The sequence below is a fragment of the Coloeus monedula genome (assembly GCF_965178545.1).
Source record: "Coloeus monedula genome assembly, chromosome: 1".
Classification (NCBI taxonomy): domain Eukaryota; kingdom Metazoa; phylum Chordata; class Aves; order Passeriformes; family Corvidae; genus Coloeus; species Coloeus monedula.
Window position 1 is genome coordinate 154,608,110 of NC_138781.1, and position 288,358 is coordinate 154,896,467.

At 42.8% G+C, this 288,358-nt stretch overlaps 1 protein-coding gene across 1 annotated transcript; it reads right to left on the reverse strand.

The window, feature by feature from the left end:
* Positions 1 to 39,266: 39,266 nt before the first annotated feature.
* COL22A1 (collagen type XXII alpha 1 chain) lies at positions 39,267 to 242,125 on the reverse strand (the record flags this gene model as incomplete). Its single annotated transcript, XM_082293334.1, has 64 exons — positions 39,267 to 39,454; positions 40,413 to 40,490; positions 40,851 to 41,033; positions 42,808 to 42,874; positions 51,554 to 51,733; positions 52,016 to 52,060; positions 52,882 to 52,917; positions 54,683 to 54,754; positions 57,193 to 57,246; positions 59,032 to 59,085; positions 60,098 to 60,151; positions 61,081 to 61,125; positions 61,703 to 61,756; positions 62,801 to 62,854; positions 63,649 to 63,702; positions 64,983 to 65,036; positions 66,567 to 66,620; positions 67,439 to 67,492; positions 69,631 to 69,684; positions 69,875 to 69,988; positions 71,843 to 71,890; positions 72,802 to 72,846; positions 81,637 to 81,690; positions 82,590 to 82,625; positions 86,059 to 86,136; positions 87,841 to 87,885; positions 88,336 to 88,440; positions 90,149 to 90,202; positions 92,112 to 92,165; positions 94,229 to 94,282; positions 94,962 to 95,015; positions 95,496 to 95,549; positions 99,000 to 99,032; positions 100,986 to 101,027; positions 102,190 to 102,243; positions 103,603 to 103,665; positions 105,903 to 105,938; positions 106,336 to 106,389; positions 107,559 to 107,612; positions 108,601 to 108,654; positions 109,011 to 109,064; positions 119,119 to 119,172; positions 124,552 to 124,605; positions 125,518 to 125,571; positions 126,460 to 126,489; positions 128,307 to 128,342; positions 131,675 to 131,728; positions 132,965 to 133,018; positions 137,429 to 137,473; positions 139,553 to 139,606; positions 144,040 to 144,093; positions 145,370 to 145,423; positions 146,931 to 146,984; positions 164,099 to 164,134; positions 164,908 to 164,961; positions 168,987 to 169,031; positions 169,483 to 169,596; positions 170,207 to 170,287; positions 171,388 to 171,663; positions 174,633 to 174,756; positions 181,503 to 181,614; positions 199,485 to 199,559; positions 237,329 to 237,895; positions 242,029 to 242,125. The coding sequence occupies 64 exons, from the start codon at positions 242,123 to 242,125 to the stop codon at positions 39,267 to 39,269; spliced, it is 4,851 nt and encodes a 1,616-aa protein (XP_082149460.1).
* Between the last annotated feature and the right edge of the window lie 46,233 nt (positions 242,126 to 288,358).

The following is a 288,358-nucleotide window of genomic DNA, read 5'->3' on the forward strand; positions in this document are numbered from 1 at the left end:
TGCTACTCATTACTTCAAAATATATTTCCATGAGCAATAGTATATGACTATTTGTCAGCCCAAAGCCCAGAGTAAAAGATAAACTATATCCAGTTGTTTCCCGCTGGCCTCTCAGATATAAGAATTTCTAGATTCTCTTCAAAATAGCTTCTCTTCAAAACTTCTCACCTGCTTGGTTTCCCATTAGCGTGCTACTGACTTGGTAAAAAAAAAAAAATTCAAAGCAGCTTACCATGGAGACATGACTGTATATAGAACAAGTGTGACGTGTGGGAACCAAGGACTCAACGCAGAGATAGTATCTTTTTTGGATCAATTCATGGGAACTCCAGAAGTGGTTTCTGTCTCACATGTATCTATGACCTGGTGGTGTTAACCTCAATGTACTTCTTCATATCGTCAGCTAAATGCTGTAGCTAATGACTTTAACATTCAGATCAATAATACCTTGAAACAGATTGAAATCCTTTTAGGGCAGGGCAAATTAATATACTGGCTCCCTGAGGACCCACCTTGTAGCTCTTCAGAATGGGTACAGCACAGGCATGGTACATCCTGCCTCAATCGTGCTGCTCTGCCAGCAGAGTCTGGTCTGATTCTGGGGAAACTGCTCCCAGGCATGACAGAATAAACCTCCTCCCTCTTTAATTTGACTTCTTAGGGTGCCAATTAGCACAGGTTGATAGGAACACCAGTATGGTGAGAAATCAATTGTATGCCCAAAGGTAGAACTAAAACTCATTTCCTGCTAAGACAAAAAAAAAAAAAAAAAAAAATTCATGCAACTTTGTTACTGCAAAAATTAGCAACCCCAGTGAAATGCACAAAGTTGAACACATCTAACTTTAGTTCTTGAACTTTAAGTAGATTAGTTTTCTAGCTGCTATTGGATTAAACTTTATAAAGATCAAACTTTATTTTCAAGTGGCATGTTTCTTTGCTAGGTCTGGTTAATTAGTTTTGCCATTTTGTCATTTTCTCCTGCATACCTTGTGGGGCTGAGCCTACAGCAGAAACAAGCAAGAGACAACTAAAAGCATTTTTATCACTGACATTGCAGAGTGGGGGAATGCAGCAGGTTACACTGCAGCAGTAGAATTACTCCAGAATGACTTTTGGACCACACATGGCTTCCTCTTGTGTACCTTTTCAGTTTTTTCTCTTTAAAATTGTCCCCTGCAGTTGATTCACCCACCATTAGTTACATAGGATCCATCTTTGATGGCTAAGATGTGCCTAACACATTATTAACTAGAAGCTCTTGCTAGCCTCATCCAGCAGTATTTTCCAGTAGCTAATTCCTTCCTCCTGCAGGAGCTCAAGATAACACCAGCTGTGATCCCTTTCTTTTGCACATGAAGACTTCAGGCACTGGTACCTCGGTACTGCAGGTGCAGCCATGTGTACCTATGCACACGTGTATCAGAGCAACTGCATCCGTGCCAGAAACCTTCTGCACACTCATCTAAAGCCACACTGATGTGACCGTTCCTGGTGTTCAGAGTGCTGGGTTGAGCTGAACAGACCAGGTATTTCCTTTCAGCTACCTACACATTCCTGTATTTTGTTGGACATAAGATACATATAATTCCCAACAATGTGCTCTGTGCTTGCATATGCTCTACTGTGAGCCAACAGGATTTCAGGATGAGAGCCCCCAAAATCAAAGTTGCAAATTCTTTCTTTGGCTCCTATTTTATCCATGATGCCCCAGAAATAACAGGAGTTGCTCCAGGCACTTAACTCACTGCATCATGTGTATCCTGTGTACAGCTTTTTTCTTTGAGGGATCAGTAGCTGAAGGTCTAAAGGATATCTAACCCAGGGAGGACACAGAAGTTAGCAATTCATCTTCCATTGTTACCAAAGAGGTTTTCATGGGGACAACACAAGGGAAACATAAGCACTTCATAACTGTATTTTCTGTTTCCAGACTCCTTACAAGGCACAGCTGGAGCAGTCACAGTGATGTCTTTCATTCAAAAACTCAATGAATAAACTATTCACAATCACATGGCAGACTCTCAAGATTAGTTCCCTTGCCCTGCTTCTGTTGATCTTAATCCACATCTCCTTGCCTCAATCTGCCTAAAGGGTTTTGTTCCATGAAATACTAAGAGCAGCTTTGGAAGTAGTGTGCACCTCATGTTGGAGTATTTGGGAATAGAGAGCCTAAAAAAACATTATGTGAACCCAGTGACTACACAGAACTTCACTCCACCTGCCCCCAACACTTCATTAATTTATATCTTCTCCCTTAGGTGCTCAGTGAAACATAGGATGGAAAGGTTTTCCCTTCTTCATCCCAAGGGGAGATTTACCATTAAGCAAAACAATCACACTCACTCTCTTTTAACATAAAGAATTGATCGCTATTTAAATCAAAGTGAAACTGCTTCAGTAAACTACAGAAGGGGAGCTACTCCACAGTGCTTTTGTGAGCAATAGCAGTTGCTTAAGCTCTTTTCCTCAGATTTGGAGTTCTGATTCTATGTTTCCTTTAGGCAGAAGAAGGAGTTAAATCTCCCAAACCTCTGTGAGTGCTCTAACTACTGATGTGTTGGATGAAAGGATGTTATAACATCTTTATATGTCATGTTCCAGGACATTTTTGTAAGGGATACTCCAAGCCTTTCTACCAGACTGAGAGATATAGAGAGATGATCACCCTGAGAGACTGTTGATTTTGTTAAACATATAAGTAAATCAGGATTTACAAAACTGGGATGCTTCTAAACACATTCAAGAGAAGAGTAGGGACTGCCTTAGTAATTTACCCCCTGCAACTCAGTATCTGCAACCTTGGTACTTCCAGAGTAAGGGAGCTAAGCAGAGATTTACTGAGCAGGCACACCAAAGCAAGCAGGTAGCAAGGTTTACTCACCAAAGTCCTTCTGTTCCCTTGTCTCTGTCCATCACTAGTTTTCCAGAGCTGGTCCCTCTGCCTTTGTGGTTTATTTCAAGTAGCTATATCAGAAATCCATCTCTACACTAGTTGCCTTATATCTGAGGAGAGTGAAAATACTGTTCTATCATGAAGAGCAACCTTATGCTACTGCCCATTTGGCAGTATTTATGTGGCATTTACTGGCTTGTTATTCCATGTGATTGTCCTGGGAAAGTGGGAATGAAAGCAGCTTCTCAGCTGTGCAGCAGGAAAGCTGGATATGGTGTTAAGAAGCATGCTTTACTGAGGTTTTATCCCACAAGGCTGATTATCATTCATTTTTCATAATGATCCCAGATAAACTTATGGTCCAATGTTGATCAGATCGTTCTTTCCATCCTGCCTCTGACGCAGAACTGCGCTCAGGTGGTTGCTACTTAGGGTTGTTACCTTTTAATTTTAGCCAGGAAAGAAATTCTTCCTTCTAAATATGTTCTTTCTTTAACAAAACCCTCTCAAATGGTATTTCCACACCCTTGGCTGTGCACACAGGTGAAAACCTCCCTCTCTTCATCTCATTTCTGCTCTTTGGCTACCACAGGTTTCCTTTTGCACATTCACCTGGTTGCAGCTAATCTGGGCACACTGCTCTCACTGAGCTCCCTTTGATCATTTAATCTTCCTCTACACACCAGAAACAAGATCTTTTAAGCAGACTGATAATTTATGCCTCATCCCATTAACTGTCTCTTTAACATCTCAAAACCAAACCAATTTCTGCTGCTGTTCCTCCACTTAACACTAAGGCAGTAAGGGAAGTACAGTGCTGCTCCCAGCTTTCCTGCAAGTGATGGCATCCACCTCTTGCTCTGACATGATGAGCAGGATGCTGCCAGAGTAGGGATCCAGCTTTGCTGCTCCTCAGTGCTGCCATGCCCAGGTGCCATCACATCCCATTTAAACACTGGTAGAGTTGTAATCACACAGGGGTTCATAATCACTACTTTTCTAACTCACCTGTTCTTACCATGAACCAAAGTAAATAGATAAAGCTAAATGTTTTATTTGAAAGGTTACCAATCTCATTATGGTTTTTTTTTCCCTTTGTAAGTTGCTCCAGTGACTCCATTTGCATTAGAAAATATGTGATTTTGAGAATCTGACAGGATCTATGTGAGCTATTTGAGTAACTTTTACATCAAGGCTTGAAAAAAACAAACTTCACCTTATCAGATGAATACTTCCAGTCCACAACCAATGTCTTTATATCTGGGATTAATATGTGAACTCTTAAAAATACTACCCAGAGTAATACCGAGGTCCAGACTCTATCCAACAAGCAGAAAAACATGGATCTGTTCTCTCTCTAAGGAGCCTGTGTAGCAACTGAGGAAAGCCAGGGTCCTCCAGACCTCAGGATGGGATAAATTACTCTAAAGAAGATTCTATCTCTCTATAGAAGAAATATTTGCCAAGCAGACATGTGCAGTGGTTTCAGGTAAGTATCTGAAATCCAGAAGTATGAATCTGGACTTTTAAATGAGTCATTAATTTTTACAGTTGAGATTTAAGGATATAAACTTCTGTAAATTCATGAACCATCATAAAATTCTACTCTGGATTGTGGATATTACCATTTCTGATTTCTTCCTTTTCTCCACAGCAGGAAGCTCAGGAAGCTCTTACACTGAAATGCCTGCATAAACTTTTTTTTCCCCACTTTCTCTTCTTTTATGTATTTTTATTTCAGGTATCATGAACAAACTTTGAATTAATTATTTTTTCCACAGTTTCACTTTAAAATCCATTTGCTATGCAGAGTACATCTTTAAAAGGCACTTCGGGGATATCTTCTTGCTTGCTGTTACACCTTTATAGTGTTGAATAAATCAATAAGGATTTCCTTTGTTGGTTTTCATGTTAAACTTCCTGCATGATTACACCAAAAAGGTCCAGGGGAAGCAAAGCACTATGGCCCCACAAGACTCAGATTTACATCTGGGGTTTCTTTCAAGGTCTAGCAATTTTTGTTTGTAGGCTGATACTTTCCATGATAAAAGATAATTGCAGATATAAACAAGTGATGTGAAGAAATAGCACACGGATGATTTTCCTCATGCCAATGCATCCTATTGAGATAAAAATTAATGAATAAGTGAGGTCATGGTTTAAATATGGTTCAGATTAGTCACAAACTAAATCTGTTCCTAATAAAAACTTCCCAGCGGCCTGTGTACAAGGTACCTGATGTTCACCCAGACCTCCTAAAGAGACCTAATTATCACCTTTTTTTGGTTTTTTCTTAAATGATAGGTAGGAAGCATACATTTCCCCTGTCATGACAGCTGACGTGCTGTAAGCGCCCCGCAGCAGAGCAGGGCTTGTCACCGCCTCTCAGGAAGATGAATTGCCATGGAATTAGTGCAAAAGACCACAACAAATAGTTGCCATCTTTGGCTAAACCTGAAATAACACCATCATTTTCATTGTAGATATCCCTGAAATACTTTAGTCTGAGTTGCCATCATGGAAAAAGCAAAAATTACTACTTCCTTGGAGTGTTCCTTTCTGTTTTCTGTTTCTTCCTCTGTGTTAACCTCCTTAATCTGTGTGCAGATTTGGAGAGGAGAATTGGGGCTGGGGAGAACAAATGGACATGTGTTTTCTCAGGTCCACTCTCTTTCTTTGATTCAGCCTTATTCCCTGTTCTAATAAATGTTCTCTGCTGAGTCCTATTTACTCCAGCATTCTGGTCTTCCCTGTTACAGAAAATTTCAAAGCAGAAGTGAAGATAGAGCATCTAATCTGGTGTAGTGGTTTGGTCCAAAATACTCATTACTGTTTATCTGCTGTGAGATAAGAATTAGGAGAAATGCAAAGCAGGCACCAAACTTGAAAGAATATAAAGAAGTTTATTAACAACTCTAAAAGAGGGAAGAAAAAAAATTATACCACCTTCAGAACTCTCCTCCTCCCCCCACCTTCCTCCCTTCTCCCACTGACAATGTGAAAAAACAACCCTTAAGATGTTCAGTCTGTTTACCACTTCCATAATAACCTTGTTCAGTCCATTTAGAAAAAGAAGTCTCTTCTTGCTCATGCTATGAAAACATTATCACAACGAGACAGCCGCCCACTTCCAAATATTGTTCAGTCCATTTAGGAAGAGGAGTCTCTCTGCCTGCGTGTGAGTCCTTTCCCCCGACTTGCAGCTTTTCCCGCAACTGCTTTCGAGGGTCCACTCTTGAAGTTTCTTGGGGTACAATTTTAAGGTTGAGCCGTTCAGAAACAAAAACAGAGGCCCTTCTCCTTCCCTGGGAGCAAAGGGTCTTCATCATCTTCATCATTAAGACTATCTCTGGAAGCATCTCTAGGTACTGAGGTTTTCTCCTTTCCCGTTTGGAGCAAAAGTCCTCATCTGGTTCATCTCTCCTTGTTCAAACTTCTCATGAAGTTACAGCTGCGTCAGCATCTGCCTATCTCAGTGCAGGTGCTTTTGCTTACGAGTTGAACACTCCACCCCCCATATCTTCATGAAATTACAACAGGATACTCTGATATATCATAGCTTCACAATAGAATTTCAGCTTTAAGCATCTCCTCTCTCTCTTCCCTCAGGTTTTCAGCTCTTCACAGCAGTAAAAGGGTTAATCTCACCTCGGCCTTGCAGCTTTGCAGCTGGAATGTTGAATTTTCCTTATCGCAGTGGAGAGGGGGGAGAGCCGAGCCGCTCCGGCTGCCCACGGCAAGGCAGTGGGGGGGGTTCCATGGCTGGAACAGGTCCATGGCTCCAGGATGGCCGTGGCCCGGCCCGGCCTGGCCCAAGCAGGGCCTGGCCGGGCCCGCTGGCCCCCACACGGGGCCTGCAGCCACCTGTGCCAGCGCCGGAAACGAGAGAGAGCTTGGAGGGGGAGTTTGCCTATTCTTAAATGTGGATCACAGAGGTGTTCACAACTTTAAGTGGCTTAGAGAATTGTCCATATTCAAACTGGCCAGCTGATAGGTTCTATCAGTTCCCAGAGGAAACTGTAAGCACCCCTTAGCAAGGACGTCCCTTCCGGGACTATGCTTGCTAACCTATGACATTCTCCACCCCTCACCTCTGTGAAGACACATTTAAGAATTATTGTCAAAATTACATTCACCTTCTACTATATTCCACCCCTAGATAGTTCAATACAATTACAATATAAGTTTCTCACTATCATGCTACTTAACTTATGACTTAATACTTGCTTTGCCCAGTATTCCTCCTAATCAATCTTTATCTCACAGCTCTCATCAATTGCCCGCATTCTCCACCATTTTGTCGCGGGTTCGGTTTGCTAACCGGGCGGAAACACCAATTTAGTGTAGTGGTTTGGTCCAAAATACTCATTACTGTTTATCTGCTGTGAGATAAGAATTAGGAGAAATGCAAAGCAGGCACCAAACTTGAAAGAATATAAAGAAGTTTATTAACAACTCTAAAAGAGGGAAGAAAAAAAATTATACCACCTTCAGAACTCTCCTCCTCCCCCCACCTTCCTCCCTTCTCCCACTGACAATGTGAAAAAACAACCCTTAAGATGTTCAGTCTGTTTACCACTTCCATAATAACCTTGTTCAGTCCATTTAGAAAAAGAAGTCTCTTCTTGCTCATGCTATGAAAACATTATCACAACGAGACAGCCGCCCACTTCCAAATATTGTTCAGTCCATTTAGGAAGAGGAGTCTCTCTGCCTGCGTGTGAGTCCTTTCCCCCGACTTGCAGCTTTTCCCGCAACTGCTTTCGAGGGTCCACTCTTGAAGTTTCTTGGGGTACAATTTTAAGGTTGAGCCGTTCAGAAACAAAAACAGAGGCCCTTCTCCTTCCCTGGGAGCAAAGGGTCTTCATCATCTTCATCATTAAGACTATCTCTGGAAGCATCTCTAGGTACTGAGGTTTTCTCCTTTCCCGTTTGGAGCAAAAGTCCTCATCTGGTTCATCTCTCCTTGTTCAAACTTCTCATGAAGTTACAGCTGCGTCAGCATCTGCCTATCTCAGTGCAGGTGCTTTTGCTTACGAGTTGAACACTCCACCCCCCATATCTTCATGAAATTACAACAGGATACTCTGATATATCATAGCTTCACAATAGAATTTCAGCTTTAAGCATCTCCTCTCTCTCTTCCCTCAGGTTTTCAGCTCTTCACAGCAGTAAAAGGGTTAATCTCACCTCGGCCTTGCAGCTTTGCAGCTGGAATGTTGAATTTTCCTTATCGCAGTGGAGAGGGGGGAGAGCCGAGCCGCTCCGGCTGCCCACGGCAAGGCAGTGGGGGGGGTTCCATGGCTGGAACAGGTCCATGGCTCCAGGATGGCCGTGGCCCGGCCCGGCCTGGCCCAAGCAGGGCCTGGCCGGGCCCGCTGGCCCCCACACGGGGCCTGCAGCCACCTGTGCCAGCGCCGGAAACGAGAGAGAGCTTGGAGGGGGAGTTTGCCTATTCTTAAATGTGGATCACAGAGGTGTTCACAACTTTAAGTGGCTTAGAGAATTGTCCATATTCAAACTGGCCAGCTGATAGGTTCTATCAGTTCCCAGAGGAAACTGTAAGCACCCCTTAGCAAGGACGTCCCTTCCGGGACTATGCTTGCTAACCTATGACATCTGGTTAGGAGAAGACCTGTCCTACAAGAGCCAAGCACAGGGGAGGGTGAGGAGAGAGAAGACAGTGAGATTGGGAAAGAACTCCTTCAACCAAACAATCTCAGGTGACACCAAAGAAGGGCAACAGAGCTGGGGAAGGGTCTGGAGCACAAGTCTGATGAGGAGCAGCTGAGGGAGCTAGGGGTGTTTACTCTGGAGAAAAACAGGCTCAGGATGGAATTTCTTGCTTTCTCAAACTACCTGAAAGGAGGCTGGAGACAGGTGGGGGTTGGCCTCTTATCCCAAATAACAATCAATAGGACAAGAGGAAACAGCGTCAAGTTGCACCAGGGGAGGTTTAGATCGGGTATTAGGAAAAATTTCTTGACCAAAAAGGTTGTCAAGCACAGGAACAAGCTGTCCGAGGAAATAGTGGAATCGCCAACCCTTGAGATATTTACAAGATGTGTAGATGTGGTCCTTGGGGACATGGTTTAGTGTTTGAATTGGCAGTGCTGGGTCAATAGTTGGACTGAATGATCTTAAAGGTCCTTTTCAATCTAAATGATTCTATGATTCCACGTACATTAAATTCAGTGGGGCTGCTCCAGATCAGCACAGATTTTAATCAGGCTGCCACAGTGTGTCCTACTGAGTACAGGCTCCCATTCACAACCAGCTGTACATCTGAACTGTTTCACTGCTGCTGCTGAGAGCTGATGTTTGAGCAGGGTCCATCTTCATCTTCATTCTGCTCACAGCTGTCATTAGCATCTCTGGGCTTACTCACAGCATACCCGCAGTCCCAGGCTCTGCTTGTGAAACTAATGACATGCTAATCAATACTGTTCTGTGCACGTTGTTTAGCATGCCTGCCAGGGCTATATATTTGAAAAAGCAACATGTTGGAGAAGGAAAGCACCTTATATAACTTCCTCTTCTGATGTTCAAGTAGTACCTGTTTTGAAAAATGTAGGGAGCTGAATGCTCCTGTCTGCAACATCCCCTTATGAAAGGATAGTTTTGATCTAATCTTGCTAATGATGTCTGCATGCTAGTGTTTCACTCAGCGTTGAAGAAACTGAAGGAGCGAAGTTTTAAAATAGCTTGAAATAAAGCATCATCCATAGCACAGGTGGTAAAAGGCCTGCAAGGGATGAAATGGAGAGGAAGCATAAAGAGACTTAGGCAGTTTAAGTGAAGGGAAGGTAAGGTTGAGGGAAAATGAAAATCTGAGACAATTTGTCAAGTGAAAATTAGATCAGGGCAAGAGCAATCTGTACCAGGCTGCCCTGAAATATATTCCAGAAAGTTTTTGCCTTACATTTGAGGTGAGGAAAACGTCAATAAAAAGGATCATTTTTACACTGAAAGCCATTTAATCATCAAAAGGCACCCAACAAAACTCCCAGGCTACTCTTGGTGCTGAGAGAGCTGCTGTTATCGCTGAGCACTCAAAGGGATTTAGCAAATGTCATCAACAGAATTGTGTAGGACCAATACCCTCAAGCAACAGAGTGCTTATAGTGCAAATGAAAACACAGGGTGATTTTCACCCTCTTCACCAACACCAGGAATATTTCTGGTCTTCCCCACCTGGAAGTATGGCAATTTTATCAGGCTGAAGATGAAGGTTTTTTGACTATTAAAACACCCATCTCCTCCATTATGAAGACCAAAGCAACACATAAAACATAGAAGATGTTTTCTCCAGATGGAGACTGAATTAGAAATCTACCTCCAGAGTAGAAAAATTTAGTTCTAGGAGGCTTTACTTGGTGAGATGGAAGAGGTCCTCTAGTTTTAGCTGCTAACACTGTTAATGGGATTTCCTTTGGAAACTCATTATATATACAGGAAACAGTGAACTCAAATGATTTAACGAGGCCTAAAGCTGGCACAGATGGAAAACTTGCTGCCTCTTCCCTATAGACACAGAGCAAAGGGAAAGGCTCAGCACCTGGCAAGGGGAGTGACTGAGAGATGCCAATCTCATGTTTCCAGATTTTTTATGTTTCTATTTTCTCTGTGCAGCAGAGATCTTAAACAATTAGTCAGAAATAGGAAAGAAATGCAATGAGAAGCCTGGCCCCTGCACTGACAGATGCAGCTGAGCTGTAGCACAGGGAGGAGAGATCTCCACATTCCCAAGGAGAGAACAGTATATGTTTCCTCTGTAAATGGCTCTAATTGTGCTCTAATTACTGTACTTGGAGGAAATCCTTCAGATGTTTTGCACTGAGGTCTCACCTGTAAATGTTGATGAACAGCTGCAACTTGTTGTCAGTCATTAGGCTACTGAGGAAAAGATCACCAGCCAGCTCAGTACCATCACTTTAACAGCTCCTTGATGTCATGCATTCACTTCTCTTTGTTCTGCAGTTTATGTGCAGTCCAGACATAGGATTAGATCAGCATCTCTCTCCGAGAGGAGAGGTTGTGGCAGAAAAAGGTGCTTCATACAGGGGTCTTCAAATCGGGTGAGAGTGGTGAGGCTGTGGCACAGGCTGCCCAAAAAAGCTGTGGATGCCCCACCCCTGGAAGTGCTCAGGTTGGATGAGGTTCTTACCAGCCTGGTCTAGTGTTAAGTTGTCCATGCCCATGGCAGGGGGTTGGAACAAGGCGATCTTTACAGTCCCTTTCAACCCAAGCCCCTCTATGATTCTGTGGTGGTACACTGGAGCATGAGCATAAACAGATGACAGCAGAACTTGTGGGTTCAGCTGGGACATTGCCTGGTTTGTCACCTTTTCCACAGGGGCGGTCATTTGGGTTAAGAAGAAGACCAGACAAGTAGAAACTGTAAAGTTAAAGTGTCCATCATGAATCCTGAGTCCCCTGGTTCTCTGCCATGGGAACTTTGTTGCTCAATTTTTACTCCCATTAACAAGACTACAAGACACTACATATGTGTAAGCCATAACAGTTGTAGGTAGGACATTCTCCTGAAAAGTCTTAATGTTTGATGAAAAATCCTGAATCAGGCAGTTCTTCCCCCATTTTGCTGCCACATATATGAAGATACGAAATTACAGCAGCACTTATTGACTCATTGCAGTATATGTTAAATGACTTTTATCTAGGAAAAGGAGGAGCTAGGATGAAGACATAGCCTGAGGTAATGCTGTAGCACTGATGGTACAGAATCAGCTCTAAACCAGCCCTCCAATCCTTGATCTGTCCACTGGAGAACATTTGATAAAATGATGTGACTGTGAAAAAAATTATAATAAGTTCTCAGAAGTGTGAAATATTAGTTCTCATGTTTCTGTGGGATTTGTGTCTGGTATGAGCCCTCACTTTTCTATTTGCATGGCAAAGAGACACAGGACATGTGTAGGTGGAATATTCTGGTTTTTCAGGAACATGTTTTTGCTGCTGCTTCTGGAAGACCTGGTATGGCTCATGTTAAATCACAAGGATTCATCAATGTTAAAACATTCCATTTGGCAGGAAGCTCTGGAAGACTGTCATGCTGGAGAGCTGGAGGAGTAACTTTCTTGGTCTTTCCAGCTAAATGTACCTACAAACATGATTAAATCTATTTGCTGAAGGCCTAGAGACATCAGATTGGTGTAGCACTGATAAACTCATTAATATTCTCTAGCTCAGCTACAGGTTGTGTAACTGAATGCTTACAGAATAATGCCTTGAAGACAGGAAATGAAGATACAATGGAATACTGGATTTTTTTTTTTTTTTTTTTTATATATAAACTAGTTTTGCACAGTCCAGTGCACAAATGTTCATTTAAAGCAGAGCACAGTCCCGGGATCATTACTGTTTTTATTTGTGAGAAAAACAGCCCCAGTACCATTCAATGGAAGTTATCATATAAAACAGTTAATTTTTCACTCTTCAGAATACTTCTGCCAATCTAGGTTTTTTTCAGATATTAAAATATTTAAACCATCTCTAAGTGTTACTGGGAAGATTTTTTTGCCCACTGAAGGTCTACAGTGAGTGGATCATAAGGAGGAGTTGGTGAGGGTGCCCAGTGCAGTGCACACACAATGGCAGACCACACCACCCTCCCCAGTCCCTCACTAGGAAACACCCCTTTTTCCACACCAGAGGTGAAAAGAAGACCTAAAACCTTCACAGAAATCAACCTCTTTTTAAACATCCACACTCCTATTCAGCAGTACCCTGACTCTGGGAACACCAAGAGAGGCAGGAAACATCCAAGCAAGAGTAATCACTGGGCAGTTCAGCCTTCAGAACCAGAAAAACAACCTAACATCAGGTTTTGAAAGAGGAAGGGAAGCAGAAAGCCACACACAGGGCATCTTCCAGTGCACCAGAACCTCTGTCTGGTAAGTCTGCACAACAGCAACAGTGTATGCAGGAGCACTGAGCCACGCTGAACATCCTTACACAAAGACAACAAAACTCTACAGCATTCATATAAAGTTGTGTAAACAGAAAGACCCGGGAAGTCAGGGGAGAGCACAAAGCAGGAAGACAGAGCAGTAGTAATTGGTTTAATCCACCCAAGGACTCGGCTGCCAGTTGGCACTGCTGGCACTCAGTGCATCAACTGTCAGTGCCTGGCAGATCCAGCAGCAGAGCTCAGAGAGGTTTCTGCTGTAGGAGGCAATTTCACACTGATGAAGGGCATTCACTTTGAAGGGAAAACCTTGCTGTGTACTCTGTGTTTTTGTTGAAATAACAACAAAGGGACTTTAGATATACTCCAGGGTAGCTGACAACGGACTTTGACCTGTCTTCAACAAAACTACATCTTATTAAAGGGGAAGGGATGCTACCCACAAGGATAGAGAGCTCATAGTGCCTGTGTTTGTACAGCTGTTAAGGCAAGAGGGTTCCTGATCCATGACCAGGACTCCTGGGCATTACAAAATACTAATTATAAAATCCATCTATGTGACAAGCCAAGTCTAAAAACACAAGCTGAAGCACTTCTCAGTAACTTTCTTACATTTAGAATGAACCACAGTCTGAAACACTAAAATGTAAGGGTTCCACAAAGCTATCTGAAGTCAAGTTTTGGGTAAGTGCTAATGGGCTTGCAGAAATGTTAGGTAAGACTTGCTGTAATTCAGCAAAATAATTGCTTATGCTTTGCTGAGTTGTAACAACTAGTTAATGAAATTAATTGATTTCTTTGCAAAAGACTAAGAAAGAAATATAGATTGGCCAAAGATTCACTCTGGAATGATGGAGAGATAAGTGGACGAGTTGCTCACATCTGTGCTGTTTCTCAGCCTCTGATCTGAACTTTGTCTGTACAAAACCCTGCATAGGATCATTGCCACCTGGGAGCACCATGTGTTGTGTGGCTATGGAGAGTGTGAAAGATGTTTTGTCAAGACTTTTTCATGTTTTGTTGTTGATGATCTTTTTTCTGTTTAGCTTTTAATGAAACCCACAATTCTAAAAGTTATTTTCTCCTCCATCTGTCCCTCATTTTATGAAGAAATGAGGTTATGACATAGATATTCTCAAGTTTAGGAATTTGTTTCTGTGGCATGTTATACAAGGGCATCCTTTGAGTCTTATTGTGCTTTTCTTGTGGGGGAAAAAAAAAGCTGCTCCTATCCTTCTCTCTAGAAAGTAGTTTCCTTCAATAAAAAGTCCTCTACTACTGGCTCTGTTTTAATCTGCTTTGTTGCCTGCTCACTCCAACTGTCTTTCCTTCCACACCTCTTTGCTCAGGTCACTCTGCACCCCCTGCAGTCTGATGTCCCTTGGTACCTGGGGTCCTTGGACGATGCCCTCAGATTTATTGGCTTGCAACCCCCCATTGCTGGCTTTTACCAGGATCTCCTTTCCTTCATCATGGTCCCTGCACAAAAAGCAGCCCTGAACACAAGCCACAGGCTTTCTGTTGTCAGCACTCATTCTCTGTCAACACCTTCTGCTGTCAACACCCTTAATCTCCAGTTTTCCAGAGATAGGAGGGATGGGATTGAATTCCAGATTCAAGCACCTACATATAGATGTCAACACGTAGGTGTCCAACTTTCCCTGAAGTTAACAGAGATTTGGCCAATTAGTCAATCAAGCCTAGAGAACAGTTCATCTCTCCTCTAGGTTTGTTAACACTTCTCTGGATGAACCTTCACATAACTGAGATGGATGCCGACTCTCAGAAAGACCTTGGGTCCTGTGATAATCCTGTGATAGGGTCAATGAAGAGAAGATCCTGCTCAATGTGTGGGAGTGCAGGTGCTACCCGTTTATGGTGGTGCTGGGAGAGCTCCCATGTCGAGACCTTTTTGCTTCTACCATGTTTTCCAAAATTTACAAACTTGGATATCTGCTTCCAGTCAGCCGAAAGACACATCTCTGGCATTGATATTAACAACTGAATTTTCAGGTACTCTGTGCATTAGAGCCTCTTGAGAAAATAAAAGAGGCTGGTGTCTGTTTCACACAGAAAAAAATTCTTTCTTCGGTTCTCAGTTTTCAGAATGACTGAAATAGTAAAACACACAGAGAGACATACACACCCTTCAGTTTTAGGCACACACCCAGCATGAAAAAAATCAGCCAGGATAATTAAAATTTGGCAAAGCTATAAGTAACAGAAATGAGGACAAGTCTTGCATAATCTTAACCCTATCTGGCTCAACTAGCTCAGTTATGATAATAAAAACTTCTCTTCGATCAACCACACACAGTTCTTTCTCTTCCTCTATGTTTTCACTGACTTCTCAAGGAAAGAGAATCCTATTCTTTGTTCTTATCCCTTACTGTTAAAAGCAAAAAATGGCTTTTCTTGCTTAAATAAATGAAAAGTCAGTCTTTTCTCATCTCTTCCAGCTGAGAGAATTCCACTCATTCCATCTGACCTCCTCTTAGGTTACCCTTGTGTGACCCACATTACTGCTTCTCAAATCCTTGCCTCCTTCAGAGATTTCCATGTGATTTGTATTGGTTTCTTTTCTGCTTGTGCTTCCCCATCACCTGTACATACTTAGTTACCTCCATCTTTTTTCATGCTCTACATTGATAGTATCTTTTTGGGTCAGAGACCACTGCTCTGTTCTGTTCCCACAGCTTTCCAACACAATCCCTGCACAAGACTCATTTAAATGCCAGTGCACAGATACAAATAAAAGAGATGAAAGACATGTACAACTAATGGCTACAAGCAGATCTTAGCAAAAGTTTAAGCTAAGACATTCCAGTCATCCAAACTGTGTTATTTTCCCTATTAATCCCTAGGTCAAAACACAGTTTTCTAACCTTTGCAATTAAAATGCAGCCAGACCTGATAATGAATCACTGAATCTCTCTACAGAAATAATCACCTCTCACAGAGCATCTCTTCTTATTGACATTCCCCTTGGCTCAGGAGTGACTCACTAGCTGCTGAGCTATGAACTTTGAAATGTTTACTTTCACACTGAACAATTTGGCCTCTGCTGCCAATGAAGAGTGAGGACAAGGCAGAGAGACCAACCACTCCATGCCAGAAATCGCACCCTCGAACATCTCAACAACCTGACAGTTAAAACAATTCTAAAGTTTTTACACAATATTGAAAACCATTATTATTTAATCATTTTCAAGGCTCCTATATGTGGAAATAACAAACTGAAGAGATGCTACTCTACTCTGTCTATAGGAGCTTATAATCAAAATCAAAATCAGCGGAGATTTCTGCCTTTTCCTCAGTTTTCTGCTCTCCAAGTGTGTGTGGGACAGGACCTGCTCTGGGCTCAACTTTCTAGCAACAAGTGAGTGAATTATGGTCAGAGATATCAGTTCTGTAGCTGAAAACACAGAGCATGGGGGAAAACAGTGTCTGTCATAATTTGTGTGTCAAAAAAAGGGAGTAGAATATGCTTGAGTTAAGAAAAGTAAGGGCTGTTTGGTTTTGAAGGATCTCTGATGGACTTATGGAAGTATCAAATTTAAGCAGTTTTTGAGATGAGAGGTGCGGTAACCTGTTTACCCATTGCTTTTCTTATCCTATACTGCTGCCCGCCTGCTTTCCCTTGCCCCTCGTCCTGGCCACACCCTCCAGTTCTCCCTATTGGTTCCTGTACCCCAACTCCGCCCATGTACCGCCCCTGCGAGCTGAGAAAACCCCCCCTGTGACGCCAGATCATGAGGTCACTCTGCTTCTGGGAACCAGCAGACCAAGTTGAAAGAGTAAAGGTTCCCAATGGAGAGATCCTTCTCGCCTCCTTGCCATCACTGTGTTGTAGAGCTGATAGCAGGCCCGAGCAAGAGCGCGGAGCCATCCGAAAAGGACTACGGGAGGGCAAAATGGTCACACTGCCCTAAGCAGCCCTGCTGAGCTCTCAGGGAAAGCTGCAGCTTGCCAAACCAAACCTAGCACTGCAACAGAGAGGATAGAAGTGGATGCACTTCATTATTAATCCATACACAGAAATTTCAAAAATGGTAACACCTGACTCTAGTGACACTTTCTGGGGACAACAGTTTAAGACTGCTTAAACATCCTAAGTGACAACACTCCTCATCTAGTGATTCCAGTCACTTCCAATCCAAACCATTCCATGATTCTATGTTTGTGTCTGAAATCGAACTGAACTCTCAAGCAGAAACCTGTTTGTTGCAACAGTAGAGGCTGGCTGTAAAATTTTTTAAGTTCAGATCTAAAGAGAAATGGCACATTCTGAATCTCATATCAGTAGAGGGATATGAAAAAGGACCACCAGATAGGAGGCTGGTCACTTTCTGTAGTTCTGTACCTGGACCATTCAGGTCCAGGTACAGAACTACAAAACTGAGGGCTCCCAGTCTGGAAAGAAGAGAAGACTTATACCTGAAAAAATGAGTGGTTTTGAGAAGAAATTGGGGGCCAGGAAAGAAGAAGGTGAAGACCCTGACTGGACAAAAGACCCTGAGAATAGAGGGAGGCATTGGAGGTGGGACAGATGCATGAGGCCAAGTCCAGGGGGACTCCCAGGGACCTCACCAGTGACGCCCACGGGTTGTACGTGTGAGCACCATCTCAGTGTAGACTGACATCACTTCCTTCCTAAGTATCCCAGGCCAACAGCAACCTCCCTGCAGGGAATGAAAGATGAATCCCGATGAATGTAAACACTGTGTGGCAAAGTACATGTGTGAGTCTGAGATAATGAAGTAGGGTAAAAATTCCTGTCTCCTTGTTTCTTAAATTGACTCCAGCAACAAGAGACACTAACAGTTATGGTGCACTTTGTCTTACCCTTGGCAAACTCCCACAAGCTTTATATATCCACCCCTAAAAATGTTAATATAGCTTTGTAGGTGGGATTATTTCAACACTAATTAATAGCCCAAAGAAAGTTTCCCAAAGAGGTGGACATATTAAATAGAGTGCAAGGCATGTGTAAGATACACATTCCAAACATTGCCATCATGATTCTCCTTATTATCCCTTATTCTCGACTCTGAAAGAATCTTATAATCCATCTCAGGTGAATCCCAACTCCCGTGGGATGTCAGTGACACTCTCTGTATGTGCTTGCCTGGGGTACAAGGCTTAAGCCTGCAGGGAACATGTCTAAGATCTAACCTGACAGCTCCCATGTCATAAATAATGGACTGATCTGAATGACAGATGCTGGTGCAGCTTAATCTCTTTGGGAAAAGGTATTCCCTGCACTACTAAGGATAGCATGCAAAGCCCTGCAATTCTGAGTGGGAAACACTGAAAACTCACATCCCTATTCTTGTCTCAGCTTTGAAGAAGATCCCTTCCACATTGCTTAAGTTTTACGCCACTTTTTTTTTTTATTCTTTTCCCCTAGGGGTCTGACTGGCACAGAAGTTCAGTATTGCTTTGCATCCAAGGAAGAACACACCGTTGTAATGTCATTGTTCTCCAGATCTGTCCAACAGTATTTTGGTACTCTGGGTAAGGCATCCCATGGGACAGATCCCAAAGATAGCTGCATCTTTATCAGTGATTAGAGTAAGCAAGGACCCATAGTTTGAGATGTAGACTGTTGACTTTCTGCTTGGGATCCTTTTCCTCAGCATTATACTTGAATGTATTTAAGCAAAGGGACTCACAGCTTTTGGGTGCCTTACTTCTATGTTTTTGTTGTTTTTGTTATTTATTGACAAAGCAGAGTATTAAGCTTAACTTTCTGAGGCATTACACATTTTTCTCTTCATTATTGGGCTTCGTGGCTAGCAGCTCTAAATATCTGAAATGAATGTAAGTGCTGCATCCTCTATTGCACCCCCCAGCAAAAAGCCTCATGTGCAATCTGCTGCATGGCTGTAAGTGGCTTAAGCTGAAGTCATGACACCAAAGTCTAGTGTGCTCATAAACCTGAACCATGAAATATTTGCCAACTATAAATAGAAGACTGTTGACCAGATAAAAGCAATCTTTTCTGAAAACACTTTCTGGTTCTCACAGACAACTTCCACAGTCATTATATAAGAAATGGATAGACACTACTGCTGCTAACCCAAAGGATTGAAGCTTCTTCAATAACTTGCACACGATCTTACTGACTTGGCTCTTTTTTGTTGTTGTTCTAGAGATGTTGATAAAAACAGTCAGCAGCCAGAAAAAATCTACATAAAATGAGATGCTGCTGTGGGCCAGCATACAGGATCTAGTCTACCCTGAGACTCCTTTGATGGGCGAGTGAACAGCAGCTAAATCAAGCAGCCTCTGTAATGTCATTGCCTTGTCTTCCTCTGTACCTAATTCAGCACATCACTCCTCTCTCTTAGTAAAGACAAGCATCCTGTGACCCTTACTGTGCTGGACTTGTTCTTCACCATGTTACCTGATGACTTTTCAAGCCTTGGTCCAGTAAACAGAGACTTAACAGAAATCCCTGCAATGTGATATCTTCTCTGCACTGGCTGTTTTCTCAAAGCACTTGGCATCAGCCCAGGCAGACAAGTGTGAACATGAATGCTCATTGACCATAGTCTTGTACTAAGTTGATTTTAATTTCTGGAGGCAAGGGCGTGTTTTTCTGTTCCATTATTGAAGCAGATACATAATGGCCCAGGATACATACTGTTGTGATAATTCACCATAAAGACAGCAAAAAAATGCTTCTGTTTGCAATTTATTTTCCACATGTGAATGACAGAATTAAATCTGGATCAAGGAGTTTATCAGCCACTCTATGTCTTCCTTCTCTTCTGTTAACATGGCATGGAGAAAGCATGTGACTGATGTAATTACATTTACTGAGACCTTTGACAGGTCTGAAAGCTGAGGAGGCTGCAATGTAATCATGCCTTGCATTTTCATGGCACTTGTTCATTTATAGAATTTTTCCACACAAATATGCTGCAGCTCTTGATCCCTGCTGCTATCTCTAGCATTGTTATCTGTGGGGAGTTTATGAATCCACAATATAATGTGTACTGAACACTGCAAAAAATTCTTTTGCATCAGGAAAAAAAAAAAAAAACCAGTAATACAGAGGTACAAGAATACCTGCTGTTGTGAAATCTCATTTTCATTTTGGAGACCATTTTGGAAAAGCTATTTGTGTACAAAAGCATCCTTCAATAGGTGCAACAAAATCCAATCTGAAACTCCACTGCCTGGGTTACTGTTGGTTGCACCTTGCCTCATGGACTCACGTAGTGGGAAAGTAGGCAAGGAATGAAAGCAGACACAAAATAATAATGAAAAAAATGTGCTTGTGATTTATTCAGTAAGTATCACTCAAAAAGAAGTGAGTAGGAAGGTTAAAGAGAAAGCCTGTGTTCTTCATTAATAATGAGATGTTATTCTGTGAGAAAGATCAGTCTTGACCATACAAAGTGGCCAGTACCACAGACTGGATTCTGGAATTACGTACCACAGACTGGAGTCTGGAATTATGTACTTCACTGCATGAATGGAACTCAGCTTCTTAAAGACCTGGATGCTGCCCTCAAAAGGCTCCTTCCTAAAAATCAGTCCTTTTCCCTCAGTGTTCATCATCATCCCCTAGTTCTGAATCATGGCCTAAAACACTGTATGTGCAGCTCTGCAGCACTCTCTTAGTGCAACTCCCAGTACAGGAGCTTCATCCAATTGTTTATGGATAGATATTGGGTAGATATTTTATAGTGCTCTAATTTAGTGATGCAAAGCTCAGGGCATAAAGCTTTAATAGGAATTGGAAATACCATTCCAACCCTGTCTTTTAAAAAGGCAGAAATACTGCTGGAATGCTCTGTGCAGGTATCTAGAGATGTATATTGAAATTCGAGAGTAAAATTAACATGGAAAGAATTAAATCAATGCCCTTCTCATGCATGATTCATCCACTTCATATATAGCCAGTACAGCTCACCAGTGATCAGAGCAGAAAAGATCCACTTCTGTGCAGAAGATTCTGTGGGGGTTTTTGATGGGATTCCTGTAGACGTAATTTCATGTGAAAATTATAGCTGATTCCCAAGTCATACAAACTACAGAGGAAACAAAGTCAGAATGCTAGGCAGATTTTCCCCCATTGAAAACAGGAGTGTATGGACTTCTGATGTCAACATTCAGTGCGTCCAGTGCCAGTTTCTTACTTCCTAAGAGTTCCTTGAGCAAGAAATCAAGGTCTCTGAATTCTGACTGTGTATCAAAGAAATTATTCAGGGAACAATCTGTAAAAGGCAGCAGTATTACTTATCTGCCTCATAGGTTTCTTGAAAACAGAGTAGAATATCAAACATTTCCTTTCTAAATCTCATGGTAAAGGTCAAGTGCAGTAAATTGCTGCAGTTGTACAGAAGCAAGTGGAACAAAAGCAGACTTCACTATAGATCAAACTTGCACTTTCATACTCAAATGACTTTGCATCTTTCCTTTTTAGTACTGGGGTGCCCTTTATCCCACAGAGACTTGTAATTCAGTCTCAAACATGTTTAGTTTTAATTAACATATTAGCTCAAAAATTAGTTGATTTTAATTGAAAAGCAAATTCTATTTTTAGAGCAAGGAAAACTGCTGGAGTGGAGGGGGCTGTAAAAAAGTGAAGGGATTCAGAATTTCTCACTGAGAGAAAAACTCACATGTTTTTTATGTGTTTTCCTTTCAAAGGTTCTGGTGAGGGGTAAGAAGGAAGCCCAGCTGATTTCCTTTTGCTGTGGATGCAACAACCTGGCCAGGTAAAAGCACTAAGAAGGGAGAAGCTTGTACCTTCCTTAGAATAACTAAACATGCCTGGAAGAGAAGAGTTTTCAAGATGACATGGAATGGGCAGAGAAGAAACCTGGCCAGGAGGGAGCTGCAACCTGGGCAGGAGGTAGAAGGTGCCCATGTAAAATCGAAGAATCACGGAAAGGTTTGGGTTGAAAGGGACATTAAAGATAATCCTGTTCTAACATTCCTGCCATGGGCAGACATGTCATTCACTAGATCAGATTGCTCAGGGCCCATCCAGCCTGGCTTTAAGCACTTCCAGGAATGGGCTATTCACAACCTCTCTGGGCAACTTGTGCCAGGGGCCTCAGCACCCTCTGAGTAAAGAATTTCTTCCTAACATCTCATCTAAACATGCCCTCCTTCCTCTGCCATTGCCCCTTTTCCTATCTGCCCAGATAAAAAGTCCCTCTCCCTCCTTTTTTTTAAGCCCCCTTAATATCTCACAAGCAGCAGAAAGAGGGTGGATGGGAACTGACTGTTCAGGGTACCATGAAGTGAAGTCAGTGGAGACCTCAAATGGAGCTCACTCTTTATGAAATTGACTTCAGACCTAGGAAATTCCTTGCCAAAGATTGTGTGGATGCAGGAAGTTTGTGTGGGCTCAAAACAGACTGGACTAGAACTTGAAAGAGAGATCCCAGGATTATCTGTTAAGCAGGAAAGCTCTGTCAGGTTAGGGTGTCTCCTGAACTATAAATACTGAGGAACTGGCAGAGCTTTACAGGGTTAGTGTTTAATGTTTTTCCTTGATCTTATTTCTCCTAAGGTTACTTTGTGCAGCCCTAATTAGAGGGCAAATGCTGCAGAGATGGTCCAAGATAACCCTTAATCTGAATCAACATGGTTCTTCTTCCAGAGACAGGCAGTCAGGACCAATATGGGATGAAAAGAAACCCCTCCAGAGGGTACCATGTGCAGTAAGTTGTGATCCCAGAAACTACAGAAAAAATACTGGAGAGACAACAAATCTCATATAAAGGATGGGATTGCCAGTACAGAGCTGTGTTTACAAACGAATTTGAACTTGTTCCTTCCCACTCAGAGCTTTCTTGGGTTTAAAATAATTATTGCCAGAGTTCCTTTTGTAATACAACACAGCTTTTCTTCTCTGTTGGGAATTTTGGGGGTAGGGGAGTCTAATTTTCAGAAAAACGTGTAGGCAAATTCACCTTCTCCAAGAAGCACCAACAAGGCTGGCAATGTGCAGCACTGCTGTCACATGGAGGGTCCTCAGTGGGAATGGTTTGAGGCCATTTGCCTAAGGAAATTTTTCAAACAGTGTCACAGACTAAAAATCTGTCCTGGAGATAGGAGGGAATCAGTCTTTGCAGATTCCTGAACGATGCTGCAGCTCAACAGCTCCAGCTCTGAAAACATCTACTTAAATTTATGCCTGTAGCCACACTCTTTTTATTCAAGGAACTAGATAAAAAAATCTGCATCTTTTTCTTCAACAACAACCTTTATATTTTGCCATACCATACCTGCCCACAGAAAAAAAAAACATATTCATAGAAAAAAAATGCAGGTTTGCTGCTACTGTTCGCAATAAAAAAATTACAGACAAACTTCTTATAATTCTGAAATAAAGCACTGTTCTTATTTAAATTTATTTGGGAGGGGGCAAGGGAAGATTTTTAAACTGAAAAGCACATTTGATTTTGAAAATTAATTGCAGAATATCCTATGTGCTGTTCTCTAGACAGAAAAAATCATTTTGGCTTATGCTCTTTCTAGCAGTCTGAAATGCAAGACATTTCCAGTGACAATCTACCTAGGTCAAATAAAGCAAATGTTTGTTTTCCTGTATAATGTCAGACCATTATTATCCTTTCTCTCTGAAGGTCTAGCATGAGCACAGTGACATCCAGAAGAGTCTATAAAGTGCTTTGAATATTAGAACAGGACAAAGAACCGGGATCTGTACTGGGCATCTGCCTAATGGCTCTGCAGAATAAGGATGCAGAATCCTTACACAGACATATACATGGAATCGTATAACTTATTTTCTAGTTTCACTCAGTCAAAAGTTTTCTAGGAAACAACAACAAAAAGTTCCAGTGTATATGACTGTGCAGAATGTGTCAGAACTGTGCAGAACTGGTCAGCCTGTACAATACAAAGAACAGAACGAAAAGCCAAAGAAAAACAACATTTCAAACAGAAAAAGCCTTGATATACAAAGCATCAGTTTATCATGTTCCCAACAAACAACATCATCTAATAAACAAAGAGACAACTCGGAACACAGAACTGGAAAGAACAAGCAGGATCATCTAGTCTACGTCCTTGGAAGAGCAGGCAGATTTTTTGAGAGTTGTCAGCTCAGAAAGAGTATACAGAGAAGCTCTGCCTCTCAGTCCCATATTCCCTTCACAGTTGTGCAAACCTGGACACCACCAAATGGAAGAGTGGATCAAGAGCATAGCCAAAGTGCTGGAATCACACAGTTGGGGGGAAAAAAAAAAAGGATTATTTAGGTTCATTAGTGCTCTAGGAACAAATCAGTTATTCAGTCTGGGTAAGACCTACTTTAGACCTGAAAAGGGAAGTTTGCCAATAGCAACCAGACACAGAACCCTGCTGTTATCACTGTGTGGATGTTTAGAAATAGCTGAAGTGCAACAGTATTTTATGTGTGAAAATGATGCAGGAGCAATCAGTCTGGCAGATATATAGACCATGTGAGCTGACTTTTTTTTCCCTGTATTCTTTCTGTGAACATACAGACCCAATGCAAAGGGACATCCTCCTAGAAGGTAGCACTAGTGTTGAGAACAAAAAGGAATCCTCCTTTCATCTAGATCAAAAGAAGATGTCTGAGCTGATCTGAGCCCTTTTACAAGTGGAAGGGTGCAGATATCCTCCAGTTGACACAGCTGCCCAGGGAACACACACAGACATATGCTGTGAGCTACTGAAGCCAGTTACTTCAGGATCAAAAGTCTCAGTTTCCTGCTGCCTTCTGAGAAATTTCATGCTGCTCAGGCCCATTCTGAGTCTGAGAAATAGGATTAAGCACATCCATTTGAAAGTAGGACACAGGAAAAAAGTCAAGGAGAGCTCCCAGCTGATAGGACAAGACCAAAATGGGTTAGGTATCTCAAGACTTGTGTTTTTTCCCCCTCCCAGTGACTGCCTTTCCTCGAGCCATGACCAGGCTGAGGTCCTCTGCACAGTAGCCAAGTAGGCAAATGGAAATAAGTGTTACCCCACATGTTTCTGAGCTGCATTTCCCAAACTGCAAGAGGAGCTGTAGCCCGCCACTCCCACTATGGGGCCACCCAGAGCATATCAGGACTGGCCATGACATGGAACAGACCCTCCCAAATCCTTCCAGCCTGGATGTGCTTGTGCTCTACTGAGCTCTGCTGCAGTCTTGGTCCCTTACCAGCCCTGAATTTCTCTCCTGAGGTTGAAACAGCAAGTGGCTGTTGCATTAATAATAGTTTCTTGTTGGGAGAGAGGGATGGGAATGATCCTCACCTGCCTTTGAGACTTGCACAGATTCTGGAACAAAGGCACATTTCATAAGCCCTTGGAAGATAACGAGTCACAGCTTGAAACGTGAAACAGCTGCTTCATGTAGCAGCAAGGACAAGTAGCCCGTGTGGATTTGTCAAGAATAAATTGTGTTGAACTGATCTAATCTCCACTTTTAGCAATGTAACAGGCCTTAAGAATAAAGGAGAAGTAGCTGTCACAAATCTTACCCCCTTACTAAGGTTTTCAAAAGGGTTGCACGTGACATTCTCATAAGTGAGCCCCAGCAGCCTGGTCTAGATGAGACTGTGATCGATTGGGTGCAAAGCTGGCTTGATAACATATCAGAAAGGTTATCAATGGTGCTTTGTCAGAGTGGAAGGATGCAGAAATGGAGTCCAGCCAGGTCTCTTCTGGATACAATCCTGGCATATGCTTTCATTAATGAATTAGATGATAGAAAAGAAAGTATGGTTATTAAATTTTCAGATGACATAAACCTCAGAGACATTGTAAGCACAGGAGGACAGGGTTTGAATTCAGAATGATTTGGAAGAATTTTATAAGATGTCTGGGGTGGGAAAGGGGAAGCTGAAATTCAGCAGGGACAAGTGCAAGGCCACAAACTTCAGCTTATACAATACACAAATACCAAAACTTGCCAATAGCAGCTCTGTAGCAAAGTGTGGAACTGTAGTAGATAACAAGGTGAATTCTTGTTAAAAAAAGAAACTGCCACCATGCAGGAGTGAAAAAACAGGGTTATAACATTAAAGATGTGCAACAGTCCTTCCTTTGTCACTAGAAAGACTTCAGATACCATGTCATATTCCATTTTGAACGTATCAGCTCAGTAAAAAGGTGTGCAGCAATAGTTCAGAGGAGAAGAGGACTACCTGAGATGTAAAAAACATGGCCAGAGCAGAAAGACTTGCAGGCTCAGTATTTATTTAACTTTACTAAGTCTCACAAGAAGCTCTTCAACAAGCTTCATGTATTTAAAAGGCTTGTTGCAAACAGGAGTACAATAATCCGTTTTCTAAGTCTCCAGGGAATAGGAAACAAAACAAACAAAAAGCAGCTTTCTTTACAATTAGAAGTTTCAGTTTGAATTTTTCAACAGTGAGACTTGCAAAGCACTTGGAAGATTTCTTTTTAGACACAACTTTGCTAATGGCCTGACCTTAACTGGATCAATACCTTTGATGCAGGAGTCAGTGCATCCTGCTGAAAGCAAGTCCTCATAAATTTCACACACCAAACGACTGGAAATGGGATCTCTGGGAATCTCAGCAGTAGTGAGCTCCAGACTGGCTCTGTCTCAAGTCTGACAAAACCCACTGAGTTTCAGTACAAAGTCTCAATGTGGGTTATTCCATCTGTGCTTTGCTTGTGGTATCAGTCTCTCCTCCTCTTGCTGCCTGAACTCTTCAAAGAAAGTTGTTTGCATGGAAGTGAGAATGGCAACACATTTCATAGTTTCCATAGGGTGGAAGAAAAATAAAAAGCTTCTTGGTGACTGCTGAGATCTTTAATGAACACAAGAAATCCATGGCTTGGACATAACATTTATTTAAGCGCCATTGTGTCTTGGTTTGTGGGCAGAACACTCTGGGGAGTCAAAAACCCATTCTTTGTATGGCTTAGAGTGATCTTCATTAGATATGCTACTTAGGCTTTCATTGCAATTTAATGTGCTGAATGATATGGCAGCTGTCCATGATAGATTACTTTGTTTCTCCTGTAGTACCATTGCCCAAGTGTAGGGGAACTTCTTCCACTGAATGTGGTTCCTCGGGCAGTGACTTATCATTTGATTCAATGATTATTAAACTTGTTGATCCTCTGGATTCATGTCAGATTGATGTCTTGCACTGACTCAGTGTTGCATCACCCAAAAATTGTCATTGCTGAAGTTGGACTCTCAAGTTCTGAGATGAGGCTGCAGAGCCCAGAGGAAGACAGAAAGGCATGTGGTGTTGGGGTCCCTCCAGCCAGCAGGGACAGTGGCCTCTCTTGATGGGGATGGCCTTTTCCCCAACAACAGCACATTCACAAGCTACCACTCTCAGATACCAAGTATGTTTGTAATTTATGTAGTACATGCATTGTCCTTTGTTTTCTTCCAGTCTGCAAAGTCACATTTCCTTTGAAGTCTGCTAATATGCAATATGTCTGATTGATCAACCTCAAGACTTTTCAAGGTCTTGGAAAACTGGTTGATGCTAAAGTCCACTCAAGGTGAATTTAGGACCAGCCTTTCATTTTTTAGCTTGGAAACCTGCTGCCAACTCCAACGGGCATGAGTAGAACAGCAACTGCTTTTTCATTTTTGTTTTGCCAACTCAGAGACTCAATCACTGACCACAAGAGCCCTGATCATGAAACTTGAGAACCTTCAACTTTTTAAGTACCAATCGTAGGCATTAAAAACTAAAAAGCTGAATTTCACGTAAAGGCAAATTGAGGGAGAAGTAACTAAGTGCTGGGATCTAATATTTTAGATTTATGGTAGCCATAGATTGTAAACATATACTTGAAAGACAGAAGGAGCCTTTTCAAGTTTGACTTTGCATAAAACAAGGCAAGTGTTATACAGTCATACCTTCAGGTGAATGAGACTGTGGGGTTTACAGATTTCAAGGAGTGGAGACTCTGCCATATCCTCAGGTGAACTCTCCAGCATTAAAAATATGCAGCTTATCTGTAGTCAGGACTTGTCCAGCTTGAGCTACCAGCCTGTGAAGTGTTATGTATTTGTATGTTAAATTATAAAGCCCTCTGCCCTTATATATAGTATTTCCCTGAATTTCTATTTGGAGCTATTTCCACTCACTGCTTTTACATTTCATTACTGCTCTGCTGCAAGAGTTCAAAGTTTTCAGATGGAAGTCCTGTGTGGTTCCAGGGAATGGTGCTCTCCTAGGCCAGGCTGTTAGCAGGGCAAGACAGGGTAAAGGGAAATGCAAGCACAACTCCCATCAATACTGAATGACAGGTTTAGCAACTCCCCCCTCTCCCTTCTCCCCCTCACCCCTGAGTATGGATTATATCCATCTCTCCTCACCAGGGGCCTATATCTGAGAAGTTTGCCGTTCTCTGATATTAACACTTGAAGTTTTAATGAGCACAGGAAAAGAAGGATGCTTAGCAACAATATAGAAAGTACAACAAATACAGAATAAGCAGTTTGAGATTAGATTTTAATGACATCTTAATGACAACACCAGATCTACTTACTGCTCTGCGTAACGATGCCATTAACACAGATGCCAGAATACTGCAGAGTATATGAATTATTGGGTTTTCCACTTTGGGAAGTGGGATTTTGGAAGCAATCAGGACAAATTGAAAGGAAGGGGCAACAGAGAGCAAAGTGTCAGGACATAATCTGAGTAACATATTCAGTCTGCTCAAGCAGCTTGATGGTATGGTCAAAGTGCCCTCACTTGCATTAGTTTCACAGAATTTCTTTTGTTCCCAACAGACTAGAGAATTATAATGGAGATACTGGCACTGTTTTTTAAAGACTCCATTTTTTTTGCATTCTTTAACCCCCCCTTTTAGCTCCATTCACTCCTAGCTATGACAGGTGTATTATTAACAGACACAATCAGGCTTCACAAATTATGTTTGTGGGGTTTGGAGAGAGGATTAGTTAAATGAAACGTGAAACCTGATTGACTAAAACCAAAAGTGAAAGCTTTGAGATGTAGTCCCCAAAGAAGGTGAAGTCAGCTTGCTTTTCAGGAATCACCAGCCAAGATGCAGAAGTGAAACGTACTGAAAATTGGAAATGGAACCTTAAGCTCAAACCCTGTGCAATGTAGAAGAAAAACAACACCATTGAATCTGAAGGGTTTGACATGGGACATGAGAAAATGTCCCTCTTAGCACCTGTGTTAAGATGATGCCCTGGAAGGATTTTGTGTGTTAGGCACAATCCTCTAAAAAGACCACAGTTACCAGAATTTAATTCTCACACATGTCCAAAAGCAGGGTGATAGACTTGTCTTTACTTGGGCCCCACTGCTCATACTGCCTTGAACCTCATGTCCTATACCAGCCAAGCTTTAGAAAGGCAGGATGACTGCACATATTGAATGGGGTAACAGAAATGGGGAAACAGCAGAAAAAGTGGGGAAATAAGACCTCTTTGAGTCTGGAGAACGCATCAATGACAGGATGAGGAACAAGACCACAGTCGTTCAACATCTTTAATGTTGTCACCTTGATACTGCCTTTGCCAGAGCTGGCATCAGCTTCAGGAGCTACTTCACACACAGTCCCTAATCTCCTCTGAAAAAACCCTGAATTGCAAAAGACTTGCAGTTCATTGTCCTTCTCTTTCCCGCTCTTTCCTCTCCAGTCCTCCATGCTTCCACAGAAAGAGCCAACAGAGCAAGGCACCGTGGTCCTTTTATTCCTTTCTTTCCTATGTCACACATTTTAGAAATAATCAGCTGCAGGAAATCTGAACAAACTGGTGTGATGTAATTTTGTGCCTGTTACTGCCATGCACTCTTTTATCTCTGTGTGATAGCCCACTGATATAATGAATCTGGTTACCATGACACCAAAACGTCACAGCTGGTTTGAAAAATTCACAGAGGTCAGGGGCAGAGCAATGTAAAAATCAGTTCATGTTAAGCATATTTGGAGTTGTGCTTGTGTCATCCAGAAAAATTTCAGCATTGATTCAGATCTCCTTGTGCTGATCTTTACTATAAGGAGAAGAAAATGACGGAACAAGAGAATTAATGGCCCGTGTATCAATATCTCAAGCCCCTTCTCCTTTTTTTTCTGTGAATGCTGTAAGAACATGCTCAGCTCCCACCAGGCCTGACTCAGCCCTTCTTCTGCCCAGGAAAGACAGAAAACTGCATCTTTCTGTGTGTTGGCCGAAGGAGAACTAGGAAACAAAGGATGCAGAGGGAAAAGAAAAGGATTTATAAGAGAATGAGTGGCTTTTGATGAGAAAATAATGAAACACAAATGTCAGAGGGAGTAGCCACAGAGAAAACACCCACGAAGAGCAAAAGTTAAGGAGAGGTGGGAGGAAAATGTTGATGATAGGGGGAAGAGAGAGCAAAATGAAACAGAAAGGAGTCTCAGCAAATTTCCATAATGTAACACTGATGAAGCCTTTTATGAATATGACAGGGGTCCTCAGAATGTTCCCTTGCAGGAAGTTTGCATACTATATCTTAATAGCTCTGAACACTTTCCCAGACTCAGTAAAAGTGGAAACTTCTTCTGCTAGTGCTGCTTGCTCTAGGGCTACCCCTGTGCATCACCAAGCTCCAAGGAGCTGTATCTCTGAGGTCTGCTCTGGATGGGCTGGCACATCAAGTCCAGGTCCATGCTGCCTCCACAGAGTGTGACAGCCCTGACTGTGTACTCTGCAGAGCCAGCTGATGCTGCTCTTCCAGAGAAATACACTACGTCCTGCCAAAGGAATGGAGACATTGTTTACACAATACCTTGTGGGATCTGGATACAGGTTGTTTTTTATCCAGAGCCACACAGAAGCCTGAGTGGATTCAACCTGTGTGTTTGATGAAAAATATCAGGGAAAATGATGAGATTCTGGGCTACCTGAAGCAAAGCCAAATCCACAAGTTAGTATGACCTTAAACACTTCCAGAAATCTCAGCCTGCCCTTACTTCAAGTGAGACTCAAGCCCCAGCCCAGTGTGCAAACAAAGTACAGATTATTGCTATTTACATACCAGTTGTTTACCTGACTCTATCCTTTCAGACTTGCTCATTTTCTCAGACTGGATGTTTGTCTGCAACATTTCCTGAGATAAGTCTATGCAACTATAAATAAGAAAAAAGATCACAGTTGTCCCTGGATGAGTTTTTGAAAGGTATACAACACCATTCAAGACTAGTTTAAAAAAAAAGGAAGACGGCCAGATAAATCACCTTATAGCAGAGAGGAAGCTTTTGAGCTCCACAGAGTGATTTCACCAGGCCTTTCTGTCTGAAACACATTTTGCTTGTGCAGATGATTTGCTCCAGATAAATCCATCACAGTCACTTCAAGAGGACTGACACCAGTGGTTTAGTCTCTCCAAATCCTACGAAGTGACAAGAAATAGTCTGATCCCTTCAGGGTCTCTGCTGCAGACTTCAGGGGGAGGACTCTCCAGTGGATTCCCCTCAAAGTTGCATGAACAGTAGTTGTATCCCCAGTCCAGTTCACCACCTCCCCAAAGGTTGCTGGAAGGGACTGTAGATGGTTGTTTCCCAACCAAAGTGTGTGCATATTCCTTAGAAGACAGACATCCTCAGGCGGCTCTCCAGTGAGTTAAAGAGTAATAGCAACGTCTCCAGTTTCTCCAGATGCTGAAGGCTGGAGGGGATGGTATCTATTTTGTTGTCACTCACATCCAGAAAGGTGAGGTTCCTCAGCTGGCAGAGGGGTGCAGGCAGCTCGGTGAGGCTGTTGTTGGCAAGGTGGAGGCTGTGCAGCCTTTGGAGTGACCCCATCTCAGCGGGCAGCGAGCTCAGGCTGTTGTTGCTCAGTGAGCCTCTCCAAGTGACTCAAAGTGCTAATTTCAGCTGGGATTTTCTTCAAGTTGTTGGAGTCCACATAGAGGCAGGTGAGGTTCCTCAGACAGCCAATCTCCTGGGGAAGCAGCTCCATCCAGTACCTCAGGCAGCTCTCTCATTCCAGGTTCATCTCCAGCACCTGCATCTGGTCCAAGCCAAAGACCTGTATGGGAACTGACAGCAGCTCTCTGGCCAGAGATCTTGAGTTTCTTCTTCCCTTCATATTTTGGATCATACTCTGGAAGGTACCTCCAGAGTGGATTAGGACATGGACAGGCACATCTGGGAGAGGTGACTGCATCCATATCCCACCAGAACAGTGGCTGGTTGAATGGAAACTGTCAGTCACACTTACTTGCATGCTCCACAGGCAGCCTCTGAGGTTTTTGGTGGATCAAGGTTCTCTGTCAGCTTTCTGCTCTGCTGGGCACGTTACCAACACACCAGACATGCAGAGTGTCTGAGTTGCTGAGATACATCCCACTGAATAAATATTTGGTGTTCTCATACGATCAGGTATTTCTCCTCCTGCTCTGCAGAGTACACAAACCCAGCTCCTGGGCTGTGACATGGCCTCTCACAGCTGCAACCAGTGAGCGGTGGTCAGAAATGCAAAGATCTGCCTCTGCTTTTCAGCAGATGTGTTAAAAACGCTGCTTGTGAGTAGCTCTCCTTCTTGGAGCATCAAGGGTGCCTTTGCCTGAAGAATTCACATTGACTGGGATCACAATGGAAGCAGCAAGGCAGAGTAGATAAGGCGCATTGTAAATGGGACAAGAACATGGTAAATGGGACAAAAAGAAGACAGAGCCATAGCTGGTGGCCTGGGAACCATGAACATACCTTGTCCTCAAGTTAGTTTGTGTCTTTAACATTCAGCAAACACAATAAAGGACCAGTTTTGAAATCTGGAGGTCCTCTTCCCTCCTGCTAAGTGCATGAACCCCTACACCATAGAGGTACCATTTTTCTTGTGTTGCACTTGCTCTGGCATATTTAAAAGCAAATTTTTATTCCTTGATGTCAAAGGTTTTGTAGGAGATGTGTAAAATGCCAGGTTTATCCCAAGCTACTCAGCACAGTGAGTGATGTAGAGAGCCATTTCAAATGCTTCTCAAGAAGAGAGGTCTCCACAGCACCCCACAGGCCATTAGAGGTAGAAGACAGTATGTTAGAGTCTAAGCTGGTCTACTAGGTCAGGTCTTGTGAAGGTCAGGTCTTGCACATCAGCTTTGCTTTCCCTATCTGTTCAGTTCTGATCATCTCAGGCCAGGATGGTCCTGAATTTGCTGGAACCTGTGTTCCAGCAGTAGGGGAGCGTGTGGCTGCACAGATTGGGGTGAGTGGTAGTAGCTGTCAATGCTGGCTAGAGGATTTGGGGATTCTTGTTTAACGCTCAGAGCTTACATTTTAGATGCTAGTGATTTTTAATTGGGTTTTACCCTGAAATACAGCTTTTCAGGCCTGGCATATACCAGCTGTCACCCTTGACTTGGATTCAGAGTGCAAATATCATAACCATATCAAAATCAAGCCTGGGATTTCCTCCAGATAAATTTTCAGCATCTGTAAGAGAAAACTGTATCACTTGCCTGTGAGGCTGCTTAGGCACTACAGGCTCCTGGGATAGAATCACAGAATTCTTTGGGTTGCAAGGGACCTTAAATATTATCTAGTTCCAATCCCTTTGCCATGGGCAGGGATGCCACCCACTAGACCAGGTTGTTCAGGTCCCCATCCAGTCTGGCCTTGAAACCTTCCAGAGATGGATGTTACATGAAAAGGATTCAGCAGAACTTGAGAGAGTCTAATAATTTTTCATAAGCATGAATGGGTACAATAACTTAGAAATATCTGTACATCAGCCTTGAACGCAGCAGCCAAGGAAAAGTGAGATTTTCACTTGCAGAGGAAGGTTGCTTTCCAACAGACCTCACAAATAACTGTAAAAATAAGACTCAACTCCCATCAAGAAGGTGCTGAAGAAGTTATTGCACTGACAATAATTTCAGTCTTGGGTGAAAACCATCCCCCACATTGCTAAGGGGAAAAATGTGTCTCTAAGAACACATTGTCAAATACATCTGTCCTGTGAAATAAACCAAATTGCTCTATGTGCTGCCTTCTGGTTGAACATGCTTTTCTCTTCAAATCCAAACCCGAGTCTTTCAGACAGCATGTCATGCAAAGACAAAGCTTCGGTCAAAAAGTAGTTTCTGTGGGTTTTGGCACTGTTCTCTTGCTGCACTTTTTCAAGCCTGGAGTTTGACCCTGTATTTTCCTTTACAAAGGTGGCAGGTTCTTCTCTGCTCCATCTTGCAGGACATCCTTCTTCTTGATGCTTATAGCTGGCTCCTCAGGAATGTCAGAGTATGATTAATGTTCCTAATTGTCCCCTTGTGCTTTCTAAATAAAGTTGATGTCACAAACTGTAAAATAGCAAGAAAGAGCCTACATTTTCAACACATAATCCCCTAGAAACCCAGCAGGATGGTCTCATTCTCAGTTCAGACAAACTTCAACAACATTGCCAGCATCAATATTATGGAGCCAAGCCCAAAAAAGTATTCAGATGTTAACCCTTACAACAAAAATCTGCTGTGTAAAGCAACTACCAAAACTAGTCTCCTCTTCATCACATCTTCATGCTTTTCTAATCAGTTATTCCCATTTCACAAGTCAGAAGACAAATATCTACTATGTATGTGACTTCCAGGTTTAAACCAAATCAAGGAAATTAAGCAGGCTTTTTCTTGATTCATCTTCATCATTTATAAAGGTGTTGAAAGAAAAATCCAAACCCTGATGGACCCTTATGTCCCCAAGGACTTCAGGTGCCAAATTTAGTATGTGGTAGGCAATTGATAAAGAGACTCTTCCTCCAGCAGCTCTGGCTCTGCAGAAACAGCAGCAAGGAGGACTCTTGGTGGTCTCTGGTGGATGGTCACCCCTGCACAGGGCTGCAGACTGGGCCAGGAGCCTGCCTTCAACTCCAGACTGGCTTCATCCCTGTGCCGCTCTTCCTGCCATGCCATGGAGCGGCCACCTTAACCCTCACCAGCACTGGGCTCCAGCTCATAGAGGCTGAAAGGGTGGTAGTAGATTTTTTTCAGTCTATATTATAACTGTTGAGTTATTGCAGTCATTTTAAGAAAATTTTCATGGCCCAAGGACAGTACAAGTTCCTGCCATAACCTTGTCCCTCTCCCCCTGAACAGCCTGGCTGCTGGCGACAACATTCCCCACACCAGCTCAGGGGAAATGTGAGTTACTGATGGTGGAAGATAAAGACAGCTACCAGATCTTTTCTCCACGGAGATGTAGTTAATGTAGGCAACATAGCTCTGAATGCTGCAGCTGAATACTTTAGGATAAACTGAATGGATCTCCAGGCTCTCCAGCTCTCATTGGAGCCACCAAAGTGCAGGTACCAGGCTTGACTCCTTAAAGTCAAGGAGTTGGACTTTGATGATCCCTGTGGGTCCCTTCCAACTATGGACATTCTATGGTTCTATGTTCTGTGACTCTGAATCTCACTGGGAGAGACTGAGCACAGGATTGATGTACCCAGACACAAACATTTTACATCATTTGACGTGATCTCTCCGGGGTCGCCCACTGAAGCTCTGGAAAGGCTTCCCTAGGCCCTACATCATACCTGCCAGTTCCTGTCACTGTCTCTGGCCCCACACAGTGTGGATGGTGACACCCAGCCATTCCTAGGCACCAAGTCCTGTTACAGAAGGTGTCAAATACAATCTTTAACAGGGCAAAGCTTGGCCAGTTTCCACATTAAAAGACTGAACCATCACTAGACTCTATTTTAGGCGTTTTTTTTAATATAATTTTTAAACTTTTTTGTTTTTTAATAATTGCCCAGAATGTAAAATCTGTGTTTGTCTCCCAACCATTTCTGTGGTCAGAGCACAGACTTTGGGCTTAGCTGCCACAGAATTTTTATTGTCTCTCTGGAAAAAAAGAAAAAAACCCACAGGCATTTTATACAGCTTCCAAGAAGCAGCTAATTCAAAACTGTTTAGAAAACAAGCAGCAAGTGTTAAATAATTTAGCACAAAAAAAATATTTTCTCCAAATGGTCCCACTTTCTTCTGTCTTTGTAATTTTTTTATTTGACAAGCAAAAAATTGAATGAAATAATGGTCTGTTTGCTATAATTACAGTAATTTACACATTATATAAAAAAGGAGAAAAAAGAGCAACTGACAGTGGTGCCATAAATCTCATGTGTACCTTTTAAAAATGTGAATAATATATTGTCTGACTCTCGAATGCAATTTTAACAGAACATTGCCACAGGGCCAACACAAAATCCAACAAAAAATAAGCTTATTCCCAGGTTTAAACCTCAGACTCAGTGAACAGACTGTATGGTGATTTACCAAACACTTGGTTGTAGAGACAGGAACACAGAGATTCCAAAGCCACAACTTTCCCTTATTCAAGGGCAGTTAGGAGAGAGCCACCAGTACTGTCCCTGCCCTACCTGCCACCTCTTGCCTGTGTGTTCACCTTGCACAGTGCTGGACAGACAATACACACACAGCCACCTGCTCAGGCACAGAGGCACCTGCATTTTCTGGAGGGCAGCTTCTGACCTTGCCCAGGGCTGTACTTGTAGGTTTACTGGCTTCCCAGATGGCAGACCTACTTTGGAAAGTAATCTCAGACCACGTTTCCAAAGACTGCAAATACATACAAACAGAGTGAGGCAAAACCTGTGGCAGCTTTAAAAATCCTCCAGATACACCCTCCATTCTTACCTGTTATTGGTGACTTTTTAGGCACATTCCTGTAGGGCTTGCTTCTGCAAGAGGTGGCAGCTATAGGAACCTCCCTTTGATGACCAAAATCTGGGTGAGTGCAAACACAGGTCTTGATCTGGGTCTGCAGCTCATGTCTGGTACTCTGCTCACTAACAGAGTGACAGATTCTGCCTGGTAAATGTCATTTAACTGGCTGGAGAGAAAAAAAGGTTTAAGAAAAAGCAGGGAAATGGCCCCCAGTGAATTCAGGGCACAGAGACAGTCTGGGGTGTCTCTAAGAACAGACTGAACAGATAGCCATATGCTGGGGAATATGCTGGAGCAAAGGGAATTAGGCTGTGTCCCTTTTTATGTGTGGAAAATGTTCAGAGATGTAGTCCTAACTCATGAAGATTTTTCAATTGCTATTAAAGATGCAAGTGTGTCCCGTGTGTTCCGAATGCAGACTCTTGGAAATGGCTCCCACAGACATTCAAATGAAAAGGGCTATCAAAAAACCCCTTTTGATCTCCTTCAACTGGATGCCACTGCACCATCTCACCTACTGTGGATTGTACGAGATAACCCTTAGAGTTCCCTTCCAACCCAAATTATTCTGTGATTCTATGACCTCACAGGAGTTAAAGACTCTGAAATTTGCTTAACAGAACATCATTATGTATACTGCCTTCTCATGGTGCACTAGAATGTACTGAAATTGATGCCATGCATAGTATGGCACATCATGACACACATGATGAGAAGGAATCTGTAGGGATGAAGGAGTCACCGTCATGACAGGAATTAAATGTCCTATTTGCATGGTCCAGTTAACATGTTTGACCCGTAACACCTGTTCATTACCATCACATTTACCCAAAAAATATCTCATCCTACGTTAGGAAGTGCTCTCAAATACAGACCCTGTTCTGCCTCACCACTGGATGGATGAAATCTCACTCAGCCTGGACTAGAAAAAATGTTTCAGTTAAATATGTGACTAACATAATTGCTTAATACTAAAATCCAGCAAGCTGACCCAAGATGCAGTACAATAACAGATATACCATTGAGAGTTACTTAAAAGTGGTAAGCTTTTCACTTCATGATATTTTCACTTTGATTGGTCTTTCCATAGCAAGAAACACAGTAAAATCAAATCAAAGAGTTTATTTGCATAGGAAATAGCAAAAATAGCACCATTGAGAACTACACAGTAAAGACTTTGTTTAACCCTTGCATTTGTACTTGTTATTTAATTTCATTTTTCAGTAAAGCAGAGGCAAATTTTATCTGCTAGTGGGTAAAAAAAGACTCCAATGCTGGCAAATGCTTATCTCTGGGCTTTAGCCTCAGGGTCTGATTCTGGACTGGTTATCAACAGCTGTGGCTTCTGCTTGGGTTGGCCAGTTTGGAAGCAGCATGCCATATGGTGAATGTGTTAGCAGGGCAGGGTGCCTCTTTTCTGTCTCCAAAAGAACAGATGAGATTCCCAAACACATTCAGCACTTAGTGCCTGTGTCAGGTCCATTACTCCCATCTCTCACTACAAACTGCTTTGTGCAGAAGAGGTTTGAGAATGCAGCTGCTTTGCTGGCTGGCACATACCCAAGGCCTGATCACTTCTCAGATCTGCACTTAGTGGGTGGGCATGGCTTGATCAGAGGGTTAAGCTCACAAATGACCTATTGTGAAGGTCTTTTCAAACTCCATCCCCTTTTTACTTTGTATTTTCATTCTCAGGTTGATTTTGGCAATTAGCTGATAGGGAGAAAGGGCCACTGTCTGGCTTGTTGCTTTCACTCTCAAACACAATTTCCCCCATGTTTCTGAACATCTCTTTGTTCTGATCCTTCATCAAAGATCAAAATCCGCCTAGAACAGCCTGCACTATGCACCAGCCTTCTAAGTAAAACAACTTGCCAAATTATTGTCATAGTGGATCAGCCAAAACAGTGAATTGGGTCACAGTTGGCTTCCTGAGTTTTTAATACCAGGGGACTTTCTATGCTGCTCTGGCTGATATTTGGGTGAAGCAATGGTAGGGGAGCTGTGCATGTGCTGACAGTGCACAGGGGATTTGGCATCCTTGACATGACAGAGGATAACCTTGAAGATTTTGGCAGAGGCATTTCCCTGACAGAGGGAAATAAGTTCCATTTCTTAGAACCAAACTCTCTGAGTACAGAGAGTAGCAAGGAGGTTTAGATCATCTGTGTCGTCTCTTCAGGAGATCCCACATGACTCCATAAAAAAGTAGCTCCTATAGAATATTGATTCATTTATTAAATTTAACAGGGATCTTCTGGAAAGCACACACTAGCTGTTCAATATTGTCTGTCCACTGGGAGTTGGATATACTGAAGACCCCTTTTCCAGCTTTGGCATAGCTTTATCTTCCCCCTCCATGTGGATGGCAAATAGCACCAACAATACTGTGCCTGTATGTCACAGTTAATGCCCCAGGCTGCAGGATTTGATTTCAATTGAAAGGGTGAGGGATAAAGCTTTGGAAAGAATTAATCAGATAACAGATGAAAAATTTGGCACTGGAATGGTTTTGCATAAACAGTCACACAGTGCATTACTATTATATGCTCTTCAAAAGAGGAAAAAAACCCACTTATTTTTAACATTTTAATATGCCCTGATGTAAGAGAAAACAAAACAAAACAAAAAAGTTCACATATCACATCAAAGATAATAATAATAATAAGTCATAAAAATAATCTGACCGACCGGCAGCATTCGTTGGCTTTAGAAGGCCTCCCGCAAAAGAAACACAGCTGAAAACATTGCAGAGCTCTTGGCAGGTGTGAGGAATTCAAGTTTTCAAAACAAGTCTGGGGGTGCTTCCCGCACGCTACGGCCCTTTGACGTTGGAGGGCCGGGCAGCCAGGCTTGCATAGTAAGCGCACTGAGAGGGGTCACACTGTCCACTGGCTCCTGGGGGTCCCTGGGGACCTGCCAGACCCGGCACACCGGCTTCACCTTGAGGGCCAGGAGGTCCTGGCATCCCATCTTTGGCATAACCAGGCTCCCCTGGGAGGCCTGAAATAGAAACAAAATGCCCTTGGTGAGTGACACCAGAGTGACACCCCCAGGGTGCAGTACTCAGCAGAGTAATGTCACAGGAAATGGCTTTGCTGCCAAACTGGGATGCAGACAGCAGCTTCTACAGATTTGGATTTGGCCAGGATGTATCTCGAGGATATAACCAGAGCGTCTCCTCGGAAATAAAGATTTCTATTCCCTATGGCAACCTCAGGATGCTTGGCTCTGCTATGGCTGCTCTTTCTCTATCTCCACACTGAAGTTGTGAAGCTGCATGAGACAACTAATGACATACAGTCCTCACAGAGAGGAGGTGAGGATGGGAAAGCTGGAGGCAAGAGCCAGCTTGGGGAGACAACTCATTGTTGCAGAGCATAGTGTGCACAGGTATTTGAAGGCAATGCAAGGCCAGTCTGCCAAATGCAAAACATGGGGTTATGAGGGCTTCCCATAGCTCCTTTCCCAAAAAAGCAATGAAGGCAAAACTGATCAATGGTTCCTAATTTCAGACTGCAGACAAACTATATTTGCTGCTGCTTTGTCAGTACCCGCAAAGCAGCTGTATCCCCAAGACACAGGTGTTCAATATGACCTTTTATAACATCTGAAGCTGCCTGAAACTCTGGGTTCAGCTTGGTCACAAGAAGACTCTGCCAAGGACAGAGAAAACACTTACTTCATAGTGCCTCTAATAATTAAAGCTTCACTTTGTATTTGTCCCAAAGGACAGCTAACTTAGCTGTAACTGAGATGGTTCATTATACCCATCAGGCTGAGGAAATAAAGGTGGTGAGATATGATGTCAGTGATACAGTCCTTCCCTTTGGGTCACATCCTACAGAAACTGTGTACATTGTACTTATGTCATCCTGATTGTCTCTCTAATACAGCAGACACCTGTGTCCTGGTAGTGGTTCTAAGTGGTGTGTTTTGTGGGGTGTTCTGATTAACACACCTGGAATTCCTGGAGGACCCATTTCCCCTCTCTGGCCAATACCAGTGTCTCCCTTCTCACCCTTTGCTCCTCTTTCTCCTGTAGAGGAAAAGAAAAAATATGACCTGATGAGCGTGGTCTACAGAACTAAACACTACTATAGGTCTTTCATCCACACTGAAGCAAATATATTTGGTAAAAATAGTTCCTAATTGTGGCCAGTCCTCTGAAAGGGGACATTACGTGGGAATGAAGACTTGCCCCACTCCAGTTCTGGCCAGAGGTGGAGCATACCAGCAATTGCTGGTCAGATTCAAACCTCTGATTCAACAGACTGAGGTTGCTTTCAACACCTGCATTTTGAGGACTATTTATATGCTACTAAAAGGAAAGGTGGATGCCAAAGTGGAATGGACATATCCTTTTACTGGACTGCCCCAACAACCAAGTTTCACTCACCTTTGGGACCAGCTGGTCCAGGTGGCCCCTCAGACCCAGTCTGTCCAGGTCGGCCAGGCTCTCCCGGAGGGCCAGTTCTTCCTGGAAGTCCTTCCTTCCCAGGGGGACCAGGAGGTCCTGGTCTGCCATGGGATGCTTTTACCTGTGCAGGCTGTATGTGAGCCAGGATATAGGGCAACTTTGCTGTGAAGAGAGGGAAATGGGTTGGTTAGACTAGAAGGACTATTCTCCAAGAGATGAAGAGCCAGAACCAGGGGATCAGTAAAGTCCAAGTATTGTCACAGATTACTTTTCCAGGGACACCCATTTGTTGTCCCACCATAATCCATGATTGTGACTCCCTAATCCCCTCTAAATTATTTAAATCTCATTTCTTGGTAGCTTTAAATTTCTCATAAATTTAATACTTTATCACAAACTTTTCTCTCATCCTCTGCTCCTTGTCCTCCAAGAATCTGAAATGTCCCTTCCTTTAGTTGTGCAGGTGGTGGATACCTGTTAAACTGGGACCACTGCTGCTCTGAGAAGGAGAGCCTTTTTCTACTGCTTTTGTTACACAGAGATACTACATGGCTGGTCTGTAGGGAGAAAGCTTTTCTTGTTCCAGGCTATGTCACACATGGAGTTAAAGCCTAATGCACCCATCTCTGGCTGTGAAGTCAGAAGCTGTAACTAAGCTCCCTGTAACAGCATATTCTGCAATTCCTGGCAGGCACACACTGCATTTCAGTGCTAAGACCCTGAACTACCATGCTGGTTTTGGCTGGGGTGGAGTTATTTTCTTCACAATGGCTGGTATAGGGCTGTGTTTTGGATTTCTGTTGATAATACAAAGATGTTTTTGTTATTGCTGAGCAGGGCCTACACAGAGCCAAGGCCTTTTCTGCTTTTTGTACTGCCACATTGGCAAGGAAGTTGGGGGTGCAGAGGAGGTTGGGAAGAGACACAGCCAGGGTAGGTGACCCAAACTGACCAAAGGGATATTCCAGACCAGGTGACATCATGCTCAGTATATAAAGTGGGGGAACAAGAAAGAAGGGGGGACATTTGCAGTGATGGTGTTTGACTTCCCAAGTCACCTTTACATGTGATGGAGCCCTGCTCTCCTGGAGATGGCTGACCACCTGCCTGCCCATGGGAAGCAGGGAATTAATTCCTTGCTTTGCTTTTTTTCTGGGCAGTTTTTGCTTTCCCTATTAAACTGTCTTTATCTCCACCCATGAGTTTTCCAGCTTTTACCCTTCTGATTCTCTCCCCAGTCCCGCTGGTAAGGGAGTGAGTGAGTGGCTGCATGGGCCTTGGCTGCTGGCTGGGGTTACACCACAAAAACAACCTTGGGAGCTTATAAAACACACTCAGCATCACAAACATCCTCCAGAACAGAGGATCTTCTCTTTCTATCTTCTCTTCATTAATCCTAAATTTTAAATTATTTTAGACTGGTGTGGATATTGAAGACTGAGAGTGTGTAAATAAAATCTGTGAAATAATCACTCCATTTACCTGTGATCTTTAGCATGGAGCAAAATGTTAGTACCTGTGTGTCAGCTGCTTCAAGAGCTGTGTGAGAAGGACTACAGCTTTGCATCTCACTGTCAATGGCATCAGTAGTGGTCTGTAACTCACATACTTTGAGAGAAACAGCAGCCCACATTGCCTCCAGCCCCTGTTCTTATATAGGTGAGTATCACAAGTCACAGACAAAAATCAGGAATATTTCTTCTCCAGCTGGGACCTCAAAAGCAAGTTTACAATCTACTCTGGTTACTTTCTGTGCTATTGCTGGGAACATTGAAGCTTGGGGAATTGTAAAGCACATTTCCTTCTACACATCTTCCAAGCAAGCTTGCTGCAATGCTACCTTCCTTAAGCAGAAGTTCAGATGCCAGCATAGCTATGGAAAGCATCTTTCATACTCTCAGATCCATCTTCTGGCTTCCTGGTACTGATTACTTACCATCAAGCTGCTTGGATAACTCCTCTTGGATGAGTCTCCTCAAAGTCTCTAGAGATGGGGGTTCTCCCTAAAGAGTCAGAATCACAGGGATGAGACAAGATAATCACAGCCAAGGGATCAGACAGTGATAGGAACTTCCCAGATAGTGGGAACAGTTTTAAACTGAAAGAGGAAAGATTCAGATGTTGGGAAGAAATTCTTTACTGTGAGGGTGGCGAGGCACTGGAATGGTTTGCCCTGAGAAACTGCAGATACCCCAGCCTGGGAAGTGTTCAAGGCAAGTTGGGTGGGCTTTGGAGCAACCTGATATGGTGGGTGGCATCAATGCCTATGGTGGGGGGGTGGGGGGCAGTGCTTGGAACTAGATGAAATTTAATGTCCCTTCAACCCAAAACACTCTGTGGTTCTATGATGCGAAAACTAAGCCATCCACAAGGGGCTCAGCAGGTGCCATGTCATCACCCACAGCACACACAGGGCTGCAGGGTCTGCCTAAAAGAGGAATGTAAAGGGATTCAAAACAATCACAGAATCAATTACGCTGGAAAAGACCTCTGAGATCATAAAATCTAGCCTTTGACTGAACACCACCATGTCAAGTAAACTATGGCACTGAATGACACGTCCAGTCTTTCCTTAAACATCTCCAGAGACAGTGACTCCACCACTTCCCTGGGCAGCCCATTCCAATATTTAACTGCCCTTTCTGTGAAGAAATTCTTCCTAATGTCCAACTAAACCTCCCTGGCACAGATTGAGACTATGTCCTCTTCTCCTACCATTAGTTGTCTGGGAGAGGAGACTGATCCCCACATAGATAGATCCTCCTCTTAGGCAGTTACAGAGAGTAATAAAATCCCCCCTGAGCCTCCCCTCCTCTGAGCTGAACAAAGCCAGCACGCTCAGTCTTCACAGGAGTTGTGCTCCAGACCTTTCACCATCTCTGTTCCCTTCTCTAAAACTGCTCCAGAACCTCATGTCCTTCCTGAACTGGGGGGCCCAGAACTGGACACAGGATATGACGTGTGGCCCCCCCAGTGAACAGCACAGAGGGACAATCACCAGCCTGGTCCTGCTGGCCACACTATTGCTGACACAGAAGGCCAGGAGGCCACTGGCCTCCTTGCCCAGCTGGGCACATGCCAGCTCACATTTCACTGCCTTTGGCCAGCACCTCCAGGGCCTTTCCTGCTGGGCAGCTTTCCAGCCACTCTGCCCCCAGCCTGGAGCTCTGCAGGGCCTTGTTGGGACACGAGGGCAGGACCCCGGCCTTGCTCTTCATGATCCTCATCCCGCTGGCCTCACACCATCCAGCCAGCCTGTCCACATCCCCCTGCAGAGCCTTCCTACCCTGCAGGGCACCGACACCCGCACCCACCTTTGTGTCATCACAAATTTACTACTGAGGGTACGCTCCATGCCCTTGGCTACATCAGCAGGAAAGAAACTGAAAAGGACTGGGCCCAGGGGACAGCGCTACGGACCGGATGCCAACTGGATGCGGCACCATGCCCCAACTCCCCGGGCCTGGCCATCCCGACAGTTCTTAAGCCAGCAAAGAGTGCACCTGCCCAAGCCCTGGGCTGACGGGTTTTTCCGGGACTGCGCTGTGGGAGACGGACTCAAAGGCTATGCTCAAGTCCAGGGAGACTCCATCCACAGCTTTTCCCTCAGCTCTGAGGCGGGTCACGCGCTTCTCAAAGGACGTCAGGTTGCTCAGGCAGGACCTGCCTTTCCTAAACCCACGCTGGCTGGGCCTGATCCCTCAGTTCCCCTCTAAGGGCCGTGCGATCCCACTGACGACGATCTGCTCCAGAACCCTGCCGGGCCCCGAGGTCAGGCTGACAGGCCTGCAGTTCCCCTCATCCTCCCTCCGGCCCTTCTTGGGCGTCACAGTGGGACACCTGCAGTCATCCGGGGCCTCCCCGACTGGCCGGGAATGATGATAATAAAGGACGGGAGAGTGGCTTAGCGAGCTCTTCCGTGGCTCCCTCAGCACCCTTGGGAGACTCCAGGCCAGGCCCAGTGACTTGTCACTGTTTAAGTGGCTCCGTAGGTCACTAACAACTCCCTCCGGGATTGCAGGAGTCTGGCCTGTTCCCCGTCCCTGTGTGCCAGCTCAGCGGACTGCTTGTCCTCCAGATAACCCATCTGACTGTTGGAGGAGATGGAGGAAAAGAAAGAATTCCATAGCTCAGCCTTTTCCTCGTCCATTGTGACCATATTCCCCTCACCCCCGCATTGATTAAAGAAGGGCCATTTGCCTTGGCGCTGCTGCATTCCTAATCTTTTTAAACAAAGACTTCTAATTGTCTTTTACAGGGGTGGCCAGATTAAATTCAAACAGATTTTTTGCCCTCCTGATGATCTTTCTACCTGAGGTTGGGGTCAATAGCTTAGGCACATGGTGGGCTGGGTGGGAAAAGCACTTTGGCATGGTACAGGGCTTCTTTGGGGATGTTTAGAGGAGGAACATACAAGGTGGGACAAGAGACAGGTGCAGGTCACTGGGAGAAGAACAAGTGTAGGCAAAGTTGAGGGGCAAAGGCCTAACAAAGACCTTTGTAACCAGGGGCGGCTCCATGGAAACCGCCAGGCCTCTGGGACAAGGGGCGGCCGTGCCCACCAGGCCTTTGTGACCCGCGGTGGCATCGTGCCCAGAGGCCATTGTGACGTGGGTCCGTGTCATGTCCCTGGGCGCTCCAAATCCCTGCAGCGGTCACTCCCAGGAGAGCAGCTCTCTGAGGAGGCAGCAGCTTCTCTGGAGGCAGCAACTTCTCAGGAGGCAGCAGCTCCCCTGGGGGCTTGTGGCCAGCGTTTGGCAAAGCACCCTCAAGATGTCAAATCAGCAGCAGGCGAATGCTCACAGGCACCCCTGTGAGGGGCAGCCGCTGCTGTACAAGTGGCAACAGGTGAGGGAAAGGGATGGAGGGAGAGGCTGCACTTGCACCTGGGGAAAGCCCTGGGGCAGAGACAGCCAGGCCTGGCACCAGGCCTTGCTCTGCGGAGGGGCCAGCGCTGGCCTGGGCTAAGCACAGCAATGCCCCAGAGGCAGCGAGCGCAGCGGGGAACCCAGCCCAGCCTGGCTGCCGTGGCCAGCACCCGCCTCGGGGCCAGGGCCCCGGCTGGCCGGCACATGGGGGACACTGTTTCCGCACAGCCACCTCCATCCTGTGCCTCCTCCTGCTTCCCACAGGTGACCCAGAGGCAGCCACAGGAGGCACCACAGGTCACCTGGAAGACCGTCACACCCCTTCACATGGACAGACTGTTCCCCAGACCAGTCACCTCAGGGAGATCCCCAGGACTTGACACACAGGACAGCCTGGAGGGCGGGCACTCGCTGCCCCGCAGCGGCACAGTCCCACGGCCACGAACATTGTCCGTGTCAGACTTGCCACCTCTCCACGGCCCTCCATTGACAGTGACACGGCTCAGCCCTAAACTGCCAAGAGCAGCCTCGGCAAAGGTCAAGATGCCCCCTCTGCCAACAGCAGCAGCAGCCTCGGGGTCTTCTCCCAGAGGCAGAGCACGGTCCGGGGGCCCCATGGCCAGCGGCCACCGACAGCTTGTGCCACCTGCTCCATGGGGCACTATGGCTGCTGACAGGGCCTGGGAAACACCTTCCCCGGACAGCAGCCCTGCTGCTGAAGGACTCTGGCGCGGGTCAGCAGCAAGGCAGGGCCTTCGCCTGCCATCGGTGCAAACCACACACAAAGTGCAGGTCCGCACTGGGACCCAGCCAGCTTGGAAGCACCTGGGCCACTCTGAGACAGAGGAGCTCATCAAGGTGCAGGAGGGGCACGGTGGCAACACCTGCAGTGACCTGTTTAGAGAGCTCGCCCCGTATCTGCGTGAGAACAGGTCCGTCAGCTCCACCTCAAGCACTTCCAAGTGGCTGAGTGCCCGCCAAGGGGCGCAGGGAACGCGTCGGCCGGCCGAGCGAAGTGCGCGTCACAAGCAGCTGTGCCCAGAGGATGAGGACGCTTTGATGCAGCTTCTCCGTAAAAAGACAGAGCAGCTGGAGGAGCTGGAAGACAAAGTGTATGAAGAGAAGTTTAGAGCCATCTTCTCCTCCCTGGAAGACAAAGAAGGCCCCATGACGTCCAGCTGCGTCATCAGGGATCCAGGGAGTCCCACCCTGGAGCCAGCTGCAGGTCCCTCGGTGCCGCACGGCACCTGCAGCGTGACCAAAGACGCCACAGGAGAGACAGAAAGCTCCTCAGAGCTTGTGTCTCTTGACCAGCTGTTGGCCGACCTGTGCCCTGTCTCCGATGAATTGCTGTCTTGTGATGCTCTCGTCAAGGAGCTACTGGAAAAGTGGGAGGAAGAACAGCTCCCTGACAGAGAAGCGGCAGGAGAGAGGGACAGCGAGCCAGAGAGCGCCTTGTCTCTCCAGCCGCGAGACGAAAAAGAAGAGCCAGTGGCTTCTGCCCTGGACAGTTATCCGTGGGATGAGAGGAAAAGCCAGCCTCCCCCCACATCACAGCCTGAGGAGACATCAGGCTTCCCAACTTCTCCTTCATCTGGAGGCTCCTGTGAGGAGAGGGCAATTCGTAAGCCACCACAGCAAGCTGAACATGGCAAGCTGCTCTGCATGGGGACTGAGGACGTGTTAAAGGACCTTCTGCAGATCCAGACACAGCAGCTGGAGGAAGAGGATGATGACCAAACACATGGAGACCTGTTTGGAGACATCCTCTCCTTCCTGGACAAAGAAAGCCATCCCTGTGACGAGGGGCACAGCGAGCCTCTCCCCACGGCCCTGCACCAAGACACAAAGATGTTTGCGGTTTGTGCCTTGCCTGCTGAACCCGTGGACGAGGCCAACGAAACACGCATGGAGGCTGGCCAGGCCCAGGCCGCCCCTCCCCAGGAAAAGCCCTGCCGGACTGGGGCACCGGCAGGGGCTTGCCCGCTGCCTGTCCAGCCCCTGGCACGCAGTGGCCCTTCTCCCCCCGCTGGCATGGCCACTGTCCCGCGGCCCCCGGCCCCACGGCGATGGCGCTCCATCGTCAAGACGGCCCGGCGGGCTCTGCGCCAGCTCTTCTCTTTCAGCTGCCTCAGTAGGCGGCTGGAGGAGTGAGCCCCACTGCCAGCACCAGGACGATCCCCAAAGATGCCGGCTCACGCTGAGGACGCCCCGCTCCCAGGAGCAACGGCAGCTACCGGAGGCAACAGCACTGGAGAGGGAGACAAACACTGGAGGCACCGATGCATGCACGGGTGAATGGATGGATGGATGGTGCCCAAGGCAATCAGTTGCCAAAGGTAGGTCCTGCTGCCGGCCCCAGCCCCTCGCCCCCATGCCGACTGCCAGGCAGCCTGGTCAGGAGAGCTGCCTGAGGAAGGATTGCTGATCTGCCCTGGCCAACCCCACAGAAGCTGACTTTAGGCCCGGGCTGCATTGGGGGGGTGCATCCCCCCCTGCCCCCAGGCTGCATTAGGAGCTGAGAAATGCTCCTTGGGCCTCTGCATTGCAGGCAAAGGAAAGCCCATCCTCCTTTCACCTGGCAAATCGGAAAACGCTTCCCTGGTTTCCCTCGGCACAGACTGCAGAAAGGTGCTAACCCCGGATGAAAGCTCAAGCGTCCTCACCTCCACGAGAACCACCGGCACCCCCAGCGCAGAGAAGCGCGGGGTGACAAAGGACCGACGGGATGCTGCTGGAGCCAAGCATCTCGGACACTTCTTTTTGATCTCTTCCCCACCTCACCCCAGCCCTGCTCTTCCCCCACACCCTCCAACTCCCGATCTTCCCCTCCCCACCCAACCACCCTCTTCCCCGTCTTTGCTTCCCACCCTCCTCTTTCCTATGCCTTTCTATCTCTCCACCCCACATTTATTGTAAAATAAAATCCCTGCTGTTGACTTTGGTGGATTGTCCCCTTGGCACCGTAATTCAGGCACAGAGGTCTTCATTAATTGCATCTGAACAGGGGCACACATCTGCACACAGCACTTGAGCTGTGGCCTCCCCAGTGCCCAGCACAGAGGGACAATCACTGGCCCGGTCCTGCTGGCCACACTATTGCTGACACAGAATGCCAGGAGGCCACCGGCCTCCTTGCCCAGCTGGGCACACGCAGGCTCACGTTCGGCCGCCGTTGGCCAGCACCTCCAGGGCCTTTCCTGCTGGGCAGCTTTCCAGCCACTCTGCCCCCAGCCTGGAGCTCTGCAGGGCCTTGTTGGGACACGAGGGCAGGACCCCGGCCTTGCTCTTCATGAACCTCATCCCGCTGGCCTCACACCATCCAGCCAGCCTGTCCACATCCCCCTGCAGAGCCTTCCTACCCTGCAGGGCACCGACACCCGCACCCACCTTTGTGTCATCACAAATTTACTACTGAGGGTACGCTCCATGCCCTTGGCTACATCAGCAGGAAAGAAACTGAAAAGGACTGGGCCCAGGGGACACTGCTACTGACCGGATGCCAACTGGATGCGGCACCATGCCCCAACTCCCCGGGCCTGGCCATCCCGACAGTTCTTAAGCCAGCAAAGAGTGCACCTGCCCAAGCCCTGGGCTGACGGCTTTTCCGGGACTGTGCTGTGGGAGACGGAATCAAAGGCACCTCAATTTCCAGCTTCTAGTAAACTATGGGTTCGGTGGTTTAAGCAGGCAGCCTGGGCTGAGGGCACTAGTTGCAGCACTGTTTCCATCTCCATCCTTGAGAAAATCTCCTTCCTATGAATTCATAGGACAAGTAATAGAAATCACATCAGGACACATCGCTGCCCTACCAGATCACAGTGGAGATCGCATGTCCTTTTTCATCATTGCATGTTTCCTCACATAGAGATTTACATGTGCCCCCAGGGTACTAATGCTGGGTGTCTGTACTTGCTAAAACACTCATATTGGATGCATCCCCTGCCACCAGGCCTTATCTCAGGAAACAGAAGCCAGTTTAGCCAGTTTATGCATATGATACCTATTCTTCCAAACCAGTACAAGGTTTTGCCTGACTTCAGACTGTTGAAGGGAGACAGGGTATGTGGCTGCCTTGCCTTGGCCCCCTACCCAGCCCCCAAGGCACAGTATCTTTCATCTTTTCTCTTAGTCTTTTGTGCTGTTGCTGTTGTACAGTGGTAATAGCTGTAAAAACTCAAAGTAATGTGAACAACAACTCTAGATGATGCAACTAAAAATATTATGAAACCATTTTTGATGGGCGGAAGAATTTTTTCAATTGCGTCTTTCCAAGTAAATGATAAAAAAAAAAAAAAAGGCTTTAGGGTAGCCAGGCTCTTGCCTTTGCAAAAACTCAAATGAAAAAATGTAGCTACATTTAAACAAAAAAACATTTTCAAGCATCAAGAGCAAATGTTTTTCTCTGTAAATCAGAAAGTGAGATGCTCCACCTGAAATACACTTTTCATTTTTTTGGCTAAAATTATTCTTTGCATTTCTGTCAGTTTTGAAAATACTTCTGGTCAACCTGAAGACTGCCTTCTTTTGTGAACGAGCTGCTTGCAAAAGTGTTGCTTTTCCCTCACACTGTTTTAACATACAAGATGCAGTTTGTGTCCTCTATATTTACAAAAACCTAGTGAGCTCTTCTGAATCAGAAGTTTCTCTTCATTAAGAAAAGGAGATTTTATTAAATAGCTAAGTGACATTTCAGTTTTAATCAATAACATTGCTGATACAGAGTTGGTCTATTTGCTGCCTCCTTCCTGACACAAATTTTGCATGAGAAAAAGATGTGTCACTGGTGACAAAAGAAACAATTTTGTCATTAAGTACTAACTGTTTTTGATGGCTGTTAGTGTATATCCCAGTAAATAAACATAATTGTGGAGCATACTTTAAAGGCTTACAAATTATCTTTTCAAGTTTTAACCCTATTGTTTAAATTAAGTTTCCATATTCATCACTTGATTTCACACACAAAGAAATGCTTTGTCTAAAATTTAGCCAGCTTTTACGTCAGAGATTATTCTCTGTTTATTCTCCTCTGAGATATCTCAAATTCATTCTCAGGATGGGTGCAGTGGCTTCACTGCTATTGGTAGTTTTTCTCATTCTGCTACATACAACACCCTCAGGCATTCTCAGTAGTGAAATTGTTTCCCAACAGGGGGGAAAAAAAAAGAGGGAGAATATTAAACAGAAATAGTATTTCATGAATTCTGATGAGCTGACTCCTGGATTTCCAGGAATAGAGTGGTGACCTTTCCATGGCTCAGCATTTTGTCTCTCACAACAACCAGCAGCAAAGGAAGGTGTTAGTCCTCTCTATGAAGTGCTACACATTACTGCCCTTATAGAAAAATTTCTTTTTGGACTCTAATGCCATGGCCACCACCACAGGACCTGATTTAGGCATTTAAGGGTAAAAGGTGTCAGCAACTGGCCATGGGTCTGGATTACTCAGCTCCCCTGAAAGAGCAAGTCAACAACCCCACAAGCCTTCCCCAACTTCCATCCATGGAAGTGTCCAAGGCCAGGTTGGATGGAGCTTGGAGCAACATGGTCTAGTGGAAGGTGCCCCTGCCCATGGCAGGGGGTTGGAACTAAATGGTCTTTAAGGTTTCTTCTAATCCAAACCATTCTATGATTCCATGATTCCCTGAGATGTGCTATAGCTCTCCTTTATGGGTATCAAGAGCTAAAAGTGCTGCCTCCCCATTATAACACGCTCCTGCTCCAGTTTCTGTCAGCCTCAATGTACTCTGAGGCACTTCTCTGACCCCTGTGGCAGGAAAATTACTGTACAAAGCCTTTCTCTGGCAATCTTACCCTTGGTCCTGGAAATCCTGGCTGTCCCGGAGGACCAGGAGGTCCAACTTGCCCAGTGTCTCCTGGAGGTCCATGGGGACCCATCAGTCCTGGATGACCCTTATGACCAGGTATCCCGGGGTCACCTGGAGGTCCCTTTTCTCCTTGAGGGCCTTTTTCACCTTTGAAACCAGGCTCGCCCTAAGTGAAAAGAATGACATTACTACCACAAAATAAGAGGCAAACTTCTGATTTCTAAAGAGAGAAACACTCACAGCTGAGCTGGCAAAGTTACTGAGTACAATATCTGGTGCACTACAAATGATCCACAAATTATTACTGACAGAGAATGATTAAAGAGAGACCTGGGAGACTGGGAAGCACTGGCTTCACTTTTGAATGACCCCTACCCCCAGCCACTTACTCAAAATAGCTCTCTTTATTTTAATGTAATGAAGTAACTAGTTAAATTCTTTATCTTACCCTCTCTCCTTTGGAGCCAATTGCACCCTGTTTCCCTGGTGCACCCTGCAACAAAATAAAGGTAAACATAAAAAAACCATCCATAATGACAGTAAATAATGAACCAAACGGCTTTGTAATGACTCCTGTGACCTGAGGGAAATTTATTTTCATGACAGTCTGACAGTTTCCTGAGAGCTTTCCCTTTTGCTCTCAATTATCAACAATTGAAGGGAAAAAAAAAAAAAAAAAGCATGACAAGCAGGTTGAGGGAAGTGATTCTCCCCCTCCACTCCCCTTTAGTGAGACCCCACCTGAAGTGCTGTGTCCAGTTCTGGTGCCAGAATATAAGCAAGGACATGAATGTGTTGGAGCAAGTTCAGATAAGGTCACGAAGATGCTCAGAGGGCTGGAGCACCTCTGCTGTGGATTCAGGCTGAGAGAGCTGGGGTCGTTCAGCCTGAAGGACAGAAGGTTCTGAGCCCCTTCCAGTACTAAAAGGGGGCTTGTAAGAAAGATGGGGACAAACCTTTTTTCAGGGACTGTAGTGATAGGACAAGAGGAAACGGCTTCACAATCTGAGAGGGTAGAATATTTGGTAGAAATTTTTCACTAGGAGGGTGGTGAGGCACTGGAACAGGTTACCCAGAAAAGTTGTGAATGGTTCAAAGTCAGGTTGAATGGGGTTTCTGAGCAACTTGGTCGAGTGGAAGGTGTTTCTGCCCCGGGCAGGGTGGGTGGAAATAGGTGATATTTAAGATCCCTTCCAAGCCAAACCATTCTATGAAAAAAAACCCAACAATTTGTTGCAGCCCTAGTAACACCCTTGATGATTTTTTTCCCTGTGACACCAGCCCTGTATAGAAACAAATGGGAATTTAACTTACCTCTTTTCCAGAAGGACCTTTTTCTCCAGGTTCTCCCTAAGACATACAGAAGGTGAATTGAGCATTGCACTGGAGGAGTTGGAAGAAAGACTTCACCTAATAACTGCAAGTCTTGCTTTCTGTTAACAAGTTTTCTTCTACAAAGTAGCAGGTTTGCATGACTTGTCCTTATCCTACTGCTATTGGTTGTTCCTGGAGAGACACATCCTACTATTCGGAAAGCAATTTTTAGTGAATTTGCATCCCATGTAAGCATAAATAACAGGAAGTAATTTCTAACAAACCAGCTGAGGGCAGATGTTTCACTGAAAGTGTGTTCCTGCTTTCAATAAATTTTGTTCCTTTTTCTTACCAACACTTCCCAAAGCTTCATACACTTTATATGGTGTTGTTAAACTTAAGAAGCACCAGCATTATACCCATAAGAGTCTGAAGATGTAAATTAAATAAATTTTGTAGGTAGAAGTACCATCTTGTATTACACCAGCTGGAAAAACACATACAGAGGCAGTGATAAAGGAATTTTAAGCCTGAGTGCTCACCTGTTCTTTCATAACTATCTTAAATAATCTCAGTTTGAATAAGCACCCTCGTAAGACTTATTTATACATATTTATTTAAATTATTTTCTCTGCATTTTTAATGTGATAATTAGACAATGCAGTTTCCATTTTAGTATTTCAATGAAAAAAAAAGTCACTGCAGTCCTGAACTGCAGATAAAGCAAAATGAACATTAAGCTAGTTATTGCTGAAATTCTGGCCACTTTCCCATATTATAAATGGAAAAATTCATCTTTCTAAGTCTGTTTGCAATCAACACACATGATCATACCTATAACATGCATGCAGGTGATATTTCCCCCTGGAAACATAACATCTTCAGCTGTGTTAGCATCCATACACATATCCATGAGGAATGAAACTAATCAGAGATGTGTGATCCAAATTAGGCTGCATTAAACTTACTCGAGTTTTCCTTAGGGCCACTTCAGTTTTAAATGGCCACCATGTTTGCTGCTTAAAATTAATTGTCCAGAGAAATATTTCTTTCTCCTCTTTTCATCCCAAAGATCCCTTTCAATTATTAAAAAAATATTTAAAAATACAGAAGGAAAAAAGACCCACCCTGTGAAAGATTCAGATCTGCTAGAGCCACACAAAATATCTCATTTTTTTGTCACAACAGATCTAGAAATAAAAAAAAATTACCTAGCATTTATCTTTTCCATCCTTCCAGTGGAATTTAACATCTTTTACTCACCTTGAAAGGTCTAAAGATATTGGATTCTGAGGCTGTGATATTGTCATGTGTATAGGTTTATTATTTATTATTTTAGATCACTTCAGGAGATATAGGAATGCTTTAATTGCAATGTATCTCTGTTGCTGGCAACAAAGGAATTTCCCTCAGAATAGTAAATAACAGAAATACCTGTATTATTATCAGCACTCACAATTTCCTTATTTAGTCCATCTAAGGTTCATGCAGAGGTACAGTCTGAGAACTTAGATACCCCATACCTGTATTAAGAAGACTGTTGAAGCAGTCTGATTAATGCACACATTATCAGGGCTGACTGACAGATATCAGCTCCATACATGAGATTACGGTTGTTTATCGATATGAAAAATGTATTTTTGCAGTCCAGTTTCCTTTGGAAGTAAAATTATATGGCTTCTGGATTTTTCCTGCTTCAGTTTTTTTTTACCTAAATGAAGATGACCGTGTCCCATCTTCATCAGTCTAACACTTAAAAGCAGGTAAAGAGAGGATCTAATCCATCCCCAGACATACTTACAGGTGGTCCTCGGGGTCCTATAAAGCCAGGGAGTCCTGGGCTGCCTGTTTCTCCTTTATTTCCTTTGGGACCCTTAGGAAAGAAATGAGACAGACACTAGCAGCCCTTTCCCCAACACCTCTTTCCCAGGGCATTCATTTACAGATATACTGGAACTGGGAAATTTCACTTTAGCAGCAGGACTCTCGAAACTGACAAGGAAGAACAAAGTATTTTAGAAAAGCAGGCTGCAGGCACCATGGTTGTGTTATTAACAAGCTACACAGGGTCCCTGGGAGAAGACAAAAAGGAAGGGACAATTACGGCAGAGGCAGGAGTCGTGTTCCGTGGTTGTTGTGGTACCACATGGCTTATGAGGGGGTGTTGAGAGCAGAAATGCTGGAATGGGTGATGACAGGGAAACAGCACAGGTGGTCATACTGCTCACATCTGAGAATACAACCAACAGACACTTACAGGGCTTCTCCTCTGCCTTTATTTCCAGGCTCAATTTATAAAATGTCTGTCTTTCACTTATCTCTTGTGATATTCAGTCAAACTGTCCCTTTTTCCTTACAGATCAGGGCAGTTTAAATAACAGTTCATGACACAGAACCATGTCATGCACATTTCTGGTTTTAACTCTTATTTTAACCTTTGCTTTCACAAATTTGTCCCCTACATTTTCAGTTCAGAACATAGCCCTTTTTCTTCTTAGAGTAAAACTTGTGCAAAGTGAGCACCAATGAGCCTGACAAGAACAAAGCACATGGATTTGGGGTGTGCAAATTGCCCTGGAGACTTCAGGGGCTGGACTGTGTTGCTGTGTGTGAGCTTAAGCATGAGCACTGCGAATTGTGATGGGCACTGTCAAACAGCAAATGCAAAAGGAGAAAGTTCCTGATAGGTTTTACCTTGTGATTACAAGTCAGCAATGTTGAAGGTGGAAAAAAAAATTCATCTTTATTACCATGATAACCTTCCTCACATCTCCTTTTTTTCAAAATAGAAATATAAAATATTGGCTTGTCACACTACACGGTGAATTAGTACATTTCAAAATAAATGGATTTATGTACAGCATGAGGATATACTTCCCATAATAACCTTTATGAAAAGGAGAGGATTCATTTTAATGACAGAGAAAGATAATGATGAGATGACTGTCTGTTCTGCTGACCAACACTGTCTCATTGTTTCCCCTTCCTCATCCATCTGACTTTATCCTTTTTCAATCTCCTATGTTATTTTTGGACTCTAAATCCTCTGGAGCAAAAGCTGCTGTGGTGCTGTTTGTGCAGGAAGCTGCCCAGTGAGTCCCTGGGTCACATCGTATAGGTATTGTGATAACACTGTGATGATTAAAATAATAATCCCCACTTGGCATTCACAAGGCATCCCAAAGCCACAGTGACCTGATAAAGACCCAGAAGGTAAAAAAGCAGTGATAGGAATTGAGAACAGGGGTAGGTTTAACGAAAAGAAGAAAAGAAGTTTGAAAAGGCAAGAGCAAGGATCCATGGGGCAAGAAGCAATGGCAGCGGTCCCAGGAAGGTAAGAAGAGCTTATGTCAAGGACAAAAAAGCATGTGGCACTTATTGTTTGATGCCGAAGGGCTGTCAGACTGCAGCACCCTGTCCCACCTCCCCACACAGAAAGGTGGTATTTGCTTCTCTGAGACATCTCTGCAGATGCTTGATCAGGGCACAAGTCTGTGGCGAGGCTGGAGTGGCTTTATGGCATTGCAAGGGTCACAAAGAGAGAAGTCCTGCTGCAGCTTTTCACATTCCTCCTGCTCTGCCTTTGTTTCCCTACTAATCCAACAGTCCAGCAAGCTGTACTGTCTCCACGGGCAAAGAGAGGGAAGAGCCCTGCATTGCGATAGATGCTACTGGGCACAAAGGAATATTTGCATGGATTTGCTGAATTCTGGACGATTTTCAGCATCACAACAGAGTAAAAAAAAAAACAGATACAACAACCAAACCACCAGTTCCTCACTGTCCTTCTTACAGCTCTTCATTTCCAAGCTGTTCTTCCCCACAGGATGGCCTCAGGGGAGTTTCATTCTGCTTTCTGATCTTGGTTTACTGCCCACTGTCTGCTCTTTCCCCAAGTGCCTGTGAGGATTTTTTTGCTGCCACTATTCCTCAATGGCAGCCTGCCAGCTCCCTGAGGCCCTCTCCTTCCTTGTGACAACTCTCTGCTGGCTGCACGCTCCCTGCTTGGCAAAATTAAATCTACTGGTTAAGATGAGGCATGTCAATCTTTTTTCCATGCTAGGCAATCAATCATTTCCATTTGCTGTGAACACTTAACTTTCACTGGGAAAAGTGATGACCCAGCTAGCATCTCAATTCCAGGACTGTAGCCAAACCCCCTTCAAAGTTGTGGCCAGACAGTGATTTTCAGATCACCCATCTTCAGACACGGAAGCCTCAGGGATGGTAATCAGCTACACATAATCCATTCTGCCTACACTTCATCAGTGACCTCTCCTGGCTGCACAAATTTCCCTTTGTGGTACTTACTGGGATACCTGCTGGGCCAGGTTCTCCTGCAGATCCAGGCAATCCATTCTTGCCCTGTGTCAAAAGGAAAAAAATTAGTGATGTAATGCATGCTAAAACTAGAAATATCCAGCTACACCTACATCAGCAGGGATTTCTTTAGTGTTGTTCAGTCTCCTCTCCTGACAGACTGTGAAGTATCTTATTTCTAACTGACCTCACAGCTTTTGCATCCCGGATTGCATGGCTGATCTCAGGACAAAAACTGAGATGTGGACCCAAATCCGCAGGCCTGAGGAGGACCAAACCAGCACTTCTCCTCCTCCTTTCCTTCACCCTTGTCTTTCTCATATGTAGCATCCTTCTGGATGGATGGAGCCACCTCCTCTGGCTGCTCCAAGTCACCAGTGTTCAAACAAGACTCTTCTTAATCATCTCAGGCTTCCCCTTTCTTGGGGAATGGAGAGAAACACTTGTTCTAAAGCTTTGAGGTATTTGATACTTACCTGACACCAGACAATTCAGAATGAACCAAATCATCCTTTAAAAAGACCTGTTTCTCACTGCTCCTTAGGAAAGCAGCTGAGCTGATCATCTACAAAGTTTGGTGAGATGAAGTTTTACACTCTTCTTCTCTCAACTCACCGTGCAGAGGTGTTTTTCCCTGCATTGGAGTTGACCATAAAGACCAGCCCTTGTACTGTCAATATTAAAAATCATGCCTCACACTCCTTTTTAGATAAAAAACAAAGAAGAGGAAGAACGAGAGAAACTGATACTTGGCCCTCCAACATACAAAATCCCAAGTATCTCTTCTCCAAAGAAGAATATGGCCTGGAGTTAGGATAATTTCCATCTCTTCAAGTATTTTCACTCACTGCTAATGTTGTGCAGGGGCATGACATGATAGTGAGTGATGCCAGAAGTACAGGAATAATGAGATGAATTATGAGGTAGACACAGGAGGTATCCATATGTTCTTACAGTCTAATCCAAACCCCAACCCCCCAGCTTGGAGGGACCTGCTGCTCCAGCTCCTGGCATTGCTAAGTCAGCATTTTTCCCAGATCAAGACATAGACTCTCTTTCACTACCAGGTCTTCTGAGAAGGAAAGGAACTCACTCACTGCAACACACTAAAGGTGTGCCATGGTTCAGCAACAGAGATCTCGATTCAGATTTGATAAGGATTAATTTCTAAGACAGAATTTTAAACCCCATGAAATTAATGAAAGTAATTTCTGAGACATCCTAAAGGAGACATTTTGAAATGTCAAATAGATTTCTATTTCTCCACTGAAGCTGTAATAAAATTGTACAGCTGAATAGTATCACAACTGGACCCCCATGTAACTCAACCCAGGCACCCACAGTGAGTGTCTATCTTTGAAAACTGAGACCATGTGAGAAGTGAGCAGGATCCCAGAGGCAGGACTGAAATATGAGTATTTCTGGCTCTGCAATCCTGACAGAATCCATTGAACTGTTCTTCCCACTGAGTCAGCAACCATCAGTTCCTTGCACTATTATAAGTCTTCATCAGTTTCTAGCAATATCATTCCTAATTGTCTTTCTGAAAGGCAAAGTGTTTTAATCAAACATCATCTCAATCTTCCTAAACTCTCTTCTTTCAAGCCAGAGTTCGGGACTGCAGAACATTCCCACCACAAACAATGCTCCATCCCTGGAATTTTTCAAGGCTGGGCTGGATGGGGCTCTGAACAACCTGGTCTAGTGGGTGGCATCCCTTTCCATGGCAAGGGATTAGAACTACATTATCTTTAATGTTCCTTCTAATCCAAACCATCCTATGAACTATAATGTACCTCTAGAAATGGCTTATCAGAAGAGAAAACTCACCGGCTGCCCTCGGAGTCCTCGAGGGCCCTGTGGTCCTATGGGACCAGGATCACCCTGAAAGGAAGAGAAGCATTCTGGTGACATGGATGCAAGTGAACATTTTAAAATATTCCTGCTAAATTACATTGTTCACACATTAGAGGAAACAGAATTAAAGGAGTCTCACTGCCCCCTTTCAGTTATTTATGAGGAAGACCAACTCTTCGAATTTTAAACACCTACCACTAAATGCAGCCTGATTACAGGCAGAAACCATTTCTATCAGGTTATTATCAGATTATCTTAAAGCTGTATTTCTTAGGGACAGAGATTCTCTGATATTTCTCAAGAACTGACAAGTCTGTTCTCTCTCCAGGGCGGCTTCAGAGCTGCTTCCATCTTCTCCAAGGGGTTCCTTTAGGTCTGCCTTACATTTTGCTTTGTAGGGTACCATTTACAGCACACCAGTTTCCAGTGACACAAGGGGGTGCAATTGAGAAGCCACGTCTCCAGATCCCATGGCAGTGGCACATCAGCTGCTCGGAGCATTGCTCAGTAGCTGCTGCAGGATCCCACATCAGCTGCGCCCTCCCAGGACTTTGTTATATGACTGCACTTGACAGTAATCATGCCAGAGGAACTGTTAGTACCATCTTTCCTTCCTCTCAGCAGCAGCAACTTATTCCATAGGTATTTCACAGACTTCAGTGGAGCGACAAACTCAGTCAGGTGTGGCAAAGGAAGCGTGACAGAGGCTGGCCTGGTGGGACCTGCAGAGCGAAGCACTGCTCAGAGATGGGTGCCAGAAGGCAGGTCCATGGCTACCAAGCACAGCCTGGGTTTCACACAATGCTGCTTTCTCTACTTACCCAAAGATACATCTGACATTTTAGTGTCAGCAGCTGAGTAGTGACAAAGGCCCTCCAATTCTTTGTTTTCCCTAATGATCTTTGCACAAATCATTCCCTGCAGTAATTCACCCTTTATTGCAGTTTCTGCAGCTGTTTCAGGTCAGGGTCACTGTGAATTAAAATTTTCATTTGTCACAGAGAAGGAGATTAATTTCTGCTCAAAATGGTGCACTTACATCCTTCCCTGGTGGCCCCTCACGACCAGCAGGACCTGTCACACCTGGCTCCCCCTGCAATTCAGCAAAAAAGGGAAGAGAGATCAGCTCGAGGTCAAATTCAGACCAGTATCACCACTATAAGTGGTATGGGGTTTCTGCAACTTGTGACTAAGCTCAGTGAAAACTTTTTTAAAGGCAGCAAGAGCCTTGTTCATCTTAGATGACATGAAGCTTATAAAAATAACTCAGAAATATCTCCTGTAAGTGATGCACAAGGCAGTGCTCTGCTTTCCAGCAGATTATTTGCTACTGCTACTTTCAGGCACTGAAAACCACCAACACATTCATGATGCAGAAGGTGTCATAATGAGGAAGAGATCAGAACTCCAGCACTGGATTTTTCACATAAGCTTCTGCAAGCAGAGAATTTTATTGCCCTGTAAAAAAGGCAGAATTAGGTAGAAGAACATTCAGTTTTGTATTCCCCCTTCTACACCAAGGACCTCCAAACAGAATGGAGAACAACTTTTCATGCAGGACTTGAGGCTTGGGTTTTATGATCCACAGGTAACTAAGTCAAAGGGACATTTCTATTCACTTTTCTGTAAGTTTTGTACTTGAACTTATTTGCACTTCTTCAGCATTTGTGGAGGAGAGCTAGTACGTGTCCAACAAGTGCAGTAGAGTTCCTCACTTAGCCAGCATTTTTACCAGAAGGATGTGGTATGGAGGCATCCTTGAGGCTTCTTCAAAAAGGACTGTCTCAAAGGGAGCATCAGAGGATTCAGTTCTACCAGCTGCCTCACCTTCCCCAGAACTAGAAGCTCAGCAGAGGGAATGAAGAGAGCTGCTGTCATTTTTGCGCCATAGATGTGGCCCATGGAATCATAGTGGAAAACAGGCACATGAAACACTGCCATCATTTTTACCTACTGCCTCAGAAAGGGCAACTCCACACAATCTTTCTCCAAAGGATCGTGCATGAGGTATCGGTTACTTACCCGGGGACCTGGCGGACCTGTATCTCCTCTCTGTCCTTTGAAACCCTATACAAGGGAATGAAATCAATAATTATCCATCACCCTGATGCATGAAACATTTAAGAAAACTCTAGCTTGAATGTTTATTTAATAATCTTTCCAGTTTTGCTAAAGCTTACTGGGGATTGGTCAGCATGGAGCAGCTGCGTCCCAGGGAGTAATGAGGCAGGGCCACATCACAGGAAAAGCTTTCCATAGCTCCTTACACTGTAAAGCCAAGGCTCTGGTCTGTGTATCCCTGGTGTGACCAGCCAATATATTATTTAACCCTAAATTTTACTATCCCCACTCTTTCAGAGGACATGTAACAGAGAACACGAGGGTTACAGCTGTGACTTCTGGTAGAGAGGTGTAATGAGGCTACATGCTTTAATTTCTAGGTAAGGGATTTAATCTTCTCCAAGTGTGAAGAATTCAGAAATGTCTGTGTTCTACTTTTGTTGCTTATTTAAGTATTTATTTAGTCACAATACCATGACTGTTTATATGTTTGCATCAGTAAAGAACCTTATCTGCCTAAGAAATGCTCCTTGACTACAGTGCAGGGGGTTGAGTGGGTGGAACCATTCAGAGCAGCACCCACCGGTAATCCTCTGGCACCCTCCCGGCCTGGGAGCCCTTGTTCTCCAGGCTTTCCCTGTGGGAAAAAATAATGTTCACGTTAGAGAGAGCCCCAGGTCTGTCTCTCTGCTGTAGAAGACTTCCCACTCCTCTCCCTTAGACATAACATCACTGAGAACTGTGATTGCCCAGGGTTTGTTCAGCAGTGCTGGAGTCTGAGTTTGCAAGGAGAACAGCAGTGACAGAAATTCCCAAACACACCTCAACCTGCACTGTCACCTGCACTCTGAGGCTCTGAGGCATTTTACAGCTCTGGACTGGTATACATTTGCAGTGTCAGAGCTGCACCAACACCTAATCAGCACATGCAAAATCAACATCTGCACATAGAAATCGGGTGGTTTGGTGCAAACACAAACTGTCTGCAGCTGCTGTGACAAGCACTCCTCTACTCAGCAGTTGTCCTAATGCCTGGGAACTTGGCTCTTCCCAGAACCACTAAGTCCCATTTGACAAGTCACAGAAAGAGGACGGCAATGCCTGATACTTGAAGTATGTTCTTCATGTAACACACACAGTTGCAAGAAATAACATTCACTGCCAAATTCATTAGCATTTCCTTTTAGCTGAAAACTTCGTGGCACAGCTTTTTTCCCTCAGCAAATACAAGTATGGACCAAGTAGAGAAAATCAAATATAAACCCTCTAATTCTGGGCAACAGAACTGTCTCAGAGAAATCCAGAAAAAAGCTTCTTTAAAGACATCTCCTCTAAACTTTTTATGCCCCATAAACTTCTATCAAAAGGATGGATCACAATGTTTAATGTTAAAAGACAACCTTCCTTCTCTGCAGTGTTTAAGGCAGCTGTAAAAGTGGTGTCACTATGTTTTAGTGTATTTATGGTAGATGTAAAAGTAAAAGAACCCAGTTTCTTTTCAAGATTGCTCATGTGTCATGCTTATAAATCGCTCAAGACAATACAGTCCTTCTGGTGTTAGAAACAGATGTGCAAACAGGCTCCTTGTTCCCCCTAAGGAGTCCATAGATAGGCAGCTCCACAAACAACAACTGGATGCAGCTTCTGATTGCCTGAGCAAAACAGTTTTAAATTACATTACCGGCTCCCCCAGAGATCCTGGTTTGCCATCTTTGCCATCATTCCCAGCAATTCCCTGTTAAATGAAATGCAAAACAGGGTAAAAGGAAGCGATAAGGATGGTTGGTGGGGTTTTTGTCAGTGTGAAAGCTCTGCTCATCATGGCATGCTTGTTTGCCTAAACCTCCAAAGCCCTCCCTACATCCATAGCTCTGTTGTAAATCTCTTCCTGTCACACACCTGTGACAGCACAACCTGTTTCCCTTTCCAATATGGCAATATTTCCCTTTTCGCCAAGGTGAGCACTCCAACAATCTTAAATCAGGATTCTAAAACCAATTGTTATAAATCACTGTAATGCCATTATCTTCATTCAGGTAGGCTACTTTACAGTAGAACTATCTCTGGCTCTATCCTTATGACAGATTAAAAAACTCCCAAAATGTTGTACTATAACCTTTTCCAGAAGAGAGAAGTCTATGCCCAAGGTGGACTTGAACTAGAGTCAGTGCAAAGGAATCATTTTGTCTGTGGATTCAGATAAAGTTAATATCCCAGTCTCTGAATCCTTCTGCCCTCACACTGGAGTTATAAGTTGATTTTTTGCTCTGTATAAGAGTATTTCTTTCATTGAGGAGACAGGCAAAGAACAGACCTCGTTCACATTATAATTTACACTTTGCTTTAAAGAGATCAAATACAGCATCCACACTGTCCTGGACCAAGGACATTGCATCAGCATGACAGACATCATTACAGACCACACGTGGCTTTCAAAGCACCTCAGAAATGTCACCTCTTTGTTTTACACACCTGTGTGTGCATGAATAATTTAATGTACTGAATTAGAAGGAGCTTAACCACACTCACTGGAAGTCCAGGCAGCCCTGGTGGGCCCTGTGGACCTGGGGGACCATCCTTGCCCTGGAAGGAAAGAACAAACACCACGGGTCAGGCATGCTCCTGAGAGGCTTCTATCACATGAAGATTTATCATGACAGGGGACAACTGTGAGAAGGTGGTCTTGTGTCCCATGTCACAAAGTCTATGAGGTTCCCTTGAACTCCTTCTAGTTTAGATGTCCCTCTTTTCACATAAAAAATTCAGTATTATCTATGAGTTCCTACAAATTGAGAAAGCACTGAAATCACTGGTAATTTTTTCCTGAACTATATTTAATATTTCATCCTTAACTTCCTGGATGAGGTGTCCAGCCAGGAAGCAGATGTATATTTTATACCTTTGAAATGAGTAGTTACAAGAAGTGCCTCTCTGACCATCCCAAGAAGTCCCCTTACTCCACAGGACTGGACAATATCATCCCATGTCTTTCACAGCATCACAACCTTATCATCCTTTTGAAATGGAATTTCAGCTTTCCTGTCTATCTTTTCTCTGGCTTTTCTGCACAGAGTGTTCAATGATTTCATAATAGCCATATGAATGACCATCATTGTTCACTTATGATGAAGTTCAGGTTGTGAAACTGCTCTGCAAAATGCACCTTGTTCCTTAGGAAACCTTGCTCTAGAAATTCATCACAGAATGAGACAGTCTTAAACTGTTCCAACTCAACAGTGTATTCTTTAGGGAAGGTTAATTTTTAACTTTTCAAGCTGAAGTTAGCATCAATCAGATTACCTGTCTCTCCCAGGGTTTTCTGATGCATTACCATAAAGGAGCATCCGAAAATCCTTCAAATAAAACAGCAGTGCCAAAATTCTTTATGGGCTTCTCAAAGGTTGTATCTGTTACTGGTATTTTTGGTAGTGCCAGGAAACAGTGTCAGGCCTCAGAATCTAAGCAGTCTGTGCTATGATGTCCTTCAACAGGCTGCTGGTTATATTTTGATAATCCCCACACAGAGTTCAGATATTAGCCTTAGGTTATGAAGCATCCTAACATATTTAGTAATCCTGCTCTGGAGGCTGAGAGATGTTAATAGCAAGGACAGAACAGACAAGAGGTACAAAAATCTCCACGGAGGTCCTATGGACTGGATTATCCTCTGGATAATTTGGAGTTTCATTTGGTGAGTTTAAAAAGTGCTAGAACAGTAATCTGTGTTTATTTATGGAGGTTCTACTTGCAGGCTGAATATTTTGGGGAGCTTTCAAAGGACATTACATAGTTGCCAGCTCAGCTTTACTTCACAGACCTAAACATAGGTGATGCCATGGTGAAGCACAGAGCTTAGAGCTTACCATGTCTCCGGGGTTTCCTGCAGGTCCTATTGGTCCTGGCACCCCATCTGATCCCTAAACAAAATAAAGTAGAAACAACGTGAATAATTAACGTATTTTGTATGTTTGTCAACACATTCCCTACCATGGCTGGCATCTCTGGAGCTTTCTTTAATCACTCAGCTCAATATTCATTCCATTTTTTCATTCACCACTGAAAAGCAGTGCCAACCTCTGCACTCTATCAGCCTCCAAAGACAGAAATAGTCAGATATTTGAGTTCGCTCTTGGCTCTTCCTTCTGAAAATAGGGGACAAGTAGGAAAAAGCCAATCATGACAAAAATAACTCTGAAGAACAGCAACTACGGGAGAATAGAAATTATGAAGTGCACTCTGTGGCAGGCAAACTCCTGGAGCCACATGTCAATGCAGAAAGAAGGAAAAGTCAGCAAAAGCTGAAGAACAAAATTGTCTAGGGGACATCACATTTTGCTCTGTTTTGACAGGCTCAGTTTCACTTTGCACATTTCCTTTGGCTGTGAGTGTTCAGGAGGTCTCACAGGACAGTTTTAAGTGTTTTATTCCCACTGGTATAACTTTCTAGTTGTAGCAGTATTAGGTTAATAGAGACACAGCAAATGTGTCTGTTATTAACTTTCTCCTAAAATAATGCTCATGGGAACTCAAATGACCCATGAAGCAAGTCCACATGTTGTCCCAGCAGCGAAGCATCCAACGTCCTTTAGGCACTGCTACCATCTGAATATGGGATTTTAATCTAACCCCCCTTTTCTAACAGGTATGCCCTGTCATTTACTCAGTGCAATGTGAATTCAGGCTGTGCTGATGCCCAGAACAGATGACGGTGGCACATCCTCAGCACAGCAGAGCCAAACTGCACTGTAAGCAGCAATATGAGCAGTGATGACTTTGGGCAACGAAAGGTGGTTTGGAGAGAAAAGTCCTTCACTCAGAAAAAATCCCCAAACTTGAAGGGAGTAAAGTGGAGATATCACCAGCAGGAGAGCCAAGTGATTTCAGCCCTGATTCTCCACTGTCACCCTTTTTTTAAATACAAGAAGTCACAACTCTATTCATGGAGAGAGCAGAACTAAGAATGAAGAGGACTGTGATGGAGAGGGACATGTGTAAAAGGCCTTTTTATTCAAAAGTAACTTGCGTAACATGAAAAACGAGAAAATCCAGTCTCATACCACTGTGTAAAATTGAGAAGTAAAATGCTCTTAGATCTGTTAGTTCTAGACTAACAACTTATTCCACATACAGGAAAGCACCTATACATGTACTAAATAGTCCCTATGGAAGAGTTTTCATCATCTTTGTGTTGTATACAGAGAGTAACTGAAGCTTATAAACAATTTACAGAATGAGCTGAAGCAATCAGTGGAAAGTGGCCAATGTATTAAATAGAAATTACCATGAGTAGGGAACTCTAGCACACTCAGGGGATCATTAGGAACCCATTGGAAAATGCAAATTCAATGCACAGACAGATGGGAATGGTCCTTTCCAGCACATGGAGCTTGCAACATCCTTTGTTAGTAAGAAAACTACAGGACCATCTTTGCAACAGAGGAACTTACAGGTGGACCAGGGTTTCCAGGAGCCCCTGAGAAGCCAGGCATTCCAGGGTGGCCCTGCAGAATGAAAACAGAGACATTCTTTATGTATTAGTCACATATCTACTCGTATAAAAGTTAACTGGTGATTATTGTGAGGTAGCATCAAAATGAGTCAGTGAGCTGGTTGTAAGAAAATAAAGAACCATGGCTTTTTAAAGTGAAACCTTGGTTTTCAAAGCGTGCATTTCAGAAATAACATAGTTAATTTCAGGTGTACTTCTTTCAATGTTTATTTTAGTCAATGCTAATGGAAGATGAGAGCAGATATTGTGGAATTGCACAAGACAGGAGGTCAGTCAGGAAAACAAACCTGTTTAAAATGTCATACAAAAGTCATTGAAGAGGTGCTGATTTGCACCTTAAACCAGTGTCTCAGCCCTTGGCAAAATTAACTATGAAAGTTTGCTCTACTTTAAACCATTCTCATCTTTCCTATGGCATCTCAGTCCCTCCTCAAAGAGGTCCTCCTTACATTCATCATCTAAGACAAACAGAAACACTGTTTTTTTCAACCCAAAGACACCTGAACTCCTGGATATCATCCAGGGATTACCCAAGGAAATAAGTAAGGGTTAGGTTATGTAGAGAATTCAACGCATTCAGTCAAGAGGTGAGGAAACAGATGGTACTGGGAGGTTTTTATTGGAGATGAGGATGGAAGTCTGTGGAGGATTGCTCTGGTTCCACTCTTCAGCATAGCTTGTCAGTGATGAAGAGCTCCCATCTTCCAGCTCTGCCTCTGAGAAGGGTGCTCTTGTACAGGCATCATAGGAGTTACTGATGAAGGAACAATCACAGTGACAGCACTGGTGGAAAGCACACTCTGTTTTTACCTGTTCACCTTTTTCTCCTACTTCTCCAGTCATACCACGGTCTCCTTTAGCACCCTGGTAATAAAAAAGAGCCACTGAAAGTCAATGAGATTCAGTGTTGTGACAGCTTTTTGACCTCTTTCATAAAGCACCTGGACATTCAAGAATAAAACTCAAGAATCAGGACCGAGCCCTCCTTGTCCTCCTCTTAAATTCTTCTCTAGGCTTTCACTACCAGTGCTGGAGCCAGGAATATATGTGGAAAATGGCCTTTGAGCAGACCCAGCATAACTAGTTTTTAATGTTTTATTCTCATACTCATAAAGAGGAATTACACATCCCTAAAGAGCAGGAAGGTTGTTAGAAACTCCACTAAATCACACCTTGATAAGGAATCACCTGGCCCAACAAAGGTGCCCACACCCTTCAGGAACAACAGCAATAAAACCAGCATTTGTAAGGTGCAGCCAGAAAATTCATACCCAGAAAGTGTTCCCCTCTTTCTCTTTCTTTCTCTTTCTCTCTTTCTTTCTCTTTCTGTTCTAGAGACACAGGATAGAGACAGCCAACTCAAATGTACATGTCTGCATTATCAGTGCTTACAGTGACACAGTGAAAATTACTGAGGTGATGGTGAACAAGGTGTGAACAATACACAGAGCAATAATGAATTGCTGGCCATGGAAATAATAAATTGGTTTACTACATGGGAGCTAGGAGACAAGGGGGAGAAAGAGGGTTGCTATTTATTAATAAAAGAGCTCTAATTCATATGGCAGAAGGAATGAAGCTGCTCATGAGCAAAGATCTGCAGTTCTACTGCTCTGCTTCTGAGTGGGATGTAATAGCTTGGATGGTGCTGGTAAGGACAATATACCAGAGAGTCAAAAGCGCAGAGCAGTTTGGGTCTTTTACTGCAAGGATCCTCCTAAGGGATGTAGAAAAGAGCCACAAAGTCTTTGTGATTGCTCCTTCCCAGGGTCTTACAATACTTCTTTTTTTGCATTTGCGAACTCTTTTTATTGAATTCAAGTTAGACTACTTATCAGGTACTTGATTTTACTTTATGCACGTGTACAATTTGAAATTTATCCTGTTATTTCACCTAACCATCCATTCTTGCTGCCTAAATCTCTGCTTTGTCATGACATATAAGAAAGGAGCAGATGTGGTATGTCTCAGACTGCTTGGCATTTCTGCCTGTTATTGGCTTTATGGGTTATTAATTCTCTTGTAAATTTTATCCTGGAATATACTTTCATTTTGATCAACTCTATGTTTACTTTTGAGATTGTGCTGCTCTCCCCACCACACTTTTAATTGCAAGATATTAAATTAATTCATGAAACTATTAGCTTGTCCTGCACTCTAAAAAGTGCAAATACAAAGATGTTAAAATAGCAGGAGCTATTTTAGACAGTAAGCCAGTAGTGAAGGGATGTCTGGAGGAAACTGTGGCCCATCATTAAATCACCTTATCTCTCTGTCCATTGATTTGTTTTGATTTATTTCACATTAGGCAGTTTTAATTGTGGCCAGGCACTGGCACTGTGAGCAGACTGGTGACAGCCCTCTTCACAGGAAATGCTTGAAATGTGACGTTATTGGAATACTTCAGACAAGGGAAGTTTTATGTTGGCCTATGTCCCTGGACCACAAGGCAGGACCATATAGCTGAAACAAGGAGTCCTTCCTGTAACACGTTTCAGGAAATACTCGGAGTTTGTGAGTAAGACCACCATGGCAGATGGTGTGTTTGGAGCCCAGCAGACCATTGCATCAGTCTTAATTTAAGTGGTTCCAGCATATAAGATTCACAGAGGAGAGGAACAGGCATGGGGGCTACTGCTGAGGCTTTAATTTCTTCCTCACCTGATTTGAGGTAAAATTTACTCTCAAGCCTTTATCCACCATTAGAACACCAATGCAATGAAATGCAAGATCAAGAATCAGGCCCTTTAGATGTGTCTGCCTGTTTGTGTGTGAACAAAGGGAGGGCATAAGACACTAACTAAGTGAAAAAATCCCTCATGACATGGGCAGGGACACCTTTCACTAAACCAAGTTGCTCAAAACCCCATCCAACTTAGCCTTTAACATTTCCAGAGACAGGGCATCCACAACTTCTTTGAGTAACCTGTTCGCAAAATAATTATTGTGACTAACTAGTCACAAGTCAGTTTTCATTAGACAACTGAAGAAAACCAACCAACCTTTGGGCCATCGAGCCCAGGTGGGCCTGGCGGACCTCTGGGACCAGCAATCCCCTGCAATGCAGAAGAGGTAGAGGCAAACACTCGTTTAGTTCATTGACTCCACAGGCCTCTAAAAAAAATTCATCAGGTTATTGATGAAAAATAAGGAAGACTGAACTGTCTTATAAGAACCCATCAATCATATTAATAGAAAAACAAGGTTACAGCAGATCCGAGGCGTGGTCACTCCCTCAGCTCTTACCATTTTCCCATCCTGGCCATCTCTACCTGGTGGTCCTCGAAGACCTTTATCCCCTTTGAAACCTGGGATGCCTGGCAGTCCTGGTGGGCCAGGAGGGCACTCACTGCACACATCCTGGAAGAGGACATGGAAAAACACATCAGCAATAGGCTGCAGGCACTTAGCAGACCACACAGACACCCACTGTGAATGTAGCACTGTGGTGCTGGTACAATATATAAATCCTTGCGGTTTACCTCAAGATCGGGGCGAATTTGCCTTAAAGAACCACAATGAGGGCAGTGTGAAGCACAGTGAGGGTCAGCAGCTGAGCTCACACATGCTCCCATGGGAAGTTTCCTATCAGTTCTAGGTCCTAACTGGTCATCTGGTATCAGGAAACTGTGGAAAAGCTGTTCCTGATGGGAGGTCAGGGAGACTAGCAAGACTATCAAGAAAAACACTGGTTTTGAGTCTACAAGACTACTAGAAAACTGCGTCTGCTCCAGTCTGAAAGAGCTGAGTTACTGCTTAGAGGGTATATTTCTAGGGGAAAATCAGGTACAGCACAATGTCAGAAAGGGTTCTGCAGGGGAAACTATTCAGCAGCCAGCTTGGCTAAGGACAACTCATCCAAGGGGAGTTTGTGAAGACCAAGTGAATGTCACAGTGTCCTGGCCAAATTTTGTCAGGGAAAATCACTACCTCCTCCTTCCAAACCTCTTTGAAGCATCATCTCAGTAGTCTTTACATTTCAACTATCCTCAGGAAACTGCATCCATGTATGACATTTCCATTTCAAAGGCAGACTCCCTCCAGCAATAGGGGAGGGAATCTTGCTCATAAGAGAGAGCATAATACAAAACAGATCATCAGGTTGAGAGTCAGGAATCTCTGCTACAACACCCAACTCTGTCAATGATCTGTTGCAAAACTGCAGGGTAAATTATCTTTCTGAGTCTCAGTCCCTACCTCCACATTTATCTACTTACGATGTAAGTGCTTGAGAAACACCCATAACAGCAGAGCCTTAATTTCATCTGGGATTTCAAGGTGCTGCTTTCTGTACCAAGCACAGAGTGAAAAAATACCAAGCAGAAAAAATGCACAAATGTGTTTAACCATACTACAAGCAAAGGCAGAAAATGAAAGGACATCAAAATGACATCCTGTACCCAAGAATGAGTCTCTTGCTCTTGTCCAGATCAAAAATCCCAAATACCTTACAGTGAAACCTCCAGTACCACATTGGGCTCCACAAAACAAAGACAGATCTTCAATGAAGAGTAATGTCACAGCAGCAATCTTAAAAGGGTCCTTTGGTTAATGTGGTTGGTGAAAGAAGGTAATTTTTTAGTTTGTTTTAATCAATAAGAAAAGATTTCTTGCCAGGTCTCAAGATAGCTTAAAAACTCTCAACTCAGCCCATGTAAATCTGTAAAGATTTTTCAGTCAACACCTATCAAAGACTGACTAATTTCTCAGACAACTCTCTATATGGAGAGTAAAGGCAGACAGATTATCACTTTTGAAACACAGGTACTTCTGGGGTTAATTACCAGCATCTGTTTAGACTCACAATGCAAACTAAATTCGCACCCACAGCTACCCAAAATTACTCCAGTCACTGTTGATGGTGTATGCAAAAAAATCCAGCATTTTATTAAAATGGTTTCCATTTTCTGGTTTAGATAATGCAACTTGATAATGTTTATTCCTCCTTGGGAATGCATGCCTCAGAAAGAGCTGAAAAAGTCTCAGAAACGTTATAGAGAACTTTGTAGATCACTTCATAGCTGGGGAAAGGATTTTGATCTCCAGTTCGTGTCCCAATACCAGTGCAAGTGGGACACTTGCAAGTTTTGAGCTTTGAAAGAGTGCTTATAGACACCTTTTGCACTTGTAGTTCAGACACTTTCTCATCACAGAGCATCAGTCAGGTCTGAATCAAACAGAAATAAACTCCCACCCTCATCAAAGGCTGATTACCTTTACTAGGAGACTTATATCCTCTGGAGTGAGCAGGGGTGGGGAACCCTGTGGAATGAGAAATTCATTATTTCAGGCAATTTTAAGAGGCATCAAGACATGAGAAATTTTCCTGAACATGTGAGGAGGTATCTTTTCAGCTTTTTACCGGCTAGCACTTGTAGTTCAATGCCTTAGAAAGCCTCGAGCAACCCAGAGAGGAAGCACGGGCAATCCAGCATTTCAGTAGCTCTAAAATCAGTAACTGTATCAGCTGCAAAGCAAATACCACCAGCAGAAGCAAAGAGGGAGAACTATAGCTCTTAGCCTGCTTAATTTTCTGCAATTAGAAGCTGTCAAAAGAAACAGGTGACAAGAGATGCTCAAAGAAAAAGTTGCAGAGCCAAGAGAGGGTGGGGCCTCCCTTGATCTTCTCTTTTATTCGGAGAAGGGGAAAGGGGCGGACTGGGGGTGGGCCCGGGGTGACCGGCCAGTCAGACACTGCTGCTAAAGAGTCTGAGCTACATTTGGTTTTGCCTGCGCTTGGAACAAAGGGGTTCAGAGCACATGGCAGAGGCAAGTGTCTTGGGGAGGAGAAGCTCAGAACAGGCAGCAACAAACATGCTCATGGATTCTCACTGGTTTTCCTTGTCCTGCCTAGGACTCACTGGGCCAAACTTGTACTTCCCACCTCACTTTACCAATGCACTTCATCCCACCTGAGGTAAGTTCTTGCTGAGGGTACTGCACAGTTGTGCTAAGGAAGTGCCTTTAAAAATTTGGCTTTTATTTACATTCAGACTATCCAGTTATTTTCATACCATTCCAAAGCTTTCACTAAATCTTTAGTGGATTTTAGTGTTTTTTCCACTGCTCTGCTGGGAAAAGCAACAGTGGAAAAGCACCCAAGTGCACTTCTGAGGTGTAGAGGTGGAAACTGAGTTAAAAGGAAGATGTAATACAGAAGTGAAGTTACATACAGGTTTTCCAGGAGGTCCTCTTTCCCCTGGATTTCCAGGTACACCCTACAGATCAAGAAAAAGAAAAACATTGTGAAATTATTATACAATAACCCTCTGGTTGCTCCTGCAGTCTGCTGGCACAGGCATCTGGACTAGCACACATTTTACTTTCTGCTGCTGAGAGCACTGCTCCTTGCATGTGACAAACAGCAAACTCCTCCAAATATCTGCAACTTTAACATCCTCTCAAACTCTTGCTAAATTCATTTGAGTCACACAGAGATTAGAATTGCTTTAGTCTGTCTTCTGGTCATAGGAAACACTATGAACTTCAGTTGTTGAAGTATGAGGCTTTAAATCTTGGAAGGCGCCTGAAAAAGGCAAAATAGGTTTCTTTGTTGAGGTGTAGTGGTATCACTTTTCATGAGATGAAGGCATAGAAATTACCAGCATTCTCAGAATGTTATGTCCAGAATGGCAGGGTTAGGACAAGAAACAACTGCCACCCCTCAGTGCGCAGCTCTTATGTGTCATTAGCGAGGAATTAGTTTGTTAAAAACAAAAAACAATGTCTAAAGATTATTGTAAAATATTTTCATAAAGTAATGCTCACTTGGGAAACCAAATCTTTTGAACAAGACAGTTGGTCACTGTTCAGATGGTGACAGAAATCTGCATTGTGAGGATGCTTGCAGTGGTGTTTTAAGATACTTGGTGACATTTCCCCAGAACATTCTCTGCTAAATTCCTGTATCCCCCTGGTCCATCACCCTGTGTCATCACTCAAGCAAATGCACATTTTATTCATATTAAGAACCTCAAAGAGCATACAAAACTCACCACATACAAAAGCTGTCTTATCTGATCATTTCTGTTTCTAAAGGAACAGTTTCTACTGACCATCTAAAAGCATCTTACTTGTGTTCAGCTTTGTTGATTCTGCAGCAGGTCCCACCTGGGGTTTTCTCTGGAATGTTTCCAGATTTGCCACCCAGGATGTTCACAGAATCATGGAATGGTTTGGGTTGGAAGGAACCTTTAAGACCATCTACTTCCACCTCCTGCCATGGGCAGGGACACCTTCCACTAGACCAGGTTGCTCAGAGCTCCATCCAGCCTGGCCTTGGACAGTTCCAGGGATAGGGCATCCACAGCTTCTCTGGGCAACCTGTACAGTGTTTCACCAACCTCACAGTAAAGAACTTCTTCCTAATTTTTTAATTTAAACCTACTCTCTTCCAGTTTGAAGCCATTACCCCTTTTACTGTCACTCCCCTTGTGTGGCGAGAAAAAGGTTGAAAGTGGAAGATTTCGCAAGGAGGGAAAAATAGAGTTGCTTTCACTCAAGATGACCTTGCAGCTGGAGGATGCTAAGAATATTCAGTGTGGAAAATTTCACGTTTTGTTTTCTTTGGGTTGTTTTCTGTCAATCTTGAGAAGTGGAGGTTCTGTAGAAGATAACAGAATGCTGTAAAAAACTTAAAAGGCATTTCTCATAGGCTGGGGCCTTCCTGCTGGGAGGAGATAAGAAGCTTGGTGGTTACCCTGAGTGCTTTTTGCCCCTGCTAAGATGGAATAAGCTTAGCAGTGTATGTGTCCCCATTCTGCCAGCATGGTAATGGAATAAATCTACTCTTTACAGTTCAGCTCTGGATTTTGGCTGTCTTGGTTACCTGCATATATTCAGTTCTCACACCTTGTCAAAAGTCCCTCTACATCTTTCTTGAAAGCTCCCTTCAGGCACTGGAAGACCACAAATAGGTCATCCTAAAGCCTTCACTTTTCCAGGCTGAACAATCCCAGTTCTCTCCACCTTTCTTTGTAAGAGTTGCTCCATCCCTTCAGTTGCCTTGGTGGCCTCCTCTGGACTCGCTCCAACAGTTCCATGTCCTTCCTGTGCTGTGGGACCCCAGAGCTGGACACAGCACTGCAGGTGGGGTCTGACCAGAGCAGAGGGGCAGAATCCCCTCCCTTGATCCGCTGGCCATGCTGGTTTTGATACAGCCACGGACTTAACTGGCTTTTTGAGCTGCATCAATATCTGGATGCTGATCAAGGTCCAAGTAGTGGCTTTCAGTCTAGGCTCAGCAGGGACTACTCTTTGAGACTGATATTTCCATCTGGAAAGTTCCTTTAAAATTTGGTCAAATGCTTAGCCAAGAAGGGCATTGGGTGTTCTTTCTGCCACTTTGTCTCAGGTTAGTCCATTCTGCCAATCAGTTCACTGTATTATTTACACAAACAGCCAGATGGGGATGTGGGGATTAATGACTGAAGTGTGCTGTGTGTCACGATACACCACTGTTACAGCTATAGGGCAAACTTGAATTTCATCCTTGAGTCTCACTTACTACTTAAATTCTGTATGTCTTGCTAGAGGAGAGAAAAAATGGGAAAATATGTTCATTATCTTTTTCTATGTCCACATTAAACGCTTCTGGGTGAGCAACAGTCCTTCAACTACCTTGACTTTCTAACAGATGAAAATTAAACTAAAGTCGCCCTAAAGTGGAACTGAAGTCCTTTTTTGCTAAGGAGCTAAAACTTCCGCAGGTGAGAACAAGGAGAAGATAATGTCTCAAGGGTTAGCTCACAATTCTCCACAAATGTCATTCTAGAGAATTGAGTAAATATAAGTAAACATTTTAGTCATTTATAGCTTTGCTTCTTCCACAGAACATCAAGGTGAATCCAGAGGATTGTGCGTTGATCCCAAAGTCCCTTCCCTTTCACAGATGCTAATTGTCAGGACATGCTTTTGGCATCCTCTCCACTGTGGTTCTCAGCCACTTCTGCAAGTGGGAAGAGAGATGGCTAAATAACAATTACATAGATCTTATATTCCCAGACCTACTTTGTTCAGGAAGACTCACACTGAACTTGCTTTAAAAAGTGTGATGCAAAGAAAAAACTTGAGCCATGATAATAATTCTGGATCAGAAAGCAACACAGAAAAGACAGTTCAGAAATGCCTTTCATGCTGACTGTAGCATAGCTATAAATACATGCCATAGGGCTTACTGACAGCCTTCTGCTTTGGGATCTGAAATATGAACATGGCACTAGCAGTGTAATTTGAGTATTTAAAGATCTTTTAAAAAAAAGAATATAGGAAAAGACTTCTTAGTTATGTGAAAAGACATGCAAAAAGAGAGTTAATAAAATGGAAGTCCTTGAAAAGGATTAAGCACAGATACCATACCCAGTGGTATCAGTCTGCCTTGAGACAAAAAGGGATGGACCTGTTTTCTTGCATGCTATATGATGTAGAGCTGGTCATGTTTCTAACAGGTTGGAAATGAGACAGGAAAAGAGATTAAGCTCTGTGCCATGGCTGATAAACCTGAAAAAACACTGAATTCCCAGGAGAAGTCAGACAATTGAAAAGTACAAGACTGCAAATGGAGAATGCCTTTTGAAGAATGCTTCTGTGAGCCAAAATGAACAAACCAGATGGAGGGTGATGGCACTTCAGCATGGTACATTATCAGAGAACAGGTCAACAGAAGCAAAGTCAAAAGTAGAGGAAATATTGATGGTCTGTAGAGGCCTGGAGTCAGAAAAGGCTGACAAAAAGGGACAAGCTGCAAATATAGAATCACAAAATATCGTGGGCTGTAAGGGACCACAAAAATCAAGTCTAGCTCCTGGTCTTGCACAGGACAATCCCAAGAATCACATCATGTGCCTGAGAGCATTGTCCAAACGCTCCTTGAATTATGTCAGTCTTGGTGTTGTGACTGCTTGCTTGGGGATCCTGTTGCAGCGTCTGGCCACTATCTGGATGAAGAACCATCCCATAATATCTAACCTAAACTTCCCCTGATGCAGCTTCAGATTTCTCAGAGCAGAATGAAAATGCTAGAATGAAGACATGGAAGCGAAATCTGCATCTGACAAGCTAATAGGGGACTGAACTGGAAAAAAGAAAGCCAGAAAATTCAGAAAAAAGAAAATTAGACTGAACAAAAAACTGCATGGCACTGAAAAGAAATGACCCTAACATGACGTGGGAAAATGCACAGTCTCAAATAACAACCAGTGTTGGAAAGCTCATAAAGTTTGAAGACTTTCAGGGGCTTGCAGCCAAGAGTGGCTGGCACAAAGCAGAATATCCAATGAGTGGTACAGCACACCAGTAAAGGGAAAAGATGTCAGCCATGAGAAGGTGTGATGCACAGTATCCAGAGCATCAGTCTGCAAAATCTTGACACACAGGAATGGTATGTAAATGGGAACTGATGGAAAGTGTGCTGCTGATAATGCTGAAAAACAGTATTTAGCTTAGTTGGTTGGCAAATGGTGCTAGTAACACCACGGTTGTGGGTTTGATCCCCTCATGACCATTCACTTCAGACTTGGACTTGATGAACCTTGTGGGTCCATTCCAACTCAGAATATTCTGTGATTCTGTAACCAAGAAGAAATTAAATGCTGGTGCATTTAATAGGCAAAATCCTGTGATAGGTAAAATGATGCTCAGGTAAGTGATGCATGTGAAAATACTCAAAGATAAAGAAAGTCTGTAAAGAAACATAAGCGTGCACAGGAAGTGCATAAGTGACACAGGCATATGGTGTGATGGTTCTATTACAAGATGGAAAATTAAACTTGAAATGCAATGTCTTAAATCAGTTATAAGTCACAGGAATAAAGAAACAATAGAAGGGTTAATAAGTGTACTCTGGTTTGGGGTGTAAGTACCCTAAAACAAACACAAAGGCTCCTTGGAACTCTCTTAACTGCATGGGAAAATCAACCCCAGAACGGCAAACTCTGCTTTTCAAATCCAGTGGCAGTAATGTATGCATCCACAAAGGGTTTGCAATTATGAAAGCAAGTGCAGGAAGATTAACTTCCCAGTAACGCTGGAACTTAGTTACCATAAATAATTAACCTAATTAAAAAGTGATTAATTCAATGTTTATGTTAATTAAAATTATCGTAATCAAAATACAGAAAGAGCCTATTAAACAGGTGCCCTCACTGCTAATAGCAGACTAAGGGAATGTCTCATTCAGGTTGTTTCCTAATCTAAGGACACTAAATAGGTGTGTTGAACAGAAACATTTTATCTCCCATCAGACAGTCAGGGAGAACAGATGATTCCCAAATATGTAGCTGGCCAGAGAGTGTCTGCTCCTTTGGGAGTATCTGGTCAAGGACCTTTTTGAATTCAACTAGGGAAGATAAGGAAAAAGTCATCAATTAGAACGTCAAGGACACAAACCTGACCAACAAAAAAGGATGGCAGTGATGGGAAGCAAACCTGGACATTCACACTAATTGATGAAGGCATGTGGAAATATGAGGAGGCTTATTCCAGCAAGGTTACCTCATCCAGGACCTTGTCAACTGGGAAATTAAGGGGAAAGGAGGAAATCAGAAACTAAATTTGGCAAGACACTGACCTAAGCAGAGGCAAATCTTGTCACTCGCAGTGACTGATGGGCTATCAGGAAACCACAGACTGCACTTCCTAGGAGATCAATCTGGACCTTGCAAGTGATAAGATTCTAAACTGGAGGACTGTGAACTGGGAGGGCTGAGGGACTGATGGAGCTGGGGAGATGCATGAGGGGCTGTGTAGGGGAAGAGAGAGTAACAAACAGGGGGGTAAAACAGAAAAGGATATAAAAGGGGCTGGTCATGTGTTACACGGAGCTGGCTGGTGCATTTGTTTGGCTGAGCCCTGCACCTGCCCACCATGGTTTGTCCTGTTGCCTTACATCTTCTTATAAACCTTTTCATAGAATCATGGGATGGTTTGGCTTGGAAGGGACCTTAAAGATCATTTCATTCCAACTCCATGTCATGGGCAGGGACATCTTCCACTGGACCAGGTTGCTCCAAGCCTTGTCCAGCCAGGCCGTGAACACTTCCAGGGATGGAGCAACCAAAGCTTCTCTGGGCATTCTGCTCCAGTGCCTCACTACATGCACAGTAAAGAATTTCTTCCTAATACCTAATCTAAACCTGCACCTACCAAGCTGAGAGACCTCATCTGCAGCGGCTGGAGGAGACAGCACTGCATATAACATCATTTAACATGTAGAAATAATTTTTTATAATTCTTAGACTAGGAGATTGGCCAACTTCTCTGACAGAAGGCACTTAAGACTACACTATTTTAATGCTTGATACAGGAATACTGCCAGATTAAAATGTGATTTGGATTTTGTTTTTTCCCAAAGCAAGAGAAAGTAATTTCTTTAAGTGACTGAGGTCCTTAAAATAAGCACAATACATAGTAGTTCTGTTATGGAAAAAATTAGTCATATTACTGAAAAAAAAGACCTAGAAAAAAGTGATTTTCAGGCTTTAAGAACTGGAGCTTTAGTTAATCAGAAAAAAAATGCAAATTTACTGACAAGAAAATAACTTACATAAAAGGAGAAAGAATGTCCCAGCTTTGTCCCAAAATAAGAGAATTTGTAGGGGGTTATGGACATAATGAACTTTAGAGGACAAACAAACAGAAAGGCTTTTGTTAAGAGGAACAGAACAAGGCCAAACCAGCACAATTGTACTGTAAACCTAGGCAAGAATTTTCAAAACCTAAATTTTGATAAAACAAGTCACTGTCCTGAGAACTCTTGATATTAGATTGAGTAGCCAACAGATATTTCAAAATGTGACCTTGGGCTACCCCAAAAAGTATGACACATGCTTTGAGGGGACAAAAAAAATCTATAATATAAAAAACCCAATTTAATCACCTATGGGAGAGAATTCTAGCCAAAACTATTGCAAAAGAAGTATTGACTCTCCCACCTCCCCAAATGTAGTTGTAAATCTGATTTGCTTTATCAGAGAACGCAACTTATAGCAGGCACTTCCACAAGCATCTGGTGAGTTTGCAACTGGAAAAAATAATTCAGAGAGTAACTTAATGTATGCAAATGTGATTTAAAATAATTTTCTGTCTCAGAAAGAAACATGGGATACATTTGCAAAGGCCACAGCAAAGTACAAGACACTGAGGCAAGTCATTCAAGCAATTGACACTGCATGGCTTAGGAGTTTCACGGCAAATTCCTATTAGCAATTCAAATTTGAGTTCTCCTATCCAATGATATTCTATGTGAACACAGCAGAGTACAAAAATGGACATGTTTCAGAGGTTACAAGAACACTGCACTGACATACAAGAGCGCAGAAGCAGAACAAAAAATTCCTTGTGCTAGTTAAATAAAGATAGATCAGGAGATAAATAAAGAAGAGATCAGAAAACTGCAAATGCATGATCTTGTCAAAATAGGTTATCTCTGCTGATGCACCATGAAATGTTGGAATGTGCCCTGTACCTCCATTTATACCTCCTGAAACACAGGTAGAATGGTTTAACAGGTGATCAAATAATACAGAAAGGTCCTAAAGGACATACTGAATGCAATTAAAGCAGTGAGTGTAATAGAGAATGCGCTTTATAAGTAACCCAAAGAATGGTTGTGTTTGGATTAAATCTCTGCAGGGAAAAGAAAAATGTAAAGACCTTAGAGCTGCATCTCCAAGAGCTGACCAGTCAACACTGATCTGAGCAGAGCCAGAAAGAGACTCCAAAAGGATGCCTCTGGCACTTCCCTTGCACAGTACAGCTCCAATAAACCCATCTATCCTATCTCATGTTCAAAACTTCTTGATTAAAAATCTCAAACATCTGAAGCAATGTGACAAGTTCTAGGGACAGGCAGCAGGACACAATCAATCCCACATCTCTGGCTGCTCAGGGACACAGGGTGATGGAGGCAAAGGACCATTTCAACATGGGCTGTGTAAGAATACCCTGGCACAATAATTTGTCTTGTGACAAAGTACAGCATCATAGTATTTTAAAAGGGTTTGGGTTGGAAGGGACCTTAAAGATCATCCAGTTCCAAACCCATGCCATGGGCAGGGACACCTTCCACTAAATCAGGTTGCTCTGAGCCCCATCCAACCTGGCCTTGAACACTTCCAAGGATGGGGCATCCACAGCCTCTCTGGGAAGAAAACTAGACCTTCTTCCCACAGGAGAGTACCCCCTTTAGGCCATCTGATGGATGTCAATAAAGCCACACTAGGGTTGGAAATTCCTTGCAGTGGAGTTGGTAAAAACTGGTACCCATTTCAGACACATCAGCATCATGGAGTAGCACTGAGAAGGAGAGTTACAGAAGGTCACTTCCCTCTCCCCACAGTGTTCCCTCAACAGGCACAAATCCAAAGATCAAGCCCTTCAAAATCTTCAGAGCCTCCTTCAGAGGACTGGTTTCCACATCACAGAGGAAAAAAATTCTCCTCTTTCTCATGCAGCACTGAAGCAGAACCAGGCAGAAAGAGGGGCCAGCTTTCCAGCTGGGAGTCTGCCACGTTCCTCTCTATTCCTCAGTTCCATGACTCACCCACTGAGACAGCAGGAGGACAATACACCAAGAGGTTAAAATGTCCTCAAACACGCACAATAGCAGCAGCAAAATGAACTCATAAAGAACTTCTTAACAGCTGTGGCCCTGTTTTAACAGAAATACTACAGGCTACTTATCTCAGTGGATTCTAAGAAGTTCCTAGACAGCCTAATTAACATCCTTTTCCAGTGTGAGATCTTTCCCTGGTGTATGCTGCCAAGTCCCTTTTCCAGTGTCATTTTTAAATGTCTCAGTGGTGAAGCCCACTACTTTCCCTGAAGCAATCCTCCTTATTCCAACTATTTTCCCCTTTGACATCCTAAGTTGTAAGAGCTCCACTTCCGCAAATCATTTCCCTTGGACAATCCTAGTAACAATCAGTGACTGCAGTTGATTATCAGCACAAAATTTCAAGGAAATTAGATCCAAGAAAATTTCTTGAGCACTTCACTTCTATTTTACTTACATCCTGGCCAGGAGGCCCTTGTGGTCCAGGGATACCAGGTACACCACGGGGACCCTGGTGGGAAAGAACAGACAAACCCAGTAACATGAGTAGTATTTATGAAGTGCTTCTTAGCTGAAGAGAAGAAATTCTTAACTTAATAGTTATTGGTGGAAAAATTAACCAGCACCTACACAACTATGAGAGAGTTTAAGAAAAAAAATTACAGCTCACATTGCACTATCCTGGTATCAATCATTTCTGTGCCTCAAGGGACTTCACGTGCATCACTAAAGTCAAGCTTCCCATACATTGATTGCAGAGGTAATTATGACTCTTTATAGGAGGCAGGTTTTTGAACAGGGAGAAAACATGACTGAGCACAGGAGAGCACAAGAGAAAAGAAGGTCCATCTCCTCAGTTCCAGGCTATCACACTGGCTAGGACTGGCTGTTGAGCTGGAAATTCATGCCAGTGCCTACTGAAACCATGATACACAGCTGTTTGTTCCACACCAATGGATTGCATCCTTGAAAAACTGAATGTTGAGGGACTAAAGTGTGTCTGATTAATACTGAAATCTGTAAGATTTAAGTAAGAACAATGTTTTAAAATGATTAATTTTAAACCTTTGAGGCCTTGGCTATAAGCAGTGTGCCTTGAATTATGTGCCTTGAAATAATTTTTTGAATGAAGGGAGAAACAAGTAACTCATTTCTCTTGTAGGACTACTACTAAAGAAAAGTTGCCACCAGTCCAAGACTCTTAACTCTTTTTCACAACTCAATATTGCAGACAAGTACCTGGTAATACACAAGAGAAGCTCCCTTTGGAGGGTCAGCCCCTCTGTGACCATTCCTTGAGCAAAACCAATCCAGTTACACATGCCCTCATGAAATCACTGGTAGAAACACATTCAGTGTGGCTGTCCCCTCCCCAAAGAATGCGGGTATAGCTAGAAAGACATACTGTACCAGTGACCCTTTGTCTCCTGGGGGTCCCGCAGGGCCCTGCAAACAGAAAAGACACAGTAATCAAAACACTTAAAATTCCCATCCCCCTTTGGCTGACCAGGGTGGGTCCTGCATTCAGGCATTATTCTCTGCACTGTACTGTGTCCTACACTCATGAGTGTGGGTGTGTGTGCACTGCCTGTGCCTGTGGACAATCCATGCTCAGCCTCGCTCCTGGCTGGGTCTACAAACAGAACCACAGCACCCACACATCTCTTGGGCTGAGACAGGACAAGCCTCCCAGGTTCTGAAGAACACTATATTCAGCTACCTCTTACACAAGAAAAAACATCCCACAGAACTTCTGTGCTCTTTAATTTAGGTCAAAGCAGTGGGTCCAGTGGGCTTGTGCATGCTGTTTGTTTGGGGATGCAACTTAAAAATGTGCAGCTGAGTAGAGTGAGTCACTGGAAGGTACCCACATCTATAGGAACACCACAGAAGTAATGCAGTACCATATCCAGCATGGGTGAATTGATCTGGTATTCTAAACACACCCTAAACAAGACTTGAATAAATTGACTACCACTATAACTCCTCTCCTTTTGCTTTCTATTTCAGGAATAGTAACTCACTAATCCTCATACCATCCTCCATGAAAGACACCCTAGTACTGTGCTAAAGAAATGGCTAAATGCATAATTTAATTAATATCAACAAGGAAAGGCACAGCAAGATTGAAACCTTTCTACTTATACTGTGTATGCACTCATTGGGTAACTTCAGCATAAACATGTGAATTCACCCCAATTCTCCAAGCTGTCTCCTGCCCTGTTGGGAATAACACTCTCTTAATGCTCAAGTTTATGGCTAAGGGTTATGTAAATTGTAACTCAATACTTCAACAGATAAGGTAAAAAAAAATCCTCATCTATATATACTTTTTGTGCAGGGAGCAAAGCCTGAGAGAGGTTAAGGGCACAGGAGGAAACAGGGTGAGAATTCCAATTAAAAAGAGTTGTTGGCTCTCAGCTCTGAAGCTGAAGTATTATAAACACAATTTTGTCACATCGCTAAAAAGGGTACAGGCTGACACCTTTAATTCAGTGTGTAATATGCACTGAAGCAGCTCCACTGATTTCATTCTGGTTTTTTTTTTACTATGGGATTCAGTCTTTGTGAAAGTCTGCTAGATTCAAGGTTATACAAAGTTTTTTTTTTCAAATTCCAGTCTTTGCACTGGAGCTGAGGTTATGATGAATCTACAGTGGAAAAAAACACCATAATCTTGGTTTGGTTGGTTTTTTTTTTGTTTGGTTGGGGTTTTTTGTTTGTTTTTTTTTTTTAAGCATTTAGTAAAGCAAATTAAATAAATAAAACATATAAATTGAGAATAGTGTGGTATGTAGGTGGCTACACATCCTGACACTGGGCAAATAATGAAGACAAAGAAAAAAACAATCTTCTGGTGTGAGACAAGAGATGTCTGCATTTGGAGTCAAGTTCTTACTCATTTGTGTTTATGGATATGAGGATGCTAAATCCCCAGTGAAGAACAACTTTGTTATCTTGTGTACATCAGGATGCACACATGAACTCATCTAGCCCTGGACTGAATCTAAAAATCTGTAATTAAAGACAATCCACTAGTTAGCAATTTTCAAACAAGCCAGATACTAATTTGTTAATTTAATTTTAATTTAATTAATGGCTGAACATTGAGAAGTGCAAGAACACCACTGTTCCTTAGCTAAATCATAACAAATGACACCCAGGAAACCTGCAGTCATTGGTAACCCTGTGAGGACCATGAAAGCCATGATACAGTCACAGTACGAAACATGACTGACCCAGTTTGCTTTAACTCAGATAGAATTCAGCATGGTAAAAGCAAATATTGTGGAGATACACCTCAGAAAGTCAGATTTTTCAATCCATTACCCAGAAATATGACTTATCATTTCAAGGCAATTTCCTGTATTAATTGGGATATTTATATTTAAACAGAGCACTGATTACCAAATATTGACTGATTGGTCCAGGATCATGGCATGTACGAGATATTGCAAGAGTGCAAGGGCTCAGATGTCCTCTAGCAATTACAGCCAGAAATAGCATTTGCTTCCTCTTAAACATATTCCACTAACAAATTCAGTGCGTATCTGGAAGTGTCTGAGCAGAATTACAGCCAGAGCACTCCCAAATCCCTCTCATCTCTAGAGGAGTTGTACATGACAAGTTCTGGAGTGATCAAAGCCCAGCAACAGGAAAATCCAAATTTTCCAGAGCAGACTCCCAAATACACCTTGTGACCAGCTGATACTCAGCAGGTGAGGGAAGAGCTGGATGAGGTCCAACCAACCAAATATTTGTGGGAAATTATGGGGAGGATGGACCTCTTGGAATGCCATGGTGCCATCTGGCTAGCACGCTGTCCCAGCACCGGGCAATCTTCTGCCTGCTCCGAGAGGGGAGGACGGAAACCGATCGCGGCCCAGGAGGGCAGGAGAAGCTTCGGGTCGGGTTCGCCTTGCCCACTGATGGCACAGGTGCACGAAGGAGGCAGGAAAGAAGTGGAGGGACTTCTTCATGAGGGGAGAGGGTTTATTGGAGAGAAAAATCCACAGAGAAAGCCAAAGAAATGTGTCTTGCAGGGGGTCTTGTACCCCCACCATATGGGCATGGAAAACACACCCATGTAACCAATGGAACATCAGCCAGGGGGTGTTACCAAGGCGGGAAGAAGGAATTACAGCAAATGGGAGAAGGGGTAGGCGGGGAGGAGTAACAAGGGCTAATTAACAACAGAAGAACATAGAACTCTCTGGAACAACAACCTAATATGAGAAATAAGGGGAGGGGAGGGCTGCAGCCAATGGTAAGGCACGGATTTATATATTTTTCACAGCCTTTTGAATGCTCAAGGCTTTTGGGCTGTGGAAGCATCAAACCATGGACCTTTTGGGCCACTTGATCCAGCTGGCCCTGGGGTTGGTCATGGTTCACCACAACATTGGAACACAGCAGTTTAAGCAGTCTGATTTTGCATTTTGCTGTCAAGAGTGTCACTATGTCACTGATGTGGGCATGTGTGCCACACTCATCCCTTCCAACAGGGGTTATACAACAGCAAGGTTATATCTTTTCAGGAGACCAGAGCTGCTGGCTCAGCACGGATCTCCATTCATCCACAGCCAGTGTGCCAGGATGATGCAAAAAATTCAGGAGTGACAGCCAGTGACACCAGTCAATCCTACAGCACTTTTAGCACTCTGTTTCAACTAAAACTGAATGAATTAGAAGCCCTCATAACAGACATGTGACACGTGAGCCACAAATGGCAGCCTCTGGACTCGTCTGGAATCTGCATGTTCAGAAGGCAAAATGTCCCCCAGGCTCTCAGCACAGCCGAGCACAGACAATGCATTCCCCGGGTGGCAATGCCTGATTTTCCACCTTGTCACAGGTTGCAGCAGGACCTGCTACTTACAGGGGGTCCAGCCAGGCCAATTCCTGGCACTCCTCTGTCTCCTGGCTGTCCAGGGAGGCCAGGAGCTCCCCTCTCACCCTGAAACGAAGGAAGGAGATAAAGGCTTTTTAGATTGTTTATCTGGGGAAGACAGGATTAGGGAAGTTTTATTGCATCTTACTGTTCTCCTTTCCTTTACCAACATAGGCCTACTCACAGAAGTGTATGAAGTTATTTTGGTAAAAAATAAGTCAACACTTTTACCACTCTCTCTTTAGCACTGTACTAGAAAAGGAAAGGCTTCCCTTCTAAAAAACAGAATTTTCAAAGTAAAGCCTGAATAGCACAGAAAACAGCTTGACACTGTTCAATGTACACTGCAAACAGAGGGCTAAGAAAGAATTCAGCTGTAATACTTTAATTTAACATCTGTTTTCTAGTTATAGGGAAAAATCAATAAGATTTTTATGCATTGCATTGCAGTTGTGAGATTTGGTCTCACATTGGCAGTAGATTTATAATGATGAATCTTATTTATACTATTTATTATGACATTATTTCTAGCTATATAGAAGCGTGATAGAAAAATTGTTACCTGTGGATCCTGCCCACTCAAATTTAAATCTGCAATAACTCCTACTTTTCCCCTTTCTTGCTTTCTTCTTAAGCTAATCTTATACTACAAAGAAATAATACTGCAAGGCCAGTGAGAAAAAACACATTCTGATTAGTTCAAACACTCCACACATCCCTTATCTGCTACTTATTCAAAAAGACAATTTCAATACAAGAATTTCAATAGTATTTTCCCACACACAATTAAGACTTTTACCATCTTCTGTTGATATTGAATAGAATACTTAATGAGATTTCTTTTCTGACTTTTATATTAATTCTCAGTCTATTAGTGTGTGTCTGTGTGGGTGTAGGTCTGTGTTCTGAACTGTCAAAGATACATAGAAAAGACTACAATGCATTTGTACAAAACGCATCCAAAAAAAAATCACAGCAGTTTGGTTATTTCAAAAATATGAGAGGTAGATGGATTGAGTCTCATACTGCTATAATCCTGCTTCTATCATTTACAGAAGCTGTTTCAACATCTGATTCTTATTCCAGTCCAGATCAGAACATGGTCATTTTGAAGAGGAGAATTTCTGAAATGCCTGATTGAGGGTTCAAGCACAATCCAGATCCTCCCAGAATCAAAGATTTTTGCTGTTTTATTCCTTTCTTTTCTGTGTGCTTATAAGGGAATAAACATTAGCTTCAGCAGAAGTAGTTACTGTCATCAACCTCTTCAACTAGCTAGTCTTTGCCTCAATACAGGAGGGGAAACCAGGACTACCTGGTTCCACTGTAAAATAATTTTCATCCTCCTTGGAGAGAGGTGAAGGGAATGAGTGCTAGGGAAAGGTTCTCCTTGAGGGCTGACAGGTGGTCCTGACAGCAGATCATCCCTGAGCCGTGAAGAGTCTCCCTGGTTGTGTGGATTAAAGGGTCCCTGTCCCAGTTTCCCTGAAAAATTGTGCACTTAGACCTCCATCTATGTTGAATTATTATAGTGGTGGAAGGAATTTTAAATGAGGAAAATTAACACAGCTAATTCATATCTGAGTATTTACATCCACAGAGATACTGGCATAATTAAAAAAGGAACCTCCTAGAAGACTAGAAGTGCATTTTTGAGTTACAGCTCTACAAACTCTCTTTTCCAGTGGAAAACAGACCATGTTTGCACCATGTTCTTTTTTCCAGTTCAAGCGATTAAGAGGAGCAATCCACAATGAAGCCCATGCTCACCTTATGTCCAAAGGGTCCTGGCAAGCCTGGTGGTCCTCTTTCCCCCTAAAGTGACAGAAGCAAAACAAGAAAACAGTCACCATCCAGCCAAACAGAGCCCAGACTTTGCTACAGTCAAGGCAGAAATTATCCCACCACCGCCCTCCTGAGCTCACACCATCCTGGCAATATTTTACTGATAACATGCAACCAAATTAAACAATCTGCTAATTGGGCAAGAATTAAATGCTTTAAGGGAACTTCCATCAACCTAATAATTTTTGTACTAGTCACAGGGACAATGGCTGCTCCTTGTGGAGGTCTCTGTTTTCAACGTAAATTTCAGAAATAGAGCTTCAATTCTGACATTTTTTTTTTATGCAGAGATGGGATCAGGAGCATTTTGTACAGGCAGGCCTTTCATGGATTCAGGTAAATCCACACTCTCCTGCAGAAGTCATGCTTGTCTGTCTCATATTGAACAAGCCAAGCACAAAGCCTGCCAGCAGTACTTACCCTTTCTCCATCTTTACCCTTCCCAGGCAAACCTGGCTCTCCAGCACGCCCTGGCTCACCAGGTGGCCCAGGTAAACCCACGTTTCCTTCTTTTCCGGGATCACCCTATAGAAAACAATCCATCAGAACTCATTAGAATACTATAGACTATCCCCATCTCGGATCTTTCACTAGGACTGAAAGACATGGATTTTTTCCTACCTTTCTCATCTGGATTTCTTTTGGTATCATAGGAAACCCTGTTTTATAGGACGTCTTTTCCTTCAGTAAACTCAAGGCACTTGTAACTGCCATTAAGGAAAGTAAAAGGAGACTTCGGAGTGTTTTTGGAACCAGCTAAATGTGGCAGTGTGCTCTCCCCATGGAGCACACCCCAACCTGATCTTGTCAAAATTGGTTATCCCTGCTGTGACGCTGAGAAATGCTGGAATGTGCCCTTATCCCAGTGTGATCTTTGCTTCCTGTGATCCTGCCCAATTGACACCTGCCAGCAGCAGTAGTAGTGAATGCATCTGGTTGTGATGGCTGCATCTGATTCACAGTGGGTTCAGGGGAGGCAGGTAACAAACCTACAAGCAAGGGCTGGCTTGGGCAATGTGCCCACCTAACCACAGTTAATGTTTTCACAAATTTGGGAGAAATGAACATTTGTAGTCAGTATGAAAATATGAGACAACCATCTTACCCCATAAACAGTGGACAGCCCAGGGCCTGCAGTGGGCTGCATGGCCAGATCTCCCTTTGGCATGGATGCCTCTCAAGGTTACCCATCAAATTACCACCTTATCACATCAGATACTCAGCAAACAGAATGGGAATAAGTGAATTGAAACTTTATATAACTTAGCTAAGTTATATAAAGGATTGGTTGTGCACATATAATGCTTTAGACAAAATAGCGATCACGTTTGGGACTAAGTCTGGATGAAGCCACACCTTAACTCCTCTCTGAGAAGGAGTTTAAAACACAAAGGGATCCTTTCTGAACCTCATGACTCAATGGAAGGATCTCCCTGACAGTTTTGTCTGACCCTGTCCTCAATGCAGTAAATAATCAAGTGTACCTTGCATTGAATCTTGTTAAACCATTGTGGCATTTACCATTGAACTTTGTTAACTTGGTGTCTTATATCAATGAAATATACTGTTGCTTCTTTCTTGTGAGTGAAGTGCATCACTCTTTCTGCAACACTGAATGAGAGAGCCCTTGGTCCTCACAGGACCCTGAGGTAGAACTCAGTAATTTGGAAGAAGATTTTAATGAAGGAGCTAGGATTTTTAAGCCTTTTAAGCCCCAAATACATGGATACAGGGGGCCATGTTTCTGATTAATCATTCCTACTCCAGCAAGCAAAGATCAGGACTCCAGCATGCTAAGCACTCTGGGGTACATGAATCCAAATCCCAACCCCCTGGCCTTAGAAAGCTCATGAAACGGGACAGAAAGCCAATTTTTCTTCCAGCTTTGGATTTACAGAGATGAATAGGAGTTTCTTAAGACACCAAATGTCCACTCTTGTCTGGTAATGAGGACAGCAGAAGACCATAATTGTGTAGCAGTGATTTCACTATATCCAGTCACATCTCAGTGGTTTATTAGGTAAATTATAAAGTTGCAACTGGGTGAAAACCTGACAGCACATGTAATAGAGGAATTCAGACAAGATGATGTTATGAACCCATGTGTCTTTACCATCCATGAACCTGTGAAATAATTTCCCAGTTCAGACTGCATCTGTTCCTATTACCTAAAATACTCAAAAAAAAAAAAAAAAAAAAAAAAAGAAACAAATCCATCAAAGAACCAACTCACCTTTTCCCCCTTTTCTCCTGCCTTTCCTGGGAGTCCAGGGCCTCCAGGCACACCCTGCAGAGAAAAGAAATTTAAAGTTTAGAAGTTTTTTTGTAGGCAGTATTGGATCCTAAACAAAGGGGCAGACCTGTGGGTTCAGTACAGTTTATCTCAAGGATCAGTATCAGCTCTACATCTCCCAATACAGAAAACCTGTAATCCAGAGAACACCACAGAAGAGCTGTGTAACAGGTCCTTAAAGGAGGTATTTCTCTTTCAATATAAAAAAAGAGCTGAACAGAAAAAGCAGAAACTGAGCTAGTACCAGATTTGTGCATGCTACCAGTAACTATTTTTTTCATTTTTTTGAAATCCTCAGCAGTTCTCAATATGCTACCAACAACCCCCCAATCACCACCTCTGTATCAGAGAAGCCAAAAGCCTCCCAACACTGGGAAATGTTCATTTCTTCCTCTATTTCAGTTTTCAATCCTTTTAACATCTTGGCAGGTCTCAAAAGACTCCGTGTCAAAATATAGATGATTTAGAGCTATAAATTAAATACTGTAACTTTCTAACCCACTAAAACACATTTTAGAATGGTACTCCATTTTAAGATGTGAAATCATGTCTTGGCACCATTAAGATTGGATTGACCTCAGAATGGATGTGATAATTATTTTCCTTTCTGCACCAGTAAAAATTATTTCCAACTATATTAGCTTTTATAGGTAATATATTGGTATTACTGGTATAGAAGTTAATGGAATATGAAATTGAAAAGTTCTTCATTTTCAAGATCACCTTTCAGTTTGAAATGAAATCATCACATTAATACAATTAAACCAAATGTATCTTAACAATTAGTAGAAAGGTAATTTAGGTTTTCTTAGATTGCCCAGGTAGTAAACTCTGGTTCTAAGAATGCTGTGTTCTAAACCACTGTGCCTGAATACATCATATCCTGAGGTCTAAATGCTGGTTGTGGTGGCCGACTGACCTGTGGTACAAGAGACAGAGAGAGCTCTTGGTAAGACAGTCTGTGATGCCAAAGACTTACCGGTTATGGTGAGGGAAAGAAGCCTCTCCCAGGATGCTATGTTTGGTTATGGTAATGTACCCCAGTTCAGCTTCCCCGGTTGGCTCCTGGTGTTAGCCACACCCCTGTACTTAAACCTGAGCTGTCACATGCTCAGGGTCATTTGCCTCTAGAACCCTTCACAAGTTGTAGCAATAAACTGCTTTCTGTGGAACTCTACGCAAGGACCCTTCTCAACTCCTTGCTGTTGTGGTTAATATTACTGAAGCCATCCCTGCGTCTGTGTGTTCGTGCATGTGAGCCACAGGGCCAGCAGGGAACCCAGTAATACTGGTTTTCACCTACTCCAGTCTAAGCCCAGAGAAACCCCAGGAACTAGAAAGAAAATTACCCTAGTGGAGCTGGGAGTAGAGTTAGTCCAAAGATGTTTTTACCAAATATGAAGTGTTTTATCATGCACAACTTAATAGTGGTGATGAACCCCCCAGTGAGGGGGACACTGCATTGATTTCAAGGCTCTTTAGGCTCAAATGCCTACATGCTTTCATAATAAAAGTGGCAGTTTACCACACTATTTTTGTATCAAGAAGTCATGTTTACAAAAGGAGAGGACAAATGAAAACAAGGCAAAGAAAACAAAACTAAAGAGACAGTAAACACGGAATTTTTTCTTTTGAAGAGTTGGCAGCAAAAATTGCTTTTGACAATTTGGTGAGGAATGAAGCAGCTCTGTTCTTCCCCTTGATAAAATGAGTATGTTAAGGTATTTAATGGATACACCATTCCCAGGTGCCTCCAGATCTTTCAATTCAGCCATAAGAAACAAGTGTAATGAAACACAGCCTTCTGAACTTCATAGTAATCCTCGTGGAAGGGAAAACTAAACACATTAAATAAAGAAATCAGGGCACAGATGGGAAAACAAATACACTGGTGCATACTTACCACATTTCCTGGCAAGCCTCTTGGACCTGGGGGCCCTGCTGGTCCACTCAAACCCTGTTTTAAGAAAATGAAGTGTGTATATGTGTGTGCATATATAAATCACAACTTGTATCACCATAGGAACAAGATGTGCCAAGTGAGATTGGATTTCATGTCAGACAAGGTGTTGTACAACAAGAAAGCAAAGAACAGCATGTTTGTTTGAAACTTTTTTATGTAAAGAAAAATGAAACAATACAAAATGGGGGAAGGATCTCTCTAGGAGCATAAACCTACCTTCTATCAAAATAAATCCTAAATCTAGCTCAGATACAGGAAGAAAAGTCTGGGCCAGAAACATCAAAAGAACAGAGGAAAGTATGTTGATTTATCATAAAAAAAAATCTAGGTCAACAGAATATGCTTTGTTGACAATTCTATCTTTCTCTGCTGTGGGGAACAAAACCTGAAAACATTCATTTGCACTAAACAGGTGAAATAGCCTAAACCATCTGGAGTGCATAGTTTTGAACTGCAGGTCTTTCTCCATTTGCAAGTCAAAGCTTTATAGCATGAAAAAGCCCATGTGTGCCCCCAAAATTCATGGGAGACATTAGAGGACATATATTTGGGGATTTATGTCCCCATATAGATGTGTGTTTGGGGTTATCAGGCTATATTTAGATGTTTCATAGAATCATAGATTTCAGTTGGAAGGGACTTAAACATCATCTGGTTCCAAACTGTCTGTCATAAACAGGGACACGTTCCAATAGACCAGCTTGCTCTGGGCAACCTGTGCCAGTGCTTCATCCCCTTCACAGGAAATAATTTCTTCTTCATATTAATCTAAACCTACTTTCAGTTTGAAGCCATTCCCCCTTTTCCTATCACTCCATGCCCTTTACAATATCCCTCCCCAGCTCTCCTGTAGTTCCTTTTTAGGCACTGGAAGGGGCTCTAAGATCTCCCTGGAGCCTTCTCTTCTCCAGGCTGAACAATCCCAACCCTCTCAGCCTTGGCTCATAGCAGAGGCTTAAAGGTTTCCTCATTTCTGTGTTATTTACAGTCACTGGTCTTTGAGGCAATAGAAACAATTGGAGCAGCAGCAGTCTGTGAAAGGATGTCAAAAAATGAGAAGGTGCCTGCAAATACCTGCATTTCCATATCATTAACACCCTCTGAGCCACCAAGTTATACAAAGAAATAAAACCAAGGAATGGGTTTTGGTGGAAGTGGGATGGTTTTTACCTTCATTTTTTTTTTTTTTTCCCCCCCAAAATACTAAGGAGTGCTTCAACCAAGAGGGAAAGAAACCTGAAAACAGGCAGTTCAGGGTTTAGGGTCAAAGCACTCCTCAGGGACAATGTCTAAGCACAAGCCCAAGAAGGAAAACCATGAATGCAAAGGCGGAAGAAGAAATTTCAGTGGTCTAGCATGCATCATTTCGATTTCCTATTTCCTCCTTCTCCTAATTGCAGTCATCCCCTGTCTCAATCATTATTTCAAACAGTTCTTCAGTGTTTCTTCCTTCTTTGCTTGCAAAGAAAGTCTGTGGCCTTTTATTCAGCTGCAAAGGGCTTATATGCTCTCACAATAATAAAACTGGACTGGAATCCTTTGTGTTCCTAAGCACACAGCCTGACAAGAGGAGTGCTTCCTACAACAAATGCCTCAAAAAGAGGTGTGGGATGAGTCTTCTGGATGAGCCACTATTAAAAAAAGAATAGCATAATTGACAGTGAAGCCTAAAGGTAACCATGATCAAAAAACAATTCCTGCTGCTGCTGAGCAGTGAGCTCTCTGCTCCAGCTGGCTGCCGGAGCTGGGCTGACATTGCAGTGCAGTCACACTCACCTAGAAAGGGGTGTTTTGTTAGGCAGGGAGAGATCTGAGCAGGAAAAGATGCACAGTCTTAAGCTGGGATGAATGGATTGATGAGCTAGCTGAATGGGGCATTGATCTGTTTGGTGCAGATGGTCCTGTTTGCCCACAAGCAGCCACTCTTCCAGCTGTGGATTAGGATGTGTCCTGTGCCCAAGGAGCCTGGGACTGCAGATCCACAAGATGTTGCTGTCAGTGTCCTTTCAAGTGTGTTACTGTCAGGGAAAAATGCTGCAAGGGAAGCAGTTACTTACAGTCTCTCCAGGAGCTCCAGCCTCTCCTTGGGCTCCTTTCTCCCCCTTTGCACCCTGTGCAGAAAGGAGAGATACCAGCTGATTAGACATGGGAGGAGACCTCCTGCCAGACAAAAAATCTTCAAGATGCCTGAATGTGTACTAGGCAAGGGTTTTTGTTAACCAGTCCACAGAGGAGTTAATGGCTGAGGAAATAGCTCCCGGTTCTCTGTGCACCAAGAAAAGGAACTATCAAAATAAAACCCTGGGACTTAAGAAGAATTTCTAATGACTGATCAGCTCAGAAGTTGTTTCTCAGCACAGGATGCTGAAACTTGCAGGTATTCATCTGGGTGTGCCTCCTTTGTATCCTCAGGCCTACCAACTACTTCATTTCCAGCTGAACTTTGATGCTCTTCCTTCACAGAGGAAGATTTGCCTACAGTTCTGAACTTTTTTCCAAGACCTGTGGTTTGGTAGCAGCACAAGAAGCCCTCTTGAAGGACCACAAAGTTGGAAGTCCCTCAGACAATACTGACCATGATACAAAGATACTGTATTTCTGAGCTGATTTCCTTTCTGTTGTCCTGATGTGGAGCAGACGTAGATATCTCTACAGAAGTCCCTGAACTTACAACAGTGAGAAAAAAGAAATGGGTGCTGGTACATAAGGGAAGAATTATTTACAGTGATATAGACCGTGAGGGCACTCCACTCTAGTCATGTCAAAGACTGTCTTCAAAGGCTCTCTTACCTGTAGTCCTGCAGGTCCTGGCACACCTTGTTCACCTGGGACCCCAGGTAATCCCTGCAAAACAGAGGGAGAGGTAAAGGAGCTCCTTCCACTGAGAGAAGGAAGTGTGGTTTTTACAGAGGCTGCCACTGCACAGGGCTCTGTCTCTTTTGGGAGCCCCATCCAGAACAGGAGGGTCCAGAATACAAATGCAGTACCCAAATGCACAATTTAGCTGGGCCACATCACTTCAAAATCCCTTTATAAATCCTGCACATAAATTACTGTCAGCCAAGCTCTGCCTAGCAAATCTCATAGTCCTCTTTTCAGCTACTGAGGCCCAGAACTATATATTAGGTGCTTAAACTCCTGTAGTCATGTAGCTTCCTCTACAGGCAGTACAAAGACAAGCACCACTGTGGCTATTTCTGATGAGTGAAGCATCCCAGCTATGGAAGGAGCATGTACAACCCTCTCCCTCCAAAACTGACCTCTCTCATGTCCTCTCCTTGCTAAAGTTCAAAGCCAATTGAAGAAACACTTGGCTGTACTTACAGGTTCTCCACTCATTCCTTGATCTCCTTTGTCCCCTTTTGGTCCAGGTTCACCCTGATATAGAACAATAAAACAGAGAAATAAAAGCTATTTCCAGGGCTGGAACTCACACTAGTCCTGCTTAGTACAAGGGCTCTTTCAACCAGTTATCCATTTCTGACACAAAGTAGCTTCTCCAAACGACTTTGAGGTCAATGAATCAAAACTGATATCCAACACTGAAACAGGGAGATCACTGTCTAGACTTCTTGGTCTGTTCCAATACTAACTGAAAAAATACTCAGTTTAAAGGGAGAACATTTTGCCCTCATGGAGAAGAGTAGCTAGAGAATGTACCCAAAATTTGATCAATTAATCTCTAACGTTTTAAAAGGCCACATGATGTGATCAATAGCAAAAGCACCAGTGCCACTGCACTACCTCTCTGTAGGACCCCAGCCCTAATGTCATCCTACAGTGATCCCACATAAAGACAGTTCCCTATTCCACCTACAAAAGAGAAGTGTTCAGTGCTCATCTGGAGCATTTCCAGAGGTGTGCACTACGCAGCTATTCCTGAGCTCTAGTTCTATTAACATCTCCATACATTCATGCAGCTTCCTCTCCCTCCTGCAATGTCAGTACCTTTTTTCATGCACCACCATCACTGCCTAATAGGATTAATTTATTCCTGTTCTTCCTCCTTACAGTAAATTGAATATGCATTCAGACAGAAGTTCATCAGCTTTGTCCTGTGGTCTAGAGCAATAATCAATAAATCTATATTTCTGCTTTTTATAAATTGAAAAGGAAAGCACACAATTATGGAACTAGCTGGAATAAACCAGGCACTACACGAATACTCACATTTGTATATTGTTATGAACATATGTATTCAGGCAACAGCAATCATTACTTATTCATTATTTATCATACCAAGTGTTTCAATTATGCAATCAAGGAAGAGTAAGAACATCAGTGATTTAAGCTACACACACAAGCAAGGCATAGTGATCAGCCAAAATGCAGAGCCAGATAAATCAGCTTGAATTTTATTTACGTCAGCTATTTGCCAATCATTTCTGCATCACCTGGGAATTCACAGCCCATTTTCAAATGATTCTCTAACAGACAAAATAAATGTAGCTGCATAAATATTACTTATGCTTGTATTTATTATGCATTATGAATAAATATTATCATCGGTGATAAATAATGGGAGGAATTTTACTCTTCAAGTAGCATCCCATTAGATCGACTTTTAACCAGGCAGTCCCTGATGCCATCTAGTGTCCTTCAGAAAGACCTCAGGATCACCTAAAGTAGCTTGAGCAAAGAGTCTAAAGCTGCAAATCTGTATGTTTGTGTGTGGAAGTTGTTTTGTATAATGACATTTCAAGTTCTAAAACTCTTTTGAGAGAGCACAACGACAAGGCACAGACATAGGTCAGTACATTTGTAGGCAGGGATGGTGCTACTGAGTGGGAATAAGGATGTATATTACCAGGGAAAACAAAACTGCAAAGGGAAGAAGTAACAACAGGTAAAGGGGGTCGTTTTTAATATTCTCCTTTGTCCCACTTTTTCCTTAATACTTGACTTGCACAGTAGTGCAAAATCTAACAGCCACAGACATGGGCAAAGGAAGCATTTCTTCACAGATTCATACAATGGTTTGGAGAGGAAGGAACCTTTAAATCATCTATTTCCAACCTCTCTGCCATTGGAAAGGATGCCACCCACTCAATCAAGTTGCTCAAAGCCCCATCCAACCTGGCCTTGAACACTTCCAGACATGGGGCACCCGCAGCTTCTCTGGGCAACCTGTTCAGTGTCTCAGCACCCTCACAGTAAAGAACTACTTCCAAACACCTAATCTAAACCTGCCCTCTGACTGTTTAAAGCCTCTTTGTGGCCTCCTCTGGATTTGCTCCAAGAGGTCCAAGATGTCCTTGTTTTGGGGGCTCCAGAGCTGGATGCAGCATTCCAGGAGGGGTCTCACCAGAGCAGCGGGGTATAATCACCTCCCTCAACCTGCTGGCCATTGCTGCAGCCCAGGACACAACTGGCTTGTGTTAACCCAACCCTCCAGCCAATCTGCCTGCGAGTCCTTTCAAGTTTGCCAAATTCATGTCTCTCTGCTGAGGCTGTTAACACTGCCTGCTAGGGCTGCCCACTGGCAGCTGCTCTTAATCCACTGCCACCCACTTCTTACCTACAGCTCAGTGCACAGAAATGACACAGTGACAGCTGACAGCTGCCACCAGCCTGGCCCAGAGGAGGACTTACAGCTTCCACGGCCTGCTCTCTGCAGTATCTTCCTGTAGTCTCAATTATGCCTCAGTAGTTCCTGTGTCACTTAAAGGAAAGCAAATGCAATGGGGGTTCAGCTGTGCCCAGCCACAGTGGGAGACAGAAGGCAAAGTGAGGAGCCACCTCTATTTTACCGCTTTTGCCTCTTTCCAGCCATTATATCTGACTACCACTGTGGTTCTCTCACCCTATCTCCAAGAATACTTCATGATCCTAACTGACTAGCCTAAATATATATGAAGTAGCTCCCTGGTACTATACACCACACACTCAATGGGAAGCAATGGCAAAGACTGGTTTTGGGAGAATGCTGTCTCTCCACAACTGTCAGCACCCTGCTGGTCCTGCCATCTCTGTAACACTACCCATGACACTCGCTTAAGGCTGATCACCTCTTTCTGACACTTTACTTTGAACACCTGTAAATCAAAGGTAACTATTCTTACCTCCCCTTCTCCTCCCTCACAGTGCTATGTGCAAAGCTGTGCTGTGGCAGGTGTCACCACAGTCGTCTTGCACATGGAGAAATCACAGCAAATGGAACAGCTGACACACTTCAAGCCTTTTACTTCTTACTGTCTTGCAGCTCATTTACAAGAGCAATGTACTCAAAGCAAAAGAAACAATTCCTTCTGTGACTGTAGCAATACAAAGACTACATAAGCTGTCATTATTCTGCATGTTTCCTCAGTGTACATATATATATATATATATATAAAAACATAAATGTATGTGAGCAAAGGGGAAAAGCAAGCCAAAGAAATCTTGTCTCTTTTTCCAGTACTACCTCATATCCGTATTTCCTTCCTCAGCCTCTGAAGAACCAGGCATATATGTTTTCTTTCTAATGGCACTCCTACAGCCTACCTCTGGCATCCATAAAACTTCCTGATCCATAACAAACTTATCCGCAGATCATGTTATGTCATTTATTTCCCCCTAGGTGCTGTAAGTGGGAACTAAATCTTCATTTTAAACTCAGTTTAAGAGGCTGGGATAGCACACAGCTCTGTCCCAGCCACGGCTAGCTTGAATGCTGATCTTACCAGCACAACTTTGGACTTCACAGCTGATGAGGATGCCCAGAACCAGACTCAATCTGAGATCTTTACTGAAAGCATTTAAATAACACAGAAAACACTAAGGGCTGTGTGTCTATCAGATACAAGAGGGGGTAAGCCAGAGGCCATATTAATCAGAGATGTTACTTACAGGAATCCTGGGGTGTGGGGTGAAGAAGGCTGTCTGGAACAGAAATCATCATGTTAAAAACAGGATAGTCTATTTTCCTTACAGTGCAATAGTTTACATAATCTCCTGTCATTACAGACTGCACATTCCATACATCTGTAAGTAGGTTTATAAAAGAGCAACCCATTGTAACATCTGGGTGTTTGGAAAGAAGCCCACAAATATCTTACATCTCCCAGAATATCTGAAATATGAACGTAAACTCAAGACAATCCTATGTGTCCTACCATGACGCAAAAACAATCAATCTTTAAACTTTATAGCAATTTTACTGCTAGCAATCTCCTGCTTACTTTTTGACTTGGAGACACCTTCTGTATTATTAAATTTCCTGATGTCATGGTTGACCTTGTACATGATACTTCCTGATACATGGTTGAGTTCTGCTTTGTACCATGTACATGACATCTCAACATGGTTTTCTTAGGGAATACATAATAACTCTGAAGGACAAAGTTTTGTAGAAAGACACAGTATATTTTCTCAAAGCTGATAAAATTTTGAAGAAAAAAATAGTCCTTGATGACATGAAATATGTCAAAAGCATTCCCTACTTTTAACAGTTGAAATAGCGTCCTGGTTCCAGCCTAGATCAGTGGGAGGGAGCACGGCCAAGAAATTATTTTATTCAACACCACCTTATGCCACTGCCAAGGGTGGAAGAAAGGGGTTCTCTCTCTTGCTTTGGAGAAGGGAAGGACATCCCTTTCCATTGTAGTGAGCGCAGCAGATGGAGCAGTGGGATAATGCTGGTCCTGACTGGAGGGAGCGTTTTGGGTGGCATGGCTGCAGTCAGGTCAAGCTCCAGACTCTCTCTTTTGTCCACTTTTGTTATTAATATTGTTGCTGTTACTGTTCATTTTCTTATCTTACTGTTGTTTGCATAAATTGTTCTTATCTCAACCTGCAATCTTTTCCTTTTGTGGCCCAAGTTCTCCCCTCTGGCCACACACAAGTGGAAGAGGAGGGAAGTGAGTGACCAGAGGGTGGTTTTGGAGTCTTGGGGGGTCAGGGGTGCTAAACTGGGGAATAAAATTCCTAAACCACAACACAGAGAAATTATTTCTTCCTACAAACACAGGAAGCTTGAGCAGTCAGGCACATCTTCTCCATGTCCAGCCATGTTGTACTGTGTTTGTGAGCTGCCTTCTCTGCCTTTACTAACACAGATTCATCCTTGGTGTTCTGACTGGGTCATTCTTGTCTGATACATGTGGAGTCTGTCTACACAAAGCACCATGAAGGACCCTGTGGCATAGATTTAGGCCCAGTGAATGGCATGGAATAAATTTCACCACCTTCTCCATTGCCGCATGGACGTCTTTAGGCACTTGATTTTCAACAACAGACCTTGATTCAAATTTTCTCCATAATCTGTGAATGTAGTAGATTGTATCCAGCTGTGGTGAGCAGAGCTGATGAGAGGATATGTGCCATGTCTTGGAGGATCTGTGACTGGCATCAGTCCTCCATTTGCAATGATGGTGCTTATTCCAAGCTGCTTACTCAAGTTTTCTTGGAGGGAACTCAGAAGTTTGTATATTTACATTCAGTGGGCACTGATTTTATCACCAGTGAACTTCATTGTAATTATACTCAGGGTCCCCAAAGTAACATTGAATCTTCTTTTTGAAAACAACAAATATATGTATTATTGGTCTGTTGTTGCAAAGAGGCAGAGGAAGGAACAACCTCACCAAAAAAACAAAAAAAACCAACCAACCAACCAAACAAACAAAACCACCGAAACAAAAACAACCCACCCAAATACACCTTGATATTGCTTCTCTGAAACAAAACAAAATAATCTCAGAGTAAATGGGTCCTAAAGTTTCTGCAGAGAAGTAAGAAACCTTAAACTTGAAAATATTTGTTTCTGAAGAACTTATGTGGAGAAAGTGCAATTGCCTTGAATATTGTTACAGCACCAAACACAGTCTTACTTACTGTTCCAGGTAAGCCTGGTGGTCCAGGGGAACCTGTGTCACCCTGGAGAGAGGAAAAAAATGTAAATAATTACATAAAAAGATTCCCAAATAAAACTCAACATTATAATTTAGAAGATGCAGCATTACCAGATGAGATGTAACCCAACCCCCCAGCTCAGTGACACTTCTGGACAGAATTTTTGCTGTCCTTGCTTTGTTGAATGGAGGATTCTCACTCTGTTTTCTTCATCCCCCTATGCTTTTATCGTTGATCTGACTTCACAGGTCAATGAATCTCTAAAGTTGTCCCATTCAGTTTAGGATATAGAGCGTAATTGGCTCTTTACAGTTGATCAGAATTCTTGATTGAAAATAATGTTTTAGCTGAACATCTTTCATTGATAAATCCCATGTTTTTCATCAAATATTTAAGCTTCTAAATACATTCTCTCCCAAATTTTGAGTTAAAACTATACTGTTGCTGGAGGATCTCCTGAGCACTGGATTACCTTCCTGTGGGCTGTGCTCCACAAACGTCTGTCCCCTGACACTCGAAAGCCAAGAACTACAAACACCACTTGTTAACCTCCCAAGTACAGGACGTTCAGGTGCCTCACACATGTCAGTGGACCACCCATGAAAGAATTCCCACCTCCACAGATGGTAAAAGTCACTGATAAACTGAGGACTGATGGAAGAACCCACATCCTGAATGCTACTGCCACTGTAATGAAGGCAGTTTTCCACTATACACCCACAAGCATCTGCAAGGTCAGTGCTTCTTCACCTCCATGTTCACAAGAGTTGAATGTAAATTTTGGTGGACATTACCTTTGTCTACTTCTCTCACTCTCACTAAAATTAATGGTGTTGTGATGGCAGAAGCCCAGACTGTTCCTTAATTATTGTTCTATCCCCCACAGACAGGCACAGAAAACTTTTTAGATTTTAATTCCAGGCTCATTTATATCAGACAGTTATAAACTAAAGAAAATTCTCCTTGAATTAATGAATTTATCCTTAATTTCATCAGATTACATTGCTCAATACATGATTGTCTCCATCCCACACATAGCTATTTCTGCTGCTTCTCTGTAAAGTTCAGCTAAAAGTCTTCCAAATTTTCTAATCTTCCTCAGATAGCCTCCTCTATCACTTGTCTCTGCCCCTTTGTCTGTTTTCCTCCCTCATCTAAGGAAGATCACGGTCATTTCATGACTTACCTTTTCTCCTCTTTCACCTTTCATTGCTGGGAGACCATCTCTTCCTTTTTCTCCCTAAAAGCAGGGAAAGGAAGCAAGAAATATGCACATTTTGATTTGAATGCATCAGCCTCACTAAAATATTTTACACTTTCAGTTATCTAACCTGTCTTCTAAGATGTAGAGAAAGAATTAAAAATGTAACATTTTGAAGATGGCTTCAAAAATCCACTATATTTTCAAAACCAATGAATATCAATTGAGTTCCCAGAAAGGAATGAAACGATCCTAAAATAACTTGCTTATAGAAGATCTTAACTGCCTGATGGAATTATAAAAAACAGATTTTTTTCCCAGTTGGAAAAGAGAGGCAGCAGAACAGCAGTTAAGACCCAAAGAGGATATTTATAACAATGTTTTGTTTATATAAGAGATTTCTGAATCATCCATCCCCTGATGACTACTTCTTTATTTTGCCCAGGTAACGTGGCCTTCTGAATGTGAGATGCTTAACAAAGATGATGTGATTCTCCTCAAAGTACAGACACAAAGTCTAATTATCCTGCATCCAGAATGGAATTACCTGACATTTCTATGATTTTATTTACAGAGAAAATCACAGAATCATAGAATGGTTTGGGTCAGAAGGGACCTTAAAGACCATTTAGTTCCAACCCCCTGCCATGGGCAGGGACAATTTCCTCTAGACCAGGGTTGTTCAGAGCTCCATCCAGCCTTGCCTCAAACACTTTCAATAGAATATATTCTCCATCCTGTGCTCTACAAGACATATAATGGAACAAACTGCATGGAAAAAACCTCAGGTGATTTTAGATCCTTCTTGATCACATTCAAGCATGTAGTCAATTATGAGGATTACAGACCACATTTACATGGCTAAATTTACTGTCAGGCCCCTGATCCAAACATTTCCTGGTATGAAGATGTCTCCAGAGTTCTGCAGCTACCCAGAGGAATCAGTAGACACCAGGACCTGGGTGGAAGTTAAGCCATCAGAAAATAATTCAGCCATCTGAAGCCTTTTCCATGGCTCAGTGACAGGGGGGATTTGTTTCTATGTTGTTGTTGTTGTTACCAAGAATTTTTTCAAGTCCTTAAATCAGGCAAATAATTCTAAAAGTGAGTCCTAAAAGTGCAGTTCACCTCCTCTACTGCCTCACAAGCAGCATGGCATCAGTCACAACCATCTGCATTTAGGATAGACACCATTCATTAACACCTCTGTTGCAACTAGGAACAGTCAATAGGCAGGGAATACCTTTTTGGGTATTTGGTAACCTTGCTGGTTGCCAATCAGCTGCTCACCACAGCCATCACACCAAGGGAGAACATCACGTAGGGACACTCAAGATAAGTCCTCCTGATGCTAAACAGCCACAAAAAAAGATAAATTTGTGGCTCAAAGTCACTCACCCGGTCTCCTTTTTCTCCTCTCAGTCCCGGTAAGCCCCTAGGGCCAGGAAAACCTGCTTCGCCCTGAAAATAAGACAAAGTGTGTGAAATCTGAATTCTGTAAGACAGACCCTGCCTGAGTTTTCTCATGGGATTGACTGTAGATGTATTCTGGTGAGAGAGAATGAGATCAGTTTGATTATCAAATAATTTCTTAGGTTTTTTAAACCATTACTTAAACCAGCAGTTAAGACTTCTCCATTTTTTTCCTGTTAATTGATGCCACAGAATTTAGGACATATTTTCTTCATGCTGCTCTGTAGCAGGACCAAGCAAGAAAATAAAAGCAGATAAAGAAATAAAACGTGACTTTTATTTTCATCTTATTGATCTGGTGTAGTCTGGAAATGAAAAAAACTGCAGAGTATTAATCTGAACAGTACAGATGTCACTTGATGAACAGATCTAGAGTTTTCTGAGTGAAATATTGCACATTTGGATTTATTTCTATTTGAACATTACCTTTGAGTTTCTGCTTTATAATACTTGTTATTGGAGTAACGATGATCTCTGTGTCATGTGGTTTCTCCTAAATTTATCAAGTACTCTCAAATTTAGCTCCCAGTTGACCCAGCCTGTCATCTGAAAATAACCATGTGGTTTCCTATTTATAATTCTTTTCTATCTGAATTCATAGTGCAGTATCACAAAAGGGGTCAGTCATGGACAGGACCCAAATTCACTAAGTCTTGTACAAATACTGAACAAAGAAAAGGTAATCCCATCTTTAAAGAGATTATCTTAAGTATAGGGAGAACAAAAGATTATCATTGTAGAGGTACAATGAGTCTGTAGATAAAATCAGGTGAAGAACAAGATGCTGATGTAACTGAGGATGATTAAGAACATCAGGGTGATGTTGGGAGAATTTTAAAGAAAGTGGCATTTGGTGACAGATGGAGTGGTGCTTTCTCAGAGCCACTGTGGGATCCTGGCTATAAGGGAATCATAGAATGGTCTGGGTTGGAAGGGACCCTAAAGATCCTCTAGTTCCAGCCCCCTGCCTTGGGCAGGGACATCTTCTCCTAGACCAGGTTGCTCAACAACACATCCAGTCTGGCCTTGGACACTTCCAGGGATGGAAATGACAGTGATTTCAGAAATTCAGAGATCAGAGCGCCCGCCTAACATGGAAGAAGAAAAAGGAGAATTTGGAGAGAAAATAAAAACATGGTGTAAATTTGGCCTCTGAAAAAGTCCTGAAGCAAAACATCAGTGAGTTTGTATGAGGTCAAGGACAGAAAGATAATACAAAACAGCCAATGTGGATTTGTTAAAAACTAATCATATCAAACCCATCCAGTTCCTTCCCTTGACACGAAAACTAAGCAGACAAGAAGGAAGCATTTGTGTGATGTATCTTGACCTTAGTAAATTATCTGACACAGGCCAACATGACATTCTCATCAGTAATCACAGAAACGTAGTATAGAAGGGTGTCTGGAGGGTGGTGTTCAACTGACTGAAGAAATAGCATTCACACACCTTGCTATTAGCAACTTACTGTCACAATTCAGAGGATATATGAAATGAAGCCCTCTCAGGGACAGCACCATTCAGCTTACAACAGGAAACAGCATTTATGAAACATGTGGAGACCATCGCATTGTGGAGAGGGGCAAGTGTTTTGGAAGGTGGTGTTAAAATTCAAAACAGCCCTCTGTGGGGAGATGATTCAGACCAAGGGACAGTGCTCTGGTCAGGGCCTGGCCTTTCATTGCACTTGAACCAAGCCTGCCTGGAAACTTCAAGCCTGGTAGTTTGTTTGCCCAGCTACAGTGAAAGGACACCAAGGAAGGGTACAGAAACCACTCCTCCCTTGGAGCCTGATGCAAACACTCCTGAGGAATCATTTGCCCATGCCATGGTGATTTCCCCTTACCTGGGATGCCAGGTAAAGATACTTTCCTGGGAATTGAGTGACACCTATCAGGTAGATTATAAGATTATAAAGACTTTTGGAGTAGCAGCAGTACAGTCCAGACTCACAACTATTAATTTAATAAGTGCCTTATCCCAATAAACCTCAATTTGTGCCTCACACTTGGAGCCTTATTCCATCAATCATAGAATCATTAAGGTTGGAAAAGACCTCTAAGATCAACCATAAGTCTCATCAATATAATTCTTGCACCTTCAATCACAGATGCAAATGACATGCACAGCTCTTATCTTTGGCAAATGGCTTTGTTGTTCCATGTGATCACTTTATACTGCTTTGACAGATAGGTCTTGCAGTTAAGACTATTTTTCCTGCTCACCTGCTCACCAGGTTGGCCACGACTCCCAGGTTCACCCTGGAAAAACAAAAGCAAATCTATAACATTGTAAGGACTTGAGCCTTTGGTAAGAACATTTTCTCATTAGCAAATGTGGTCCCTACTGCTCCATATTGTTCTACCTATGTCCCATAAGGCTCTGAATTTGCCTTTTTGATGGCTTGGGAATGCAGACTGCACGGAGCCAATGCAAGGTCCAGGTTAGATCTCCCTGCACACTTAGGCTTGAGAGAAGAACATCAAACAAGGGTTGGTATTTTGGAACACCATGAATGTCAGTGAGCCCCATGTGGTCATCCCCTTATGTCTCCAACTTCAGAGGAATCTTACTCTCCTGACTTCAGTATAAGACCTTCCAAAATCATACCTTGGTTGACTCAGTGGATACAGGAGACTATGAAATAAAATCCCTTACCTTAGGGCCAGCTTTTCCAGGAAAGCCTTCCTCACCCTTTTCCCCTCGTTCTCCCTGCAGGGAACACAACAAGTCAATACACAAACTGGTGTTTGTGCAGTATGTTTGCAGCCAATGGTGAGGAATATTTTAACTCAGCTCCTCAGGATCAGCTTGGGGGTGTAAATGGAGTCATATGAGAATATGCTTCCTGGACTGTTTTTCCATTCAAGTGCCATTTACAATCACATCTCCAGCACTCTACTGGAGAATTTCTGGAATAACACAATCACTGCTACATTAAAGATGCCCATAGTGAATTACCTGAAAAACAACACCTCAATTCAGTTTCTTCAAACACTATGTGGTTAGAAAGTCAGAAAGTGTTTTAAAAAAACCGTAAAATTTTGGGGCTGGGGCCTTGGTCACTGGGTCCATTATGTAAATACTTTAAAACTGATGTTCCAAGGTGGGTGGTGTCAGTATGGACAGCAGAGGCTGCAGTGGTTGAAATATAGTTACATAGCTGGGAAGTACAGTAAGTATTACACAGAAGTGTGGATAAAATCCAAAGTTTATTTAACATCGGAAATATGTTATGGGCTCCAAATTCTTCTCTTTTACTCATCAGTAAATGGGAGCTGGGGACTCTGCTATATGTGGGCTCAAGTATCAAAAGCAAGAAAACCTCTGCCAATGCAATCCAAGGTAACAGATGGTTAAGAGCGGTTTTATTCAATAAGCATCATCATCCCCAAAACTTAGTTTGGCCTTTATAGTCAAAACATGGTACATTTCTTTGACCCTTATTTGCAGGGGGATGACAAGTCAAGTGTCTCCTATCTCTAAATTTCCTATCTCCCTTCTCCCAATGCAGAGACAACAGGGGAGACAACTCCCCTTTCCAATCTGTCATTGGGAGCAGCTTTCAAATGGGATATAAGAAGTAGAAAATAATAAAGAACCAACTTTCTGCCACACAGACCTAGAGAAGGCTCAGGGGGATGGCATCTCTTCTTTCCAGCCCTTCAGGGAGGAAAGAAAGGAACACCTTTGTAGTCTGCTACACTTCTTTGTTCTTCTTCATTGTGCCTTGGATACATGCCTTGACTTGCCAGAGTCACTGGATTTCCTGAAAGATTTTTTGCAATGCCCAGCTGTGTTTTTCCTGCTTCCCTTGCTTGCTCACCCCAATGATCTGCCCAGGTAGGCAACTTAGTCCCAGTGTCTGTGGTGTCACTTGCCTTTAGACCTGGAAGCCCAGGAAGCCCATTGAGTCCATCTTTGCCAGGCAGCCCCTAAACAAGAGGAAATCATAAACTGTAAGTGCCAGTTCTTTAAATTGTTACCATCAAATTCAACATAAGTGTGCTCATTTCAACCCTCTAGCCACCCACCTAATTTTAAGAAAAGAAGAACCCCCTCATGCATTTTTTTTTCCCTACTGTGTCTCAAAATGCACAAAAATTCTCACACTGTACGTATTTGCTCTGCCCTTTTTTTCAGTATCCCAGTTTTAGTGAATGACCACTGGATGTCAGCATTGTTACAGAGAAACTCCAGTGTAGAGTTTTTCTACACTGTGGATCTTTAAATATTTTTTTATGTATCTTACTTACATTTTAACTTATTCTATGTAAGTCCCTATTATCAGTAGCTATAAAAATTTTCTTTTACATCAATTTCTCCTTTTAAATATTGGTAATTTGTTATACAGTACATAGACTCCTAAAATTAAATTATATAGCACATAGTGACATAGTGGTTCAGCAAGATAAGAATTAAAATTACTTCCTGTAATGCATTTTAAATGGTGAGAAAAAGTTTTCTTCCCTTTTCCAAGTGTCAGTCAATCCCCAAAACCTGCAGGCTGTAGGTGGCTATTCTGTACAAAGTATTTAATAATTCAACTTTTATGACTTAAGACCCAACAGAAATCGCTATGCTCTGCTAAATCTGAGATTTTAATCATGAGTTATTTGGCCTGATTCAGGAAATTCCAGGTTTGGAAAAACAATATTGCATAAAATGCAAAAGGAATTTTGAAAGGTATCATATAAAGATAATATCATGATCCAATTCCTTAAGAATAGTGGGACTGCAGCTGGTAAAATTCTTATTCACAAAAGGTAAGAGGTTAATTTCTGGAATAAAAGTGACAGTATTGGAGCCCATGTTAAAACCTGGTGTGCAGGCAAGATGTGGGAATCAAAGCAGACTTGAGAATTAAACTATCTGAAAGAATGGAGAGCTCGGAGATGAGGGAAGCAGCTCCTCAACACTTACAGCTGGTCCAGGTGGTCCGGTTTTACCAGAAACTCCAATCTCTCCTGGAAGTCCCTTAGACATGAAACCAGAAGAAAAAATAAATCAGTATTTCTGTTATTTGCAGGAATCTCACTGGGGATTGCTGCTTTCAACTGAAGTGCAGTTTTCCCTTCAACTGCAGTCAGGTCACTGCCATGGGGAGCCCTGGAGACATTGACTTATTCCCAGGAAGCACCAACATGGTTCCAAGGCTCAGCAGGGAGAAGCAGTGCTCCAGGACCAGCTGTGGCTTTGCAGTGAGAAAATATAAGAGAAAACACACATTGCCAGAGGCCCTAACTCTGTTCCCTCTGAAAGCCATGACCTAAAATTTTCCCCACCTGTTTTTTCTTCTCAATATAAAACAAAAAACCCCAGAGCTTTCTTACCGGTGGTCCAGGTGGTCCCAGGGGTCCAGCAATGCCAGGGGGCCCTGGAGGTCCCTGCAAGAGAGGAAGCAAAGCCAGTTTATTAAATTCTCTGGTAGTGGCTGAAAGCCTCAGGTCCTTCCCTGTGTAATAGGAGCCCTGTAGGAAATGGACAAAAGCACTGAGCTTTATTTTCTTAACTTCTACCCGAAAAGTGCAAGATGCCAAGACAAGGGGCCATGAACACAGGCAGAAGAGGATCTTCTGCTTAAGCCACTGCTGCCATTGCTGCGGGGAGCTCCATCCTGCACTCCAGTACAAGAGAAGGAGCAGTTGAAGGCCATCAGTGGTAACCTACAACACGAAGTCTGACCAGTAGGATTCCTTGGAGCATCCAGTTGAAGTTAACTTTGATTCGTGTTGTTTCAAAGTGAGTAATTTACCTCTGCAAAAAGATTGCTGAAAGCAACTAATTAATGGAACAGGCTTGTGCTTTGAGCTTGCTTTTTTTGGGAGGGTGGAGGTTAAAAATTGAATCCAAGAGTATGGAGAAACACTGCAGTGACTCAGGTGTTTTAAAACAAAATGTGCCACCCTTTTGTTGCTCAACATCAACCTGCTAGGTAGTAAAAGATCCTCATGAATTCATAGTTTGGTGAACACATGCAGTTGGAAATATCTTAACATTCTTACTCATCTCTCTGCAAGAGCTGTTTCTCTTAGGGAAAATATTCTCTTAATAGTCACCCGATTTACAGAGGGATTTATTTTTATGCATCGAGCAAATTGTTAAATTTGGCTTCCTATGAGAAATTTGTTTCCAGCCTTGACAAATCTTAGTATGTTGCTTGAGATACAAAGCATGTTTGTTACTGCCAGCTTCCCCTGTAGACAAGACAGGATTTCTCCTAAGCTCAGAATGAAACATGTGTTCATATATTTTTTGGATCAGGACCTGAGCAAACAGCATGAGAAATGGATATATGACTGAGCTGAAATTTTACCCTGGCTGCCTCTTTCTGTCTTTCTAACATGACAATCTCATTAATTCTCAGTTTTCAGCATAAGAGGAGTTCTGGTGCAATTGTACTTAAAAAAACAAACAAACAAAAAAAAACCACCAAAAAACCTCCCCACCCCACCCAAACCCTCTGTAAAGATTTGAAACTGGGCAACTGATACAAGACAGAAAACGGCCAAACAGCATTTTCCCTGTCACCATTCAATATTAAGGTATTATGAGTCATGGATCAATATTAGCATTTATGTTTAACTGAAAATGTAGGTGATGAGAAGAAAATGGCGTAAAAAAGTGAGGAAAAAGAGGTGTTTGGGGCATGGTTTGGCAAAAAAAGGCAGGTAAGTGATCTTATAGAATCTTACTCACAAAATTCAGCCAGGAGCAGCTAAGAGTCTCTCACCAATAGATGGGGCAAAGAGACCAGAAAAGGATCCTGTAGCTGCACTAGCCTCATTGCAACTCAGAACAGACATGGAGTTATCCTGTCAACAACACTCTCACTTGTAGAGTACCTCAAATGTGAGCATGGCTAAAACATCCCCAGACAGATGTGCCTTTGGATGCATTGATGCTGATGATTTAATTCCTGGAGAATCCTGTGGTTGGGTCCTGCAGTTAAAGATTTTACACCCATCAGGAGACACATGGTCAAGACCATCCTTCACTTAAAAAGGCTTCACTATTCAAGGAAAAGACTCAATAGTCCAAATAAGCCCAGCACAGGAGCAAATACCCCACACAGACAGAACTGTGTGCAGACACAGCTGGATGGAGTGGCCCCAAGCACCAAGGACATGGAAATTCTGCTTGGCCCTACTCCACCTCTACAAGGCATTGCTGAGAGGCCCTGCAGAAAGTATGGGCTCCAAGAAGGGCTTCCATGAAGAGTGGGAGGAGAACTAGGAATGAAGGCAAAACTTTATTAAAACAACAAACTGATTCAGATTGGACTATGTCTAAATTTACCTCTGCAGGCTTTCCTCGACAATTCCAGTGGTTCCTTCCTAATAATTTCATTTTGTTCTCTCTCTGTCATTAAGTGAACTGTCTTCCCACCATGAAACACACATCCCTCATGGCCCTAGAACAGGGAACTTCTACCAGGAGGTGAAAAAGCCCAGTCAGGACCCAGCCTCAGCCCATGCAATCCCAGGTATGATGTGAGTTACCCCACACAGTGACAGAGTGGCAGGGGTCAGTCTGATCTGAAACCAGTCTTACTCCAGCATCTGACAGCAACCAGTGTAAACTGTAAAATAGGAAGCATTATGTACTCCCCATCCCAACTCTTTTTCCCAGTGTCATAGGTTAGCAAGCATAGTCCCGGAAGGGATGTCCTTGCTAAGGGGTGCTTACAGTTTCCTCTGGGAACTGATAGAACCTATCAGCTGGCCAGTTTGAATATGGACAACTCTTTAAGCCACTTGAAGTTGTGACCACCTCTGTGATCCACATTTAAGAATAGGCAAACTCCCCCCCCAAGCTCTCTCTCGTTTCCGGTGCTGGCACAGGTGGCTGCGGGCCCCGTGTGGGGGCCAGCGGGCCCAGCCAGGCCCTGCTCGGGCCAGGCCAGGCCAGGCCACGGCCATCCTGGAGCCATGGACCTGTTCCAGCCGTGGAACCCCCCCCACTGCCTTGCCGTGGGCAGCCGGAGTGGCTCAGCTCTCCCCCCTCTCCACTGCGATAAGAAACATTCAACGTTCCAGCTGCAAAGCTGCAAGGCCGAGGTGAGATTAACCCTTTTACTGCTGTGAAGAGCTGAAACCCTGAGGGAAGAGAGAGAGGAGATGCTTAAAGCTGAAATTCTGTTGTGAAGCTATGATATATCAGAGTATCCCGTTGTAATTTCATGAAGATATGGGGGGTGGAGTGTTCAACTCGTAAGCAAAAGCACCTGCACTGAGATAGGCAGATGCTGACGCAGCTGTAATTTCATGAGAAGTTTGGACAGGGAGAGATGAACCAGATGAGGACTTTTGCTCTAAACGGGAAAGGAGAAAACCTCAGTACCTAGAGATGCTCCCAGAGATAGTCTTAACGATGAAGATGATGAAGACCCTTTGCTCCCAGGGAAGGAGAAGGGCCTCTGTTTTTGTTTCTGAACGGCTCAACCTTAAAACTGTACCCCAAAAAACTTCAGGAGTGGACCCTCGAAAGCAGTTGCGGGAAAAGCTGCAAGTCGGGGGAAGGGACTCACATGTGAGCAGAGAGACTCCTCTTCCTAAATGGACTGAACAATATTTGGAAGTGGGCAGCTGTCTCATTGTGATAATGTTTTCATAGCACGAGCAAGAAGAGACTTCTCTTTCTAAATGGACTGAACAAGGTTATTATGGAAGTGGTAAACAGACTGAACATCTTTTTTCACATTGTCAGTGGGAGAAGGGAGGAAGGTGGGGGGAGGAGGAGAGTTCTGAAGGTGGTATAATTTTTTTTCCCCTCTTTTAGGTCCGTTAATAAATTTCTTTATATTCTTTCAAGTTTGGTGCCTGCTTTGCATTTCTCCTAATTCTTATCTCACAGAAGATAAACAGTAATGAGTATTTTAGACCAAACCACTACACTAAATTGGTGTTTCCGCCCGGGAACAAACCCAACCTGCTACACCCAGTTACTCTTGGTTTTCTCACTATCCCAGACAATTTCTAATTATTCTCATAGACTTTCCATATTCAAGGCCAACCTTATGCAACCGTAAGTCCTGAAATGGAATACCACTGATCCTTTTCCTAAATTGCCACTAATAATTCCATTTCATCATTCTCCAAGAGGTAAATTACCCAGGATATCATGCCCAAACTGGTTTACAGGTAGACTCACCATGTGTTGCATCAACAAATGCTACACATGCTAATGGAAAGCTGTTCTGATAAAATCTTCTCTGAGATGGACACAGAAAGGACAGTTTTATGGGATGGCCAGCAGTATCCCTTGGTGATGCACAGGGTGCTGGCAGCCTGCTCCAGCTGACTGCACACACCAGTACATCGACTGTCCTACTGGGTTTCTTGCTTTCTGCAGCCTGGGCTACAGCAAGTGATGAGACAAAGTGAAATAAAATGGCAGAAATACATCATAAATATTCTTTATAGAGCCCTCCCTTTTGCTACTGTGCAGAGAAGTTCTGTTTCACTTGTATTTCAATATCTTATTGTAGCCCTTCTCCTGACTTCTGAGTGAAATTCAGAGCAAGTAATATTCTTTTCAAATGTTAGAATTCACCAAAATGACAGAATCTATCAAAGTTTTTAAAAACCCAACACTATAAAACTACAGCAGCAGGACTGTGTGTAATGTTTACCCCAAGGAATCTCATACCATCTGTTTTCTTTGCTTCCATTTTTAAGTGAATCCAGATTAAAGCACCTGATTTACACAACTACATTTTTCAAAGACTATTTGATTAATTATGCACATGAGAGTTTTTATTGCAAATCCAGACCACAGTGGTGTCCTGTTGAAACCCTGAACCAGAAGAAAATAATCACAGGATGTATTTTTTTTTCTGGCTGGCAAACACTCTGATGTATGCTTTGTACATGTTGAAGCAAAAACTGATATAAACTTGAAAACTTGATTTTAAAACAGATCTACACAAACTCACTTTGGAAAACAAATGCAAAACACGGATTTTTAAAATAAAATATTTGGACCAGAATATTTTCAAACTGTTGTTTTGAAACAAAAATATTTCAAATGTTCATTAAAATCTAAAATCAAAATACTTTGTAGAGGTATGTGTGTTATGTGATGGGACATCTTTAAAAACATTGTGGGGGGTGAATTTTTTCAGGCTTGTGTTTCATCCAGCTCCATTCCTTAGACAATGTAATGCAGTGACAGTGTTCAGGAAAGAAATCTGACACTGTTCATACTGGAGAAACAGCTGTGTCTGCCCTCAAGAATGCACTAAAGGATGTTCTCCTGTTCCGGTGTGTACCTTGCTTGAAGATGGGCTGGGAAAGGCACAGATATTAAGATTTAGGTTGTGCACTCCCTAAGGAGGCTCTGAGAAGAAACAGAAGCCTTTGTCTGTGACTCCATCAGTAGACTTCTTGGCCTAAATCTCTTTTGCATGAAAGAAGGGATGACTAAGTCTTGGAGGGAGGTGAACAAATGGCATTCCACAGTGAAAACTGGAGTCTGATGGCTTTCCCAGATATCTGAAGGCAAAGCCTGCACAGATGTATTTTCTGTGTATTATTCCACGCCAGTGTCTGGATTCTGTTACACTATGGCAAAGGTTTAGATAAGCCCTTAACCCAGATTAAAACAGATTCTGGTCTGGGCTGTTAATGCAGTGCGCCAGATTTACAAACAAGAAGAAGGGACACGCAGGAGCATTCTGTCTGCTGACAAAATGAGAGCAAAATGAGTAAATGAGGAGCTGACAGCCCTTTCCCTTCCACTCTCTCGTCTCCACTTCAAAGACATTCCCCACAATTTCACCTCTCAGAAAGACCCCAGAGACCCCTCCTGTTGGCTTTGTGCTGTCTCCCCTTTATTTAATCTCCTTTCCCATCAGAAATGAAGCTGTTGCAGCCAGTTTTGGGGAGCAGCCCACGTGTCTCACTATGTCCTTTGCTACTCCATTGCTCCACTTCTCCGCTGCATCCGAGTGGATTCCAGGATCCTCAAATCTGCTTTTCATTTCTCACCCCAGCCACTACTACTGTGAATTGGAATTATACAATCAGAGAATCATTATGGTTGGAAAAGGCCTCTAAGATCCTCGAGTCCAACCATCAACCCAGGGCTGCCACTGCAACCACCAAACCACATCTCTAAGCGCCACTTCTTTTAAATAGCTCGAGAGACAGTGATTCTACCACTTCCCTGGGCAGCCTGATCCAATGCTTGACCACCCTTTCAGTGAAGAAATTTTCCTTATATCCAATCTAAACCAGAACATATTACTGACTTATTTTCTGTAAGGCTGCATTAGAGCAATGTGTTTCTTTCTCTGCTTAAATCCTGCCTTACAAATCAATATTAAGGTAAGAGGACTTATAAAAAAAGCTGTTGCTGATCACACTAAAAACCAAAAGCCTGAAGAGCCAACAGATCTGAACATTTGTCTACAATACATGTCCTACAGTCAGCATCAGTGGCAGTGCCATAATTCATATATGGATCCAGTCTCCAGTCATTTCATCAGGTGGCATTGAAACTGGAGTACCAGCATTAAATTTAAAATAAAAGTTCTGTCAACAAAAAATTCTCCGAACTGTCTTTGCAACTCTTTAAAAGTACTGAATAAAGTTGACTTTGTACATAGCAGTCTCTCTAGGAAGGTTTCCTGCTTTCAGTGAAAGGCAGTGTTTACTTAATTTAATCACTTGGTGTAAGCTATGGACATGGTCTTTTGTCTACAGAGGAAGATTTATTTCCTTATGTGTTCGCTTGGAGTTGGTTTACTGAGTCAGTGCAGCAAATGAGAAAAAACAACTAAAAAAAACCTCCTTTAATGTCTTCTGTTTCAGCACTATTAGTAATCTTCACAGGTGAAGACTGTTTTAATTTAGTTTCTTTAAAGGTATAGATCTTAATAAAGATAGTTCTGAGCAATATCTTCCAATTCCAAACAGCACTGGCAAAGTTTGAATTCAATCTGAGCTTTGAAGCTGGGGCCCACATCCTTTTCTTGCATTTTGCAGTTTTAACTTGCATTATAAAAAGGACATTAAGGACACTGTATGTTTCAGAGGAGATCATTTATTTCCTGAATTACTTAAAAAAAACTGGGCTTGAGCTCACACCCTACAGACAAGTCTATACTAATTAAATCACTGCCAGCCAAGACCATAATAGGTACAGCTTGTACTGGTCTTCCTCTCAGGTCTTACTTACACCATCAGGTTATCTAGCATAAGGCAAGCCTCAATAACAGCCCAGAGGTATTGCAAGGCTTAGGTATGGCATTTTTGTTTAAATCTCAAAGACTTTTGATGTGTTTTGCTGTCTTACATGTGGCCAGCAAGTACCCACTCACCTCGGGGAGCCTTGACAGTGGCTCAGTGGCACATTTGTAGGTGCCTGTCTTAAGAGAGCTTCAGGCTCCACTGATGATACTAACTGGATCTCCATCAAGAGGAGCAGGCACCTGCATCCCCATTCTTCACCCAAAAAAGTGCTTGCATTTGGAGCTAAACCCCAACCTTGGTAATTCAGTGATACAGCTCAGAGTGCCTGAGCCAACTATTTCAGCTGAAAGTTCTTTACAGAAATGCCCATTTCTCAGTCTGCATTTGAACAGCCTACTGCAATAAAAGTTAGGCTCATGATTAAGGTTCTTGTACACTAAAATAGTACAAATAAATAATAACAATATAAACACATTATAAGTTCAGGTGTCTGTGTCCTTGCTGCCAGAAAATTGTTCAAGTCCAAAAGGGAAAAAATATCCAGAGTTTCTATTCCATGGCTTAATGATGTTGCAAGATGAACCATTTCTAAAGGCCATTGGAATATAAATGCTCTTTTTGGGGGTGCTGACCAGACAACATGGAGCAAATAAGCACATGGACAGGTTCACCACCACAGCTGATTTGGAAGGAAAAATAAGTATTTAAAAATATTTTTATATTCTAATTTAGTTTGAGTCAGTTTGTGCAAAGAGAGACAAAGGTAAGGCTACTCTATTGTCAAAAAACATCCTCAGACTAGCAGGGAAGTTGCCTCTGAGATTCTGCTTCAGGGTCTGACACTTAAATTACCTCTCGAATGGTCCTTGAGAGTTGGACTGACTCATCTCAACTGCAGTTCATCACGGGATCATAGAATGACAGAACATCCCGAGCTGGAAGGGACCCTAAAGAGTAGCCCTTAAGTCAGTTCCCTTGCACAGCTACCTGATCTTCTGTGGCTTCTCAGTTGGACTGAGCATGACAGCAACAATTTTTCTTGACAAAGCCCAATAATAACTTCAGAAGATACTTCCTGTGCCTTCAGCAACAATGAGCCTTCTAAAGCTCCTATATCAACCCTGTCCTTTTGTCCATACAGGTATCAATGTGGGGAATCAGGTCAGAAAACTAAATCAGACATAAAGTTAAAATTGCAGAGGAAAGGGAGATTATTTTCATGTCCTAATCTAGTTTATGTGCAGCCAACTCAAATCAGTGTGCCCTCAACACCATGGGGACAGCACAGAACAGCTGACATAGGTTTCCATACATAACTTGAATGAATATCCATGTAACTACAGTATAAAGAAACCACTTTTCTTCCTGGGCATTTTTGGGGTATAGTCTAATTAAGAAAAAAAAAAAATTGCTGATAAAATGCTTTAAAAATCTAATGCCAACAAAAGTGCTCTTAAGCATAAAAGTAGTTTTGTCACGAAGTGAATGTAAGCATTTTCTTTAAAGAGAAATATGGAAATCTGCAGTAATATGTCCAGAACAGAGTGCCACTGCAGGAATAGGTACAATATTTTACCTTTCATGCAGTTAGCTTGCAGGAAGAGTCAATTTCAGCATCCCTTGATGGGGCTAGAATTTTGTGTGGTTTTAATTAACATAAAATTTGCTAACATTATTTAGCTTGTGCAAAAAGGAAAATTACTTAATCCTATGTCAGCAATTTTCTCAGATGCATTTATAAAATTGCTAACACATGCATATATATGTTTAATTTGCAGGGAACCCAAGCTGAGAAAGTGTGACATTGTTTGGATGGATACTGTCAGGTATCTTAAAAATAATACATGGATAAAAATCTTCCTCCAAAATGAAGGGGAAAAAACAAACAAACAAACAAAAAAACCAACAACCAATCAATCTAAGAAAAATAAAACACAACTAAAGCAGAGAGTTGTACTCAATGATCCAAGAATTCAAGAAGCATTTGGACAATGCTCTCAGGCATATAAAGAGATTCTTGGGGTGTCCTGTGTAGGGTCAGGAGTTGGACTTGATGATCCTTATCAGTTCATTCCAATGCAGCATATTCTGTGGTTCTAAAATCTTTTAAATCCATTAGAAATACTGTCTTCATTCTTGCAGGCTGCTGCTAAAATACTTGCAAACTAGATCCTATACCAAAGAAAAAATTCTTAAAATATGTAAACCAGTATCAAGTGGTGTTTTGCAGGGCAAGGCTCCCAAGCTGGACACAAGGGACTTCACCTGCAGAGGGTCTGAAGCCCTTGGATTGCCTCTCTGACATCCTCCACAGACATATGAACAGCTCATTACAGAACTCCTGCCACATAAACCATTTCTAGATCATTCCTCCTGGTTACATAGGCATAGATTGCCAGGGCAAATAAATGAGCAGTCAGTATCTGCTGTCTAGCAGTGTGCTGCTTGTTACATTACATCACCAACAGCTGTAGCAATGGAAGCTCATCATTCTTCCCCAAACTTTACCCATTATTGAAACAGAATCCTAAAGCCAAAGTCCAGTTTGTTAATTTACTATTGAAAGGGGAACAGATGAAATGCTCAGTTTTATTCTGAGCAGTCAGCTCAGTGTGAGGTTGTATCTTTCCTACTTGAGGACATTCCCACAGATATTTTTCTTATTGCAGGGCTGACCCTACAAAGTGATTTAGGTCTGCTGAATTTGTCTGCAAGGTTAGTGAGAAACTAAGCCAGAGGTGTCCGTGTTATCATAACACAGGGCAGGATGGGCTGATCCAAGGTGGAGTTAAATCCTCTCTTATGATTCTTAACATAAACCACAGTATTTTGCCCTTATGATGTTATGGTGCAAGTTGGAGCACTGACTTGCCAAAAGCTTTAAAACAAAGGAGCTAAGGGGTCATTAACTGAAGACATCCCCTTTCCTCACAGAACACAAATCAGTGATTTCCCTCTGCAATGATGCTGCTCTAAGCACAAGCAATGGGGAAATCACATACAAAACACCTCCTTACATCGCTGTTCAGAGATGTTGAAAAACTGTAGAAAGTAAAATACATAGCTTGCAGACAGACTTCTCTCAATCACAAGAGAAATTATTTAGCTCTTAAAAGGAGAAACATAAGCTTCATAAATGGTACAGAGGAGAAGATCACACATGCTGCATAGTTCCAAATCCACTATTGCCACGAAACTCTGTTTTTTCCACATATTGTATGAAAATGAAGAAATCATTGCTTACCTGAGGTCCAATAAGACCATTGATTCCTGGAAATCCTGGTTCTCCCTTTTTACCCTGCATGTTCAACAGAGGAGAACATATTAGAGAGCAGACCAAATGCTGCTATTGATTTTCCAAAGTCTGTTACCCCCAAACTGGTAAATCAACGTAATGTGAGTAGACAGAACACAAAATCTAGAAATGAAGACAGCAGACACGATTTGGAAATGAAATTCCAGCTGTCTTTGACAGTCCTGTATCTTCCAAATTGTGACAATAATCCTAAAGTTGAGGGTTGTTCTCGTGCACATCATGGCATCTCCTACACTCTGCAATCCCACCTGGCTTCTCCCTACAGACAGGTAAGGAAGTTGTGGTGCCGAGATGCAGCCAAGGGAGGTGACAAATGTAGACATGGGCTGAGAGGTAAAGCAGTGTCCCTTTGGTTCCCTGCACTGCTCCATGCATTAAGATATAAAATAATTAAGAACTTTGGTGCATGGCTGAATAGAAAAGATTCACAATCTCTAAAATGGGAAACAGGAATCTGTGAGGCAATTGTAAGGGTGCCATTAGCACCAAGGGGCAGAGCTCACTGACTTCTCAGCAAGTAAAAATTATCCCTTCAGGGGAAACAGAGAACTTCACTGGTGCAAGGGAAGGACAAGCCAAGACCTGGAGTATACCCTTCCACCAAGGCCACCTGTACTGATTGCTGCAGCATCTCTGTCCCCATGGGTTTGACCTCAAATAATTCAAATGGAAAAAATCCTACACAAGAAAAATGAGGAAGAAAGGATGGAGAAAGCACTGGAGTTAAGGCAGAGGTTGGATTTGTTTCTCAACCAAACAGGTGACATGCTGTGTTACTTTAGGCAAGTCACGTATTTTATAAAACTATTCTTCCCTCATGTGTAACAGACACTGAATCATTAATATTTCTGAGGCTGTTAGTAATATAGTAGGAGGGTACAAGAAGAGTCATGCAAATATCTGAGAAACAGACTTTTTTCTCCCTCATTTCTCCTTCTCATCCACACTGATTTTCTTTTTAGAAGGAAAATATAATTAAAGAAGTTTCATATCCTTGATAATGTGAATGGTCATACAGATGCTTAAGATTCATATATAAAATTTTCCTTTTTCTTCACTGAAATAAGTGCAGAAACATCTATGAACAACAAGCTTTCTGCTGACTTAAATGAATGAAAAATCTAAACCATCAAAAACAAAACAAGTTTTCATCATATTTTCCTCAGTTGTGACTGAGATTTATTAGCTGGTATGTCAGAATCAGTCATTTTACTTGTTTTTCTCATAAAAAAATCCTCAACAACCCTCCACTTCGAAACAATGAAAATCAGCGGTCATATACAGAAGAATTTAAGAATATTAAAGGAGTGATTAAAGGGTCCTCAGATATCAGAAGGAATTTGTAATCATTTCCAGGACTCAATACCAATAAAAATTTGAATTATATATTCCAGCACACCCACTATTCATAAATGTTCCTTCTACTTTTCCAACATCCATCATTTCTTTTCTTGTCAAAGCCAACAAGAGCCCATTTTTAATCTGAAGGACTCGTCACCACATGATTTAACAAATGTTTTCTAGTTAAAGATGATCATTTTGCCCACTGCCAAGGTGACTATGCAAAGGACACTGTTAAAAAACTCAAATAAATAAATAATCTTATGAATAAAGCACACAGGATGTGGTGTGTGGGGCCAGACACGGGAGATGAGGCACCTCCAGCTTCCTATCCATGTGGGAACTACATGTCAAGGTGGCTACTTCCAGAGTTACAACATTGAAGCCAGAACAGAGAATCACCAAATCATGGAATCACAGTCAGGCTGGAAGGGACCACAGTGGGTCATCTGGTCAAACCTCCCTGCTCCAGCAGGGTCATCCCAGGGCACAGGCACAGAATTGTGTCCAGACAGTTCTGGAATATCTCCAATGAGGGAGACTCCACAGCCTTTCTGGACAATCCGTTCGGCACTCTCACTGCACAGGAAAGAAGTGCTGCCTTGTGTTCAGGTGGAACTTCTTGTGCATCAGTTCCTGCCTGTTCTTCTTGTCCCATTGCTGGGCACCAGGAGCAGAGCCTGGTCCATGCTCTGAGCCCTCCCTGCAGACACTGACAGACAGGGATGAGGTCCCTCTCAGCCATCACTTCTCCAGGCTGAACAGGCCCAGCTCCCTCAGCTTTTCCTCGTAAGAGAGATGCTGGGGTTTTTCTCTGAGGCTTGGTCCCAGGAACAGAGGTAGATTTGTTACCAGGCACATAGGTGTACCCTGAACCCAAGAGTTCCCAGTTTTAATTTTATTATTATTATTATTACTTATCTTCCTGACTTACTTGGAGTAGGACATTCAATAAATGCTACTATATTATAAATATATTTCCATTAATTTTCTTTTCATAAGATTATTCTTACTACCCTATGAGAATGCTGTATTATTTTTTGCTATGTATTGATTGTACCTCGTATCTTGGAAAGATTTTATCAACACAACTTTATAAAACTAAGCTGCAGTCCAGCACAACAAACTCAAAATCGTCTCGATAGCTCCTACTTCATGTGTGGGAAGTACTGCTGTAGGATAAATGTTTTCTCTTGGTCTCTTTCTGAGATTTCAATCACTTGAATGAACTTGTAACATTTAAAAAAGAGGCAAATTCTTGAAATCCAAGTTACTGAGTACACTTCAGAAGAACCCTATGTTTAGTCTGTACTGGCCACAGATCTGTGTGCTTTCCAGGAGCATGTCATATGTCTACACCTTTTGTGTCTATTGAGAAAAAAAATTGGTTTTATTTCCAACAAATATTTCAGTAGATCAGGTATCAAAGACTTAAGAGCAGAACCAAAGCACTTCAGTTGTCTTCATTTTGACAGAAGAAAAAGGACAGGAAGAGGAAAAACAACCACAAAACCTCCATAAAAGTGAAACCAGGCTCTCAGATTTCTCCTTCTTCTTCAGGCAGTTTTAATAAATTGAGGACAGTATTGTCTGCACTCAAAGGTCTTACAGGTCACATGAGAACAGCAAAGCATTTTTCTTCACACAGTGTGCTCCTAATGTGAGGGTATCATTGTCAAAATGCAGACCTCCAGTGCCAGGAACTTCTGACTAGTAAAATGAACACAACCCAGTTGCTTGGTTCAGGATGAAATTGTTACCTCCTGCCCCCAGACAGGATCTGTGGAGATCCACCAAGCCCAGGACTTTGATTCATCTCATGTATTCAGTCATTGAATAATGGCCTTTAATTAAAAAATATATCTATTCATCTAAGATGCCTGGTGACTAATAAAGACCTTTAGGAGAAGTCTAACTAGCTAGACACAACAGAGTCTAGGGAAAAATTCAAAGACAGAACAGATCAAATGACATCTATAGTCAAATGATCATTAACAGGAGCATTTTCTGTCCTGTTGCAGATCCTGACAGATCACTGTCCTTTACCCAGCTAATATGCTCTATTAATCTTATTCAAGAACCAACGTTTCACAGCAGGCTTTAAAACCAGGGTAATTCCTAACTTACCAACTTTTGAGTAAAGCACTGCAGAGCTATTTTCTGAAGTGATATTTTCTAACGATTGAGAAATTACAAGAAAGTAAGTAAATGCCCTTTTCCACTGAGGCATTGACTAAAGGCTGCATGCACTATCTTCCCAAGGAGAAGATTCCTAAAAGTCAGGCTTACAGCTAAATTTAATAGCATGCAATCCGATGGACAGTCTGTAGAAAACCTCTTAGCAAGGTGTGTATTTCTTCCCTGTACTGTTGTTTGCTCATCACTCTCCTATGCTCACAGGTTCTCACACAGGCTGATAACAGCACTGGTGCTGACTCAAAGCACTGCAGGCAAACCCCATGTTCTCCTTTAAGGAGTGAGCTATCATCAAGTCTCTGTGATTACTTAAAAAAAGTACCGAAATAGCAGTACTGAGACCCAAGTGACTGCCTCCAAAAAGGCTAAGCAGGTATCTCACTTCCACTCCTATTTGTTGACTCCCTTGAGGGCAGAGAGACCCTGCAGAAAGACCTTGAAAAATGGACTGGGCAATCACCAACTGTACCAAGTTCCACAAGGGCAAGGGCCAGATTCTGCACCTGGGATGGGGAAACAGTGGATGTATGAACAGACTGGGGAATGAGAGGCTGGAAAGCAGCTGTGGGAAGGACCTGGGGGTCCTGGTCAATGGAAAGTTGAATATGGGTCAGCAGGGGCAGCCAGGAGGGACAACCCTGTCCTGGGGAGCATCAGACACAGCATCACCAGCCAGGCAAGAGAGGGGATTGTTCCACTCTGCTCTGCACTGGGACAGCCTCACCTCGAGTCGTGGGGGCAGTTTTGGGTGCCACAATATAAGAGAGATATAAAGCAATTAGAGAGTGTCCAAAGGAGGGCAAAGAGAATGGCCTTATGAGGAGTGGCTGAGGACCTTTGGTCTGTTCTGCCTGGAGGAGACGGAGGGGTGACCTCACTGCAGTTACAACTTCCTTGAGAGAGGAATAGGAGGGGCAGATACGGATCTCTTCTCTCAGGTGATAGTGACAGGACTTGAGGTAACAGCATAAAGCTGAATTGGGGAGGGTTTAGATTGGATATCAGGAAAAAGTTTTTCACCCAGAGTGTGGCTGAGCACTGGAACAGGCTCCCCTGGGAAGTGGTCACAGGACCAAGCCTGACAGAGTTCAAGAAGTGTTTGGACAGTGCTCTCAGGAACATTGTGGGATTCTTGGGGTGTCCTGTGCAGAGCCAGGAGTTGGACCCAATGATTCTTGTGGGTCCTTTCCAAACCAGGATATTGTATGAGTCTATGTTGTCCAGTGAAATGTTCTTCATAAGAACAGGTTGAAGCAAGGAAAGGCAGGTTCAGAGTATGAGTGTAATAACATCAGGCCCAGTATGAAATTTACCTTTTAGTAGTACTCAAATATTGGAGACATAATTCCATGTCAGAGAAAATCCAACATTTTTTCATACACAGGAAAACTAAGCTCCTGGCAGAGAATGTACACCAGCTACCACTTTTGGGAACCCTCTTTTTGAGTACAGACCAAACAGAAAAGAAAACAAAAAGTATTGCAAGAATCTTTACACTCATTCGACTTCCAGGACAACAAAATTTCTCTGGAATTTCAAACAGACTCTATTTGTAGTGGTTCTGCACAGTCAGTCATATCAAGAATCCCCTTGGCAGTAAGGAGAGCACATAGCAAGAAAGAACCTGCCCTGCATTCAACCTGTCGACTCCAAGAGGTACTGAAAGTTCCTGCACCATAAATAAGGAATATAGGAAAGGATCTGGGCCTCAGGATTCTTATATAAGTAGAAAAGTACATGTAAGGTGGGTGAAAGTAGCAAACCTTATTGAACAAAGCTGTCCTGAGCCTTTTGAGACTCAGATTAAATAAAAAAGCAACTCACCCTTTGACCTGGCAAACCAGGGACTCCAGGCTTGCCTTCCAGACCAGGATGTCCCTTTAAAAGTGAAAAGATTTAGAAAGTTAACAGAATAAGAAAAACTAGTGAACTATATAACAATTTCCTATCTGTTTTGTGCTACCATTACTGCATGGGTACCCAGACAACTCTTACCTGATAATTATGTTGTCCTGTGAGCAAAAGAGAATGAGTAAACAAGATAGAGAAAAGTGACAATGCCCTGATTAAATACAGAGCACACAACTATATTTAAATTACATTATTCAAACCAGATTTACCTAAGTAACACATCTTCATAATGCCATCAATTTTACAAAAGCCAATCAACAGTGAAACACAACAAGCAATTCAAAAGAGAAGAAACACAGAGTGTTTGCAAATGAGGCAGCAGTGACAGTCTGAACTGAGACATTCTGCAGAGCTGGGTCATAAAATATAACTAGAAAAGGCTACAATTTAAGTCAGAAGTAAGAATGTGGGCATGTACAAACTTTCAAAAATTGTGTTGAGATATAAACACACATACCCAATTCCTAGTTTTCATCCACAAAATATTTCAGCCATGACCTTGTGGCATAACACCAACCCCTTTGACAGCAACTATTCCCTGACCTTCATGACATGACAGCTCAAAAGTTATCAGTCAGTGCCTCTCTGAGATGTGCTGAATGCCCACACAGCTCTTCAGGACATTGCAAACAGAAAGCCAATCAGGTTCTGCATGACAACAGCCTTGAGGCAAAGTCTGCCCATGTCCTGGTTGTCACCTCCCTGTGTTCAGACAGGCCGTCCACAGCACACCACCCCCTCTCAGCAATGAAGAAAACTGGAGGCTGTGGGCACTGTTTAAATATTTTATAGCCTGAATAATGTATAAGATTTTTATATGCCTCACTCCAGCCTGAGTTTCAGCTTCTGAAATTGCAAGCAGTGAGAGAAACAACTTACTGGAGGTCCAGGAAGTCCAGGTTGGCCTTGTGGTCCTCGTGGCCCAGGCTTTCCCTACAGGAATGTTTGGGGTTTTTTTTTAAAAAGGGTTAAAATATCTTTACTAAAATGTGCATGGGCACATTAGACATGTTGTCTGTCTTTACAGGACCTTTACCACCCCTTTCCCCACAAGTCCTGAAGAACCAATGCAGAGACCAGCTGGTTTTCTCCTTAATCTCTGGCTACTCGAATTATCAGCACTCACTAGACTGCAGACAGAATGATCCACCCACACTCAGCAGGCACTTATCCATATCTGGCTCTCTGATTTTCAAAGGTCCGAAACATCGGAATATCCTGGATATTCCACTACAACACTCTGTGTTGGGGTTTGGTGGTGGAGAAGAGCAATTTTTGCATAAGCAGCTTCCACCAGCATTTCCCCCAAGCCTGCAGAGCAGTGAAGGGCTTTAAATCATCATTTATATGATGTATTCCATTACATTAAGTAACAGCTCAATGCAAATTGCACATCTACCAACACAAAATCAAAATTTAAATATATATATATTTTTATACATAGGACTAACAGACTGACACAATGGATATGTCCCCCTGATTCGAGTGCCCGGGTTCAGAGAGAAACTAGGCATAAAAATCAAATACAGTTTAACATTAATGTTAACACATTGCTGTCCTTAAATAATTGCATAGCTGACTCTACAATTCATACTTCTTATTCATGTAAGGTTCACTGCATATGAGAAGGACAGTGCTCTTTTTCTTTTCTTGGTTATTTTCTCCACTGTGAACAGGAGAATTTATTTCTTGATGGCCTGATAATGCTTCCATCCACCTTCCCTTTAAAGTACCATTCTAAAGAGAAATCTAACCTAACAGGCAACAGAATTACATTAAAATATCCTTGCAATGAAAGAAGATATATTGAGTCTCTCTTACTTCCTCTCCTTTTAGGCCTTCAGTATGCACCTGCAATAGAAATGCAGAGTCATAAAGGATGGAAAGAGTAAATACAAGGCAGAAATAGAAGGCCAAATATGGGCCCCCACAGGGTATTTTTCTCCCCTTGAGGTTCCTTCAAGTTTCATGATGACTCCTACAGCTCCTCAAATCCTGTTGCACGCTGAGGGATGCTTTCCATTTAAAGAACTCAGACTGACACAAGGTTTGCTCACACAGTTACCTGTGAAGTGATTTGGGTGGCTGTATAAACAGTAAGAACTTAATTCATTATCTCATCATATAAACAAGTTAGTAAATTCCTCAGATCTTGTTTTATTCTAAATTACAAAGTTCTATTGAATGCAGAAGGCATCACATAACAAGCAGACTGGCCTGGGATATGCCCCACCTGTTAGGCTCATTTTCAGATGTTATACACATCTTTCAAAATTTCTTGGTAACTACTGTCCCATCATTAATATTACATTTAAGCAGGACAACAAAATGTTCTTACCCAAATAGGGTGTTTTTTCATAGTTTTCTTTTTCTAATTCCTTTATTTTCTACCACATTCTGAGTAAGGGAATTGCCTGCTTACTTCCCCATGATTACCAGGGAGCCTCTCATTCTTGTCTTTAGTTGAAGAGTACTGTTTCCTATTTTAATCCTATTTTTTTGGAAAGTAAAAGGGATACACCCTAACTGATTTGTTACCTGCCCGTACTGAACTCAGTTCTAGACATCTCCTCTGCATACTTAGTGGTAAATCTTTCTCCATTCACTTGGAGATTACCTCTTCATACAGACAATACTAGTCTCTGGACATGCTTACATCCCAACCAGAGATGTCTCTGGCGTCAGTGAAGGCACTGCTGAATGTAGAGGGATTCCTTGTGGAACAGGGGCATATGATACCCCTGGAAAGATTGGACAACCCAGGGTTGCTGAGGAAAAACCCCTGAACTGGCCCCTGGCTGCAAGCAAGCCTGGAAAGCACCTGGCTGCAGGCAGCCCTGAAAGTCCTTGGCAAGTTATACACTGGTTGTCTCCCCTGCTGATTAGAGGCTGTCGAGAGGGACTGGGTGTGAATCTTTGCAAAAGGAGATATAATTTAGCATAGCTGAACAATAAAGGGAGAACGATGCTCAAATCGTATCGGTGTGTGTGTCGTTACTCTGGCCAGCTCTCCAGACTCGGTCCCTAAAGCCGAAGGCAGAGGGATGCACAAAGGATGTTAATTTAGTGCCATGGGAAAGATAAACCCCACTCTTCTGTTTTCTCTGTTTAACTTTTTCATCAGTGCTTTCCTGATTTCAGCACATCAAGTCCTAGCTGTCTTACATTCCACCAGGACTATTTCAGATATAAGCCAAGGAAAGATCATTCCCTCTAATCAGAAACTGCCTTTTTCTTCTCCTGCCCCAACTCTCTCACTCAGTCTGTGTCAAAGACATTCAGCTACTCAATACTGAAATTTCATTTGCGTTTATAACTTCCACAGGCTCTGTGTACCAAAGGCCACTTGGAATCAACTGTCAGAAACCACAGAGTCTCCTGTCACAGTATTGCTCTGTTTGATGCACTTGATGCAATGCTTTCATTGCCTCAAGTCCTGATCTTCACACTTCACAATCCCCCAAAATTGTGGCAGAGCATCTCCTCATTGGAACCTGTCACATGCCTTCTTCAAAGGTCTTCACTTTTTAAAACTTCTTTAAAAAAAGAGCAAACCAAAAGTATTTAAGAACAATCTCTCAGTGAGATCCTCCCACCCTGCACTTCAACTTTCTCTTCTCATGCAATAGTGCCTACAAAGTTTGGGAAATCTAAAAAAAAATTCTTACTAAAGTGCCAGGCAATCCTGGAAGTCCTGGTTCACCCTGCAAGAAAACATAAAAGAAATGAAAAAACACACACAGAACACAACATGGCATAATATATGACACAGTGCAAAACAAAATCAACATCCTGAGCATGTTTTCCAACTGTTGTTGTACATTCTTATTTTCAATACGATCCCATAATTAATAGATCTGGACACACAATCTCAATTAACTCTGTTTTCTCTGCTCTGCAGATGAATGCATACAGGAACTGGTTGTAGTCTGTGTTACTGTGATGATTTTACATTAATTTTAATGACATTCAGTGACTTAAAATGAATGATGCACTTGGATGCACAATAGCATTAGATTTGGGCTTCAAAAAGTCTTGTATTTGCTCTGTACACTTACCACATAAACAAACTGCTTGATGTGTAAATCCCTAACAGACCCCCAACAGGATGGATATTTAGGAGGTCAAAATGCTTTTGTTCATTAGTGACCAAAATAACTTTGCAAAAAAAGTGAAAAATGGTACCATTTTCCCCAAGTCATTTTATAGAGCGAATCATGCCATAGTGTTTGCAGGACACTAGGATGCTATACCCTCTTTCCATGATTTATTGCCATCTAGGCTATCAGTTTGTTCCAGTTCATTTTTCTTCAGTGATGTCCATCATTTATTATGCTTTAAGACTGTTTATACAGAAGGTATATCCTTTACTTTAGGCACAGACTGGTGTTAAATTTATCACATAGCTTCCTTCCACACTCTATTTATTCATTACTCATGTAGGTCTCTGAATGACCCAGCATATTTTTCACATTTCTTTCTCTTAAGTTCAATTACTATGTGTTATTTATTCAGAGCTTCATAGAATGGTTTTGGTTTGAAGGGACCTTGATGACTGAATCACTGAAACATTAAGGTTGGAAAGACCTCCAAGGTCATTGAGTCCAACCTTTGACTGAACACCACCACAGCAACAAGACCACAGCACTGAGTGCCACGTCCAGTTGTTCCTTGAACATCTCCAGGGATGGTGACTGTACCATGTCCCTAGGCAGAACCTTCCAATGCCTGACAAACCTTTCAGTGAACAAATTACTCCTGATGTCCAACCTGAATGTTCCCTGTCATAGTTTGAGGTCATTTTCTCTTGTCCTGTTGCTGGTTGCATGCAAGTAGAGACAGATCCCAACCCAGTGACAACCACTTGCCAGGGAGTTGTAAAGAGCAATAAGGTCCCCCCTGAGCCTCCTTTTCTCCAGAATAAATACACCCAGCTCCCGAAGACACTCTTCATAGGACTTATACTCTAGATCCTTCATCAACTGCACTGCCCTTCTCTGGAAATGCTCTGACACCTCAATCTCTTTCTTGTCATGAGGAGCCCAGAACCAAATGCAGAACTTCTCCCCAGTGCCCAGCACAGAGGGACAATCACCAGCCTGGTCCTGCTGGCCACACTATTGCTGACACAGAATGCCAGGAGGCCACCGGCCTCCTTGCTCAGCTGGGCACACTCAGGCTCACGTTCGGCCGCCGTTGGCCAGCACCTCCCGGGCCTTTCCTGCTGGGCAGCTTTCCAGCCACTCTGCCCCCAGCCTGGAGCTCTGCAGGGCCTTGTTGGGACACGTGGGCAGGACCCAGGCCTTGCTCTTCCTGAACCTCATCCCGCTGGCCTCACACCATCCAGCCAGCCTGTCCACATCCCCCTGCAGAGCCTTCCTACCCTGCAGGGCACCGACACCCCCACCCACCTTTGTGTCATCACAAATTTACTACTGAGGGTACGCTCCATGCCCTTGGCTACATCAGCAGGAAAGAAACTGAAAAGGACTGGGTCCAGGGGACACCACTACTGACCAGACGCCAACTGGATGTGACACCATTCCCCAACTCCCTGAGCCCAGCCATCTCAACAGTTCTTAAGCCAGCAGAGTGCACCTGCCCAAGCCCTGGGCTGATGGCTTTTCCGGGACTGCGCTGTGGGAGACGGAGTCAAAAGCTATGCTAAGTCCAGGGAGACTCCATCCACAGCTTTTCCCTCAGCTCTGAGGCGTGTCACACGTTTATCAAAGGACAACACATTGCTCAGGCAGGACCTGCCTTTCCTAAACCCACGCTGGCTGGGCCTGATCCCTCGGTTCCCCTCTATGGGCCGTGCGATCCCACTGACGACGATCTGCTCCAGAACCCTGCCGGGCCCCGAGGTCAGGCTGACAGGCCTGCAGTTCCCCTCGTCCTCCCTCCGGCCCTTCTTGGGCATGGGTGTCACACTGTCCGCCCCTCCCCAGGCAAAGCCCTGCCGGGATGGGGCGCCGGCAGGAGCTTGCCCGCTGCCTGCCCAGCCCCTGGCACGCAGTGGCCCTTCTCCCCCCGCTGGCATGGCCACTGTCCCGCGGCCCCCGGCCCCACGGCGATGGCGCTCCATCGTCAAGACGGCCCGGCGGGCTCTGCGCCGGCTCTTCTCTTTCAGCTGCCTCAGTAGGCGGCTGGAGGAGTGAGCCCCACTGCCAGCACCAGGACGATCCCCAAGGATGACTGCTCACACTGACGCAACCACCTGCCAAAGGTAGGTCCTGCTGCCAGCCCCAGCCCGACATGCCCAAGACAACAGAAAGGCATCCTGGGCAGGGAGAGCCGGCTGAGGATGGATTACAGCACTGCCTTGTGGAATTGCACAGAAGGTGGCAGAGGGGGCAGCTGGATGAAGTGCTATGAACTCAAGGCTGATCACTACTCCAGGAAGAGAATAGAAGTAATTGCTTCCCATCCCTGCATTCTTGGATAAGGGTTACTGACTTAATCCAGAGAAGATAAATAAATACAGAACTGGCCATGACTTTCCACTCACACCAAAGAGCTATGTCAGAAATACCAAAACCACAACATCATCTCTAACAGAGAGGGAAACACAATGCTTCCCTGAATACTCTACAACTCTGTAAAATAACAAGGTCAAAATTGCTGCTGAGAGCAGTGGATAATTATTTTGCAGGTAGGAGGCTCAGAGTCATTTTGTTGTCACTTTCTGAGTCAATTCTACATCTCCTGGGTCAGAAAAACAGCTTCTACACAAGCATATTGACATCTCTACCCACATTTCTTAGATGAGAAATATTTTCTGACCCAAACTACAGTATTTCTTTCTACTCCCACTGTGAGCATTAAACTAAGAGCAGAGGAATCAGACACAACACTCACACCCATTTCAGACTGAAGCCATGTCAGGAAAGTGAAACATTTAAATGTATCTAAACTTCTGTTATACACAAATGAGATAAATATTAGTCCAACATCCCTGACTTCCAGCACTGAGGGCCCAAAGAAGAATTAACAAATGTGTTTCTAAATCCACTCTGTGCATCCCATTCCAACTCACCTTTTCTCCTTTGGTCCCACCAGCACCAGGGGGGCCGGGGCTGCCAGGAGGGCCCTATAAAGAGGTAAAATTGAGAGAAAACTCTTTGTTTCTAAAGTGCAAGAGAAACATAAGGCTGCAGGTATTGGCAGCACAAACAGTGATATCCTATTGCAGTGGGGAGGAACTAACAGAACACATGAGGCTACTTTGACTCAGCTGTACAGAGAGGAAAAAGAATAACAATGGAGATGCCACAGCAACCACAATAACACCAATCCAATTTCAGCTGGTTCAGAAGAATTGCAGTTCAGTGAGTCAAACACAAAATTTAGTATAAAATGCAGGCATGAAGATTTACCCCCTTCTAAGTGTCTAGACATGAAAAAGGAAGAAATGCTTCAGATAACTAAACTTCTGTAACAGGGTTTCACTTGGAGAAATTGTTCCTTTGAAGTAGTAAACAAACAAGATTCATCTTCATGTCCCTCTGCAATTTCCTACTTCATCTATGTTTGCTACAAGTATAAACCAGTTCCTTATCCTTTTGTAACACTGAAAAACATGTCCATCTTACAAGGATAGTGATAAACACTAACTAGATACATACTTCTTGGTACAAAGTAAGCTGTGACTGAAGGATAGAACAGGATGCAGATGCTGCACCCCGGAGGCTTCAGGCTCAAGGGTGGCAATGATTAGCTTCATGGCTTTTGGCAAATAACTTAGGGCCTCTGCTTCTTACTCTGTTCTTTGCTATTTAGACCAGAAGGTCCTTGGAAGGAAAGGATGCCTCTCATTAAGTATCATTCTCTGAGTAATGAAAACAGTCTTGCAGAATCTACAGATAGCGGTTTTAGACAAAGCATTGTGTGTCTGATCAGCAGAAATGTACTGATCTTCTAGGCCATTTTCTGTTTTCTTTTTGTTTTGAAAATGCAAATAGTTCCAAGCCTTTTTTATTGCAAACAAACCCAATATATTAAATCCAGTTCTCTTCCTTTCCTGTTGTGGGCTTAAACAACTGAATTTTTATGAGTGCGTTCTTATGTATTTAATGAAAATTAAGACAAACATTTAACTTATCACGTTTAAAGGACTGGCATTTCCTGTAAGTGTATATTACATTCTAGTTTAATTCTAAAACCAACCAAACAAAAAAATAAAATGGTGCCATCAAAGATCCTCAGAATAGGGACATGTTTGGGTACTGTCATGGTTCAGCAGCCACCAAGGATAAGTATCAGTTTTAGAGTCAACTTCCACTCATTCCAAAGAAACACTTCATGTTACTGAGTATTTGCCACATACCTGTTTCCCCTCCACACCTGGCTTTCCAGGGTACCCATCCAGGCCTCTCTCTCCCTGGGAAAAAAAGAGAAAGAACCACTATAACTCAAATCTGTGGTGTTTAGGTCACTGCCCTGAAGGGCATGTCCATGTTATCTGCTCCAAGAGTAATGAATAAGGAGAGAAATTCCAGCCAGCCCCATAGAGAAAATGGCAAAAGTTCCCACATCTGTACCATGAAAAGTTGCTGCAACCACAAGCAGTTGTGTGCTAGCTTTCCATGTTGGCATCCTTCTTCTGCCTGCTGAGGTGGGTTCGTGTAAACTGGACAATGGGCTCCAGAAGAATGTCAGCCCAGATCAGCTCTTAAAAAATAATGAAGCAATCCACCAATAGGTCAGTTTTAATCAGTAAAGAAAAATCTCTTATTTTTCACCTTTCCTTTCTGTAACCTGGGGGAAAAATTAATCTGTTCCTGTATGTCTCCAGAGCTGGACAGTCCACAAAGTCCATATGCAATTGATTTCACTACTTTATTACCTGAAGATATGGGTTCTTTCCCCTGTACCTAAACCTGACTCTTTTTTATTGCTGCACTTCCAGACTAGTAAGTCCTTCCTTAACCCCCCACAGAGGGAACTGTTTCTTTCATCTTTACAATGACCTGTCAAGTATTTGAAGATTTACAAAACTCCCATTTCAAATTTCTCTAGACTAAACAACCATAATACTTTCAGCTTTTCTTCATGGCCATGTTTGTCAGTCCTCCGATCATTTTTGTTGCTCCCCTTTGTGCAATGTCCCATTTTTCCACATCTTCATTGTAGCTAGGTGCATGAAACTCAACACAGCAAGCCTAACTTTGAGCAGAAATACGTTTTCATGTTTTGTAGACTATTCTTCTGTTTAAATCCCAGGAGAATGTTTACTTTACACCAACCCACCTTCCACAAGACAGCTCCTTGATCAGTTGTTCCCAATCCATAACTGCAATTTGTTGTCCTATGTGTATGAAACATCCTGCAGTGCCCCTTCTCAATGTCATCTTCTGCTTTGGGCGATTGTGTTTACAGGATAATTTTGAATTCTGACCCTGATCTCTACTGTTCTTCCATATTCAAGCTCAACATATTTCATATTTTATAATCAAGGGTCTTGATAGAGATAACTGGATCAACTACATACTTGTGCTCAACTTCACTTTTCTCCTACTGATTGTGGCCTTTGACCATTCCAACCTCTTTAGTTTAAAAACTCTTAGAAACAGGGACTTTCTTGTGCCCTTTAAAATCCTTAAACCCCTGTAAAGTGAAACACAGATTTTGATTGGATCCTGCACCCATAGTTGAATATAAACTATCAAACACACACACAGTGCCAATGTTAATATGAATGTGCATGTAAAAACAAATTGTACAAGTAGAAACAGTGACAGAAAACTAATAGTTTTATGCTACTTTTTAAATGTTTTTATATATCTTAAATCCTTTTAGGCCACTGTTATTACCTGCAAACCCACACTTACAGCACTGGATTTAACTAGCTCCTTTGTAAACTACATTGATTCGGCAAGTCAGAAATGGGTTTGCTAATCACTGTTTATTTTTCCTCCTTAGAAAGTCAATCAATCTTCTAACATAAATGTTATTTCAAATTATGTATTCAAGGAATGAAATTAGAGGGACCCATATCCTACAGAAAGCAGCTGAAAACCAGTGTCAGACACCCAGATCCACTTGCTTTGGAGGTGATAGTTTCCACATTAATGTTCTCCTTTGCACTGACTGAACTACAAATATCCTGAATCTAAGACTTTCAGCAAGCAACAGCCTGGTATATTGCTGACAAAATGTGCAGTCCGTTCCCAGGAGAATTTTTAACATCAATACACTGCAGCAATGAGTACTTCACACATGCTGGTTTAGCTGCCAAAACAGAAAAGTGTCGATGTTCTTACTGCTATCAGTGGGGGCTGGGAAAGGCAAGTGTATTTTTTATACAAGCAAATACAAAAAATTCCATTTGAAAACTACTGTTTTTCTGCTGTTTCTTCAGAAAAATCTGTCATTATAAATATTTTTTTAAATAAGGCTACTCAGTGAAAGGCAGTTTTCTCCCAACAGAAAGAACAAACACATAAAAGTTTCATTCTCAAATTTTCACTTTAAGACTCAATTTCTTTCTCCAGTGTTCTACTGTTTTATTTTTTTCTTTTAACCACTGGAACAAAATGGTGAAGACTCACAAGCAATCAGGGGAAATGACAATTCTGCCAAAACTTCAGTGCTGCTCTCTGGCCTCTACCATTTAGAAAATTTAATGATTTGTTGGAAAAAATATTACCCAGGAGTCTGTAGGGCCCTGGAAAAGGTTGGAGGAGAAAAAAAAAAAACACTGCAGAGGGATCTGACAGCAGAAGACCAGCCCTGCTGCCTCCTTACACAATTCCTTCTCCATAAAACAGACAAGGGTTTACAGGACGGACACAGGATTATGCAGCAAAAGCAGTGCCCCTTGTCACACTGAACTCCTGGACGTGCCTAAATCAACATGCCAAATATCACATACAGACATGGCTCCTGTTGGCAGGGAAGTGCATCATATTTATCTCTGGAGTCTGTCCTGGGGTCTACAATGAGCTCACTGGATGCAAAAGGGCATGGGATTTCCCTCACATGGTGCAGTGATTTTCTTAAAGTGCAGGTGTATTAAAGGTGATTTTCTTAAAGTGCTGGATTTGGGAACCTCATTATAAAACCTCAACATTTACATCCGAGGTCCCAGGATATGTGAATAAAGCAGCAAGGTGGATGGGATGCTTAGGGCTTTTTTGGTAGTACGGGGGAAGACTTGATAGAACAATACTCAGTGCATGAACCAGTGCTCCCATCTGATATTATAACCCCTTTTCTCCTCAGGCACAAAGAAACACAGATTGCGTAGGTGTCAGTATTCGGGTTACAGACTGAAGAGCAGACAAGAAAATATTTGGCCCACCGAATTTACACCCACTGTTTTCACAGTAGTACTGACTGGTAGAAGTTAAAGCACTGGCAGTGGGTGCACTGAGACCATCATTAAAACCCAGAAAAAAATCAAACCACAATTGTTGTAGCAGAGATTTGGCTGCTTCAGGGGAAAAAAAAAAAGGATGGGGGGAACCTCTAATTGTGCAGATCCTTCTAATGAAACAAAACCTAATTCATTTCTTCCCCACTTTAATCTTCCTCTACTTAGTCAGCTGCCTACCCACACACAGCTCCAGCTTCCTCTCCCATCACAGTGATGTCAGACAGATATATTTTCTTCCAGGAGCCAAATATTCCAGCAGATTAGACAGTGTTGCCTCTGGAAAAGCAGCAGAGGCACTGGCTAGACACAGGACACCCATCCAGTTCTGCAAAGGGCTGACGGAAAAGCATGAGGAAGATAATGTACAATCCAGCCATTTGCTCTAGCTGCAATAACAAGGAGAGGTAATACAAAATATGATCGTGGCTACTTCATCATAGACAGCAGAAAGGACACTGGTAAAGAGAAACACAATATCTCACACTAAAGGTCTACTGATAATTTTTCCCAGTAGGCAGAAATTTGGTGTTAATGGCTGGGTTTCCTCTACAGAAAAAGATAGGCACTGAGAAATGGGAACAAAGCTATGCCAGCAAGATGATGACCCCCTCCTTTACACAAACACAGGCAAAGTTGCCAGACCCTCCCTGGGATAAACCTGTGTCAGGACCAGCTTGAGTCGTAAGTGAGACAGAACATTTTTGGGGGGCCTTGAGCACTGCCAAGCAGGTCTACAGCAGAAGAGGGTGCACATCTGAAGTGTCTCTGAACACAATGAGCAAACTGAAATAACTAAGGCTTTGTGCCTGCCCAGCTCTCATTTTAAATACTTATTCCAGGTATAATAAGCACTTGGTTTCTTCCTTGAGCCACCAATATGGTTCAAATCCCAGAGTGACATGTACTCTGTAAAACAGCTCTTCACAGTCAGGAGAGAACATGGAACTGGGAAGCAACTCCTTTTGGGTGAAGCATTTAACATAGGACAAATTACCTGGTACTTACTTCTAGTGAGTTTATAGGGATGGGAGAAGAAAGAAACATAGGAAGTTGGAGAATGTGAAAAAATGGAATGAGATAGGAAAATGTTGGATGCAGACTTGGCAGTCAGTGATCATTCTCAACTCTCAGGTTTGTGGACACCCCTCCAGATCTCCCCACTGGCAACCTTCACTCCTCCTCTCTCTCCTCCATCCCTGGCTACACAGGCAAGAATTCCCTGAATGTGTGCTTAGTAGACAGCACAGATCCCAAAAGACCTCCTGCACACCTATGGGAGATGGAGAGCACTTGGAAGTGCAGCACAGTGAGGCAACTCCATCATTCAAGCCCCTCCAGAGCTGCTGGTAGCAGCCCACCTCACCTAATGGGCAAAGGAAAGGCCTGGCTTTTCCTAGCATGAAGCAGAAATACCTTGTCTCCTCGTGTTCCCTTTTCTCCTCTTTCTCCTTGTAGACCCTAAAAATAAAAAGAAACAGAGATTATAAAGCTAAATCCAAGTAGAGGCATAGTTATCTCCTCTAATTAGTCACCAAATCAGTGTGCACATCTGCACAAGCTATTCAAGTGAACCTCAAGGACATTTTCTGTGTTGCCAGTCCTCAAAGTTGGCTGCAGGCATGGTCTAAGCAGACCCAGAGCAGGGACCACTTGTGAGCCCAAGAACATCTGTAATATTATATTGCCTGCAGACACATGACCCTCCTGCCAACAGCAGAGTGGAGGGACAGGAAACACACCACAGCTGCAGATGGCCTGGAAAACAACCAATGCTCTGAATTTTTCATGTTTCTTGTAAACAATGAGAACTTTGGTAGAGGACAATACTGATGAGAAAACCTATCGCATAAACAAGCAAGAATTCCCATTCCTGGTGGGTTTGGATGTGGTAGCCAGGCAGACAGCAGGTAGCTTTGAGAACTGGCAAAGGTTAAATGCTCTCTGTCCTGGGGGCCCAGCACATTTTTGTGCTATAAATCCAGTGCCAGTGTTCCTCAGGACTGCATAATTCATCTCTTCCCAGCTACACCAGAAGCATTGCTGGAGCTCAGTTCGATGTAGCACTAACACAGACAATTTCCTCAATGGGCACAAAGGGATTTCACCTTGCTTTGGCTCAGCAAACACCTTGCATTTTACCTTTATTGTAGAAATTGAGCAATCAACTAATAGCTATAGAGAGACAAATACGCTCAGTCAGTAGTGACCTCTCTAAAACTGCCAAAGCTTAAAATGCTTCATGCTCTAATAATTTAAACTTCAGTTTACTTTACACTATAGTGGAGTCTTACCTCCAAGCTAATGAGAGCTCCATGTTTGGGTGTATTTGGCCCTCAGGATGATTTACATAATCATCTAAATGGGCAGGATATTTTATACTAGAGCAGGTTGCTCAGAGCCCAGTCCAAGCTGGCCTTGAATGTTTCCAAGGATGAGGCATCCACCACTTCTCTGGACAACCTGTCCCAGAGCCTCACCATCCTCATAGTAAAAACTATCTAATCTAATCTAAATCTAACCCTTTTATTTTAAAACCATTACCTCTTTTCCTATCACAACAGGTCTTATAAGAAAGTTTGGCACTTTTTAAATATTGAAAGGCCACAATCAGGTCTCTTCAGAGCCTTCTCCAGACTGAAAAATCCCAACTCTCAACCTTACCTCACAGGAGAAGTGCTCTAGCCTTCCTACCATTTCCATGGCCCTGTTCTGGACCTGCTGTCAGAAGTCCATGAATCTCTCCTGTGCTGGGATCCCAGAGCTGGATGCAGCACTGCAGGTGGGGTCTCATCAGAGCAGAGCAGAGGGGCAGAATAATTTCCCTCACCTGCTGCCCATGGTGCTTTTGGGCTGTGAGTGCACACTATCAGCTCATGTCCAACCTTTCATCCACCATCACCCCAAGTATGTCTCACCAGGGCAGCTCACAATCTTTTCATCCCCCAGCCTGTGGGAGGTGGCCTCAACCCATCTGGGTCATGAAATCTCAGAAAATCCAGACAGCCTTTCCAACACCAGTTTAAAGGCTGCTTACTAAGCTGGGACCACAAGACAGAGGTGCTAACTGGATAGAATCTAATTCATTTTGGTCTGCTGTCTGTTCATTCAATGCAGGTTTTTCCCCTGAGCCTAAAGGCTATTCCCTAAGGGTTTTGAAAATATGATTGGAAACTTGCTGAGAAGTGGTATTTTTTTAGTGTTCTGATGAAGTTTTTAAGCACCATATAAATGGTGCATCATCACAGACCAAAGCAATTGCATTACAGTGGGAGCATCACAAAATCACCCAGCTGTTATCTCAGTAATCAAGTCATTTCTGCTGACATCTCTCTACAGGCTACAGGTCTGTTCTCATTTAGAGAAGATAGAAGAAATTCAGTGAAGTCAAGAAAATTTCACCACTTGCACACAGTGCAGGTAAGTGGACAGACAGACTATAGACTGCTTAATAATAAAAGAATATAGCTGGGCAGAACACATTGAAAAAGTAAAGAAAGTTTCTAGAGCATTAGAAATTGAACAAGAGCCATGACTTACCGGTGCACCTACGTAGCCTTTAATGCCTGGAGGACCCTGTTTTCCCTCGGATCCCTGGCAAGGAATTGAGATACAGTAAACCACCAGAAACTCTTTCACATAAAAGACCAAGAATAAAATTAGTTAGTCAGAAATGTAAGTTGCTCTTCCAGGCTCACATTGAGCTATTGAGGCTTCTTGACTCTCTCAGTGTTAATAAAGGAGTAATGTTCAACTTTCCAACTACTTACCCAAAGTGACACTCCAATATTTTCCTCTGTCCCCTCAGACATTAGCAAATTTTATCCTTCTGCTTTCAGACTTAGCCTACAAAGGCAAACTGTGCCATAGAAGTTTCTCTACAGGTTATTTCAGAGGGTTTGGCAATGTCAGTTGTTGCACATGACATCTGTTTTGGCTCCTGAACACAGTGTTAATGGAACAAAGCAAAGATATACATTGCTGCAAAATGACCACAGTCTTCAAAATGTTATATGTTTTGAAGAGTAAATGAAAAGAAACAGATCAGAATTACATTTTACAATGTTTCTTTTTAATAAGAAGAAAAAATGCAGGAGGATCAGGTACATTTCATCAGTCCTTCAGCTGGTTGTGCACTGACTCTCCCTGGAGAAGGTACATTGAAATGGAGAGTATTCACTGTGTGCCTTTATGTGTCTTACAATGCCTGAAAATTACCTGGATCCTCAGCTGAACAGGCTTAGCTCTCTGAGCCATCCTATGGACACAGCCTGGGTCTGGCAAGTTGACCTAGAGAACTGGTTTGGCATATTATATCACATATTTAACTGATTATTTTCGTACTTATAACACTTCCCCTTTCCTACCACTCTCACCTAACTCCTGTCTAACCCTGACTGGGTGGCTGTAATGGATAAGGCTTCAAAACAGATAGATGTATTATTATTAAATAATTAAAAAATAATTTCTACATTTTCTATTAACAGAAGTTTCCTATTAAAAAGATAATAAAATTAAAAATGGAAGATGTGTTTGCAATGAATTAGTAGCAGAACTACAGAGGCTTTTTTTTCCCCCCAGTGCAGTGCAAGAATGGGGTTCAAGCACAAGCAAAGGTGGCTCTGGGATCTTTACATCATCAGACATGTGAGAACCTCTGCAAGGTCAGAAGCATTACAAGTCCTCTAAGAGCAGAGGGGGAGCAGCAGGCATGCACCTAAATCGCCCCTTCAGCCTGCAGAAAAATACTGCTACCAAAGCCTAGACAAAACCCCAAGAGAAACAGAGTCCTGCTCCAAGCTGTCCAAATTACAGAATCTCAACTCAGTCCTGTTACATAAAACGTGGTCGTAACACTCAGTAAAAGTTATAGAGAATCTGGGTTTGTCTGGACGAGATGTGCTGAACCCACTCAAGGCCTGTGCTGAGATCATGTCTGGTAAACCAGAGAAGCGTGAGACCTTCGACAGCTCGAGCAAGCAAGAAGGAAATTTGTCAAAATGAAACTCTTACCTAATACTTTTTATTTCAAAGGATTGATTTTTTTCCCCCTCTCTCTCTGCTTTTTCTATTAAGTGCAGATAACTGTCAGTTCAGATGGGAATGCTATAGCTATGTCTGTGCCACAGCAATGACAACCACAAAAAAACTCTTTATCCTTTTATTAGAGATACAGGGGAAAAAAAAGAAGGAAAATATTGAATATTTGCTGCAGGGTATTACGGGCTAAAGGGTCTGACCTCAAAAATCCAAACTTTATTTCTCTGCTATAACATCACACAGTGAACAATCTGAGCGATGGCCCTTTTTCTCTGGACCCACTTATTCCATTTAAATTAACCTGCCAGGTCCCACATACTTATGTGAGAGTTTCCCCACTGACCAGTGGATATTTCTTGCCATCTCAGACCACCATGACATCTTCTATAACCAGAAGCTCCAACACCTCAGCACAAGGCTGGCTTTGATAACTCTTTTTTGTGTCCAGCTTGTAGCCAGCGAGATCACATATCCTTCTTGGGTAGCAGTGAAGTTTACCCTCCAGGCCTGATGAAAAGGAAAAAAAATATACACCAAACCCCACAGTTTTATGCCAAAGACACTGAGCTAGGAGCAATCTCCCCTGGAGACATCACTGAGAAGGGATGACATACTGAGGCCATTTCATTCCTGTAACCTATACATGTACTCTCATGGGCTCAGCAGCCATTTCTGTAACTCTTTGGACTGAAATCCCATTACCAGGAGTCTGGAGGACCCTTGTATGCTACTGGAAGCTTCACACAATTAATGAGGTCTGTAAAAAGTACAAGACAATTTCTTAAATGAAAGTGCTGGCAATTCCCACTGAAGCAACAGGCTCCACAGCCAAGGAGACAAACAAGGGGCTGAATTTCCTGGGGCACAGGTCTCATTGCTGAGCACACATTGGGCTTGCCTGGCTCAGTGCTAATGAAGATGGATTGAACCAGGAAGGACCACAACCCAGCCAACCAGAGAAACTGCAAGGTTGCTCTCCATGGAGCCTGTGGTAGAGCCCAGAGCTGCTGTATTGATGCTGATGACAAAAATAATTGATCTGGCAAAAAAACCCCAAACAGTCATTACACCAGTAATTGGAGATGTGACCTCTCTAATTGCCAAAGCCACCCATCCTTATACACCTTGTTCCATGCTGGCAACGTGCTCAGGCTTTACACCGAGGCGTAAAGGAGTGTGCATTCCTATTTTAGATTTTAAAGTCCTGTCAGCAAAGTCAGGGTTATTTCTTAAAATAGCTTGGGCCAGAATCCAGCTCAAGGACACTGCACACAGCCAATGCATCCGCTGAGGTAAATGAAAGTCACTGTGAAAACACACATTTTATATTTAGGCACTGTGAGAGGCTGCGGTTGGCCGAGCTCCGGTCTTCCCTGGGAGCACCTGGCACTGTCCAGTCAGATGTCTTTTGGTCCAGCCCCATCAGCACTTGTCCTGCCCAGCCCATAGATCTGAACTCCTATTCAGCATTGCCTCATTAATTGGCTGAACTGCATGTTCCTGATGAACCTGGTGGGAAACATGGAGCAGGATCAAGTCCACCTTGAAGCAGATGTAGGTGCTTCAGTTTAGCTTGGTTTGCAAAAGCTTTGCAAAGCAAGTGTGAGGAAGTTCATACCACCAAGAGCATCATATAGCCTGCTGTTTTGTAATTCCAAGTGAGACATGCAGGACAGAGAGAAAATATGTATTTATTTACTTGATAGGAAAGATGCAGCTGAAAAGCATGTGAGTGATAAATTCAGTTCATTTCATCCAAGATCCAAATCCAGCTGAAGGGCAAAATATTCAGTGTGCCTCCACTCAGCCCAGCCCAGCCTAGCCTAGCCCTGCTTTGCATGTGCCATTTATCTCCTGCTGAAGCCAGTACGGTTGCTATAGAGAACCCTGGGGTGGCTGCCAAGTATTTCTGCTAATCCACAGGCACCCCATAAGTTCCGATACCCTCCTGATGGGACTTCGGGAAAGGGTGAACATTTCCCTCTATGCGAGACATCAGGACATTTTGGAGACAGGGCTCTCCATAGCTGAGGAACCCAGAGGACCTGTATATGACCTGTTGCATCGAGTCCTCTCAGACAGAGCCAAGTGACAGCCAAGGCTGCACCCAGAAAGGTGCTGAGGTACTTAACTCCTATTTGAGGATAAAGGCATCAGTGAACTCAGTGTGAGATTTAGGTGACTAGAAATGTCTCTTCCAGAAAGATGAGATATTCAAAGGTCTTGGCTTGCACAGAAGCAGAACTGAGTGAAGTTATTTCAGGCAACCAAACTGTTGTCCTTGCGGCACCTTTCACATGATACCCCTAAAAACACACTTGTCACAATGCACCATCTACTTTTGGTGTTATTACAAGAAGACTGAAACCACCTGAGGGGTATTTATCCCCTCAATAACCAGGGAACAAGGCAAGGAGAGCTGAGACTTTGAAAGGAGATTAAAGAATTGCTTCTTCAAAATTCACATTTCTGATGCTCAGCTAAGTCTCACCAGATCTGCATTCAGAAGCACTTTGTTTGGAGCAAACCCAGTGATATAAGCACTGGCTCAAGTTCTGTATCACTCAGCCACTGTTCACTGGTGCAAAACTGAAGCTCCCAAAATAGGCAGAGACATCCAGGCTAGGGTCTCTACATGATTTTTTTTTCCAAGTCATAATGTAGGGATAATAATCTCATCTGCATCTTTCTGAGAATTGGAAAATCTACTGAATACATGAAAAAAGGCTTATGTGCCCCAAAACATGTTTTCTTCACCTTCTCCAGCTACACTGTTGATTGAACAAAAGGTATTTCTTCTTTTTACATACTTTGCTTAATTGCTGATACCTTTAGCAGACCCTTGATGAAAATGAGCATTTTGAGTTTTTCCATTCACCAGTGAGAATATCAAATGTCATCAACAAGGAGTAATTCAAGCAACATACGCATAAAAAGTCAGTGAAAAAAATATGCCTGCCCATGTAAAGAAGAAATGGAAAACTTACCTTTGGACCTGCTGGCCCAGGCAGTCCAAATGCTCCTGGCTGTCCTGGTTCACCCTGCAAATAACAGAAATATCACTGGCAAACACAGATCTTTTATATATAAAGGCTAGGATAGCTCAAACCAGTCAGTACCTGCATTTAGAAATATTGACAGTCCTGAGTACCGCTATACAGAGATCTGAAAGCTTACAGTGTTTTTGCCTCACAAAAAATGAAAGCAGAAAGAAACAAAATGAAAAGCAAAGCAGCTCTTTATCTGCTCTCAAAACACAACCAAGTAGCAAGAAGTGAGTTCCCTAAGTTGTGAACAGCTTGCACTGATTACAGCATGCAAAAAAGGATTCCTTGGAGTCAGCATAACGCATTTGTTTTTGAATTTGCACCTTGCAGTGTATGAACACATCTTATAAGGAATTCTGCAAGTACAAGTATGACACGTCCATCCCATGATGTGATGAAGTTGCATCAGTTCTGGAAATAATATTGAAAAATTGTCACAGTTTTTCCAAAGTAGGACAAGTGTGGCACAAAGAAGAAACAGGATGTAAGGAAAAGAGCTTTCCTGCTGTGTGTCACTCCTTTTGTGTATGCCTGCCCTTCCAAAGATCCTTTCCCAAGCTCCTTCAGTTGCCACCAAGTGACTGCCATGAAGAGACAGTGAATGACATGGTGAAGGTTCACCATCAGGTTGAAGATAATTCTAAAGGATGGTGATCAAGCTGGGGAAAAGATGCAAGGCTCTAAAATATACTTCTATAAGATACTGGAAAACGTATTTGTGGTTTTGTGTTTTAACTGTAGTCCCCTTACAGGCAGTATTTGTTATACTACATCCTTCCTTGAGCTAGCCCTGCCCCTCCTCCTCTTCTCCTAGCTTTTAGCAATGCACAAGAGGAGTTCAGGCCCTTGCTTCGTGACCAAGACTCCAATTTCTCCAGCCCACGTCTGTTATGGAAGCACAAGGTGGTCCCTTGCATGCCATCTCCACTAGCCAAGGACTCCTTGCCAGCCATAAAACAAGTGGTCAGGCTCTGCAGCTGCAGCTATTTACCAGCAGGTCTCAAAACACAAGCTGCTCCTTTTCCCTCCTTAATGAATGATAACAGAGCTGCCCTGGAGCCTCCAGCAATGGTTAATCCATAGGACACCTGCCTTGGCTGCAAACATGTGAGGGAGAGTTTCAGGGCTATTTATCTCCTGCTATTTGTTTCTGCTGTTCCTAAAACGGCCACACAAATCCCCCAGATGTGTTCCACTCAAGGCAGATTGATTCCTACTGCCTGCCTCTCACTGAAAAGCAGGATTACTTGGGAGGGACACAAATACTTACAGCTTCTCCTTTTGCTCCATCCCTCCCAGGGGGGCCAGGTGAGCCCAGGGAACCCTGTAACAACAAGGGAGTTATCATCAGCACAGCATTAACACCTGCTGCAAGTGCAGTGACATGAGGAGAGCATCAAAACAAGAATAAGGAATGAGGAGAAACATTTCAACACAAACATTTATTTAGTTTCTGGAGGAGCTGCTGCTGACAACACACTAGGCATGATTGATGAGCTGCTAACGAGGAACAAGGCACTCTAGTCCACTTAACTCATTTAAGAATAAATTAATATAAAAGCTCTGGAGCTAATTAGACACATAACAACTGAGTCATCTTAATATTATCATATCATCTTCCCTTAGCCTCTCTCTTCACCATTCTATTGTCTCAAAAAGTTGCATTCAAATTTTTTTTATTTTCCTCCTTGATAGTACAGCATCCATCCCAAAGCTCAGAAGCCTCTAGGCAAAGCTATAATATGCATAAGTAGTAAGCCGAAAAGCAAACAAAAAAGAAGTCTTGAAATACTCAAGCAATCCTCAGGAATGACCCTGGCCACTGGATATTAAGTCCCAGAGCTGTGAATGTGCAAAGGTGAAGAAAACAAGGAACAGAAAGCCAAACACCACTTAAATTTAAAATGTTACCATTTAAAATCTTCCTATGCACCACGATGAATGGAACGAAATATACTGAGATTGGTAGCCCCCCAGCTAACAGGAACAGCAGCAAATGTGGAGGAAAGGAAAGTTTGCTGCCTGCAGCTGGCAATTTAAAGAACAAACAGAGAACGGAAAGACAATAGACAAACAACAGGCAAGTCAAGCCATACAGTGAGGAACTGGCTTAGTGTTTTCACTTCTAGGCACTGCAGTAGTTTTGTCTTAGGTGTGTTTTTATAAAAGGCTCAAATGAGAAACAGACACAGGCACAGCAAGATGCCACTGTGGGACTGCCACTGAGATTGTACAGGACCAGTTTGTTGTGTATTACTTGGAGGGGCATCTTGATATTTCATGAAGTGGAAAAAGTTTAAATTCCTAAAATTCCTCCTGCAAATTATGATTAAGGGATTTCCAACAAATGAGCCCAAAATAAATACTAGTCAACAGAACCACAACAAGCAGCTAAAGGCCACCACAGTCCAAAAGTTATTTATGTTCAGTGCAAGTCAAGGCATAGTAATATTTGGCCTTCTATGTCTCATATTGAAGAGACTCTACTGTTTCTGTGTGTATTAGCACTGAGTTCCTGTTCTATTACATTTATGTATTTTGGAGTTTTACAAAGTTTAGTCGAAGCTCATGCCTTTGAGCTCTCCACACATTTGTCAAATGTGACTGACCATCATCAGTAGGTTTAGAAAACTTTAAGCTGCACTTTGATGAAAAACAGTACAACATCACAATCTCCTTTTCTGAGCACCTTGCTTACACAAAATGAAACAAAATATAATATAGAGGTAAAATGAAAGACTTAGAGGAGGGCTGGTTTTCATTACACTTCCACAATAGCTTTATAAACTCATCCACTTTTCAGAGGATAATTAATAAAAACTTGGACTTACCTTTTCTCCTTTGTCCCCTTTCAGTCCAGGAAAGCCAGGGAACCCTTCTTCACCCTACAACACCAAAGTAAAAAATACCTCATATCAAATGCCATATCGTTCTGTGGTATATCTGTGTATTTTAGACAGTGCAGTTGTCATCTCTTGAGAGCTGAGTCCAGCTTCTCACCCTCACTGTAACAATACTGTGCTCAGTCACCTCTAACTTGCCCATATTTGAACAGGTTCACTTTCAGTTTTCCATTCCAGTGTATTCCTGCCCCTCCTTTTTGTAATTACCATCCAGAACCAGTAGTTTTACAAGAAAAATATTAGAGAGCGACCTTTGTTAAAAAAAAAGTATTTGAAGCATAGCACCACTTCCCTGAGAAACACTCCTGTTGCCATATTCCAAAGCACAAAAACTTGAAGTTTGGCATAGCCAAAATGCCAAGTTCCCAACTGTGTGGTTTTTGTTTTTTTTAATTTAAATAAATGGCAGGGAAATTGACATGGAAAATATTGGAAAAATTAAAATATAGGATTTTTTTTCCCTTTATCTGCTCTCTTTAGGACAAAAGACTGAGAGCTTTTTCCCCATCTGCTTTTGTAAAAACTCACTAGCACAGAAAAATCCTTTTGCAAGAGCATTCAATTGGCTAAGAAATTGATGCATGTATTTCCAAGTTGTCTGTACATACATAAGGACTAACTAAATATGTAGATAAAGTCAGGCCAAATTCTGCCACGTGCAATCTGATTTGTGACTTTTTTTTTGTAGGTCTAGTCCAGCCAACTTAGATGGATGTATTCCTAGGGCAAGGTTCCAGACAACAATAGATGAGTCCAAATCCAGCCTTATTTATTTATAGGTGTATTTGGCATTTAAAAGTAAATAAAAAATAGTATCTGAAAAGCATCTGTCCTGTATATGCAAATTAAAGTCTTTACATTTATAATCACATTCCTTGCTAACTGAACCTTCATGAAGCATTCCAGAATTTGCAATGCAGCTGGTGATAAAAATCAGCTCTGCTGTATTCAAATGGCTCTCTAATGAGATAGAAAACCCATCAAATAGCAAACGTGATTTTTGAGGAAATCATTTGCTCTAAGAGGTCAATATAACTTGAAGGAACTGCTGTTCCATGGCAAAGTGTGTCACACAGGTAGGAGAACAATTTGTGTCATTCCTATGCAAAGCAAAGGGAGTTTGCATAAGGTTCAGTTAATTAGCTTCTTCTCTTGCCTTTTTTTTTTTCCTCCGTGAAATAGCAACTGCTTGGCAAAGCTGTACAAATTAATCCTGGGAGCAGTCAATAAGTTTGAAGCATAGTGCTCATAGAAATATTCATGCAGGACAGGAGAGTATCCACCAGCTTTTCCAGTTTCTCTCCAAGGAGAAAATTGCACAAAAGCAACCTAGACTCTAGAGACAAGTTTAATGTTACCTGGGGAACCACCACTGGAAAGGCTATAGAGTGAAAAGAGCTCCTACTTCTGCACCTTCTGCTGACTTCCAATAGAACCATTAAGGATTGAAAACACCTCCAAGATCATCGAGCCCAACCATTATCCCAGCAAGTTAATGCCAAGTCCACCACTAAACCATGTCCCCAAGTGCCACATCTGAACGTTTCTTCAACACTTCCAAGGACAGTGATTCCTTAACTTCCCTGGGCAGTCTGTTCCAATGCTTGAATACCCTTTCAGTGAAGAAATGTTTCCTAATATCCAATCTAAACCTCCCCTAGTGCAATGTGGAGGTGACTGAGCTAGCAATTGTGATTGCTGAGGGCCCAAGGAGCCCCAAAATAGCAGAGGCCTGCTGGTGGACCGATTCCGAGGTTTAAGAACACCCTCTGGCCGCACGGGGAGAAACCAAAAGCCTCTCCCTTCGGGCCTTGCGGTGCCACGCAGACTCGGTCTGTTCGATTGACTTGTTGCCCTCCCCGCCCTCAGATCCTCCCCATCGGCTCCCTCTCCCTGGTCCCGCCTTTGTACCGCCCCCGTGCCCGCCCGTCACTGGTTCCTGACGCTCCCTCCGCTCCTGTATAAAAGCTCTGGGGCTGCGGGGTCGCGTTCTCTTTAGCCTCTGGTACTGTCTGTGGATGCAGCAATGAACCATCTTCTGTGGAATGCCGTGCAGGAGAGCCCTCCTGACTCTTTGCTTCTGGTAACGCTGAGCAATCCGGCTTGGGTGTGGTGTGAGAGCCCGCACCTAACAGCCGCACGAGTGAGAGGAGTAAGTATCCTGCACCCCTCGGAGTGATTCCTTTGCCAGGGACGTGTCAGGGAAACGCAGCTATCCTTCACGAACCCACACAGTGCGTTAGTACAACTTGAGGACATTTCCTCTTGTCCTGTCGCTTGTTACCTGGGAGAAGAGACTGCCCTCCTACCGTGCTCCAACCTCCTTTCAGGGAGTTGTAGCGAGCAATAAGGGCTCCCTGAGCCTCCTTTTCTCCAGGCTAAACAATCTCAGTTCCCCAGCTGGCTGCTTTGTATGCCTCAGTAAGCAGAAAAACATGTCAGGATAGGGGTAAGTTCTGCATATGCTTGAACCTTAATAAAAGCGCAAGAGAAGATCATGTAGCCTGTTCCAGAAAGCTCACATTCACAGGGACTTCACAAGGCGTGAGCAGTGGTAGAGAGCAGAAAGCAGAGAGGCATTGCTGCTGCTGCGCTGCACAGGGCCAAAGAAGCTGTGACACACAGGGATGAGAGAGCAACCAACAGCTCGCCTAATTCCCAGCCAGCTGCCAAAACCCTTCTGAGGGTGCAGCTAACTGGAACGGAGTCATGTTGTCACAGCAATTTACTTCATTAAGCAACTCTTTTTTTTTTTTTTTTTCCTAACTGTCCGACTTTGTGAACTGCACTGCAGAACAATCACCTTTTCTTTTCACTTGTCCACCAAATTTTTAAAACAGGTAAAATCCCAAGTATTGTGCTCAGCATGCTGCTGAGACCTAGGGAACTGCTATACCCAAAAGGCATCTGTTCCTTCCCCTTAGTCCCTCAAAATAGGTAAGTTAGTTTAGAAAAAGTGCTTGCCTCTCTCCCTAGCACTTGTGGACTGGGGGGGATCTGCTGGCACATCTATCCTAGAAATGACTTTCTAGGGAAAGTTGCAGTTAGAAAAAGACAAAATTGCCCAAGGAAGAAATCAGAGGGACCCAAATAATGGTGTTCCAGAGGAGTCCTTGCTGGGGACGTTATATATTTGGCAGTTAGAAGGCTCAAAGAAAGGCTCAAAGAAAGGCAGCAGATTTTCCTGAGAATTTTCCCTTTCCCAGCTCATGAGCCTGCTGTTCCTTCCTGACCCACTGGAAAACCTGCTGCTTGTGTTGAGTTTCCCCCTCTGAGCTGCACAGCCAGTGGCCTTTAATCAAACATTTCCACCAAAGTTAGCAAGGGAATAAACAAGTCCATTAGCTCGCAGTTGGCAAAATATCTGTCAAAGGAGCCCAGATTTGGCAAATCTGATCCAAAGCAAGCAGAAGACTTTTCTTGCAATGTGGCTGTGAAGTGCAGTCAGATGGAAGCAGAGCAAGGGAGGCTGGGCAAGTGCTGCAAGCACTGAAGCCATGTACTGCCATGGGCTGTGAGCATACAGAGGTTACACAGCCCACAGCTACATATTTCTGCAAATGCCAATTTCTGCTATTCAACAGTTATTCTATGGTTAGTTACTTGAATAACAGCAACAACTCATTTGTTCCCTGCTTGGGTCACTGCTGGACACAGTATAAGTAAACGTTAAATGACAACCACTGTGCTTCAGATCTCCATTTAAAATTGCAAGCAATGTGTAAATATAAGAAAGAAGTAGCAGAGAGCACAGGGCAGTGGAATAGCTGCCAAGCAGACACTGTCCACAAATGCTCTGGGATGAACCACATTGGGAGAACATGTAGGCTCTGGCAGCTGGCACTCAGCCTTGGGGAACAAAAGACCATCACATTCTTTGCACAAAGGCCAGACCTGGTTTTGCCACTGGGAGGGATTGAAATAATCCGGTATTCCCACAGATTGCCTGCACTCCCAGCTTCAACACAGTGGGAATCAGGTGGTGACATGTAAACCACACTTAGCTGTTTATGCCATGCACTCCTATTGTCACCCATCTATTTTAAGAATATCTGAAATTCCAAGGCTTTCCTTTTCTGGAGAAGCATCGGGACCAGAATAGGAAGGTAACAAGGACGAGGGAAATGAGGAGCACCAGCAAAAGAAGAGGCTACTGATAAAGAGGGGAACAGACTATAGCTTCTAAGGCAGCTTCCCTTAGGTTTAGCCTATATTTTCTGGAGTAGTTTTATACTTTAAATGGGGTGACCTTTTGCTTTTTTGGTCAATGGTTTTGTGGAGAAAACTGGAATGTGCAGGTAGTGGTACCTGAGAGCTGTTTTGCAGTAACAAATACAGCATTTGCACTAACAAATAAGCTTGTCTTAGGAAGTTATTAAAAAAATGAAATACTGCAGCCTCTCAGGATGCAGCACTAAAAAAGTCACTCTGAAAAGTCCATCCTTCATTCCTCAACGAATTTGTAACAATTCTGCAAGAAAATTAGGAAGGTTTTCCAAGCCATACTGAAAACAAAAAGTTTAAGCAGAATTCACTAAAAAGGATAGAATTTTGAATTTCTTTGTATTTGCTTTTAAATGGAAGCATTCAGAGCCACAAAATGGATACAAAGCAAGGGGTAACCACTACTTCTGTTCTTCCAGGGGGCTCTCAGAGAGGGCCTCACATAGGTACATGGGTTGTCCAGACCCAATGGATCAAAGGAAAAGCCACATCATGAGAAACTTCAAAGCACAGGCAACTCTCAGCTGCTACAGACAGAATATTGGGGTGATGAAGAATAAAAATACACCTCTTGGCTTCAGCCATTAAAAACAAATAGGTGATGTGGGTAAGGACAAACATGCCCAGAGAGGTTCCTCTGCTAGTCTGTGTACATCAGCAGAATTACTCCATTTTTCTGTTTGAGGAAGGATGTCTTCTGGATACACCAGCATCCTGTGGATTTGCCAGACCATGCCAGCTCCAGGTTAGCAATTGCTCCATGTACCTTAATTTGTTGTAGGTTGTGCAAAAGTTCACCTCAGCAGAATTACAGTGAGCCCCACTACCCTGTGTTTATGGTAGCCCATGTATTTATGGTCTGTGGCCAAATTATATACACGTTTGCCATGGTGTAACCCCAGCCAGCAGCCAAGGCCCATGCAGCCACTCACTCACTCCCTTACCAGTGGGACTGGGGAGAGAATCAGAAGGGTAAAAGCTGGAAAACTCATGGGTGGAGATAAAGACAGTTTAATAGGGAAAGCAAAAACTGCCCAGAAAAAAAGCAAAGCAAGGAATTAATTCCCTGCTTCCCATGGGCAGGCAGGTGGTCAGCCATCTCCAGGAGAGCAGGGCTCCATCACATGTAAAGGTGACTTGGGAAGTCAAACACCATCACTGCAAATGTCCCCCCTTCTTTCTTGTTCCCCCACTTTATATACTGAGCATGATGTCACCTGGTCTGGAATATCCCTTTGGTCAGTTTGGGTCACCTACCCTGGCTGTGTCTCTTCCCAACCTCCTCTGCACCCCCAACTTCCTTGCCAATGTGGCAGTACAAAAAGCAGAAAAGGCCTTGGCTCTGTGTAGGCCCTGCTCAGCAATAACAAAAACATCTTTGTATTATCAACAAAAATCCAAAACACAGCCCCATACCAGCCACCATGAAGAAAATTAACTCCACCCCAGCCAAAACCAGCACAACATCCCATGTAGATTCTGGTATGTCTGACTGGAGATAACAAAGACATTACAGTAAAAATAACCTTAATTACTAAATGATATATTTAATCAGAGTGGGAAAAACTAGTGCACAGATTTTGCCATAGCAAAATTGCCTCATAGCAATTTTTTTCTGAAGAGATTTAAAACAGAGAAGGAAGGAATCTGCAGATATAAGGAAAGATGCAGAGATAGAACAATTCAATATTACCGAGACATCAGAAGCACATAAAGGAAAAATTCCTCAGTGATTTTTTTAAGCAATCCACTCAAATTTAAATGTTTCTCTTTCCTCCATTTGCAGCTCCTCAAGCAGCTGCCAAGTTTACAAATATTTCTTCTAACTTGAGAACAGCTGTGGCCTATAATCACATATTTTATTCGAAACCATGGGTTGCAGCCTATGTTAATGAAAATAGAGCAAACGAAACAAAAAAAAAAAAAACAAAAAAAAAACAAATAATGGGGAAAAGTCAGTCCAAAACACATGGTTAGATTCTCATTTGCCTGTCAAATTCAAATAAATCACAGGACTTTCCCTTCAGCATACAGAGCAGACATCAGAAGACAGATAATTCTAAGGTCAATTCCATACATTTTATTTATTTTATCTTCCAAACTGGTCTACATCTCATGCAAAAGTGCCACTTTTCTAATCCTGGTATGAAATTAAAGTTTCTAACCTTGTCACAAAATGTCAGTGGAGGTGTCATTGGGAGACATACAAAAAATCTGCCAAGCAGAACCCCATGAATCACACGCTCAGCATGTTGGCAGCTTCACAAACTGGGGAGTCTAGAGCCAAAGTAGGAGACAAAATAGCAAGATCTGAAGAAAAACAGAACAACTGGGCAAGATGAAACAGAAACAGAAGTAAAATTGAACTATGCAGTGGTGGCACTTCACCATTAACACCCCTTCTCTCCTTTGTTAATTAACTTCACAGCACCCCTGTGAAATGAGAAGGGAGTTACAGCAACTGTAATATTGCTGTCACCTCATGAGGGTGATGAGTTGGAGGTACAATGAAGCAGAGGATGGATGGAAGGTCCCAGGGCCTGGGACAAAGATAGAAACTCACTCCAGATTTTCTGTGACCTAGGTCAGTGCTTTAACCATAAATTTATTATTTTTCCTGGCTCTTTGGCCTGCATCTAACGCGACAGCTTGATGTTCATGAAGAATAAATGAGAAGATGATGGGTAGCTGTCCTGCTGCTGATCCATGGTTACACTCTGAACTGTTATCAGTGTTTGATCAGTCACATGAAGTGGGAGGACAGAAGAGATGTCACAAGTTGGGTGGGGTCTTCAGGCTCAAATGTCTTAGAACACTTCCAAGAGACATCATGGTCTGGAAGAATGCAATATCTTTCCTTTCAGGGTTTCTTCATTCAAGGGAACCAACCAATGACAAAATAAATATTTTATTGAAATATACTTTAAATTTTGAGGTGGTTTTTTTTTTTTTTTAGATAAGCAAGGCAAAGATAAAGGTTTCATTAAAAGCCAGGGGTGATCTGCAGATGAACTGAGAGGCAGAGCCGCAGTGGATATATGTCACCTAGCTCCATTTTCAAAAGCTGCTGACCAGACAGCCAGCACAAATGCCTGCCATTCTCCAGTGCCCAGGTGCAAGATTCTATTAGCTTAATGATGCTAAAACCCTATTAATATCTTGGCAAATTTTACACCAAAGTTGGCCTAATCTTCTGCTTCCACATAAGATACTCATCTCAACTTGGATTTTGCTGCACAAAGAAAGAAATTAAGAAAATTTTCTCTTCTGGGTGTGTGTATTATAGTCTGTTCTAATAAACAGAATGGTAACGTGGACATGATACACAGGGGTCAGTGGAAGACACAGGTTCTGCAGGACTATCAGGAAATCCAGCCCAGTGCAAACAACTGTTTAAATGATAACTATTGGAATTTTTTGTATTTCAAACATATGAAAGGTTTTATTTAATCCACTAAATAGAAGTCAATTGTCCCCAAAAGGTACTTTCCCAAAAGAAATTCAGGGAACCATGTTTTCAAATACTCTCTGAACCCTTGAATCTTATCATGAATATCATGGATCCCACCATGAGACCAGAAGGGTCCTTCTGACCCTCCCATTTTATGATCACTGATTTTCTGGAGAGAGCAGATGCATCATTTTTCAGAGATTCCAACAGATATCTTTCCCTCAAGAAACTTGATACTCCAAATTTTCATAAAAATAGGTAAAGCAACAGTGGGTCATAGTTAATTTGACACATGGTCACCTATAAACTTGGTACTGCAGGAGAAAAGTTGCATCAGAGCTCACTCATGTGGCACAGCTTTACACTAATTTAAGTCAGTGTATAGTTCACAGTAACACTGAAATATCCTAAAATGTTACACTGGTGCCTGGAATTCTTTCCACCAGCTTCATATTATCTGCCTCCCCACCATGATATTCCTTCACTCCCTTAGTAGGTGATTGCTGAGAGACTGGGGTGGTGAGACACCTCTGACAGCTCCTGAACTGCTCCTTCATCTCCAACCCAGGCTGAGCCAAGTGGGGAATGTAACTAAAGAAAGCATCTCTGCAGCAGAAAGCACAGGAGAGTGCAGGAGGGAGCTCTTCTGTTTGAAATACTCCTGTTCAACAGCTAGAGTTGCTCAGTCAGTCGCTGAAACGTTCAAATTAAGAAACAGTCAAGAGTTTGCAGAGCTATTTATGATTGAACATAATGAATAGGAGGTAAAATATAATTGGAAACAATTGGTATCATACTCCCACTGCACAGAGGAATAACCTGACCAATATACTAGACTGCAATGAGTTGGATTTGTAGAAGCAGGACTAACAAATCCCAAAAGTCCATTTTTTCTTGTTTGCATGGTTGGGGCAAGAGGGTCTTCAATTAAAGATACGATTCTTAGAAACCTTGAAATATGAAAAACATAACTTTGCTCCAAAAACTTCTTTGCCCTGAAGCACAAGTCAATGCTCCTTGCCAGCACCTGACACTGCTCAGGACCAGACAAACAGCTTGCCAAGTGCCAGAGGGAAGTGTTCATTGAAACAGAAAAATATTCCAGTCATGTATCATGGCACTGATGAATTAAAGTCCTTACATCTACAAAAAGTATACAGAAAATTGTTCTGGTCTTGTGGATGATTTTACAGACACTGGTTGATATTTTTTCTTGCCAGAATAATCTATAAATTCAATTTCTTCTGCTTCTGGGAAGTTTCTGATGCTTCAGATCTCCACATACCCCTCAAAAATTTCAGTAGTTCCAAGAAGAGCATTTTAGGGCAGAGGAGTAATGTGTCAGAGCACTCTGAACTCTGGTGTTGATCTGCTTTGAACCATCTCCTGCTACTGATATTCCACATTCACCCCTTAGTCTGTCTTCTGGTGCCTCCCTGAAATATGTACAAAGTTTTTCCTCAGGATTAACTGCATTGTCTGGTCCATGATTCCTCCCCTCCTTGAGGAGTCCCTTCCTTTAAATCTCTCCCTGCTGGATAAATTTGCCAAATCAGCGATCATTCTTCTCATTGCTCTTTGCAAGAGCAACATCTCTCCACACCTCTCTTTAAATGTCACACCCAAACTGGAGAGAACATCTGCCTAAAGTCTTATCACCACCTATTTATTAGTTGCAGTGATGCACTACTGTTCATTGCCAAACACACCTGAGGCTGCTCTGTCAAGTCTTTGCCAAAGCTATAAATCTCTTTGATCCAGCCAGACACAGGGTCTGCAAATAGATGATCTTTAAATTCCCTTCCAACCCAAACTATTCTATGATTTTATGCTATTTCTTTATAAAGTGGTGCTGCTCCCTAGGTCTTTTTCATCTCAGACGTCATGAAAAAGTTATGATCCATCTTCATTGTACTTTGACACAGGTAAAAGAAAGGGAAAAGCTCTGGTCAAGATCTCATTTGGAGCAAGTGACAAGGACAGAAATAAAACAGAGTCTCCAGAGACCCAAACCTACTCCCAATACCAAATGTATCAGATATCCTTGAAACAACAACCACTAAGGGTCCACACACTGTTTCAGCAGGAAAGCAAGCATTTGACATGATAAAAAATCCTCGCATTTTCCTTATCTGCCGCTTAATACTATGTGTACATTCATTATTCAGCAGGGTCTGAGACCCAAAACACCATCATCCTGTCACTGCCAGAGACAGAAGGCCTTGTTTGCTTTGGAAGACAAAACCTCAAGGTAGTGCTTAAGAAAAAGGGTGAGAAATCCAGAAGAGGAAACTAAAGGTGTCCAGAGTTGCACTTGGGCAAGTTAAGAACAGCATAAAATCCAGTGCTGCCCTGTCTCAGCTGCCCTCACCTGCACCTTCAGAGAGCCCATGAACAAGGCACCTGCACCTTCTCAGCCATCACAAAAACAAGAACAGCCCAGCAACAGCTTTGATCAGTGGAAAGGGGAAAACCTGTCTGCTTAACTAGGGAGATTAACCAGCAGGGAATGCTTAGGATACCTTTGATGGACCAGTGATAGCAACTTACTTTGTGTAATGCTTCAGCTCTCTGTGATTCATTAGATTCATTCTACGAGCTGCTCTTCAGAGGGTGTTCTCCAGACTGCTGGGAAAGCTGTTTTATTTTCCACCTAACAGGCAGATAATCCATACCTTTCCACTGCAATATCACTCTCAGGAGCATCCTGCATTCCAGCAAGATTTATCAATTACAGAATCAAGACAATTGTTTTTTTCTCCGCCCAATTTATTTTCAGAAGAAACATGAAGCTGGCAAATCTCAGATGCTTCCTTTCTCCACTGCCAGTGGATCTTGGCAGAGAAATCCTCTAAAGAAACAAGTGCTGAAGACTTTGCAAACTTCTGGCTGCCAGTAGATGTCATTGCATACTAGCAATGTACCTGCCAGCCAGGGGACAATGACGAAAAGAAATACATGTTTTCTAAGTTTATGTAAGGAAAAAAAAAAGGAACCAAGTTAGTATTACTCTTACACTGCTGAGAATTAAGCTATCACAATCACAATAAGCATGTGAGCTGTCTTCGAGTTGTTTATTGCAGTCTGCAGCTGTTATTCTGGGTCACAGAAACCCACAGAATTTATCTAAAACCCTCTAATTATGGTTAAGAAAAAGAACTCCATCAAACCATGGTTATTTAGCTCTGCAGAATGTGCTTTAACTACAGTTAAGGGGACACAAAAATGCTCAGCATGCAGAGCAGAACTGGCCACATACACAAGAGGATTCAGAACATACTAAGGCAGATAGTAATATTACTAGAACTCATCTTTAATATGAGGATTCTGAGAAGAAATCCCAGATATGAACAACTCCAGTGAACTGCATGACAGCCTTATGAAGTAGATGAGGTGTTATTATACAGGTGTTTAAGTGCTGGACTGAGAGGTTAAGTGCTCTTAACTAGATGAAGTCAGTAGCTAAGAACAGTTGCTGAGAGAGATGATTCCCAGCACAAAAAAAAAAAAAAAACAAACCCAAATAAACAAACAAAAAAAAAACCCAACCAAAACCAAACCCAAAACATATATAGAAAAAAGCCTGAAGATTGTGCTTTCACTTTTCATTGCCAGGTCAGTTTTAGCTATGCTCACATTACTTTTTATTCTGCAATAAAATAAGAACTGAGCACTAAGAACATTAGAACGCAACCCTGAGAAGGCAATGTTTCCATAGCCACTGTCTCCAAGGAACATCAGTGACAGGGCATTGGGGTTTTTTTTTTGGTCTTCAGATTTCAACTCAATGTTATCTCTAAACTTGGAGATGTTTTCCCCTTTTGTTACTGTCTGGATGTGCTCAATGAAGGAGCAGGCACGGGTGCTGATGTACCAAGGCTCCTGCAGCCTGCTTCTGCCTTAGTCTCTCAGGGGAAACCCTTCAGCTCACCAGTCCTGGGTGAACTGGGTGGCATTTACAAGTTCAGGGAGTTAGTAACACTATCTGAACACCACAGCAACCCAAGCAAGGTCTGTAACCTCACTGGAGCATCTTCCCTGCACTGGGCTCATGGTTTCAGCAATGAAAAGGACATACATATCTCTTGAAGTGATAAATAGCTTTATTTGGAAGTTGCAGAAATAAGGACTGTATCTTGGTTCGTGTAAGCTCAGGCCCCACATCATTTAAGAGCTCACAGAACACATCCTGCTGTTAGAAGTTCAGCTGGTTTTTCCCTCTCCTCTGTACTGAAGTTGTTTTCAAGCTTTCACCTCTGGCCCTTGGCTCTAAAGTATCACTGTCAGTCTGAGCCTTACCTGCCAGCAAATCACACACATCATCTTCCGGTCCCAAAATGCATCCCTTAAAAATACACACATGAAAGCTCTCCTTTACCATAGAACCACCCTGCAGCACCAGACTCCAGCTATGCCTGCAGCATTTTTGCAGGTAGAACTGCACTAATTTTATTGTGTCCCAAGTTGCTGGATGCTGGCCAGCCCTGATCTAAAGACACGGCTCTCATGCTAATTTGGTAAGTCCTGCTGACAGCACAGCACAGCACAGCACAGGAGTAAAAAGCAACAGGGCTTTCAGGGCAGGCCTTTCATATATTCAGCTGCCTCAGGGCAGACAGAGCACAGGGCTCTGTGTTGGAGAGACTGTATCTAACAGAGTAGACTTCCACAGCTTCTCCAGAAGCTCTAGAAATGGCAATAACTCCAACTTGGAAGAGAAGGGAAGGGGAAGCAAAGCCTTTGTTTGAAGGATCTAGCAGGCAAGATATACAAACCTGGAAAGAAAGAGGTTCTTCAGCTTCATTTTCAAGGAACAAAGACTAGCTGCTTTGCTCAAGGTCATTAGAGCCAAGTTCCAAGTCTGGATGTCCTACAGTGTAGCCCAGAGCCTTAACTATCTGCCTGCTTTTCTTTTCTACACTTGGTCTTGCAGTCAGTGCATCTCTAATAAGCCAAGCCACTTCAGAGATTTTATTCTCCTTAGAAATACTATAATAATCCTTCTGAATTTTTATCAGAGTCATTACCATGAAAAAAAAAAAATTTCCAGGAGAATATAGACTTAATCTACCAAAGTTGTTCTCATATTCATTGCTGTCTGTGTGATTATTAGCATGAAGGGAAACAGATAAGCACAAAAAGAAAGCTTGGATATCTTGGAAACTCATTAGTGAGGAAAGTCCCAGTGTAAAACATAATGAAACCTTCATCCACCACCTCTGCAAAAGGTGGGTGCTTGTGGTTAGAGTTTTTTCCTCTGACAAATTGGTTTCCTGTGGAAAAATCATGGTAGTGATCACTTGATCCACTTGTTTCATGACACCTTTTTCATCTTTCCTACTCTTCTTCAGAAGGTGTGGATAGTTTTGGCCTAAGCCCTGAACAGACTATGGAAATTTCTGTCCCTTTCTGGGCAGTGAGTGTGTTACAAATATTCAAGAGTTGTACCAAAAGTCTAAGAACAACTACCAGCAGTCAAGACAAAGGTCCAGTGAGCTCCTGCCCCATCTGCCTTAGTTTTCCTTAGGGAGACTTCTCGAACATTTTGTCCTGCTGTCACCAATCACAGTTTGCACGGCTCCACTGACATCCTGAAGCAAAGAATGTCTTTGTACTGACTAGAGGTTTACAGATGTCTCTCTCTAATTAACTCATATGCACTGTTTTAAAGACACAAAATTTTAACCTCCAGAACAGACTGAAGAGAAGCGTTTCAAAACCTGCTGGATGAAAAGCAACTTCATTTTGTTAATTTTAAACTTGCCATCAGGTAGCTTGATTTGCTTCCCCTTCAGTTTTACAACAGAAGAAAGAGTGAAAAATAATTTCCTACTAGTATCTCCATACCACTCAAAGTCTGACAAATTTTCATCTTATTCTCTCCAAAGTCATCACTTTTGCAAGCACCTTCCTGCCTGCAGAGCCTTCTCACTTCTCTTGGCCTTTGGGATGCTGGAAGGGTGGCTCAGCACCATTGCATAATGCTCTGTACCATGCAAGACAAAGGGATAAGTTTTTGAAAGTCTCCCAGTTAAATTTTGCACGGAGGCATTAGAAAGGCTGGCTCATCATGTGGATGGCTGTGCCCCAGGAATGCAGCCCTCATGCTCTACAGAACCTCCCTTCTCAGACATGAATTCTCTGACTTTTGCTTGAATCATCCTCAGAAATGCTCTCCTGTTGCGGTGAGCCATGGCTCTTGCACTCTCCAGCGTCTCCTGCTGCCCTCACTCCTCTTGAACAAATAGAGATTTGAAGATGGGAGTTATAACCCTTGCAGGATCAGACTATCTAGTTTAGCAGATGTCCACTTGAATGACTGCCAGAATAAAGCTAGAACATTCCCTTTCATGGTGGTGATGTTACAGAATTGGATATTTACCCATTTATAATAATCAGTTCAACAACAGAAGCATTTGCAAAAGTGAATGAACACACAGTAAAGGGAAACAGATTTATGAGCAGAAATATGACAGACTACATCTAATGTGAAAGGGGTTAAGAACTCCAAGGGCTGAGAGATGACAGTCAGCAATGGAAATTTAAGATCAAATATGGAGTAGCAATAGCTGAATCCCACCTTTCCAGGAAATCCACTTGAGAGAGGTTTACAAGGGCACCTGTAGATGCATTGTGGCATTTTCTTTTTTTTATATCTGTGTGCAATAACTTGGCTGCATATGCATGTTTCTGTACATAAAAAGCATCCTACATCACTCTGAGCTATTTAAGCCTGGCAGAACATGCCAGGCTGCTGCTTGAAGCATCACTGTGAGTTTCCTGGGTTTAAAAGTCACAAAAGTCCTCATGTCAACATGAATTTAGCCACAGCTACAATTATCTTTTGGTTTACCACTAATGCTGTGCTCGACATTTTATATATTCTAATACAAGCATCCTTTTGGCTTTAACTTGGTGATACAACCAAGGTAATGACCTGGAGAAGCAAGGCCAGTGCCTCTCCTGTCCTCCTGGAAAAGCACAGGATTTTCCATCTAACAAATGCCTCAGACCTCACATAAATGCCCTACAAACAGTACTTGGCAACACGTGGTCTGACAGGTGTTTGGCACTGGCACAGCTGGAGAGCACAACTGTAATAAGAGGATGACTTTAATCTTGTCATCTCAGTCTTTTCAAAGGTGAGACAACTTAGTTCCATCAACATTTAGGATGTGAGCCTCATGCTTTTAAAGGATCCCACAGCACATGCACGGCAACAATCACACAGACTGCAGCTGTTAGTAAAGTCCAGCATCTCTGATCCAGCTTTCCAGCACTGGCTCGTACTCATGAAAATCAAGGAAACAAAGCTGTCACAGCCAAAGTGAAAAACAAGATTTCCTGCTCATGCAGCCATTGCAGCACAGCAGGCAAACAAAGCAGACACATGAATTCTCTACTTCCAGGTGTTCTCCTCTTCAGGAAGGTTTTCATTTCATACATTATTCTACTTTTCTTCAGGAGCAGAGATGGCAACTGGCATTGCAGGAAGTTGCAGCCCCCCTCCCTGTGGTTCTGGCTACTTCTTGGGCACTGGAACAGACTGTGCAGGGACATGGCCATGGCACCAAGCCTGTCAGAGCTCAAGAATCATATGGATTGTGCTCTTAGTTACAGAGTTTAGTTTTAGGTAGTCCTGGAAGGAGCAGAGAGTTGAATTAGATGATCCCAGTGGGTTCCTTCCCACTTGACATAGTCTATGATTTCATGCTTCTGTGTCCCCAGGCTCCCTTTTTAATCAAGCCAGCAACATAAAGCTGATATATCTTTGCTCTGCATCAGCAACAGCACTGACACTCAGCCATTGGGTGCACATGGGGCACAAACACCTGGGTACCAGAAACCCTCACTCCACAGATGAGAACAAGCTGCCTCAGCTGGCAGAGGTATCAAATAAACACAACAAGCTGACCATAAACTCAGCATCCTCCAAGCCTACACATTTGTTTGGGCATTCAGTGCTGTTTGGCTGCTCCAGCCAAAGAAGTTCTGCACATACTGTGAGGTCTCTCTACTTTCCCCCCTCCAGACCTGCAAATCTATTTGCCTATGCATGAAAATAATACAGATGGAAAGATATTTTCCGACATTTTTCTGCAGAGTTCAAAACTTAAGAAAACAAGAACTTGCTTCAACTACAGCACAACTCATATCATAAACATCATGCTTCCTACCACACTGCTGACTCTCACCACCTGCCAAACACGAACTGCTTTCCAAAGGCTGAATCCTGACTCTCAAAGGCTAAACAGTGGCTGTCAGTGGGAGGACTGCAGGAAAATGAATGCAGAAATGTGTTCCTTATGGCCCCATGTCTCTATCCTGGCTCAATAATATTTCCTGCCATTTTGATTGTAATTTCACCTGATGAATTACCACTATTTACAATCAATATATCATAGCCACAGAAAGAGCAAATGAGAAGGTGCAATGGCCATAAATGCCATGTTCTCTCTGGTGCAGCATTCTTCCTTTTCGATCACAGTCCAATATTGTTTTAAGTTCTCTGAGCAATTGAGTAGCCACAGATTCCCTGAGGAAACAGCCCAACAGATTCTTAATCTCATTTTCAAAATGAGCCATGACTCCCTCCTTAATACATTTGTCTCCTATACCCTCCTGTCAGTCTTTTTCTATTGTTTGCTGCAACTTGAAATTTCATTTTTATCAAAAGGAAAACACCCTCAACCAGATGTGATACGGAGCTACAGACAGAAAGAGCTAATTCTCCTCTGAAATCTAGGCATCCAGACTCATTTTTCTGTGCAGAACAGAAAGTTTGCAGCCACAATTGCCTCAAAATCACTATCTTTTTAAAATGCAAATTAATCCAGTCATGCTACTTGTTTCCCAGTGTTGATCACCAATGAAAGATTTTCCCAGACAGATAAACCAGAAATTTTCTGTGGTTATTCCATGTCCTCAGTTTAAACCTCCAAGTCTTATTACTCTGTCCTGCCTAATATTTGAAGTAAAAAAATATTCCAGCTTTTGTCATTCAGTTTATTAATGAAAAGATCCAATTGAAAGAAAGACTACAACAGACTCCTCATAAGCCAAATTTAATCCTGCTGAAAATTCAATAAATTCAAAATTATGCTTTCCTTTTGTTTTTCATCCTTCCAGCCAATTTCTTTAGTGCATTATCCTCCACGAACTCACTGCTCCTTACACAAAGCAAAGATTATGATTTCAGTTTGACAAGATTTTCCATGGGCAGTGCACAAAGAAACTCCAAGAACACAAAGGGGAAAAAGCAATGAACACTCAAAAGCTTGTCTGCAGAAGGAGGCATAACAAGGCACAAAAGTTCCCCACAAAGATCTATGCATCCTGTGCACTCCAAAAGCAGCCTCTGAACTACAGAAGGCAACAGCAAGCAACTCATTTGTTGGAACAGTGAAGGATTAGATCTTACCTTTTCTCCTTTTTCTCCTATGCCATAGGCTTTGCCCTAGAAATGAAAAAAAGAGAGGAAAATGTACATTTGAAAACAAGGATATCAAACAACACTACAAATACATATTTCATGTTTTCCTTGTTATGTATCCAAGATCTATCTCTCTTTATATATAGACACACAAGTCACCTCACAGCTACTATAGGGAAAGCAATTTTCCTTGGGCATAATTCCTTGATAATAATTCAGTGACAAATTAAACTAAAAAACTTATCCCAAATTCTCCTACTGCAGCCAGAAAAACATCTTATTTTTTATTCATGGAAGAGTCTGATGCTACATTTCCAAAAGCAACATTGCCAACAAGGCTTACTGGAATGAATTTTACATAGGGTTAAAGATTTTCTTGCCTAAAAACTCAGTCTGGCATTTGTATTAATTGCAGCTGGGGAAGGCTGTATCTTGGTCATCTGACTGTAAATAGTCAAGAGAGATTTGCATCTTCTTTGTGTTCAGTTGCCTCATATTGTCCCCAGCAGAGGTGCAGCTGTGATATAATCAAGTGCATCCAAGTCACACACTTAATTAGAAGGTCCATACTAAGTCAGCTATCAGCTGTACCCAGGGCTGAACCCTCCATTTCCCCCTCTCCAAGAGAGGACAGTGAATAGCAGGAAGATCAGATTCCTCCTGGGATTCAGGTCCAGCAGAGGGAACAGCTTCAACCAGGGCACACAACGTTGTGAGCAGGTTCTCAACATGAAGGAGAAAACAGCTACTTACATTTTCATCTCCTTTAGCAAAATCATTGGATGTTTCTTACTTACTGACTCTCCTTTTTCTCCTCGGAGTCCAGGAAGCCCTGGGATGCCTCTTTCTCCCTTGAAATAGAAAATGTTTTATTATCACAGAGTTAATTCATTCCTTTCTTAGACAAAGAAGGAAAGTGATGCAACAAGGGTTTGACTGAAATTATGGACACTTTTGCTCCCACCAGTCCCTACAGCCAAGATTTCAGCTCCTGCCCTGAGGACTGGGTGTACCTAATTGCATGTCTTGAATATCCAAGTCTTCAGATTGATTTTCTATTCTATTTTTCATATGAAAATACAGGTAGAAGCCTTCAGAGTGCACTGGCAAGACAGAGTTTTCTCCTGTGAGGTACTTAAAAAGTCCTTGATTTTTATTAAGAGAGGAGGTACTTGGAAAGGTGCTTTGCAGAAGACTTAGAGTGCACATGCCTAAAATACTCAAAAAATAAACCTGAGAATACTGTTAAGATTTGAGAGTTTTTTGTTGTTTTTCTTTTTAATTCAAAACCCTTGTTTTCAGTCACACTAAATTTTCAGTGTCAGGTAACTCTTCCCTCCCACAAGTGTGCAGCACACACAGAGTCACTCTTTCTGCTTGTTCCAATGACAGAGAGGGAAAGGAACATAGAAAAGAGACAGTTGAAAAGGTACAATTTATGATGGTTGGAAAAATTATAACTGGAGAAAGACATCCATAGGGAGGAAAGGAGAAAAACGGTCAATCAAAAACCAAGCAAAATTTTCTTCACTTTTCTCCTAAAAAGGACAGGGGTAAAAGGGATAAAGAATCAAAGAATATACAGAATTTTATAAATATTTATCAGATACAGAACTGGAAGTGTTGCCAAACCCAGCAAGTGCAGAAAAAATACCCGTAAATCATTTTCACACACTGCTCTGCGGTCTCAAAACCAGAGGAAGGACCAGCTGAGGATATATCCACTACTAGAACTAGTTTAGGGCTATGTGCAGTGTCACCATCAGTTCATTTAATTCCTCCAGCACTGGGAGCTGCTGGGGAGGAGAGGGCTCTGCCCACACACCTCTACCTAGCTCCTTCCTGATTCTCACCCAAAATGTACAAACCAGAAACCTGCTGTGCTGAGCATCCCATCCCTCACTAACAAATACAACATGCTCACCTATTTGTGCCTCCCATCGTTTTTTGCTAGTAGGGAATTTAGGCACTGTGGACTTCAGTACAGACTTAATATCAAGCTGAAAAAGTCTCAGACCTGGAGCAGAACCCTCCAGTACCACAGCATCAATAAGTCTGATGACCCCTGCTCTCCCCGAATCTCCCCACATGGACCACAGCAGGATTTAATTTTGTGTCTCTATCCAATTTATCCTGATCTATGCCCCCTCAAAAAATGTGCTTAGCAGCACCAGACACTGAAAACATTTGCCAGGATCATGCTTTCTTTTCCCCAGGTGAAGAAATGCTTTTGAAAGCACAGGAAATATGAAGTTTCTTTCTTTAACCTTTCTGTTTTGTTTTTTTGCTGAAAGAAAGAGAACTCACAGAGTAAGTAGCATATATGCAAAAGTTATGTCACAGTAATATTAAGAAGGCTGTGGTAAAATTCATAAAAATTTTTATGCAGCCATCTCTTTTAAGTCACTGAAAGTACAAAACCTTTCTAATTTGGAGGAAAAGATATATCTTGCTAGAGCTTGTCTAATATACTGGACTTCACAAAGTTCACAACGGCAGGTAAGAATTGTAATTTCTATGTGGACAAAAACGTCTCACACAGAATTTTCTGTAAACTTGGATCAATAGCAATGCTGAAAGAGAGAAGAAGCCTGTTGATCATCAGCCCAGTGCCCCAGCCAGCCATCCTGGCTGCCTGCAAACAACACAGCCTGCAGAGGGACTGTAGAAGGAAAATAAATCAGACTGGGTTGTCATTACCATCTAAAATTTATCAATAGGACCCAGTTTCAGACATATTAGCCAATTCTGCCACAGCTATTTCCTGCCTAGCTGTTTCCCAATACGACCCTTTACCAAATCTCATTCCAAAACACATCAACTGTGTTTCCATGCATTACCTTCAGTTTGGCAGCATGGGGGATAGAGGCAGAGGTGTTATCTCCCAGGAATTTTTTCAACTTTTTTAATAACTGCAAGCTCTCCTGTTTTGCCTTGCCTTTGAAGACTGAGAGAAGATCAGAAACTCATTATCTTCATCTTTCTTAAATAAATACCAGGTGGTAATGTTGGGGAGTTGCAAATAGCATTGAATTCCTTGCCAAGGCCAGCATTTTAGCCTGGTTAGCTCAGTAACATTGCAGAGAGAGAGAAGAAGAGCAGAATTCTTTCTTGAACATAGAACAAGGACTGTGACAAGCTGGTCCTTGGCAACAGTGATGTAAGAACTGCTGTCAAGAGTAGTGTATGTTATTGAATCACAACGTCTTTGCAAGCTGGGAGAAAAATCTATTACGTGCCTTATTTAGCAGATAGAGAAGCTAAGTCATTTGTCTCAAGTCATCACATTTGTACTAAATTGTTGTCAGATCCCAGATTTAAATGGCATCATCCCCAGGTCCTTGAGACTGTGATGCAGTCCTGCCTTGTCTGTGTACAAGTCTCAAACCACTACAGCCAGAAGAATGTCACACAGGAGTGGGGCAGCCCTTTTGGGGTCTGTTCCAGAAAACCTGCTGATGCTGTGCTTGTAGATACACTCCTCTGTGTTCCACTAGTGTGACCTGCACCCAGCACTGTCCCATGTGACACACTGGGACACCCTCACCAGCACAAAGACCTTGGCAAAGCAGGGAAAGACAATGGGATCTTGGTATAGGGCCCTTTTATCATTATCATCATTGCCTTTTCTGCAACCTCCTCAGAACAGTCATGGCTTTGCCATTCCTTAAAATAGCCCATCGCTATTTAAGCTGTCACAGATTAAAATAGAAAGCTCCTTTTTATATATATGTGGAAGCATAACGAACCTTTTTCTGTGCTTTCAGCCAGGCACATTTGAGCAGTAATGAGCCCATGTTCTTTCATCTCAGCCTCCAAAAGGCATATTTTTGTCTCCAAAACTTCTCCTTGCAGACAGCAGACCAAGCTTTGCCAAAAGACAACACATCTCTGAGGACATTTGACCTTCCAAGACCCAGAGATTTCTCCTTTCCCCTCCTGCAGTCTTTCATAATAACTGAGTGACTTTTGGTGGGATACAACTCGGTTATTTACCAAACAGGTATAAATTCAGTGACTCAATTTGCAGAAGTGATTCAGATGGAAATAGTTTTGAATACAACTTTTTTCCCCAACATCTTTTCACAGATAGTAAAACTGGGAACCACCAACACCACCAACTTTCACCTTTCCAGCAATGTTGAGTCTCTGTTTTCTTCCAGTACAAGTGCTCCTTGTGAGTCTATTGCTTCATGGCTCTATTTGTAAACAGGCACAGAAGGAAAATGTGCCCATGCTGAATGCACACACGTGTATATCAAAGAGGCTTGCGGAACGTGCAGGGTAATACAAAGGCTGCACTGTGAAACTTGAAACAGACACCACGACCACTCTCCTACTCTTTTATCTAGGAAGAAGAGTACTGAGGGAAGTGTCCTATATTTAACACCATGACTCAGACATCTTGCTAAGGATAGCAGATTGCAACTGATTCTTTACCCCTAGTCTCAAGATTTTCTCGAGTGTGACTGGAAGGCTGCTACCTAAACTGTGCACATGTATTACTGCTGAGCAAGGAACAGCATGGAAGCATGACCTTGTTTTCCAGGTGACCTACCATGGAAGCTGTGCATGACCTAGTGAATAACAGTAACTTGCAAAAATGCCAGTTTAGAAGCTGCACGAAAGGATTTTGCAACACATTTACTCTAAGAATGGAATCAAGCAGCAATGGAGAAGCCTAAATGCAAGCATAAAATGAATATAAAAGATGGCTAGAGCCTTCTGCAGTCCCAGGCTCACCCAAAACTGCCTGAACTTAGTCATATGTTAAATTGACTCTGATTTCTCAAAATCTTCAACTCCTCAACTTTCTCTGATATTGTTTCACTGTTGTTTTTTTAATTAAATAAATGAACTAGCACATATTACTGACCTTTTGACCTTTGGGACCTTCAAAGCCAAGTGGACCCCTCTCCCCCTAAGACAAAAAAGACATGATTAATCAAACTGATCTTCTCATTTTATATTCAAGCAAGGGGCCCAATCATACATCTACTGAGGACAACAAAAATGTTTTCAGGTTTAAGCAGAGAAGAGAATAAAGCTGACATGCCCTCAGGAGCAATGACAATGAAGCTGGTCTCTCAGAGGTCCCAGTCAGAGCCAGAACGAGCAAGAACATTGCTTTTAAAAGCTGTGAGATTTTTTTTTTCAATGTGGCCACATTTACCTTTAGAATCTGTTTTATTTTATATGCAAAAGGATGTACATAACTGGGCTGGATAAGAACAATCACTTTGTTTTCAATACTGTTACCAGGTCTACGAGCATGATCAGAATCACTGAATCAGGTAAAGAGAAAACACCTGGGGAAACTTCCATTACCTCTCAAGACATCCCAAATGAAACATACTTGTCTCAACACTCACCTTTTGTCCAGGAGGACAGGAGCAGTTGAAAATCTTCAGATGTCCAACTTGCTCACTGCCAACAGTGGGCCTCACTTCCAGGGGAGGTGCTTCTGTCAGGACCGTGACCTGGCACTGCACCCAAACACCCAAGGTCAGGACAAAGCCTTTGATGCTGGAAAGTTTCCCCTTCCACCCACTTTAGACAAATCCCAGAGGCACTACTGTGTAATGCACAGCCAAATGTGTCCTCATGAGGAATGAAATCCCACAAAAGCCATTCATCCAAGCAATAGGGGAAAATGTGGCAAAATGAACAATGAACCTCTCTAACCAAGACTGAGGGAAGAAGAGTGAAAGGAGGGTGTAAGTTTCTAGTGAGATTTGGGCACAGGAAAATAAGCTGCAACTGGCACTGTTTTTAGCTGTTCCCAAATAAAACCAGTGGGGAACATGTTGAATATTTCATGCTGCATTTCTGTTGTTCCATCATCACTTCAGGGTTTTGTTTCCCCTGACAGTTTGACAAGGAAAGCGGAACTTGGAAACTTCAAATTCCTCATACTCATCCCTCTGCAGTGGTCCTCCTCTGGCGCTGCTACAGGGCCAATTACATAGTTAGGTTTCAATCACCCTTATTAAACAAAATTATAATCCCACACGGCCACATATTCCCTGATTTATGTAATAGATTTCAATGAAGAGTGTTCATGTGAAAATGAATAAATGACAAAAAGGAGCTTACTGGTCCAGAGGGAATGTCACAGCAGGTCTCCAGCTCGGCGTGCCGGGAATCACAGTAAATCACCATCCGCTGAAGATCAAACTGGGAGACAAAGGGAGGCAACAGTCTCAGAGACAGTGAATTATTAAAGGCTGTGTCCTTTTGCTTGGCCACAAGCAGAGCAGGCAAATACAAAGAAAAACCAGACGGTGCTAACTTCAGAGCAGTTCTATGGATCCTGTGGTCAATCTCTATCTCCCCCTATCAATAATAGACCAATATTTCAGCATGCTCCAAGAGGTGAGATAGTAAGACCCTGAAAAGGCCTATTCAAATTCTGGTGCAGGTTTTCATGCTAATCCCCATGTTCTGGCCAAATTTCTGTCTGAGAAGACACATCCTGGCCACGTCTATCCCTCCTAGAATTTCATCTAGACACAAGGTCTGTTTTTCTCCTGTTGTGCCTTGCATCTTCTGACCATTTATTCCTGTGTGAGAAATGTTACGAATACATTTGATATGCATGTGCCATCCATTTTGCACAGCTAAGAAAGATTATACAAGTCTCAAACACAAAACGATCACACATAAATTATAACAGGGTAACACTGCTGCTGGACAATCAGCCTGTGTGTCTCAACTTTGGTTCATTTGTCAAGTTATAAATTTGAGTTTGGTTCAGCCAAGTTATAAATTCAGAACACTCTGTTTTCATCCATTAATATGGCTTTTGCTCTATAAACTTAATATCTGAGGAATGGAGAATATATCACAACTCTCCTGAGTTAACAAGCTTCTTTTTTTTCCCCATCTCTTTCTGTCATATGTGGAAACATTCATAATGCCAAGATCAGATGGAGAAAGACCTTTCTGTGTAATTCAGTACCCAGTTTGATGATATTTGCATACGATTTTGTCTCTGCTTCTAAGTGTAACACATTCTGTGACTAGACAGAAAGATGAAATAAACTTCTCATTTTTAATCTCTCTTATGGAGATACAGTCTCACATAAAAATACAGCAAGTCCTGTACATCATAAGCTGCCAATCTGTGTTTGCTATGTAACACTGGCAGCATTTCAGCAATGCTGTCTCAGGAAAAGGGTCGATCACAACATAACCCCCAAAACCCCACTCATTCACAGACTGCAAACCCAAAGCTGAATGTTACCCCAGCTCTAATCAGCAAGTGCAGTACTTACATCAATGGGGACACTGTCATACAAGCGTTTGCCAATCACAGTCTTTCCCTGAATGTCAATGTTCTCCCTGTCTTCAATGGGCAGCATCTGCACCAGCTTGCAGTCTATGTACAGCGAGACAGCCTTGGCCTGGATGCTGAGGGCGATTTTGTGCCAGTTGCGGTCAAACAGGTCACTGACCCGTGTGTTTCGGAAGACCACCCTGACAGCATCCTTGGTGAGTCCAACAGCGTTGTACTCCACAGCTTTGTTCTCTCCATCCAGCCGGATCGAGACCTGCAAGGAAACAGAAGGGGGTTTGCTGAGGAAGAAAGCCTTCCCCTTTCTCCTGACTGCTTTCCACCACCACTGACACCCCAAAGCCAGGGATGGCACAGGCTGTGGTGAGAAGCCCAAGCAAAGAGCAGAGGACAAAATTTTGTGGGAGATGTGGACAGGGAGCCTACACCTGTGCTGGTAAATAAGATGGGGCTGCACAGGTTTTGGTGCAGACCCATGACCAGCTAAAGCCTCCTCCTGTGAGTACAACCCTTGGCATGGTTTCAGCACCTGCCACCTTGCTGCTGTGCTGGGTGGTAACACAGCTCAGGGGCACCTCCCCAAAGGCACAAAGCTGGACCTGATTTGGATTCCTCTATCCTGTGTACTGCTCCACTACTTCCCAGCAGGCTCTTTACTCCCATCACACACCCTCAACTGTCCCCTGGGATATGGAAAATTATCTCACTGCTGTTATGAAACCAGCCTGCTGAGCTGTGGCACTGCCCACACTTTATTTCAGGTGCTTTGAATAGAAAACTACAGCTACACCCTATCCCCTGTCCTGCAAGCTACAAAGCAGGCAAAAATAGGTTTTTGAAGACATGCAACTTTGAGTTCATTTACAAATTGGATCTTCTTTCACCAAAGTCAGGCAGTTACCAGCAAGCAGCAAGGAATGGAGCAGGCAGAGCCAGGAATGGTGTATCCACAAGCTGCAGGGCTGGAAGGAGTTTGGGCCACCTTGGCACCACGCTGTGAGTGATGTGAGGAGCCCGGGGTAGGCTGACTCCACATCTGACCCAACTTCTCCGTGCAGCTGAGCACTGCTCTGGCTGGGAATGCCAGCTCGGATCAGTGTTGGCTCAGGAGTGCCTGCATCTCTGAACTGTGCAGGTCTGCAAGGGAGTGGCCAAACCACAACCAACTTTACATCAAAGGAGGCTGATGGGGCTCCAAGGCACTTCTGGCACCACAATTTAAGGCACTTTTGAAATTATTACTGGAAATATTGAGTGTTTTTTTCTCTTCTCACTTAAGCAGTTCAAGCTTTCAACTTCCTTCTAGAAATACTAAGTGATTCACACATTCTCACTATGCAGCAACTAGGAATGCATGTGGCACAGTAAACCACATTTCATTTAACAAAGTGCAGCTGATAATAGCTTTCATATAAACCTTCTACCATTGTCTCAAACCCAGTTATCTAACTCTTCAAACTGCACTTATTCTTCACTGAGAGCTCCCAAAATCCTTTTAAATACCGGTCCCAAAGCAGCAATACTGAATTATTTTAACTATGTGAGCCCATGCTGACAGCCCATGTTAGAGTCCTAGGTAATGCTATCACCACTATATTTGGTGCTGAGCAAAAAAATGTACAGCCCATCCAAACCACTCCCTATGAAGCACCATCAAAAACCTCAACTCTGCCAAGCTGCTAAGAACATGTTGTGTAGGGACAGACAGCCCTTTAGTACACACTTATAGTATTTTTTTCCTGAGAACCTGAAAGTACTTGGAAAAGAAATTATTAAATCAAATTGTGCAGCAGTCAGGACTCAGGGTTATGGAGCTATAATAGGTGTTACACCCACATCCAGAACAGGAACCCATAATTTACAGGATACCTAGAAGTCTGGCAAAACCTGACATAATTCACTGCTTTGTAGTACATCTCTGTGACATCTTTTTCCAAGCAGGCAAAATATTTTCCCTAAGTAGAACTGTCTGAACAAAACAACCAAAAACCCAACACTAGTTTCAAGAGCAAGGATGGTATTTTTTTGTCCCCCTTTCCAACTAACACATTTACCTGCATTCTAATAAGAACCAAGGTGTATACAAACCTTTCTTCAGGGTTTGAACTAAAACATTTTCAGCCAAATGCACTGAAAAAGTAATGGGATTTTTATTAGTTCGTAAGAAAAAGGAGTGGGAGGTTAAGGCAAGAAAATTAGCACATGGCAAAAAAAAAAAAAATAAAAAGAAGGCTGTTCCTGCTGTCTGCATGTTGGGGTTTTAAGAGATCTAGGTTTTTTTCTGTTAAAGGAATTTTCCCCCATTCTGTTACTAAGACGATAAATCGCTGGGTGCTTAAGAGAAGACAAAAGGGCCTGGCCACTCTTTTGTTTCACCTGGGTGTGGGTTCAGTTCGCTCTCAGCGTCAGGAGAGAGAAGCTGGAGAGAAAGGAGCTGCTCGTTCCTTTTTTTCAGCCGTTTTTTCTTTCTGCTGGAAACAACGCCGGGACCCCAAAAGCCGCTTTCCCTGCCCTGCTGGAGGCCGAGCTGTGGCTGCCCTGCCCCGCTGCTGTTGCTTCGAGCTTTTGCTACGCTGTAGCCGTGCTCGCCCTGCCTGCCTGGACCTACGGGGGGTTCCCCTTTTGGATACATCTCGCCTGCCCCCCGGGATTTGTGTTTGTGCCTGCCACTCCAGCCTGCTGCTCCAGCCTGCTGTTCCTGAGAGTCCAGGATCGCTGCCCAGGGGTTTGTGAGGCCTTTGTCCCATCCCTTCCCGGGATCCCGGGATCGGCTGCCCAGGGGTTTGTGAAGCCTTTGTCCCATCCCTTCCCGGGATCCCAGGCCGCCAGTGCCGCGTGCTCCCCGAGCTCGCTCCGGAGCGCCCCCTGCAGCCGCGGGGGAACCATCGCACCTGCCCTGCTCACCGGGAGCCGCCAGCGCCCCTGCCGGCTGCGAGCGGAACTGCACCCGAGGGGAAAGGGCCCGACAGCCGAGAAGGCTGGGACTGGGTTTGGGATTGTTTGCTGGTACTGCCATGGCTATTGCTGTTTGTTTGATTGGTTATATATATAATAGTAAAGAACTGTTATTCCTATTTTCCCACATCTTTGCCTAAAGGCCCTTGATTTCAAAATTATAATAACTTGGAGGGAAAGGGGTTACATCTGCCACTTCAAGGGAGGCTTCTGCCTTCCTTAGCAGACACCTGTCTTTCAAAACCAACACACTGCAAAAGGGCCTCTTACCTGTGGTATGCCGTACTTGTCTATAATCTGCCAGATATACCAGTCTTCTTTCCTGGAAGCCTTCCGGAATTTGAAAGTAGTTACAAAGGCATATTCATCAGGCAGGCCTTGTGGAAATACATCCCTGGCACGGGAGGGGAAAAAGAGCAATGTATCAGGCTTAGCAGTGAAGAGCAGAACGTCTAAAACTCTCTCCATGTCCCAGCAACACTTTCTAAAAGTATCATAGTTCCTAAAGAATCTGCTTTATTCGGAAGCCTGGAGAGAGATGAGCATGAGCTTGTGCCCTCCAGGTTCTGTCTTTGTGGAGCCCTTTTATCATTCCAATGGTGAAGCTCTCAAACTGGATAAAATGTAACAGAAATCTGCAGTTGAGTATCCGTCATGTTAAAAAGGTTGTTTTTCACTTCATGCTTCCACTCACACAATGTGTAAATAATTCTGTTCTGCTCCAGATGCACTGGAGACCTGTGACTTCCGAGAATGGCCAGGAACACCCAAAACCTTCTATAAAGCCATCAAATTATAGCAACAACATTATAATATGTGCCCCAAAACAGGCACTACAGCTCATGTCTTTCCAAGATATTCCTTAGCTGGCGGCCCTGGATAACAGAAGCTTCTGAAATCAAACATTGCAAACACATCAGGCAGAAATTTACTCAGCCTGACACCACAACCCCTGCATGTAACCAAACATATGAAGTAACCAAATCCAACACTGTTTTCTCTACTCCAGCATAAAAACCTGGTATAACATAGGGATGGAGGGCTGGACAGAAGGGATAAATAATCCAGTATTACTATTTTTTTTGTTACTAGCCATTATTGGATGCCTAAGAACAAGAATGAACAGAAAAAAACATCTCTCTCCTACCTCCAGATCTTTGGAATCCAGGAGTTTAATTCAAAGCCAAATGAAATTTCTATATCAATACATTTTTATGGATTTATCTCATTTAGACTTCTGCATCCTCCTCTTGTACTCAGATAGACATGACATTCATGACTTCCCTTGACAAGGAATCACCCTCTGCTGCCCATTGCATGATGGGCATCCTCCTGTTAGTTTAGGTCCTAACTCAGTTGTTACCAGCGACAACACAATGAACCTATTCTTTTTCTATCTTTTATACCACACATGATTTTTCAAACCTTGCTTGTAATGCCTCTAAGCCACCTCTTTTCCCACCTGAAGAGTCAGAGTTAACATTGTTCTTCATGCTCAAGCCAACCTGCTCCTTTCATCATTCCTAAAGAAACCCTTCCCAAATATGATGTCTTTGCTTCAGGATATCTGAGTAGTCAGGCATAAACTCGATAGAAAACAAAACATAATGGCAGCAATTAATGAAGAGCAAACTATGAAGATATTGTCTTAATGAATAGTTGACATAATCCATCACTATGCAGAAATTGGCACAGTTCAAGGCACACAAAACTAGAGGCCTTCAATTGTATTAAAAGCAAACGGTCCTCAAAATTTCCAGAATACTGTTTTGCAATTGCAGCAAAGGTTGAGATCCAGTCTTTCCTAATGCCAAAATATTCAATCATATTTTAATCTGTGCTTTGAATCTCCTATCTTTTCAGACAAGTTATAAATTCAGAACACTCTGTTTTCATCCATTAATATGGCTTTTGCTGTATAAAGTTCCCCTGCAGGATATGCATCATTTTAAGTTGGTTTTCCCTCTGGGGACACAGACACTCTCTGAATTCTTCCAACACAGAAGAAAATTGAACCAGGCTCCCACTAGCTCCCCTACAAAATCCTTCCTTTAGGAGAGTAGACAAGGCTGTCTCACTTTTTGGTACTAGTTATTTTAACCAGGGAGGCCCCAGTTGCCTGGAAGTAGCAAAGCTACAAGAAGAACCAGAAGGAGCACATGGAGGTGAACAGAAGTAGGATGCAGAAGGAGCATTGCCTTAAACTAGATACTAGGAAAAAATTCTTTACTGAAAAGGTGGTCAGGCACTGGAACTTTCTGCTCAGGGAGTGGTGGATTTGCCATCACTGAAAATGTTCAAATAAAAGTGTAGATGTGGCACTTGGGAACATGGTTTAGTGGTGAACGTGGAAGTGTAGGATAACTGTTGGACTCAGTGATCTTATAGGGCTTTTCCAAAGTTAACGATTTTATGGTTCTGGACAGCTTTGAGCTGGGAACAGGAATATCATCATGCAAGCTTAATTTCAAAAAGGGTTTTCAGATGCTTAATACCCACAGAAATAACTGGGAGTTAGGTACCTAAATATCCCTGTGAGCCTGGCCACACCTCATCACACAAGGCTGACAAACAGCCCATCAAGTAGATTTAAACTGACAGAAAGCCATAATGACCCATTACCTGCCACCCTCAACTGATTTTTAAAGCTGCTGAGGAACCAGATGCAAGTTTCCAACAGAGAAAGGTTTCATGCCAAAAGCAAGTCTAAAGACACTCTCATTGCTCTGAAGATGTGACAAAAGCTGTTTCTGAAGTCATTGGTCCCTGTATGTTTTACAGAGCTGCATTGCTACATAAGTAACAAAAACTTTGTTGAGGAGTTTTAACTTATTTCCTCATTTAAAAACTATCTCCATCTAGAAGTTCAGGTTTACTTGGGGATCCAAGAGCAGGGATTGCTGTCCCCAGAAATGTTTTATGTTCTTCTTTCACACAAGGTTGAACTGAACTGATGATCGATATTGTGGAACTTTGCTGGTACCGACAGGGAGCATTCTGCCAGCTCCTTGTTCTATAATTCTGACAACAGGATAGATTGCAGAAGAGGCCCTAATAAAACTCCAAGACAAAATAATCCCCTAGTGCTGATGGTTAGTCTAAGAGTCAATTAACTCAACTACAAGGTCAGGTGAATCACAACTTGTACAAAGAAAAAAAATTTAATAAGAAGGCAGAAAACTCTCTTAACCATTGCTGAATTTCAATATATAGCAACCTCACATGCTTTAATTTGCAATAAGAGCTTTCATCTGGGACAATAAGCATGAGATCCCACATCTATCATAACCCTGTGGAAAAAATGATAGTATCAGTTCTCATTTCAGACACTGAATGTAACAGCATTTAATAGGTGTTTGGTGAGGAAGAGTGTAGTTAATGTACTTGAGCAATCTGACCAATTTTACAAAGGTAAAACCCACTAATATGAAATGTAACCCACTAAGATCTGCAAAACCAAGTTGAAGAAAGCCAGTCCATTTCCATATGCTTCTCATCACCAGAGGGTCTTAGAATGACAGGAGAAAAAAAAAATAAAAAAGGCAAAAGGAAAAAGGAAAAAGGCTGTGGAAGGATATGTCTCATACATCTTTGGCAGGCATCTTTTTGGCTTCTACTTCAGAAACCTCAGTGATGGAAAAGATACAACCTCTCTAGGTAATTTCTTCCTGTGTTTCTCTGTCCTACATGCTGTAAGAAAAAGGAATCTATCCTAAATCTCACTTGCTGTAGTTTAATTTTCCCAAAACAACTTTTTTCCACAAGAAGCCATGTGAACAACTTGTTCTCCTCTCCTTGCTGCAGTCTTTTCTCTGTTTCTCAGCTCTCCCTACAGTCCTTTACTCTCCACAAGACCGAAAAAGCCTTCAGTCATTCCACCTCCATCATGCTTTATCTCCTTTACCTTGTTAGAAATAGGAGACAGTGAGGGACCTCTTGAGATCATCTTATCTAAAAATATTTTTCTTGTGTTTAGATTTAATGGATTTAAATTGTTCCTATTCCTTCTTGTCCTGTCAATGAATATGACTAAAAGGATTCTGGCTCCATAATCTTTGTTTCCTCCCCATCAGGTATTTATACACATGGGTAAGATCCTCCCTCCCTGACTCTTCCCTTCTCTAAGATGAACAAGCTTTTTTGTCTCTGCTGTTCTCTATATGAAGTATTTGTTTGGGAAAAGTAAGAAACAAGGAAACTTTCAACAGGTTCCATATTCAGTATAGGAGGTTTCAGTAGCTTTTTGTACAATTTCTTCCCTGGGAAGGAGACAAATGATGAGACCAGGGCAGGACCCCATGGAGAAACCTAAGGCAGGTGACTGCAGTCAAAGCTGATGTCAGGAGACACAGTCCCCAGAAATACACACCAAGGTATACATGCCCTAAACAGCCTAAGACTCTGTACTGGTACAACACTATCCCAATATAAAGAGCAAAGAGATCACGACTAGATCAAGCATCAGGTAATTCTGTGAGGTGGTAGCCAAGATCATGATCAAGTCAGGCTGGAACCACACCAGGAAAGAGAAAACTGAGGGATGGACATGGTCAGGGGGAGGGTCCTGGGAGATATAGATAGATGACAGAACAAAAGAGTGAGCCAAAATCTTGGCATTAGACAAGACACCAGTAATGAGAAACAAGCCTGAGCATCCAAAACCAGAAGTCTGGGGCATAGTTTTGGCCAGAAGATCCACTGAGGAGCCATGAACATACAGCAGGACAGCCCCAGCTACATGAAGAGTGGGGACAAGCACCAGCCAGATTTTGAGGCCAGCCCTCAGACAGGTACAGACACCTGTGTGTCCTTCAGTGATCAGGTCCTTGACTGCAGCCAAGCTCTGGCTGCTGGGTTTGCTTGTTCACAGATGATGCCTCACCACAAAGAGGAAGAAAGTTCATAGTTGTAGGTTACAGATCAGAAGATGAGTAGGCACATTTCCCAGACAGCTAATCTGGCACTTTGTAGAAGTACTATTGCTTGTATAAAAGGATACAAATCCTTTAAGCAGATAATAAAATGAATCACATATATTACTCAGTTAATGATTTTGTATCTAATTATGAGATGTTGCTATCAGTTGCTAAACATTGCTGGAGGTTATCTGTGAGCCACAACAGATGTTTTTGTTTGGTTTATTATTCCAGTTATCGGTTTTGTGGAGCTTTACAAGATTTCATTTTCTGTGAGCAATGACCCTATGTGCAGCATCTCAGAGTTCTGGCAAACAAATGCTAAAACGAACCAAATATGCAAACACCTTCCATGGTGTTATATCCATTTGGGTTCATTCCCAAACCACAGGAGTGTGAAAGTTATAATACAAAAGGCTGAAAATTTAAAAGTCCTCCTTGAATTCCATGTTTCAGAATCATCCAAAAGGAATCTTATTCATTTTAATCTACTAATTTAGGATGTTTTACTTCTAATTGTCCTGGGCCATAAAATACTGTGCTTATTTTAAAGACAACAGCAACAACAAATAAATGGGCGTAATCTGAGCAGATGGAAAGTCATCACAGCTGGTTGGTCTGGCTTCACTCCCTCAGTCTTTCTGAGAAAATAACAACAGAAACAACAACAACAAAATACTTCAATCCTTATTTGAAAAAGGGATTCAAATGGATAACTCTCTGTAATCTGTGCTTTCTTCAGCGGTTAATTGCATTCATCCTTAAAAGTGTGCCTTTCTTCCCTGCTGGTTTTTGATGTCAAGTAGCCACTGACTTTCAGTCTACCATGACCCTTATTCAAAGACCCTTTACCAAGCTTTGATTTCCCAGAGGTTCTCACAAAGAATGATCCCTTCAGTTGTTGGCTGCTTCCTAATTTTACCTGTCTATGCTGTACTTCTTGAATTTATCACTATCCTACTTGCTCCACGGCTCTTCAAACTTTCATTCACTCCATTTCTACCTAATGACTTACAGAAACTAAGGCTGGGCACAGCAGCAGCAGTGACTGAGCTGTGTGATATGAAGATTATCAGCTCATACGTGACAGTTCCTGTCTGTTCCTTATACTCCAAGGATTGCACTATTTGTCATAGTATCACCCAGAACCCAGAGATCACAGTGAGACAAATGAAATAGGTTTATTCCCATCCAAATGAAATAGGTTGATGGTTTATTCCCATCCACACTCAGACCAGTTATGTATATACCAAACCTAAGATGATTTTAATTGGCTGTGTTGAGTGAGATCACTGGTCATGACTCTCTTTACCTGTGGACTTGATATCATTTATGGACTCTAGAGAAAACAGTTTTCCTCTCAGTATGTCATATTTTTACTTTTTATTTTTTTTAATTGTGTATTAACATGGAAAAAGAGGGGGAGGGGAAAAGAGTACATCAATCCTGTTTGGTTCCAGGATGAAAAAAAAATATTGTGAAATCAAGCAAATGTAATTCACGGGACAATCTCAAAAATGAAGTGAGCTGAGTAAAAGAGCTAAAAACAGATTGAAAAATAAAAGTCCTCATCCATAAGAAGGAAAAGAAGTATTATTGATTTATTTAAGCTGAAGTTCAAACCAGCATAGAGAAATTTACTGCAAAAATGTTAATGATGACAATTCAATCTATGGCTCACAGTTACTCAGTGCAATTACGCACTCACTCTTTTCAAGGCTAATGCTAGCAGGGCTCAAGTGACAACCCAAAGAAACACTTGTGATAGACTGTGACACTACTGGCAGCCTTAGGTGAGAAAAGACTCAGAGGACTGAATCCATGCTGACACAGGATTAAAAACTGCTCATTCTTCTACAAGGCCAGAACCCATATTTGCTAACTCGTCACAATTTAGCTAATTTCCATCTCAGTGGGAGTGCTATCAAATATTCCCTTTAGAAGCTATTTATGAAGCCCTAAGTTCTTTTGTGAATGTCTTGATACTGCTCAGAACCACTCAGATACACCAAACACCACTCATATTCTGCCAGGATGGAGCCTGTCGTAACTGCTGAGACTCCTGATCACGTCGTGCATATTCTGTGAGCTGAACTGAAAGAGCTACTCAAAGCAGAAATAAACCTGTAGGTACCAGATAACTACTACAAGGTTAACCTAGAGGAACCAAATAATGTAAGGCAGAGGTTCAGATGAAAATAAAGTGAAAACCCGGAGTACTCACTCAGTTTTCTGAACAACCGGAAAGCTTCCAAGCCGTACATAAGCACTCTGAATCCCATCTTCTTTCATTCCAAAAATCTGCTTCACGCTGAACGAATCCATCAGGTCAAATCCTATCCATTACAGAAACATAATAAAAGACATTAATCAGGCAGTGGGACATGCCTCCAACTGTAACTACATGGATATCTTAGCCCACAAACTGCACTTCAGAAACGAGTCTTGTTCCTGTTGGGAAAAGCCAGAACAAAATTCTGATATGGTCTAATCCTCTCAGTCAAAAAACTCAAAACCAAGCTTAAATTCAAGCTGTCACAGGCTTGAACAGTGTTTTCCAGAAATTAGTAGCTAATGTTTGCATTGCCACAACATCCTGAAAACGCTGCATAATTCATTAACTCCCATGGAGAAAAATGCACAAGTGCAGGCTAAAGCTCTTATTCATAGACTAATAGAAAACACAGAATGTTCTGGGTTGGAAGGGACCTTCAAAGATCATCTAGTTCCAATCCCTCTGCCATGGGCAGGGATACCTTCCACTAGCCCAGATTGCTCCAAGCCCCATCCAACCTGGTCTTGAACACTTCCAGAGATGGGGCAGTCACAGCTTCTCTGGGCAACCTAGTCTAGTGTCTCCTCACCCACATTGTAAAAATTTAGTTCTTTATCTCCGATCTAAATCTACCCTCTTTCAGCTTAAAACTGTTGCACCTTGTCCTGTCACTACAGACCTTGATAAAAGGCCTCTTTCTTCCTTACAAGGCCCTTTTATATACTGAAAGGCCATGAGAAAGTCCCCCTGGAGCCTTCACTTCTCCAAGCTGAGCATCCCCAACTTTCTCAAAATTTTTTCACAGCAGAGGTGTTCCAGTCCTCTCATCTTTTTCATGGACCTCCACTGTGTGTCCACTCCAGTGGTCCAGGTCTTTACTGAAAACTACTTGTCCAAGAAACTTGACTACATACACTTTTCATATCATTTTAATACAACTCAGTCCAATCAACTTATCATTATTGCGAGCTATGAATCTTGATGGAAGACATTTGTCTAAAGCTTCTGACTTTGTTCTAACAAGGTATTTTTAGCTCAATCCTAAACCACACAAGTGAGTCAACACTGCTCCAGTATCAACATGGTCCCAGCCACAATGAACACATGGTTTTGTGACATGAAGTCCCAGCTGCTAAACCATGAGGGACAGGAAGGGTGCAATGGTGCCATGAATGCATCCAGTTCCTGGAGGTGTGAAACTGTGTGGATGCAAACATCCTGCTTTAATCTCCAAACTGGCTCCACAGGATGCAAATCCAAACTATCAGCCACTCCCAGAACCAAACACTCTGTGGAGTTAGAGGCGAAGGCACTGTAAAAGGCATGTTGTGAGCAACTGAGCAGAGAATATGTGTTTTAATGTTATTCAGCCTATTCCAACATCTTCTCCCCCTCACATATGCACAATTGCACATATTAACTCCTGCTTTTGTAATTCCAGCACACAAACCTGATGACATAAGTGTAGCTTATTTGGATAAGTTGCTTTTAAACTATGGCAGTTCTTTCAACTTTGTTCAGTTAGTGAGCTCTTAAAAGTTTTCTAGGATAGATAAACATTTTTATGTGATGAAATTAAGCCTGAAGATTCTTGGGTTTCTTAGTTGTCTTCATGAACCTTTCAGGCTGAAAGGCACTGCAGAGCTTGAAAACAGCTTCAACATGAAAAGGCACCAACCTAATGATATTATTCTTCACATTTATATGAATAAATAGGTGCAAAAATTTGCATGGGCCAGTGCCTAGGCAAATCAAAATAGCAAACAGCAAATAAAATGTAAAGCTTCCATCATTTTCTGGACCTTTTTCGGAAGAAATTGCTTTTTCTGAGGAAATATACTCTTAATTGTTTGCAAAGACAGAAATGGCTGTCTGGTGCCAAGTTGAGGCCTTTAGTATTACAGTAACTTTCCTGGCTGTCAACAGCTTTTCCCTTTTGTCCACTCTATTTTCAGTTATTACTGGGAATTCAGGAGGGCAAATAAAGCAGTTAAGATGCTCCAGGGTCTCATGGCTGCACCTCATAATCACCTCTGCACAACTCCAGTGATACACCCTCTGACACACTGCAATTGGCCACGATTGCAGCTATAAATCAGGGTAAACAGACCCCACCAGAACATGAGAGCTCCCTCCCGGCTGTCACAAACAACACTATGACTTGTCCATACAGCTCATTCCTCTGCACAGCACATATCCATCATCCACACCAGCTACAGGAATTGAGGGAAGCAATTGAGTGTTGCTGGCAGGAAGAGACCACACTGACTGGGAAGGGAAATTGTTAACCATTCACAGGAGAGGAGCTGTGGATGGTGAAGGCTGAAATGCTGCCCAAGTGACGTCCTTATGTCCAGTCACCAGAGGCCTCAAGCTGTGAAATCCTGCTCACCTCATGGGTCCTGTAAAGCTCCCTTGCTAAAAATGCACAAGTGCAAAGTACAGTGACAAGAACGTCCTGCTAAGTTTTCCCATAGTTAGGGCTCAGGCCCAAAGCTGCTCTCATTTTCTCCGACAACTCAAATGAACGTTCACATCACGAGCAACTCTGAAGCTGTGTGCAATAGTATGCTTTTCCAGTAGAAACAAAAGTCAGATTCAATCAGTATCTTCTTTTTTTTCCCTGAATTTCCCATCAAAATGCAGTTTCAATGCCTAAATAACTCCATGAAACATAAACATGGTTATCAAAACTATTTTGCAAACGGAACTTGGTGTAATGAAAATAAGTCACACTCTCACAACATAATCACATTTACATTTAGGATTGGATAAAGCACAAAAGTAAATAACAATGACTTTTTTTCTTTTATTCAGATTATGGATTGGCAAATCAAAAATTTCTTTCTCTATTTTTATTTAATTGATGAATGATGATGGCTTTTTGAAAGATGTAACGTAGATCCACGGAAACGTTAAGTCCTTAGCTGTGTCAGAGTCCGCACTCAAAAGCAAAGGGTTTTTTATTTTAACCACACTATTGATTTGTTCTGTGTCAAATTGAAATATTGCCCAACTGGTGAGATAACCTCTGCTCTTGGATACTCCATTTACAACCAAAGCCCTTAAGGGTAAGGGGCACTTTGCTTGCTGAAAGATTTCAATAGAATTACAGAAGATTTGTCATCAGGCCATACACTAAAAAAAATTAAGAACTCTGACAAGGATGAGATGCATCTCACCTAATTTTAGCTGTCTGAAAAAGAGACATGTGATGGATGCAGGCTTCCTCAGTTTCCTTGTGAGTCAGCAGAGAAATTTAGAGGTCTTTAAGACAATTCATCTTAAAGACAACTCATCTTAAAGACAGGCTGAACCCCTACCTGGAAGTGCCTCCTTCCATTCAGAGGAGAGGGAGCTCGTACAGATGGGAATTTTCAGAGTACTGAAGTTGTCTGAGATGTATTCTGCTTATCGGGAATGCTATCCATTTTGTGCAGTGAGTAAAGCAGAGGTAAAGAGGACAAAACTGTTAACAAATCACACATAATTTATATTCACATTTCCTCATTTGCCATCAGGATTGAGTAAAGGTTGCAGATTTTTAAATTCAGCTGGATTAACTAGCTATGATTTTCAAAATCACTTCCGAAGAACAAACAAACCCAAAATATTGTTATGTCAGCTGAGAAAGTAGTAAAGGCAGATTACTCAAGTGGAACTGGAAAGAAAACACCTAGGCAAACCTAAAAATGAATTTATGAATTAATTGAACCTCTAAGATTGTTTCAGCTGAAGGACAAGCAAATATATTATTACCATTACTATTACCACTACCACTACTAGTAGTATTACTACTGTTAGTACTAATTGTTGCTACTATTATTACTATAATTTTGTTTACTTCATGTGCCTGGAAGAATTTTGCATAGATTATGTTCCCTTGACTTCAGGAATGGAGCTGGTATTGTGAGGGAGACAGCATGAAGCCTTCAGTTTTGACTTTTTAATCCTGAACAACAATATTAATGTAAAAAAACAAGCAATGCTGTGATCATTTCTGCACCACCTGACCAGGACATTTCACCTAGCAGTGTTTGTCCACTAACAGTGGACAAACTGCTCAATGAGATCCTTCCCCAAACAGTTAAATGAGTCACACAGCATTTCTGTGCTGGAGTTACAGCAGAAGTACAGTCTGTTCATTGGTTTTCCCACCACCAAGGAGGCACCATATTGTCAGTAGCATATGGAGAGTGAGATGCCACTTACCAAACTTCCCAGTCATCTCTACAAGTGAATGGGGAAGAACAGACCTGCCTAAATTAGCAAGGACAAAGTTGCTGTTACCTATTGTACCATGCTGAAGCACAGGGTGAAAAGGTAGGATTTTCTTGTTCTCAGCTGCTTTGATTTAAAAGGTGGCTTTTTGTGTTATAGGGCAGGTGTGGTTTCCCAATTGGCTCATGAACTGCTTAATCAGTAATGCCATAAACATGGCATTTAGTAAGATGCTCTTTGATCTTAAGCCTCTTACTTCATTAGAGCTTCTAAAACAATATGGGGCCACTGAAACCCTCTAACATGATTATATCTCCTGAAAAGCAGCAGACCCTAGTCCATATTAAAATTAAAATAGAGAGCTGAAAGAGAAGCTCAGATTTGTAACAGTATACTTGGCTTGAAAAGTAATTTCTTATGCACTGCTCTGCTGATCAAATCAGCTGAATGTGTCACTACATAAGAGTTATAACCCCCTTACAGGAAGCAGCCTTTTTTCCAGAATCAGAAAACACACCCAGGTCTTTCTGTTGCAGGGAGAAGATGACAAAACTTGGCACTGGACAATTTATACATCATCTAACTGTAATGTGCAGCCAGATTCTCTTTTACAGGACAAATGTCCACACTGCACCCAGCACCTTAAAGCATGGCCAAAGCATGATCCAACAACTCTGTATTCATCCCATGATCCTACAACCTTTATTTTAAGATAATTATCTGAAGACTTGACTAAAGGGGCCATGGTTGGTTGCCCTGAATATGAGCTGGATTTCTGCCTGGCTCCATTAAGGATCTGATATGGGCAGCATGGTGGAAGCTCATGTGTATGTTGAGATTTTCCTGATTGTTCTGTCTTCAGGGGCAAAAACCCCACAAAATAAAAACAGCATCCAAAGCCAGAAAAAGAGAGTAAAAAATGTAATATTTAATAGCCACAAAACACAGCAGTGTGTACATTTGGAAAGGCTTCTCAAAGCAGCACAGAATCACTGGCTTCTTATTTTTCCCAAAGAAGATTCTGAAAAAAGTCTCTTGCTTTGTGTTCCCAAGGATCCCAAGATAACACTCACAGGGGGAAAAAGTGGGATACTTCTAATTGTGAAAGTTTTTGGTGAGAAAACAACCTGGAGAGGCATGTGGAAAGTGGTTGAGAAAGGAATCAGGAAAGGCACTGGACATAACAGCCTCAAGTGTGGAGTCTGGAATATATTTACTACAGTGGATTGCCAGCCATGAGCACTAATATCAAACAAAGCAGGTTTTGCAGTAAATGCTCCTGACTCTGGTTTTGCTCAGCCTCCCAGCTGAATTATCAGCCTTGCCAATGCACTGATGAAATACCACCAGTAGCCAAGATCAGGGAGGTTGTCATCACCTGCTGGTTCACTGACACTTCTGAAAACAGCAATCTGTACAGCCTGTGATAAAATTGCACACGTTACTTTTACTGGAGGATAGTCAACGGCACTAAACTTTATTGTACACCAGAGCAGTGTATAAATTCCTATGAAAAACAGTAGCACCTGGGAGTCTTCCAGAAAATATATGATCTTGTCTAACATTTCTGCCCTCTTGAAAGTTAAGTTTTCACGGATTGCTTGTGACCACAAGGAAGAGCCTGTATGCCCTCAGCGTCCCTTTTAATTCTTCCAGCATGGTCTGCAAGGTTATTGCCACTGTAAAGAGCCCTAGTTTTTGTTACCTATCTTAGTTATTTTCTGTGCTAATATAGACTCTAAAAAAAAAAGAGAAAAAAAAATATGCTATCATGCCATAAGATAAGGTTACATGGTGAATTCAATGAGATAGGTCTGGCAAATTAGTTATGTGAAGGCAGAGTATAGACGAGAGTTATTTTTCTCCTCCTGTATCTAAACATTCAGCATCCTTGTCTTCCACAGTGCTCTGTGTTGAAAGCAGCTATTTGTGTCTCTGTTCAGGGCTGGGATAGAAGCATAAGTGTCCAAATCCCAAAGAGGGGCCACTGACTTTATTCAGCATGCTATTGTCATAGTAGCCATCATCTGCTACAGTATTTTTGCTGTTCCTGACATTTCTTCCTCTACAGGAAAGGAAACCCTGTCAAGAGCTGAGAGAGTATCAGATTTTAGGCATAATTTTAAATCTCCATCTCCAAGGATTTTCTGCCACATTGAATCTAAACCTACACTCTTTCTGTTTGAAGCCATTTCCCCTTGTCCAATCACCACATGCATTTTTAAAATGTCTCTCTCCAGCTTTCTTGTCAGCCCCCTTTAAGTATTGAAGGTTGCAGGAAGGTGTTCTTGGCCCCCTCTCTTCTCCTGGCTGAGCATCCCCAGATCTCTCAGCCTGTCTTCAAAGCAGAGGTTCTCCAGCCCTCTGAGCATATTTCTGGCCTCCTGTGGACTTCCTCCCACAGCTCCACATCCTTCTTATGATGGGTGTCCCAGAGCAGCACTTCAGATGGGGTCTCATGAGGACAGAATATAGGAGCACAATCCCCTCTTGCTCCCCATGCGGCTTTGGGTGCAGCCCAGGACATGATTGGCTTTTTGGGCTGCAAGTGCACATGGCTGAGACATGTTGAGCTTCTCATGCACCAGCACCCTCCAGTCCTTCTCCTCAGGGCTGCGATCAATACATTCTCTGACTCACGTGTAGGACCTCATACTTGGCCTTGCTGAACTTCATAAGGTTCAGCCCCACCTCTCCAGCCTGTCCAGTTCCCTCTGGATCCCCTTATTCCAGGGTGTGACTGCACTCACAGCTTGGTGTGCTCAGCAAACTTGCTGAGGGTGCCTCAATCCCACTGCCCATGTCACCAAAAAAATGTCAAACAGTGTCAGCCCCAATACCAACCCCAAGGGATACCAGTCATCACTGGTTTCCACTCAGACATTGAGCCACTTACCACGACAGTTTGAATGCCAACCCATCCAGCTCTTTATCTGAGTGGTCCCTCTGTCCAATCCATGTCTCTCCAATTTAGAGACAAGCATGTCATGCTTGTGTCAAACACCTTGCACAAGTGCAGGTGCATGAGTCTTGCAGCTCACACTCTTTAGACCTGTGGCATTGCAAATGGTTGTATAAAGGGGTTTGAAAGAAAGTAGTTCTCTGGAATAATTTTTTTCCCCCACTATTTCTGGCTGTCAGAAGAAATTGTTTCCAAAGACTAACAAAGGATATGAGTTCTGTCTTCTTGCCCTGTTTATTTCTCTGTATTCCACCTCTTCAGCAAAAATGGAAAAAGGAACAGCTCATTTTTGCATGGGTAATTCAACCCCCATTCAGCTCTCCCAGCAGTTTGATTCAGCATCATCAGTCAGCAGTGGTTCCCTGACTTACCCCCAAAGCATTAAGGACTGCACCTCTGGAGGAACAAACCAGAGATTTATTGGCTGCCCACATGCCCTGCATGAAGCACTGTAATGATGACTAAATGGGTTGAACAGGTAATTAAAAAAATTTGTTAGCTAAATTTTACAAGAAGCTTGCAAGGGAATTTTGGAACTATAAAGCTTTCCAGAGTCTATAGATTAAGGGCCTCAAGAGTGCTTTAAAGAGGTTCTTGCTATTAACCTTTGTTTCCACTGATGTTCCAGCTGGGATTCAAGCAACACTTCATGCTGACCCAACTTTCTTCTCACCAGATCCCCAGATTCCAGCAGGTGGAACAGGTCTTACACCAGCATGAAGAAGGTATCTTCCAGCAAGCCTGCTACCTTCTAGGTCATACTCAATAATTTGGCTTAGAGCACATTTTAGATGGTCTCAATTTAAAAAAAAAATTATATATTAGATTTACCCCACTACATGATGCCACCACTCAGGCTGTTGGTTTACTGATCCTGGTTTGCTTCTGCATCACAGCACTGGAAGACACAATTTCTACTTTTCCTTGGCCCCAGGAAAGGAATAAGCCCCAAGAGTCCCATGCAGACCACAAAAAGGAGTTTGACCTCAGCTCGAGCACCAATCCACATTTGGGATTATGAGGAGCAGAAACCTTACTTGAGGTATATAATGGAGTAATACTTCAAAAAGGAGCAATCTTCCAGAGGCAGTGAGGCAGGTGAGCAGGCAGTCACTGGACTGCAATATGGGGCCACTGTTTCAGAAACATCAGTCTAAAGTTTCAGCCAAAACAGAGGAGAAAAATACAGCACTTGGTATCTTTACACAGGAAAGAAAAAATAACACTTCAGGAAAGATAAAATGAACATAAACCAATAAGAAAATTAGGCCAAAGATGCAGTATGAGAGAGAATTAAAAAACAGAAGCAAGTAAGTGAATACACAATTCTGGCCACCCCACCTTGTGTAAAGGCTGTTGTAATCTAACCCCCAGCCTGCTGTAAAAACAGGAAATAAATTAATGTATACAGCAGCTGCCTCTGAGGCAGCACCTTTCAACACCTGATCCCATGTTAATAACACACCACTTTATGTGATGCATGGTTCTGTTTATCTACATCAGTACCCTGCTTCTCTCTTACCCTTTTGCCTCTCAGTTTTCAAACAGTTGCAAGTGGTATATTGAACAAGACTGAAAGCTGGTTTTGACACTGAACTCTTTGCCTCATTACTGAAGGCTTTTCTTGTGTTGAAGTCATCTCCATTTTCTCAGTGATGGACACTCGGCTTGCTGCCATAGACCCTCTTTCAGCTCCTTTCCTGCTCTAGTGATTTACAAGATTAAACAGGAGTTCATTACTCCTTTGATGTCCTTTGTGTGCCAGATAGCCTTGAACCAGATGAATTTTCCTGGGACTATTTGTATTAGGTTCTGGTTTTAATTAGTTCCTCTATTTTGAAGGCCTCTTTTGAGTTCCTCGGGTGTCAAGGTGCTCTGTGTTCCTCCAGAAGACCATCAAGTGGCACATCCTCAAAGTCATCCCTTGGGAAAGCAGTGGGGAGGGGAGGACCTCTGTACAAGCAAGAAGTATTATTTTTAAGGTAGGAAAATATATTTAAGGAAAAACATCTTACTAAGACCTGCTAGATTCTCCTTGTAATGCTGTCTGGGCTATAGGAAAACTCGACCAATAAGCTATTCAAGAATATTAAAATATTCCCAGTAATTTTAGGTGTGATGAACAAGGCCTAATATGAAAGCAGGTAGGGACTTCTACTCTTTAAGAGACTGTCATGGTTGCTTATGCCAGGTGACCAGTACAAAACAGATTAGACCTACCACTACCCCAAAACCTGGCCACAGCTGTCATCACAGAGAATTCTTATCAGACAGACTAATTTAACTCCAAGAATTTGGAGTAGTTTATTAAGATTCTATTTATGCCTTCTTCTCCTCATGTGTCCACAATAACGAGAAAGCTTGCACTGATGAAAAATCCATGGGCTGGTTTCTGAAGGAGAATTAATCTAGAATATTTGGACTGAGAAATAACTGAGAGTATATCACAGGTAGACAACCTATTAGTCTTTTTATAGCCAAAGGATTGGTTGCTTCTTGGGTATGAACAGGCAAAACTGAATTTATTTCCTTTTCATCAATCTCAAATGCACTGGAGTAAGAAAAAGACCTGGACTGTTTAACTTCTGGGAGAAAGAAACTACTAGTCAAAGGAAAAAAAAAAAGGTTTAGGGACAGATTTATTTTTATTTTGTTTAATGTGCAGGTAGATCTGAATAATTCACGTGCACTTTCATGTGTATGATTAACCTTTGTTAAAACTTTTATGTGAATGCAGATGTCAGAATTTGTCATTGTGGGGATTCAGACCAGGGAAAGTCTTTCACAGGGACTGCTCAGCTGTTACCAGTTTATTTCCTGCAGAAGCACATTTTAAAGTAAATTCAGCGTTCATTCTGCGTGTTTCCTGATGTTTTTGAGAAGCTCAGCCATGCTGCCTGCTCCAGCACAGACCTGATGTTGTCAGGTCATTTGCTCTGTCAGGAGTCCATTGAGATCCATGGCTTTGGGTAACAGCTACGTCTCTGACCATATTAAGAAAAAAAAATCATTTAAAACGTTTTTTTCTAATTCAAAGAACTCACTCCAGCTCTGTTGGTGTCAGCCTGGCTGTGCACACTTTAGAGGATGTTCTAGTATTTCCAGGCTCCTAATCCCAATGCACACTTTGGTGACTCCCTGCTCCCTGTTGGGGTGACTGTACATTTTAACTCAGCAATTCTTTAGTTTCTGGAGAAGGGAAATTCCTTGTCACACAAACCCTAAAGAAACCAGGGTGCCCATGTTGGATGACTGGCAGGTCTGGACACTGGGCATGCACAGGTTAGAGCCAGCCCACAGGACTGCGTTGGCTGTGCTTCGAAGTCACAGATGATTTTTTTGGTAATTATTTGCCTGCTTGACCTGGTTTTTTTGGGTTTTTTTAGAGTTACTGAATATTAAAATGCCTTTGAACACAAGTGAACCATTTGTCAACCTCTGAAAAACTTCAAAGACTTTTTAAGTGCAGTGATCTAGGCTATAGTGTTAACTATTGCACAGTAGAATGGTAGAATCACAGAATTATTAAGGTTGAAAAGATCTCTAAGATCACTGAGTCCAACCATTAACCTGACACTGCCAGGTTTATCACCAGGCCATGTCCCCATGTGCCACATCTACATGGCTTTAAAGCCTTCCAGGGATGGTGATTCCACCAGTTCCCTGGTCAGCCTGTTTCAATGCTTGACCATCTAATCAGTGGAGATATTTTCCCTTATATCCAAACAAAACATCCCCTGGCACAACTTGAGGCCATTTCCTCTGGTCACTTGTTACCTGGCATGAGAGACTGACCCCCACCTCACTACACCCTCCTCCCAAGGAGTTGTGGAGAGCAATAAGGTCCCTTCTGAGCCTCTTTTTCTCCAGGCTAAGCACCCCCAGTTCCCTCAGCTTCTCTTCATAAGACTTGTATAGACTCCTGTCCTGGGTTGCAGTGTATTCTATTGCCATCCCCATCAGCCGTTGAAATCAGGTGGGGCAGTGTTTCCTTGCCTCCTCCCCCCAGACTATCTTGCTGTTGATGGCCCATCATTGTCCTGCCGCATGACTCATAGATAACTCCCTCTGGACTATCATCTGTTAATGAGCCCAATCAACACCTGGCCTTATGACTCATTACCCCATTGTGAGATGCTCCACCCAGAGGGAGGAACCAAGCATCCCAGCGTGGATATAAGCTGAGGTTGAAAACCAGAGAGGGGACCTTTCCACTGGATTTCCAGAGGACAGGAGCTACACAGCCACCACTGGACCTTCTGAGGAAGAGCAGACCCTCTTTTCTACAGGATCACCGCTTCAGAGGACTGCAGCCATAATTCTAGCAGACTGCTACCACCACCCTGCCTAACAGGGACTCAGGTTGTATCTTGACTCTGTCAGTTTGAACCAGTGTTTTCTTTTAGTTGTTTTTTCTTTCCTTTTCTTTAAACTTCCCCATTAAATTGTTATTCTGACTTGGTGCCTCCCACTGGTTTGTTTTCAAACTAGTACAACTCCTAAAAAATGAGCTAACAGGACCTCCATAGTATCACCTGTACTGCAGGTATCACATCCACCAGCCCAGAGGACAAATCCACCTCACAACACAAGTCCAGACATTTTCTCCAGCTCACAGGAGACTCACATAGCTCCTGTGACTACAGGTACAGGTCAGCTGTTCCTTTCCCTATTTGCTTCTCAGGACTTAAAGCAGCTATCACCAGATGTCTGTATGTCAGAACTCAGTTTCAAATTCAGCTCAGCCCAGTTTCACATTATCTGGGAGACTTCCTAGAGAAAATGCAGGGGGAGGAGGAAATAAGAAGTCTTGAGCCCTATCCCATTAGCACTGCCTAGTGATGGGTCACTGAAAAACACAAAAGTGACTGTGCCATGGCACAGCAAGGCTGCGTCCTTCTGCCCCATCTCTCACAAATGTCACAGCTGCTTCCAGTCCTGCCTGTATGAGCATAACCCTGAGGATGGAGAGGAGAGGGTGCTGTCTGCACGAACAGCCAGCCCCACCAGCACTGCACGTGTGCAGTCTCTGCTGGCGACCACTGTGACTGCGCATCCACTGACCCAAGGCAGCGATCCCTCACAAATATCAGCTGTTCGTGGACTATTCACTGGCCTCTCGGGGGCTTCCCAAGGAGACTGCCACGTGCAAAGGGAGGGCACAATGCCTGTCACACAGGCACCACAAATACATTTTTTTCCCCAGGAGGATGTCGGTCGAATGCGCTCGTTCTGCAGGTTCAGCAGCCTGGACACTCCGATTTTCTCATACTACCACATGCTTTAGTGGGCACATATAAATAGTCCCAGGGATATTGTAATTAGCTAGTGAGTCACTGGCACCTCTGGAATGTGAACCCATGTGCTGCAAACCGCAGGAACTGGAGACACACTGACAGCTAAACACAGCCACTGCAGTCTGTAATTGTAGTGGACTAGTTTTACAACCAGTGCCTTCATTGTAAAATGCCCAAACATCCTTTAGAGAGTCACAGAAAAACATGCAGGTCGTAAATGTGTTGGAATTTTGGTCATTTGCACATGGAGGTTTCAGAGACAGGGAAGAGAGTTGGAGGCTGAGGTCAGTCTGTGGTACAACCCATAATGCAGTTTCTGCTCTTGTTCACACACACAGCCTGTGCGACTACTCAGGAGTTGAAGTCAGGGCTTTCATGTTCCTCCCTTGCCCTATTAACACCATCCAGTGTGGGATGTTTAATCCCATGTAGTGGTTGTAATTGTCCCTCCCCAGGGTTTATTTTTCTTAAGACCCTGTGGAAATCACTTCAGGCCTTTCTTTACTTCCGTGGCAGAGTCCCCTGAAAGCAGCAGCCAGTATCTGTTCAGGAGTTTTATCTCCTCTAGTAATGTTCAGGACTAGAGCTCAGCTCATTCTTAATTCTAGCGATCATCCAGATTTCTGCAACCAAATCCCATGCCCAGCAGGTCTAGTTTAAAATGCAAATAATTCGAATGTGAAGTCTTAAAAACCTCAAGAAGTATATTTCATTTTAAATAACATTCAAGTGTAGCTTTGATGCAGTATTATAGCTTCTAAAAATACACAAAGGGCACATCTTCATGATGCAAAATATTACCAATGTGTTTCCCTGCCTGGTTTTCCATCCTTTGGTATATGCTAATGGAATGAAAATGACAATTCAGCATAATAAGAGGTATTAAGTATGATAAGATTAAGTAAGATAAGGGGACGCTTTATTGAATATTTTAGGGCAGATGAGTTAAACCCTCTTGTCTTTATTTCTCTTTAAAAAAACCCAACCGAAACATAGTACCCACAATAATGCTGTAAGGACTTTGTTTAAACCATTATTAAGCATTGGTTTAAACTATCAGACTTCCTGAAGGATAAAGTGATATTCTAAGTAGATTCCTTGCTTTCTTTCAAAGTTCTCTGTTGATTTCTAATGCATTCAGCAACATATTCAGCGCTAGATTCTAAATTCATGTTTTATGTACTGTTAAGCAGATGCTGCTTCACTTCACTGACAAAATTTTTTCAGTATTAAAGCTGCCTATATATATATATATATCAATCTATTCTTGCTCATGAAACCCTATTTCACTGTAGCAACCCTTCCTGAATGATACAGCTGGAGATTTTTTATTTAAATGCTTTGAGACCAGAGGGTCATAGAGTACAAACCTCTGCTATGAGAGGACTCATGACTATCCATCACTGTTTATTTGTCTCCATTAGTACTATTTCACCTCTCGTCCCAGCACTTCATATCTCTGACAGCTTCAAGTCTTCTTCTGATGTCTTGAATGTATCTCTCAAACAGCTGATTTCATTTCTTATTGCTGCCTTTGTCCTTCAGCTTGAGTGGTTCCCCTGTCTCCCTCCTGCTGTTCTCCTGATCTATTAACAGAGAGCAGTATTATCTCCCCTTTCCACCTGCACCCTGCAAGATTAACCAAGCCCAGGTTTTTAATCGCCTCTGTCTCCTGAACACTCTAATAGCTCCTCAAGGCTGAATCCATCGTTCCTGAGCTAAGGAGGTCTGAGCACGCTTTTCTAGATGAGCAGTAGCCAAAAGCCCTTTCCAGTCTCAGGAATTCTTCCCTTCTCTGCCTTGTCCAGCAATGACCTTTGCATTTTCCCCAGCTCTACAGGACTGTGACGTACAAACATCTGCTGACTAAAACACCAGCAGTTCCCATAGGAGGAGTTTATAGTTTATAGTCCTGATATTGATCCATACCTACCAAAACAGGCCTTTTAAACTAATAGTCCCTAGTTAGTTGGAAAAAAATCCCTGTGTTTTGGAGCCAACCAGTTCCTCCTTCAGGGATATTTTGATCCCAGTCTATAGAGTGGAAACTCACAGGGGAGATTAGACCTAAAAGTAGACCCTGATGGGCTTAATCACTTCCTACAGTCTGACTTGTTACTCCCTTTCCTAGAAACTTCGTAATTGTCACCCTGCCAGGCAGTTTCTGGCTCAATTTACGTTTATTAATCTCTACCCTTTTTCACTTTAGCAGTGACTTTCAATGCAGTGCTCAACAAATGCTTGCTGAAGTCCAGATAGATGAGATTTACTTACTGCTGTTTATCTAAAGAATAAAAAAAACAAACTGTGTTTTAAAAGGAAAGTATCAGTTTAGAGCATTGGCTCTTCTCCAGATCACAATGTGGTTTTTTGATGCAGTAATTTCATTCTGCATGGAGCAACCCTCACTACCCTCACCCCCACTCTTCAGCCTCTGACTTAACGAAATCTATGAATCTTCCACCTCATCCACACCACTGTTTCCCTTCATCTCACAGAGTTCCTCCTTTTATGGCTGGTTTTATGGTTTAGCTTTTATTTTTACTTCTGCTGATACAGAGTGACTCAATTCACATCCACTTAAATGCAGGCACAGAACTAAATGTAGCAAGTCATGCTATAACTTGTATGCAGGTAGGGTAGACAAGAAAGGGCTGGACCTGGTGATGTCTTGTGTGAAACAATTGTCTGTGCCTTCTGCTGTTGAATATAAGACAAAAAAAAAATTAAAAAAAATTCACAGAAAGATTTTTGCCCCTCTGACCTTCAGTTCTGATGTCTTGTCATTCTCTGAGAGAGGAAAAGGTGTTAAATCTAAGAGCTTTTAAATACTGTTTTCTTTGTCCCCAAAACGAGATTTACTGCAACTTCTACTCTATGAGACTGCACTTAGTGTCCATTGAGAAACAAGTTTGTGCAAGATACAGCTACAAAGTTCAGTGTTAGGAGCCTGTTGGGCAAGGATCAATTCTGGTTCCAACCGGAGCACAAGGCACAGGTGTTACCCTAAAAGCCTTGTACATATGAGGACCTGGGTGGCAGAGGAACAGCCTCCCCCTCAGTGCTGTCACTCACAGACCTCCCAGAGCTGAACCTCCCTCACAGGTCTGAGAGAGCAGGACACAGGCTGTGCCTCAAAGCTGAAGTGCAGTCCCATTTGCAGTAAAACACAAAAGCCTTTCAGCACAACACATCCTTTTGGAATGGGAAGCACAGCACAGTGGACCAAGTTTTCCAGTTTAGCTGGAAGAGGACAATGTTTTTCTGTTGGAATCAGACCCAGGAGCCCAGAGTCTTCAGAAAATGCTATGAATTAAGTAAGGAGCACATGAGAAGTGGAACAGCACTTTAATCTTACATGATCCATCTCCAGCAGCACAATAATCCATAGCAGACCCAGACTATCTGTTCCATTTCTTCCAGGGAAGAGGCACACATTTTCCTAATCACCATGAACAAGATGTGAAATAATTTTCTCACCATATTGGAGCAATCAGGAGCCTTCTGCAAATCCTCTGTATTGTTGGTGAGGGACTGGAGTTGTCACTTTTAATTAAATACTGTAACTAATCTGTTGTTAAGACACCGAATGGTATGGTGAATGTTTGTAGTGAGCAGAGATCTCTTAGGTCAAATAAATGACCAGCCCTGAATGATCAGCCTGACCAGATGGTGCAAAAAAATTAATTTCTGCTTAGGGAATTCCCTAATATAGTGAAAAAATTTTAAAAAATCACTGTGATTCTGACCAAACTGGAACAGTTGCCCAGAGGATCTGCGAAGTATCCATCTTTGGAGATACTGAAAACTCAATTATACAAGGTCCTGAGACATCTGATCTAACTTTAAAATGGGCCCAGTTTCAAAGGAGACCCTATTTTGAGTGGGAGGTTAGACTAGATGATTTCCATAGGGCCCTTCCAACCTGAACTAACATACAGATCTGAGACATTCTGAGACAATCTTCTACATTAACAGGCTGAATATTGGCTTCTTTCCTAGCAGGGAAGTGGAATTTGAACATAAAAGGAAAAAAAAAAAACCTCAAAAGCATTACGGAAGAGACTAAGTGTATATATATATATGTATATATACACGCACACACATATATATATGTATATATGTGTATATATGTATGTATATACACACATATATAAATATTACTGTAAATAGGCATTCTACTCAAAACTTTTGTGCCAGATCTGAATTGGCATTCCTGTTCTTTACATTGCTCAACAAAAGATATATTTTAGAAGTCAAATAAAAGCATAGAGTCTACTAATTAGCACTTGAATCAAAATTCAGATAAATATGAACTGGCTATAGGAGTCCTTTTGCAAATCCATTCTTCTGGAAAGAATCACAGAATGTGATCATCTGAGAAGGGACACAATCCTGCCACTCATTTTGAGCAGTGGCTTCCCCTGCAGATAGGTTCATTCAGAATCAGTAGGGCTGAATTGCTCTGAAGTTTGCCCGGCCAGCAACAGGAGGACTTTCAGGACAGGTTAATGCAAGACCCAGCGATAGACAGCAGCTCAAAATAGGTGTTTGGGGATGATCTGCTTGAGTCTAATGACCAGAAGAGATGTTACCACACAACATAATCACAGGCTCAGATGTAATCAGACCGCAGCCAAAATAAGCTGCCCACAGACAGCCCAGTTGGAGCTGATATTTTCTGCAAGGAGTGAAAATCCTCCAAGGAAAAAATTCTGAGTGAGTTTCAAAGCTGTCAAACATTGACCATTTCTACTCATAATCAAGCTGCAGAAGAGCCTTCAGCCTCCCACTGCAGTGACTTGTGTTCTTGGGTCAGTCACAATTATTCCCAGCGCAACCTTGATGGGCATCTTTTCTCTGCCAACAGCTCAAACAGTCTTTGGAGGCTGGAAAAGAGGCACAGTCCACGCATATATCTGACAGATTAAGTCCTTCAGCTGGCTGAAAAGATATATCAGAGCTCACAGAAAAGCAGAGATATCACCAGACTGTATTTCCCCTTGATGTCTCACCAGTGCTTCAGAAAATCTTTTATTTATATAAAAACACACGTAAACCTTCTCCAGTGATAACTACCATTGTGCTTGGATTTCCACAACAATCACAGATCAAATAAATGGACATTAAAAGTCACTAAGTGTGCAGTGGTAAGAAAAAAGTGATCTCCAAAACTTATTGCATTCCTCTAGCTACTGCACTAAGCTCCACTGGCTTTTTAATTTGATGCCATATCAAAAGATGCTTGATGTGATTAATTTGGTGTTGGCTGTCAACCTTTATCTCATTTGGAGCCTCACAGTTTGTAATACACTTCTCCACCACTGAACATGTGTTGGAATAAGAAAACTCCAGCTAGGAAAGATGTAAGTAATCAGAGCATCACACTAGAAATGCACAGTTATACTATTTCAGTTCCCAGAGGTACAGCAGAAAAGTGTGTCTGTTTACCTGGAATTTCATCAGTGCCCCCATTGGTGTGTTTGAACCGATCTCCTTCCACATGGACATTTGGGCACAGGACATCTGAAAAGCAAAAGAACCAGTACAGAATTATCCCAAGGAAACACATCTGCAGAACTTACAAAAGCTGATCTTCTGGGTGTTGTTCAGATTCTTGCACGTGGCAATAATTCAGCAATAATTCCAGCCCAGGCTCTGTACATCCTAAATACCCTTCCTCTCTCCTATTCCCTAACTTCATGATGGACAAGAGACCCAATATACTATGTCTGGTTTTGAGGCACTTTTTTCTGCCTGACCAGACAGGAAGACAGTCAGGATAGGCGAACTGAGCCTTTCCATCAGCTCAGACAACACTCTGGGTTTGTGTCTTTCTCCTGCCCGTAAATGTGCATGAAAGTCACAAAAAAACATAAGAAAATACAGAATGTGCTTCCACTCTTGTATTGGTTGGAAGTTCTGAAGGGCCAGCTGACATGGTGCACTGCCCAAACTTTTCAGAAAGGACAGCTCCTAGTCTGGAAAACCTCCTTGAGTTTGTTCAAGCAGAAATCAGAGTTAAATATGACTAAAACTTTGAAGAATATTCACCCTTAAAGACAAGCTTCAAAAAGTCATGAAAATACCCAGCCTTTCTCAGCCATTTCTCATGCTCCCAATTAGTGTCAACACAATTGCAGATAAATGCTTTTCCACAGAGAACTATGTATCCACCTCCTTCCTGCCAAACCTTTGAAATAACTTCTGGTTTTGCTTTCTTTTCCCAAATCAGTAGGTTATTGCACACTTGTAAACAATGGGGACAGGCAGCTCAAGGAATCAGTTTAATGAGAAGAACTGTTAGAGATATTTGGCCTGTATAGGTCCAATATAATAATAATAATAATAATAATAATAATAACAACTACTATAAAAATAGTAACAATAGCAACGACAACAGCAACAATAAATATATATAATTATAATATTGGACTTGTTAGAGCAGGTCCAGAGAAATCCATAAGGATGATCTGAGGCCTGGAGCACCTCTCCTATAAAGACAGACTGAGAGAGGTGGGGTTGTTCAGCCTGAAGAAGGGAAAGTTCCAGGAAGACCTTATAGCACCTTCCACTAATTAAAAGGGGCTTATAAAAAAGGATAGTGATAGGACAATCTCTTCTTGCCTCTTAAAGAACCGTAGCCTCCCTTTTGCCTTTATTTTACAAACATCCTGTGCTCCTTCTGGCTCCTCCCTGCCTGCCTGCATCTAAGGCATAGTCAGCAAGGGAAAGAAAATTATTGCAATTCTCACTTTCCAGCCACAGAATAATCCACAGAGGCTCATACTTTACCATCCCAGTTATTATCATGGTTCCGTGTGTCCAAAGGAGCAGAGTGCTGGACTGACAGCACATCCATAAGTCCCAAGGAGACACCAGGTCTCATTGCTACACCCAGCACTGCATTGTTGGGAAGGCAAGAAAAAAGCTGTCCTTCTCCTTTGGAGCCTTTCTATGAAACCCCTGATATAGGTGAACATTTTAGTGCCAGAGTGTTTCTGCCTGTTCCTTCTGCTACCACCACGCAAAACTCTGAGCAAATACTTGTGATGCTCAGAGGATTTGCAGCAATGAGCATCCACTGCAAATGGCAGAGACAGTAACAAAATCTGCACTGCAGCTAAGGGTCTGCTAATTTGTAAATCTTTATGGATTTACAGAAGAGAAAATACAGCTGACTGACCTGAGTTTTCAGCCTCTGCTCCTTGTTACATCCTCTGCTTGCAGTTGCCTTTAAATACGTATTATTTAAAACTTATTTATTGTCTTCAACTTTATATACTATTCTGTCAATCATTTGTTTTATCCAAAATTTTTATCAGCACAGATTTTGCATTCATATCCATGGGGTTCATGGAAATTTTTAATAGCACCAGCAGTGCTATATTTCCCTTTAGAGTTGCACTACGAATGATGGCTGAATTTCCACTGACATCTGCTACATGAGATCAGTCAGCTTTTAATCCACTGTAGAGTGCTACTTTTTAATGCAAATGCAATTCAATACATAGTAACAATGCCTAAGAAACACTGTACTTTATTAAAGAACAAATGTACTTTATCAAGGTAGTTACCATATCAACCAAACTGTAACTCCACAGAAGAAAATTAGTTTTGTTAGCGATGACCTCCTTCTCATAAAATTATAATTCTTGATTAGGGATACATAATAATTCCCATTCTGTAATATTTTATTCACTGGCTTCAACATCAAATATTACTTTTTTTGTGAGTGAGATCAGGAAAATTGCTTTATAACTATACATATGGACCATTTTTCAATTTTTAACAGCCTTACATTATCATCATTTCAAAGGCCCATAATTAGAGGGACTAGGAAGCTCTAAGTATGTAAATTTGCAGATGACACCAAGCTGAGTGATGCTGCTGACACTCCTGAAGGATGGAGCCATCCAGAACAAGCTCAAGAAGTGGCTCATGGAAATCTAATCAGGTTTAACAAGACCAGGTGCTGGTGCTGCATTTGGGTTGGGGCTGGGGAATGAAGGGACTGAGAGCAGCCTTGCCCAGAAGGACTTGGGGGTGCAGGTGGGTGAGAGGCTGGACAGGAGCTGGCCGTGTGCACTGGCAGCCCATAAACCAATCATGTCCTTTGTTTGTACAAGCTTCTTGTTGAAGGAAGCTTTTCTGAAAGGAATTTAACTGCAGATAACACTCTTTCCTGAAACCAGATCACACTGAGATCTGTTTGATGAGGAGGGACTTAAACCTCACTTTTAAACATCATTTCTTAGAACCTTCCCTATGAAAAGAATCCCAAAGATCTCAAACATTTTAAAAGCAAGAGACAATATGTCTTACAGAGTACATGTTCTGGAAAGAGACATGTCAGAAGAAGATCTTGACTCAGGAACATTCACTAGCACTAAAATAGTATTAATAACCTATTATCAATAAAATGTAATGATAGGGCTGTGAGTTTGGAAAAGAAGAATGATCTGGTCATTTAAGTCTCTTTTCCTCCAAGCTGTTTCAAAAGCAAATTAAGGAAATAGGACAGAAAACAAAGGGAAAAACAAAAGAGAATGAGAAAGGAGTGGAGAGAAACACAGGGCAGGGAGGAGAGGAGGAGAGGAGAAGGGGAGGAGGGGAAGGAAGGAAGGAAGGAAGGAAGGAAGGAAGGAAGGAAGGAAGGAAGGAAGGAAGGAAGGAAGGAAGGAAGGAAGGAAGGAAGGAAGGAAGGAAGGAAGGAAGGAAGGAAGGAAGGAAGGAAGGAAGGAAGGAAGGAAGGAAGGAAGGAAGGAAGGAAGGGAGGAAGGGAGGAAGGGAGGAAGGGAGGAAGGGAGGAAGGGAGGGAGGGAGGGAGGGAGGGAGGGGAGGGAGGGGAGGGAGGGGAGGAAGGTAGGTAATGGCAGTATTGTGTTTGTTGTAGCAATTCCTGGCCAGGAATGGTGTGATTCTGCTGCCCCTTAGGGCTTTCTGTAGAGAAACCTTCCCTGTAAAGTGACAAACACAAATCCCCATTGCCAGCACTCCATCCTTGTGTCCATAGGACTCTGCTGAAACAGTTTCTTAATTTTCATTTTAATTCTTTCAAGAATAAGCAAGCCCTCAGCTGCCAAGGGCTCCTCTGGGGACTTGTGTATAATGAATGCTGAACATGTGTAGCTGTCAGGTTCCACAAGAATAAAGTAGAGAGGTGAAAATAGAAACACAAGAAGGTTAAAGCAAACATTATTTATTACCATGGTTTTTTGGTTGTTTTTTTTTTCCTTTCCAGACTGAGAATTTCAGGATTCCAGAATCTCAGCAGCACCCAGTGCAGTGACAGAGATTCAGACACACCCTGTATCTCCATCATTATTCCATTCCCACAAGAGAAATTATCCAGTTTCTTTCAAAAGGTGGGATTCTCCCAACCTAAACATTTGAGTTGTCTCATCCCCTTGCAATGAAGTTTAGCCCCTTGTAATTCTATCCATGGATAAGGCAATACAGGGCAAATGCAGGCTTCCCTAAAAGTTGTCTCCCAAAACTTGAGACCAGACAGCCTGGTAAGAAAGAGGGATTTGGGGTAAGGGGTGGGTGGGTTTCATATTTTTATGGAGATAGTATTGCAAATTTTTTCTATGTTGAAATAATTTTTCCCATTGAAGATTGCACTTAAAGGGGAAGGGACCTGGTGAGAAATTTTTTCTTAAAGTCAAGAATATTTCATGAAAGTAGTTTCTCAGAGGAGCTTTCTCAGAGCCCATCAGCTCTGTTCTTTAATTATGCAGGTGGTTCTCTGTGCAGCAGTTCCTCCAGCACATTTAATTCCCTGCAGTCAGTTGATGACTCCTATATATAGTACTACCTTTATTTGTTCTTTTCTTTTCTTTTATAAAACATTGCACATAGACCACTTTATAGCCTCAAGATTTAAGGGTTTTTTTTCCCCACTCTTTTAAAAATGCTTCTTTTAAAAGAATACCTCCACTCTCTGCCCATATTCACTGAATATTTTTTGGCGAATGTTTGTTGTCAGATATTCTTTCCCTGCAAGTGAACCAATCCATAAAGTGCCACCCACCATGGAAACAAATTTATAAGGAAAAATGTGGTGGTTTTTTCCAGCTACAGTGGCAGGCGGCCCTGGCAGTGTAATGAGCCTGCAATAGTGTCTGTACTAACATTATAATTTGTATCAAGGTGTAGGTACAACAGAGCATCACAGCAATTATATGATTACACCTTGCAGTATAATGCCTTGTGTAACTCTCTCTTCCTTTCTGAAATCACACTGAATCTTCACACTGTGGATTTTGAAGTCCCTCAGTGCCAGGAAAATCACCTGTTTGTGGCTGCTGAAGCCAAGGTCGATTCTGCCTTTTTTCCTTCAAATAATGCCTACATTGATGATGGATGAGGTTTCCATATTTGGTGTCACATGAAGGCTCTCTGTCACCTCAGTGACAGAATCAGAGCATCATGGAATGCTTTGGGCTGGAAGGGACCTTAAAGATCCTCTGTTTCCAATCCCTCTGCCATGGCCAAGGACACCTTTCACAAGACCAAGTTCCTCAGGGCCCCATCCAACCCGGTCTTGAACACTTCCAGGGATCCAGCATCCGCAGCTTCTCTGGCCAACATGTTCCAGTGCCTCACCCTCCTCACAGTGAAGAATTTCTTCGTGATATTTAACCTAAACCTGCCCTCCTCCAATTTAAAACCATTACCCTTTACCTATCACTACATGCCCTTGTCAAAAATCCCTGTCCAGCTCTCTTGTAGAGCTCATAAATGCTCATGATGAAATGCAAAGGGCATAGTAAACCCTCCCCACAACACAGCTTACAGGCTGAGCAAACACATCCACAGCCCACCCTATTTCTCATAATATCCTAAGGCTGTCACATTTTTCCATTAAAACATTATTCTGAAAATGCACCAGCACCCAGCTGAACTGCTCCCCAGGCTCCCCTGTCTGCTGAGAAATTCCCAAGTGATTTCAGTGAGACTGTGGATATCTGTGTCCACAGGGGTCCCTCCCCTTTTCCAGCACAGTAGCCAGAAAAAGTGAATCTCTGTGTGACTGCACATTCAGTGCTGGCACTGCTCAGCAGATGGTGTGTTCCACACAGAGAGTAAGCAGAATTACTACAGGGTATTATACCCCAGAGAGTTCTCATGCAACACACATTTAAGGTCCCAGGCAAGAGGACACTCTTCTTTGAAAGGCTCTTTCTACAGAATGGAGAAACAGGGCTCCTTCAAAGAGCAATTCAGAGTAGAAACCCAATTTAGGTGCCCTGATGTAGCCCCGAAAAAGCTACTCTCTTCCCATTGTTTGTAAGGGAAACCTAGGAACACATGGTTCCCAAATTAGACATCTATCAAAGGCACCAGAGTCACATCCATCCAATTAAAACAAGCATGGTTGGGTGCATTCCTGGGCACCGAGGCCAAGGCATGTTCAAGCCCATATCTATGCTAGCAAATGGTCTTAGCCTCCAAAACGAGATGGCTGCTGACAATGAACACTCCCTGGCATGTTGGAAGTACCCATCTGGGCCCTAGAAATGTTCCAGTGGAGCATCGGTTCGCCTGGGGCGAAACGTGCCAGAGCCCAGGGCAGATGAGCGCATTCCACTGCCCAGGAATGCTTCTGGCCACGTTTATGGTAACTGGTTTAGATACAGCCCATAAATATCATCCTTTGCTAAGAGTTCTCTGATGCAAATCAAAAGGACCCTCTTGAGCAAAAATGCTAATTGATTTTATGGTCACAGGTGACCAATTTTTTAATGCATTCAGTGCAAATGGGAAAGTTGGAAGGGGGGTTGAGTGCACAGCCAATAAGTACTGTATCCTATTTAAATAGGGACAACAGGAATGCAGGGAGTTCTGGCATTTGCAAAGCACTTGAAGTCCTTTTGAAGATGAAAAACTAAAATTAAAAATATTCTTCTCCTACTCTTTTATTCATGTCCTGCTTCACTTATACTGGAGCTGATCAGAGAGATTTGAAAAATACTGTTTTCCCCACAATGTGGTAGGCTGTGCTGGGCATTTATACCATCTTCTCACCCTGGATCCAAGCATCTCTCTCTTCTCCTTTTGTCACCATCAATTGCTTTTTTATTTCTCATTTCTCTGTCCCGTGCTCTGGATCTTGATTCCAAAAGGGAGAATGTTGCTACAGGCACTCATATCCCAACAGCACACAAGGAGTGACAACTACACTGCCCCACCAGCACAGGGAGCCCTTTACAGCCCCATCTCCAGGCTGACTCCATACTCTAATCCTTAGCTCAGCTTCAGATGCCCTTTAAAATTTCCTAGAGATGTTCCTGAATCTTGGTGAGGACTCATCTTTCCAAAGGATACCTGCACTGCAGGATGCTCAGAGAACCTCTCCCTCTCTGATGCACCCACACAAATGCAAGAAACTCATAGTATGACTGGTGGCAGAAGTATATTGTCAAAAGGACTGATGCAATTAGCACCGTTTAAGTGAGCAGCATACAGAATTAATTTGCACATGCTCCCACAGGGAATAAGTGGCACTCTGGGAACTACAAAAATAGCATCAGGCCTTGGCACTTCCAAGCTAATTTGTTTGTGTCTGCCCCTAAACAAATACAGAGACTGTGTGCCAAGGAGCTTGTCGGCAAACAGCACAAGGTTTTGAGGAAAGCAATTAGCAGCTACTCTCCATCCAGTCCAGGAGCTGATTGCTGCTCTGGGGCACAAGTCCACCTCACTCTCTATTTTGAGAAAAGGGTGAAGCTTCACCATGCAAAGTGTCCTTGATCCTAGTGAGCTACAGGGTTTCTCCTGAGTGGCCAATCATTGCCTTAGCAGAGAAATTGCCATGAGCATGTCTTCATGCTGATGATATAAAATATTTAAGAAGATGGCAGTATGGAGATGAGCTGGAGCACATCCTCCAGGAGCCACCAGCCACAACAAGAAGCCCTTCCTCAGTGGCTGCTCTATTGGCACAGATGGAACATGTCACTCCTGACCCAGCTGCTGGGCTCTTTGGCACAATTTTAGGTGTGTTTGCTGCCTGTACCCCAGAGGCTGGTGAGAACAGGGTGCTGCAAGGCTAAAAATGTTTCCTGCTTGGCCTTGTGTCCCAGAGAAAGAGCAAAGATCAAAGGTTCTGCTCACTTGGCTGTGGGGAGACAAAGCCACCCCACCTGCCAAAGCGAGGATCCCAGGAGTGTAGAAAGAAGAGATCAGCACACAGGGCCTCTCTAGGGGTGCAGATGGGAATGAGTAGTCTGTGGATGGGACAGGAAGCACTCCAGGTAGATTGTCTCACCTGCCAACCAACTCAAAGCTGCAGAACTGCCAAGCATCAAAAATTTCCATCACTCTCTGTCCCCTTCTCACTCATTAAGTTCTAGAAAATAAAGTTTTTATTTTCTGGGATTTTGCACCACTGGATTTGGATCAGTTCCAATATCCACCAGTGTAATGAACAATGAGATTTCTGTGGTGTTTAAGAAGACCCGAGCTAAAACATCTGTGCTTTTTACTTAAAAACTTACAAAGATTAAAACTACTCATGCAAATGTTGGATGTAGAAACAGGAGAAACATTTCACTAACACAAGCAGACCCCTCTTACTTTTTTTCCTGTGCCATTAAACAAGTAATATGGAAGCAAAATTCTGCCAGCAGCAAATTTCACAACAGGAAGCTGGTAGCAACAGTAGCAAAAAATGCTAAATCTCTTAAAGCAATGGCTGGTTTTAGGATGGACTCAAGTGTTGTAAAATGCTATTAACACAAGAGAGGTGTTTGGTTTTTTAATTTGGTTTTTAAAATAGAAATTCTGTGTTAGTCCTGTAATTGAAATCACTGGGATGATTAAAAATAAACTCGGTGTGAAGTTCCAGTAGGTTGGTTCTCACTGAATAGGAACATTACAGTATTTCTGCTATAAAACTCCATCAATCTCACTTGCACTCGGCATTCACAGAAGGCACATTCCCCAGATGAGCCCAATGGAGCAGTGCAGCTACAGATCTGCTGAAGCCATCAGTTTCAACTGCTGGTTGGAGAGACAAGACAGTCTGTCCATTATCCTCCTACATGCCACAACATGGAGACAAGAGCGTGGAGTCTCCTCATCTGAGCACTGCCAGAAAGCTGAGATGTCAAGGCACAGTTTATAATTGATTTTTTAAAAAAAGCAAATCCTGGGCAGACTGCAAATGTTATTTTATTTGTTAAATTTCTGTAAAAGCAATTACTTGTCCAGAATAATAACGAGAAATCCAGGTAAGGTGTTCTGTTCCCTCACAGTAGTTCCAAAAGTGAATTAATTAGAAGCAACTTGTTTCAAAGCTCATGGCTTCTCAGCTGATCAATAAATATACACTAGCTGTTCTCAAATAACTTCCAAGAGAGAAATATAGCTCAAGGACAAGTTTAAGAGGGACTCTGACTGCCATTACTCTTCTGGTGTAATTATACAACTGCAAATTGAACAGTATCTTCTTCCATGCGGGTATTTTTGGGGGCTGCTGTAACTGTGGCTTTGGGACTCTGACCAGCAGCAGTATAAATATATCATAAGAGCGAAGCAAAGAAATTTCTGTATAAATACTAGACATGACTCTGTCTAAGAGTTTGGTTTTGTGGTTTTGTCTTGTAAAGAATTGTAACATCACCTTTGCAAAGTGGAGAGGGTTTAAGAAAAATAAGTGACTTTGGTTTCTTCTTAGAAGAAACCAGGTAAAAATAACATCCTGGCTGAAGGATGCTATTTTATGGATGCACCTCAGCAAACTCAGAAGTTTGTCTGGTTGCTGTCCACATCCTGCCACTACCTGCATATGGCCTTTCCTGGGCAGGACATGGAACTGGCTCCACAGAAGCAGAAGGAAGTGGCGGGCATGTGACAGCCCCAAGACCAGCTGGAGAAAGCAATGGGATACTTCTGTGGTGGTACAGCTCTTCAGAAGAGATCCTTTAAGAGCAAGCCATCCATCTGATAATCTTCATGGGGATAAACCTTGGGGACACCAATGGAAACAGCATAAGGATTATTGATCATGTGGGAAAAAAGGGCTTGTCCCAGATTGGGTGCCACCACAAGCTGCTGGCTCTCAGAGCTCTGTCTCTGCCTTGCAGGGTGCTACAGAGTCCAGCAGAAAAGAGACCTTACTCAAAATGAGTGGGGGATGGCAGAAGCAAGCCCAGTGTCTGCTTATCTGCCTGCAAAGGGTTTAAACAGACCATTCATATCTGTAAAGGTTTTTAGAGATTTAAAGACCTTTTGGAGACTCTCTGGGTTTTTAGCTTGCAAATACACCTAAAATAGCCAGGTTGAAAGCACTGAGTTCACTTCTGACTTAAATTTTGAAAGATAACTTCAGTCCAATATTAATTTTATCCAAACAGCTTCATCCACTTGCCAGTTCCAAACATGCCACCAGACCCAAATTTTCTAAGGAAGTTTGCATAAGATCTGGGTGCTTGTTTCCCATGAGCAATTCAGCAATCTCTCTTTTGAAGCCTAAAAGCAGCCAAAAAAAAAAAAAAAGCAACTAACAGGAAGTGCTTTTGAGGGCATCTGCCCCCTCCACACTCTGCTAAACAAAGAATGTGACAAGTGGAGCCTGGAAAACAAGGGTTTGTGAGCAATAAATCAAAGCAGGCACAACCTGGGCTGTGTTACTCAAGCCAGGTGCACATAGTTCAAATGCCAATTTCCCCTTTCTTTCCCCCGACAGAGTTTTCCCTGCTCAAAAATGTCAAACTCTCATTTTTTAAGGCGGTCTGAGAAGATATTTCAGACAAGAACACTGTGCAAGAAGGGGAAAGGGTGAGAATCAAACCAGACGACAAAAAAGAAATTAATCAAGAGGCAGAAAGCACATGGGTATCAATCAGCAGCTACAGCCTTGCCACTTCTGGGTACTGAGATCTTAATTCCCCACTAAAAGCTTATCTGTGCCAGAAAAGCCCCCATTTATCAAGCCCTCTGCACTAATAAAGGGCTGCCACACTGTGCAATACACCTGTGCTGCCTTATTCATGTACCTGGAATCTAATTGTGCTATTGTTGTGCCAGTCTGCCAGCAGCAGAACCCAAGCCTCCCCACAGACATGCCAGGATGAGTTAATGCTGTAAAACTTTCAGCTACATGGCCACAAAAGGCACATCCCAGTGTGAGACAATCTGTGCTTCCAGAGGACCTGCAAAGTCAGCCCAGTGGTACCTGTCCCCATTGTCCCTCTCCAGGGAGCAGAGCACTCTGACTCTCTGAAGGGGAACATGGTTTGCATTGATTTTTTAAAACATATTAAGAAATTGATGTTTCAAACCAAAACCAGAACTTCTCCCCTTCAAAAAAACCCCCAAGTTCAAAATAAAGTATTTTAATAGCTTCAAAGATTTTTTTCCCAATCCTTCTCCATGATCAAAAACTCATCTAAATTGGTTTTGCCCAGAAGTTTTGATCTTGATGAATTAGCATTTTCCCTGTGACAGGCATGTAATTAAGAGGTCCCAAATCAATTCTGAGAGGTTTCTTTTCCTACAAAATATAATGTCTGCTAGCCCATGCACCTAGGGGTATATGATGTGGGAGGTGGATAATTTTACCTGATGCCAGTTAGGAATGAGAGATTTGGAACTGACATTTAAATCTGAAATAAAATGTTGCAGGCAGAAGTACAGTGTATTAGCTTGAAAGCTTCCGATGAGTCCTGAAGGACAACATTCAGCATCGTGCTCATTGTGCATGCTCTTCTCCAGCCTGAGAAGGAAAACGGTTTCAGAAAACCTCTTGTGGCCTCAGAAAGGAAATTTGCTGTATTGTATCAGATGCCTCAGCAGCAGTTCAGCAAGTGGTCTGTAGTAAAACTGATCCCCACAAGGTGTTTTTGCAGGGTGATTTCACATTTTAAAGCACATCCAACAGATTTGGGTTTTTTAAATTTTTTTTATTTACACATCCCTAATTTTATCCAAGGACCTCTGAAACCTGTTGTCATGGGTTAGCAAAGCATAGTCTTGGAAGTGATGTTCTTGCCAAGGGGTGCTTACAGCTTCCTCTGGGACCTGACAGAACCTATCAGCTGGCCAGTTTGAATATGGACAATCTTTTAAGCCACTTAAAGTTGCGCCTCTGTGATCCACATTTAAGAATAGACAAACCCCCGCCCCCAAGCTCTCTCTCGTTTCCGGCGCTGGCACAGGTGGCTGCGGGCCCCGAGTGGGGGCCAGCGGGCCCGGCCAGGCCCTGCTTGGGCCAGGCCGGGCCGGGCCACGGCCATCCTGGAGCCGATGGACCTGTTCCACCTGCAGACCCCCCCCCCACGCCAGCCCTGCTCTGTGCAGACGGGCAGCTCCCCCCTCCAGTGCGGCCAAGATTCAGCTGAAGCTGCACCGCTGTCCGGCAAAGACTAGGATATCCATATGTCTCTGCACACAAAGAGAGACCAGCCAGGAGGGCTCACAAGCACCCAGTAAAGGACAGGGCAATCAGCTTTGGTTTTACCAGGGAGGACTACAGAAAATCAACCCTGCAGAGTCATTCCCACTTGCCCATAAGGTCCAGAAGTTAGACATCTGTGCAACTACTGAGCAATCAGAGCTGTTATTTCACCCAGATCACAGCATCTGTCCCTCAAGGAAGATGGAAAAATGACATCTCAGCTTTACTTCTTGGAGAAGTTGCCTATTTAACAAGGTTTGACTTGCAGTTATATGTTACCCATGCAGAGGGAGAGCTGGAAGAGGAGCTAATGCTATCATAGGAACTGCAATCCTAAGGAAGTTTCCAGCTGCCTTTTGCAGCTGGGATTCCTCCCCTCTTAAATAGAGATTTGAGCCTTAAGAGAATGTGGTGAAGGCTTGTGCAAGTTTATCTGACCTGGCTTGCAGAGGTACTGACTTGGGGAATGGATATTTTAGGTGCTGACCTGAAGAAGAAATTGTTTCTAGGTGAGGATCATGGGAGAGTGAGTTTGTGCTTGCAGAAGTGTATCAGGGCACATGCTGGGCTGACACTTTCTGTGTGAAGGAAGGAACAGTGAAGTCTGCTGCAAGAAAATGGCTAGACACATTAAAGCTTTTCATTAGAAATTTCTGATAAGATTATAAATATTCTGTATAATTGCCATTAGATAGAGTGGCCAAAAGCCTGAAGTGGCAAAAGACCGTAAGTTCATTATAAAGATTATGAAGAACACACATGAGAGGGGAATGCAGAAGATGGAAAAACAGAGCTGAGGAAGTTAATCCATTTCTTAGAAGAATCTTTTAATAACTCTAAAACCCACTTCACAAGTCCCAGTGTGGACCAGATGGCCCCTTGCCACCTTCTCCCCCAGGGCAATGGAAATGGGATCCATCAGCTCAGCAAATACCCCGGTGAACAAAGGCCCCACTGCCAAGATTTGCTGGCACCAGCACCATTCCCACACATCACCCCACAGCCCCTCCAGGGAGCAGGGCTGCCTTTGACACGTTTAGCCCAAGTGTCCCTGCTTGGCACCAGCACCCAGAGCTTTGTGCTTTTCCCCTCCCCATTTCCCCCTGAGTCTTTGGGAGGCCTGGGCTGCCTGAGCCATCCAGGGGGTTCCCTCGCACACTGAGCCGACCTTATTGTGCTCTGCCCCAGTGAGCACAACTAATAACCACAGTTTGCCTCCTTTAATTGAGGCTCTGAATAACTGGGAGCAAGTACCCAACCCCTCCAACAAAGGCAGAGCTCCCCTCGCTGCAGAGCACAGCTGCCACTCATGCTGGTCTGCGCTAGGATGTCACAAAAGCTGAGCTATTTTGCACAGAAAGCAACTATCACAAAACCCAGCTATGAGCAAATGGAGGCCAGCGTGAATTCCAGGAAAGTCCCCATGGCAGAGAGCACGTCCAGCCCTCCATGCCCCACGCTTGCTGAGCACCAGAAGCTTGCTGAAATTATTTTGCCCCACAACAGGTTTTTCTAAGAGGCTGCGGAAGCCCAGAGGAATGACATGCATGCTGGTGATGAAAATTACCACAGAGGGTGTTTTTCAGCTCAGAATACAAAACAGATTGGCTTTTCTGCAGCACTGGTAAGAAAAATACTAATTAGTACAAAGTATGGTGATAGGCCAACTCTCTTGCTTAGTTGGTCATTCATTAAAGTGAAATTAATCTGGATTTAGATCAATGTAAATGAGTGAGGAATGTAGCTGGGTGTTTTGTTTTGTGTACACCCATTTGCTGCTGTTGCCGATCACAAAGAAACAAAGCTAAAAGCACAGCACAGGATGCCTGAAAGTCAGCTCTATCCCTAATGACCAAGGCCTGCTGTCAATCAGATGTGTCCTGTTACAGCTGTGAGCCCCCAAAACTCATTCTGAGGATGTGAAGCCATTCAGGTGAACAGAGATAAATCTAGACAAAGCTCACACAGAAGTAAAAGCAGGAAACAGGAAAGGCAGCTTGCCTCAAGTTCCCCATGTGGGGGGAACAGGACAGCCTTGGTTTGGTAAGCAGCGAGAAATCTTCATATATAATACAAGAAATCTGGAGAGGAACTCTTTACAGGATCAGGTAGTGACAGGTCAAAGGGAAATGACTTCAAACTGAAAAAGAGTAGATTGAGATTAGATATGAGGATTAGGAAGAAATTCTTTATTATAAACGTGATGAGGCCCTGGCATAGGTTGCCCAGAAAACCTTTGGATGCCCCATCCCTGGAAGTTTCAAGGCCGGGTGAGATGGGGCTTTGAGCAACCTGATCTAGTCAAAGTTGTCTCTGGCCATAGCAGGAGCTTAGAACTAGATGATTTTTTTTAACTTCCCCTCCAACCCAAACTATTCAGTGATTCTACGACTCTGTGATCACATTCTTTGCTTTGGCCATGAGGTCAGACCTTCATTATTTCACTGAGCTTCTCATCCTAGCAACATTTTAGATGAGATTTCCCAGGTAACTGTACCAAACCCCAAATCCACATAGAAAAAAAACCACCACAAAGAATGTAATTTGCCTAAGAAGTACTTACAAACCTAATGGCTGTGCCACTACACAAAAAATGGCAGCACCATTTATGACTAGCTGAGGAAACTCCCACCCACTCCAAAATAGTGTAGTATGGACCAATGCTTCCACATTCACACATCCCATCGCCTTTACCATGCTCAGCACTTTCATATTTCTATACAAACCAAACTCATTCTTTGGCCAGAAGGGCAGGAAGGCAGAGCCAAACTATTCTCCCTATTCCCATCCACCCAAAATTGGGATGCCACATTCCCACTGCCCATTAGGGAAAGGTTCCTGGCCTGGGACCCTGCTATTCCCTGAACCATGTCAGGTCATTGTTTAGAAAGAGCTCATTAGCACAGAGTGAACCCATCCCACTGAGTGTCCTATGGGCTGCAGTGGGACAGTGCCAGGGCCCAGGACTTTTACTGGCAGTGGTGTGGCTTCCAAGGGCCTGTGCTGACACAGGACATCCCTCTGGGTGGCATTTCTCCTGGCTGCACTGTGCGTGCACACGAAGAGTTGGGCCCTCCATCACTGCTGCTCAGCACAAGCATCCACAGAGATAGCTGGGGTATTCAAAGGGGTTCCCTCCATCCCAGAGCTCCAGTGGAGATATCCAGAACCAGCAGGGATTTGGTTGAGTTACTCAAGTACTGATTATAGAGTTGCTGGAACGTGTCCAGAGAAGGGCAACGAAGCTGGGGAAGCGTCTGGAGCACAAGTCTGATAAAAAGCAACTGAGGGATCTGGGGGTGTTCAGCCTGGAGAAAAGTAGGCTCAAGGGGGACCTTCTCACTTTCTATAATTCCCTGAAAGGAGGTTGTAGCCAGGTGGGGGTGGGTCTTTTCTCCCAAGTAACAAGCAAGAGGACAAGAGGAAATGGCCTCAAATTGCACCAGGAATTGGATATTAGGAAAAATTTCTTCACTGAAAGGATGGTCAAGCATTGGAACAGGCTTCTGAGGGAAATGGTGGAATCATCGCCCCTTGAAGTGCACAAAAAATGTGTAGATGTGGCACTGAGGGACATGGTTTAGTGGTGGCCATGGCAGTGATGGGTTAAGAGTTGAACTCAATGATTTTAGAGGTCTTTTCTCACCTTAATGTACCAGTGGTCACTTGTAACTCTGGTAGTTTCAACTTTGCAGGATGTTGCCTTAAGCTCATAGCAGTGGCTGTCATGGCCAGAATGCCTTCCAGGTGACAGTGACTCCATCTTACAAAGGTCCACACAGGGGCATTTCTTTGACCAGGACATGCTTTTATACGGTCTTACAGAAAGAGGGAATTTTCATATGAGATAAGAAGTAAGATGAGGAAACCCGGACTCCTTTCAAAGTTAGGCTTGATCCATTTTGGATCTGTTTTTTTCCTAGCCATCCACTAGCCATCACATCATTAGCTTCTCGAAGAACTGACTGTCTTTATAATGATCCAAGGTCAGCTTGTCTTGAATTGTTCCCCCACTGCCTCTCTGGGAAGCAGATGAGTTAGGGAGAGTGATATGGACCCAGTGCTCCTGCTGGGAAATTGAGAACATGCTCCCTGCAGTGATCACCACCATCAGTGTCTAACCCCTTTTCCTGGAAAGTGCTGGAGAGGTGGTGTTGTTTTCTGTGCCCATAACTGACTTGGGATTAGTTACTGAGAAACAGCTTGGCAGCCTTCCAGGCCTCCACACAAGAAAATCACTCTATTGCCTTATGGCCAAACAAAGTTTACAGTCTCTCTCTAATCACCTCCACTGGAGCCATTTGCCTTCTAATCAAAGGCCACATTTTCCATTTTATTTTTCTTCCCATCTTCCACCCATGCCAGGACCAAGATGCTGCAAACATTCCTATATGTGTAGACACTTAGAGATTAAAATATTCCTCCTCCAAGATCTGAAAGCTCAGTCTAATAGAGAGGTTCTGGTGGATTTTCTGCTGGAAAAATCACAAGGAAAATATATTGGTGATCTCTCAACAAAGCTGTTTTTCCATCTCTCTGCCAGACTCACAAATTTTACTGCTACAGAAAACTATGACCAATGTCAAGGCCTCTTGCACACGACATCAGACATCTCATATTCCACAGCAATATCTGCAATATCTGCTTGTTTAGAAAAGAATCTTTCCTTTTTCAGAAGAAAATGATGTTAAAGCCAGCAGTTTGAGGCTGAGATGAACAAGACCTCATCTCTTACAGAGGCATCAGCCTGCATTTTAAAGAAGCCAGAGCACACTCTACCAGCCCCATAGGTGATATTTTTTCAGGGACTAACTATGCTCAGTTAGCAAAAAATGAATCTTACATGCCCCTTAGAAGCACATTCTAGTTTCCACTTTTGCCTTACTGAAGGGATTCAGACAATCAGTGCAACAAATTTTAACACTGATGATGTGCCCTCTATTTCCACATTTCCATATGTCTCCAAGGCAAGATAGGTACTGATGGTCATATCTCCTCATATATTCTTCCACAGGTGGTTTGGGAGTTTTGATCATTACCAATGCCAGTGTTTTATGTGGCATGTATTGTCTTCGTCAGTGCAAGGTTACGCAGAAGTCCAAATAAAAGAGTAATTTAAAGGTAAGATTCAGTGTCATGTTTCTCTTGACATCTTGCACAAATCCTGAGCAAGCCCAAGTTTCCATCACACGGTATCTGCCCAGACAAAAATAAAGCTCCACATGTGCATCCAATCTACTGTTTGCATTAACTTCTTTATACATGTACATAGGACATCAACCTGTGGGAGCGAGTCCAGAGGAAGCCACTGAGTTGATTAGAGGGATGGAGCATCTCTCCTATGAGTAAAGTTGGAGAGAATTGGGATTATTCAGGAGGTAAAGAGAAGGCTTTGGGGTGACCCAATTGCAGCCTTTTTATAGCTGAGAGATGGAGAAAGAATTCAAATGGAAAGGTAGTAGATTTAGATTAGATATTAGAAAAAAGTTGTTTTACTCTAAAGGTGGCGAAGCGCTGGGACAGGCTGACCAGAGAGGTTTTGGATGCCCCATCCCTGTCAGAGTTCAAGGCCAGGCTGGATGGAGCTGTGAGCAACCTGATCCAGTGAAAGGTATCCTTGTCCATGGCAGGAGGTTGGAAAGAGATGATCTTTAATGTCCCTTCCAACCCATTCTATAATTCTATAATAAACTTCTAAATGTAATTTCTTTTGAGTTAATGTTGCCATGGTGTACCTTACTAGAACCACTCCCTGAGCTGGCCCATTTTAACCAAGAGGATCTACCTCCCACAGCTGGAGTTCATCACTTTGTGCTCCACCTTCATTAAAAAGAGCTGCCATAGCAGAATGAATGAACCCAGCAGGAAAGGTTAAATGCTGCTTGGCAGAATCACAGGGGAGTAAGCACTGTGTTGTTTTCCTTGGTGAAACATCAACCATTTCTTCATGCTATCACCCTAGCACAGCTCCTCCTTGCCTACAAACACAGAAGTGTAGGGAGAATCAAACTCTGCATCCAGCCTGGAATTCCAGATGAAAGTGAAATAAAAAGCTCAGCCCAAGAGCAGGAAAGCACACAGACAATGTTTTCTCTTTACTGGCTTCAGCTGCTTTTTCATGGGTCCCACCAACCCTAGGAAAATCATCAACATGTCAAAAAAAAACCCCAAACCATCAAAAACCCAACAAAACAACAGAAGTTACTATATAATTATAGATTCATTGCAGATATATGTCTACACTTTCCACTTTCCATTCAAAATTATATAATTAAACATCTACTGATTCAATGAAAACTCAGTGTGTACTATTCTGAAATTAGGACACTCACCTCCCCCCATGGGAGCACAGATCCACCCAGCATGAATAGCATGTTTATCCACCCCTGTGGTTTCCATTCCCTAGATTTAATTTGTGTTAACCAAGAGAAATCCACTCAATTCCCTTTCAGTTATATATATATATGGATGTGTGTGCATATACATACATTAAAAAAAAAGTGGATGCTATAAAAAGAACTGGGTCCAGAAGAGAATAAAGGATATTCCAAAAAAATATCCTGTACTACAAAAGAGGCTTATTTAAAGGATGGATTGTGGGGGATGCCTGATACCATGGGAGTCGTAGAGTCCCCCATCAGTGACCATTCTTCACCAGAAATCCACAATAAGATGAGCAGCCAGCCCCTTCCACTTAGTGACTTGATCAACACTTCACCCCCTGCTCAGTTTGAATCCATCCAGTCACAGGAAAAAAGTCACAAGCCCCTGGGACAAAGCAGATGAAGGGGAGAGGGCCCTTGGTGCCTTCAGTCCCACTGTGTTCTGCTGGCAGCAGGTTACTTGGAATGCTATTCTATAATGAGGGGTGGTGGGGGAAGAAAAAACACAGACAAAACAACCTCTGTGACTATGAACTTATTGACATCAATTTCCTTGGCATTACTCCCTCTCACTCCACCACAGAGTTCCGGGTAGAAAACACTTTTCCTGAAAAGCTGTTCTTCTCCTGTGCATTTTGTGGTGAAGGGGAGACAATTATTGAGAAGAAAAAAGGAAAGAACAGAAGATGAAAGGGTCAGCCTCGCACAATTACAGCCTCAAGTGCTCCTGCACCATTCCTGAACTGCACCAACATAGCTTCAGCCTGGCACCACACTGGAGGTGCCTGTCAGGCAGCAGTGGGAAAGATGTGAGAAGAAACACCATCCAGAAACCTACAGAGCCAGCCCAGGTCCATCTTTAGAGCTGGGCTGTGCTGAGTGCACTAAGAAGGCATAGGGACACCCCTGACCCCACCCCTGCCCCCAGCAGTAAAACCTCCACATACAGCCAGCAGTGAGGAACCATCTCCTAAGAGCTTCTACGTTTGTTTCACATACCTTCCCTGCTGGTAGGACAGGAGGAGTTCTTTTAGGACAAGAGGCTGGATCTCTACAGCCCAATGTGCATCTCGTTATACTGGAGTGCACCAAACCTCTCATGGAAAACCTTCTGAGCTCCCCACAAGGAAGGGATTTGCACCACGTGTAAGTCTGTTCAGCCAAGGTTTATTTCTGAGGTCTTTTACTGCCCTGCTGTGTGAGCTTAAGAAAACCATTGGATTCACGAGAAATAACTCAGAATGTATGAAAACAGTTTTACAAAGTCGTGACAAGTCAGTCTAATAGTTTCTCAGATGTTTCGTTAATTAAACATCTATTATCTTGAGCAATACTAGTTTGTGGAAAATAATTAGCAGCGAGATGTTACTGAGCATAAACACAGAGGAGTGAAACTACTCTATGCTCTAAAATAGAAATTAATGCTAAACAACCTTCTCTGGGATCTGAACAAGGAAGGAATATTCTTGACCCTGTGAGACTAAAAGATGTTTTTCAAAATTTCAGTAGTACCTAACATTTTATGGTCAAGGCATAGGCCCATGGGAATCAAAGTAAAAAGCTGAGAGACTTTTCTTTATTACAGGGCCTCTAGAACAAATAAAAATAACAACCTCCAAAGCCAAATTACTTATAATCAACTCAAAAATAACTTGCAGAGATGAATGTAGTGGCAGGGTGTAGCAACCCATCCACTAATTCCATTTATTTAGAGTTCCTATGCTGTTTTTTTGTGCTGTCAGCAAGCACACAGGACAGTATTTTTAACTAAATAATAGTATGCAAAAGGATTTATGATGAAAAAAAAATCCCACCCACTGGGATAAACTCCTAATTATAGATGATAAAAATCCTTGATTCTGAGCCAGTCATACATTAAAGAGATTCCTGGGTACCATCTTACATTGCGTGAAGCCACAGTGTCTTACAGCTTGTAAAGCTGTGAGCACGTAAATACTCAGCTGGTGATAAATACATTATAAATATAATACTAGCCAAGGAAATTAATACTGCAGGATATTATCAAGGTCACTACAAAGAACAGTTTATCAAGCAGGTAAATTAGACAGGCATCTGCTTCTGTGCTTGCTAATAGGAATCAGAACAGCCAGTGTAAATGATGTTGAATTTTTGAAAGATTTGCAGTTCTGCAAATGTTATACTTGTCTTTAAACAACTTTGTTAAAAATCAACAGGTATGACCCACTATTCCAGCACACAGCTCTGATCACTTGGAGGAATAGTTAGCAGATACTTCCCTGAATAAACTAACACAGTAAATTTTCCAGTACATTTTGCTTTATTTCGTGAGTATTATACATTAACAATTTAACTAATACTCATATCCTATTCATTACAAGGATAACGATGATTTCCTTCTATTTTTATAGAACTTTGTTACCCTTTTCATTAGAGCCATGAGCTCTAATAGAGCCACAGGTGTAGAAGTGGGGTTATTTGTCTGGAATGGGAGTGATGATTGCAGGTTGTCAATAAGATCATCTAGAGATTATGGCCAACATCTGCCCTGTAGCAAAACTCTTGGCTCTGGACATGCCCAAAATATATAGGGAAATACGATGTCGGGAATTGAAAAAAAATGGATATCCAGTTTCCTAGTCAAGACACCTAAGTGACCTTTCCAAAGTGCCTGATCTGTGCAGTGTGCTGCACCAGAGAGCATTGAGACTGAGTTTCAGGAGTCTGTGACTCAAAGGCTGGTCTGGATCACTTCAGTCCCCTGGGGATTGTTAGTCCTGAGCACATCCCCTCTCTACCATGAGCCTTCTTATATGTGTTATGTTTATATACGAGTCAAAATATCCGAGACAAGCCATGCTGTATTCCATCAGACAAGCCCTGTTCAGCAATAACAAAACTATCTCTACATTGTCAACACTCTATTCAGCAGAAATCTATCTCCATACCAGCCACTGTGAAAAAAATTAACTCCATCCCAGCCAAAACCAGCACACTACTGCAGAGGGGCCATTCACATGAACACTTCTGCAAATGGCACCCAGAGTGAATTCAATAAAAATTTGAATTATAGAATCATAGAATGGTTTGGTTTGGAAGGGACCTAAAGGATCATTCAGTTCCAAACTTGCCACAGGCAGGGATACCTTCTGCTAGACCAGGGTGCTCAAAGTCCTGTTCCACTGGAACCTGCTCCAGTGCCTTACCACCCTAAAAGAGTTTCTTCCTACTATTTAATCTAAATTTAATCTCTTCCAGTTTAAAGCCATTTCCATTTTTTCTACCAGATAATAATCAGATAAGAAAGACTGTTTAATTACCTTAACCCATACTCAGAACTCCACTGGCTCAAAGTCATTTACCAGCTTTCCAATCCCATCCATAGCAGGATGAATTTATCCCAGCAGTTCTTCCACTGGGTTTGTTTACCAGGTCCTCCAAGTGAATTTTTATAAAGCTTGTCTCTATGGGAAGACAACCAGGATGCACCAGCAACATGGTTTTGGTTAACATGTGAGCTGGTCTGAGCTGGCATCCTTCCCATTTTTATCCCCCAAATTGGGGGAATAAAGTATAGTTTGGTTTGGGGTCCGACTTTGTTACAGTGATGTTGGGAAAGATGAAACAGGAAAGCCTTATAAATATGATTGCCTGACAAAAGATTTTGGGAATATGAAAACTATAAGCGACATCGAAATGAAAGCCACCTTTGAGATACCAAGTCTTAGTTACTGAACAACTGGAAAACAATGGTATGGCCAACTGAATGTAATCCCCTCTTGATTGAACAATACCCTCTGCTTGCAGGCAGGTCCAAGGGTCAGAGCAGACCCTACTAGCTCAGCAGAAGGGGTCCAAAGAGTAGTTTTAGAAGTTAAGATGTAACACTCTATGGTAATATAAGAACTCTTATAGGCTGTATGTAAATGCTATAGGATTTGTATCTTGTATTAGATTGGTTAGTGACAATTAGAATATTCAGTACAGAAGATGATTTATTGTATTGTAACCAGGACTTCAGACACTTCTTTCACTACACTCTTACTATACACTCTTACTGTAGACTCTTACTATTCTCTCTTTGCTTACCCGCGTACTCTCTTGCTCTCTTGGGCCTGCTCAGAGCTGCCAGCTGCAGCTCTAAGCAGTGCCTCTGTACCCACGCCCTTCGCAATAAACCGCATGTTCCAAGACCTGACTACAGAGATCTCCGTCACCACCCGTCTCCCCCGACCATCCGACCGTCCCGACCGAGCACCCCCCTGTTCCTACAGTCTGGCGCCCATCGTGATTGCCGAACCCCCCAAGAACCTTCAGTCTGGCGCACAACGTGATTGAAGGCTCGGTTCAGCTTTCTCCATCTGTGGGAGACTTCTCCATGGACGGTAACTAAAAGACCAGTTATAGCCTTCTAGAACGTGTCGTGAGCACGGCATACCGTTGCTGCGCATCGTAAAAGCCGGAGCTCTATAATTCTGCCGAGGCAGCCCTCGAGCACGGGTATTACCTGGAGCTCTTGGAGGGAATTGCCTGGCAGTCCTCGAGCACAGGCGGCCACTGCTGCGCAGCGGCTACCTGGAGCTCTGTGAGGAAGTTTGCCGTGGCACCCCTCGAGCACGGACACGCTGCTAAGCAGTGCCGACCGGAGCTCTAAGGAGGGACCCTGCCGCGTACCCCGAGCACAGGCGAGTAGTGCTCAGCACCGCCCGCACTGGAGCTCTTAGTGTGACCCACCCGTGAGGTCCTGAGCACGGAAAGCCGTTGCCACGCGACGCCTAAAACCGGAGCTCTGAGAGAGGACCCAAAAGCAGCGTCCTGAGCGCCGAGTGGAGTGCCTGGCCAGCCCCCCACGACGGACCCCTGAGCAAGGACACTGCTCCTACGACATCTAAGTGAGTATCATACTGGTCTGATAATGGGACAAATGCACTCTGCCCATGACAGAGATCTCTATAAGCAACTTAAGCATTTACTAAGCTCTAGTTCAAGACAATTACCTAAACAGGAGCTAAAAAACCTCTTAGAATGGACTCTGATTAATTTCCCAAATGCTGACCGTTCAGCCGTCTTTACAAGAGACTTCTGGGACACAGTTGGGGTTAAGCTCTTTAATAATATTTCCTACCGGGATATGGCTGCCGCGCAGCTGCTCCCAGCTTGCAGAGCGCTGGTGGAGCTGTTTGCTGCGAAGGCGCCGCCCGCAGCAGTCACCCCGGCGAGCCCGGCTCCTGCTGCGAGCCCGGCTCCTGCTGCGAGCCCGGCTCCTGCTGCGAGCCCGGCTCCTGCTGCGAGCCCGGCTCCTGCTGCGAGCCCGGCTCCTGCTGCGAGCCCGGCTCCTGCTGCGAGCCCGGCTCCTGCTGCGAGCCCGCCCCTTGCCGCCGCGAGCCTGCAATGGGGCACGGCCCCCGCCTCTCCGCCGGACCCCGCGGCTCCAGTACCCGCGGTCCGGCTGACTCGCGCCGCCCCGCCCCCCGCGCTCGCGGTCCCGGCACCCGTTGCCCCGGCCCCAGCCACCCCTCCGGACCCTACGGCCCCTCCCACCATCCCCGCCCCCGCCATCCCGCTCATCCCCGCTGTCCCGGCTCCCGCCCTCGGTTCCAGCGTCTTCGCGGCCCCGCCCCTCGCTTCTATCACCCCGTCCGCCAGCGTCTCCGCGACCCCGCCCCTTGCCCCTGCCCCCACGTGCCCCCCCGCTGCTGCCGTCATTGTTACCCCACCCCCCACTGCTGGCATATTCGTAGCCCCGCCCCCCGGCGATACCCCGGCGGGGGCGGCGGCCACCCCCCTGCTACCTACGGGTGCTACCGCTCCCCCAGCCGCGCCGGTTATGGCCGTGGCTGCCATTATAGCCGGCCCCCCGCAAAGCCAAGCGGCGACCCCTCTTCCAGCCCCCCAGGTCCCCCTTGCCGCCACCGACACGGCGCCGGTGGTAGCTAATAGCCCATCCGCGTCCGTCGCTGCTGCGTCTTCACAGTCTCCTGCCGCTCCCGAACCACCAGTACCGACAGCGCCTGTCACGACCGCGCTGGGGCCCCCGGTGCCCCCTGTGCACGTTGCCGCGGGAACCCTGCCCCCTCACCCTACCGTTCAAGCGCACACAGCACGCCCCGAGCTGTCCCCCGGCCCCGCGGCAGCACAGACGCCTATGTCTACTCCCGTCCCTGCTGGCATTCCTGCGCAATCCCCCGATCCCGGCACACCATCGCTCGCGCTGGAACGCGGAGCGCCCCAGCCCCGCGAGCCACTTGCTGCTGGTGCCGCAGCGTCTGCACGGATGACTGCAGCCCCCTCCGTGCCTGCCGCTGTCCCAGCCCCGTCTCCCGGCACCGCCGCTCCGGCAGCGTCGTTCCTGCCCGCCGCACCACCACCCACCCCAGCCCAGCCTACAAGCTCCCAGCGGCAGCACGCCGTGATCCAGCCGCCGGCCCTCCTGCCTCCCGCCGCCCCGAGATCATCTCCTGCCGACAGAGCAGCTCTGCCGCCGCCGCCCGCCTCCGTGGCCCCAGACCGCACCCTGCTGTATCCACCGCAGCCTCCCGCTTCTCAGCTGCCAAATAGTGCAGTCCCACCGCCACCGGCATCCATGATCGTCCCATCGCCCCCTCCCTCGACCGCGGCCGCAGCCCCAGCCCCTGGTTCTGCAGTCCTGCCATCTCCCGCTCTCCCCGAACCGCCCGCCACACGGACTGCCGCCATCACAGCCTGCCACGTTGCCCTGATGACGCAACCCACGCATGCGCAATTGCTGCAACTCCCGGACCAGCGATATCACTCCGCTCACACTCCTCCAACCGCAGCACCGCTCCCGGGACCAGCCGCACATCTTCCCGCGGCCCCGCCGCCTGCCCCCCTGCCTCCGCCTGCCCCCCTGCCTCCGCCGCCGCATCCCGGAGCCAACCCAAGCAGCACCGAATCACGCCCGCACTCCCTCGAACACCCAGCCGCGCTATCGCCCTCCGCGCTCCTGGCACCGAATGGGACTACTTTGTATCACCAATCGATCGCACTGCCACAGCCAGGCACACAAGCCGTGCAACGAGGAGGGGGAGGGTGGAATATGACACCTGCTTTTATAAATACAGGACAGACTGAGAACTATTTTGCCCCTGCAAATGCCAACACCTTAATCCCAATACAAAACAATTCCGAAAAAGAATTAAGTCTGTTCCCAAACAGGTTCACTGTCCCCCCAGTGTTTGGGACAGACTCCGCAACCCATAGAGAAAAAGCGAGTTCTCAGAGTTTGTCAGCGCTACCTTCTGAATCAAAAAATCCTCCAAAGTGCTCAGATTATGCTCAATTAACAGATTGGCATGAAATAAGACTCCAAATCTATAAAGATGAAAGTCTTAGTCTATTAGCTAAGCCTGTGATAGCTAGCCAACAGCCTAACAGTCCTAAAACGTGGGCTCCCATCCCCACTCTCGAAATTAAAAAACTAAAAAAGGCTGTAAGATACAGTGGCATTTGCTCACCGTATCTTAAACAACTGCTAAAAAGTACCCTAAAAGGAACACATCAAACTTTAAAACGCATTTTAAATCAACAGAAAGGGGGAAAAGCCCAGGCTACACCTCAAAGAAGGTTGAATAAAGCCTTGTATGTTTTTAATTTCTTGAACAGCTCTGCAGAAGAGCCTGATCCCCCCATTTTCAGATATTTCTTGAACAATAAAAAAGCAAAACTGAAAAAACACCCCCCAGTTTTAATTAAGATTCTAGAATCAGGAAAAATAGAAAGACCATACAATCTCATAATGTGGGGAAAGGGATTTGCATGTCTCTCCACAGGTGAAGGAACCAAGTGGATTCCAGCAAAGAAGGTGAAGCTGTACCACGCATCAAAGCCTGTTGTTGGTTCCACTTCAGCCAGTGACCCCACGAGTAGAAGCCGAGAAGCTGTCACCCAAATGTGAACTATGCAGAACCACTGAGAGAAGATCATCTGCCAGAAACGGCTCAAGAAAAAAATGGAGTTCTAGTATTATTTGTGTAGATGCATGTTATTTTTTACCTTTTGTTTTTGTTTTTGCAGTGAAGCTTTACCTGTAAATCAACCAAAGACAAATGTCTGGGTTGCTTTAGCCAAATCTGCAGGCTCCGATACCATCTGTCTGTCTGACACAAGCCCTGACAAACCTTTCTCAACTTATAGAGTGCCTTTCCCAGAAGGTTTTAGTACAGTTACAAAACCTAAGGGACCTAGCTAACCAAATTACAACAGATAACCCGTCTTGGCTAGACAGTTTGTTTGATGGTTGGAGCTTTGCACCTTGGCTAAGGGAACTCTGTAAAATAGGCTTGATTATTCTAGTAGTAATAATTATAGTTCTAGTAGCAGTACCTTGTATACTTCAGTGTGTGCAAAAAATGACGAGTAGGACTGTGTCTAATATCTTAGTTGTTCATCGGAACGGGGGAGATGTTGGGAAAGATGAAACAGGAAAGCCTTATAAATATGATTGCCTGACAAAAGATTTTGGGAATATGAAAACTATAAGCGACATCGAAATGAAAGCCACCTTTGAGATACCAAGTCTTAGTTACTGAACAACTGGAAAACAATGGTATGGCCAACTGAATGTAATCCCCTCTTGATTGAACAATACCCTCTGCTTGCAGGCAGGTCCAAGGGTCAGAGCAGACCCTACTAGCTCAGCAGAAGGGGTCCAAAGAGTAGTTTTAGAAGTTAAGATGTAACACTCTATGGTAATATAAGAACTCTTATAGGCTGTATGTAAATGCTATAGGATTTGTATCTTGTATTAGATTGGTTAGTGACAATTAGAATATTCAGTACAGAAGATGATTTATTGTATTGTAACCAGGACTTCAGACACTTCTTTCACTACACTCTTACTATACACTCTTACTGTAGACTCTTACTATTCTCTCTTTGCTTACCCGCGTACTCTCTTGCTCTCTTGGGCCTGCTCAGAGCTGCCAGCTGCAGCTCTAAGCAGTGCCTCTGTACCCACGCCCTTCGCAATAAACCGCATGTTCCAAGACCTGACTACAGAGATCTCTCGTCACCACCCGTCTCCCCCGACCATCCGACCGTCCCGACCGAGCACCCCCCTGTTCCTACAAGTGAGAACTGGAAGGATCATTAAGCATGAGTGGATTCACGCTTCAATTAACAACAACAACAAAAAAAGCTATTAGCAGCAAAGGTATCTTTCAACAATAGTAATTTAAAAAGCTATCTCTGTTACTCTTAATTGTATTGCAACCATTAGTTGTTTCTTAAAGCATTATCTCCTTGCTATAAATGAGTCAACAGTCTGCAGCAGGTAATATCACAACACAACTCACTTCAAGGACAAATTTATCACAAGATTTAGGAACAAGCCAAGGATAAGGGAGAGGGAACCATTCTTCTCACAGGAGTAGTCCCTTAGGGATTAAATAAATTTGGCAGTGCAATCTTTGACCCTAAGCATATGGCAATACTTGATAACAGCTCTCTAAACTGACATTGTCTCCTTCAACTGCACAAATCCTGCAGCATCAGGAAGCTGGGTGAGAAATGCAGCATGTCCACCTCAGCTTGCAACAACACTGGCCTGAGTATCCATCAGTAATATAAATTTCAGCAGACTGATGTACTGGCAGAGGAAGCAAATATTATTGTATTCCCAGAATGCAGCAGGGAAAGGTTCAGCTCTTTTGCTTTTGGCTGTCAAAGTGAAGAATCCAATTAGAAAGTTATATAAGCACTCTCAAAAGTGAATGAAAAGGGAGGGACACTCAGAGGTTGAATCATGTCACCTGTCTCGAACAGTTGTCCTCAAAAAGGACGAAACATTCTCTTGAGATGTGTACTCCTTTCCACTGAGTATCAAAAGACCACAGACAAATAACTTCCAGGCTACTGTAGTTAGATGATATGAATCCCACCAAAGATACTTGAATATAAAGATTCAAGTTTTCAAAAATTTTTAATTCTCTTTATGCTTCTCAGTTCTGATCCAACATCAGTCTTTGATCTAAGCTATTAAGAGTCATTTGCCACAAAGCTTTAGAACTAGTGACTAAAATTCTGCTGCACCATTACATCTGTCATATTAGTATTGCAGCTTCTCACAAAGATGCTGCATCTTCAGTGCCAAAAAATAGAGGTTTGTTTAGTAGATATAGAACTAATATATAGATAGAACTAATATATGCTATCCATCTTGCTGTAAAACCCTGGAGGAACAAAGCACAGTGATTCCTATGGCAGTGTAGCTAAATTAAGCCCTGCCCAGAAGTTGTGGATTTGGTTGATTCTGTGTAGTTACTTTGCAGTAAAAATGTCCTGTATTTCACCCTCTCTAGAGCTTTAACATACCTTTATCTACCTCACTGCAAAAAAGACTGAAGCTTCAGGCTGAAAGGACACAGGTTTATTTTTCAGAGTTTATACACATAGAAATAAATAACTTATATACATTCACACACATATATGTATTTTATATATAAATTACTTAGTTTCCTAGAGTACAGATGAAGTTATAGCTAAACTGACACTGAATGTTGACTATTAATCCATAAGGAAATTAATGGAGTTTAGGAATGTGATATCCCATGACCCTGCTGTTCAACAGACAAGGACAGCATGTGACAAAAATCACCTTATCCAATTGAGCTACCTTTCCTGAAAGATTCCTTCCTTACTTCTGGCCAGGATTAGCAGCAGTAATCACAGTTCCCAAAATATACAGCATTCCAAAAAGCATTTTATGCAGAACTTAGAACTATTCTCCACCATTTTAAAATACATTAATACAGCAGAGCTTGAAACAATTTCTTAATTGCATTTTAAAGAACTTAATTAGTACTTTACCAAAAAGCAGTTCTCCAAGGTGTCAGAGTACTCCCACTGCTTTTGTTTCACATCATAAACAACCTTACTGATTTGAAAAGGATTTTGGTGTTTGTGTGTAACTTGTAGGGAACTTGATGGGATTGAATCACTAACCCTACAATTTACTAACAAAAATAGTCCACCAGTTAAACCACACTGCAGCTCTACCACTGAAGAAAAAATATTCTTAACAGACTGGTACATTACAATTCAATTTTGTTTGTTGGCTTGGTTGATTTAAAGAAAAAAAGAAAAGTTGAAATTCAGTGGCATTTACAAACATCCACAGAAGAAAGGATGCACCACTTCACATTACCAAGGGATGAGAAAGGAAATCATTGTGTCATTTCAGTTTGAACGCCACTAATAGCATGAATATCTCTGTTGCAGAGACACCACACAAGGTTTACAGGTATCACAGATCTGTTCAACCAGATGCCCCATCCCTGAAAGTGTTCAAGGCCAGGTTGGATGGAGTTCAGAGCAACCTGGGATAGCTGAAGATGTCCCTGTCCATGACAAGGGAGTTGGACTGAGATGATCTTTAAGGTCCCTTCCAACCCAGGACATTCTATGATTTTATGATCTACCTAGAGCTTCAAAATCAGCCCTTCAAACTTAAATGACCAGCTTTGCTTTGGTCCTGATCACAGAAATAAACAACACTGCTGTTCTAACAAAGCTGTTCTAAAGACAGCTCAGCTAAAGACAGAACTGGAAGCAATGGTTTCATTCCTGATCTTAAAAATAGGTGTTCCTGCCCATTTTGTTCCAGGTGTTAATGTGACAGCTTATCTAGATCCAAACACAGTTTGGGTCTTATAGCTCAGTTCTGCCTGTGAAATTGTTTCCAAAATCAGTTTAATTATTAGGGGATGCAAAGACCTTGATTCAATACCGTGAAAGGTCACAAATTTTCTGGTTAATCTATTTGATGAGAAAGCCGAGTTTTTGTGCCAAACCTTTTCCCAAGTATCACAGGCAGCCCATGACCAGCAATCACTGCATCTTTCCATGAAATCCAGGACCTGCCATGGTACCTCCAAGCTCCCTCATTAGGTTGAATCATAGGATCTGCAGCTCTCATTACAGTTACTCCTCACAAGAATTTGAGGCTGGAATTTATGGAGCCAGGAGCAAAAAAAAAAAAAAAAAAACACCAGCCCTGAGAGACCAAGCTCACCATTGCTATAGTGGGCTTACAGAAATATTCATTTTATAAGAAGCTGGGGATTTCAGGAAACCCACTGTGTTTCAGAAGTATAATGTGTTATGATGGAACCTTTAATACATTTCATGGGTTTTGCATGCTCTGACATGAATTCAACCCTGTTCTATCATTTTCAGTAAATTCTACCAGCTCCATCAGGAGAACTGGGACTAAATCTACATAGCACCTCCCCAGACTTTGCCCATCCTAAATAGAACTACATCTCCAAATCGAGGGAGAGCAGAGGAAATCTTTAATTTTCAGGTACACCTAACCACAGCAGGCAATGGTCTATTCCATTAATAGATTGTGCTGGAAGTTACCATTAGATTTTGATGTGAATAGTCACATAAAGCATACAAATTATCAACAGGGCAGGCTTACAACACTAAGACTTTAAGTAAGTGGTGTCCTTTCAGTTTGAGGTCAGTTTAGGGGTTGTTAATGAAGGAGGAAGAAAGGCCTGACTGTACAAATCTGCTGAAATATAAAGTATTTTAGATTCGTGAAGTCTACATGCCAAGGATTTTCTCCTCATAGCTTTGTTTTTCTTGGACAGAAAAGCCTGTAACTAAACCTAAAGCCTCAGAGGTTTTTAAGTGCCTTGCCCTAGTCTCCTGCTGAGCATCTGGCCATCTTCAGAGGTTATTTTCTACTGAACATTCCTCAGCAGTTCATCAGACAGCAAACACCAAGAAAGACAGTGCTGCCCCAAGGATGAGTTGCCTCTTTTACCCCATCATTTGGACTCTACTGGAGCAGACAGAAAGCCTCCTTCTGATTGCAGCTGGAGAAGTATTGGGTTCCACAGATCAATTTTGAACAGGCTGAGCATCCACAGATCCTGCAAAATCAATGAGGGCTGCAGATATTGCTGGAAAACAAGCTACTTCCAGCACATAAGAATATGTTCCAGCTTTTTGCCTGCTCCTTTTTCTGTATTTCTCCTTCACTTCTACATGATTTAGAAATGGCTTCCATAGTCACCACATTTCCCCCCTTTTTTTTTTCTCCAAGCAGCTCATTACTTTTTCATAAGATGCCATTTCTCCTGGCTCTGAGACTCATGCTTTCCCGGACTGTCTCAGTATTTCTTTCTAAATCTGGGACTTACTTTTTTTATCTGAGTCTTTGCCTTTACTATTAGTTTTACTGTACATCAAACATTGTTTAGAGAGCTTTCTTGTCTGAAATGAAAAAAAACCTATTACAATCTTGGGGAGATGTTATCAACCAGCCCGATTTTGTGATTTCAGACAAGATGTTGGCAGTCCAGAGATTCACTGCTTTACATAAAATGACTGCCTGTGGTTTATGATGCTACTATTTGTCTGTAACTGCTAAAGAAAGAAGCTAGAGGTAAGAAAGGCAAGTGCAAAAGGTTTAATTGATCTCATTTTATTATATTCCTATCTTCAGAGTCCCATATTAATATTCCCAGTGTTATGTATGAAATTGCAGGATTGGAACAGACTCTTTTTCTCACAAACTGCATCAAAGAAAAGAAGTAAAACCATTTTCTGTCACAGACTTATTTCTAAAACTCTGGTGTTTGGATGACTTCTGGATTCATATCTTTTCTCCCTCACCAAAGAAGAAATCAGGCCACAGATGCTGAAATATCCTCATCATCACCTGAGGGCAATGTCTAAGACATTGCTTTTTCCAACGTACCAGGGAAGGAAAATAAATCAATAAATCACTTTCTGAAACTCTAACAGAACTAACATCCATTCTGGAGGAGAGAAGCTACCCGGGTGCACAGAAATATCAAAGTGCTGCCTGGAGGCACTGACAGACAGTCTGTGTCTAAGTGAAGGTGGTGGCAAGCTTGCTTATCCCTCCTACCAACAACTCCCAGCAAGATGCTCTCAGCCAGACACAGTGTGTCTGAGGAGGGAGAACTCTGCCATCCCTCCCTGAACAAACAGGAGCTAAGGCTGTAGTAAAACAGCAACAATTACGTGTACTGGAAGGCCTGTTTAAGGAAAATGGAACAGGATCCTGAAGAGATCCATCTGCAGAGGGATATTTTTGTTAAGCAAGCTGTTTATTCAAGGCAAGCAAGTTGTGCTGAAGCCTAGAAGTGGAGTTTGAATGGGAAAAAACCTGCCTAGCAATCCACTTTGTGCACACTTCAACCAGAGAACAGCAGAGCACAGGCTTGGGTTTGCATTGGGAGCACATGAAGGATGTTCCTGAGTTTTCTGAAGTCCTTAACTAATGTTCATCAAGCTGATATGAGCTAGCACTGCACCAAAGGACACAATCCAGGCCTTCTGCTCCTAGTTAGCTGTTCTCACCTTGTGCCAGTTCCTCCCCTGGGACAGCATGGTGAACTAAATCTGAGTAAAAACTAATCTGGGAAAGAAAACAAAAATATTCCTTGGCTCCCTGCTGTAGTTCATGATGGGGCCACACAAACGCATGTGCTGGCAGATGGGAGAAGGAAGTTAAGAAGAATAAGATTTTCTTTTTTAGAAGTGGGGCTGGTCATAAAACAGCACTGTTGCAAATCTCAGAATAAACCTATTCATTTCAGAGTACCAAGCAAAAGAGGAATTTATTGAAAATCCTATAATTGTTTATGTTGGAAAAGACCTATAAGAATATTGAGTCCAACCATTAACCCAGCACTGCCAGGTCCACCAATAAACCATGTCCCAAAGTGTCACACCTACACATCTTTTAAATACCTCCAGGGATGGTGATTCCACCACTTCCCTGGGCAGCCTCTTCCACTGCTTGACAATCCTTTCAGTGACGAAATTTTTTCTTAATATCCAATCTAAACTTCCCCTGGTGAAACTTGAGGCCATTTCCTCTTGTTCTGTTGCTTTTTACCTGGGAGAAGAGACCAATCCCCACGTGGCTACACCCTCCTCTCAGGGAGTTGTAGAGAGTTACAAGATTCCTCCTCAGCCTTCTTTTCTCCAGGCTTAACACTCCCAGCTCCCTCAGCCACTACTCAAAGGACTTGTGCTCAAGATCCTTCACCAGCTTTGATGCCCTTCTTTGGACATGCAACATTTAAATGATGTGGAGATTACGCAGTGCCAGAACTGTAGTTATGATCTGGGAAAACAGTCACTTCTGCACAATCTGTGGAGGAACTGAAGGGCAACCAGCAGCCACAGCTCATTCCCAAAGTTCAAGGCTGCCTGCCAGAAGCCAGCTCTGGAACCTTTTCTCTCTAAGCTGGTGATGATTGGTCCAAGTGGAAAATTAGATCTGAAAGTTTCAGACATTTTATTTGATAATAAAACATTCTGTAAAAGAATATGTGAATATCTCTGCTGTGCTTCCTGGAGCCAATAGACAGTTCTCCAACTAAATTGCAGAAGACCATCACTAAATAAATATTGTGTCGCCTCACATCCATGAAAAGTCATTTTTTTTCTTTAGTTTCAAGAAAAGGAGAAATCAGTTGGAAATTCTGTCACAGACCTTTTATGCCTTCACAGGACACTGCAGTTAGCCAGCAAATATGGTGATGAAAGGATAAGTGATCCTGTCATCTGTAACATGAGTGACTGCTACAAGTTGGAGATGTCACAGAGCTTGGGAAAGGCACCACTGCAGCTGTGGACGTAGAGCATCAAGAAGCAGCAGGACATATCAGCAGGTCACTGCCCAGCTGCAGCTTTTTAAAAAGCAGCAGTTGTCTGCTGAGCTTTTAGCAGACTTCCCAAGCCATCTCAAAGTCACTAGATTTTCAAGTGATGGTCAAATTCTTATTATCTGCACCTAATCTGGACATCTTCTTAAGCGGCAAAATTTGGAACATACCCTTAGGTGTTGATATGTTCCAATATTTCAGTATTTTTGTGAGATTTGACTGTACTGATAAGTCTCTTAGGAGGTGTCAGTCAAGATATGGCAATTCAGATGCCTACCCTTTGTCATGGTCTCTGTGCATGAGGTATTTTTAACACTGAAGGCCAAGAAGAAACAGCTTGCTGTTCTTCTGTGATTATATCATGAACCTGGGCAAAGGCAACCTCAAAAAAAAAGACATTTCTGAAGCTTTCAGACTATTCTTTTGACAGGCCTTCAGGGTGTTGCCTTGAAGGCTGGAAGCCCTTCATCATCAGTAACAGAACAGTGGTAGCGTATGTCTTGTTTTATGCACTTCATACACCACCCAAAGTCAACAAAGACGTGTAAAAATAGAAATATAAATGTTGTGAATCATCTGGACATGTGACTGCTTTTGATACCACAGGCCTCACTAAATCAACTGAAATCAATGACAAACCATCAGTATCAAGCCATTTTTTAAACAATTCAGCCTCATCTCCTTCTGTTTGCAAAGCATTTGAGATTCATGTGATGATGGTCCTTTGGTCTAGTATATTTTTAAATATTCCATATCTGCCTGTTGTTATCCCTGAAACATATAAGCAGGAACTGTATTTAGGAAGCATGTAGTATCTTTGGAATTTTTAGCAGAATGTATCTCTCCTGCTTTCCTGTGAAAGCATCACCCATTCTTGCCTGCCAACTATAGTCCAGAATGTAATGGAGATGTGTGACAAAAATATCTCCCCCTGCCGTGATGTCCTGCTGAGCAGACATGTTATTTTTCGATTATGCTATGCTTACTGCCACAAGATCAAATGAAAGCTAAAATGCTATTAATGCACTCAATGAGTCTTAGCAATGTTCTTAGCAATAAATTCAGTCAAATATAGCAAGATGGAATGACAGAGTCTAGGCCAGATGTCCAGGGAGACCTGAGACAAGCGATTCTGAACAGCTGCTGGCATAAAATCCAGCATTTGCAACACTTCACGACCCTTCCCATTTCAGTGGCAGTACCAGGACTGGAGGACTCGTCAGTGGTCAGTACAAAAAAAAACTTCCTCCCATTTCCACCCTTTGATTGATGTGTCTCCCTGGAGCTCACAAGGGATTATGTCTATTAAAACCCCAGCTTGGCTGTGGCAATATACGCTTTTGTCTGTCTCAGAATGTGCACAAAACAAACAGCAGCTTGGCATGTGCCCTGGTCACGTTTTCCACCCACCCTGTGGTTTGTATGTTCATGTTTTGTGCAGTGCTGTCATTAAAACCACTGAGAGCTAACTGCAACAGCTGTTAAAGGTTGACCTTCTAAATATGTAGAAGGTCCAGCCATCACTCCTTTCCTGTTCCTACTGTATTAACAGAATTTAAAAGTGGTACATGCACAAGAAATCTCTTGGTCCTGTTCTCCACCTCAATTCTCTCACCCTCCCAAATAGTTCTACCTCACACATGCAGGTAACAAAAAATTAACTGATCTCTACCATAGTATTTCTGCTGGAGGTGCTCTCACTACCTCATCCTCTGCTTCAGCAAGATTTTCATGATTTTTTGGATCTGATCTAAACATCATGCCTTGCAAAAGCTTTCTGCATGCAAAGCAGTAAATTAAGTAAGTATGATAACACTGATTCTTGCCAAAGAGCACTTTCCCTGTTTTAAATGTAAGAAGAAAAAATTTAGGGAAGACTTTGGGATAGTGTATTTAAGGGGGAAAAGTTTCTATGCAGGAGAAATTGCAGTCAGAGGTGAGAATATGTGAGCGAAATAGCCGAGCAGACACAGAGGTCAGTGGAGAAGGAGGGGCAGGAGATGCTCCAGGTGTCGCAAGATTCCCCTGCAGCTCCTGTGCAGCCCATGGTGAGGCAGCTGTGTCTCTGCAGCACATGGGGGAGCAGAGATCCACCTGCATTCCGGGAAGGATCCCACACTAAGGCAGGTGGATACCTGAAGGAGGTTGTGACTTAGCCCATGCTGGAGAAGACTCTTGGCAGGACCTGTGGACACATGGAGAGAGGAGCTCATGCCAGAGAAGGGAAAGAGTGTGAGGAGTCCTCCCCACTAGGAGGAAGGAGCAGCAGAGATGTGTGATGAACTGACCACAGCCCCCATTTCTTACTGAGCTCACTAGTGCAGGTGGAAGCAAACACCTTGGAGAGGAGGGACTCATCAGATTCAGGATGAAGGATGCTCCCAGTGGTCCTTTGTAATCGAATGAGAAGTGTTATGCTGGCACGTGTGGACACAGGATGGGCTCAGAAAGCCACAGACAGATGGCATTATACTCTGACAGGCAGGTAAAGGATTTTTTGAGTAGGCAACAAATGATGACCCAGGTACAAAATAGAGAAAACACTTGCTTTGGAAAAGGAAAGCAATAGAATTGCAAAGAAAAATCACATTTTTGGAGTTCAGCAGCTGCAGCAGGAAGTTGTTTGAGTTGGCCAAGTATGCCAACCAGAAGGGTTTACCCTTCTCTATTACAGCCCAGTTGTGTGTAGGATTACATAAGATTTTCACAGAAAAAACCCAAGCTCCTTCAGTCTGCATATCTTACAGTCATTATCCCCCATGAGATAACACCACCCATTACCCATTTATGTTTAGGCTAAAAAAGCAGTCACATCTTGACATTGCTGGGCAATGTCAACTAGACTCTGCCTGCTCGTGCTTGTCATTCTTTAAGGACCCTACATAAGCCCAGAGCTTTTTTCTTACAAACGGAGTTCACAAAATGCAATAACAGGTCTTCACAACATCATCTACGAGGCCTGTTCACAGTAACCACAACACACACTGCAGCAAAACCAGGCAGGTTTCATGTAGTCACTAAGAACAAGAGAGTGATTTATCTGTGGTGGAAGGAGAACAGGCTGTGTGACTGCTGTTCCTGTTAAAGTGCTGGGAGATACCAGCCACAATGCCATTCCCATTCTCTTCACCAAGGAGCTGGAAAATCAAGGTCATTTATTCAGTGCAAATCCTCCACACTTTTCTCCATTAAAAGTCATTCAAGACATCACCAATGCTTGTGCTGTTGGTGGCCAGAGCACTACAGAACACCAGTTGTCAGTAGAGTTGAGATGCTGAAAGGCAGAAAAGCACTAACATCCCTTTGCTTCCTTAAGGATCCTTCCCAGCAGCATCCAGAGCATTCTTTTCACAGAACAATGCCAGCAAATAAGGTGGGGGTAAAGATCGTACACAAAATAACCCAAAATCTATGTATAAATAAGATGTCACTATTCATATTCAGTAGTCCAAATTATTATAAAGTAATTAACTATATCAGAACGAAAAGGGAATTCATCTTTTGCTCTGGAAGATGACCTATAGTTAATACTGACTTGGGAGAAAAACCCATCACATCTCTTGTAGTAAAATGATAGAATCATAACAACAGAGAATAGTTTGGGCTGGAAGGCACCTTAAAGATCACCCAGTTCCAAATCCCTGCCATAATCAGGTACAACTTCCACTAGATCAGGTTGCTCAAAGCTCCACCCAACCCAGCCTTGAACAATCATCTCTTACAGAGTGGAACTGAGTGGAAGACATGAAAATAAAGAAGTATAAGCATGAAAGAAAACAATCACAGCTTTTCATACCTATATGCTAACTGAACCTATTTTAATTCTGCAGAATGGGGCATTCTACTTACTCTCACAGAGACGCCTCCTCAGCTTCCCCCGAATTTTATCAATGGCGTTGTAATCAGAGACATGAAACACGTGAGCAGACTTGGGCTCTGAAGCAATCTCATCGAGTTCCTCTTTTAAGGCTTCTCCAACACCCACAGCAAAAATCCTAATCCCAGCCTGATGGGCTGCAGTGGCTGGATCCAAGACAAAATCCTGGCTCCTTCCATCAGTCAAAAGGATAGCCACCTTTTTAACAGTTCGATCACTAAGTCTCCCACCAGCTTCTTTGGAAAAACTGTAGGTGGTGATGTACCTGAGAGCATCGCCAGTGTTCGTGTTACCCCCATAATACTGAATCTTTCGTGCAGCCTCTTTGATTTCCTCACGGGTTTTGTACTTTCCCAGGTCGAACTCCGTGGTTGGATGATCGCTGTATCGCACCACACCTACACGGGTTTTGTCTGGCCCAATCTCAAAAGTTTCCACCAAATTAGACACCCACTGACGAACTTTCTCAAAATCTTCTTTTCCAACGCTGGAGGAGGCATCCAAGAGGAAGACAAGGTCATAGTGAACGCTTTTGCAACCTGCAAGAGTGGCAGGAAACATTGTTAAGTGGCAGGAAACATACCAAATATTCCCTAGCCACAGCTCCCTTGTGAGCAATTTGGAGGAGGCAGCAAACCTTCTCCCTATCCTGCAGAGGAAAAGCAGATTCCCAGCCTTTCTTCTTGTGATTCACCTCATCTGTTTCAGGACATCTACAGACCAGCACACACTCTGCTTTGAAATGCAAACCCTTTCTGTTCCTTTGCTTCTAACTACCTCTGCTCAATCCTTCACCTACACCCCCTGCATGCACATGAAGCTCTTTTTCTCTGACTTCACTGCAATGCCTTTGCTCAGGGAATGCTCTGAAATGACCTGGACAGATCAAGAGCCCTGCCCTGACCTTGCCTATGCCAATCCTGACCCTGAGTAGTGAAGCTTTCGTGTTCCCTCTTGCATTAATGTTATGATTAATTTATGCTTAGCTTGAAGTAGTTATTTTGCTCAGCATGATATGTTGATGCAGCAAGTCTATAACAAGATTATTTCAATTTTGAGGCTTTCTGCCACTGACTATTGACTAAAGCATGACTCACTGAATTTTAGGATATGTTCCTCAACAACAAAGGGCAGCTGCCTTGTAAGGGAAAAGTTCACTTATACCCACAACCATCCCTTTGCCTCCAACCATGATACTTTCAATGCGAGGCCTGTATAATTCAAAACACAAATTTATTTTAATTGCAACTTGTTTGGTCTATCAGTCCAGACTATCATTTGTCAGACACTTGCTAAAAAAAGTAGATCTCTCAGGAGAATGTTTCTTAGCTGTTTCTGGATACATGCAAGTCAGGACGCAGTAGATCCATAAAAGTCCCACAGATGCCCAAGATTTATCAACATAATGCCCCAGCTGGACAAAATGTGCATATAAATACATATGTTTCTCTAAACCAGTATTATAGACCACAATCCCTAATAAATTATGAGTTTTAAGACTGAAAGCTGCTCTACAAAGTCAGTTTGGTCACAGCCACCAACCATTACTTCTCCAGCAGTTCTTGTCTCATGTTGTCTCACAAAGTAAAACTGCATGTTTGAACCAGTGATAAAAAATACATATTTCCTATTGAATTCCAGCACTTGAACCTATAGGAAAGTCAAAAAGTCTTCTACCACACCCAGATTTTGAAATAAGTTGGCTCTGGTTCTTTTGCTCATCCTGGGGTTGTGACCCTGCCCGGAATGGAAGAATTCCAGAACAGCCTACTGCACTGGGCGGTAGGGAGTGGGTAGCTCAGCTACATGGAGAGGATTTGCCTAAGGAGAAGAGTAAAAGCATTACAAAAGAGTAGGTCAGTGTTCACAGTATTGCATGATGACCATGAGAATGATTGAATGCACACTTGGAGTGTGGCAGGTGATGAGAAATGAGCATCATCACCTGCTGCTGTGTTGACTTCTGTAGCAGAGCACATCCCAGCACATTCCAGGCTCAGGGCCCATGGGAACAACCTATGCACACAGGATTGGCATCACACTGGGATCAGCCCATCCACATGGGATCTCTTTGGAAACAACCTGTTGTTGTGGTTGCCCAGCTGGCAACTAAGTACCACACAGCCCCTCACTCACTGGCCTCGGCAGGATCGGGGGGAAGAGAATTGGAAAGGTAAAAGTGGGTTGAGAGAAGAAAGTTTAATAATTGAAATAAAATACAATAAAACAAAATAATAAGAAGAGAAAGAAGAAGTTGTAATGAAAAGCAAAATAACAAAGAGATATAAATAAAACCCAAGAACGAGGAGTGATGCAAATGAAAACCGTTGCTCACCACTGACTGACTCACAGACAGTGCCTGAGCAGGAGTCTCCAGCCAAGTGACTCCCCAGTTTTATTCCTGAGCATGGCACCTTATGGTTTGGGATACCCCTTTGGTCAGCTGGGGGCAGCTGTCCCGACTTTATCCCCTCCCAATTTCTTGTGCTCCCCCAGCCTCCTGGCTGGTGTGAGGAGGAATAAAAAAGGCCTTGGCTCAGTGTGAGCTCTGCTCATCAGTAACAAAAACATCCCTGTGTCATCAACACCGTTTCCAGCACAAATCCAAAGCACAGCACCATACCAGCTACTGTGAGGAAAATTAACTCTATCCGAGCCAAAACCTTCCTGTGGGAATGTGTTCTGTGATGGCATTTGTGAGCGAGGGAGTGCTCGTCTCTAACCCCAGAGCAATAAAAGTCTGTCTGGAAAAACTCTCTTGAAGGCAATCTGAGAGGGGAGATGATGGTTTATATAATTTTATATTTTGGCATGTAAGTTACATTAAATCTGTGTATATCAGCTGGACTCTCAAGTGTGGTTCTGCTTGATTTTTGGAGAATATAGAGGATTAACAGCAAAAGGTAAGAAAGGATTCTACACTTTCCCACCTCACCTCCTTCCTAAATTCATTATTATATTAATCTATTCTGGCTGGAAGAATGTTAATTAGGTGAGACTAACTAGAGAGCAAAACCCACAAGGTACAGAACTTCCTGTAACTTACTTTAATGACTCTCAGCAGGTGAAACAACTGCAATTTCAAAACAAACAGAACAGACAGAATGAATTCTGTCTGTGTTCAAGGGCAATGAGCCTTAAAACAAGGGGGAGGTAAGGTTTAAAAAGTGATGTCTATTCAAGGCAGCATTGCACGGAAGAAAAACATGGTCTTTCAGGATCATTTTTTTTGAGTTAGTGATTCTTTGCTTACACACCTGATGGCAGTGAGATGAAATGCTGCAGAAATGCTTTTAGTAAATATTAATCTGCATTTTTAGCACTCTAATGTCCACCACTGGAAAAAATTGATTGTTTGCCAAGAATGCCATAACATTACTTTTTACTGGCAGAAACAATTGAGTTCATGTTAAGGGAATATGGGAGATAACTCATAGAAAGCAAAAATTCAGGTTTGTGATTGCAGAAATGCTCTCTGGGAGCATGATTCAAGGAGTTGTGTTCATCTACTCAGACACTGAATGAACTGTTTTGCAATATTTCCTTTAAAAATAGTTCACAAACAAGCTATAAGCCCAAAATTATTTAAAGTAAGCACAGAAGGAACATATAAATGGCACCACTATATTCTGCCTGTGACAGGTCCAGAAGCAGAGAAAAAAATGTGAGATTTCACTTTTTTTGGTTACTAAATATTTATTCCTGTTAAACTTCATCTAGAAAACCATAGAAAGATCACATAATAAAGCTGTAAAGCAGCTATTCCTTAAAGTGAAAGAAGGTCTAAAAAAGCCTTTTTTTTCTTATAAAATACCCAAGCCTACAGAATAGAAGCTTTCCTAGAAAAAGAGAGGGAAAACCTCCATCTCTAAATGCCTTTGGACTCTTATGAAAAAATTGTGTGGGCCTACAACCATGTTAAATTTGAGGTGTGGCATCACTGATGCCAGATAACTCAACTCTTCTTGCTACCACACAAAAGCCAACATGTCCTTTGTCAAGGATCCCTGTAAGAACAGTCCCTCATCTACACCATCCTCTAATGCATTCAGTGGCATTTGGGGGAGAGTGTTCATGAGCCCAGGCCAAAAGCTGTGCCAGGGACCATGCTACCAACTAGACAGTAGAGAAACATAGAATCCTAGAGTCACTTAGGTTGGAAAAGGCCTCTGAGATCATAAATTTCAACCACTAACCCAACACTGTTATGTCCATCACTAAACCATGTCCCTAAGCACCACATCAACACATCCTTCAAATATCTTGAATCAAGGGAGGGTAAGAACAGTACCCTGGCCCTGTTTAGCTCACAGGAAAGTCACAGCCAGGCAGAAGATTCACCAGGTCTCATGTGACACCCACAGGAGGCAATGGAAGAGGTGATCTCCATGCCAGTGCAAGGTAGATGCAGCACATCAGAGCTAACTGTGGTGAGCTGCTCCTCTCGCTGTGGGTAGCTGAGCTAAACTTTCTAAGCCTGCAACAGAACAAGAGACCCAGGTAAACCACAGCCTTGAACCCCGAGCCTTCTCCATCCCTAAGGTCCATTTAATGTAGTTCCAGCAGTAAATGTCTTGGGTTGTTTATAGTTTTCCTCCTTGTACTGATGGCTTCCCAGCCATGGGAGAGCCCCAGCACCTCCAGGGCACGAGGCAGTAAACTGAAGGCGTACCTGCTCTTTGTGCCTCGGTTCTCTCCCCGCTGAACACGAATGTGAGAAGAACCAAGAGATGGAGCATACAGCACCTTCCCATCATGGACATATCCATATCTCCTTTCTCACATCAGCTCGTCTTTTCTCCGTGGTGCGAAGCTTGCTAGAAATCCAACACGCAGCCTAGAGAGGGAAATAAAGAGCAAGTGTTATCTCACAGCAACACAAACAGCAGCAGTGATGCAAGTCATGAGAGCAACGTTTTGGACAGTCGCCTCTTCTGCTTGTCATTTTACTTGACTAGACATAAACTGCTCAGACAAAGAGGCAGGAGTTCACCTACTTTTCAAAAGCTATACTTGTTCACTGGCTCTATTCACTGTGAAGCAGCTGAATGGAAACAGGAGAGAGATTACCAGATTATTATACTTTAATTGAGCCCACTGCCAACTACACAATCAGCGCACTGGAGTGGAAACCATTCCTGACCTGGCCCTCCCACACATTCATCATTAGGAGATACACAACGCAGAGCCCAGATACAAACCACTACAAATCACACACACAACCCGTTGCCACTTCACCCATCGCTGCTTTCAGTCAGTTCAGCAGCCCCAAAAATGACAAATGCTAAAAATACACCACTATTTTCATATATATATTTGTTGCCATTGGTCCTTCTTTGTAGGAGTAAAGTCAGCAGTTTCAAAACATTTCTTTCCACTATTTAGTTTAAAGATGTGCAAAAACTCAGGGTTATCTTCAGTATAAGGTCTTTGGTTTGAGTTGACTGTGAGTGGAGTCACTGAAGTCAGAAGGTATTGTAAGAAGTCAGGCAAAGTGTCTGAGCTGTTAAAAGTTAAGCTGTGTTTTCTAACACTAGATCAACACTTTAAAAAATAAATCTCTTATTGCTCTTGTTTTATTATTTTTTATTATATCATAAAGTCATTGCAGTTTGATCTACTGTTTGCACACCCAGAAGGGAGAAACCAGCTTTCACTCTGCAGCTCTCACTGCCTAAGGCATTATTTTTAAAAACTTTCTCCCAGATTCTGATTCCTTCTTTTCCTCTTTAATGATTCTAATTATTTCTTTGTCCGTTTTCTTGGGGAAGTTCTGCCTTCTCAGTGTTTTAACATGCATGTCTGCTTCTCACTGTTGATAGCTGGGTAGAAGTCATGAAGGGGACACTGTCTGATGTAGTTCATTGCTGCAGGGTCGATTATGCCTTCTAGGATATTTCTTTTCAAAGCAATAAGGTTCTGTGGGAATCACAGACAGAAAGAACAGTGGCGTCAGCATTGGTTCAAAACCCATTTTGATCAGTCAGATGCTGGGCCTATCTCTACCACGTATCTCAGCATGTTGTCCTAGTTTAGGAAATTAAAAAGGGGAAAAATCTTATGAAGTTGTCAAGATGTCGCTATAAATCCTTATCCCCACAAAAAAATACAGACTCTTTCCAAAAGATAAAATACAGGCTATTTTCAGAAGTCCGTATCACATCCAGACAAGGAGAAAAGCAATACATATAATAAATCCTTCACTGCAAATAAAATTTGGAAGTGTCTGCCAACAGTGGAACATAAATACAAGAAAGATTAAAAAAAAAAAATCGTATTTATTCATGTACCAACTCTAAATACAAAATCAAGTGCTGTAGTTTACACCTCAGCCAGATGATGTCCCTACCAGACAGTGAGGTGTTCAGGTTTGAGCCAGCTGGAAAAGGCTGCAGGGTAAAAAAGGCATGAAAACACCACTGTGCCCTACAGGAGTTAGAATTTCCTTCTAAATAAGCACGTTATTGAAATACCAATCAGGCAGCCGCCTGCAGAGGGATCAGGACAGGCACTGCTTAAAATATCTACAGGAGCCTTCAGCCCAAGGTTTTCGCTCCCCTGGATTTTTTTAGGAAACATTGTTTTTGGGTACTAGTGATGGGATAGCAGGTTTGTGGCAGCAGCAAGAGCTGGGAAACCAGATCTGCCAGGCGACATCCTGCACTTCCAGTGCCGAGCTCAAAACGTCCTTTCTCTGTGTCTGGGCTTGCACGGCTGTGAAGTTTTATAAATACATTCTTAAAAACAGTCTTGACCAGCTGCTAACCCACATGAGGCCAGGATAAAAGGAGCAGAGCACCAGCTGGTGTCAGTCAGCAGAACAACTCCGGCTCTGTGAGCAGCGGATGCAGCTCGGTGGATGGGGCTCACTTGGTACATGTGGGATTCTACCCCAGCAGAAGGACTTCCCCCATGGCCAGGCCTGAGGGCTCTGTCTCTAAGGCCTCATTATTCTCCCCTCCTTGCCAAAACGCTTCAAGAACTCACTTCTGCATTATGAATGCTGCAAGGTGTCTCAGAACAGCCATTTAGGCTAAAAATAGTGTCAAAAAAAAAGCTGCAAATCAAAACAGAACATCTGCTTAAAATCTATAATCATAACTTGTGGTGGCTTTAATACACATTTATGGTTCAATATTATTCTTGCATTCAGGCCAAAAAATATAATTTTATCCACTTTTATAGCATGAAGAATTGAACCAAGTCTCTTAACTTGCAACTACTTTATGTACAAATATACCAGTGAGAGAAAATTGCCCCATTCACATCAGCAGGACTCATGTCATGGCAAGGAAGTCTTCAGGGATGTTAGAAGAAAGGTTGGAAATGAAATATTTTTAGTAATGGGTTTTCCATACTTCTTTCTTTCCCACTTCAGTCAGCCACTTTGAGACTGAGCCCAGTTTGAAATTGCAGCAGCTGATCACTGTTTATTTCCCTTTCCAGGAGAAGTGGTCAAAAAGGAGCCAAAAGTGGTACAGTTTAGGTTTCAGAGTGATCCAAGACTATGAAATTCTCTTTAGTTGACCCTATTTCCAAATGGCCAACATGGATTTTTTTTTATTACTATTATTTTTAGTTCGGCCTATCATGTGGGAATAATTTTGCTCAAAGAGGCCTAAGTCAATGTACATCATTTTAAAATAGCTCCCATTTTCTTTGTATTTCACAAACATCACTTTGGGATTCCCTTGTCATGCATTAAGGGATACTGCAAAAAGAACTGACAAATCCCATCACGTCCAAATTTATCACTGAACTGCGGGTTCTGTGTCTGAGGCTCCATTTTTAATAGTTTAATGGGAAAAAAAGAAGTGAATACTTCTGGCTACATGCAAACTTGATGTGGGAATGGCATCCTGGCTGAGAAGTCAGTAAATGTTAGAGTGAGCCCTCTACACTCAAAATACAAGCACAGCACTAAGCTATTCATACCATCTCACAGTTGAACAAACAATATGCAAAAGATAGGCACGAGTTCTATATAACTTTCAGCTTCAGAATGGCTTTTTGTAGGGGTTAGGATAGAGTTTTAGGTCAGTTAGAATCCATGGTAAGGTCTCTCTAGTTTTGAACAATAAGTAAACACTCACTGGGAAATGTAGGGCAAAAAACATCAATAAAAAAAAAGAGCCAAAGAAGAACTGGGACTTCTCAACACTGTGATTCAGAGAACAAGGATGAAAAACCCTTGTGGAAAAAGAGAAGCAAAACTGTTTGTTTGGAAGTGGCATCTTGAAAAAATAAAAGGAAAAGAAGGGGCAGCCACGGAGAATGTGTCAGAGAAGAAAACTTCACGGCATTTCTAGGAGAAGCAATTTGCACTGGCACTGGATATACCCCATCTCAGCCTCTCCAGAGACTGCTCTTCTGTCCTGGTTTGAGAGACGCCATCAACAGCAAAACCCACGTGAGTTAGAGATGGAACAACACAGAACACTTTCTGTGATCTCCTTCATTCTTCAGAGAGTGATTCAGGCACAAATATTCATAAAGCAAAATAAAATAAACCTGGAGTCACAGTAAGACGAACATTTCAGGAGTGTGATTTAATATAACCATTTCTACCTCATGCGAGCAAAAGTTCAAAGACCCTACAGGGACAGCACAAAGACCACTGAATCAAAGTTGAATGCTAAAAGTATGCCCAGTTATGTACTTTAGACACCTCATTAAAATATTCAAGCTCCTACTTGCATTTTTCTAAATTATACCACTGAACTGTCTGTCTCACTGTTAAATTCAAGGGGGGCTGATTCTATTATTGTGCTTGATTTCATCCATTCGTCTGCTGCCACTGAACATCACCATATGCCATATAAATGTTGTAACTATGCTGGCATTCATAATGTGATTTTAAATGTCTTTGGTATGCTCCTCTGAAGAAGAGGTTAGCCGGGGGTGAAAAAGACAGTGTCCAATTACACAGCTTTTCACACACACACAAAAAAGAAAAACAAATATAAAACCCAGCACACTAATACATCTGACATCTTAGTAGAGTCAGTTTGTTGATTGTGCCTCTTCCAACTACTGAATTAAGCAATTTAATTATCTAAATTATTGCTGATGTGAGCAGGAACCCAACCGTATAAAAGAGAGATAGGACTTTCTTCCCTGTTGATCATCCCATGCAGTTGTGTATCTTTGTTTGATGATTTTTATAGAAATCATCCGATGGCATTTCTGGAAGATGTGCATCTTCCCAGGCCTGATCCAAAGCCAACTGTAGTTAGTGAAAAGAGGGACACTGATTTCAGTGGACGTTGTTTAAAAACCCAAGTGAATAATAGAGCAGAAAACTCTTTGCTAACACCAGAGCTCTTCCTGAGGTATTTTGCTCAACTACAACTGATCCAAAGTCTGCTGAAATCAAGGAGGACACAGTCAGCAGCCCCACAGTATGTTGGATGAAGCCATTCATGCACCCTGCTAGCAGAAAACTCTTCAATGTCTGCTCTAAGTGCTGGCGAGGCTGCAGGGGGTGGGATGTTTCTTCTCTTCATGTGCAACGACAGAATCACAGAATTGTTTGGGTTGAAAGGGACCATCAAGATGATCCCATTCCAACCCCCACCACAGGGAGGGACACCTTCCACTACCCCAGGTTGCTCAGAGCCCCATCCAGCCTGGCCTTGAACTCTTCCAGGGATGATGGGGCATCCACAGTTTCTCTGGGCGACATCACATCTCAAGAGCAACTTCCATCTCAATCCCTAAAATACTGCTCAGATGCAGAGAGATGGTTAACATGAGTGTGAGCCAAAGCAATCTGTCAGCTTTATGAGAGATGAAATAGAGTGGTGGGAAAGATCAGCAGACCATTCCATCCCATCGCTTTTTTTGCCTTAGCTGAACTGTATTACTGCCCTGAAGTACTTGGTGCTGGAACTGCCTGGGCCCATGAATGATTAATATTGCTGCAATTGGAAGCAAGTTTGATTGTGCGAGAAATAAAGTCCATAATTTAGGAGGGGAAAAATAATAAATAGCTGTTCCCTAAGTGGCAGGTACCTGTCCAGGAGACAGAACAAAACAGGAGGTGAATGGGGAAAAATACCCTAAACAGGACCATAACCAAGAATCCTAGAGGGCCATAAAGCACACTCCAAGGATTAACTCAACATGGGCATTTCCTAATTTGCAGCCTGAGAAATGTTCCTTTAACCTCTGTCATGCTGCATGTGCACACACAAGGAATCCTGAGAGAAGGTCAGAATTAGAATTCAGCTACTCTTGACTCCTTAACCTATGCTTGGATCATGCATTCCACAAATTGACCCCTCATAAATGCATTTACCATAGATGCTTTAAAACAAGCCCTTACTGGTTGTCTGCCAAATCACTGCTATTCTAAAACACCCTCACTGCTAGAAGAGGACTTTGCAGGGTATTTTTGCCTGCTGCAGCCACACAGTGTCTGCAGGCTGAAACCTTGATGCAATATCCCCAAGTATAACTTTTCAGTGTTTTGCCCAGAGGAAGTAACTCTAAATTTAAATTGTACTCTTGCATATCAAGCTTAAAAATCTTTCTACTGATTGTCTAAGAAAACCCCAAAGTAATCTGCAATGAAAATCTGTGCAACAGACTCTCTCTTTGGCTTTGGTATCATTGACCAGACTGTAAGCAAAATCTTCACTGTACCATGTGAACACCTGTGTTTATGGACCAGCCAAGTGGTGACCCCTTCTCACTTCAGCTAACAAGGAGTTTGAATTTCAAAAGAAGTTCTACATCTAAAAGGTTGGTTCTGTATAAAACACAATTGCTCAAGTATCTTGGTTAGCCTGACTGAAATAGTTATCAAGGAAAAGACCCATGGAAAGTGTCTCAGAGTATAAATGAGGTCAAAGGGATTAGAAGAGCTGATAAGGGGAGGCTGATAAGAGGAAGTTTTGTGTATCTGATTTGGGAAAACAATGCCTGAAAAAAGAGTTTGCCCAAGAACCAGGCACCAGCACCTGTAGCACTTGTACTGACAGCTTCTTTCCCAGTGTTTATTTACTCACTGGCAAAGGCAGGAAGAACATCCTGAACTTGAAACTGAAGCATTGGTTTAATATTTCTAGAAGCTTTTTTTTTTTTTTTAAATAGCAAAGTAGCCTCTCAGGGCTGCATTTTGTTTGAACCAATTTTTTCCCCTTAATTGTTACTTACTTTCTTTTGCAAAGCTGTAGCCTGCACCTCTTTAGCATGGACCAGGGAACTAGCAACAGAACAGGATACTCAGAGGTCAGTTAACTTGTCATAATCTCATTTGCACTATCCTCTTCCACCCCCAAAAGTTTCTCAAGTATATAATTCAAGTCACGTAGATTGCAAGTCCATTACAAAACATGTTGGTCCATATTCTGCCTCTGCAGTGCCTCATCCTTTGAGGTGCAAATGTATTTGAATCTTGTGGATATTAACACAATGATATTATTAGATACATAATAATTTAGGAATGCTCTTGGGAGAAAACACACTCCAAACTACATTACCCAGTAGCAGGTGCACAGCTCACCCATCCTGATAATGACTTTATTGCACCAGGCTAAGTTAGAAAACTTTGCCTGTATCTTTTTGTCTGCTTCTTTTAAACCTAGCACAAGGCTGAAATGTGTCTCATGTTGTTGCTGAAGCAGGGTTTGCAGCACACACACATCCTGGAAATGGAAAATCCATCACCTGCAGGTAATCGAAGGCTCACTGGCTGTTTGGGGTAATAGATACCATTATTCCCAGAGCTTCATACATTCAAATTAACTGCCACTTCTGCCTGCAGGGTGTTCAGATTAGGGAGGAATGATCTAAGCAAGACAAAGACCAAAATGATGTCCAGAAACATTATGGTAGGAACAGCTCATGGTGGAGTGGAAAATCCTGAGATTCTTCCTCCATACTGCATGTTCAAACTCTTGTTAGTGCAGTATGTACGGAGCATGTTGATTTTGTACAGGGCCACAGAACACCAGTCCTTTGGCCTAAGACCTGTAACCTGTACCAGCAAAGTCCTACAAATCCCATTTCCTCTCAAGCAGAGACTGAGCTGTTCCAACCTACATTACCTATTAGGAAGACGATTTAAAGACTGAGCCCCTGGAGGCTATTCAATATGAGAGTACTCCACTCTTACAGGGCCAATTTCCTGCTTTTTATATCCTCATGGAAGTTCTTACAGCTCTTGGAATGAAATTTAATATTTTCTTTTTTAGTACAGTAGAGGATTATGTCAGTAAAAAGACCCATATGTCATGGCTTTATATAGTTAGCCAGCAGAGCTGGAGTGAGGAATCAGGATGGGGTAACAGCCTAAACCTATTTGGAAAATAGGCAACATACTTTCTAACAAAGAGAAGCCTGGTGAACGCATTTCCCAGAACTCTTAACTGGGGCAAGGAAGAATTGCTTTGCATTCCTTGCTCTATGCCTTATGATAATGGCCTGGATAACCAGAATCCCTACAAACTCTAGAAATGAGCTCATACCCATTGTCTGTCACTCTCAGGGTTATTAATAGGGCCATGCTAATTGGAGATGCACCACACACTCACCTACCACTTCCCAACACTTCTGCTGAAGTAATGACAAAAAATTTCCCAAATACAGGAACATCAATGCCTTCTACTTGCACCATGTGGGTGAATTCCCCCTCCATGTGTTCCGAAAAGATGATGGATATCTAATATAATGAAAGTTTGTTCAGAAACAAGTGCATTTGATTAAGAGATTTAGTACTGCAAACCCTTTCCATGGTTTTTTTTGCATGGTCTTGGCCCTTGCAATGAAATCCAGAACTCTACTGTGGACACCAACACACCAGCAAAAGTGAGGGATCTGTGAATAAAGGCCATGAAAGTAAGAGGTCTCTCGTTACTTTCAGAGGTGCAGATAGCAGGGTTACATCCTCAGCTCTGACCCTTTCCCTCTGTACCCAGCACTCCCACTGTGTATCCACTGCCTGAAATCCACGCAAACTGAGCATCTCCATGCTTTCCTCCACTGAGAACAAGCATGGACATTTCTTTTTTAAAACACCAGAGTGAAAAGGACAGTTAAACAGATATAGGAAGCTTGCAAGCAACCCCTTCCCACCAGGTATTCTAGAAACAGGCCATTCTTTACCTCCTTGTTGCAGCAGGGCCCCAGGGTAGAAAGCAATTCACACCTAGTTGACTTTGTAACAAAGCATTTTGGGAACTGACCTGAAAAAAAAGTGGTACTGGAACCAATGTAGGATTGCCACTTTAATGTCTCATAATTGTACAACTCAAATCATTTAAGGCAGGGGCAAATCTTGGAAGCCCCAGCCGCAGAAACCTAAGTTTAGACACCTTACCCAGCATAGGTGTCTGCGGAGTGGCAAGGTTGGATGGAGAATTTAAGACTGAAAATCTTGGAAGTGACTGCCTCCAGTCTCTCTTTGACTCTGACCTGAAAGGTTTTCTTTCTTATGCAAGGAGCTGGGCTAAGAGAAGACAGGAAGAACCATCTCCTCTGACCACAAAGTTCTGCATTGTGGTTGTCTTCACCATGAACAGACTCCTATAAAATGAGAGAAATAAGAAGCATGGCCTCAGTGCAGGGCAGTTTTGAGTGAAGACAAGTTGGATCTTTGATGTCTCAGCCATCTCTGCCCAGCATTGTGGCCACCACCAACATCGGGCATGGAGGAAGGGGGAACACAGGGGAGTCAAGCAGAAGAAGAATTTATCAAGTGTCAGAGATCCTAAGTCCAAGACTGAGATAAAACACACTTTACTCCTCTCAAATTCTGAATGTGACACACAGGAAATCACTGACTGTGAATCATTCCACGATTTTACCATGATCCCAGCAAAAGGAGACCTGCAGGAAAGTTCTGCCTTGTCACTTTTATTGTCATTTCTGCCCCAAGGGATGTAAGATGGAAAACTAAGTAAGATGGGATGAACAGATCGAGAGCAGCCCTGCTGAGAAGGAACTGAAGGTGCTGGTGGAGGAGAAGATGGACATGACACAGCAGTGTGAACTTGCAGCCCAAAAATTCAACCATATCCCGGTCCGCATCAAAATCAGCGTGGTCAGGAGGTTGACCGAGGTGATTCTGCTCCTCTACTCCACTGTCATGAGACCCCATCTAAAGCAACACTGGAAGGATACTGAGCTGTTGAAGCAAGTCCACAGGAGGCCATGGGAAGGATTAGAGGGATGGAAAACCTGTCCAGTTGGAAAGGCTGAGATAATTGGAGTTGTTCAACCTGGAAAAGAGAAGGCTCTAGGAAGACATTAGAGCACCCTTCCAGTACCTAAAGGGGCTACAAGAGAGATGAAGGGGGCCTTTTTTCAAGGACAACATAGTGACAGGACAAGGGTATTGGCTGTAAAGTGGCAGAGGGCAGGTTTAGATTGGATATTAGGGAGAAATTCTTTACTTTGAAGGTGGTGAAGCACTGGCACAGGTTGCCCAGAGAAGTTGTGGATATCCTATCCCTGGAAGTGTTCAAGGCCAGGTTGGATGGGACTCTGAGCAACCTGGTCTAGTGGAAGGTGTCCCTGCCCATGGCAGGGAGATCAGGACTAGGCGGCCTTGAAGGTCCCTTCCAACCCAAATCATTTTATGACTCTGTGAAAACAGAAGATGATCAAGAATGCACTGAAGAGAAGTACAGTAAATAAGGGTCTGACAGATGTAAATTAAACAGCAAAATATGTAGCTGGAGAAAACATGTAAATTATCCCTATTTTCTAACAGGAAGGGCTCTCTTCACCACTGTCACTCACATACATAGAAGGGATAAGATACAAAAGCTTGTGCTCTACAGCCCATACAGAGCTCTCACACCAGGCAGCTGACAGAGGCAAGAGGGCTGTCACTCAGGAGCTGATAAGAGATGTGCTGCTACCCCTGCACCACAGCTGGGTTTGCCTGTCTGTGCTTATAGCAAGGGGTGGGACAGTATTAAATCAATAATCCTGATGTTGGCTGGAAGGGTTTTGAGCTATTTCAACTCTCACCCTGTCCAATCCTCTCCATTCTGCTTCCTTCCTTTTCATTCTTCATGCAAGTTTCAGAAACAGCAGCGGAAAAAAGAGAAAGCAAAAAGGGAATGGGCCATGAAAGAAAAAAAGGAATATACAGATCACATGAATGAGACATGAAATAACATTACACTCAGGTCTTCCTAACATTCTCATATCTTCATATTTAAAGTTTTCACAATTAACTCTAAGATTCAGTGCCTCAAGCTGTCTCAAAAAGACCTGAAACTCCAAAAATTAGCTAATTCCCTTTTCCCTACCTCTTCATATGCAATATCCTGAATTTTTACCTTAAAAGAAGAGGGAGCTATTGGGAAAGTAATGTAAGATATCAAAGATTTTACTAAGTAGTTGGGGAGAGGATATATTGAAATGGATAAGGACATAAAGTGTTTTCAGGAAAATAATAACTAAAGCAACATTGGAAAATTTGGTGGAGGAGAAAGGACATGGAAAATTTGTAGAAATGGAGAAGTACCTACTTAGACAGCAGTGCTAGAACTTAAAACAAGTTAAATCTCTGCCTTCCTGCATTGTAAAGCTTAGTTTCAAACAGTCTCACACTACACTCTTTTTCTTAAGAAATAGCAGAGCTCTGGCTGGGATTTTTGTCATTTAAGTTTAGGCTGTAGGTCTCTAACTAACATTTTATGTGGTTTTATACTTAAGCTCCTTTCCAGTTCATGGAGAGAATCAAAAAAAAAAAAAAAAAAAGAAAAAAGAAAGAAAAAATCCATACCCAGATTTATTTTATCTCTTTCTCATGAGGAAGAGTAAAATAAATTAACTACTCACAAGAAGTGTTTATTTTCCCCAGACACAATAAAAGAAGCTTAGACAAAGAGCAAAGATTTAGATATTGGTGTACAAACAGATACCAATATTTCAGCAGATGTCTGTCTGGTCAAGGTGACATAAGAAAGTCAGTCAAAACCAGCAACAGCAAAAGATGGTAAAGGTAATGATAGGAAACTTTATCAAGTTCAGAGGCAGAGGATGAATAGACTTGAGTACAAAATCTTTGCCTAGTGGGGAACAGAAGAAGCACATCTTGACTTCTAAACAGATCCTCCTCCCTGAATGATGAAATTGTCCAAGAAAAGCAGATTGGGGAAGAAGAACCAAAATGGAGCTAGGAAAAGTAATGTCTTTTTGAACTTTCACACTACTTTCCACAGGGAGAGCTTAAGAACATTCTGTGCAGAGTTCAGTCTCGTTTCTAGGTGAATTATAATGGATATGGGAACTAAAACTATGGGGCACTCCTGGATTGCCTAAAGGGTTACACTTCACTCTGAGTCTTCTCTATCCATGAATTGGATTGGATGAAGCCAGCCCTGATGCTCAGCTGTCCCAAATGCCAGTGGGTGATGCTTTGCTCTCATTGACTGCTCGGAGGCTCAGGACCCTCACCAGGAAAATAAAGGGTACAAAAAGGCCCTGAGCACCTTGGCCTTTCTACATCTGTTTTGGCACTACATTTCCTGCTCCACTCAGGAGCAAGAAAGTAGTTTGCTTTCTTTTCTTTTTGATGCCAAGAAAAATACCAAAGTACTAACACATTGCCCTGGGCAGACATGCACATGAATTGACATCATATACAAATAAGAAAATATTTCAAACACAGTTGTTGTCTGAAGAGTAACTGTTCTGATCTATCTGTTGCCAAATTAAAAAAAAAAAGAAAAAAGGATGTGATTGTGCTTGTTTTGCTGTTTTGTCTTTGTTAACAAGACTGACAGCCTGTTCTTTAAGAGATAAAACAGGTGTTATAACTTGTTTTCCACAGATACATATGAGACCTAATTTGATGTATGAAAGTTTGTCATATTCATGTCAATGTATTCAGAGAACAACACTTACTTACAGATTAGTACAGCTGAAAGAGACAATAACATGCAGTCTGACCTGCTGGCCAACTTAAATCCAAAATTATTCTTAACAATCTCAGTATATCATCTATAACTTGTTCAAAGCTGCAGTACTTTTCCTGATCTATAGAACTATGAGTTTTGATTTATGAGACAGAACATTCCCTCACTAGGACTAGAAAGCTGTTTGAGTGCTCAGCTACCACTGCCTGATGCACTTGGTCTCTAGAATTAATGCATTCATCTTCTGTTTGCAGTGTCATGTTTTAATCTGAAGCCTTTCCCTGTCTTCTAGGGCCAGAACAAGTTGCTCGACTGGTGGTTAATCATAAAAGAATTGTAATTTTTCCATACTAAGGTAAACACGAAAGCCCACAACGCTATTAGCTGTTTCTTGGCCTAAAAACAATCCCAAACAGACAAATAAGTAAGAAATTAAGTAACACATTAGCTCAGCTACATCAGCAATGTTTCACTTGCACAAAAAAGAGAAAAAGAAAAAAGTTTTCAAGCTCCTTGCCTTCTTCTGCTCTGTGCAAAAACTGTAAACACAGCTGGTGCTCAACAGTGCCTGCTTAAATGGAGAAAATCTAATCACAAGGTGATATTGAACCCTCAAACTGAGAAAAACTTTTCTTCAACTACACAGCAAGTACCTCATGAAGTTCTGCACAAAACCCTGCTAGTAGCTATAGCAACTGTATTCACTGTATTTTTACTGGGAAATGCATTTTAAAGCTACGTAAGAAAGCATATTTTTCAGCCGTTATCTACATATGCAACTTCCAGGCTTTTTGATGCAATCCTGCTCCCCATTCAGCCTCCACAACCCCTCTTCCACTTGGCATGCATGGCATGTGGGTTGCTGGGGTTACTCCCAAATTCAGGGAAGGAATTTTCTTTCAAAAATTCAGCAGGCTTAAATCAAAACTGCTGAACTGTGGCTTTCATTTCCAGTGAAATGCCATGCCAGCACAAATACTTAAAATCTCTCAGGCAAATCGGACATCCAAGAGAATTACACTTAGAGCAATAACTGGTGTATACCCCAAAACACTATAAAGGGGATAGAAAAGGAAATATCTATAAGAACCCTAATTTGCTAGACCTGGAGAGATAAATTTTTATAAAGGCATGCAATCATAGGACAAAGGGGAATGGCTTTAAGCTGAAGGAGGGCAGATTTAGATCAGATATTAGGAAGACATTCTTCTCTGTGAGGGTGGTGAGGCCCTGGCACAGGTTGCCCAGAGAAGCTGAGGGTGCCCCATCCCTGGAAGTGTTCCAGCTTGGATGGGGGTTTGAGGAACCTGATCTAGTGGAGGGGAGTTGGAACTAGAGGATCTGTAAGGTCACTTCCAACCCAAACCACTCTGTGATTCTATGATTTGCTGCATTAGAAATCTGGTCTTGCTGCACTTGCTTACTCGCAAGTGCTGAAATGCTACAAAACTTCAACATTCCATGTGGCATGACAGCTTTGGAGAGCCACTGTACTTAATTCATGTCACATAAATGATGCCTTCCCATGGCACAGTCTTCTCTGCACGACTGGCACCGTACAGTACAACAGCCAGGTTTGACATTTACCTGTTGAGAGGGATTTCCCCCACCCTTGAAATGTCTTTGTGAGACAGATGAGAGTGCTGCTGGTTCCCTGTACTGGATCAACCTTCTGAGCAGAAGACTGGTGCGGGCTTAACTCTTCTCTTTGGTGGTCCCATCCACATGAACCATAGCTTTGACTCTCAAGTCTGAGAGAGAAAAGCACCATCTCCTCACATTTGGTCTCCCCTTTGAGAAGGCAGAATTTTATTTCCCTCTGAGGTGTAAGAAACAAAAGATTGAGAGAATAATGCAGGTCTTCAGTCTTCATACTGAACTTCCACTAGTGAAGTTTTTGGAAAAATGTTTATTGCAGCAAATTGAAAAGCGTGTCTGCCCTCACACCCCTCAAGTCTCTTCTCACTGTCAATTGGCCACTTCTTGCTTTTCCACACCACTGCATTAGTTTGATGTATCAATTCATTTATTCACATGAAGCAGCTTGTCCACCTCGCCTATAACTATACTATTTATGAAAAGTTCACCATGGAAAACAAAACAAAATGCACAAATAAATCCTTCATAGACTGTAAGATTTTTTCCAGAAGATTTGCTTTGGGATGTTATTCATAAAAGCCAGTTCTATTACTTTTCTAAAATATTCAGTTATATCCACAGGAATGCCACTGGATATCCATAAGACCACTGTTTTCCCTGTTTTTGTGTACTTCATAGCTAATGTCCTTGTAAGGTTCAAAGTATTAAAAGACAGAAATAATATTAAAATCTATAATAAAAGTTTGAGCATTAAAACTTTTGATGTCCACCATAAGCTAGAACAGAGCTGCAATTCAGGGCAAGAGAAACACTATGTCACACATTGCTGTGATGTTATCACTGATGTTATTCAACATTCCAATATATTAAAGCATTATGATACCTGGAAAATATTCACAAGTTGTCATCTTGATCCTAATAACATCCTAGGGGCAAAAAGATTTTTCCCCCTATACCAACGTGCAAGAGTGTCAGGTTTATAACTCTTGTCTATGAATTACACCAGGAGGACTCAGTTTCGCTGGCAACAATTCAAACCCAGGAAAGTCAGGACAATGAAGTGACTTCAAAGGAGCATGAGTTATTGGAAAGATCATGCAAGAGCAGGCGAAGTATTCAACCTCAACATGGTTCAGTTTCATCAGATTCCAAATTGCAGGAACCAATTACTTTTTGTCACAGCAAATCTCTCATACCTCAGAGCCTGGCTCCATCCTGATGTGCAGCTGCAACTCTATTAGTGTAAATCAAAAATAAAAAAATGAAAACAAAACCAACAACCACAAAAAAAAAAAAAAAAAGCAAACCCAAACTCCAAGGGACACACACAAGTGCAAAGTCTGAATAAAGCCACACAGACCCTGATGCTGAGGCTGACCCACCTTTCTGCAGAGGACAAGCTCTTAAAATAAATGTTACCAAAGCACTGAAATCCATTCAACAGTTACTCTAAGATGATTCTACTTAATGAGAGACTTCTCTTCAGCCACAAGTTATAAATAGGAGCATTGCCTTTGCATAGTGTGAATCTCACAGCAAGGGGAACATTTCTAGGGGAAATTCAGATATTTAATCTAGGAATGGACTATATCACCCCATTTCTCATTTTAGGAAAAGAATGAGAGGAAGGAGAAGTATTTTTCCATCCACGTGCCTCTGAGGCACATTAAGACCTACCTTATTCCTGAGCTCTGTCCTGCAGCAGAGGATTGCCTTTAGGAATGCTTTTCCTGCAGGCTACAGCCCTGCAAGTAAACAGGCAGGGACGGGCAGGATGTGGGCAGAACTTGGGAACTTCTCTACCCCTCCCAGGGACCAAAGTAGCCTCAGAGCCACCACAAATGCAGAAGACAAGGATAGTAAGGAAGGGCTACCCCTGCCGTGGTGCCTCCCATGATTGCTGCCCTCGGCTCCTCTGCCTGGCCAGGGGAACACACAGGCACAGCTTAACACCCCTTCCCTCTGCTGGCAGATCCACCAGAGTGTCTCCTGGTCCCAGGATCAGCACTCATGGACTGAGGATTTCACTGGGGTTGGCAGATACCCGTTTAATTCAGATTGCTGCCTGGCACTCGCAGGTCAGTGGCTTCTAGTCTGTGATTTCGAGTATTTCCTGACGAAATTGCCTAGGAAGGATGTTACCAGAAATGTTCCAACTCACCTGGTTTGCCGAAGAGAGCAGTCTGAGGGCATTATTTTTTCACAATATTGTCATATACAAGTTTTAAAAAACAATTAAGTCATAATTTTAAACCTACAAGTTTTGACAATTATTGAAAGCATTAGAAAAGATATGCATTTTTAAACTTACACATTTTAAAAATTAAGCATTTTTAATAGTTCAGGTATGCCTTCTGAAATTATCAGGTCAGTGGAAGCCAACACAGACAATTGTTTTATTAAATACCACACCCTGAGATATGTGATTTAGTCTTTGCTGGCTCTGCTGATTTAGTAGCATGGCTCACAAAAGGATCGATGTTCAGGCAATCCCACCAGTATCTCAGCACACCTCTTAGCAGATTAAAGCACTCCATAATTTTTTATTGGAATGCCAGAATCTGTCCCTAAATAAAGACAACACAATTGAAGCATCAATAAATTGGGAGTAATTTTCTACTTAAGTCTGTATAACATCAAAGACACTGTTGAAACCTTAAATCACAGAAAATAATTGCTGGTGACAGAGTCCTTCTTAAGTTTCATGGATTTATTCCCAGAAAACATTAAGCCCATGGGAAAGATTACATTAATCTTTTATTACTAGTTCCCATTCTGCTTGCACACTGTTTAGAACAAATCCAAAAAAATTGGTTTTTACTGTCTAAGAAAGCATCAGTGGGAACAAGGTCAGAGGCCTTTCCCCAAATTCAGGTGATACAATGAAGGACCTTAGCAAAAGAATTTTTGAGCCTTAAATATAGAGTTGAATATAAACTAATCCCTGAGTAAGGCCTGAATACCCACCCATACAGAAAATCTACTTATTTTCATCAACAAGTTTTCTCATTAGAAGTTTGAAATTTGGGACCCTACAGCACAGAAGCAGGCACTGAACTAGACATGCCTGCCATGTTTTGAACATGGTCACTAAAGTGAGCAGTATTTTCAGTATTTCATCCTAACACTTTCACTCGAGTGGCACCACTGATGGGGAATTAGCTCAAGTGGTAGAGCGCTCACTTAGCATGCGAGAGGCAGCGGGATCGATGCCCGCATTCTCCAGTGTTTTCAGAATTTATTTCATTATGAACCAGATGGCAGCATGTGAAATTGTTCTGAGATGAGCTCAGCTGGTCAGAGCCTGGTGCTGATAACACCAAGGTTGTGGGTTCGATCCCCGTGGGGACCATTCATGTCAGAGCTGGACTCAATGAGCCTTGTGGGTCCCTTCCAGCTCAGGCTGTTCTGTGCTTCTGTGATCATTGATGGAAGATGTGTTTACTCTCCTTCTAGTATCAGACTAACTTTTTTTTAATTTAGTAAGAAATGGGTTTCATATTTCTCCTTTCTCCTAGCAAATAATAGCACAAACTTTTCAAAGTTTTCCCTGGTATCTAATACTTTACAAGCTCCTTCTTCAATTGTTAGCTTTTAGCTCCCATTCTTTTCACTTTTTGTGATTTTGTGTCCCAGGGAATGAAATTCAGAGTGTTTTGTGATTCAGTTTGACTTCTTCAAGAAGGCCAAAAGTTTGTCTTTTGTGAAAAATCATGAGGTAAAAGAACCATCTCCTGTAAAATAAAAGATTTCACAAGTCCTAGGACCAAAGGAAAATGCTGCTTAGGTGTGAATTATGTGGTTTAGATGATTATTGAGCCAATAATCATTCAAATTCTTGGGAAGAAGACTCTGCTCTTGGCAGCAGGCCATACAGTTGAAACAACAGCAATTCCAGAAGCATGAAATGCTGATCACTGACTCTCTTCAAAACCCTCTAGGACAGCAGGGACCTGGTGCAAAACCTACAAGACTCCCCTGGTCACTTGTCCACTGCTCAGGCATCCGGGTGCTGCTCTTACAATGTGAGCAGCTACCAAGATGGAGTTTTTCACGAAGAAATGCAAGTTAGGCAATGAATAAAAAATGCAGGCAGGTGGTGAGAAAAATAGGGTTATAATGAGACTCTTCACCTGTCACCTGGTCTTTAAAATGCCATTTTTTAGATGGGGATAGGGGATGGATTTCAGATGAAGAAGATGTGGATGCCCCATCCCTGGAGGCACAAGGACAGGCTGGATGGGGTTTGGAGCAAACTGGGCCAGTGGAAGGTGTCCCTGATCATGGCAGGGGGTGGGAACAAGATGATTTTTGAGGTTCCCTTCAACCCAAAAAATTCTATAATTTCTATGGTTCATTTTGTATAAAATTATTGTGACAGACTCAGAATTAAGCTCAGTTCAGCTGTCCAAGCCCCACACCAAAATCAAGGCCCTCCTGTCCCACATTATCTCAGCTGGGACAGGAGCAAAGGGTGCCTTGTTTACCAGTCTTGATCCTTGTGTGGAAAGATTTACCTTGTAATAGACAGGATTTCACTAAGCCCATGAGTACACAGCATTAAAAGTCCAAAGGGGCTAATATCTCCCATTCTTCCCAACGGTACTGAAGGAGAAAAACTCTCCTATGAGCTTTGCAGCCATCCAATTCAGCATCATGTCACAGAAGACAGAAGGGATTATCACTTATCATCTGATCGGGCAAACAAGTTAGACAAACAAGAAGAGCTGGTAATGAGGCAGAAAAGCTGTTTGCACATGGCCCAGATCCTCCCACCTAGGCATGAATCAAGAGTATTCATGATACTGCTGTTTAATTGAGAGACTCCATAGATAAAGGCCAATTTTTAATTGAGACACTTGAGTAGATAAAGGCCAAGTTTTTGCAGACAGCGTAGGACTGACAAAAGAAAAAATCCATTCTCTGCGGAACTTCTTAATGACAAATCAGAATTAATAAACCTTGTCCTATTTGTAACAGGAATAAGTGAAATGATCATTTATGCAAGTGTCTGTTTCACAGGAAATTGTTGCCTGCCATGTTCCAGCAATTATTTTGGTTTCAAAGCAACACTGGCTTCCTGTCAGAATTGTCTTAAACTTGCACTAAATCAACCCAAAGACTGGTATTCCCCAAAGCCAACTTATTTCCTCCTCTTCCACGGGTCCTGGATGAGAGAGGGGTTTTTAAAAACAATGTGCAGTCCAACAGCCTAATGCTACCTCTGCCATCTTTGACACTCAGCTGTACGACATCACTGACACTTCGTGTATCTCCTGAAAGATCCTAAATCTGATACCTGGGATAAATAGTCACATCACCCCTCTACAGCTACTCCAGACCCTCCTGCTCACCCAAACTGTTTTTTTAATCAATACAAAATTTTTCAATTTATTGACAGAGAGATACCACTGATACTGGGTCAACAGACATGGCTACTCCACGCTGCTGTGGGCAATCAGTCCTGCTGAGACTCTGCTGAGCCTTATTGAAATGATGAGGTTTCCTCTGACCAAATGCAGACATTTACAGTGTAGTGTCCGAGTAAACCAGCTGCCAGCCCTCCATAATACATAAAGATGAACAGACACTTCTGGGAAGTAACATATTTCAAAAAGGTCAGACAAATTACCCTGAAAAACTTTGTATTTTTTCCACCATTTTAAGGCAGCAAGGGATGTCTGGCTGAGAGTGAGGATCAACAACAGACATCTAAATCTAGGTGAAGTGACCCAACATGACATCTTGGACAGGAAAGGCCCATCTCCACACACACTCAGCCTCTCTGCTTGAGGCAGACAGACCCAAGAGAGGTAAATGCCACACAAACCAGTGTCACAGCCTCTTGTCCTGTGTTATGTCCATCCATGCCATGGGCCACTACAATTATGTAAGGGAATTAAGCTCACAATATGATGCATCTGCAAGTCACGAATGAAGAGAGGCACAGAGGCATACAGCTAAGGGGAAAAGTGACACTGGTTAAACCAGAGTTATTCCTGCTTATTTCTGGTGGGATTTTTCTTGTATAGTTTTGATTTGGGTTGTTTTGTTCATTTGGGTTTTTTTGTTTTGTTGGTTTTCTGGGTTTTTTTGTTCTGTTTTGTTTTTTTCTTCTGAATCCTAAAGACCTACAAAACTGCCAGCAACTCTTTCAGCTAGGGGGACAGACTTTCCAAAACTCCCCAAAACTCAGTGCACCCTCTGTGGCTTCCTTGGCTAGGCAGAACATGCCTTAGAAGTTACTGCCTTCAAAAACATTCTCTGGGGGAGAGACAGGGAGCAGAGCCATAGACATGGAAATGAGGAGAAATTGAAATAAGAGTAAATAGATTTAAGTTGTTTATCATACCAGTGGAATCTGGTATAAGGGTACTTGATGCTTTATCTGTTTTCCTACATGTTATCAGTCTTAGCTCAGAAAACTGCTGAAGGAAATCAGCAGCTCTTTGACTTCCCTGTGTCACCACATCCAAAATTAGCAACTTAATTTTGTAGCCCACTCGTAACTGCCACAGCCTGCCTGGGGTCATGGCCCATAGTCTGGGAACAGCTGCTAAGGGAAGTGAAAAGGATGCTAAGGGAAGAAAATGTGGCAGTAAAAATATATACTGAAAATGAGAAAAAAATCCAAGGCAGCAATAAAAATAAATAATGGCAGAACAGCAAATTTAAAAGGAGAAGAAAAAAGTAGCCAAATATATACAAATAGCTTGAGTAAAAACTGAACAGAAAATGTACTCAGTAATAAACCCAAGGGATGGCAAAGAAAGAAGATAATATAAGCCCAGTTATAAACTGTTTTAATTTTGGAAATCAATCATAAAAGTACTTATCTGTATAATTAAGAAAAACCTCCAGAAAACATAAAAACCACTCTCAGAAACACTCTAGAGGTGGTACCATAATTAAACAGCAAAGCAGGCAAGGGAAATTGCCTTGAAACAGCTCAAGGTGGCTTATGAAATATCAGACTTGAACAAGGATTGTCAACCCATCTGTTAGGAATGAGCCACACTCCTGCCCCAGCCTCCCAGGGCAGCTGAACAGATTTATTATCTATGTTAAACCACTGTCCTTTAAAAAAGAATGGTTTTTTTTTCTTCTTCTTCTTCTTTCAGCAGGAACCTGAAGCACTGTCCATGGCAGAGCTACACCATCAGGTCCTGTGTTCAGACTGAGCATCCTGGGCTGTGCTGCTGCAGATCATGGAAATGAGGCAGATCTGAGCTTTGTCAGTGCTCACACAGGAACAGGAGAATTCCAGGTGCTACAGAAGAGCAGTGCCTTGCTGTCTCTTGGCTGGTGCTGAACTAATTCCCAGTCAGGATTTAAAACCACTGTGCCTGACCACCCTGTCTAGACCCAGTCAGTGGGGTTTGCTGCAGATTTTCTGGTATATCTTGAAAAGATAAGCACTGAGAAACATTCTTTTATCAAGCATTACAATGGACTGAAAACCATGTGTTCCTTTCCTTGTAGATTCATTAGGGTATTTAATTTATTGTGAAGAAAAAGCAGTCCTACCTCTGAAATAGATAAAGGGTTTCAGGGATGTCCGGCACCAGAAGTGCTGTGAAATAGGTACCAGCTGCTATTTCATTTCTAAGAACTGCAGTGGTAATCAAGAGAGTTCACACAGATTATTTGTAGCCCTTATCTGCTGGTGAAGTTGGAATTAGTGAAGTTCTGTCATACAAGAGGTCATTAGTTTCAACTAAGTATGGAGCCAGCAGAAATCCCCCAGTACCGCTAAACTTTACAGCTCAAAGAAAATCTTTGCAATCAATAGGCAGAGTAATTCCTCCTATGGCAATCAGTATTAACCAGGTTGCTCTGGAAGGAAATACCCGGTGCTGACCATGGGAACACAATTCAACATGGTTAAGCACTGAAAAAATTGCATTTGGGCAATAAGCAGTCAAACCACAACCAAGTATTGACTAAGCTTAGAACAAAGACCATGAGTCCAAAAATAATTAAATCTGTCAATAGTTTAAACTTGCCCTCAACTGTGAAGTGAAATATGGCAGTTTTGACATCTCTTATTAAAATCACTTAAGAATCAATATTCAGGACATAACAATAATCATATCAAGTTGCTTATACCGAACTCAGGGGATACTTCTGTTCTGCAAAGAATCAAAGATTAATTTCTAAGGAACTGAATCAATGCAAAGTAAATAGATTCTGATGAGCTGGAGAAGGATAACTCACATCTACTGCATAGTAGATGAGCTCTGTGATAACAGCACTCCCTGAGCAGAGGAAATCTACACAACTGCATAATCAGGACTGACAGCACTTGCAAAACATGACCTGTAACTCTGTTTCATTCATTCCTAATGAATAATCAAGCCTAACACAGCTTGGAGAAGCTTTGTGGCATGTGATCAGAACAGGTACAGGTTTGGCACTTTTTGGCCAGCTCTGAAGCCCCACACACCCTGGGCTGGGATCTGTGACTCCTCAGTGGGCTCCCAGGACAGGCTGCTTTGCTTTTTCTGTAGAGCAAGGATTTGCAAGTGAGTACCAGAGCTCACAGGCACCTGCCCAGTATTTACTGCTGAATTTCCTCCGTACTAGGAAAGAAATGGGAAGTTTTTAGAGAGTATTCATACTGCTTTACAGGAAGAAGCTTTCTAAAGTCAAAACACTTCCAGAAATCTCAGACCCTTGTTACTGTACACAGAGGTACCAGATATTTGCCATGAAAACCTCAATGTAATAAAGAATAGCAACTCAGCCCACTTCGATCTCCCGAATGTACTTTTTTTTTAGGTTGCATCTGGCAGTACAAGGAATCAAAAGGTGTCTCACTACTTGCATCACCTGATTTGTGAAATAAATTTTCCACTAAACAACATATCTGTTGTGTATCAATAATTGTTATTACAGAGATGGGTTGTTTCTTTTTTTTCCCCACTCCAGATTAAATCTCCAAGCTATAACACAAGTCACTGGTAGGTCATGTATCCACCATCAACCCACCTACTGCCAATCCTGAATCAGTTTTCTCAGGGCAATAACAGTGTGTGCATACTTTTTCTTTGCTATGAGAAGTATTGAGCTATTCAACTGACCTTTTAGTGATGCTGAAAAATAAATATTATCAGTCCACCCCCACCCTCATATTCAGACTAGAAAGGAAGAAGCAACTTGTCCCACAAGCAGAACTATCCATCCTGTTTCGTGGCTCACATTCACATGATAATTTTTTCAGCCTAGTCAGTGGAGCTGGACATCAGGAGTAAAGCAGGAAGAAGAAATCAGGGCATACTCCCCCCACCCCTTGCCCCCAGCCAAGCTCCTCTGCTGTGATTGCCAGCCCAGGGTTTGTAATTGCTGATCACAACCCCCACGGCAGCCTGCACCAGCAAGGGCAAAGGAGATCACATAAAGGAAAAATCCTGAGAGGGAAAACAAGGGCTGTAGGGATCTGTGGGCTCCACTGTTATCTCTGAAGAGAAGACCTGTGAGGAGGTTGGTTTCTTCTTCCAGGTCACAGGGATAGGACAAGAGGAAATGGCCTCAAATTGCACCAGAGGAGGTTTAGATTGGAGATTATGAAGAATTTCTTCACTGAAAGGGTTGTCAAGCATTGGAAGAGGCTGCCCAGGGGAGCTGTGGAGTCACCATCCCTGCAGGTATTTAAAATGCATGTGGCACTTGGGGACATGGTTTAGTGGTGGACACAACAGTGCTGGGTTAATGGTTGGACTTGATGTTCTTAGGGGTCTTTTCCAACCTAAACTGATAATTTATTCTCTGATAATTTAATTTAATTTAATTTCTCTGATAATTTAATTTTCCAACCTAAACTGATAATTTATTCTCTGATTCCATACTTATCAAGAAATCAGCTCCAGCCAGTGTCTCTTTGCAACTAAAATTCTATAAATGTTGCAGATTGTTACAGAATATATTATTCAATTAATAAGAAATCAAGATGCTTTGAACTAATATAGACCTTCTGATTTGTTTGGGGTATTTTTAGGAACTTAAGGCCACAATTCATGTGAAACCTCCTTCTAATATTATCTCATTCACAGCTGGAAGATTTGACTGTTCACAGATTCAGTGACTTGCCAAAGGCTGTCAGTGCAACATCCTCAATCCATAGTTCCTGACTACACTTCAGTGAGCTGCATTGTTAAGGTAAAAACCCTTAACTTCACCTGTTATTTACTGACCCTTGATGATATTCATAAATCAAGAACATTAGGACTAAGACCTCCTCTCCCTGGAAAAAAAACCCAACCAAACAAAACCTAGCAGTATATTTTAAACAAAATTTGAAATTAAAAGCTGTAAAATAAATGTTATGATTATTGCCTTGGGAGTTTTCACTTGCTTGCAAAGGAGAAGGCAAGTCTGAGTGAACCTTGAGCAGATCACTTCAGGACTTAAGACCTGCAAGCCTCCCAAAAGCACCACGGGAGACCTTTGCAGAAGTTTCTTTCTGCAGAATGCATTCCTCTGCTTGGCTCCGCTCATGGAGCTGGGACAGCCATCTCAGCCAAGCTTTGCTCCTGCCAGCTTCAGAAGCCTGATGTGATTTCCACTGAAGGGGATCACCAAACTTCCAGCAGCAACTAGAAGAAGCCTCTAGGAAAACACCAAGTAAAATCAAGCACATGATGAAGAAAATTACCAGAATGAGTTTGTGTCCAAAGGGGATTAGGTTCCAATATGTCCATTTTCCTGTGTTTTTCCTGCTGTACCTGCATTTGCTACAAGAATTAAAAAAAAAAAAAATGTTCACAGTTCCTCAGTTACATTTCAGTGATTTCTGTAGATGCTGTCTCCCCCTTTCCTCACTCCCCAAACATGAGTTCTCAAACTCCAAAACATCTTTTTAACAGCTGGTGGTGCCTAATGCAAAGTGAGCAGCACCCAGTAAGGACCCAACATTCCTGAATTTAGACTCAGTCAGCCATGGAAAGACCTGCAGGAATAAGTCTTCTCTAAAGAGTCAGTTTTAAAGACAAAAATGCACCACTACATTTTCTTGCAATGGGAAATAGAGTTGGGAAGCCTGGAAGGAGGGATTTCAGTGTCATAGGAGATAATACGTAATTAAAGCTCATGTAAGAATGCCTGGGGAATTTGGCATTGCCTGAAGAGCTGAAATAGTCCAGTACCACCCGTACCATTCAGGTGTGGTGGTACAGACAAGATGTTGATATAATGTGAGCTTTTTTCTTAAAGATTTTGATCCTCATTATGAGAAATAGGAAGAATTTAAGAATGGTCTTTAAACACGAGGAATTGTGATCACCCAGCAGTGATTAATCAAAACAGGTTTTAAAATAAAGCATTGCAGTATGACAAATTGAAATATTCTTTGAAGCCAAGATAATAATGGAACAAATCTCAGAAATATATTTTAGCAAGAAAGTTATCACATGCTGGAAACAAAAGTGTTCTTTTATTCCTATTATTTTCAGTATCATAATCTCCAGAATCAAAAGCTAGCTCTGGCATGTAGCAAAGATGTTTGCCTTAAAACCGTATGAAATGCCTGAAGAAGTAAGAAAATACTTCTGTGTATGTATTGTATGTATAGGTGCTATAGACATGCTCACCCACACATTCTCTGGGTATCTGAGCTCAGAAAAACCTTCCCACAGACCAAAAAAATAAACTAATCCTTCCACTTCATTCTTCGTCTGTTAGATCCCCACTGGGGAGCTTTTCTTCCACTGTAGTAATATGAGTCAGAGTAACATGAGTCAGACAGATACTTCCCCTGCAATGAGTCCTCCATCAGATGTGCTATTGCAACCCAAAGACTCTTCTCATTCATGGCACAGGTCTCACTCAAATTCAAGAGACAATCACTAAAATCAGAGAGACTATCATTTTCTGTTAAAACAAAGAAGATTTGGCCCCAAACTGATCCCAGGAGAGAGAAGCACTGTCATCTGCTGGTTAAAAGTCAAAAGACCTGGTTTCCTCCCTTTGCTTTGCAATGTGTTGAGGACTGCCTTTCTGCAAGTTACTTGGAGTAATTCTGCACAAAACCAGATGACATTCATCAGTTGGTGGGCTGCCCATTCCTAAGCTCAGAACTGGACTCTTCTCCATTTCACCAGAAAAGATCCCAAAATACCCAACATTGCCTCTTCCTGGAAGCAACAGAACACAACATACTTATTGAAGATGCACAGTGAATCTACAACACATATTCAGGAGTTTCTTTTGTAATAATATTCTATAAACACTTCATTGATATAAAATCTATCTTCATGTACTTGATATGTCTAACTAGAAGTTACTTCAGGACACTGTCCCAGCTGCCCAGACCATAGTATTTGTATATTCAGAATAGCAGTATCTTGGTGGAAAAATATGTATGATAGTTGGTAGGATTGAAACTTTAGCTAAAACTACTAAATTCTTACTCTTTAAAAAAAACAAACAAACAAAAAAAGTAATATAGTTTTTGAAGTGGAATAAACCTTGCAATTGCCTGCCTGACCTATTTAGCAACACTTCTTCCTATTATTTTATCAATTATTATCTATACAAACTCCCCCAAAACAGGTGTCTAACCAGTCTTTCATCAAAGAGAAAAAGATTCAGGCATGCACCCACAGTAATTCTGGTTGGTAATTGAGCACATAGTAATACAGATAGACTTTGCAGGTGCATCTTCCTGAGAATGATCCTATTAGTGTCCACACTGCACAGATGGGCTGTGTTATTTTAAGATTTTAATCAAAATACATGCAAACAGGCACAGCACCACATGCACACTAATGCTGTGAAGTGTCAGCAGTCACTACACTTTTAAGAACTCTAGCAATGTGAAAACACAGAAGAGAAGGATGATTTAGGCAGTTTAGAGGAAGGCTGTGAGGTTACAGCTAGAAGGTGATGCACAGCACATTTGTAATAAATGTGAAGAAAATACCTTGTTAACACAGCAAGGTATTTCCAGATACTGACAGAAACTGCACTGACACAAAGACAGAATACAAGAAGGTGTTAGGTCACAGAAATCCCAAGGTATTTATGTTCTGAGACCCAACACCGAAAACACTGATTATAGTGTAATCTTGACATCTGTCAACCTCCTGTCAATGGCTTTCCTCAATGAAGGCATTACACGTCCCTCAGTTGCTGCTTTATCACCTGCAATGAAGTCTTCTACATCTGCTAATCCAAATTTGAGGGCTGACCAAACCTGATTCAGGTGACAGACTCACCTAGCACACTCTAGTCTGAAAATGTTGTTGACTAAATGAGAAATATATAAACCCAGCTTAAGAATAATGGAACACAGATCCTTCTGGATTTCCTTTGTAAAAGACAGACCCTGTTCCTGCATGTTTCCATAGTTTAAAAAAATTAGTCTTCTGAATCTGATATTCCTCCCTGCTGGAGGGAAAAATGAAAAAGACACAGCAGAAGTTGTGTTCAGTAACAGTGCCCCAGGTGCCAGATTTGCAAACCCAATAATGTCCTCTTACCTTCACAGACACAGCACCACCCGAAGTGGTACCTGGAGCCCGGCTCCTGATCCGGGTGCGCTCTGCAGAGCTGTCAGCCCGGCGGGGATGGGGTGCTGATGGGCGGGTGGGGCAGGAGCGCACAGACAGACGCACGGACACGGACTCGGGGACAGGGACACACACAGACAGACACACTCCCCTGAGCCCCCCTGCACACACGCGCTCACAGGTCCCTGTCAGCGACACGGCAGGGATGGGCAAAACGCTGCATCCCCTGTGCACCCCCACCTGCGAGAGAAGAGAAGAGGAAGAGAAGAGGAAGAGAAGAGAAAGAGAAGAGAAAGAGAAGAGAAAGAGAAGAGAAAGAGAAGAGAAAGAGAAGAGAAAGAGAAGAGAAAGAGAAGAGAAAGAGGAGAAAGGATGGAGCGGAGGGCAGCGGGCGCTGGCGGCAGCGGCGGGCACGGAGCCGGGCCGGGCCGGCGGCGATGCCGGAGAGGGGCCGGAGAGGGGCCGGGCAGGGCGGGCGCGGGTTTAAGGAGAGAGGGGAGGGGAAGTGCTGGGCGGGGAGGGCTGCGGGCCCCGCCGCTGGCCGGGGAGGGGGGGGTGGTCCGGGGATGGGGCCGGGACTGATCTGTCCGGGGGTGTGGGCTGGGGGACGGCGGGGTGGAAGATGTGGGCGATGAGAGAGAGGTTCGAGGGAAGGGGGCTGGGGGTGCCGGCCCGAAGGGCTGAGAAATGTGTTCGCCGAAGGGCAGAGAACTGGGAGAGCTGTGTCCCCGCAGTGTGGGGAGGAAACGCCCTTTCTATCTTAGCAAACAGGTGGTTTCTGCTTTTACCTCCTCCCTGAGCTCAGTGTCTAAATAAAAAGCCCTTAGCTGGGATATTTTTGCTTGAATTTCAGCTCTGACTTGTGAGCTGGAGCCACTCTTCCTTCACCCCTCCTCCAGACACATCCCCGGTCCCCCCTGCTGCCGCACGCCGCAGCTTCTGCCCTGGCAGAAGCATCTCACAGCTGTCCCCGCGGCCCCATCAGGGCACGTGTCCATGAGGGGACGGATGCCTGCCCCAAACGGGAGGTCTCAAAGCAGGCCCAAAGGACATACAAAGGATGTCACCAGTGCCCATGTATTCTTTTAGCATGACTGTAAGCATGTTTTCTCAGGTTGCTCAGAAAAGTGGTGTCCCATCCCTGGAAGTGTTCAAGGCTAGGTTGGACAGGGCTTGGAGCAACCTAGGTTAGTGGAAGGTGTCCCTGCCCATGGCAGGGGGGTTGAAACTGGATGATCTTTGAGGTGCCTTCCTGTTACAGCAGGGATACTGTAACACGCCTATATCAAACCAGGAGTCCCGTGGAAAAGAAATATATATATGGGCAGATTCTTGGTAGCTGTTTCAGAGATGTTTATTTCTCCAGCCGCATGGCCGGGGCTCTGCCCAGGAACTGTTCCAGTCACCGGACCAAGGGTCCTTCTGCCCGCGCAGGGAACACAAACCAACCCATGGGAACGAGGCTGAGCAGGGGCAGGGAAACCCCGTGTCTGTGCCCTCAGGGCCCCTCTGCCAGGGCTCCATGGCAGGGGAGGGACCCCAACACCTTCCAACCCAAACCGTTCTGATTCTATCATAAACACAGTTGCATCTAAAGCAGATCGGTGGGTCAGGATCTAGACCAGGTTATCAAGATGTTCCTGTGTCTGCTGTAATTTCCCAGTGCAGGCCTGAGACCTTAGGTGTCAGCAGGTTTGTGGCTACTCAGATCCATGAAAGCCCACACAGCTTTGGTGGCAGATGGCAGGGCTGATTTCCTTTTTTTTGGTCTATCTACTATGTGGTAGTAACAGACTCAGAAGGTTCTTTCTGTTGTGTTACAGCTCACCCTCAAGCTGAAGAAGCACTGCAGATACCTTTCCACAAAGTTTTCTGCTTTGCTATGAGAAATCATTGACCAAATTCAGTTTTCTAAACTTCAGAATTTTCTGGGGAATATGCATTCATTATTATACATACTTGAAGTTGACATGTGCTTAAATGGAGCAGATTTCTACCCTGTCAGGTGGTTGCAAAGGCAGGTCTCCAGTGTCTTCTCTAACCCCTTTTGCCAGTGACATGTTATTTTCACTCAGCCCAGTCTCATCCCTGCTACTGCCAATGAGACAAAGTGTAATTATGTATACTATATCCTTCGTGTGATATTAAGACCAATTCATAGCCATCCTGTGCATTTTTTAAGAGACTTGTTCACCTCCCAGTTCCTCCATTCCTTGGACAGAACACATTCAGCTTCTATGTGGGTACAGAAAGACTTGGCTAGTGGAGAAGGATCACCACCTTTGCTGTTCCCTTTCAGGTTTCCTGCAGGGATCTCTACCTCAATATAAGTTAGAGCCTGAGTCCCCAAAGCACTTTGCTGAATTTACTGAATTGGAACTTGAGGTTTGTGTTCATCATATGGCTGTTTAAAATTTCTTGACAGGATTGCATTTTAGGCACAGGTTATTAGACAATCTGTTCAGTGGTATGAAAGAAAATATCCATGAGTGCAGGAAGGTGAGAGGTTTCCTGAGGACTCACAGCCTTGATGACCTCTGCCCAGCTTTCAGAGTGGTTGCATGCTTTATTCACATCTCTGCCATCAGAATCAGCCAGAATCATTGGTCTACGAAAAGCAGATGAAATACTGAATGCTGGATATGCATCTACAAACCTGAGAAGGAATCCACTGTCTCCAGCTGATCCCATTCCAGCACTCATAAATTGCATCAGGAGGGTGGGCAGGCATTGGAACAGGCTGCCCAAGGATGTGGTGGAATCACCATTCCCGGAAGTGTTCAAAAAACCTGTAGGTGTGGTGCTTATGGCCATGGTTTAGTGGTGCAGCTGGCGATGCTGGGTAAATGGTTTGACTCAGTTTTAGAGCTCTTTTCAACCTTAATGTTTCTATGAAAAGAATAAGGAGGGCAGGGGGTTGCTCAACTCTAGCCTGAAGCAGCAAAGCAAAACTTTTCCCATAATAGAGTGCTATGTTCTTTATGCTGACTTTCTGCATAACTTTTTCTTCAGGCTACTTCACTTCCCAACCCAGTATTATGTTAAATATTATCTTTACTTTAACATTAAGCCTATGGGATGCTGGTGGTTTTCTCCCTAAAGCTTCACCTTCCCAAGAATATTTTGCCTCACACAAGGATATTCTCACTGTCACATTAGCTTGATCTGTTGTAAGACATTAAACCAAGTGGTGTAAAGCAGATGAGTGTTGTGTACAACAAAGAAAACCTAATATCCTCCCTTGGTCTGTAGAAGGTTTGTATTTAGATCTTGCAGCAGTTAGTATTTCATCTACTGCACATAATAATCATCTCTCAACATTCTTACAGCAAGCTCAGTTGTTAAAGTTGTTGCTTCTCTTTACAATGTACCAAGGTGATTAACTGAAAGAGAATCATTCCTCTTTGCAGGTACTTTGTCTCCAATGTTCTGGAAGAAGTATAAACAAGTAGAAGGCAATTCAAGCTGCTGTCTTATTACGATTTCTGTTGGAAACAGCACTGAATCAGCAGCTCAGAGGATTATGACAAACATTGATGTGCAGATACATAACTCAATTTCCCCACATTTTTCAGTTCTTTCTGTTCTGATTGTGAGCCTTTGATTTCCATTTTCACCCTGGGGTTAGGAATATAAAAGATGGATGTACTGCATGGAGAAGAAGGTCTGTGTAGCCTGATATCTTATCCCCGGGAACGGATGGCTCAGCAGGTGTGTAGGAAAACAGTAATCATTCCACAATGCTTCCCGAGAATGATGTCTCGGTCTGTGATTGTTGCAGAGGGATTTCCTCACAAAGACATGGTGTGTGACTTGAACTGCTCACAGTCCTTTCTTCTCTAGTAAATTTACCAGCCACATTTGAAGCCAGATAAATATTGTTTACAAATTTTTTGTGGCGACATATCCTGCAATAGTTCACTCCCAGGAATTATGCAGTCTGCAAATTATGGTGCCTTTACCTCCTGAAACATCCAGTTTGATCAAGATATAACTGGCTTTTCCTTCTGCCCAGTTAATGGTGTCTCAGGGCTCTGACAGGTTTCTTATACAAATTCCCTGAAAATTCTCGTGCTGTCAAGGCTCAGATCAGTAGCTGTGTGCTGGCAACTCATAAATTCTTAAGAAACAAGGATTTTCATCACTGGGGAATACTCTTGTCCTTTTTTTTATCTTTATATACATTCTCTTGTGCACATTGTGTATTACAGTCCCTAAAGGCTTACATTTCAAGGCATGAAGCAGATCCAAATGGTCTCTCCTAAGAAAAAGTCTACCTAGCAAAGAAATGTTCTCTTCCCTGCAGCGTAGAATTTTCTACGCCAAAACCTATTGAGAGCAATGAAAGGAAAAGACTAAATTCTGCAGAAGAATATATTTTGCATTATTGTGCTGCATGTATTTGTTTAGTTTGTTATAGGTTTTATAGGACTCATGTATCATGAAAGTATTCTGTTTTGGTCTTGTTCTTACTTTGTTGTTTTAGTGAATTACAGGATTTGTATTTCCTAAATCCTGACACATAAACTATTTCTGTTGGATGAGCATTGCATGCAGCTTTTCATCCAATGCTGCAAGTTACAAAGTCATGAATTATGGAGACCTCACAGTTTAGTGAAGAAAAGACTCATAAAGTTAATTTAAAAACAAATAAAATTTCTACTAATCCTACAGTAAGTTTCAGAATAACACCTTCAAGAGTGAAGAGCAATGGCAACAAAAATGGAAAAATCTACCATCGACATGAGCAAAGACTTTAAAAATTTCCTTCTCACTCTTCAGAAAAACCAGCTGACTCTTGAGCCACATACAATTTGTTCCTATATTGATAACCCCAGTTGCATCTAAATCCCATTTAATATAAAATGGTTGTAAGAACAATGATAACTCACACAAATACTGTTATAATTATTTCTTGTTTCCTGACTTATCTAAGGCCATTCTCATAGTTCTCCATCTCTCTAATGCACAGTGTTTATGTTTATCCATCTCTCAGTCACCAACTTCTGATTCTTTGTTCACAAATCACATTTAAAAAAAACGTAAACTTTGCTTTTATAAGTTAATACCTAAACCATATAACAAACATAGTATTTCATAAAACCCCTTTTTGTCTTCTCTATGTAATTTGGGGGAGAAAATACTATGGTAGAGAAAGAGAGAAATCTTTCCTTTTGGTGACCCAACCTTCTGAAACTCATTTTGTAAAACATAACTGTTTTAAGCAGTTCATTGGGCTGACCTATGAAAAGGATGCCTAGTGGAAAAAACTTCTCTGTATGTAATAAATGTGATTTATCACATGGCTCCCTCCACAAAAGTCTGCAAAAGCAATCCACAAGCCAAACATATAATTGAGTTCTTGTTAGTTATATCAATATCAAAGAGGACAAAGTATCACATCCGTGTCATAGGTTTGAGTTATTTATTACAAATTACTATAAGGACTACTGGTAGATTTAGTAGCTTCTGTAAATCTGATATCTGATCACTGGTGACATTAGAGAATCACATGATCACAATATTCTGAGTTGGAAGGGACCCACTGGGATCATCGAATCCAGCTCATGACTGATGACATTACCTGACTGATGACCTGACAGCATTACAAGGTCTATAATTAAATGTTTTTCCTTCTCTCCATTTACAGGTATAAACTTCTGTAATGCCGAGTTCTGGAGATGATAGTAACTCACAACACACTTGAAATCAAGACACTTGTAAAAATATTGATACAGTGAAGGCTTTCTTCTGAATATGTCTGTGACTCAGTGGCTCAAATAGTCAATGAATTGCAAAATGAAGCTTGTCTGATGGACAAGTATGGAACAGTTTTCTTCCTCTTTATTGAATTCCAACACAGGGCCTGGAGTGCTCTTCAACTTTGCATTTCCTTTTACTACAGTAAATCAACCTTGATATCTCTTTCCTGGATTTTCAGTGAAGTCAGGCAAAGTGGGTTGGGGCTGGGGTTGCTGCAAGTAAAGCCTAAATGCATTGTCTCCATCTCTAGGACAGTGAAACACCTTTCTTCCCCTCTTCCATTACATTTTAATATTTTGACCATCATCAAAGAACCTGGAATTCCACAGCCTAATTCATTTACAAACACTCTGATCACTGAACTCAAAAGCATCACATATGCTCAGGACAGAACTCAATGTTGAACATCACCAATCCTTTGTTGTCTGCACTTCATCTATAAACATGATCAGAATGGCTTTTTTCTCTCTCTTTTTGAGAATGTAATGCAGACTGAGTGAAAAGATACAGACTACACTTCCTCTCTAGGTAATTTTACTTTTACATATATTGTCTATTTCTTTGAAGTTAATATTGCATTGAAATCAAGGAATTATTCTTTATAATTAGAGACAAGCAGAACAGGAGCAAGAATTAAAGAATCATAGAATAATAGAATAATTTAGGTTGGAAAAGTCCTTCAAGATGAAGTCCAACCATTAACCCAGCACTGCCAAGTTCACCACTAAACCATGTCCCCAAATTCCACATCTACATGGCTTTTAAGTAGCCCCATGGATGGTGACTCCACCACTTCCCTGGCCAGCCTGTTCCAATGCTTGGTAACCCTCTGAGGGAAGAAAGTTTTCCAAATATCCCATCTAAATTTCCCCTGGTGCAACTTGATGCCATTTCCTCTGGTCCTGACACTTTTTACCTGGGAAAAGAGACCCAGAAGAAGAAGAAGAGGAAAAATACATTTATGAGTCTAAAGCTAAGGTGCCAGTAAACATTAAAAATTCTATATTTTTGAAGTAGACAATTAACCAGTTTGGTGTTCTTGTGTCCTGGCCTTCAAAGTCAGATTGGATGGGGCTCTGAGCAACCTGGTCTAGTGGAAGGTGTCCCTGTCCATGGCAGGGGGTTGCAACTAAATTATCTTCAAGGTCCCTTACAATCCAAGCCATTCTAGGATTCTGTGACTGTGATTCTTGAAGTCACTCATGACCTTTTAAAAATACCTATGAACAGACATTTATTCTGATAGCATAGTCACCACTGTGACCCTTATTTGTGCTGGAAGACCCTTTTCAAGCAGCTGATCTAACATGGTTTCTTCTCCAGCTTGTACTGTTTGATATATCCTGCAACAGCTTCCCACCTGTAAAATTTCTTCATGTTCTCAGCATCCTTGCCTAATTCTAGAGCCACACTGGAGATCTTGCAACCGAACTAACCAGCAGCATGACAGCAGGAAATCGGGTGTAGGAGCCTGTGCATGTCAGACACAAAGGAGATACATGAGGGTGAGTGGTGCTGTGGGTGTAAAACCTTTCAGTGTGCACATTTGAGATGAAGGGATAACTCAAAATACAAAGAAACTGGGCAGCCCATGCAAGTGCTAATCATCCCTTTCCTTTTTCACTCTCTTAGCCTGTCAGCTGATATCTTTTTAAAAGGTTAGAGGCTGGTGTTGTTTATCCTCTGCACCACAGTTTCCCATTTTTACACCTCCCAAGTGTCCTTCTGTATGAAGCCATTATAAAAGTCCAGAAATATTTCTGAAACCTTTTCCTCCATATATTTTCAATGCAAAATAATATTTTCAATATGGAAATAACTTTCCACTGGGAATAATTTTGCATCTTGGTAGCTCCTAGGTCTGTAAGTTATATTTTGTATCCCACTGAGAGGAAAAAATCACATTTTAACCAAAGATAAAGTCAAATTTCTTCACTATGACTTCCAGAAAATAAAGTTGTGTAGATTTTTATATACAGAAGACAAAAATAATGACCCAGACTGAATATGGCTTATTCATGGCCTCAAGCCAAGACAAATATAGAAGGAAAGTTTTAAGGATTAAATTTGAGAGATGAAGAAGATATTCTCATACAGGAAAACTTACTTTCATGTCAACTGACTGGTATTTTTCCCAGGTTTGAAATATTGCAATTAGTCTGGGAAGAAAGGTTAAAGGGCATCAAGCTGGTGACGTGGTCAAAGGGAAATAATACACAAATTTATTACATGGATATCCATAACTCATGCATAGTATATTTACTAGGCAGAGCCTATTTTTCCCTTTCCATTGGACTTCAAAATACAGAGAAAAGTCAGTGTCAGTGTTGATGGTAACATCTGCACCTAGCTGCAGTATATTTACAGGTTGAGCAACACGGTGAAAAAACCCCTATGAATATGAAATACATTTTCCTATTGAAAATACTGATGTATTTCTTTTTGGTGCCTTTAAAGAAATATCAAAATTAGATTACATCATTTGAGAAAAAAAAAAGATATTTTGAAAGAAAAGAGGTAGAAAAAAAGTTAAGGTTTGTTCTATCAGAGAGGTGGGATGAGTTGAGGTAAAAGCAGGGAGAAGAGCAATTTTGAAGATTATTCTGTGCATATAAATGCACCACACAGCTGAGTGATTGACAGTGCAAGTTTGGTCTTCGGACACAATATAAAATATGAACAGATGGAAAAATTGGGAGGAGAAAGAACTGTGAGTTTTCTGAAGGAGCACTTTAAGAAGCTTGAATTTCACAGAGTGAATGTCAGACAGCTTAGGGCAGGATGGTAGGGTGACTAAGCAGTGACAAGCCAGAAGAATGATTTTACTGGTTGATTTTGGAGCCTGTGGGATACTCTATGTGATTTAGAAATTGGAAGAATATAAGAAGAGCTCTACAGAGTTAGACCAATGCTGCACTTAGTCCTTACACTTCATTAATAGTTAATAAAACACTCCTAGAGAAAAGCAGGGTGAAACTACAGTAAAGCTCTCCATAATCATCTCCCTTGCTCCAGTAATTTTTATTTTTGTCTTTTCCTAGATGAGAGGATGGTATTTAACAACATTCAGTAGATTTTTCCCTCAGGAAATACACAATTTCTCTTTCAACTATCACAAGCTAATCACACAGCAAGTTTCAAAACTTTACTGCATTGTGCAAAAAAACAACTCCTTCCACATATTTGACACTTACCAATTTTACTTGATGACCCTTAATACCCTTATTGGTCTAGAATGCAGTCCTTCCTTGTTCTGACTCTCCATATCTTCCATGATTTAATTAAGCCTCTATCATAGTCCTCTTCAGTCTTTATTTCTTGCAGGATGATCTGTAGCTCATTTGCTTGACCTTCTCAAAATTCTAATTATCCCTGCCAGTCTTCTCTGTGCCTTGGCAAATATCAGTTTATCCATATTAAGATGGGGAATTGTTTGGGAAGCAACAAGGGCAGGAGTCAGTAGTTATGATTTGCTCCTGCCGTGATGTACACATGCAGTGACTTACCTGTTACTGCTTTGCTCTCAGTTCTTCTCCTCATAATTGCAAAATGCTCTTGTCTTTGACTGCTACTAAGCATTTAATGGACCTACCTATTGTAACCCCAACATCTTCTAACAACAGGGTAGAAACTTATCACTCTCTGTATACATTTGGGATTGGATTCCCATGTACACCCTTTTATACTTACCAATAAAGAATTTCATCTGCGGTTCTATATCCCAGTCCTTCACTGTCATTAAGTCTTTCTGTCACTATGTGCAGTTGGTTTATCTCTCTTCTAACACTAATGATTTACTATTATTAGATAATTTTGCCTCCTTGTTATTCCATTAGTTTTTGAGGACAAGATCTGCTCACACCAACCCCAGTGAGACTCCACAAGTGACTTCTGGCCACTGTGAAGCTCTGCACTGAGCACTGTAGTAAGCTCTAAGTAAAGTAAAAGGCTGCCACTTGCAGTGGAGGGGGAGCCTGAAAAACAGGCATTATTTTCCAACTTTTGCTGACCAAGTGTACTTTCTTTCCAGGAAAGTGGTATATATTAAAAAGACAATCTGATTGTCAGGTTCCTGATGTCATTTGTTGTACTCGGAAATCTTTGCTTCTTCCCAAACCCAATATAGAACTTTTCCCTGAAATGCAGACTGAAAAAGTAGACGTGCTATTCAAAGCAAAATACAAGTTCAGCAGGTAAATTATGAGCTCTTGCTCCTTTGGCTGGTCTGATAAGCTGCACTCCCCCTGGAAGGTATCACTGGATCACAGAATCGCAAAGACCCTTAGGAGCATTGAGTCCAATCATTAACCCAACACTGCCAACTCCACCACTAAACCATGTCCCTAAGTGACACATCTACACATCTTTTAAATACTTGTATGGATTGTGACTCAACCACTTCCCTGAGCAGTCTGTTCCAAAGCTTAAGAACACTTTCCGGGAAGAGATTTTTCCTCACATCCAGTCTAAACCTCCCCTAGTACAACTTGAGGCCATTTCCTCTCAACCTCTTGCTTGTTACTTGGGAGAAGAAACTGATTCCCAACTGCCTACACCCTCCTTTCAGGTATTTGTAGAGGGTGATAAGGTTCCCCCTGAGCCTCCTTTCCCAGGCTAAACACCCCCACCTCCCTCAGCTGCTCCTCATCAGACTATTGCTCCAGCCCTTTCACCAGGTCCTTGACCCCTCTGGACTCACTGTTCAGCAAAGTCTGCTGCCTCACTGGGACCCAGGTGAAAGGTGTGATGAGAATACTTCCTGTATTGGTAAAGCCCTTGGGTGATTATCCATTATTGTTTTTTCATGCAGGCAGCGATGAAGTTGCCATAAGAAGTCCAAGAGCGAACACGAGAGACTTCAGAATCTTGGCCCAAAACAACATCCAGTGGTCCAAATGAAATCTCACGGGGTTTAATTGCAATGGAATAATTGATCCTCCTGCCCATTAATACTTTCCAGAATAAGATTTTTCCTTTTCTGGAGTAGAATTCTGTTGCCTGTTGCTGGAAATCTACATCTGGGAGTTACCTGCAGTAAATCAGATATAAAATGCACCTTAGAAGAGCATGGAAAAGGAAGGCAGCTTTGTTAGGGACATGCACACCCCCACTGACAGTCACTGCAAAAGAAAAGGTAAAGTAAGACAAGCCAAAGAAATTCTGGAGGAGGATAAATAGGCAGACTACCGGAAAAAGAAGACAGCAGTGGTTTTCTGGATTAGACATCAGTGTTTTGAACCACACATGGGTGTGTGAGGAGATTCATTCAATTGTCCTATGAAACAAAGATGTGGCAATAATAAAACAAGGAAAGAAACCCAGCAGCATCAAATAAGTTGAGAGGCCTCACTAGAAGTATTTTCTGCAGAAAATTAACTTTCTCACGCAATGTTTTTAATGTGAAAATTTTAGTTTTAAGGACTTTTGATAGAAGCTTATGTCAGGGCAAAACTTTGTGACGCAATCTGACCCTCTTTCTAGATTCTTCACAAAACATATTTTTTAACCAAGTCCTCTAAACTACCTCAAACACAGAATAAATGTCTGACCTTCAGGTATGGCTTTCCCAGGATACACAGTCATGACATGCATGAAGGAAGGGACTGCACTTGGGGACTACTTGGGCAAGGCCAGACTCTTTCCTGGTAGCGACAAATGTGGTAAGCACCAGACACAACAATCAATCATGATCAGTAAGTGCAGCTAAGAAATGGGAAGCCAGATTTGACCTTTACCACATCTTTGCCCTCCAAATGTCAGAGCGGTTAAAGAATTGCTCTTGTTTCATCAGACAGGACATTAATCTCTGCCTGCTCTTTCCAGCTTGTTGTGTTCCTGTTACTGATATAACGGTTTTGTGGAACTGGTGAAAAGTCCCATCACTACACATTCTTCATGGGTTTTTTATCATTTTTTCACTACTGATGAAAAGAAATATTACAAGGGAGCCAAAAACTGGTTCAGTAATTTTTCAGTAATCTCCGTAGGATCTAACTCATTATATCAAAGGAAGCCTGAGACCTTCCCCTTCTTCTGTCAATGCTGAGAGCTCCTCCCCTGAACTGAAAATCCTACTTAGGCGATACAGCTTGTGATGACTGTAGGATGCCTCAGCCGCATCACAAACCAAGCAAAATGCCTTCAGTGAGCATAGCAGCACAGTTACATTCTCTTCAACACGGTCACAGGAGGAGTCTGCAGCGTCATTTAAACTCCAAGGAGTGGCAATGCAACATGGTTCATCAGTGAGCTTTGTTCCATGAGTGTCACCAGTGAGGGTGTGCAGAACTCAATACACTGTATAAAAATATGCATGTTGCCAGGACACTGAGACCAAAGAGTCTTAAAGATTTGGAAACATCGCTTTGGTCATTGTCCAGCAGCCATAAATTCCACCACATGAATGGGTGACTGAAATACATACAACTCCGAGAGCAAAGCTTCTGTTCAGCTCCAGTAAAGTTACAGCTTTAAGTCACTGATTAAATTACCTCTGATTTAGTGTAACCATGGTTTGAGGCAAATAAACGGCTTCATAAGGTACTTCCATTTAGCAGGAAGTTGGGTGACAAAGTGGCACAGACTGGCACCCGATGACTTGTCTGAACAGCAAACCTGGCTTACATGGATAAGGAGAAGTGTAAGAAAATCTTGCTTGGCAAGTTGCTGTAGTACCATCCTGGGTGAGTGTCCTGGTACCGAGCAAACTGCTCCTGCCCCGAGCGGGACAGATGGAGCCGGACCGTGGCATAGGGAAGCCGGCAAAGCACCCGCTCGTGTTCGCCTGGCTCCCCGACGGCTGGTGCCCAAAGGAGGCAGGATAAAGCAGAGGGACTCCACGTGGGGGAAGACAGTTTATTGCAGGGTAGAAACCCACCAGGAAAGACAAGGCACGTGCCTGGAGGGATGGTTTTGTGGCCTGACAAGCAGGCGTGGAAAACACACAGTAACCAATGATACATCGGCCAGGGGGTGTTATTGGGGTGGGGAGAAGGAATTACAGCCAATGGGGGAAGTGGTAGGAGAGGAGGAGTAACATAGACTAATTAGCTGCTGAAGAACATAGAACTCTTTAGAAATACAACTGAATGTGAGAAATATGGGGAAGGGAGAGCTGCAGCTACAGGTAAGGCACGGATCGCAGCTTTTGGGGTGCTCAGGGCTTTTGGGGCTTGCCCTGGGGTTGGTCATGGTTCACCGCAACAGCAAGTGATTTATTTCTGAACTAACTACTCTATAGAAATTTAGGATTCCTCTAGAATTGTCTCTCTACTCCATCCCACCTGTGTCATCTGGCCTCAGCTGCCTTCGCAGGTGACTCCGAGTTTTGGAAGCTCTCTGGTGAGACACTGTCACTGCATGTGAGTGATAGTCTCATGCAGCTGTTCTAGCTCACATGTCTTTAAGCTGCTCACATGACATTTACTGCTTGAACAGTCTTCTACAGGAGTAAGACTGTGAACTAGATAAAAGTGCCTCATGGGCTGGGTGTGCCCGCGAAGTGAACTTGATAAATCTGACCATCCCACTGGAAGCCTGTCCAACCTGGATAATGATGACTGCCCTCAGAAATTATTCTTTTCTTAATACTTTAAATTTAAACTATTACTCCTTGTCCTATCACAACATGCCCCACTAAAACATTATTCCTGAAGAATACTATTGACTTGCCCCTCAGTATTCTTATTTCATATCCTCAAAAGCTTTTGCCAGCCTTGCTGCTTTTTTTCACACCTCTCTAATTAGTCTCTGTATTTAAGTCTACATCAGTAGCTGCACATAGTCATCCATTCATAGACATAAATAAATAGAAATAATTTATTCTCAACTTTTTTCCCCTGTTGTTAGTTGCACATTTACTAACATTCACTCTCTTCCATCATCAAAGTCTTTAATGAAGATAAATCAGTAACTCTGGATTCAGTACAGATTCTGCTGTAAGCCTACTCAGCATCTCCATTCAAACTGACTAATACTTTTGGGAGTGATTTTCCAATCTGTCATCCACATGTCATCTTTTACTCATTGTGTATATCTGAAAATGTCACATCAGGCCTTACCAAAAGCGAGTATAACTCATAAAGTACCATTATGTCACTTCCTCTGTATCTGCTAATCCATTACTTCTTAAGTAAGGTGAATAAATTGTTTTAATGGGACATCACAGATTGCTGGACCTCAAAATTTATCAGTCTGAGAACTTGATCAAACTTCATGAGTGAGGATTATACCAGGTTTTTAAAAGAGTACATAATCTATCAGATTTTAAAGCATTAGCCAATCTGTCTCTCTCACAGGATTGAAACACTTTTCCATGCCCACAACACCCTACAGTGATTACCTATGAGGTTAATGGGACCATCTTTATGGAAGATGACAACCATCAGACAGAAAATCCCCCCTCTGAGGACTATGGGTCTGTTTTTTCCTATGGTGCAGATAGGATGTGAAAGAGAGACTTCTAAATGCTTTTCAGAGTACATTCTTCATTCTGCTTTCATGGGTTTGATCACATTCCAAATAAAAATTCCTACAGAGTTACTTGGAATACAGGCAGATAGGTTTAATCCCCTCACCTCTTCACCTGGAGAGAGCATTACAGTAAAAACCAAGCAAAGTCCTTGTTGAATTGACAACAGCCACGTGGCAGAACAGGTGCTGTCATCTGCAGACTCAAAGTTATTCCTCCTAACTCCTAAACAGCAGCTTTTTACAACACTCAGGGCTGTGTCCTGCTTTGGGCTCTGCATTACAAGAGTGAAATGGCTGAGCTGGACTTTATTCAGAGAGCTGGATGGATGCTCAAAAGTCAGGAAAACATAACCTAAGCAAACAGATTGAAAGGAATGGATTGTTTAGCCTAGCAAAGAGGAAATTGAGGGTGGACATGGCAGAAATCCTGAAATATGTAGGAGGTTGCTGAAAGGAGAAAGGCGGTAGATTTTCCTGCATACCCATCTGGGTTAGGTCAACAAGCAGTGGGCTTCAGTTGTCTTTAGGGAGATAAACTGTCAGAGAAAAATAGAGAGAAATAGTAATGAAATATTTATTCTTGAAAATATAGGTTGCAGGGGCTGGGGGTTAGAATTTGAAGAAGCACTACTAGGACAGATTTGTATGGAGCAGAAACATGGACTAGGAGGGAGTCTCTGACAGTCCATTAAACCCTGTTTTCTGCGATTCACCACACAGTTGGCCATAACTTCATCACTTTATTGACTGCAGTGGCAAACATCCAATTGTTTGTCAGTTATTGCAGAGACAGCAGCAATGGTACCAGTGAGCCAGTTCTGGATGGGCTTCCTGGTGTGTCCTTTATGACTCTTGGACTCAGGGTCCCTTTTTCCCTTGTTTTATTTCAATAGTTGGGAAGAATTGGTATTTACCTACTTTTGCATACAGTGAGACTGAAAGATTTCAGCAACCTAAAAGACTTCAGGGTACATTTGTGTTTGAAACAACCTGAATCCAACAGTTTCCAGTTTTTGAAGATTTGCTTTCTTTACTGTTGAGCACACTCACTTTAAGTCACATATCTGAATGCTCAAGAACTGTCAGATCGTCTCATTTGACAATTCTGATTTCATCTTCCCTTCTCCTACTGAGACAAATCAAATCTGGTTGTTTAGATACATTCAGCCTTTTCCCTTTGGTTCTAGGGAGGGGGAACAGCACTTGTTTTAGCATGACCCACAAAGAATTTATCCAGAATAAGATAGTTAAGTGCATGAACTTAGTTCTGTTCAACCTCAAAAAGAGGAGGCTGAGGGGAGACCTCGTTGCAGTTACAATTTCCTCATGGAGGGAAGAGGGTGGGCAGGCACTGTTCTCTTCTCTTTGGTGACAGTGACAGAACCTGAGGGAATGGCCTGAAGTTGTGTCCAGGGAGGTTTAGGTTGGATATTTGGAAAAGGTTCTTCCCCCATAGGGTGGCTGGGCACTGGAACAGCTCCCGAGGATGGTGATCACAGCACCAAGCCTGGCAGAGTTCAAGGAGTGTTTGGACAATGCTCTCAGGCACATGGTGTGACTCTTGGGAATGGTGCTGTGCAGGGCCAGGAGTGGGACTCAGTGATCCTGTGGGTCCCTTCCAATTCAGCAGATTCTGTGATTCTGTGATTGGCAGTACCAGTTCTTAAAAAGGAGAGCTGAACCGGGAATGGAGTTTTAGTGGCTTTTCTTTAGGCAATTGTGAATCTTTCATGTCAGCAATTTGCTTTGCTTTGTCATATTTGTCTTCCTTGAGCTCCACAGGGTTGTTTTCACTAACGAATTCAGAGTGGAAAGAGAGCTGCTGTATTAATCCATAGCCAAAGGAAATAAATCTCTGCTCTTTCCTGCAAATGTGCTGCTGCATGATGTGTTTTCCTTGGGAAAGTTTTATTCCTGACAGAAGCCAGCCATCTGCTGGAGTGCTGCTGCAATAACCCTTTCTAGGGCTGCAGGACACAGCCACTTGCTGATGTTTGAAAACCTGAGAAATCTTTTTTTTTTTCTTCAAATTTCATGAAAAATAAGCAGCTTGGTAAAGAAAGCTGGGAAACTATGAAGAGATACCTTAAAAATAGAGCATTATGCAGATGCTAAATGCTGATGGAGGTGAAAACATCTATGATGGGCAAACAGAGCATAAAATGTTAAGCACAGATACAGCATCCATCTGCATGTTGAAAACCTGAACAATGATACCAGACCCATGAACAGAACTTCAAAGGAGAAGGACTAGAACAGCATCCTGGAATGGAGCCCACTAAAAGGAGCCAGCCAAAGACATTCTGCCCACAGAAAGTCAAGCTACCTGAACAGTTGGTTTGCCTAAAAAGATACAGGATTTAACATGAGAAGAGCATTTTGAGATTTTGTAAAATTCAGGATGGAAGATTTTAAGGAGATTGTGTAAATGTGCAAAATTAATTATGGGATGATTAGGGGAAGAATTGGAAGTGGGGAAAGGGAGGGACTAAGGTGAACTGAGGAGAAAAAAGACAGGAAATAAAGGGGAAAGGAGCTGGATATGTGTTACCATGTTACTGGTGAATGGACAGTGCTCGATCACTACAATCTGTCCTATATCCTCATTAAATCCTATTTCCAGCTGCTCTCTCTATTCTAAATTCATGTCTCAATACCAGTGAGCTGCCAGGTGAGTTGGTTGGTGACTGGGATAAGAGACCTGGGTGCCAGCACCTGGAGAACGCTGAGGTTCAGAGGCTACTTATTGAGTAGGAGGGACATCCCAGATGAGCTGCTGGTGAGATCCACACTGTGGATGTGTACTTCAATAGCAGCCTTCAATGCTGATTAGCTAGAGGGGAGGAGAGGATTGAGCCATCTTTGTTCATTTTTCTGAGTGCTGAGTGTGTTTGTGGGGATGTTGACCAAAAAAAAAAAAAGTAATCTCTTTCTGCGTTGATCTGTGTGCCTGGGCATGTGTAGAGCCTGTGGGGTGTGTGTGTAACTAAGACCAGGAAATTACCAAAATCAAAAATCACCCAAACGACTTCACAGCATATATTCAGTTTCCAAAACGGACTGAAGGAGGAGGGAGGCAGGTGGAACAAACTGGTCACCATATTTAGCTTGGAAACTAGGGCTGTGTTTTTATCCTTCTCCTTGTGGAATCTGTAGCTCCTGGTCCCATGCCTGGCTTTGCTACTTGTCACCACAGTCAGATGGAGAAGGGATCATGTTATCTCACCCCTGAATACTCTGATCTTTGCCCCACAGTTCAAGTTGATTTTTAGTAATGGTGTAGGAAGTCATATCTCAGAAGGAAAAGGCTGAATCAGCTTCAAGGCGAAGCTGATTAACACCTTTCCTTGGGCAGAGAGGTGTATCCCGTTAGCTAATGGGGCTGAAATAATAATGACTTGCTTAATAGTCTCTGGCAGTAACCTGCTGCAGCACTGCTTAGAAATGACAGCTGGATGATAGAACAAACTGGTTGATTTACCAAGTGAATTACCTCTGGAAGTGCACCCAGACCTCAAACTGTGATTTTTAACTTAACACCAAAGTTTGCTTCCCACCCACACAACGCTGGCTTGCTTATATTTTCATTACCTTCCACTGACAGATCTCTAAAATGAGAAAACCACAAACAGAGGAAACCTGGTGATGGAAAAGCATTAATTGAATTAGAGGCATGAAAAAGCATGCTCACTATCAAGAGGAGAAATAAAAAATATCTTCCACACCTCTGTTCCTAATACAGCAGTCTTGGTTTGCTGGGACGAAGAGGTTATTAAAAGTGGTTGGCTTTACTTCTGTCTGCCCCTGCTGAAGAGGTTGCTCTGCTGGCTGGGTACACGTGGCACTGATGGACAAGGTGTAGTGGTGCACTTGGTGGGTCTGGGTTGATGTTTTGTTGGATTATCTTCAAGGTCTTTTCCAACTGAAATGGTTCTGTGATTCTGTGATTTTCTGTCTAGACCATGGATTATCACTGGCATTCATGTCTAGGGAAGAGTGTCAGGGCTTTTCTCTGTGCACCCAGTGGCACTGGTGTGGCCACTGGGACTCATAGATGGAAAAACACTCACAGCCAAAATGCAGCCTCTGAGAAGACAGAAAATCCACAGCGTGATCCGTTACCATCCATGTGGGCATCCCAGGATGTTGCAGTGGGGATACTGCAACACGCATATATCAAACCAGGAGTCCTGTGGAAAGGAAATATATATGGACAGACAGATTCTTGGTAGCTGTTTCAGAGATGTTTATTTCTCCAGCCGCATGGCCGGGGCTCTGCCCAGGAACTGTTCCAGTCACGGACCAAGGGTCCTTCTGCCCGCGCAGGGAACACAAACCAACCCATGGGAACGAGGCTGAGCAGGGGCAGGGAAACCCCGTGTCTGTGCCCTCAGGGCCCCTCTGCCAGGGCTACACGGCGGGGGAGGGACCCCAACACCTCACCCGTTTTATTTTAATAAAAGGAGAATGAAAACAACTGGATAAACTTAGCAAGAACAGTTTCAAAACAAAACAAGCCACCCTCCTGAGTCTTTGAATGTCCAGACAGATTCTGTGGAACATCTTAGGGCTGACAGAAGGGAGACAGGACTCTGAGCATGCTTTGTGGGGAAACTGAGGCAGGAGAGGGTTTAACTTCTTCCCTCCCCCTTTTCATCCCCCACTCGGCATTGGAAAGGGATTTTTGGGGAAACAATTGGCAAAAGCATGGTTTTGTGAGGGAAACCATGGATGAAAAAACGGATTGGGAATACACTGGGGGTAATAGGACATAGGGTAA